The sequence below is a fragment of the Lacerta agilis genome, chromosome 2, assembly GCF_009819535.1.
Source record: "Lacerta agilis isolate rLacAgi1 chromosome 2, rLacAgi1.pri, whole genome shotgun sequence".
NCBI lineage: Eukaryota > Metazoa > Chordata > Lepidosauria > Squamata > Lacertidae > Lacerta > Lacerta agilis.
Window position 1 is genome coordinate 41508190 of NC_046313.1, and position 281577 is coordinate 41789766.

Consider the following 281577-nt stretch of genomic DNA (forward strand, 5'->3'; position numbering starts at 1 on the left):
TCCACTCGTTTATCTTCTACTTGCCAATTTGGCCATCGTGACAACAGACCTGATGGAAACAAAGATTGGGAATGCAGCCATGATGTAGATGCTCTGACATTTTCTAGAGTGGCTGAGTGGTTTGTTTTTCAGTTTGTTGCTGCTTCACAAAGTTCTGGGCTACTACACCTGCGATAAATGGCAGAGTGCCCATGAGCTGTCTTGGGGAGAAGATGAGTAGGCTGCAGCTTCTAGTTTTTTTTTTTTTTTTTTTTACATCTCTCATCCTTCCAGCCCTGATAAGTGTCTGGAACCCCTGGAATCTCACACCACTTGTTTATTGGGGTTCCATGCAACAATATGTTTCCATCTCCCTTTCTTCAGAATTCTATAAAAGAAAAATCCTACCATGCTTATACTTTTAAAATACACCCTTCTGTATTCTTCCCCTGCTTTGCTAGCATTTTTTTTTCAATCTTAGCAGGAGTCAGTTTTTGTCCCAGAGCAAACACTACTTCATAAAAAAGGTGATAGTAGGGGAAAAAAATTTGGTGAGCTAATTTTTCATTTTTTAAAAATAACATAAAAAGAGCTTTGTGAGTTCAGACCAAAGACCCATTCTCACAGGGGCCAGCCATAAACTTATGGGAAACCTAAGAGCAGAACATGGGCACAATAACACTCCTCTGCTCATGTTCTGGAATTCAGATGGCCTCTGTCACTGGAGGCTGTGCATAGCTATCATGGCTAGAAGCTATTGCAACCATATTAGTAGCTATTGCAGCCATAGGTAAAGGTAAAGGGACCCATGACCGTTAGGTCCAGTCACGGACAACTCTGGGGTTGCCATGCTCATCTTGCTTTACTGGCTGAGGGAGCTGGCGTACAGCTTCTGGGTCATGTGGCCAGCATGGCTAAGCCACTTCTGGTGAACCGGAGCTGCGCACGGAAACTCTGTTTACCTTCCCACCAGAGCGGTACCTATTTATCTACTTGCACTTTGTGTTTTCGAACTGCTAGGTTGGCAGGAGCAGGGACCGAGCAACGGGAGCTCACCCCATCGTGGGGATTCAAACCGCGACCTTCTGATCGGCAAGCCCTGGGCTCTGTGGTTTAACCCACAGCGCCACCCACGTCCCATGTTCTGGAATACAGAAGGCCTCTGTCACTGGAGGCTGTGCATAGCCATCATGGCTAGTAGCTATTGCACACATATCCTCCATCAATTAGCTGCTTGCTTGTTTGTTTACAGTGTTCTTAGTGTGGCTTACAACAATAAATAGTTAAAATGCAGAAGTCATAAAATAATAAAAAGCAACATAAAATTATCTGTTGCAGAAATTAAAACAGTTCACACCACGCGTTTAAAGCACAAGCCTTCCTCCTAATAATCACGGGAACTATAATTTGTTAAGCGTTCTGGGAATTGTAGCTCTGTGAGGGGATAAACATCAGTCCCCATGGCCCTCAGGTAGGGAGCCAGGATTGTTAAAGTGGTAGAAATATGCTTTACATGTATGGTGTGGATGTGACCAAATGCACATCACAGGGACTTCCAGTTTCCAGGAATAAACTCTCCGCAGGGCAGAGAGTAGGCAAATACATTTTGATTCTGATATTCACGTGTGTACATGCATGCACAGAACACAAAATGTCAGCTCATTGCTGACCTTCCATTCCCACACAACCACCTGTCCAAATAGCACATGGTGGAACTCTGTGTGAAATGTTTCATAAATCTTTTGGCAGGATGTTCAGTGTCTAGAGAAGGGGAAAGAAAAGTGCTTTGGTGTAGGATGAGATGTCACAAAATAGTTTGAGTACGGCCAACATCCGCCTCAAGTGCTTCCAACACCTACAACCCACTAGAGACAACAAACCCCTCTTTGTGTACACCCACCCACTTTAATAATGGAAGATGGCTTTATTTCAGTCACCATTCTTATCTTTCCTCCATACAAAAGGCTCCATTTTGTCTTGCCTTTCTGGGCCTTAGTGAAGGGAGCACTTGATGATTGTATGAAGTGATTGCATCCCTAGTAATTGTATGAAGCTTATTGTGAAGGTAACATTTGTAAGTGAAAACATCTGACTATAAAGAACAACTCAGTAAAGTATCTGATTAATGTGACTTCTGCACACAGCCTGAATGCTTACCTGGCCCTTATGGCCCAGCCAATACACATAAATGAACAAGAAAGCTAGAAATTACTTTGCAGGCAATTATAGTTGCTTGTAGAATAAAGTCAACTCAGATAAACTCCAGTCAGAAGCATATTGATTCCAATTTATAACCTGTTAAAATACAATTCCTGCCTGCCCAGGTAACAGAGCTCTGGAAAATGCTATTAGGGCCTAAAAGATGACTGGAATTAATGCTGGGTAAATAAAAATGGCTTAGAGACAGCAAGATTTCGGTCTGAAACAAGCAACTTTGTATGGATCCATGGGGGAGAAAGTTTTTAACTGTTAACATTTCCAGGGGCAGAAATAACAATAATCAAGTTTTCTTTAAACTTCAAAATTACATGGTCTTCAGTACAAAGGGGGAAAAAATCACTTCAAGAAAATAATAATGAAGAATTAAATAAGATTCCAGAGAGGACAAACTATAGAAAGTACGTAACAGAAAGATGTCACCAATTCACCTGCTCATAAAAGGACACAGGATGCAATATACAATGGCAAAACTCTACATGATTTTAATCCAAGCAGGAGCAGGAACAAAATGTATATTTTAAAGAAACTGAACTTTCGCGAAAAAATATTTATATTTATTTCTACATAATCCATGTTAGCAACAACTATATCTGAATGAGGCCTACGCTCATGTGAATGGTCCAGTAAGATTGATACTCACACAGAACAAGGGCCCCATACATGAACTACCCTCTGAGTTGGGAGCCAATTACTGAGTTGGGAGCCAATTATCCAGCCCCCGACGACCCCTGCCACCCGCCGCCCGCTCTTACTGGTGTGGCGCGGTGCAGCTGCCCATCTCCAGGTCAGCGTGGCACCGGAAATAGCTTGTGTGCATGTGCAAATGTCATTTCCAGCTCACGTCTGGCACAGCGCAGCACTGGAAATAGCTTTTGTGCATGCGCAAGCATAATTTCCGGTGCACTTCTGGGTCTGCGGAGGCCCGTGTGCACGCGCACAAGCTATTTCCAGTGCTGCGCCGCACCGGAAAAAGCAAGTGCGCTCGCATATGGGTGCACGCTCCTCCTCCCTCTGGCCCGCTGCACTATCGGCGCCAGAGAAACCGGCCCGAGGCCAGGTAAGTTTGGGGACCCCTGCTCCACTTGGTGCTTCATGGAGTAAAGACCCAGCTTCCAGAGTGATGCATGCAGTCATGCCTGCTGGATCATGTCCATGTACACCTCCAAACTGATGAGCAGCATGAGTAGCTTTGGCGGCATCAATTATCTGCTTGTCAACATGATGGAATGAATCTAGGCCACACCTAGATTTTTGAGGGTATATTTACTGGGACCTTTCATGGGTGCCATAGTAGATACTGCCTGACACACTGGTGTCTCTGGGTGCAAGGACAAGTTTCCTAAAAGATATTGGCGAGTACATAATGAAGAGTGAGCATCATGGCAGTCCTCAATCACTTCCTCACCAGAAATCCTGTCTTTGCATTGGCCATTGTTCTTTTAGAAGAATGTTGGCAAGCCCTCACATCCGGTAAATATTTGAAAATGTGGAGGTAGGCTAATGAGCACTGCAGTTGTCAGCAGTGGTTGCCATTCACAAATATAATGTCATAATTCTGGACATTCACCAGAACGGTTGCAGGACTGTCAACATTCCCTTGTGACTGCCAACAGCCTTTGCATTTTGGAAATTCCTTGTAACATACACCAGGCAGAATGAGTGTCTTGTGACTTGCAGTGTGCTGGCTTAGCCTGCGGGTTCTCATAAATACTTAAATCCAGCCCAGGGCAGGAGGGGTGTTTGTATTGCTGCCTGACTATACCCAGAACAGTTCCTGCTTCATAATTTGTGTGGGAGAGACAGGCTGTCATAATGATGGGCGCATCACTAGCCAGCCTCATTTTCCTTCACTCAAGTTTCTGCTGAGAATGTTAAGGGTCAGGTTTGTGCAAACTTGTGAAGCTTTACACACACACACACACACACACACACACACAGAGTGCAACCAAACCAGAATTAGTGTTTAAGCAATGAAATACAATACGGAACACAGATTCGATTTTGCTCTCTTTATTCCATATACGAAAACCTATTGCTTACTTTATACGATCCGGAGTCCCAATCTTTTTTAAAAACATAAATAAAAAGAATTGTGAATGTTAGCAGGCACAGTGGGGAGAGCTGAAGGAATATGAGGGTGCCCAACTGTACTGATTACTGCGGTGGGCATCTTTCTGAATATGGCAAGACAAAAATGTGAAGAGGTGAGAACATCATAAATATGCCAGAAGGAGAGTCGTTGCTAATGAGAAGATAAGGAAAGTGCATTAGCACAGCAAAATTAATGAGCTCATAAAATCAGTACCTCTGACAAAGGAGAAACAGTTAGGGAGGAAATAATAACGGTGGCAGTAGAGGGCAATTGCAATTTCCAGTTTTCAGCATATCTAAATTCAATATTTAAATGGAATTTCAAAACTCCTTTTATTTGAAAACAAAAAGGTTTCAAAGTGATTTTCGCTCAACCATGTCCATATTGCCATTTTTCACACGTATATTAGGGTTAATTATTTTCACATGGTTCTAATAGGGTAGCTGTAATCTTCATAATTCTGTAGAAAAAAGCACTGTTAGCATTGGAAATTATTGGCTCGCTCCTCGGAAGCCTGTCTATCAAGACAGAACACTGACGGGTGGAGGTGGGGGGGAGTTAACTTTGCTTCTCCACAGAAGGAAATAAAACTTACCTGACATATTCTTGAGCAAGACAAGGGGAACTCTCCCCCAGCACACATCTAACCCTAGAGTACACAGTTCACAATTCCAAGAGAAGTTCCCCATCTCCTCCTTCCACCTGATATTTTATCATAGACTTTCTTTTTCCAGGCAGTCTGAAATGGCACTTTCAGCTGCTGACTGCCCAGGTCCAGTGCTATCATGAGACCAGCTAGCAACCGCCAGAGGGGCACAGTACTGACCTTTGAGAGGCACCATTTTATACAGATTAGCTTTTGTTATACCAGATACATTTCTGATAATATTTAACTTTCATTTTATATCTTGAATAATTTTGTCATTTCTACAAGACATCTTATTTTGAAAATTGAAGTTGGCAATGTGTGTGTGTGTGTGTGTGTGTGTGTGTGTATGCACGCGCAAGTTGTTAGCCTTGCCTAGGTTGCAAAATATCCTAGCACTGGGATTCTCACCCACTTTCTTCAAAGAAGGCAAGAGTGAGTGTTTACTTTCCAGCACAATTGCCCCTGTTTATTCCCTATGACAAAATAGCTACAAATGCTATTAGCAGATCCTGAGCCAATCCCTTTCCCCTATGAAACATTTTGGCGTTTCCCTCTGCCTGCTCTGGCAGGAATACCAGCAGCAGTAGCTCCCTGCCATGTGGACAAGCACATCAGAGCAGCTCCCCAACAGAGGAAAACCTACACTGTGACAAAAACCCCTGCAGGCCAATTGTTCATAATCATTCAGAGTGCAGAATCCGTGAGTTCAGCTTGTGAGGAAACAGGCCTGCTTCAGATGCCTTCAGTGACAATGACTGACCATGTGGTGGTGGAAGTGTGTGTTTATGCCTCACCTCCATTACAAAGATAATATTACACATTACTCAGGTACCCCATTGGCTGCACTTATTGTATGAGCTTTCCACCTTTTTTTTTTGAGGAGAAAGCACTGCGAGAATTTGACATTCACATGGAGCACCCAATGAAATTCAACATTACTAGCATCCATGTTGAGAGGAAGAGAGCACAGACCAAAAAGGAAATATAAAAAGGAAAGGAAAGAGAAAAACATTGATGCTTGTACTGGTGTTTTTCATTTCTCTTGCTGTGTTCCTTTCCTATGCACACACAAAGCCTTGGTTTTCATGGCCCATCCCTTTGCATTCTTCCAAAATAATACTAACAGCACAAATCTAGCAACTATTTATAGAGGTACCTCAGGTTACAGACGCTTCAGGTTACAGACGCTTCAGGTTACAGACTCCACTAACCCAGAAATAGCACCTCGGGTTAAGAACTTTGCTTCAGGATGAGAACAGAAATTGTGTGGCGGCGGCACGGCAGCAGCGGGAGGTCCCATTAGCTAAAGTGGTGCTTCAGGTTAAGAACAGTTTCAGGTTAAGAACAGACCTCCGGAACGAATTAAGTTCTCAACCCGAGGTACCACTGTATTATTAGCACATTATTCAAAGTCTCAGCAGCAATTTTATAGTAAAAAACAAAAAGACGAGAAAAGCAATAGTGAACCAATTTTTTTTGGAAAAGTAAAAAAGGCTGAATCATGAACTGAATTGGATGCAGTTGTATACACCCCTAAAATTAGTTCAAACCAAATTATTGTGTTCCATCAGCAGAGAGCTGAAGAGCATAGCATCAACCCTATCTTCTGATCCCCATCCCCACTGCAAAGACAACCCATGAGTTGAGACTAAGTCCGCTCACATTTTCTGGTGGGTGGTGCTGCGGCCAGGCATCCGGGCCTCTGCAGTGATCTGGTGGGGGGTGGGGATTGATGCATGGCTCATTGCCATCCTGGCCACGATGACCCAACCTTGCTATGGACAAACGTAGGCTGCCATATTGTTGGGGCCGGGTAGGGATTTTTTCCACTTGGAAAATTGGCACCAGCCATTTTGGTTTTTGCCTACCTTGTAGCAACTGCCACAACTTTGTGAGGTTAGGCCAGGCTTCCTCAAACTCGGCCCTCCAGATGTTTTGAGACTACAATTCCCATCATTCCTGATGACCTGGTCTTGCTAGCTAGGGATCATGGGAGTTGTAGGCCAAAAACATCTGGAGGGCCAAATTGGAGGAAGCCTGGGTTAGGCATTGGGTAAGCCTTTGTTTGGATGGAGGAGATGTTGTAGCCTCCACCTGCCCCTCCTCATTAAGGGTATCCTGTTAAAGAGATCCATGGGTGTGGATCCTGTCCAATGCCCGGACGTGGGCTAGGGCCATGCCATGATCCCAGCAGGGATCCCTTGGGGTGCCCCTATTTCATGTAAGTCATAGGGCTCCCCTTATTGGTGGTTTACCCTTAGATGGACTCCGTGCAGATGGGCGGGATGCGAGATATAGCCTGGCTTCACCCAGTGCCTAAACCAAGCCACTCACATCTGTAACCAGTAAAGTTGTGGCCTATTTGAACCCATAAACCTAAATACTCGTGTCTGTGTGTTTATTATCCACTAGGGAACTGTGGGTCACGGGGCCTTGGCATGCAAGATGAGTTGTGCCATCCTTCAGCACTAAACATATACCCCTCACTTCTGTTCCAGCTGTGTCTTTATTCAGCTGTAGATTCTTAAGAGTGAGATTTAGAGCTGTCTGATGGAGTAATGTCCAGAGGCACTTCACTATTTGCAAAACTTTGCCTGCTTTATGGAATTCAGCACAGGAAGGATTTCAGGCAAAATTCACTTGCAGAGAAAACAACAACAAGCCATGCAAAGGATTTTATCACCGTAGGCAAAATGGGCAGCTCATTAACTAAGCTGAGCACAGCATTGGCACATGGAGGCAAATAGTGCTGAAACTCTAGCCGGCTTCTAATCACTTAAGCTTCACATATTTCCACGTTGGAAGCCAATTTAAATTACACATAGGGCCAGGTTAGCAAGCACACACCAGCATCTCATTATCAACAGCGTAAGTGGAATGTTAATAATGATGTCAGCTCTAGACTTCAAGATCCATCTAGCGTGCAGACCTTGGCTCCACCTGGTATCTAGGTTCAAGTTGGCTCTCCAGGGCTTGATTAACATTTTCTAGCTCCTCAAATACAACTTGGAAAAAAAAGGATTGCTGATAGAAGAGAACTTATTGTTTCCTACAGCCACTGACAGAGGACAACCGTTCCCCACAAAAGAAGCTTATACTGAAAAGGCAATTCTACACACTGAACAACTATTAACAATGGGCAGAGTAATCTAAACTCCTGATCTTCCATTCTGGAGGTTGTTTTTTGGTTTTTTTTTTGTTTTTTTTTTTGCTACATGCAGGTATTCCTGGAGGAACTTCACCCCCAAAGTGTGCTCTAATGTGGCACATGGTAGGAAGACACTGCTAGTGGAATTCTTGCCAGCAGCAATTCTCTATTATTTATTTATTTATTTATTTATTTAAAAAGGGGGGTAGGGGTATAGTTAAGTTGGCACACAATCTACTGGCCCCTGAACTGGCCCTGCTGCCACCAATGATGGCATTGGTCCTGATCCCGGTATCTTTGCTGCACCAGCCTAGAAGCTGGCATATCAAAAAGGCTCCCCCCCTTGACCCTTGCCTTCTGACATAGACCAGTGTGAGTGACAGCGTTATGAATGCCAAAGTGAGTATGCTTCTCCATTAAGGCCTACTGCTGATGGCCAAGGGGTTTGGACTGCACTGTACATATATTTGTTGTTGTTCAGTTGTGTCCGACTCTTCGTGACCCCATGGACCAGAGCACGCTAGGCACCCCTATCCTCCACTGCCTCCCGCAGTTTGGCCAAACACATGCTAGTTGCTTCGAGAGCACTGTCCAGCCATCTCACCCTCTGTCGTCCCCTTCTCCTTGTGCCCTCCATCCAGGGCCATCTTAAAGGGATCGGCCACCCTGGTGCGACGATCCCTTGGTGCCCCCGGTGGGCCGCCTCTCCGCCCACCTCCCTCCCACGCTGGCCGCCCCTCGGGAGGGGGGTTGGGTGAGCGGGAGATGAGGGGCGTGGTGCTGCAAGCTGGCCGCCCTCAGGAGCCCCAGCTGGAGCGCTGGGAAGGGCGCGCAAAGCCCCGCGCCGCTCCAGCACCACGCCCCTCATCCCCTGAGGGGTGGCCAGTGCGGGAGGGAGGTGGGCGAGCGGGGGATGAGGGGCGTAGCGCTGGAGCGGCCTGGGGCTTTGCGTGCCCTTCCCAGCGCTCCAGCTGGGGCTCCGGAGGGCAGCTGGCTTGCAGCTTGCCCGCCGGCGCCCGCCCGCCCGCCCGCCCATGGGGGCGGGCGCGGGTTGGGGAGGGGGCGCCTGGTATGCCGGCGGGCTTGCGGAGGCGCCCCTGGGGGGCCTGGCGCCCTGGTGCACCGCGCCACCCAGCCCCTATGACGAGACGGCCCTGCCTTCATCTTTCCCAACATCAGGGTCTTTTCCAGGGAGTCTTCTCTTCTCATGAGGTGGCCAAAGTACTGGAGCCTCAACTTCAGGATCTGTCCTTCCAGTAAGCACTCAGGGCTGATTTCTTTAAGGATCTTTAAGGATGGATAAGTTTGATTTTTTGCAGTCCATGGGACTATATACGTTTACTGTATATGCATATGCACAATATATATACATGTATACGTTTACTATATATGCATACTGAAGGCACAGATCTAGATACAGACTCTTAGGCACTGTGTGCCCTGTGTTGATAAGACCAGGGCTTTTTTTCCAGCTGGAACTCACCGAAACTCAGTTCTGGCACCTCTCAGGTGGGTGCCATTGCCATTATAAGAGAACAAGGGAGGTGTTCATGGTGAATTCTGGCATCTCTTTTTCTAGAAAAATAGCACTATATAAATCTACTATAATTATTTTGATATATAGCAAAAAAGATAAAAAAGACTACATATGTTTTTTAAAATTACTGCTTTTTTCCAAGTGAACCTGGAATGCATTTAGCAGCTGGTATTTGAGCCTTGCTGAATCTTAGCCCTGCCGTATCAAAATCTATTTCCCCATTCTTACGGAAACTGAAAATGGTGCCCTTGAAATTTGGTTCACATCGTTTTCCAGACCCAACAATGGAGAAATGGACCATGAAAGAAATGTTCCTTGATCCTGTCTCTACACATGGCCTACTTTAACAAACTTTAATGGTTGGGCCAAAGGGAAACACTGTTTGCTCTAACTACCTTTCAATGGGCTGAAAAGTCATAGCCAGAAAGTTGTTATTAATGATTTGCTGTCATATTGGAACAAGTGAGGTGCCACCGGGATCTGCCCTGAGTTCAGACCATTTCAGTATTTATTTCCATCAGTGTGTTTTGCTCTTAGATTCAAGACAGCAAGACGCCAGGAAGAACTTTGCTGAATATAATAAAGAAAGCAGAACACCACAATTCAAGGGCTTAGTAACAACCAGCAGCATTTACAGACATTTTAAAAATACATACATTGTTTACACACACCCACACCCACCCACCCACATACCCCTTGCATATGGTTAGGCTGCTTGCATCCCACTGAACTTGGTGAAATCTAAATACTGTCAGCAGTTTCAAAAATGCTGATATATCTGCCGGGCTGACCAGTGACTTAAAGAGACCAGAGATATTGTATTGTATTTGATTAATGGATAATACTAAACTAAAATTTTGGAGGGGAAGAAAAATATATATTCAAAGCTGATACTTTTAAAATCAGGAACTAGTAAAAAAAATTTCAGTGTAACACCATTACTGAGTATTGTAGTGGAAGGAAAAATGAAACAGAAGTGCAAGTTCTCTGAGGAACACGTCAGTCAAGGAAGTTGTGAGATCTACAGGGAAAATATCACTGATGATCAACTAATACATCCCTTAATTGGCTAACCAATGCCACAATGTCTGTATTATCAACTACTATTCTAAGCTATGCAGTACAAAAATGGTAGCAAATATGGCAGCCTGTGGATGTTGTTGGACTCTAACTCCTATCATTCCTATCCATTGACCATGTTAGTGGAGGTGGCTAGGAGCTGGAGTCTGACCACATCTGGAAGGTAGAACGTTACAACATCCAATTCACACCTTCTATTCCAAAACTCTCAGGGATGGTTGCAAACAAGTGTGACAAGATTTCTTCCATAGCTGCAATCCACATCTCAAATAGTCTTCCATTCTCCCCCTCAGGCACCAAGGCCGTTGGACATCACATCTGATGGTAAGGCTGCTCTCCTTTGTCCTGTGTTACAGAATCGTGCCCTTTGAAATGTTATTGAGGGATATAGATTAGCTGCAGAATATAAGGAACTGGATTCAACTCTTTTCAAGCTTTAAAGGATGTTCACCTCTGCAGATAAAAGAGGCAGGAAGGTAAGATTTTATCTCTCTCCTCACTTCCCTCACAAACCCTTGCATATGAGAAGGCATGGCCAATATGTCAGTTTGACATATTGCCAGCATTCGTTGCAGCTAGAAATCTATTCTATTTACTAGACTAGCCACCTTCTTATGTGAAATATATATGAAGAGCGGTTGAGGGAGTTGGGTATGTTTAGCCTGGATAACAGGAAACTGAGAGGTAATATGATTTGTTGTTGTTGTTCAGTCGTTCACTCATGTCCGACTCTTCGTGACCCTATGGACCAGAGCATGCCAGGCACGCCTATCTTTCACTGCCTCCCGCAGTTTGGCCAAACTCATGCTAGTCGCTTCGAGAACACTGTCCAACCATCTCATCCTCTGTCGTCCCTTTCTCCTTGTGCCCTCCATCTTTCCCAACATCAGGGTCTTTTCCAGGGAGTCTTCTCTTCTCATGAGGTGGCCAAAGTACTGGAGCCTCAACTTCAGGATCTGTCCTTCCAGTGAGCACTCAGGACTGATTTATTTAAGGATGGATAAGTTTGATCTTTTTGCAGTCCATGGGACTCTCAAGAGTCTCCTCAGCACCATAATTCAAAAGCCACCTTCAAATATCTAAAGGGTTGTCACATGGACAATGGAGCAAGCTTGTTTTCTCCTCCTCTGGAGGGTAGGACTTGAACCAATGGCTTAAAGTTACAAGAAAGGAGTTTCGGACTAAACATCAGGAAGACCTTTCTGACAGTAAGAGCTGTTTGACAATGGAGCAGACTCCCATGAGACAATAAAAGTACCATATAATAATGCAATATATTACACTAATATAATATGATATCACACAGCACTATTTTTCTAGAAAAAGAGGTGCCAGAACTCACCATGAACTCTCCATTGTTCTCTTAGAATGACAAGGGCACCCACCTGTGAGGTGCCAGAACTGAGTTCCAGTGAACTCCAGCTGAAAAAAAAGTCCTGATGGTAAAATTCAACAGCTGTTCAATAGTGAAACAGACTCCCTCAGAAGGTGGTGGCCTCTCCTTCCTTGGAGGTTTTAAGCCCAAGTTGGATGGCCACCTGTCATGAATTTCTGCATTGCAGGGGGTTGGACTAGATGACCCTTGAAGTCCCTCCCAACTCTACAATTATATGATTCTTTGATATAGTACAATTTGTTTGTATTCTGTTTTAGGCTTATTTGTTTGAGACATTGTTTTCCCCATTGCACCAATTGTACTTCTTGACATGTATCTCAAATAAAAGTCAATAAATATTTGTTGTTCTTTTACTTTAAAAAATATATATATAAACACAAGGCATAACCACCCAAAATCACTTTGGATTATAGGTTTAAGCATTTATAGTGACTTTGAATGAAATTGCATACTATAATTAAAATATTTGTTTTTTTAAATTAACTTTACTTTGGTTATTTGTCACATTGGCTAATTACTTGAGTATCCAATTCAGTTAATTGCAAGATTGCTCATTGTTCATAACAGATTAGGATGAATTAATTACAAGAATGCTCATTAAAAACATGTCTGCTGTATCAGCATATTAAAACTACACAGGAGGGAGAACAGGGCAACCCTCTTTTTCTGCTGAAGGGAGGCCTGCAGCATAGCCAATGTCATCAACATGGAGGGGAACAGTGGAAACCTTATGGGAGATGAATGATCTCATGACCTTCAGAATCTGGATAGCTCTGTGTTCTCAAATTTAGCTGCAGTAAGATCTCCATGGGGAATAATCTTAGATTTAATTAAATTAATTAGTTTCAGATAAGGCATCTCCTAGCAGGGAACAGGTCCAATGGATATGCTAACATGCTTGCATAGTTATAAACTAGAAGCCAGCAAGCATTAGGATCTGTTTTAAGGTATTTATGTTTAAGATAAAAGCAACCCCCAAACAGTGCAAAGGTATTATATCCCAATAACAAAGTTATATATCCCATAACCAAGCATAAGGCCACTTCCAGAGTATTTTACGGGTGGGATTAAATATCATAGTGGCAAATTAGAGCAGATCTGGAGCTCTTGTGCAACAGACCTGCTTCAACCCAGCTCCCCAACAACCGACTTTTTGAAATAAGGAAGGCGCAGGAGCAGTGCACTGGATGGTGTAGGATAGCAACTGTTTTAAAAAATCGTCATTGTACCTCTTTGCAAACAAATCAGAAGGGAAGCTCAGTCAACAGTAGGTGTCACATAACCTCTCTGCAAACTTTGTGCAAACAAGTCCAGGTAAACACTCAATAAAATATTCGTTCTGGACTCCACCAATTGGGACTGCAAAATTGGTGGTGAATTCATTGCAGATATATAGTTAGTCACACAAACACAAACACACATGTGATACATTTATAATAATGTGGTTCCTTTGTTATCAGAAGGACAGCTTTGCAAACTTATAAGTGGTTTTACGGAATACTTACTTTTTATGTAACTGAGACAAAGATCGTGTTGATCTTTAGGAAGTATTTGGAGGCAACAAAAATGTCAAGGGTATTCAATTATTTGTGCCACTTTTAAGTATTTACTTCCACCATTTAACTGTTCAGTGACTTAGCTTCCTAAAATCCATTTGTCCTCCCCATTGATTTTCTTGGGTGATTTACACTATCATCTATTTAACTAATTAGGGCACCTTATTTACCTTGTTACAAAGTGTTGACTTCTGTGCACAGCCTTCTCCTGCCTTAGCATAGATTCATCATAAATCTCTGGAGGTCGCTCTTTATCTGTCTTCACCTCCCACTCGCTTGCTATTCTCTTTTTAAGTAACAACAATTTTGCCAGGGGGCGATTTAAATTACTTATACAGCTTCTACCACAAAAAGGTGGGGTGAAACAAGCGACGATAAGAGGTTGCACAGTGCAGGCATAAGGTTTCTGTGACAGTAACAAACATATGGAAACATGATCAAAAGATGTCAGGAATAGGAACATCTGCTTAAGAAGCAGTTGCAATCAGGGTATAGCCCAACTAGTTTTGGTAGCAAACCATTTCTAGATATTTTGCCTCGATGGCATCTCACTTCTGTTTCCCATGGGAAATAGCTGCTGGAATTCCACTTCCTGTTCAGCTAGACAGCAACACCATCATGATGACCATGTTTCCACTGAGGAGAGTGTTCCCCCCCCGGGGGGGTGTTTATATATAAAAAAGCTGAAATGTATCTTTTAGCCCTGATTTAAAAGAATATAAACTTTTAAAAATCATCATTATTTGTATACCACTCTGTACCCAGAGTGACCCAGGTGGCGCTGTGGGTTAAACCACAGAGTCTAGGGCTTGCTGATCAGAAGGTTGGCGGTTCGAATCCCTGCCATGGGTTGAGCTCCTGTTGCTCGGTCCCTGCTCCTGCCCACCTAGCTCTGTTCCTCATCATACCATCAAACCTATGGCTTTAGTATGGTTCCCTCCCCACCCCCTGTCATCAATAATAACTAACATTGATCTCTCCCAAGCATCCCTACCCTCTTCACTGACAGAGATACAGTACTTTCTGTTATTTTCACTTAAATGGGTTGAAACAAGTGTTTCAATCCATCCTGAACAAAATCTTCAAAAATACATTTGCTGTCACCATGGTGAGATAGTGTGTTGCTACTTCAATATACATTGAAGCATTTACGAGACTGGCAACAATACTGGCAACACCACTAAAACAATGTGTTAATGTTAACTATTTTAAAAAGTTAGCTCTGAAAAGTGTGGAAGGGGGAACTGATAGCTATGCAGCGGTGAGGAGAACTTAACTCTGTGCCTTTATCTATTTTCAAAGTTTTTTAAAAAATCGACATTTTCTGCATGCAATTCAGTCATAAACTATCACAGAAGATCAATAGCAGAGCAGCATACATAATGTAAGCTAAACCATCCCACTAGACTATGACTGCAATTGTAAGCCTACTTACCTGGGAGTAAGCCCCATTGAATTAAATTATTGTTTATTAAGGGTTTATTGGCGTTTGCGATTTTTTGATGTTTAAGAGAAGTCAGGACTGAAAGGTTGGATTTAAATACTCAGAGGAACAAAATAAACACACAATAATGTAATATGAACCGTGCTACCATGGCCTCCTCTCACCCACAGACCCATTCACTGCCGGCCCACTTTCACATTTTGTATGCCAGCTTCCTACTAATCAGGAGACAAGGAGAAGCAAGTTGTATGGACATCTCTTTGGAGCAAGAGAATGCAAAGCTATTCAAATATGTTGCTATTCATCATTCATAATAAGAAAGTCTGTATTTTTGTCTGTGATTTCCAGGCCTAAACAGGAAGCTGGTTTTGCGGTTAATATTTTATTGAAAACTTATTTTCTGTATGAAAACAAACTATTCCCACTTCCCCATTCTCATCATCTCCTCCCCTACATACATAGATATCCCACCCATTTTTGTTCACTTTCCACAGAAATTCAGTAAACAGCAACAGTCCTGGTGCTTCTGTGACTTCCTCTAACTCTCAGACCCATTCGCTGCCAGCCCACTTTCACATTTCGTATGCCAGCATCCTACTAATCAAGGAGAAGCAAGTTTTGGAAGCAGAACTGGGCAGGACCAGAAAGAAAAGGCAAGACGAGAGAAAGAAAAGTGGAAGACTCCCCCCACCTCAACTGAATTGAATTTTTCATATGTTACCAAGGCCAGCAAGTATTTCCTGTTGGGGGTTTGGTTGCTTACCTATAGTTATTCATTCATCTATCTTATATACTTACAGATCACTATATTGCCCAAATACAAGCTCTCTTTCTCTCCATCCCTCCACAGAAATGAAGGTACTGTACAAAGTTGCCTTGGAAAAAGTGACTCTTGCTTACCTCTTAAGACCAAGTTGTGCAGGCTAGCATGGAAATGAAACCCCTCCCAAGCTATACAGAGACCAAGATTGTCTTTTCAGCTCCAGTTGTCTGGCTGGCTACTTAATGAGTGAAGGAGGAATGGGTATGGTTTGGTGGGATTGTTTAAAAAACAACAACGAGATTGCTGTCACAGAGGTCAGTGTGGGAGTCCTCTGTTTCTGCTAACACAATGAAAACCTGCCTAGCTAGCAAATACACTCTAATAATATGCTGGAGAGCAGAAGAAAGAATTGGTTTCCTTGGCCCCCTTTCTCACTTCCCCAGGTATCAGGTAGCTGGGAGAAAAGAACCATCCATGAGGCACGCTAAAATGAAATGCTAGTTTCTGCTTTAGCAACAGCCACTTACATTCTGTTGTCAGGTTTTGCCTGTCATCTTCTGAGGGATGAAGCCACGCTATAAGGTGTCCTGTACTAGTCCCAATCCTGCCAATTCCGGACTTGTTCTGAGGGTCAGGACGATTATGACAAGTGTGTTGCATGTTGGGTGGCTCCTTCAGGCCACTCATTCAGCAAACAAAGAGCGGAATCTCATTTACAATACAACGTATTAACTTACCAGTTCATGTGCAGGCGGACCCAAGAATCCTGCAGCAAAGAGCATTTTGGCACAATTTTGCATATTTTGCAGTCTTATTTGTGGGTGAAAAGCATTTGAAAAATGCTGTCTGGATTAACTAAGGTTTCTACAGCATTCTAAAGGAACTGGCTTATGGTCATTGCATTGTGCTTGTTCTGAATTGTGCTCTCCTTTTACTGGGAAAACATTTATGATAATTCAATTCATGAATTGCAGCCAATACAATTTTGTTACTGTTTTGCGGGTTTACGGCGCTGTAATAGGTAGCAAGCAAGCCATTTGGCAGGGAGGAGGCATATGTGTTCTAATAATGATGTCTCACTGGGAAAGATAAAAGATGAAACAAGGAAAAGGATCCCCAACTTCCAAAAGGGCAGCCTCTTTAGAGTCTTGCAGCAAAGACAACAAAGGGCTTGAAGACAAACCCATTGATTAGGGCATAAGCTTTCATGGATGAGAGTCTACCAGAGTCTACCAGATGCATTAGTAAATTAATTAAAAAAATAAAAAAGGAAATCTACATCTGCAAATGTGCACAGGCTAATTGATTTACATACATACATGCAAACTAACTAGTCAGTGCATATCAGAGTAGCCAAACTTTTAAAGAAAAGCAGTTGCTTTGTAAAACACCAGTCAGAGAGGTAGCACCTTGATACTGACCTTGGAGGGTGGTCATGTAGTAGGGGGCAAAATAGTGTTTCTTTATTCACAGCAAGAAAGCCAAACCCCGGGCCCCTACATAGTGGCCCCCTATCTTATTTGTGCCTGTTGTGGGGATGGTGGGAAGGTGGAAGAAGGGAATCATCAGAGTTCCCTTGGGTCTCTGGCAGTGGCAGTGTCATATTCAGGTCTCTCCACCCCTACACGCGCTTGCTGAGCCTAGGGGGTGCAAAATTGAGAATATCCATTTGGGGGCACCAAAACTTGGGCTCGCACATATGTAGCTAACTTCAACTGGTTTGGCTCTCCTTTGAGCCAGAGAATGATCTGGTGCTGGCCATGCAGTTCTGTGGGAGATTTCTTCATCATTCATCTGCACATCTATATATCCCAATATCCAGCCAGAAAGTTGACAGAGCCATACGAAGAAAATAACAAGATAGCATATATGTTTTTATATGTATTGCAGAGAATTAGTTTTCTAGTATTTTTAGCTGGTTTCTAAACTGTTCTTTATGAAGAACCATTGGCATTTTGCTGGTAAATGTTATTCACTGAAGGTTATATAAGTGATGTGACTTGATTTGTGTGCAAATGGACTTTCAAGAGATCAAAGGCACTGCCATCTCTCCTCCTGGAATGCCACTATGAAAGCAAAAACACAAGCACTGTCTGGATAAAGGCGGGAGAATCTCCATATAGACCGAGGGAGATGACCAAATCATATGGGAATGCATATTTCATTTTGAGACAGGGATGGGAGAAGCACACACCATTATGCCTGTTTTCTAAAAATTTCCATGGCAATGCTGAAAGGCAGCTGGCACCATCATCTGACTGGGAACTACAGTTGTTTGCACAAGCATCAGACAAAAAAGCTTGAATGCTGCTTGCTGGTGTTGTGATACTAGAGACGAGAGACACCTAGCCAAACCTGTGGTGCAAAAGGGGACATGATGTTCTTGCCGCAAAGCTTTCTTCCCTGCGGAGAAAAGGGTGGCAGGGCTGCTTAAGCTGATAACACAAGAGCTGACTGACAATGATTGAGGCTGTTTATTTTGAAATTTTGCTGCACAATATATTTTTCTCGGGGCTCTGGCGTATCCCCAAGGATTTGAACTAAACTGCTCATTAGCACTCTCATTTACTGCAGAGAGTCTACCATTCTAATACAGTATCCATTCTCTGCATTTTGCCATGCAAAGATTATCGAGAGATCAGGCACAATAATACTTTGCTCTTCTCTTGTGTTTTGCATGTGTGACCTTATTGCTGTGCAGACCTCAGTCAATGAGGCTCTGCCTCTCCACAAAGTAGGGGCTACACCAGCCTTCTACTTCGTGCCCTATATGTGTTTTGGACCACAACTCCCATAATTCCTGGCCATTAACCACACTGCCTAGGTCTGATGGGGCTTGTGGTCCAAAATGTATAAGGAGCACCAGGTTGAGAAAGGCCGGGCTATACTATACTAAGTTTTATTTTCAGCAGCCTCTAAGGTGGACCAGAAAAGTACATTAGTACTGCAGAGCATTGCACCACGCAACAATTTAGGAGCAGAATTGATTCCATATACAGTTGAAAGTGTAGGGAGGCCCTGCTGGTGATGCAAACATTGTGAGTTGCCTGTTTGGTGGTGACCCATGACACTTGTGACAGGACCTTCTCAGTGGAGGCCCCACAGTGAGGTGCATCAATCTATTAACTTTTGGAGAACATTTTTAAAACATTCCTGTTTTCCAGGGCATTTGATGGTTGAAAGTTCTGTCCTTGGCAAGTTTGCAATTATCAGTTTGAGAGGTGGTGATTGCTTAAGAAAGTAGGAATTCACTTCTGGATTCCAAGAAAGATCACAGCAAAAACGAGGATTTTGAAACTGTTTTGGAAGTTTTAAATGAATTGTTTAAGGATTGACATGTTTGTTGCCCTGGACTCCTTTGGAGGAAGGCGTGGGGTATAAACTTAATAAGCTTTTAGTAAAGCCCCATTGGGCAGAGTGCTCATGTAAGGCTTCCACAGACATGACTTGTGAAGTGAATCTTGCTGGACATCTAGACTACTGTAAATTCTCCAGTCCATCTTCAAACTTTATGCAGCTTTCCTTTTTCTTTTCATCTCAGATGTATTCCACAGTTTCTTGCAGGAGCAATTGGGGGTGGATATATCATGGAACCATGCTACTTTCTTTCCAGTTTTTGTGCCACAAAAGGCTTTAAGAGCCACAGCCTAACAATGCACCATGGGTTGTGGAATTTTGCTTGCAGGAGTAAAATGAGACTCTATTGCTTCAAGGCATCTTAAATATGATCTGGGTCTGTACAATTTTTTTTCTCTGCTCTGTATTTTATGTTATGCTGTTGTTGTTAATAATAACATTTTATAACAGCATTAAAAACACCACAATGCACATATTTTGCTTCTGTGGTTGTAAAAGAAATTACAGGCCTTGCTTCCAGCCTTCTGCCATGGTGCCGGCTTTGTACAACTATAGAGAACCATAAAGAGATCAGGTGACCCTCCTCTTTGCTATACTCAAGAAATGCTACATTTCTGACAGTAGATGAAGCACAAGTCCTTTACCCTGCTATTCCATCTACCATTTTCCTCTACACCCAGTAAAACCTCTGGTGTTTTTGAGTCACTGCAGCTATCTCTGTGTGAGGAAACCTGGAAGGCACCCGTTCTGGTATTAAGGTTCCCTTAATCAGCGTCACTGTCATTTCTGTAAGTGATACTGAAAGTATCATCTGATTAATACCCATTGATGTATGGATTCTCCCCTTTTGTGTCTCTCAACCCAATTTTCACAGCTTGATGAGAGGGAAAAATTAACATCCCATGAAAAGTTTTAATCTGTATTTTTCATGCTAAAACTATGATGAACCTAAACAGGTGTTCTCCTGACTAATTCATAAATTAAAGCAATTCCTAGAAGAACCTTTACGCTCCAGAGGAAAACAGATTTAATTTTATGCAAGTTGTTCATTGAATTGCAAATAAATACAATCTGTTTTAAATCAACTACAGACGGAAGGGAGGGCAGAGAGATAGGAACAGGTTGGGCCATTGCGTGGACAGAGCAAGAATGAGGAACAAGTAGCAGTCAGTGGGTCGGGACAACGTGGGCCCATAATGCCTACCTGGCTTCCTAATGCCAGGATTGCTGCCAGTCACTGAGAGGGGGAGCGGCAAGGTGGCGGGGAGGTCAGGGTGGTGTTGGTGCTGACTGTTGCTCCTGCTGATGTGCCTACACCATGCCAACCTTCCTGCCACCTCAGAAACTGGCAGTGACTCCAACATTAGAAAGCCAGCTAAGCAGCTCAGCCCTACCTCTCTCTGACCCACTGGCTGCTACCGTGAATAACCTGTGACCCTTCAGATATTGTGGACTACAACTCCCTTCATCCCTTGTACCTCTGACTACGCTGGCCGCAGCTCATAAGAAGAGCAGGTCAAAAGCACATCCAGCCCAGTCTCCTGTTTTCACAGTGGCCAACCAAGGCTTATGGGGAGCAAAATAACTCTACCCAGTTGTGAGTCCCAACAACTGGTAATCAGTGTTGCTTTCAGCATTGGGGATTGGCTACCCCTGCTGTAGAGGGAGGCAACAAAAGACCGTGCTCAAGGTCATTCAAGGTGGAAGGATTGCCTTCTGAAGTTGTTAGGGAAGGAAACGCTTGCCATATAGTTTCCTCATCACCGTTTTGCTCAGCACATATTGAATGTCTCCTCACCATGCAGGAATGTCAAGGCACACCGTAGACTACTGTTCTGACAGCCACGAATATTATCTGGGGATGGGGGTGGGGAGCTAAGGAGCAAGAAGACACAAAGTTTCAAGACTGGCAATGAACAGAAGTGAGAGCCTGTGAAACAATAAATTAGGATAAATATCAGACACTCCCTTCACAGCCCTGTGCTGCAAGCTCAGTTCCTTCTTTTGCCATCAAGCACAATGAGGAGCTTAGAACAAGGGCTACTGTATCAAAATGCTGCATATGTAAAAAGCAACAACCCACAGCTTGCTTGCCTTAACACATCCCAGGGCTTTGTTGTTAAAAAGGATTTATGCAGCTTTGTCCCATAGGATATCAGCATATTTTCCCTTCTCAAATCAGCACACAAGCCAGCCTCAGAACTAAGCAGCATATGCGACTCACCATGCACTGCTGAATCTTAGAGCAGGGAGAGAGAGGGGAGAGGTGGGGAGGTGGGGGGGGGGAGCTGAGAAAAGCTGCAGTTGGGTTTTGAATTTCAGCAAAACTATTGGCAGCAGTAGCCAAGGTTCAATGTGTTTTCTAACTGCAATATCCTAAAGAAGAGAAGATATTTTTTTAAAAGAGACGAGAATACAGACTCAAGTTAGATCAGGGTTCCCCAAACTAAGGCCCAGGGGCTGGATGTGGCCCAATCGCCTTCTAAATTCGGCCCACAGACGGTCCGGGAATCAGCATGTTTTTACATGAGTTGAATGTGTGCTTTTGTTTAAAATGCATCTCAGGGTTATTTGTGGGGCATAGGAATTCATTCATTTTTTTTTTCAAAATATAGTCCGGCCCCCCAAAAGATCTGAAGGACAGTGGACCGGCCCCCTGCTGAAAAAAGTTTGCTGACCCCTGAGTTAGATCATGCCACCTTAATGGCAAATGCTTTTCAGAAACTTCTGGCAGTCATCTCATGCCTTTGAGAAAGAACTGTCAGCAAAAGGCATTTGTTTTTGCATTACATTCCGGGGGCGAAAGTTACAGATCCATATATATATTTATTTTTTTAAAAACCAGTGCTCAAAATAACGGAGCTGCCAGATGGTGGTGTGGTATTCACATATTTCCCTTTAGCCTAAATATTCTTCATACAGGGCTACATATAGGACTAGATGTGTTGCAGATTGAGGGAATGAACTAACATGTGAGAACGGTTGTCCCCCTGTATTTGCTAGTCATCAAGAACATATAATCCCAGCTTGGTTCAAAAGCCAAAGGATCCCTCTGTGTCACTGACCAAAAGACAAGGGCAACTTGGCCAAGTGCACAGAGGGAAAATAGAGCAAAAACACCATGTTGGTCAGTGAAAGTACACGGACAGATATTGATGCTTGCCAGGTAACTGATAGTTGAGCTGGTGTCTGCTGGGATGCCAACTGTTTGCTTGCACTTCCAGATGGAGATGAAAAAGTAAACAGTACAAAAGATGCATGGGGCAACTTGAACAAGCACAGGTCAAGTTATATATACAGAATAGTCTCGTATAATTAGGCCAATCCAGTGGCAAGGAAGGTAATTTGAGACAGCAAGGTATGTGACCCACAAAAAACTGCATATTATCTGGAGAGCCATGGGGAAAAGCCAGACTGGAATCCAGGAACAATCTACCATAAGACAGACCCCCAAAGTTTCATCTATACTTCCCAGCTCAAACAATTTGGTGTATCGTCAATAATCTGCAGTCTATCCTGGACAATTATTATTTTCTTTCACGAGCTTTAGGTGGCTCATATACAGTTCTCTAACTTGACATGGCTACTTGCTTGTACCAACAGGCCCTGCAACCGACTCATAGGATAACTCTGCCAACATTCTGTTCCAGACAACACTGTTGTAGGACCCAATAATGTCAGCCACAATGTTGTTGTTGTTGTTGTTCAGTCGTTCAGTCGTGTCCGACTCTTCGTGACCCCATGGACCAGAGCACGCCAGGCACGCCTATCCTTCACCGCCTCCCGCAGTTTGGCCAAACTCATGTTAGTAGCTTCGAGAATACTGTCCAACCATCGTCAGCCACAATATCAAGGCTTTATTCCAATGCTCATCTTCCACTATGGAGTGTGCTGTCATTTGTCAGCCATGCTGGTTTGCATGCTGCATAGGACAAACAGGTGTTATCTCTACACAAAAAGAACAGACACTAACATGACACCAGAAAGGGCAGTAATCAGAAACTAGTAAGGGGACATTTCAGTTTCCTAGGAGACTTCGTTACTGACTATTCTTAAACACTGCAACTTCATTCAGAGACTCCAATACAAACCTGCTGAATGCAGTGAAGATGCACCTCTTTACCCTGGCTTTTTAAACTTGAGATGTGCATTTTTAGGACCCACCCCATTTCTGTGATTGAAAGTTTTAAAAAGCTGTTCTTAATATTATGTTTTAGTTTCTGTAACCCACTCTAGGACCTTACCATGGAAGGCGGATAATTAACAACAGCAACAACAACAACACCTGTACACTTAATCCAGATACCTGGTTTCTATCCAACTTCATGTTTTAATTAGTGTCCTAAATCATGGGGTAAAGGTAATGGTAAAGGTACCCCTGACCGTTAGGTCCAGTCATGGACGACTCTGGGGTTGTGGAGCTCATCTCGCTCTATAGGCCGAGGGAGCCGGCGTTTGTCCGCAGACAACTTCCGGGTCATGTGGCCAGCATGACTAAGCAGCTTCTGACGAACCAGAGCAGCGCATGGAAACGCCATTTACCTTCCTGCCAGAGTGGTACCTATTTATCTACTTGCACTTGATGTGCTTTTGAACTGCTAGGTGGGCAGGAGCTGGGACCGAACAACAGGAGCTCACCCTGTCACGGGGATTCGAACTGCCGACAGCAAGTCCCTCTGGAGTGCATGATCCCACGGGAGATGCTAGTAGGCAGTCCAGCAGGTCAACAGGTTAAATGTCCAGAGTCCAGTCAGGCCAGGTTCCCACTTCTGCAGCCAATACAGGGCACCTGGAGGTCAGTTCTGTGCACACACAATCCCAAAGAGCTTCCTGGACCATCCAAGCCATGGTCCAATCAACGTGCGAACTTGAGCAGACACAACTCCTCGGCAATGCTTCCCTTTTATACATTGCATGCACATTGCAACATCTGGGCTTGATGAGGCATATGACCATCACCTGTCCTGAGCCTATTTCAACTGAGGAATCACACACCTCCCAGAGCTAGTGAGCCCCAGCTGGCCAGCTAGGGAGCTGGGCTATGGGCCCTTGCCTGTCTCAGCTTCCTAGAGCAGGCACCCCAAACTCGATCCTCCAGATGTTTTGGGACTACAATTCCCATCATCCCTGACTACTGGCCCTGTTAGCTAGGGATGATGGGAGTTGTTGTCCCAAAACATCTGGAGGCCAAGTTTGGGGATGCATGTCCTAGAGCATCCTTTCGTGCTGCTCCTTACACCTCAGAGACTTCCATGTCCATGGACACAGGGACTACTCTGGCTCTGGTGATGGGTCCTGCTGCTCTGGTTCCTGTGCACTAATCCCATCCCCTAGTCATCTTCCATTACCCCGTGAGTATTTCTTACACCAACCTCTCCTTCCCCCACCCCCACCTTGCCCAGGATCCTCTTCCTCTTCCTCTCCCCCCCCCCCCGATATCCTGCCACTTCATGGCAATTAGTTTATCATTGCTGGGGCTACCCTGAACATAACTATTTGAACAGTTACTGTGATTATTTCAACATGTTTGTAAGAATAATAAGAAATTACTCAGCTTTATGATCCTGGTACTGCAAGGTGCTGCAAAGCACTGAATACTGTTGCATTGACTGCCTTTTGCTCATATGAAAGGCATTGTAAGCTAGTTTGTGGACCCACACCATGCTTGTGTAAATATGTGGATTACCCATACTACTTATCCAGGCTTCCTCACACAGAGAGAGCTGCAGTGCCTCAAAACCACTGCTCTAACCAATTCTATTGGATATCATAGGATGAGGCCAATTTAGTTAAAAATTGAGTGCCCCCTGATAGTTTTTATGATGTCTGGTTGTGGTGGTGTTTTGATGGCTATTGAACAATTTGACTGAAAGGGTTTGGGGTGACTGCTCATGGTTGACCGAGTTCATTGCTTATCAAAGAGTGATCACTATTTGTTTATTGTCAGCTTCCTAGATAGGGATAGAATAACAAATCAGGATTTCAATAGCAAACATATGTGCCAACGGTGGTCCCTTGAAGGCCAGTATAACACTACAGTTGATGCCTTTGCATCGCTACAGAGATTAATGTGCCCTGCAACTACTGCCACAAATTTTAGGACAGGGACATTTTGCTGATGATTTAGTGATGCTTGAAAGTAGAGTAAATAACTTCCCAGTTCTGCTTTCTATAATTATCCAAGTTGTGACCTTAGAACAGCTCCTGTAGCTTTTCCACCTGACGCTGCTTCAGCTGCATTCGCTTTATTGCCAGATACAGCAGATGGCCAAGTTCATGCCCCTCTTTCCTGTTAAAACATCATCAGGTTCTTCAATAGATAAGATGACAAATTCCATCATACATTTCCATTTCAGGTTTCAGAGACATTTTCCTCCACATGCGCGGAAATCGCAGTCACGATGTCAAGGACTAATTTATAGGGGTGACTGGCAACAGAAAAGAGACTAAGGTATGGGGTGAGGAAAAGTAGAACCTTCCCATCCGTATGGAAAGTCATTTGCTACCCTACTTTCAGTGCCATCTCTTTGGAAGCAGCCTTGGATCTTACAAGCCACTTTCTCATTTACAGGGATATGAGGCTGTTGGTTGTGCACAGAGTGGCAAACTTTGGATTTAATCCAACCAAAATTAATAAGTTTAAAAATATTATACAAAATTAATAACAGCCCAAAGCATCAACATTAATGATATTTTCTAGATTGTGAGCCTATTGGCCATGTCTTGTGTTTCCTGTTTCTTATACCATCTAGTACATATTTGGCACTTTTATAAATAATAAATGGCGATGTCGGTTTTTAAAAGATATTTCACTAATCCCCCAATCTGCGTTTTGTTAGCCTAGAACTAGACATTCATGATTTTAACAAGGGGAAATCGTGGGTCTGAACTTGCTGTTTAGGGTGTTACTGCTGAACATTAGTTTTTGTATTTATTATTACTTGTTTCTAATCCCCTGTTGTAACCTATGGTTAGAACATTAAAAATGACTGTAGACTGCATATCACCACATAGTACACAGGTGAGCTCTCCAGTGCTGAATAGAAAAAGGAAATATAGGGAATATAGCCTGTTTCAGCCAGTTTCACTGCCCCCAGTCCCTGATTCACCACATCACCTTGGTAGGGCTGGGAGCTCTTCTAAAAAAAAAAAATCTGCATTCAGTAAACATATTGATGACACATCAGTCCAAATCTCTGGATGATGTCTTCTAGCTGTTACACATAGATGTTGAAGAGCATGAGGAACCACAGATATCACTAGCTGGTGGGCAGAACATAAGTCCCTCAGCATCACCTTCTCATTCCATCCCCGGGAAGGACTATAGCCACTGTAAGGCCATGCTGCCAAGTCCCAACAAAAAGAGATGACCTAGAATGATACCGCAGTCAATTTCTTGTGCTTTTGTCAACTGTATGATATAAATGAGCAAGCAAGCAAACAAACAAAATATAAATCTGTGGGATAAGTTAACACCTCCCATTCTTCTGGGTGTTGTGTACTTTACATTGTGCATATTATTTACCTTAGTGATTTCTTTGCACCCAGGGGCATAGCAAGGTGGCATGGGGGCGGGGCCCCCGGGTAGTGCCCGGGGGGTGACACTCGGGGCAGGGTCCCACCCCCGCAATCCCCGCCTCCAGCCAGCGGCGAAAAAGCCGAAAAAGTGGCGGGAAATGGAGAGGGGTGGGCCAGCAAGGAGGGGTGTCACCCCCCTCGCTGGCCCAGCCCCTCTCCATGCCCCGGGACGGCTCCGCTCAGGGAGCATAGCGGCAGAAAAACCCGCTGCGCTCCCTGAGCGGAGCCCGCGGGGAATGGAGAGGGGCGGACCAGCTGGCCTGGGCGGAGGCATCGCTCCGAGCGCATGCGTCATGACGTCATGCGCACGGAGCGACGCCCCGCCCCCAGGGGTGCCACTTGGCTTGCTGCCCCCGGCAGCCCAGTGACTCACTACGCCCCTGTTTGCACCTATATTGTTTTGTTGAAAAATGAAAGTTTGTAGTGAAGATGATGATGGTGGTGGTTTATTTGAAGTGGGAACAGGCTTAATACCATCTCTTGGCATTCTTGGGGTATGCTTTTTCCGCAGACTGGATGTATACAGTATTTCCCCCCCCCCCATTGACAAGGGGTTAAAATAACAATTCAAGTCAATTTCATTTGTCCAGCTGCAGCCTTTTAGGTTCCTGTCTTTTCCCAGCCTCACACCTTCTGGGCAACTTGCAGTGTTCTGTAAACGACACTTAGTACAAATGGGGTTACTGGCTTTCTTTATTTGATAGTCTGTCTCAACATGCAATCTGTTTTCAACTCTGTCAGCCAAGGTGAATATAACTTTTTCTTTGCAGTCTCTGCATGACACTTCTAACCTTTTCCCGACATGAAGATATCAAGCATGTTGAAAAACACTATGAGCTTTAAATCGAGCCAGCGACCTCGAATGAAATGTTACGTTGCATTTTGGGCTTCCTGTTGAAGTTTCACATTTCGCCCACCCCAGAAAGTGGTGTTGATGATTTTTAAAAATGTCATCCCCATTTAATATATGTGAGAGGTGGTGAATATATTTCAAATCATCTCTCTTTGTTTTACCTGATGAGCTAGCGAATGAAATCAGGCCAAATAGGGAAGATGTCAATAGAAGGAGGAAGGAATGGAGAGGTGAAGGTAACAAATAACAGTGGGCAGAGGGAAGGAAGAACTAGGAACTGATGTGAACAAATGCAGCTGGAGTAACTAGGGCTTCATTTTAGCTGGGGAGCCAGTGTAGTGTCACGGTGAGAGTTTTGGGACTAGGACCAACAACACCCAAGCTTTAATCATCAGCTTGTCCATGAACCACACTGGGTGCATTTGGCCCAGGCTCTTAGGTTAATCCCCTTCACAGGATTCTTGTGACAATAAAATGGGACCCCAAGTTCTATGGGAAAAGAGTGGGGTAAAAATGTAAGCAGTAAAGGAATGAGGACTACAGGTGGGGTGGCCCCTCTCACATCACTTGATGGCTCCTTGTGGTCATTTCTGGCCTGCTGTTGCTTCTGAGGCATGCTTGAGAGACAGCCATGTGGTTCAAAGTGTGCAGAGTGCAGTGATGTGGACCAAACAGTGCTTCAGCTAGAGGAGTGTAAAGTAGGACACATGGACACCCTCATTATGGGTTTAGAGACCATCCTATTTGTGGGTTAATGGAAAGAGTGAATCTTGAAGAAGGATTTGAAGGAAGAGAGAACAATGGAGCTAGGAAGGAGTTGTAGGCACAAGAGATAATAAGGTCAGGTATGGAGATGGTTCTAGTTTCTCAGCACAGGAAAGCTTTATACAGGAAAAGAGCCTGCTCTAATGGTGACAGACTCACAGCAGGGACTGTACGCCAACCTCATCTTTTGTCTATTAAACTGAAATGCTGAACTGAATGTGATCATTAACAGGCAGCCAGAACAATTCACTGGAAAAGAGATGTAAAGTGTTCAGAAGAAGATCCTGTTTATTGTAGATGCACTTCGTAGATTGTGTTGCCACTGAGAATCTTTACTTATTAATCATTACAGCAATTATTAATCATTGTAGCAAATCTGTGGCCATTGGTTAGTGATAATTAGAGCTGTAGTCAGTCCAACAACATGTGGAGAGCCACAAGTTCCCCAATCCTGGTATAGAGGAATTGTGATTTAATCATAGACTGGATGTATGACTGGCTGTTTGGACACAGCTCCTTCAGATTTCACCATATCCAAAGGCTGAATCACATGGCCCTCTGAGCATTCATTGTTGTTGGTGCTGCTTGTTAACATTATTATTGTTTACCCATCTTTCACCCTTAGGCTTCCTGGATGCGTCACAACAATTTACAATACAAAAGTCAAAACAGTATAAAACAAATTACAAATCACAGAAATAAGATGGGCCCTAAAAGCATAGGCATAAAGTGTCAAAGGTCAGGGTAAAGAGGTGCTTCTTCAGCAAACAATGAACATTGTACAATGAAGGTGCCAGGCACACCTCTGTGGTGAGGCAATCCCACAACTTAGGGGTTGCCACAGAAAATGCCGCATCCTGAGCCACCAGCACCCAAGCTTCTGTGGGCGGTGGAGTTACAAACTGCTGTAGTGAAGGAGGCAGTCTTTCAGATAGGTGAGGCCCTAAGCCATTTAAGACTTTAAACTAATCTGAGCATTAATATTGGGCCTGGCAATGAACTGGCAACCAATACAGCTGCGTTAAAACAGGCGTTATATGTCTTCTTGACAGGAAAGAAATAAAAAAGCATGACAGGAGAGGGGGTGAATCTCTTTGTTTCTGCAATGTCATGCTGCGACCATATCCATAATACCAGTCAACAGTAATTACGATCCTTAAAATATGTAATTTCATCAATACAAGCAGCTGGTCTTTGCCCACAGGAGGTAATCCATCACATTACCAATACATTACCAGTTTGAAACATTTCTCCTTCCGTCAAAAATGTCCTTAAGTGTTGGAACTGCTGCTCAAAAATCTGTAAATTAACCAACTAATTCTAATCAGATATTTTCAAAACTTATATAATGCAGTCCTATGTGTGCTGACTTAAAAGCAGCAATGGAAGGCATTATCTATTTTGGCTCTTTTGGTTTCTCATTTTCCCAGTCTTAAATTTAAAAAAATCCACATTTCTGCAGCCATTTGTGGGTTATTAAAATCATGAAAATTATTCAGCATTTTAGTGTGAATTTCTCCTATTAAACATGTTTTCATTGCCAGTTGTGACCAATGTACACATTTTTGCAAACAATTTATTACAATATAATGCATTTTGAATGCTATTTTAACAAACGTATGCATTTTTGTACACATTGTCCTCCAATATACGCATTCGTGTAAACATTGTTTGGTTTGAGGACTGCATCGCAAAATTTGAATTTTGAAGGATGGCCACGCTTTGGTTGCATATTGCGTTGGAAAGTGTAAATTTTTAAAGATTTGCCTTTAAATGGGAACTGAATTGAATTTGTCCCCCATCCCTGCTTAGAAGCAAGTATCTAAATAGGGCTTACTCCCAAGTAAACGTGTATATATTTGGCACCTTTAATATTTCAGGGTTTTGTAAAGATTTGTGTGATCAGAATGGCACACACAAAACCAAAACCATTCATTAGTATTATTTAAACACCACCACCACTTGATATGATTAAAGCGGCAATAAAGGATGGTAAATAGAATACATTAAATTGCACAATTAGATCCCCCCTTACTGAGTTAAACCCTAGCTGCTCATGTAATAATAATAATAGCAGAACAACAGCAGCACTGCGGTGCATCAGCCTATGAATAAGGCGTGCTAATGATAACAATCTCTGCTAGAATATGAAGAACTCCCACTGGACTATCTTAGGCCTACATTGAACCAAAGCTAATTGCTGCTTTATAAAAAATTGTCTTCATTTTTATTTATTTCCCTAGCTATCAGAGAGAGCAGAAGCCCTGCCAGAAGCACTCTTACACAAAGTAATGTATGAGCAGCCAGTCAGCCAAGCTGGAGTTTGCAGAGTAATTAGTATCTTTCATGAATGATACATTTTTTAAAAAGATGAAGAATGGCGTGCAACTTAGATCTGAGAGAGAGAGAGATGCCAGTGCTGCTACTTCCTGTACTATTTAGCTACTTCTATTTTTATTTTGAGAAGCAGGGTGGAATATTTTTTCCTTTCCTTTTCTTAATCTGGCAAGGACTTGGGTATGGGCATAAAGCACACTCCCAGAGAGACCTGAATACTGCACAGCGAATCTGCTACAAGAATTCCCTGTGACACAGAGCTGTTTGAGAGGCTTCAGTTATTGTTGTTTAGAGAAAGCATCAAGAGTCTCTCAGAGGGAGAGGCTAACTAGGAGCTGTGGAGAGTTTGGTTCCCATCACATTGTGAGAGCTTTGTTTATGTCACAAATACAATCCACTGATCCACAGGGATTGAATTGTTTCACAGGCCAGGTGTCAGGAGTGCTGCTTAGGAGTGAGAGGAATTATCCTCTTCCCTTGTGTTCCGAACCAGATATGAACTTGATATTACTTCTTGAGACTACTCCTATTTCTGACTGACTCACATGGAGTCTAGCTCTGTGCATTTGTCATTATAAGCAACTAGTCCTGCCTAGATCTGTGTACCAGACAGGACTAGTAGGGAGTAGCCAGTAGGGAGAGACAGCAGCATACAGCTGGACTTCTGAGATGGATGTTTTTGGTGCTAACTGGGAGGAAGAATGGGAGGGGCAAGGTAGCAACAAGGGCTGGTGCTATGCAGACACACCAGCTGGAGCACCACACAGTGCCTGCCTCCCTGCCTCCATGAACTTCTCCATCCCAGGTGTGCATCTACATCTGGGATGCACCTTCCAACATTTCACAGGTGAATGAAAATAGGGGTATGCTTGTAAGACCTTGATCAGGCATAGGCAAACTCGGCCCCTCCAGATGTTTTGGGACTACAACTCCCATCATCCCTGACCGCTGGTCCTGTTAGCTAGGGATGATGGGAGTTGTAGTCCCAAAACATCTGGAGGGCCGAGTTTGCCTATGCCTGACGTTGATTCTCATATAGGAATGTTGGAGAAAGTAAGTTAGGTTCACATTTTGAATGTGAGCCTACCCAGTGTGCACTACTTAAAATATTACACAACTTGAAGAAAAAGTGTGCATGAAAATGCATATATTTGTGGAAAAATCATATGGGCATGCATTATATTAGAAGAAATTGCTTGCAGCGGTGTGTATACCAGGGGAAATTTCTTGAAAAAATGTGTCTATTATTAAATGGGCAGTAATAAAAATAATCACACACTGATACAGAAGAATGGTCAATGAAACATAAGATTGAAAAAAGGGAGAAACCAAAAGAAATGGAATTGCAACAACAGTATAATTATTTTCAAGGACTTTATATCTAAAGATAAGCAGAACGATGGTACTCTTTGCAACAATCTGAAGAATAAATAAATGGACTCAAATGATTACAAATAGCGTATATACTAACATAAAAGCCAACAATATGAAAACGTTAGAAGCACATACAGTATCCTTGGGTAACAATTAATATTATTAACCACTGACTAAGAGTGAAAATCTGTTTCAGTGATGAATCTTTTCTGCGTTCATGCAATTGATGGATTGCTTCTGATTCCTTGGCAAAAATTCTTAATCAGATTCTAGTTTGAATCAATAATAAGTAGGATACGTGCAATTCTTTAAATGTGTCATTCTATATAACATACCAACTTTGCTTCTATATAAGATACAATCTTTCTGAAAAGCAGCTAAGTTGGTAATAAGAAGCAATTCACTATAAAGAGTGACACAGCAAGTTTGAAGAATTGCACCTATCCTACAGCCATTTTTTTTTGGGGGGGGGACACTAGTACTTATTGATTCAAGCTGGAATCTGATAAATAATTTGATAATGTCATCAATCAGTTGCAAGAGCTTGAGAAACACTCATAATTGAGTGATCTGCAGTTGGTGGCACATAATATTCCTTGTTTGCTGGGATTCTCTATGTTTTTGTAAAAATTTCATGATGTTGATATTTTATATTATAATAATATAGATACTATTTTTAGTATAATAGAAATAGTATTTGTATATATTTGATTCTCTTTCTTTATTGTGCATATTTTTCATGGCTAACAAAAGTTATATGCTATTGTGGATACAAATTTACAAACAGGAATAATGCAAGTTAAGTGCAAGATGTCAAACACTGATACTTTCAGAAGTGCTACATTGTCCGAAATTGTATCAAATGTCAAAAGGACAAATAAGCTGTGGTTTGTTGGGTGATGATTCATGCTCAGTTAGCTTGTTATAGACAATACTAAAAAAAATCAATTAAAGGCACATCCTATGAGATGTGACTTTTTCTTTATTATACATCAAACGACCATCATACATTCGTTTGGGAAGAACTCAGAAATGGTACTTCAATGTAAAAGATGTAGGTTGCCACATTCATTAATCCATTAGAAACCCTTCTTCTGCAAATCACAGTAAGGTAATACCTTTATTGAAAGCAGCTAAAATGTCACCAAAATGTCACCATGGCAGTTAAATAAATGCACAAAACAGGAATGGGCAGAATGAACAGAACAAAGCCATTTCACACATATATGTTCATAACTTGATAACTGTAGCATTAATTGGTTGATTACATTTTTATCCTGCCTTTCTTCCAATGAATTCAGAGACGAAACACAAGGTTCTCTGTTCTCTTCCACACATTTTATTATCACAACAACCCTGTGATGTAATATTCAACTGACAAGAAGTGGTTCAGTCAGCCAGGAAGCTTCACACTGGCTAGGGAACTGAACTGAGATCGCTTTGGTCCAAGGCCTAAGTCTGGCATGTAACCATCATACCACAGGTATCAGTATCACTTGGTGATTTGCCATCCCAGATCAGACACACAAATAGCACTCCCATAGCATTGACCTCGTCTCAAACACCACGATTTCTAATACAGCCAGTTCACACATTCAGCAATGAATCAGGAAGTGTTGAGAAACCAATGGCATATTTGTGAAATGGGGGGGGGCAGTTTTCTGAATGAATATACATTGAACTCTGTGTTCAACCATATTCTTCTCTGCCTGGTTCTTTAAATTTATTTCAGATCTGAACAGTGGACCTGAAAGTCAAGACAATGTATGAAAACAATACTGAATGACAGTTATCAGGATAATGAGAAGAAATGATAAACAAAGCATGTCTCTTCCCTCAACCACAGTTTCTGTCAGGAAGTGGCAGCAATCCTTGGGTCATAAGGGGGTTAGCTAGCTGGCTCTTGGACACCATCTTAGACTGAGGCTTCTGGGAAGACTTGATGTTCATAAAGCACCACATCTGCTTACATGAAACTGGGCTGAGCCATGACACATTGTCAGGTTCATTGACAAATAAAAATGGAACCTCAGTATTGCCTTAAGTGAAAAGATAGCTTAAAAGATCTCAATAAAGAATTAAATGCAGGAGAAGAATTTGTCTTCCTTCCTCAAAACCTCTAGTGTAATGTGAATATAATAGTTTAATCAAAGGTAGGACAAGAAATAAAGCGAATAACTGTTGTTGTCGTTTTTAACCACACCTGTCAGGTCTCTTCACTACACCCCTTAATGTCTTTTTATGGTTGTGAGAATCAAAACAAATACCATGAGAGATATCTCCCTCTCCACATCAATCCTTGAACCATTTCTAGATTTGTGTATACAACTGGTCAGTGTTCACAGATGCAATCTCAAGTTGGTGGGTGAGTATTATGACTTCTGAATCAACTGCATCCCACTACCATTTTAATAATTCCATGTGCATCAGAAAGTTTCCCCTTTCTTAACTTTCATGGAAGTCCACACAGAGTTTTAGGATTGGAAGTTTTGCAGTGGTATTGAAGGGTTTCTGTTCCTGGGCAATGGGAGGTCAATGTACTGTAGTTTTCAAGGAATCAGGATTATTATTATTTTTAAATTGCAACACTTACCATTGAAGAGCTGCTTTTATATCAATCTCATTTCCCAACATTAACATAATATTTTATTGTGGGATTGTCATGGATGATTAGTTAAAAGGCTTCCATGATGAATAGCACTGAGACTGCAAATTATGTTCCTCTGGTTTATTAAATGCATGTACTTTGAGGTTTTCTGGTGCATTCTACAAACATTATTGTTTGGGTGAGAAAAGTCTTCTTGGAAAAATCCAGAAAGGGTCCAGTCTCAAAGACTTGTGTTTGGTAACTTAATTTTCACCCCAATTTCTTTCTTTAAGTCAGGATTTGAGATAGCATTCCAACACCAAATGGTACAGTGGTACCTCTGGTTACGTACTTAATTCGTTCCGGAGGTCCGTTCTTAACCTGAAACTGTTCTTAACCTGAAGCACCACTTCAGCTAATGGAACCTCCCGCTGCCGCTGCGCCGCCAGAACACGATTTCTGTTCTTATGCTGAAGTAAAGTTCTTAACCTGAAGCATTATTTCTGGGTTAGCGGAGTCTGTAACCCGAAGCGTATGTAACCTGAAGCGTATGTACCCTGAGGTACCACTGTATTTGAATAGGAAAGGTATACCTTTGTCCTGAATATTCATACCAATGGCTTATTTCACTTGGCTAATGATTATCCAGTGATAAATCCCTATATTTCCATAGTACTGAGAATTGTAAAAAAGAAAAGAAAAAGCAATATTAGCAAAGATGGAATTGTCAAGAGAGAGAGAGAGGGGACCATAGAATCATAGAGAGCTGACTAAGAATTTGATTTTCTGAAATTTTCTGAAAATCTTGATGTCAAGCTTATCTGCATGGTTCCCCCCCACCCCAATTTCTCTCTTGCTCCATAATCTCAACAAAATGAGCCACCAGATTCATCTAAAAATATTAATGATTTGCTGACCAGACTAAATTCTGAGACTCTCTCAAAGCAACCGGGTGTGAATCTCTTGTTACTACAACTCCTTTACACTGATTAAAGGATGGGGGCGTGGCACAGATGCCAAATGTAGGCATGCCAACTTTGGTCTCTCCTTGGCAAAGCTGCTGCACAGTGTCTGGAATGCCTCACCCCAAGCCTCATACTCCATTCCCTCAAAGGCAAAACCATTCCCCACATTCATTGACTGGGGCACAGTATGTTCCTGTATAAGGCCTGTTCAATGACAGTGAAATCCAGGATTTGCAATTAAAATTACTCAAGATGCCGCTTTTCCTCTACCAAAGTAGATTTGAGAGGCAAGCACAGGGATTACAATGTATTTAAACAGCTTGCTGTGCTACACACAAATCATTTAAAATATTATTCTGTAAGTTTAAAAAGAGCAGATCCAGGCCTGTCTATTCTCATTATTTTTTTCTGCATCCTAAACCATATTATATAGGATTATTCATATCATTCCTGTCAAGTTCTTGTCTCAATTTAGTAAATATTTATGCAATATTTAGCATCCCCATTATTTGTTACCTTCTTTTACCTCTGAAATTCACACTTGCCCATCAGACAGGGTTATTTTTAAACCATTTTGGCTTCTCTGTTCTGATTTTAAAAAACATAAAAACTTCCTTCATTTTCTGGAGACCTGTTTCTTTCTGACTTTTCCATTAGTTGACTTCTCCAGATAATGTGGTCCTACGACCACTGGAAATCAGCCCTGAGTGCTCACTAGAAGGACAGATCCTGAAGTTGAGGCTCCAGTACTTTGGCCACCTCATGAGAAGAGAAGACTCCCTAGAAAAGACCCTGATGTTGGGAAAGATGGAGGGCACAAGGAGAAGAGGACGACAGAGGATGAGATGGTTGGACAGTGTTCTCGAAGCTACTAACATGAGTTTGGCCAAACTGCGAGAGGCAGTGAAGGATAGGCGTGCCTGGCATGCTCTGGTACATGGGGTCACAAAGAGTCGGACACGACTGAACGACTGAACAACAACAACAACAACAACAACAACAACAACAACAACAACAACAACATGACCACTGTGCGCAGCATTTGTCCCCCCCCCCAGACAGCTGTTCCTTTTCAATAATTTGAGGAGCAGGACAAATCTGGAGCATTGTAGTGCAGCATCAGTGAGTGATGGAGAATGAGAAATGGAGGCAGTGAGAGATTTTACTTTCTTGGGTTCCATGATCACTGCAGATGGTGACAGCAGTCACGAAATTAAAAGACGCCTGCTTCTTGGGAGGAGAGCAATGACAAACCTAGACAGCATCTTAAAAAGCAGAGACATCACCTTGCCGACAAAGGTCCATATAGTTAAAGCTATGGTTTTCCCAGTAGTAATGTATGGAAGTGAGAGCTGGACCATAAAGAAGACTGATCGCCGAAGAATTGATGCTTTTGAATTATGGTGCTGGAGGAGACTCTTGAGAGTCCCATGGTCTGCAAAAAGATCAAACTTATCCATCCTTAAAGAAATCAGCCCTGAGTGCTCACTGGAAGGACAGATCCTGAAGTTGAGGCTCCAGTACTTTGGCCACCTCACGAGAAGAGAAGACTCCCTAGAAAAGACCCTGATGTTGGGAAAGATGGAGGGCACTAGGAGAAGGGGACGGCAGAGGATGAGATGGTTGGACAGTGTTCTTGAAGCGACTAGCATGAGTTTGGCCAAACTGCGGGAGGCAGTGGAGGATAGGCGTGCCTGATGTGCTCTGGTCCATGGGGTCATGAAGAGTCGGACATGACTGAACGACTGAACAACAACAACAATCAATGAGTGACATGAAGCTTGACCTCACAATTACTTGCTGAACAGTCATATAACATATGATATTTCCCCATGACTCTCCAGCATGCAATCCCCCTCCCCCGGGAGTATTTTGTTTGCAGAAATTAACTTTGACAAGAAGCAGTGGCTATCATCATCATCTTATGTTATGACTTTTCAAGTCGCAGATCTGGAACATAGAATGAAGAGCAGAATTTCACCACCTGCAACCTTTGCATTATTTTCAATAGCCAGGGGTTCAGAGAAGCTTCACACAGTCAGTGAAACGTTATGGCCTCTTTGAAGTCTAAATGCACACTAATTAACAATCCTGGTCAGCTGGACCTGTAGCAAAGAGCAAGCACTTGCATCCAATCAGGGAATGTCTGCAGCTAAGCTTGTAATCCTATAAACACTTGCCTAGGAGCAAGCCCCACTGAACTGAATCAGACTCATTACCGAGTAAGCTTGCACAACAAGAATTAGTGCAGCCTGGTGGATATTTATTTATTTATTTATTTACTCACTCGAATAATGCCTTTACCAGGATGTGCCCATTTGGTTGCTTTGCTGTGAAAAAACAGCACTTTTACAAGTTTATTCCACACTCAAGTCAATAATGCTTCTTGCAAGATCAGGTTCCCCAGAAAAAAAAGAAAAGAAAATGGCATCTTCTAAATCATTTGCTGTAAAAAAAAAAAAGTAATACCAGGCTATAGGATGTGTATTAAAGCCAGGTGAGGGAGAGTAATTTACTTGAAGTTTATTTTTGCAGTTTCAGGTTGTAAAATGAGCTGGTGGTTTTAAGTGGACTGTGTGGCAGTGTTGCTGAATATGCAAACACCAGCAGAGTGTCCTAAGTATAGGAAGCCGGCAGAAATTATGGCAGCTGAAGTTCCACCCACATAAATTACCCCTGAGCAACAGAAGAATTGTGTGCACCATGTCTGCATATGCCATAAATAATATGCACTGTTGTGGGGGGGGGATGTAGCTGCTAACCTTAGTAGGTGTATCTGGACACCTCTTAAGGTATAATAACCAATGTTTGTATGATGGTTCCTTACATCTAGGATATATATTCATTTCACCACCCCCAGAAGTGAGAGAAATGATGGCCCAGGAGAGGGTTTTCTCTGTGACAGCTGCTAAATTGTGAACCCCCCCTCCACAGAGGTGTGTCTAGCATCTTTCCCTATTCCTGGATGCTGTAGATGCACCTCATTACCCTGGCCTTAAGGCACTTTGTTTTATGGTGCCCACTATTGCAATGGCCCTGGGTAACTTACGGTGAAGAGTGGGTAAGAAATCTTGTTGTTTAGTTGTTTAGTCGTGTCCGACTCTTCATGACCCCATGGACCAGAGCACGCCAGGCACTCCTGTCTTCCACTGCCTCCCACAGTTTGGTCAGACTCATGTTGGTAGCTTTGAGAACACTGTCCAACCATCTCATTCTCTGTCGTCCCCTTCTCTCTCTTTCCCAACATCAGGGTCTTTTCCAGGGAGTCTTCTCTTCTCATGAGGTGGCCAAAGTATTGGAGCCTCAGCTTCAGGATCTGTCCTTCCAGTGAGCACTTAGGGCTGATTTCCTTAAGAATGGATAGGTTTGATCTTCTTGCAGTCCACGGGACTCTCAAGAGTCTCCTCCAGCACCATAATTCAAAAGCATCAATTCTTCAATGATCAGCCTTCTTTATGGTCCAGCTCTCACTTCCATACATCACATGATGTATGGAGTGATGTAAGAAATCTTACTTGTGTGTAAATTAATAAAACGCTAAATGGGCTAAAAAAGCACATAATGTTCAGCACTTTTTTCACTTTGCACTTCTCCCACTTTGATACTTGTTCTTTTTCGTCCATTGATCTATTTACCCAGATAAGAGACCTTTCGATGGGTACTAAATAATACACTCTCTTGAACTTCCCACAGACAGCTTCTAGAGGGTAAGTGCTTTCATCCAATCGAAGGGTCCTTTCCATTTGACGCACACCCCAAGAACTAATTAAACGCTCGTCATCCATGCACTGTGTTTTGGTGAGTGACACCAGATGCGTTATCTGCTGAAAGACAAAATTAAGAGAATAAAATGCCTTTGCAAGTGTGGTCCGAAGACCATCATTGTCTAATAAAAGATTTGAGACTATGTGGAATTGGAAAAGAAATGATACATTCTGAAGCTATTTTCATCTCATTAGCTCAAGTCAAAAAGAATAAAAGCAAATGTAGTTTAGAAGATTAGCGGAGAAAACTGATGGGCAGTGAAAGAGGATGGCAAGCACCTTTTCCCTGGGCTTGTTTAAGCAGAGAGGCTGTAAAACTGTCATTCCAACTCTAGCTTCAGACATTCTAACAAGTGCCGGGAGCTGCACTTCCTGCTTTTGGACTTCTTCCAAAACTTTCAAAAAGGGAGCTTGCACAGCTTTCCTGGGGAGGATAATATAATATCTCCTTTAATAATAAAAACAGGAAGCAGCACTCACTTGCATTTCCTGTTCCAGTATGGCTAAGAGTATCTAAGGCTGCTCCAAGAATTGACATTTTAAAATCCTAAGTAACTATATTCTCATTTGCGTGACCAGGCATGACAACCCCAGCCCCCAGGCATCATAAGGGAGGTATAAAGACTCTTGACAACGTTATATGGAATTAAAATTAGGCCACAACTTTATTAATAAACTTCTGAATGTAGGAAGACCTTGCCTTAGGCTTTGGGCGTGTATCCCTCCCAGGCCCCAGCCGGGAGAAACTGGGGCTCATTAGGGTAAATGGGATATGGGGGTGCTCTGCAAGACGTAAGTGTAGCAGGCAGCCAAGCCCATATGCCCATATTCCCATATGCAGGTAATTCACTGACAACCTTTCAGTGTATGGCCAGTGATACCCATATATAAAAAACCTCTTTAAGAGGGGGACCCTAGAATCGCCGGCACAGGAGGGTGAGTCACCACTTCATGCCCCCCCCCCCATATAGGGAAGAAAAGACTAAAGGATTCCACCCAAGGCCATAACCGCCAAAGTTGTGACGAATTGCTAGGGGGAAGACAAAACCTGCCAATGCAGGAAAATTTTTTCCTGCTCCTTCAACAGCAACTGTAGCAGCGCCCACTAAACAGAAAGAAAAAGTTAACCTGCAAACAAGAAACATTAAACAAAGGGAGGGTGAATCTCCAGAGCCAACTGCTTGGCTATTGTCGGCTGCACCCCCTATTTATAAATGGGGCTGGCCCCACCTGCCCGCAAGAAACTTGATTACTGAGGCTGGATGTGAACCTCCAAAAATTAACAGTGAGAGGCAAGCCAGGCCCTGTTTGCCAGTAAGTTCCCTGGGAACTGTAGCACCACACGTGATCCCGCAAAGGGCACCCACAATGTAAAGTGTGAGTGCTCATTCTCCATACTCTGCTATGTTTTTTGCAGACATTGTAGCACAGTGAATAGTGAGTAGAATGGTAAACACAGTATAGCTGAACATCCTAGAAGTAGGAAGCATGCACATCCGACCACCTGGCTCCCCATTTGTGGAGTGCTTTGCCCAAGGAAGCACACCTGGCACCATCCTTGCCAGCTTTTGGCTATTAATTTGCATTGTACCTTGCTATGATTCTGGGCTCTTTTGTGGTGCTCATCTTTTAGCAGGATAGGTTTGTGCATGCAATATATATGCTCCCTTTTGGTGAGACCCAAATCTTTCCCAAGAGTGAGATGCAATGCCACAATTATATGTGTAAACAGTGGCATGAAAGATCACGGAAACAGAAGGCTGGCCATGCACAGATAAATGGACTACTACTCTATCTTTTTCAGTTAAAAATATGGAATGCTTATAAGCTTCTGAAACTCTGCCTCCCCCTCCTTTTTATTTTTAAAGATGCATATATCTATAAAGGCTTCTTTTTAGTACCAACATGAAACAACAGAAAGGTGTCATTCTGATGACCTGCCAGGGGAATGTTGGGCTTTGTTGCATGGCTCACTTAATAGTCAGAAGCTCTCCCCCAAAGAGTTAGGCCTCTTAAATTTGCAAAGGAGTAAAGACTGACCCTTCCAGTGACAATGATTGCCTGCTCTTCTGAGATAACTGAGACAAGTGATTGAGTAACAGAGGCCAGGGCAGAGAATCAATTCTGTGCTAATGAGCATACGAGGCTATCAGGAAAGCATATAGCATGCAAGATTGGTTAGGTTAAAGGCAACATTCATCTGCTGACAAAGAAAAGGGGTACTTTTGACCCTGTAAAATGCTTGATCTGCTGTGCATAGATAAAAGTTGTTTGGCAGGGTTTCATTCCTCTTCCAAATGCCAGTGGCTTGATCCTGTGAGCTGCTGCACCAGCAAATGAGAGTATAAACAAATAACTGGGCATTTTTACCTGTCTGCCCAGAGCTTCACGGGTTTCTCTTCATTGACCAGCATACAAAGAGAAGCTCTCTGTCTCTACTCCACACCCATTACACTGCGCTTGTCATATTGTGAGGACTGGAGGACTGTTTGTATAGGGGTCCCTGCACATGGCTGTTTTGCCATATGGATAGGGAGAGATTCAAAGGAAACCTGCAGTGACATGTGTTTTCTATGTTTTGGGAACCTCTTCCTATGTTTTTGTAGTGTACCTGAGAAGGAAGGTGCTGCAAGGTTTGAGATGCAATAAAAGTTTATTAGTCCTGACTCATGGCCATTATGTATTGGGACTCTCTTGTGCTCCTGGCATGATGGACTACCTCATTGGCTAGCATTGGCTGATGTCCTGGGCTGACCAGAGCCCTACCTCCTCTGGTCCACAACTGAGCTGTAAATTCAACCCCAGTTTGCAGCTTTGGCAGTCAGTGCCATCACTAACTTAGCTGAAAAAACAAGAGTGCTGGAGACAGCAAAGAGCAGTGGCAGCGAAGGAAGTGGCCATTGGGAAGCAGCCCAACTGCTCCTATATTCATCCCGCATCATGCTCTGTCTCCACTCACTCAGGTCCTGCCGAAGCTCTTTTGTAGATTTGTGCATTTAAGCTGCACAGATGTTGCAGGATACCTAAGTTCTTTGTACTGGTGCAGGGAGTGAGATTTTTGGGTGAACCAATACAAGGTGGAAAGAGCACACTCATACCTGTGCAAGGCCACTTGGGTGGTATCCTGTTCAGCTTAGTTTGGTGCCTCGGGGTTAGAGAATAATGTGCAGGATGTGCAGTCACAACCTGTAGCATTGCCCTTGTATGATGATTTTACTAAGTATGTTGCACCACTGCACCAATATTGACTGATGTCCCTACTCTAGACCCAGTAGTCATTATTATGAGTTTGATTATGCAAGGCTCTTGGGAGGAGTGATGTTCTAGGATGCTGATGGGGCAAGTGGTGAACTGGAAGTCATGTTGCACCCTAAAGACGTTTTGCACTGAACAAATGGGCATTTATCACACTTGCTCTTGAAGGACTTGGAAGCTTGGTTGATATTTGTCAATCTGCACTACCCTTTTCTTCCCATCATTGGGCTGCCTGCTGTTTCCTCCATAAATCTACGCCCCGTATGAAGTTTAATCACAGGAAATGAAATTGGAAGTTTCACATGTGAATTTTGTGGACATATCCAGCCAGATTGAAAGTACAGTGAGCATCCAACAGCTGTTTTAAAATCTTCCAGACTGCGACAAAAAAAATTAAAAAAATAAAAGGATGCCAGACTCTTGGGTGCCAGACCAGTTTGTGAGTTACTGAGCAGGTGTGGATTTGAACGTTCGCTAATTGCCTCCTCTTTAAATCCATGCTGTCAGCAAATGTGTAACACCTGAAATAATTGGGGGGAGAGAAGACAGGACCCAGCTCGAGAGCTGCTGTTAGTTAATGTTTGCAAACAACCCAAATCATCTATTTCCATGATTGCTGCTTATTGGGATAGTGGTCTGGACTGACGTGATAGGACTCTTCGCCACAAGCTGTATCTTGCTACCCATGGAATCAAGCAAGGTCTCCAGAAAGGCCAAGGCCAGTGAAAATGAATATGAGGAATACTATGTACCATTCACTTGGGGAAAGGAAAGAAGGGCTCAGAAGTGGGATGAGGACCCATAGCTGAGTGGCAGAGTACATGCTTTGCATGCCAAAACTCCCAGGTTCACTCCTTGATATCTCAAGTAATGGAAAGTACCTCCTCTTGACTCCTTGCAGTCAATGCTGACTTAGACAAACAGTGGAACCTGGTATAAGGACAGATATGGCTGGTGGGACGGCACAGGTGGAGTGGCTTTGCTGACTTGGCTTTCCAATGCCACACATCATTGCCAGTTTCTGAAAGGAAAGGGAGAGGGGCAAGGCATTGAGGAGCTTGGCAACTTCCCATGTTTCTAGGATATATATGGGTAAGAGTGTGCCTTTGTAATAAATTGTAATTTTTGTTTTCTTCAGCACCACAGGGTGGGTGGGGGGGAGAACACACCTTTTTCTTGAGAATGTTCAGTGTTCCCACCTGGCAATAGCAATATCTAACCTCTGTTTTACCTGGTGGAAGTATAAATTTTAGAAGGGCATATCCACACTTACCTTTTGTGCCACTCTTTCCAGGCAGAGGTCCACACTTTAACCCTCTGTGTCTGAGATTTTTGTGGTTGTTTCCCCGAGCTTTCCTCACGAAAACTTGATCCTTAAAGCTGAATTGGAGCAAACACCCATTTGTGTTTTCTGTGGAATGACATTTGCTCCAATTGAGTTTTAAAGAGTGGGTTTTCAAAGGGAAAGCTCCGGAGCAACTTCTTCTTCTTTGGCGATCACTCGTAGCCAAGTAAGATTGTCTTCCATAAACAATGTTTTAACAATGAGTCCGTAAGTGACTGTGGAGGCCAATTCTGGACCCACATGTCCTTCCACAGTGGGGACATTGGTTCCTGGGCGGGAGTTGATCACGGTGTGGATTTGCCAAGCATGCCTTCCTCTTAGCACATTTCTCCCTTGCTTCCTGAGTTTGAGTGTCTCAAAGTCCATGACTACTTTGGTAAAGGCTGTTCTCCAACTGGAGTGCTCACAGGCCAGTTTTTCCCAGTTGTCGGTATTTATACTACATTTTTCTAGATTTGCCTTGAGACAGTCTTTAAACCTCTTTTGTTGACTACCAGCATTACGCTTTCCATTTTTAAGTTCAACAACAACAAAAGTGCTCTGACATGAAGCTTTAAATCGTGGACAGTGCCTGGAAACCTAGCAGCAAGTGAGAGAGAAACAGGACACCCTGGGCATGATGAATGGTGATGGCAGAGAGAATAATATACACGAAAGTATATTACCATGGTCCCGAGCAATCTGAGCATGGTCTGTGGGAAATTGCCAGCTGCAATTCTGGTGACTGTGATTCCCACCTAATGGAACATGGCTTAGTTGGGTCCACTGCTCTTCAGGTGACATTGCATCTGAACAGACTGAGTCTGGAAGAGGAAGGCTGGAAAGTCTCTCTCTCTCTCTCTCTCTCTCTCTCTCTCTCTCTCTCTCTCTCTCTCTGTGTGTGTGTGTGTTAGATCCTAGCAATTGTTACTGGTCATTAACAGCCAATGGCCTAATAAAGACTAATCATAAACTTGGCTCTAATTCACAAACAAGTTAAGCAGAATGGATTGAACCCATACAAGGCGACAGTCGTAAGCACCTTTACTTGGAAGCAAAGTCTACTTCACCCCTTTCAAAACAGATACCCTTAAAAACTGGAGCACATCTTAGCTTTACTATGGGAATGGTGCTGAAAATGTAACCCCCAAGGTGATCTCTCTGTTCCCACTCTGGCATTTAGAGATCTCCTTGCACAGATCAGCCTCCTCCTGTTCTCTCTTGTGAAGCCATGCTCTTAGATCATCTGCTTGGGAGCCAAAGGCAGCAGCAACACGGCCATGGCAGTTGAGCAGCACGTTGAGGCAGATCTGCATAATAAAAGCCTCTCGACATGTTGGCCTGGACAGGAACATAAAACTTGGCAGGAGGATGTGATGTTGAGCAGCATCCCCATGACGAAGGTTAGACCTACAGCCACACAGAGATTTTGAGGTGCTAGTCAGGATGATTTCAGAGAGTCTTAGAGGATGTAACCTAAATGAGCTTCATGCTTGTTAGCCCGAGGAGCACCAAGGGGCTGGGTCATGTTTCCAGAAGGCAACATGATACCTGACACAGGTTGCTGGATGCCAATTTTAGCAGGACAGCTCTTGTATTCGAGAGAGTGAGACTTGCCAAGTATTTTGCAGTGTCAAAGTCATGAAACCAGGTACCTTGTAGGGCTGAGTGAGGATATAGCAGCTCAATAATGAGAGTAGACAGAGCTGCGATATGTCATCCAGAAACCCTATATAAATGAGAAACATAAACCTCCATTCACCATGACATGCCAGCTCTCTTTATTTTCAGTTTGGGGTCAGTCGGCACAAAATACTTGGGTGGATTCGCCCCCCCCCCGTTTTTCCGGAGCAGCCAACGATTTAGAGACACATAATTCTCTCAGCGCCCAGCCAAATGTCACCTGAATCTCTCCGACATTGTATACTTTATGACATGACTGTTCCCTCAGAGACATACTTAATCCTTCACAGCTGAGTGAACCAAGACACCGTGGGCCCAATTTGATTACCTCTTCATTGTTACAGCCCTTCACAGCGGAGCCAGGAACCTCCTGTCTGCTCAGCTCATGTCCCCTTTCACGATTGCCAAATAACAACTGGAGGAGATCTGATCGCAACGCTAAAAGCTGATTCCCAGCTTCCGAACTGACTTGCCGTGGCTGCCGTCCAGCCCACAGCTGTGCACACTTGCATTTTCATTGAAATTGGCAGGTCTTAAGGGCCTATAGCGTGGGGTGGGAGGCTCGTCAATGGTCGCAATCAAGTGTGGAGCTATGCATCCCCGTTTCAATCAGTTGAAGGACACATAACTATGTGGCAGATTAAAGCCAGTGTTGCCCACATTCTGATAAGAGGCGGGTCAGCTGTTTTCTTTCTTTTGCCAGATGTCAGCATCAGCAAATTTATGGGCATGTGGGTTCTTTTATTTATTTATTAAAAAAAATTAGGGCAGGGCAACTCACATGCCAATCACCTGATATGATGCCAGATAATCAATAGGTGGGTTGCCAGGTTTCTTACCCCAGTACTTCCCAGGTGTCCAACAGTCAACAGGTTGTTGGTCACTTGGGAACTGCAATGCAAGGGGCTTTGCCCGTGCTGTGTCCAGGGCTTGGAGGGGCTAAACACGTGGCTTGCAAAGTGCTCTACGCAGTGCTTCACAAATGCTCGACAACCACCTATTCCTCATGTTCCCCAAGCTCTAAGCATTGGGCTGGCAAAGCTGCTTTTTGGAGGGATGGGCTTCTTGATCAAATTCCCAATGGGAAACACAGTCATGCAGGTGACTTTTCAGCCGATGGGTGGGATGTTCATCCTTGCTTTCTGCCACAATGCACGAATGAATTCCCTGTGGGAATCATAGAAAGCTTATAAGATTCTGGAATGCAAGATAAAGCCATGAAGCAGGAAATTTTTGCTACAGATTTTTTTTTTTTGGGGGGGGCATGATTTTGTTTTATCATTTCACACACACCAGGGCCGGATTTAGGTTTGATGAGGCCCTAAGCTATTGAAGGTAACGGGGCCCGTTATATGTCCAGCTGTCCTTTGTCAACAACAAACTGTCACTGTTTTTTTGTGTTGAATATATGCTATATGGTAATCTATGGACCTAATAGGTAAAAAGCCATTTGCACATAAAAAATAGGAGCCTACACAACACAAAACACTGTTGCTGTATGTAGGTTTTATTTTATTTGTTTTTAATCTTATATTTTGGAAATGTACATCCAGTTTTTTCCCCCTTTAATTTTTTTAGGGCCCCCCAAGTGCTATAGCTTGTTTAGCTTATACCTAAATCCGACACACACACACACACACACACACACACACACACACACAGAAGGATAGTGGTAAAGACTGCAGTATTTACCAGTCTAGCTCAGGATCATCTGCTCTGACTGGTAGTGACTCTATAGGGACTTAGACAGAGGAGTCTCTCCTATCACCTTCAACCTTTTTTAAAAAAGGAAATGCCAAGGGACCTGATACATTTAAAGCAGAGATGAATAACCTGTGACCCTACGTATGTCATTTGACTCCAACTCCCATCCTCCCTGTCCACTGACCATAGTGGTTGGGGCTGATGGGAGTTGTAGTCCAAAAACACCTAGGTGAAGCACATAGGTTACCCACCCCTGATGTAAAGCCATGTGCATTATAGATGAGCCTGTCTTTATGACGCTCTGACATGTCGTGTACATCCGGCTAAACAAATTGTTCCACTAATTTGACAGTATTGCTAGGTAATTGGGGAAACTTTGTGGAGTGGAAAGAGGGTCTGTAGTTCCTTTATACCTGTCAAATTCACTGTGTTCAAGCAACAATTCTATTAAATCAGAGTTATTTCCTACTGACAGATTTAATCAAACATGATTTTTTAATATATCGTTCTGAGCATTAGATGGGTTTCATATTTCAGGTAAGATTTTATAGATAACAAGTAAAGCAATGCATTTGGAGCTTTGTCAATCACCCAATTCTGGAACCTACACTAATTTATTTGGACAGCAAATCTGTTACACTGATAATCTCCAGAGTGAAGCAGATAAACCTTATAAGCAAAGCCCTCAAAGCAAAGTCTGAGTCACTGGTGTCAGTCTGTGCTCCCTGGATCCCATTATCACTTTCCTCTGATATTTTATCTATAGGCCATCCAGTCAGGTGCAAAGGTGATGAATGGTACAAATTTGCCACTTCAGAAAAAAAGATGCTATTTAGAGCACAAGTGGTGATTTTGTGTGAGAGAGAGGCAGAGAGAGCTCCTTTATATCTAACTCCACTTTCTAGGGGAACTATGGCACATCTATAACAAGTGCTGGGATGTGGGTGGCACTGTGGGTTAAACCACAGAGCCTAGGGCTTGCTGATCAGAAGGTTGGCGGTTCAAATCCCCGCGATGGGGTGAGCTCCCTTTACTCGGTCCCAGCTCCTGCCCACCTAGGAGTTCGAAAGCACGTCAAAGTGCAAGTAGATAAATAGGTACTGCTCCAGCGGGAAGGTAAACGGTGTTTCCGTGTGCTGGTCTGGTTCACCAGAAGCAGCTTAGTCATGCTGGCCACATGACCCAGAGGCTGTATGCCGGCTCCCTTGGCCAGTAACGTGAGATGAGCGCTGCAACCCCAGATTCAGACATGACTGGACCTAATGATCAGGGGTCCCTTTACCTTTACTTTTATAACAAGTGCTGCTGAAGGACATATCATGCCTTCAAAAAAAGATGGTGCTTACTTCTTCCAGGACTATAAGGCACTTCCAGCAACACACATCTGACAACACCCTCCTTCAGTTCCACCCATGCAAAGTTCCTCATACCCTGTTCCATGCACAGAAGCCACACCTATTCAGCCATAAGAGCTAAATGGAACATTCATGCTCAGAAGCAACAGCCAGATTCTGGAGGACAAGCAACAGTAGAGGATTGTTGCCTTCATGTTCTGCTTCCAGAAGACAATTGGACAGGCACCACTGGAAGCAGGAGAAGATGGAAAAAAGTAAGTTGATGAAGACCTGAAGTTGAAAGCAGAGATGGAGTGAGGTGGTCCTGGGCAGCTTAGATTCCTTTTCAATCTCCCTTGCAGCCAAATATTGCCGTAATGCTATCTCTACTCTCCTTGTTCTCCGCATCCAGGTAAGGAGGCAGGAGAGCAAAGGCACCGTGTTTTCAAGAAAAACAAGAGAAGATGCCCAATTACCCACCAGGGTCACTGATAAACCAGCTTCTTCTCACTGCCTTCCCTGCGATCCATGGCCCCAAAAGAGCAGTCTACTGGAATCTCTGCTGGAATATTGACTTCTAGTGTATTTTTGTTTGTTTGCTTTGTCCTTAAGATGGTGATTCGGCACTCTGTATGTACTGCAAGAAAGGCCATGCTGATGCTACTGTAAACAATATACAGGTAGCATGAACTCCCACTTAGAAAGGTGATGTTCCTATCTCCCAGTTGTCTCAAATTAGAGCTTAAAAACTTAATGGGAACTCAGCTGTTGGCCCCCTTATTAGAAATGCTGAGCTGTAATTGCTTTACCTCCCTCCTTTTGATCAAGCTGATAGATCGGCTTCAGAAAGATGCTCCATTTTAAAACAGAAATTCAAGGCACAGCCAAGTTTCAGAAACAAAATCAAATGCAGAACAACACCTCTTTTTGTACGTGTCTGATCTAAATCATCACCCGATGCTTCCTTCCATTTCCCAACTATTGAGGCTTTGCAGCTTCTGGATGTGTTTTATGCATTAAGTATCAACATGCCTCATTTTCTCAAGGTTTGGATTCAATGGAGTGTAAAGAATCAAGATGTTTTATGTTGAGTGAAACAGCAAGCAGTCATCAAGATCATATTCATTCTTCATTTTGGGAATTACCAACATAATTGATTACTCAGAAAGAGGAGACACTAAATAATTATTTAACAAGTTCCAAGGAGTGGATATAATTGGCATAGTTAATCACATTGGTCAATAAATGACTTCATTCTGGCAGAGTTCTCAAAACAAAAATAATACTTTAGCATTCATAAACATATTTGATTTGTGTGTGTGTGTGTGTGTGTGCGCGTGCACACACACGCGTTATAATGAACACCAAAGTTACCAAATGTGAGTGTGGAAGCTCTGATGTACACACAGAGCAACTTTGCCGACTACGGTTTCTCTATGAATTTCAGTAAAGGGAACAGCTCTGCGAGACCAAGGTGATGCTCAGAGCCAGCCCTCCACTGAAGTAAATGAGGAAGTTCGCCTGAGGTGTACTGCAAGTGTGTGCATGGCTTTGGGTGGGGAGCATTAAGTTAAATTGCTCTATTGCTTTTACCTGACCTAAAATAAGTACATAATTTGCATATTTGACTCTATTCAGACTGTTTGAATCAAATGACAAAGCACACTGTGGTACTGGCCTTTGAAACACTTTGGGTTCATTCTTACACTGGCACATTTTTCTTGCACACAAAAAGGAAGAAAATTTAAGGCTGCCATTCAAGAACACTTAGGACAGTGCAAATGATTCTTCCCTTGTTATTCCATTGATGAACGGCCTCAATTCAGAACCCAATAACAAGTAAGAACTTTAAGGTCAATGCCTGAACCCATATGCGTTATTTTGGCAAAGGTTCCATTGGAATAAAAATATTGTGCTATGGAACTGGCACAAGTGCTGTTTACTGTTCATTCTGCACTTTCAATTAAACAATATTTTAGTGTGGCATAACACTAAAGGTAAAGTAAAGGACCTCTGGAGAGTTAAGTCCAGTCAATGGTGACTATGGGGAGCAGCGCTCATCTCGCTTTCAGGCCAAGGGAGCTGGCGTTTGTCCACAGACAGCTTTCTGGGTCACGTGGCCAGTATGACTAAATCGCTTCTGGTGCAACAGAACATTGTGACAGAAGCCAGAGCATATAGAAACACCATTTACCTTCCTGCCGCAGCAGTTCCTATTTATCTGCTTGCACTGGTGTGCTTTCGAACTGCTAGGTTGGCAGAAGCTGGGACAGAGCAATGGGAACTCACCCCAGGTTGCATGGATCTGAACTGCCAAGCTTACAATCGGCAAGCCCAAGAGGCTCAGCGGTTTAGACCACAGCGCCACCTGCTGCCTTTTGGTAAAACCTATTGATATTAGACAGGCAACTTCATCACACTGTTTTTCATGCCTGTTTTGAATTCTTTGGAGGAAGCCATGATGGTTTTAAGTGGTTTCATTGTGCTTTAGAGCTATGGTGTGACTAGCAGAGCCATCTTTCCCATAGGGCTTAGTGGTGCGCCGTGCCAGGGTGCGGGCCTCTCAGGGGTGCCCCAGCAAGTGGGGGAGCTGAGCGGCTTTGCCAGTGCCCTCCCCTTTCCCTGCACGTCTGCCAGCTGCACCTCGCCAACTATAAGGCTGGCAGGTGTACAGCTTCCCTCCCAAGCCTCCTCAGGAGGAGAGCGATCCCCACAGAGGCTTAGGATGGAAGCTGCGCCCCACCAACTATATGGCTGGTGGGTGTGCAGCTTCCCCCCCAAGCCTCTGCAGGGATCACTTTCCTCCTGAGGAGTCTTGGGAGGGACGCAACTTCACTCCCAAGCCTCTGTGGGGATCGGTCTCCCACAGCGGCATGGGGGAGAGTCGCGCCTTCCCAGATGACTGGCAGTACACAGCTATGGCCACCCCAACACTATCCGTGGTAAGCTGGGGGCACTGGGAGGATATTTGCACCCCAGCGCCGCATCTACTAAAGATGGCCCTGGTGACTAGGCAAGTATTCTTACTTGAAGGAATGCCTGTGAACAGAAGCAAGGGGGGCATGGCCACCTTGAGCATGCCCCTTACATCAATTCTCCTCACCCTTTTCTATTATGATAGTGGGGAACCTTCCTTCAGTCTGAGGGCCTCCTTCCCTTCTGGGCATCCTTCCAGGGACCACCCTAGTGGGCAGGGCCATGGCATTCGTGGGCAGGGCCAGAGGTAAAAATGGGCAAAGCAACAGCTGTGAATATTTCATTTCTGCAATAGACGGGTTTATTCATTCACTCTGACAGAACTCTCTATTTTTCAGCCAGGCTAACCAGAGGCAGAGTTCAGGGATATATTTCAGCCAGGTAGGGATGCTCAAGGAGGATACAAAGCAGGGCTTGTGAGGAATAAGACCTGGGAAGGGATAGGTGGGGAATGAGACTTCTGGTCCCCACACCTGAGGTTCTCCTGCTCTCTCCCAAGGCCAGTTTCCCCCTTCTGGGCAACAGAAGACTCAGGGCCTCTGAAATTTTGTAAACTCAAAGATTTTCAAGCATTTGAATTGTTGAACACCCAACATACCTCTGTACAGAATCATTCTCGGAGGTGCATGGCTCCTGGTTCCTCATTCAGATTCTGGTCCCTGAATTTCCACTGTGTTGTCTGGGCATGAGAAGATACTGCACTGGGGAAAGTGGGCCACACTTATGGATTGCTGTGGTACCTCTCTGCTTTCTGTGGTCTACCCATGCCCCTTCCCACTCTTGCCCAACTACTTAGGTAGCTTGAGATGTCAGACTTGTCAGGGCCTAAATGAGCTTCAGAGTTTGAGAACGGTGGGTGTAAGAGAAAGGTCACCAGATTTTCCTGCAATTTAAAAAAAAGAAACATTCTGCCATTCCTGTTGAGGTCTGCTATGGCAGATAGAGCTTAGAAACGCCTGGCTGTCAAACTCTACAGTGAGAAAAGCATGCTTCATTTTAGCTGCAGTCCAAAGAACCACAAAACACACACAACCTTTTCTCATTTGGAGAATACAAAGTGGACCCTTCAAGTTTTCGTATATATAAAAAAATGAAGCACAGAAATATGTGCAACTTTCTGTTATCCTTATGCCTGGACACCAAACACATTTATTTGTAAGGTCCATTGATTATAACTAAATTCATTTCCAGTTAAAAGTGCCAAAGACCTATCTATTGCTGCACCCTCAATTCCCATGGAACTTATTTCCAAGTAAGTAGTTTTTAGATTGCAGTCAAAACCAAACATTGATTTGGAGTGCTTCATTGCTGCCGCAATCCTGCACCAGAGTGTCTGCCTGCAATCTTCTCCTTTAGCATCTCTGCAATGCCAGTATATTGGCATGCACAGTTTGTGACACTGTGTTTGCACAGCAGTTGAAAGATGCAGTTCCAAATTCTCATTTCCTGTTGCGGCGAGAGCAACGGCATGAGCCTCATGGTTCCTTTATGCAAAAGGGAGGGATGGCACTTTGGAATATTAGGGCTACTGTAAATGGGCAATGGACACCAAGAGGCAATTGATTGGACTCTTTGTACCAAGTACAGTGGTACCCCGCAAGACGAATGCCTCGCACAACGAAAAACTTGCAAGACGAAAGGGTTTTGCGATTTTTTAGTTGACTCACAAGACGAATTTCTCTATGGCTGTGCTTCGCAAGACGAGGCATTCGTCTTGTGCGGTACCACTGTACGGTAAGAAGAACCCTCCCCGCTCGCCCTTGCCGCTCGCCGCTCACTCTCCCCACTCGCCCTTGCCGCTCGCCGCTCGCTCTCCCCCTCGGTGCAGGCGGCAGGAGTCGGGGCTGGGCTCGGGCTTCCGCTGGGCCCGCGGGGACTTCCTTCCAAGGTAAAGAAGCCGCTCTGCGCCGCTGCCTCTTTCCCGCCGCTCACGCGCCTCACTTGGGGTCTCTCGACACTGCCAGGAAAGCCTCGGCGTGCACCTCCTCTCCCCGCTCGCCGCTCGCCCTCCCCGCTCGCCACTCGCTCTCCCCGCTGGCTCGGTGCAGGCGGCAGGAGGCTCCGGCTGGGCCCAGCCAGGCCTAATCCCCCCTGCTGCTGCCGGCAACAAGCCCCAACTTTCCCCCCCATAGGAACGCATTAATTAAATTTCAATGCATTCCTATGGGAAACCGTGCTTCGCAAGACGAAATTTCCGCAAAACGAAAAGACTTGTGGAACGAATTAATTTCGTCTTGCAAGGCACCACTGTAGCTGGAATGCACCTTCAGTTACATCCATTTGCTGAGATGTGAGCTGAAATCAGACTCATTGAGGGAGAGACAATGCCAAGGGAGCTGAAAGCAGGTGGGCAGGTGGGAAATTTGGCCTAAGGTCTATCTGAATTTTGGGACAACTCTCTTGGTGCTGCTCTGAATAGAATGTGGCAGTATCTATGTTCTTTGCTTATTCAGCCCTACAACCTACTCAACCTGTACATATGTACAGATTGTTACAAAGTTACCACTCACTTCTGCTGCACTTTCCTCTTAAAGAACATTACCTCCGAAGGTTGCCAAAATGTCTGTTGCCTGTGTAAAGCTGTAGAGAAAAGAATACACTCCACCAAGTGGTTGGAAGAGAAAACGTAATGTCTGAACTCAGCATGACACACTCATTTGCAGGCTGGACAGAGTTCTACTTTATGGTAACTGTTGGTGAGGGCTGCCACATGTCCTGAAATTCATGGACATCACCAGGATTGGTCCTTCAAAAATGTCGTCCGGGAAAACCTGCGCGTATGGCAGCCCAGATTGGAAATTTTGTTTGGCCAACAACTTTTGTTGTTTATACTACTGTTGTTATAAGCTGATGAATGGAAAGGTGCAGGTCAGCCAACCAAGAGTGAGGATGCTGGTTCTCTGCAAGCAAAAGTGACTCCTGGAGAGCAGAAGTGGCAGGTTGGGCTAGGGAGAGGAGAAAATACAGGGGAGACTAGATTGTAGAGCTGAACTCCTGTAGAATGCTTCAAAGAGGCAACTTCAAAGAGAACTTTACTGGCTAAAACACTAAGGGTTGAATCACTGTTCCTAGCAGGGGAAGCTTAGAGCTACCCTAGACCTGGTTTAGCAGGTTACACTTGGGGCTGCACAGCCACAGAATCTTATTTGCTGACACCCTCTGCACCTTAGTGTAATGCATCCCAGTGGTTGCTGCAGTCTCTCTGCTGCCGCTGGCTTGGATTTCCTTATTATGGTGCTCTCAAATTCTGCAGTTGGAAGAGTCCCGCTCTTTGGTTGCATCCCTGAAAGGGCTGTGAGTAAATGTATGCTGTATCACTCATAGTGACACCTCCATAGACTTAACGTTATTAGAATCACCAGGCAGATACTGAACTTTATCATCACATGAACCAACGTCAGTAACAATGTCTTAAATAACTGTTCCTGGTGCACAAGGAGCCGAGATACAGATAATGTGACAGGTGATTTATAGAGAACCAAAAATATTTCAGCCACATGTTGCAACATTTATCTAGATTGAGATGCTGGAGGTCAAGCACGTCCTACAGAAACAGAAACATAGAAATCAGTGAGGTGACAGCAGCTTTTATTGGCCCAGCTGGTAGTTGAAAGATGTATACAAGCTGTTGGGTTACACCCAACACTTCAGGCAAAACAGTTTCCATTGCATAATAAGATTGGAGTAAATTATTTTAGATGGCATGTCATTATGTGCCCATGGCAGCACACAGAAATTCAAAGAAAGAATGGGAGGAATTCAACATCATGCTATTGTGGTTTTTCCATCAGAACAAGGATTTCTGCTTGCCAAATGGAACAATTTCCCTCTCCCCCCTCTACACGCAGTTGTGGTGTGTGTGTGTGTGTGTGTGTGTGTTTCTCCTGACCTCCCTGAGCCCATCTGGCATGATGTCAGCATGCAAGGAGAGGAGAGGAAAAACCCCATTGCAGTAGCAGGACTCGTTGCACTGCCTCCCACTAGCACGACTGTTTAGCTGAACCCAGTCCAATAACACACAACACCATTCATACAGCAAGCCAAACACGACAGCAAAATGCTTTAAAAACATGACATCCCCCCCCCTTAATGGTTAATTGTAGCTACAGAATTAATCTCACACTGCAGAATTTTTCCAAGAAAAACCATGGAAGTTGCATTTGTCCCTGCAGATCAAAGCACTTTTTGGGCTGTTTTAGCAGGTTTTCCAAAAGCAGGAGGTGAAGGGAAGAAAGGGCAGGGGGGGGGGAAGGCTTAGAGAGAAGTTAAATTCATGAAACATACGGTAGAAACAACTTCCATGAGTTCCCAGGGACCACATGCAAAGAGATTCCACTATTGCACTGCATTCACACTTCAGCTTTCTTCAGTGCCCTTGGAATGTGAAATGTATTTACCGCAGTTCTCTACACTTTGAAATGTCTCTATTCAGTATCACAGGTGCTCCTCACCTATGGAGCCTGAACAAGAAAGGTGATTACTGCTGCAGAACAAAAGAAGGAGAAGTTACTCACATGACCCACATAGTACCAGAATCTCATCATTGCCCAGAGTTAAGTGTTTCTTTAATGCTCATGGCTGCTGCGGTGCCTTCAGACTGTGCCTTTTGACTGACAGTTTGCAGACAGCTAATTCCTCCATCCTGACTTAAGTCTTCAACTTATTTCCCCAGTGCTTTTGTTCCTCAGCTGACTGTTTTATACGTACTCCAACAACTTTGACTTGGACAGAATGCATATTCACTTGTGGCAGACATCACAATAAAGATGTCGGTGTTTTTTTTCTGGAATTGCTAAGAATGGCTACCCACCATCCATCTGCAAATAAGGAACAGAATTTGTTTCATTTTTAACAAAAGAAAACTGTAGCAAAATGGGGAGGGTTCATGAGAAATAACGAAGAATTCGAAGAGGTTAATAATAATAATAATAATAATAATAATAATAATAATAATAATAATTTATTATTTATTATTTATACCCCGCCCATCTGGCCGGGTCCCCCCAGCCACTCTGGGCGGCCTCCAACAAATACCAAAATACAATACAAAGTCACAAATTAAAAACTTCCCTAAACAGGGCTGCCTTCAGGTATTTTCTAAATGACAGGTAGTTGTTTATTTCTCTGACCCCTGATGGGAGGGCATTCCACAGGGCGGGCGCCACTACTGAGAAGGCCCTCTGTCTGGTTCCCTGTAGCTTTAAGTAAAGCTTAAGTAAAGGGAATAATTGTATTAAGGAAGGACACTGACTCAAAGCAAGAGCATGATGAATTTTGGGTTAATGTTATCCATTTAATTCACAAAGTGGAATGGTGGTTTTTTGTTTACAAACAAAAACAAACAAAACAGGAAGAATGTTGGTTCCAACATTCCAGGTTAAAGGTTTATCTGAAGTTTGGTAAATTCTCAATTTATCACCCAAGGTTTCATAGAATCATATGACTATAGCATTGGAAGGGACCCTGAGGATCATCTAGTTCACCCCCTGCAATGCAGGAATATTTGGCTATCCCATACAGGGACCGAAGCTGCCACCTTGGTATTATCAGCACCACGTTCTAACCAACAGAAAGTTACTTACAATTTTGTTTGTCAATTCAAAGTCAATTAATTTTTAGATGTATACACATTATGTGAAAAAATATGTGTTATTGGAACAAATATATATTCATTAATAAAAATAGAAAAGGAACTCAAAGACTCTCATTCAGTGCAAATTACTATTGTAGGAAACCTTATAGTGAGCCCTCAACAATTTGAGGTTTGAAGTGGATTAATCAGCTCTAGGTGGTAACTGGCAAAGCTAAAATACCCTGTAGTCTTCAAAAAACAGTAGCTAAGGGATGGGGTCACAAAAGTTGAGGAGGCCAGGCCATCTCTGCATCCTCCTAGTGCTTTGGGCATAGTTTTGAGTGAGCTTTTCAGCTGAACCTTAACAATTCTGATGCTGACCTACATAGCTGCATTCCCTCCCTTTCCCCTGGATAATAGTGGCTGTTGAAGAGTGCACAATTTTCCAATATAGTAAGAAACCTTCCAGTCCTTTCAGAGGGAAATGTTGATTTAAGATGCTGTTAGATGGCAGATCAGCTCTAATCCCGTTGATAACTCTTATTGCTCATTGTAGCCAGAATGTTGTAAAGCAATTCAGCAGTAACCTCTGAAATGACTGTCTGACACAATTCTCATTAGAATAAAGGTTTCCTTCATCAAGGAGAGCCTTACAAGTGAATGTTTTTACATATCTATTTGCTATACAAATTTATATCCTGCCTTCCTGTCAAAAGCTCTCAAGGCAGTTTACAGTGTAAATTTTAAACACAGTTTTAAAATGTTAATGATATAAGAGTCAGGGGGAGGGATCTAAAATAACCCAAAGAAAAATGAACAGCAACAGCAACAAATCAAATTGGTTAGATCCCAACGCTTTCTCTAAAAGCCATGTTTCAGCTGCTTGCTGACAACTGAGCAACAAAGTAGCAGTACAAGCCACCCCTGAATATGCATTCGACAACCCCAAAAGGGTTTTGGCCTTTCAGCCAAACCACTGGATTTGAAATGGCAACGGGATGATCACTAGAGCCTCAGTTGTTGAATGGAGGACCGAAGGAAGAAGTCCCTGACTTCGACCACTTTTAGGGCCTTAAAGGTACTGTATATTGAGCCTGCTAGCAAACTGGGAGCCAGTGTGACTGAAAGAGCTCTCAGGCATTGTGATCAGAGCACCACACATTAGATACCGGTACCAGTCTGGAAGAAGTTGTCTCAGATTAACTGAAGTTTCCACACACTGTTAGGTGCATTACAATGATCTATCTTGGATATAACAAGGGGAAGCTTGGTGGAATAACCAGCCCCATACAACCAAGTCTAATTAAGGAATGAAGGGATTAAGACCATAGAGTAAGATGTTCTGCCGGGCTTAGCTCTCCTTGGGAGGAGCTAGATCAACAATGAGAACATTGCCTTCTGCCTCTAAGCTCTACCAGTCTGACATGGGGGCAGGGATCTTTTTATTTTATGTACAATGCCCTTTAAGGGATGCAGGTGGCACTGTGATCTAAACCACAGAGCTTAGGGCTTGCTGATCAGAAGGTCGGCGGTTCGAATCTCCTCCGTTGCTTGGTCCCAGTTCCTGTCAACCTAGCAGTTCAAAAGCATGTCAAAGTGCAAGTAGATAAATAGGTACCACTCTGGTGGGAAGGTAAACGGCGTTTCCATGCGCTGCTCTGGTTCACCAGAAGCGGCTTAGTCATGCTGGCAACATGACCCGGAAGCTGTACACCGGCTCCCTTGGCCACTAAAGCGAGATGAGCGCTGCAACCTCAGAGTCGGACACAACTGGACCTAATGGTCAGGGGTCCCTTTACCTTTACCTTTTTACAATGCCCTTTTGTACAATACCCTGTGCAGAAGAGGTGCTGCACTTTGAAACTGCTCCAAGCAGCTTAAAACCATTAAAACAAGAAAGAGAGAGAGAGAGAGAGAAAATCTTCCTTTCACCTCATAAGTATACCTCATTGGTGTATGTTTTTGTGACTTTTTATGTCACATAAGGATTTTCCAGGAATTGTCCTTAAAAATCCACACAGGAATGAGGAAGGACACACATTCACATCCACCTATGGGTGGAGGACAGGGCAGGCTTGGATCGATTCAACCATCCCTAATATATGCATATCAAACAGAAGTTTTAAAACACAACCTTTAAAAATGGCACATTATGTTTATATCTATTTTGGGGCTGCCCTAATGTAGTCTGATTTCAACCTTATAAAGTTAAGCTGAGAAATGAATCGATTAAAATTACCCTCTTGGTTTCATTGTCTAAAGAAATCTGAGTTGTTCAGGCCACTGCCCCACACAGGCTCACGGTGAGGGATGGGTAACAAATCAGGTCTGAGCACTCCTTGAGCCTGAAGAGGAAAAAGATGAATGTGAGCTGTATTATTCCAGTTACTCTGATGAAGATATCAATGAATGCCATGGGCTAAATAGTGAAGGGGGGGTTGGTTGATGGATTAAATAGCGTGGGAATTGGTTGAAGGGCAGGATAAAAATCCTATAATAAATAAAATGAAATAAATCATGACAGCACCAAACGGTAACAGCTTATGTGCTGTGTTATCTTGGACACCATTCCTTGTCTTGCATTTCCCCCCCTTTCTGTTTTTTTTTAGTATACAGTGACCATAACAATCCAGAAATTTCTCTGAAGCAGACAGGACCTCCCTCTCTCCCCAAACTGTAATCACATCCAGGGATTTTCAGCAAAGAAGCAAAGTCAGCAGGAAAAGAAATCATCTGAGTGCCCTTCAAGCCATTCATCCTGAGCGTTTTTCTAGCACTGCATTGGTACTGCTGTGTAGTACAAATGACTCTTATTTTAGCATGCCTTCTGACTATAAATCAAGAAAGATGAAGCACAAGAGCAACAGGCGAATATCAGATGGACGGGTAAACAGCAGCAACACGGCTGGCATAAAAATGTATTCATCCCTCTTGTGGTGATTATTGCGACAAAATAGAAAGAGCAACTCGTGTTCAGAGAAGAGCAAACAAAAGACGTACCTTTATTTAAAGTACAGGATGATGAAACCTTGAAAGCTCTGCTTTAAAGGACAAGGTTGTTAGAGTGGAAAGCACAAAGTGGGGCTGTGGATACATTCTGGCAATGTCAGCCTGACAGGCAAGCAGTCCTAGAGATTGTAGACTGGTCAGGCACAATGGTGCGCAAGTGGCGTTGTGGTCTAAACCACCGAGTGTCTTGGGCTTGCTGATCGTAAGGTTGGTAGTTCAAATCCGTGCAATGGTGTGAGCTCCCATGGCTCTGTCCCAGCTCCTGCCAATCTAGCAGATCAAGAACATACTAGCGCATGTACCAGTAGATACTGTTGTGGCTGGAAGGTAAACGTCATTTCCGTGCACTCTGGCACTCGTCACTGTGTTCCGTTGCGCCAGAAGTGGTTTAGTCAGAAGACAGAGGTCCTTTGGTTGGGGTGGGACGATATGGGATTGGGGGGCCAACTCCCATCTCTTGCGGGGGCACAATTAGTGCCAGTGCCATCTGTTTGGGTGTAATCTTTGACGCCCCCCTTTCTATGGAGGTTCAGGTTGCAGCTATAACAAAGGCGGCATTTTTTCATCTCCGTCAAGCTAAGCAGTTGGCTCCTTACCTCTCTCGCCCTGACCTAGCCACTGTGGATCCATGCAACGGTCACCTCCAGGATTGATTATTGTAACTCACTCTACGTGGGGCTGCCCTTGAGACTGACCCAGAAACTCCAGTGGGTGCAGAATGCCGTGGTGAGGCTCCTTACAGGGTCCTTGCCGCAGGATCACATTCACCCAGTGCTACACCAGCTGCACTGGCTCCCGGTGGAGTACAGGATCAGGTTTAAGGTGCTGGTTTTAACCTTTAAAGCCCTATACTGTTAGTATTTCACTCCTCCTATCACAAGGATCATCTGATCCTATTGCTTACTTTCTGTTCCATGAGATAGGAAGCCTGTCTGTCTGACATCCGTCTCTGGTACTATTGTATTTTTTTTCTTTCTGCTCAGTCTTGCGATGAGACAGAATGTCTGTATGAGGGCTGCTCCTCTCATATGTGTTTGTTATGTTCTTTAATCTGCAATTAGTAGAAATAAAGTAGGTATGCCCAGATACCTCCTCACCTCCGTCTGTGCTGCTTTTACTCTGTAAAGACTGGGTGCTCACAAGAGAGCAGCTATGAGTCCCAGAACACCAGGACCCCTTCCCGGGAATGCTGCGTAGCTGTTCCAGTTGCCGGAGGCAGCCATGGGGCCTGCAGGAGTGTTCCTACAGGACTGCCTCTCCTGGTATGTCCCACGGAGGACCTTACAGTCTTCAAATAAAAACATCTTGGAGATCCCAGGCCACAAGGAGGTTAGACGGGCCTCAACCAGAGACAGGGCTTTTTCGGCCGTGGCCCTGTCTCTGTCACAAGAGACTAGGGCTCTGTGGGACTTGATATCTTTCTGCAGGGCCTGCAAGACAGAGCTGTTCTGCCAGGCCTTTGGCCAAGGCACAGTCTGACCCCCCTCTCTCCTTCTGTAATCTTCATAGAACTCTAACCCGATGGTTGCCATTAATTTGATTCTGGATTGATTCTAGAATGTATTTTAATTAATTGACTGTGCGATTTTATGTACACTGTGCTATTTTTACCTGTTGTTAGCCGCTCTGAGCACGGCTTTGGTCGGGGAGGGCAGGATACAAATTATTATTATTATTATTATTATTATTATTATTATTATTATTAGTCATGCTGGCCACATGACCCAGAAAGCTGTTTGTGGACAAATACTGGCTCCCTCGGCCTGAAAGCGGAGATGAGCTCTGTACCCCAAAGTCGAATTTGACTGGACTTAACTGTCCAGGGGTCCTTTACCTTTACCTTTTACCTTTACCTTACAGCAGTTGAAAAGTTCAGTTGGATCAGGTCAAGGGCTGGTTACATGATCCCACAAGCAGGGCATTCACATTATTTTATTTAAAAGTCTTAATATGTCAAAAAACCTCTGACAAAAGTACAGTCTAAAAAACAAACAATATGTCATTAAAGCAAGCACAAAAATACAACCTAAAACCAATAACCCAGTGGTAAAAAAAACAACAACCCCAATCAGAAAAACGAATAAAACAGAATGTCAGAAGATTCTAAAATGTAAAACTGGGCCCATTCCTATAGGTCAGGGAAAGCCTTCACAAGATGTCTGAAGCAACTGGTACTTACTGCTTCACATATGGCAGAGGGAAGGGCATTCCACAGCAATCTCCCACTGCTGTTCCCCAATGACTGGCATTCAGGCTAGGCATGCCCTCTCTGATTCTGGAGGCAATATACAGCAGTCATTGATCGCTCCAATAATTCGTATAATTGCCAGTCTCATAGCATTGTTGTCTTTTGGAGGTCTCTAGCATTGGATTCCACATGATACGTGTTGCACATGGCAGCCATACCACATAAAACAGCTGGTCAAGCATATCATTCTTTATGTGAAGCCTCTCATCCTTGGCAATGACTGGAGGTGTCATGAGATCTCCCATGATGGGCCGAGCTATGCTGTGAGCCCGTCTAACATGTTATGGCCCTAGAAGCTTTCACGTGGAGACTGTTGCAAGTGGGCCTCCATGTGGCAATTGCAACTGCAACCTTTTCTCTCTGTGTTTACTTTATTATAGCTTCAGCAGCAACATATAAAGTGCACATCCAGCACAACACAGCAGATCAATATAAAATATAAGACAAAAGGTTACCCAACACAATAAAACAACAATGATAATTAAAGAAAGGAATAACAACCTAAAAACAATTAACACCAGGCTCATTATTTACCAAACAGATGAAGCTAACAACAAACAACCGTGAATGTTTTTATACAGAGGGAAATTGAGGGAGATACAATTAGTGCAATAACAAAAATCATTATAAAACTGGCAGCGATCAATGGTTTTGCATATTGGAATCTAGGTTATTTACATAAGTTATGATGTGAAACCAAGCTGGGAACAGTGAGGCAAGGCACAAATAGCTGGCCACATTTTGTTAATTTGCAATAAAGTTTTGCAGAGAGTGGTGGCAGTGCGGGAAGCTATCTGATTCGGGCTTATGTATATCAGGTGAGCAAAGCTCTTGCTGAATGAAAATGGCAGAAGTTACCCCTGCTCTTCCCTTTAAGCCCCATCATTCAGGTGCATAAGGAACCTTTCTCAATATCTTCCTACCAAGGGCCCACAACTCCACTCAGGTAACCAAGATTAGCATTCTGTGTTCTGCCTATGGGTCCCTTAGCCTTAAGTGGCAAGCCTCAGGAAGCACCCATTACCCTCAAACGTACCTAAGGGTGCTCACCTTAACTCGCCCCATGCATTTGGCACAGTGCATATCCAGCAGAGGGAGCACTGGGATAGCTCCACTGGGACATTTTCACTAAATCCACCCTGACTCCCCTGACTCCCAGGAAGCAGCAGTGATATGGCTGACCAGAGATCAGGTGAGCACTGCTGCCGCATCATCCCTGTCTGCTACTGATCTGAACATTGGCTCTTCACTGGCTTGCCCAGGTGCAAATGCCCGCACAGCTGTGAAGCTCACTGGAGTGTTGTGGAGAAGTCATCCACTCCCAGCCATCCTAATCTATCTCACAGAGCTGCTCTGGTGAAATGGGATGAAATTTGAGTTGAAAATTGTATAGCATTTGCTACAGCGAAAAGTGCTATCTTGATTAATAATATCCTGTACCAAACAGAATCACTTTCTCACACTAGTCCCTCTGCAGAATCTCTTTTTGCAAAGGTACATTGTGTGCATGTAAAGGTAAAATGTAAAGGACCCCTGAATGGTTAAGTCCAGTCAAAGGCGACTATGGAGTTGCAGCACTCATCTCTCTTCAGGCCAAGGGAGGCAGCATTTGTCCACAGACAGCTTTCTGGGTCATGTGACCAGCATGGCTTCTGGCGCAACGGAACACCGTGACAGAAGCCATGGCTCATGGAAACTCCATTTACCTGCCCACCACAGTGGTATCTACTTGCACTGGTGTGCTTTCAAACTGCTAGGTTGGCAGGAGCTGGGACAGAGCAATGGGAGCTCACCCCGTCACGGGGAATCGAACTGCCGACCTTCCGATTGGCAAGCCCAAGAGGCTCAGGGGTTTAGACCACAGCACCAACATGGCAGAACTTTCACTAATGTCCTAGTCATAGGTTATTACAGTATAATTGTTATTATTGAAAAAAAAACCATGCCAAATAAAAATAAGAAATTCATCTGGCCTCATGTAATCCTGCATATGCTCATTGTTTTGCCAATTTCCAGGCCAGATTTGCACTGCTGATGAATTATACTTCTAACAAAATCCCAGGGAACATGGAAACCAAGCCGTGAGGCACTGTTGCATGTATCGGAACTCAGCAGTTAGAAGTAGTTGGGCTTTTTGAATGGTTTGCTTGACAAGGCAAAGCAGGCTAGTTCATTACCCCCACAGCTGCCGCTGCTTATGAAATACTGACGAGAATAAAAATGGGAAGAGGAAATGACACTTGGTAGGATTGATATGATTAATGTTGTGCCGGGTAGGTCTAAATGCATGCCTTCCGCCATGGGGGTGAGCCACATTGTATGTGCAGCAGGATCATATTACAATGGTACCTCTAGTTATGAACTTAATTCGTTCCGGAGGTCCGTTCTTAACCTGAAACTGTTCTTAACTAGAGCCGTGCTTTCACTTGCTGCTTTTGCACTGCAGGCACACAATTTCCGTTCTCATCCTGGGGCAAAGTTCCCCAGGTAACCCTTGAGGTAACCCTTCCAGGCTAGCAGAGTTTGTAACCTCAAGTGTTTGTAACCTGAGGCGTTTGTAACTTGAGGTACTACTGTATGGGATATGTTTTATATGGGGGGGGGGCAGCGTTGCCTAAAAATGAGAAAATGAAGCATCAGAAAAGAGGTCAGGAAGGAGTGGCAATTTGCATACAATGCACAAGGGTTAATTTATGTTTGTTATACATGGAAATTTAGAATAATTAATATATGTGAAACAGAAATACATCTCACCATAGTGGGAAAGACTATGGGAGGGATTCAGCATAGCTCCAAGCAGATTCCTGTGTTACACAAGCACTTCTGCTTGCTTGATGGAGTGATTGGTGTTCTCCTCACCTTCCTGTTGTTCCAGGGGTTCTCCTAAGAATTTGGGGTTTACAGGGAGAAAGGAAGGAGGCACCCATGCACAAGCTTCTGATGGTGGGGCTTACTACTTAAATCCCACCTTATGGCAAGGTGATCTATGTGTAAGGTTGCCAGTCATCCCTAGAAAAATGTGATTGCCCTCTTTTTGGACAAAAGTGTCTCCTGTCCTGTTTGGACTTCAATCAGGATGCCTCCCCCCCCTGTATTTGAGCTTGGCCAGCCCAAAATGGCAGTTGTATCATTGTTGGTGCGGCTGAGTAGGAGCCCTGCCCAGCATGCATGACAATAGAGATAAGGTTACAGGTAGGTAGCCGTGTTGGTCTGCCATAGTCAAAACAAAATAAAAAAATCCTTCCAGTAGCACCTTAGAGACCAACTAAGTTTGTTCTTGGTATGAGCTTTCGTGTGCATCTGAAGAAGTGTGCATGCACACAAAAGCTCATACCAAGAACAAACTTAGTTGGTCTCTGAGGTGCTACAGGAAGGAATTTTTTATTTTTTATTTTGTTTTGAATAGAGAGAAGGGGGAAGGAGCAACTTCCCTCCCCTCCCCCATCTTCCTTCCCTTTCGCTGTTCCACAAACAGGACGCCACCAGTGAAAGGGACCTCTGTTTCGTAGCCACCCATCTCACATCCTTTGGCAGGACCACCTGAAGAAGGGCCTGCAAAGATTTTTTTAGGGGCCACTTGCCATCAGCCAATGTTGCAATCTTTTGGTTGCTGTGGCAATGTTAGGGACAGAGCAAGAAGGAAACGTAGCAGAGAAGTGTGGTGTCATTGCGCAAGATACAGTGATATTCCCTTCCTGCTCACCAGAAGGTCTAGATGCTGAGTGAGGGTCAAGAGAGGCTTCTGTCAGGCCTGCTTATACCTGTTGAAATGTTGTTCTAGGTACAGGCCTGGAGCTTTTGAGGGGCACAGAGAAAGGGCAGAAGGAGGAGAGTGGAAGACAGTGCGTACCTGAAGAGTGTACAAGCACACCTGAGATGAGGGGGCAGGCATTGTGGCCACTTCCTGCCACAGGTATCTTTTGGTTTGGCTATATTTTCCATCTTCCTCCAAGAAGGTTTTATAGCCAATTTGAATCCCAAGACTTCTTCCAGCATGCTGTTGCAATTCCAATCCTTCCAAAGCAGCTGAACGAATTTCGTTCAGAGTAGAACAGCAATGAACAAGTCCTTCATCTCCCAGATTCAGAGGTTTGTTTAAGAAGCGCAGCTGCATAATGGCCCATGTAGGCTGCGCAAAGGTGCACCAAAGCGCCCCCTTAATCAGAGCACAGAGGCTGCACAGAGAGCCATTAAATGCTTTGTGAATGAGGAGTGATAATTGTGCTGTTAAATGTCTGCTTCTGAGTCCTAATGAGCGATGAAAGAGTAAGGCAAACCACATTCTTAAGTAAGAAGACAACAAGCAACACATTTCTTAGCAATTAGAGCACCCCAGGGATTGCTCTTGAGGCAGAAGGCCAAACTCAGAACAATTCAACCACAGAAAGTACAGCCATCTCTGGAAGATGCTCTGCCTCTGTTTTGCTGCTTATGATTTGGTTATTGTGTGTGTGTGTGGTGGTAGGGTACATAAGAGGAGGTTGCAGGATCAGACCAATGGCCCATTAGTCCAGCATCCTGTTCTCACAGTGGCCAATCAAATATCTGTGAGAAGCCTGCAAGCAGCAGCTAAGTGCCACAGCACTCCCCCTACCTCATTTGCACAATATGATTATTGACAGTGATTCAGAGTTTATCCACTCGGATCAATTCCAACAATACTTTTTTCACCTTGACCCAGTTTTAGTGTCACCCAGGAATGGAGAAAAAACTGCAAAACCTGGATTCTCCACCAGACTCACCTACTTTGATCCAGGTGGAACATGACCTGGATTGACTCACGATCCCTTTCAGTCCTCTTTAGAACCCACAGAAGATCTCGTCGTGAGGTGACTCGAGAGCAGCAATGCTGTACATTGCTTTTTCATTATTATTTTACAAAGCTCCAGAAGTTGTCCTGCTGCTCACAGGCTTGTGCAGCTGGCATGTGAGCTTCTTTCTGCTGCGTGCTTTGAATAGAATAGAGCAAGTCCCCCTGGCAGTGACAGGATTTGATGACATTCCATTGCTCTCAGGGGGATCTGTAGCGAGAGAGAAAATCATGGCCACCTCCATGTAATAGGGGGATTAAAAAAAACAACAACACTGGATGAAGGCAGCATGTAGCCCTCAGTCTGCCTCACAAATACTTTGATCTGTTATATTTTTATGTTTGCATTTCCAAGCAGATTTTAAAGGATGTCCCCTTTACATCACTTCTCCTATAGTGACTTATTCTCAGTGACTGCACAGTTCATGCATCTAATACCGTGTTTCTCCTAAAATAAGACACCGTCTTATATTTTTTTTCGCTCAACAAAACACAGTATGGCTTATTTTCAGGGGATGTCTTATTTTAACCACGTTGCATTGGTACGCTGCATAGCCACGCCTCTCCAGGCTGTTTTAATGGGAGGTACCACGTCACTATGGCTTATTTTTGGGGTATGGCTTATTTTTGGGGAACGGCTTATATTTCGCAAATGCATAGAAATCCTGCTATGGCTTATTTTATGGCTATGTCTTATTTTAGGAGAAACAGGGTAATATAGACTGTTGTCCACAAAAGCTTGTTAGTCTTTAAGACTCTTAGCTGATTTTGCTACAACAGTCTAACAGGTATTCCTTGGAACTCAACCAATCAGTGGTGGACCTTGGGACCTCAAATTTCAGTGGCGCCCTGTGCGACACCCAAATTATCCCCCGCCTCTCACCTTTCATTCTACGAAAGAGTTGCAGAGCTCCCTATGCCACCCCCGAAACTCTGCTCCCAGTGTGACTGGACTGGTTGCACTCGCCTCAATCTCCCTGGCAGTTTAAACCGGTTTGGGGGAAATCACACTGTGAGTCTTTAATAATGATCTTGTTTAAGGGATTGAAAGCAGAAGGCATTTCTGAAATCATTTTATACAGCAGGTTTTCCTAAAACATTCAGAGGTAAGTGTGAAGGCCTGAATAGAGCCTCATTATCACTAGTCAGGAACATGAAGAACAACATCATGCAAACACATTTATCAAACTGTCATTCTGCTGAAAAATGGAAACATTCAGGGAATGTATGTGGCAACCGAGTATGGCACCCTTTCATATCCTAAATAATGTGTTATTCCATTATACAGCATATTATTTAAATTTTGGGTGGGAAAATGATAATCAAAAAAGGTTATTGATTGTGTCACTCCACCAATAATAAAGATTTGTTTGTGACTTTTCAACAGTGGGATACTGAGATTGCATAGTTAATATGAATATATTACTGTCAGTAATACACAGTCCAAAGGTAGCCTAATGCTCACCTTTTAATGATCACAGATTTGGAAAAAATAGTGAGATGTCCTCACTTTCAAGAGTCACTGAAAGGCGTATCAATATTGTTAAAGAGAGTGCATTTCCAAATGGGAAATAGTTCAGGTAAAAATAGAGGGAAAATGTTTATAATTGAAATAGTGGAGTCTGCGTCTCGCAAAGGAATAAACAGATGGTAAAATCAAAGTGAAAAGGATGTGAAGGAAAACAAAACCTTCTAAAAACTGAATCTATTCAAAACTGTTCATGAGCCAAACATCCAGGCCCCCAAATGCAGGCTCAGAGTAAACAGCTAAGAGAAGTTCCAAAAACTGAAGAAGGGACAAGCTCAAATCAGGAAACCTGTTGTTATCTCCAAGCCAAGGACACAAGGAAACTGGGCTCCAAGGGCATCCAAACAAGCAGAACTTGGAGCCAAGAAACAATAAGTAATATTAAAGCAAAATGAGTTTTAGCACTGAGGTCATGATCTCATGTTCCAGCACAGGGTTGCCCAGCACTGCTGGCTGTAGGGAGTTTCACACCTTGTGTCTTCTTTGGATAGGGATATGACCTCAGCTCGACTCAAGCATTGCCAACCCTTCTGTTTCTCACAATCCAGCAGAGTCCAGGCAGACAGAGACATTTCTACAGACATTTGGGCCTGCTTAAGCTACAAGTAAGCGTCTTCTTGACCAAAGTTTGCTTCTATCCAGCTCTACAGCTCCAAGGGCCATTGCCTTCACAATGCTTGCAGATCCACTCCCAAAATGGCCCAGGTAAAATACTCTACTCTTCCCTAAGCATCCCTTCCGTTGAAAATGCCCCCCCCCACTATTGGCTATATGGGTAAAGCCTCAAATACATAATATTATGCAGATAAGACCCACATGAGCAGAAACATGCACATGGAGGCGTGTGAATTCACAAAGCATCACAAGACCACCGTGACAGATGTTTGTTTTGATGGAATGCAGTATTATGGACACATTATGTAAATGTAGAGATACAAAATGTCAAAGATCACCTTATGTGCCTGTGTTGTGGTGTAGTGGCACTGGATGAATATTAAGATACACCCACACTGAGCAACTCAGCATGTCAATAAAATGCTTTTTAATTGGTATGCTATATCCTGATGTTTGGTTAATGTGAGTTTGTGTGAGGAGAATAGGGCAAGGGTATCTGCAGGGAAAATGAAAGCAGTGGGGCAGCTTCAGAAAGTAAGGGAGAAAAAGTGGGTGGACAAATAAGGAACAGAATAAGAAAAGGGAACCCTTTTCTCTTTTTTTAATGCCTCCCTGCTGCCTCTCTCTTCCCCACATTCCTGCTACCTTACTTGTTGCATCATGCCTAATACATAGCTGTCAACTTTTCCCTTTTCTTGCGAGGAATCCTATTCAGAATAAGGGAATTTCCCTTAAAAAAAGGGAAAAGTTGACAGCTATAGCCTAATGTCCTCTGGATGGCTAAGATAGGAGTCTTACCTGTCTCTTACTTATGTAGCGCCCTCAATGTACCTACTTCCTTAGAGCTTCATAATCAAGGTGGAGTTTCTGTTCTAATAGTGTTGATATTGGGTCATAAAACCTTTGACCCAAGTAGTGCTGCTGGCCGGCACTGCAATCAATCACCTTTACGATCGTCTCCGACATCAATGGCGCCCAGGCACACTTCTCGCTGCGCCCTGAGCATTCTTCAGTTCAGCAGAGTTAAGCACAGCGTCGGGATGGCTTGCTGAGGTCTGCTCCGTGGCGTCGTGAAATAACTTGACAGACGCCAGTGCTACTAAACTAAACTAGGCTTTATTTAGTAGCACACACACACAAGTCCTACAGACTTGAGCTGCATGCTTGCAGCAAACTAATAAACTCACATTCAGCAGTAAGACAAAGCAAAAAGGCAGAAGGGGAAAGTGAAACCAAACCTCCCCTTTTCTAGACAAAGGAAAAGTGCCCGTATTACAGTGGGCAAGGCTAGACTCCCAGGATCAGAACGCCTCTTGCATCATTAACTCTAAGATGCCCAGAAAACCTGACAGTTTCCTATTTGAAATAGACAAAGATAAAGGCAACAGAACACAGGGATGAAATGATATAAAGTTAGCAGAAAGGTTGCTGACCCAGAATTTGGGGTTGGGTGATAGCTGCAGAACAGCATGGCTCTCCAGGGCAATTGGTCTCAGGGCAAATAACAATATTTGCCCGCTTAGAGTTTAAATTTGAAATGGCCAATATGAAGGGGTGGGGCAGGGCCTTGGCAGCAGACCGGATTGAACAAGTCTTCAGGCTGGTCTGCTTCTAGAATATTTAGGTCAGCTGCACCTGGAGCTGACAAAGCAGTCGGCAGAGCATTGAGTGAACCCTTGGTCTATTTCCAGCAGTGGGGTGAGTTGGTGCATCACTCCTGCCCTTGGGCAGGTGTGATATCTCAGAGTACCCCAGAAAAGGGGTCTGAATGGAAGTTTCTGTTCTCAGTTCATTGGGAGAGTGGATGGGCCAAAGAACTTCCAACGGCAGCCTGGGGGGGGGGAATCATCAGCTTAGTTTACCTGTGTTTTGAGGTGGTCCATAACCCAAGCATGACCCTGTTGAAAACTTCAGCCATCAGGCAGAAGGCTGATACAGGATACACATCCATTGCTTAAGCCAGAGCCTACCTACATCTGTAATCAATAAAGTCATGGCCAATTTTCCATTCCAGTAGGTTGTTGTGTCCATTTGTTCCACCTTTTCACCACCTCACCCTTCCCGTCCCCAGGGGAACATTTAATTTCATTTCAATCTATGTCATGCTGGAAAATATATTAATATCTCACTACAAGGAATTTCGTAGGATGCTTGTTTGGATGGAGATTAAAATAAAGGAAAACATTGTGACTGCTTTGTACTGTGCAAAGGTTAAATTAATAACCAGTACTTTCCTTCATTGTCAAGTTGTTATTTCTTAATTGTATATTACTAAACATAGCGGCACAATTCTAAGACAGAGACTCCAGAGCGGAATGCAATTCCAAGCAGTTGTTTTCAAGTATTTACATTTTGATTAGAAAAAGAAGCAGATCTAAAGAAGTATAGAGTTTTTCACACCTTACAGCTTGGATTGCTTCATAATCTTGAATCCTCAATTTTCTCTTTTACTGCTTCACCAGTGTGCATCACATTGATGCTACAATGTAAACAGTGATGTTTTTTAAATCTTTTTGTCCCCAAAGGGATCTCTTTCCTGAAAAGACTTTTATTTTTCACAAACGCATCGTTACATGAACTGTGCAAACCCACTTCCTTTTAAACACTGCCTAGTTGTCATATATTGACGTTAATCACTTTGCCATGAATCATGTGTAGCTTGCAGGAAAGTGTTCTGGAACATTTTCTGCAACCCACATACAGGCCCTGTGGCCCACCAAGCCCTGCAAAACCCCACCCATCTTTTCCTGCACCCATTAAAAACTGCTTCCCCAGCCCACCAAACAGCAGTTTGGTGAGCTGGATGTGTGGTTTAAATGGGGAAATAGCTGTGCAGAGTTTGCCATCCTCCTCACGTGTCCATTTCTCTCTGTGTTTGTGTGTGCGTGCATGCACACGCACAAATGCCTGTGCAAAATTATGTGTGTGCATGCAAGAGACACAACAATGACCCACTCTGCATGTCCCACCCTCCTCTCTCTGTGCGTGCAAGAGACAGCATTTGTGCATGTGTGTGCAAGAGGGTGCACACACATTAATAAGTATGTGTGTGAGGGAGAGTTTAATTATGCACTATTTTGAAGAAGTACTGTCTTTTATCTGTCCTGAATCTCCCACCATTCACCTTAACTAAGTAGGGACGAGGGTGGTGCTGTGGTCTAAACTACTGGGCCTCTTGGGCTTGCCGACTGGAAGGTCGGCGGTTCGAATCCCCGCAACAGTTTGCTCTGTCCCAGCTCCTGCCAACCTAGCAGTTTGAAAGCACACCAGTGCAAGCAGATAAATAGATACCGCTGTGGCAGGAAGGTAAGCAGTGTTTCCATGCACTCTGGCTTCTGTCACGGTGTTCTGTTGCGCCAGAAGCAGTTTAGTCATGCTGGCCACATGACCCAGAAATCTGTCTGTGGACAAACGCTGGTTCCCTCGGCCTGAAAGCGAGATGAGCATCACAACTCCATAGTCACCTTTGACTGGACTTAACCGTGCAGAGGTCCTTTACCTTTTAACTTCACTAAATAACCTCAGATCCTAGTATTATGACAGGAGAGAAATCAATCCACTTTTATAAACCAGTGATAATTTTGTACAGCTATATCATGTCCCCTTTACCCACATCCCCCTCAGAAACTAAACAGCCCCAAACACTAACCTTTCCTTGTAGGGCAGTCGCTTTGATCATTGTGATTAGCCTATTGCAGTTCTACAAAATCCTGTTTGACATGTGGTAACCAAAACTGGGCACAGTTTGCCAAGTGTGGTTACACCACAAATTTGTATAAATACACGATGATAATGGGAATTTTATTTTTGATACCTAACATGGAGTCTTCCTCCATTGCCACAACCCTAAGATCCCTTTCCTGGTTAATAACAACCAGTTCAAACCCCATCAAATGTGTTCATGAGGTTAGGATTTATTTATTTATTTGCCTCAGTATGCATTGCTTCACACTTACTTACATTGAACTGCTTTTGCTATTCTAATAGCCATTCACCCAATTTGCAGAGCTATCTCATGTGAGCAGAGGTAAGAAAATAACACATTTAATGGAAAGACTCACTAGATTGTTTACTCTCCACAGTTTACCTTCCAGCAGTCAGATACAAAATAGCTGCAAAATCATTTATTCAGCAATTATCAAATGATTTAAATAAGCAGCAACACTTTTGTCCTTGATATCATAAAAAATAATGAACCCACCTACGATTTTGTTCTTAATTAATTCTTTACCTACTCACATTTCCCAGATTGTATTAAATTCATCATCTCATTATGGTCTTTTCATAAAGGATATCAAATATCATGAGAGTAGATGGGTGTAACATGAAGATTATTTGACCTATGCATGGATAGCTACTAATAACAGATATTTAAATATTCTTCCCTGAATTTTAGGAGATATTTTGCTCCTTTGGGTGAGCTTGGTTTTGTCTTGGATCTTCTTCCTAATGTGTTTCCAGTATCGTAACCTTACTTGTGGCATTTTATGTGCCATTTTATGCAATGTGCCTAGGTAGTTCAGTCGATAGAGCATGAGACTCTGAAATTCAGGGTCGTGGGTTCGAGTTTCACCTTGGGCAAAAGATTCCCGCATTGTAGGGGGTTGGACTAGATGATCCTTGTAGTCCCTTGTAGTTCCAACTCTATGATTCTATGAGGGTTTTTGTCAGGGCTTTTTTTCAGCTGGATCTCACTGGAACTCAGTTCCAGCACCTCTCAGGTGGGCGCCATTGCCATTCTAAGAGAACAAGAGAGGCATTCATGGTGAGTTCCGTCATCTCTTTTTCTAGAAATATACCACTGGTTTTTGTTAAAGGCAATGGCTGTTAGTAAGCAATGGCTGAGAGAGAGGCTGTAGAGTGCTTTGGGCGTCCTTCTTCGCCATAGAGATTGAGGTCTCAGCATGTGCTGAGGGTGGCTCAGGGGAGACCTTGAAACCACAGCTCCACACCCCAGAAAAGGGCAAAACAAACAAACAAACAAACAAACAAACACAAACAAACAAACAAACAAACAAACAAACAAACCACCCTGGAGCTCACATAGTTATTTCCCCTCATATTGAAAGTGGTCTCTGCAAATTTATAATTAGATAATAGATAAAAAAAATAGATTTGTATCAATTAATTATTTACCCTTGGCTACTTAAATCACAGCCTTGATTCCTGTACAGTAATTAATTTGTGCTTCTTCAGCATCAAGATGAAAGACAGCAATGAAAAGGAGACAGACACTCACCATTCGCATATGGATAGCTTATCCTCGATTTGCCAAAGCTAACATAGCAGTTGGGAGTTGCCTGCCTATAATTTTTCCTCTCAGCCATATTGCATTTTCAACTTCTGATCAAAATATAGGCTCAGGCAGTTTTTAGCTTTTACTTGATCCTATCCATTATGCACGGCATCTTTAGGGAATCTAGCAACTATAAATAAGATGAATGTGTGATGTCTGTTTCTCCAGAAACTCTGCTTTCATTGCCTGAGCACAGAGTAGTGTATTTCCCCCCAGTTTCTAACAATACTCCTATTAATCAAAGAGAATCAAGCAAACTGCATAATGAAGAAGCTAATGTGATATTAGCATATCATTCCACTTGTTCTTTGAGAAGATTCTGCCGACTCAGGGGATAAACAGAGAGGATTGATGATTGCACAGCACTGCTTTTTTTCTACCTTGATGAAGTCTCCTGAGGATTTTTTTTTTGCATGAAATGCAAGTGGGAAAATGGCCAATTTTAGCTTCCTAGATTTTGACGAAATTTAAAGGGCAACAGCAGCATGCATTAACGTAGCAACATTCCATTTTTAAAACTCCTAAACAAGATGATGGCACTTTAAAAAAAAAAAAAAAATTAATACTTTATAGACAGGAACAGACAGAGGGATTATAAATAAACACAGAATTCATTATTCATTTGATTATTCATTACCTTACTGGTGCCATTTATTCTATCCACCACAATGTAATTGAAAGCAGCGTGCCTTGGATTTTGGTGTATTCTATGGCAAAGTTGGGTGGCTTGGAGAGAGTTTTGGCTCATCAGAGGTGAAACAGGATCTGCACCAGGCAATGAAGTAGGGGTTCTGGGGCTGCATGTCATGTAGGTCTTTAAAGTAAGCACCAGCATTTTGAATTTTACCAATGATACTCATATATTGTAATCCCATGCAAGCTTATTTGGAAGGAAACCCTGTCAAAGTCAGTGGTACCAACTCGTCGTTTCCCGCAAGGGGACAATGAAAATAAAGATCTATTCTATTCTATTCTATTCTATTCTATTCTATTCTATTCTATTCTATTCTACATAAACATGCATAGCATTGTGCAGTAGGACAATATTTCTTTTTTAATGACACCAAAATGGGAGGCTGCAGAAGGCAGAATCAGAATAGAAAAGGAATAGAATGTTACGCTGAGACAACAAAGACCAAGAACCATGTTAACCAGCAACCTTGAGAGCCACCAATTTGAATGGGCTATTAATCTCTTACCCACCAGTATTATCATTCTGTTTTGGTAACCTTCATTAATATGACTAGCCCACACCACACACATTTAACTGAAATAGTCTTAACAATTTTTTTTAAAAAGACTGATCGTTAATGCCTTCACAATACTACTGCGCTCTGATGAAAAAATAAATCTGTATTCAACCCATCTTTATTAGTTTTGAATGGATTGCCAGCATTCAAAGTTTCTGTCAGTGCACATATGGAGTTTTACTAAATACGCACAATTGTATGAATGCCAATAAGAAAATTTTAAACTATTTTCTTAATTAAGCTCCAAAGAGCAAAGCTATTATTAGTAGTCCTCCTGCAGGGATGAAGATTAGAGGTACAAAACAACCCCCCCAAAAAATCTATTTCTCCAGCAACACAACATTTGCATATCTTTATCAGGACGGTTTGTGTGTTTATTAAAGAGACAAGAATATGGTGGTGGATAAATTAAGCCTTGTTAGTGATCTTCGATCCTTTTTTTTTTTTAATCCCGTACACAGTATGCTGCAGACAAAAATGGAAGGAATAAAATGATCCTAGAAAATAAAAAGAGTATTGCAGTTTGCGAAGTGTTCCATCTTGTTTAGTAGAATCTAGTAATAGCATAAGGGACGTGGGTGGTGCTGTGGGTTAAACCACAGAGCCTAGGGCTTGCTGATCAGAAGGTCGGTGGTTCAAATCCCCACAATGGGATGAGCTCCCGTTGCTCGGTCCCACCTAGCAGTTCAAAAGCACGTCAAAGTGCAAGTAGACAAATAGGTACCGCTCCGGCAGGAAGGTAAACGGCGTTTCCGTGTGCTGCTCTGGTTCGCCAGAAGTGGCTTAGTCATGCTGGCCACATTACCCAGAAGCTGTACGCCGGCTCTCTCAGCCAGTAACGTGACATGAGCGCCACAACCCCAGAGTTGGACACGACTGGGCCTAATGGTCAGGGGTCCCTTTATCTTTAGTAATAGCATACACTGTATATATCAGATCACACATCAAAGTACTCTCCTTGGCCATCAGCTCCAGAGCGTACCTTCCATGATTTTTCTTCTAGGAAAGAAAGAAGGAAGCTGCCTTATGTGAAGTCAGACCATCAGTTCATCTAGTTAAGTATTGACTGTACTGACTGGCAGTAGCTTCCCTGGGTTTAACGTGAGAACATAAGAGCCTGCTGGGTCAGGCCAATGGTCCATCTAGTCCAGCATCATGTTCTCACAGTGGCCCTCCAGATGGCCATGGGAAACCAGCAAGCAGGACCTGAGAGCAACAGCGCCCTCCCCTCCTGTAGTTTCCAATAAATGCAACTCAGAAGCACGCTGCCCCCGGCAGTGAAGGTAAAACGTATCCATCAGTGTTACAAGAGATGGATAGTCTTATCCTCAATTTGCAGGCTGGGGCATAAGCAGCTAGCCCTGAGGTTGCAAACATTTTCACAAGTGATATTAGAAATGTAGCCTGGATTGCATCACTTGTGAGTTTTGGTAATGCATTGACAAAAGCAATGGTGAGCTGTGTTTAGTTCAAATGAATATTGTAGTCATTTTGTTGTTGTTGCTTGACTGCTTTCCAGGTAAAGGAAACACATCCATTTAAGCATCACTTCCAAACATGCATTTAAACTTAGGAAGAAGCCCGGCCATATAAGAATCCTACACTTTCCCGAGCTTATTCAAACATTATAGCCTACCATGAGATGATTGTTTGTGGTTGGATCTATAAAAGGAAAATGGTTAGACAATGTAAACAGTTTAGATTGACTAAGCCAATTTACACGGCAAATTGGTTACAAACTTTTAGGTCACTGCAAACTCTTCATAAGTTTGCCACAGAAAATATGAAGGTGCCTGTAGAAAAATGAAGGGCTAGTTCCACCCCCTAGATTACTCTCATCCTGGCAACGCTCCCAAGGTGACACATGATTGGTAGTTCAGCAATGAAGACTTTCCAATGTGGGAACACGATCCAATTGGGGTCACCATCGTAGTATTGGTAAACGTTTGGCTGATGAACTGCCATGCTTTGGAGGCAGCTGACAGTATATTGGCTCAGGATCATTGCAACCTCATCCAAAGGGGCAAAGCTAGTCTCACACATTCCCACAGGCACCTTCACATGGAACCATTTCCCCCCAGTCTCCACACTCTTCCAAATATCTTTTAAAGGTTCAAAAGAGGATCTCCAACAAGCTTGCTAATATGGTCCTAAATTGGTAAGCACAGGTGAGGACCTTTTCCATTGTGGCTCCACAGCTCTAGAATTCATTGCCAGCTGACCTCCAGACAGTGACTTCTGCACTCCAGTCCTTTATAAAACACCGAAGACCTATTTGTTCCAGGCGTCCAAATCATCATCATCATCATCATCATCATCATCATTTAGTGTACTATATGTGTGTGTGTGTGTGTGTGTGTGCATAACAAATGAAGTGAAGAAATTGTGTTTTTATATTTTGGATTGGGTGGCTGTTTTAGTAGTACCAGTTCGTTTAGCAGTAGGGGTGTTGTTGTTTTTTAAGAAATTATGTTGTATTTTACACTTTTGAATCACTCTTATATTTTTGAATTTTAAAAGGCGAAAGATTTATACGATCTGAAGAGAAACCAGAGTATATATTTTTGAATTTTAATCATGTAAGCCACCTTGTGAAAGTTCTACTCAGAAAGGTGGCTTAGAACTGTTTTGAATAAATTAATGCAAATAAACACATGCTTGGAACAAAATCCTGTTTCATATCATTCTCCCCCCAAACGTCCCCTAAAGTTGGCAAGTTCTCTTGATTTGATAGTGATATATGCCTCACTATGTATCAGGCAATTTTTTTCCCTTATCCAAGATTAATTAAATGCTCGCTTCCATGTAAATATGTTTAGGACCAGGGTGTTTCTAGAAGAAAATGCTGATAAGCTGGCAGCGCTACAATGGATATGTTTACATCATAGCGTAGCCATCTGGCTGGTGTGAGGGCATTTCAGCCCCGTGGAGTGTGCACATGGACAGTTTTTGTTTAGCCACTAGCTTGGAATCCATCCCATTACAGAGAAATATCCAGCAGGACATTTGCTTCCCAAGGACACAGGCACAAAGTATTAGCCAAGTAAGCCCCTCTTAGCTCATTTCCTATATTCCCCCGAGATGCGAATCAAAGAAGTAATGGTTTTCGTTAGCGACCTCCACCAATTAACTTTGTGGTCCACTTTTTACCTCCATCTTCCTCCATCTGTTTAATCTTAGGCAAGCTTGTGGCATTCTATCCAGCCCCCAGCTAAGGATGTGAAAAAGTCTCTCTGCATTTTTCTTGGCCATTCTCCTTTAAAGAACAGCACTTTTCATATTGTTTGAGGAATATTGGAAATAACACTGTGTCCCCAAATTACTCCAGGATTGTGCAAGCTCTAAATTACTGTCAATTTCTAGCTATGAAATTTTCATCTGTACTGCAGCACCATTTTTACCTTTTGTTGTTGCCAGAGCTGCCTCTTATATAATTTAAAATATTCTGAATCTTTCGCTGTCCCTCTGATTTGCCACCTTACTTTCCATTTGTGGTCTCCAACTGATGTTAATGAATGTAGCTGTTCAGTTTGGAACTTGCAGTATAGCACTGTTACAAGTTTGAGATGTTAAGATGTGTGCCAGACTCCTTTAACCTCTGGATCTGGCAAGTGTTATAATTTAATCAAGGCTTCTAGTTATTGGATAAGCCAGGTTAGATTCCTGATGAGGGTGATAGCCGGGGTTATGTGAAGCTGGCAGGCTGTAGGCTGGGCAGCTGAGAGACACAGCCATGCCTGATTTCTGCTGGGATCCAAGACCCTTATTGATGTAAACCCCTCCACCATAGGCTCAGGTTGTATATATGTGTAAATAAACCATATATCATAAAGACACTCTCTACTGCACCTCATTCCAAAGGAAACCCAAACCCTGGGTAAATCCTTGGAATTTTGCACCGCTCAGAGATTGGGGTGGCATGCAATAATGCCATACATGCATAAACTAAGGCTGCAGGCCTAACCATGTCTACTCAGATGTAAGTCTTAGTGAATTCCCTGAGACTTACTCCCAGGTAAGCATGGTTCGAATTGCAGTCAAATTTACCAGACCTTTCTAACTCCAGAAAAAATTAGATTGCCTTTTGAGATGCATCTGAAAAAAAGCTCCCCAAATACCGTTACCTTTTGAGGAATATGGTGAATTTTGTTCTACTCTGAAGCCCACAGCACTATGGATGTGGAATCTCTGTATACCAACATCCCACACAACGATGGTTTACAAGCTATAAGGAACACCATTTCAGATAAAACCACAGCAGACTTTGCTACGAAACTCTGTCATTTTGTCCTTACCCACAACAACTTCAAATTTGGTGAGGACCTGTTCCTTCAGATCAACGGCACAGCAATGGGCACCCGCATGGCCCCACAGTATGCCAACATCTTCATGGCAGATTTAGAACAACGTTTCCTAAACTCCTACCCACTCAAACCTCTCTTGTACCTGCGTTACATTGATGATATTTTTATTATCTGGACACATGGTCAACAGACCCTGGACACCTTCCACAAGACATTCAATGACTTTCACCCCACCATCAACCTAACTATGAACCAATCTATGCAAGAAATACACTTTTTGGACACTACTATAAAAATACAGGATGGACACATAGACACCACCTTATACCGTAAACCAACTGACCGACAAACATATCTACATGCTTCTAGCTACCATCCCAAACATACCAAACAATCCATTGTATATAGCCAAGCCCTACGTTACAGCCGCATCTGTTCCAACTCTACAGACAGAGACTCTCACCTAAGAGATCTACAGCAAACCTTTTTAGAACTAAAATATCCACCTGATGAAGTTAAACAACAGATCGACAGAGCCAGACTGATACCCAGAGAGAACTTGCTGCAAGACAGACCCAAAAAAGAAAATAACAGAACACCACTAGTCATCACATACAGCTCCCAAGTTAAAACAGTACAACGCATCATCAGAGATCTACAACCTCTCCTAGACAATGACAGTTCTCTTTCTCAAGCTCTGGGAGGAAGACCCTTCATCGCATACAAACAGCCACCCAATCTCAAACAGCTCCTCACCCACAATAATACAAAAACAGGACTCAACATGGACACTGGTACCAGAGCCTGCAATAAACCCAGATGCCAACTTTGCTGCCACATAAACCCGGATAACACCATTACTGGTCCCAACAACATCAAACACACCATCTCAGGACTATTTAATTGCTCATCTTCCAACATTGTGTATGCAATCAAATGCCAACAGTGCCCTTCAGCTCTCTATATTGGACAAACAGGCCAAACCCTACGCCAAAGGATAAATGGACATAAATCTGATATCAGGAATCACAAGACAGAGAAACCAGTAGGAGAACACTTCAATCTCCCAGGACATTCTATAAAAGATCTCAAAGTAGCTGTCTTAATACAAAGAAATTTCAGAAATAGACTGGAAAGAGAAGTGGCTGAATTGCAACTAATCACCAAACTTAAAACCATGGAGAAACCTGGTTTGAACAAAGACATTGGATTCTTATCTCATTATACATAACAAAGCCATCTTTAGCCATCTCACCCCTTGCCTTTCCCTGCAAGACTAATTGCAGCCGTTTAGAGTCGTCAACAAGTTTTCCACACTTATCAGCCTATCACCCATTCCCACCACCCTTCTGAGTAATACCCCTCCCCACTCCCCCACTATATTTAAGGATCTGGTGACTTCTGTTTCAGTGTATCTGAAGAAGTGTGCATGCACACGAAAGCTCATACCAGGAACAAACTCAGTTGGTCTCTAAGGTGCTACTAGAAAGAATTTTCGATTTTGTTTTGACTATGGCAGACCAACACGGCTACCCACCTGTAACAGCAAAATGGTGGTTTCGATAGATGTGCCCACCAAGTGCCTATCAATCTTCTATGTATCACCCATTTGCAGCACTAAGTGGATGCATCGTTCACAGTAAAATGTGCAGAACTATGATTCTGCCTTTATATCTCCCCCCACATGATAAATGAAATAAATTTAACATTATGACAGCTAGATTAACATCATTGGATGTAGCGTGGCCAACTACTGTCTCACTGAGATGAATGCGTCTGTCACAGCTGTGTCTACGTAGACTTTTGTGGACATTTCTGTGCACTGCTTCTACATGGCTCACATTAGAATAGGCTGTTTATAGTAGACTTCACATCGTATTCAATGCTGTTATAGTGCTTGGGCATGGGAACTTTCTCCTCTCCCCTGCAGCTCCCCTGCAAACCCTCAAAATGTATTGCAGTGCATTGGGGAACCCTCATGAGCAGGTTTTGGGAGCGCACTGAAAGAGGATAGGAAAGGGAAGTCCCCCTGAATGAGCGGGGTTAGATATATTAAGACTAAAGCATTACTTGTAAAAAAAAAAAAATAAGCAAAACCAGGTGTTCTGAAATCTTCACTCATGGGATTTCTGCCCTGCCCACCGTTTTGCTCAGAATATGTAGATTTGATTAGTTTTATAAGTTTCCTTCCACCCCCTTCCACTCTGTCTTTTCAAGAAACTGAACATTTCGCATGGAAATGTCTAACCACAACCCATGATTTCTTATAGAAACAGATGGTTTCAGCAGTGCCTTTTTGGACCAGAGGGCACACTTCTGATTTTGAGACGGTGCTCTGGAGACTAGTCACAACATGGCTGCTATGGGGATGTGGCAAAACACAGAACTGAAGAGAGTACAGTCATTGCTTCCTGTTCCCACCCTCACCTCAACTTTCCGGGGCAATCTTATCCTCACCATGGAAAGTCAGCTATGGGCCTCCTAGTCCTGACTGTAGAGATAACAACTAAACTGTGCCGGCCAGTTAAATGAACAAGAAACCTCCCCCCTCCCCATTGCCAATCCTAAACCAAAGCCAAGGCTGCCATCCTGCACCTACTTATTGGGAGTAGGCCCCAAATAAACACAAAGACTTCTGAAGTAGACATGCATACCATTGCACTGTAAATTACAAGGTACAGTGGTACCTTGGTTTACGAACCTAATCTGTTCCGGAAGTCTGTTCTTAAACCAAAGCATTATTAAATCAAGGCGTGCTTTCCCATAGCAGTGGGGGACTCATTTTACAAATGGAACACACTCAACAGGAAGCGAAACATGTTCTGCTTCCAAGGCAAAGTTCACAAACCAAAACACGTACTTCAGGGTTTGCAGCATTCTTAATCCAAGTTGTTCATAAACTAAGCTGTTTTTAAACCAAGGTACCGCTGTACAGTGCCTTCTTAATGTGTACCTGACTTTAAGTTCTGCACAGAAGTAGACACAACCAAGCCTCTTTACAACATTTTCATATTTTGCATTTGCGATTTAGGGAGAGTATAATTTGTAACTTATTGTGTCATAGTATTTGGAGAATTAGGGAGTACCTGCACTCAGACAAACCCACTACAGGAAAGATGCATCCTGGTTGCTAGGGAAAAGGAAAGGGAGATTCCAATAACTACTAGAAAGTAAGACAGAAGCAGGAAAAGGGCACGAAAGGGGAGGGGACAAAAAGAAGCTCTCTTTAGGACCCCAAGGCCCCAGGACCAGCAGGACCTCTTTGAGAGCCCACAACATATTGCCTGGTGTCCCAACAACTCACTTAATAATCACAGCTTTGACTTCCCTCATTGGCTAAAAACTTGATCTGCACATTTTGCTTCATAACTTTCTTTCTAGGAGGACTAAAGATAAACTTAAAAGAAAGAAAGAAAGCTTGGTGTCTGGGGCTCTTTCCATGGTCAACAGTGAACCCCTTTGTGGGTGCCATAGTACCCATGGGCACCTGATCGTCAACCCCCTGACGATGGCATTTACTGATGTAAATAGAAGTGAAGGGCTAAGGAGCCTTCACTGCAAAGAAGTGGAATCAGCTGGGCCATCAAGAACCTAAAATAATATTTGACATATATTTTTCCTAGCCAGCTCAGTCTAGGTAGCATATTATAGAAATATTGCTTTGTGTCTGTACTTACTGTTATTAGTCCATGACTGAAATAAATCATTCATTCAGAAAGAGACATAATTCTAAAGCAACACACACACACACACACACGAGAGAGAGAGAGAGAGAGAGAGAGAGAGAGAGAGAGAGAGAGAGAGAGACAAAAAAGGGCCAGCACTAGGCATGTGACAGAAGGCACAATGCCTTGTGTGCTCTAAAAGGCTTTACTCAGTGAGTAAGTGCCCCACATGTTTCAAGCACAGCTTCCTTGGGGCAAATCAATACTACCCCCCAGCAATGCTTATGACAAAATACCATAAGTTTCACATTGCTCCGGGGAATTCCCAAAGCTGGAAGAGAATGGTGGTGGCATGTAGGGCAAAGAGAAGAGATGCGTGTGATGCATTGAGAGGATGAATATGAAAATAATGTATTCCCCCCCCCCCGTTTACTTTTGAGGCAGCAATATCAAGGATTCTCCTTTCCCCTGCCCAAAGTAGGTAGATCCTTGAAGGAAACCCCTTGTTTACAGAAGAAGGGTTGTTGACAGGCATGCTAATTTCATACTCTCGTTAACCGGCTGGATGAATATTTTCAATACAGAAAACAAATACAGACAGAGTTCCCTTCTACGCATGTCTACGCAGAGGTAAGCCCAACTGAGTGCACTGGGACTTACTCCCAGGTAAGTGAGCACAGGACTGTAGCCTTAATCTGTACTGGAGAAATATTTCTCTTAGAACCCACTGGCTTTTGCAATCTCATTCTCTCTGTGGAAGGAAGGAAGGAAGGATTAAACCCTCTGGGAACAGGAAACGAATGGCTCCATTAGTCAACGTGGTAGCTGTTTCATTTCTGTGTGTTTATTACTTTCATACCTGGTCAAAATGATTTATTCTCCAATCTCCATATTTTATTATTTTGTCTTACACATCTTTCACTAAAGTGACTGACCATAATTCCCAGCGGTCGTTCGAATAATAAAAGAAGTCTGTTAATATGATTTCCTCCATAGGCCATTTAATATTCATTATACCTGGATAACATAAATGATTTATGCAGTGGCAGGAGGAGAAAGGGACCTACGGCTCTGTACGGTGCCGAAATCTTCACGTATGGTTAATAGAGCCTTATTATATCTCAATCATATCAACTGACCCCATTTTGACTGCAAATCTTATTGCCTGAAAATGAGCTTTGAGCACTTCTGAGATGCAAGCCTCTTTTGCTCGGCTGCATCGGTTGCTGGAGCTCATGCCTCCTTCCCTGTTCTCCATCCTGAGAGCCATTTTAATTGCTTAAAACATGATGAATTAATAATGCTGGAAGTAGACTGAGGCAGATCATAGGTGCAAAGAACCGACATGGTGCGTGCGGCTGGGGGGGGGGAACCTTAAGTAGCCCTAGTTACACTTTTCTCTGAAAGTACCAATTTGAACTCCAGTGGCATAAAGCCCAGCCAAATAAGGAAAGCTGAGCAACATTTCCAGAAGATGCTCAGATCCAGCATTTGGCAAGTAGCCCAGATGATGTGATGCCATTGAGAATACGTGCCAAGGGAGCAACGCTCTGCGTTATCCATCCCTGAACAGCGAGGCGGGAGAGCCAGAGAGTTGCAGACATATGGGCTTTGCTCCTTGGTGGGTGGCATTAGGCGGCTGGCACTTTAACATAAAATATGTAGGTGCCATAGGAATACAAAGCTGCTATTAGTCAATAGCAGGTCAGCCCTACATCATATGACACAATGCGATGCAATCTGGAGCAGAGCTTCTGCCTGGCACGAGTCCTGACACGTTCCTACAGTTGGAATAATTTCTGTGCTGTTTATGCTGTGTCATTGAAATTAAAAATAAATGAAATAATAATAATAATAATAATAATAATAATAATAATAATAATAATTTATACCCCACCCTTCCCCGCCAAACCGGGCTCAGGGCAGCTAACACCAATAAAATCACAACAAAAACATAAAACAATTCATTAAAATACAGATTAAAATACAATTTAAAATTAAATCTAAACTGCAGGCTCATTTTTAAGTAGCCCACCAATCACACCAAAAGAACGAAATTTATTTTTATTAAAAGAAATCCAGCTTATAGGTTAGTCTGCAGGACTGGTGGGTCAAGGTTTAGATGAGGCATAGGCATACTCTGGCCCTCCAGATGTTTGGGGCTAGAATTCCCATCATCCCTGACCACTGGTCCTGTTAGGTAGGGATGATGGGAATTGTAGTCCCAAACATCTGGAGGGCTGGAGTTTGCATATGCCTGGTTTAGATTGTCTAAAGATGCAATCCTATACCCAGCTACCTGGTAGCATGTCCTGTTAAACCCAATGGGACCTCTTTTTGAGTAGACACATTTAGGATTATACTGTAAGCACTTGCTGTAGCTCTGTCTGTGGAACCAAACGTGATTGCCCCCAACTTCTGCCATGTTATGGGATTGCCTGAGAAAATGTTTGATACTTGAGAATGTATATGATACTCTACACTACTTACTTCAAATATAGGGATGCAGGTGGTGCTATGGTTTAAACAACTGAGCCTCTTGGGCTTGCCAATTGGAAGGTCAGCAGTTCAAATCCCAGCGACAGAGTGAGCTCCTGTTGCTCTGTCCCAGCTCCTGCCAACCTAGCAGTTTGAAAGCACACCAGTGCAAGTAGATAAATAGGTACCACTGTGGTGGGCAGGTAAATGGAGTTTCCATGAGCCATGGCTTCTGTCACGGTGTTCTGTTGTGCCAGAAGCAGTTTAGTCATGCTGGCCACATGACACTGAAAAGCTGACTCCCTCGGCCTAAAGCGAGATGAGCACCACACTCCATATTTGCCTTTGACTGGACTTAACCATCCATGGTTCCTTTACCTTTTTTTCCTTTACTTCATAGCTATCTATCATTAATATGGCAGGGGTAGACTAGATGACGCTTGGAGTACCTTCCAACTGTTCAATTCTATGATATATGAAGTATCACTTAATGTGGGTTAGGAATAGCAACAGATTTTAAGAAACCTTCATTATGGATAGTTTAAGGGCAAATAATTTTTCAGTTCCCACTGTTTCCATTCATGGTTATGGGTTTATATAATCTGTATTAATTATTGTGATACCACAGGGGGTGGTAATTATGTAGGTTGGTTAATACAGGGAACAAGGATGTGATCCTGCACATGTAATTATTCTGTGCTTTCAGAATTGTACTATGGGCTCCTCAAAAGGCCTCTCGCCCCCTGAGTAATAAGTTTCACCTGTGAGTGGTCCTCATTGATGGAAGTGTCTGCAGAAAATGAGCCATTCCATTTGTCATGCCAGGCTCCCAGTCCAGGTGCTAAATATGATGTGTGTGTTTTTTGTATTAAATGCAGTGGCTGTGGCAGATTAACTGTGCTAACTTCTCTGAGCAGTTGCATTATCAGCGATGTAGCAAAAACCCATAAACCAAATTGTAAGTAACTCTTCCCTTTTTGTGTCTCTTGGAAGATTACACGATACGGCTGCCAAACAAGCCTTGCAAGCTGCCATACCAGCTGGAAATACTTCTGTTTAGTATAATGTAAGTGTGATTCTCAACAGCTTTTAAAGTTATGACTAATTCTATTTAGCTTCATTGTGAAGCAGTGCCGCTGGCCAGCCAATGGCATAGCCATTAAATGAACGGAATGGCTCTGGAATTGTCAAAAAGTCTCTCTTAACCTGCATTTAATGAGGCTATTTCTGCTCTATGGTTCTCCTGCCAGAAGTAGAGAGAGGAATATAATACGTTGCATACACCCACATGCTAGTTTCTTATGGAAAAATCTGAGCGCAACTCAGTTGTGGAACTTCTGAACAATACAATAATAGCAAGTGTATTGTTAGATCATGAACCTTCAGGTTTGGGTCATTCAAAACACCATAGTTTTACAGTGCAAGCAACATATAGTATTATAATTAACATTGTACCATACCTAATTATACTTTCCTTCCTTTTGGAATTCATGATTTCTTCCCTCTCCATTTACAATAGTGGTGCATCACATTGAGGATAATGCTAAACAATGTGCTAAAGGTATCTAAATTATTTTCTATTTTTGGGTAGTCTGCCTCTGGGTGACTAAGGACAGAAATGAAAGAATAGGACCAGGCAGCAGAGAGTTCTCCTGGCCTTGCAGAAAAATGTGAGTGCTAACTATGATTCCTTTCAAAGTTAACATGGAAACTGCAGGTAGCAAGAGACCAAAAGGAAAACGATAACTTCTACGCAGTATGGGGTGATTTTTTTTTTTTTGAACACACAGGTAGTGAGGCACATGGAAGAAGTAGTGGTTGGGGTGAGTAACATTGTTTGGAATACTTGAAGTATACTTAAAATTGTTTTCGATATAATGTCTTCCTTCCTTTCAATGAGATTGGATGATGTGTTATTTTATGGTTTTTAAGAATGTTTAGAATATCTGCTGCGTGTCAAATAAACTATTTTTAAATACAAAAACAAAACAAAACTATGATTCCTTTCCTCCATTTTTCAAAGGTTCATAGATACTTCCCTAATATCCATATTAATCTAGGATGCTGGGTTGGCAGACACAGCCAATTCCAACTCGTGTTCTGCCAAATATGTCTTCAGCTTCCCCAGCCCAACCCAACCCATTCTCCATCGTTTGTGTGTACGTGTGAACAGAGGGGGAAAGCCAAAGGTTTGGCTTTCTCTCCCTCTACTCATTTCCTTCAGCGACTTGTGGGGGCTAACAGCGAGCAGAAGGAGGGGGTGAAGTTCTGTCCCTTTGGCCCTAATGTAACATTATGGATTATTGTGCAATTCCACTTGTTCTTATTTATTCCTGGCAGCTTGGCCCCCAGCAGAGCTCTCATAGTAGTTTGCAACACATACAATTAGATAAAACAAGAACGTTACCAGAAGGAAAACACTTAGACGGCACAGAGGGACAATGCATTAAATAACAACAACCCTGCAGCGCCCTGCTCAGCCAGCAGAGCTCTGCTAAGAACCAGTTCTTGGGGCAGAAACAGACATCTGTGTACATTTTTCTTAAACGATAAGCTAAGACGTCATATGGGGCCCAATGTTTTCATGTAATCATAGAGTTGGAAGGGACATTGGGGTCACCCAGTCCAAATGGTTGTGCAGTGCAGGATGTGCAGTGCGGGATGCACCTGCAGCATCCCTGGAAGACAGGTGGCTGGTACAGCCTCCAGGGAAGCTGAGCCCACCACCTGCCCCATTGCTCAGCAGCTCTTACCACCATGTTTCCACCCTAACCTTTAGCTATTTGGTTCTCTCTTTGTGCTCTGGAGTAGGAGTCCTGGCTGCTGGTGTTTAACCCTCTCCATTCACACCATGCTTTCCGTTCATGACATTTTTCTGATCTCAGGCCTTGTTTACACCATACATTTAAAGCACTAAATAGAAAATTCTTTCCAGTAGCACCTTAGAGACCAACTGAGTTTGTTCTTGGTATGAGCTTTCGTGTGCATGCACACTTCTTCAGATACCGAAAGCTCATACCAAGAACAAACTCAGTTGGTCTCTAAGGTTCTACTGGAAAGAATTTTCTATTTTGTTTCGACTATGGCAGACCAACACAGCTACCCACCTGTAATTTAAAGCACTGTTATACCACTTGAGCAGAATGATTTAACGATCAATCGTTCTTCCCAGGGAACTCTGGGAATTGTAGCTTTGTGAGGGAAATAGGGTTCTGCGAATGATCTTGGCAAACTATTGTTCCCAATACCTGTAACAAATTACATTTCCCAGGACTCCCTAGGTGCAAGGTGCAGAAGTGGTCTCAGTACCAAATGTATTCACATCCACAAAACACACTGTGTGTGTGAGAGAGAGAGGGGGGGGGGAGGGAGAGAGAGCGCTTGCATGATAAGTATACTTGTATTCCTCCTTCTTGGAACTAATAGCCACCAGGCATAGAGCAGGTCACTCAGTCAGGGGATGGGAAACTTCCTCTTTCCCAGTGCTTCTGTTCCAATGAGAATTAGAGCTCTCCACAATAGCTTGTGTGTGTGTGTGTGTGTGTGTGTGTGTGTGTGTGCGTTTTAAAAAAACATGGAAGTCCCACATCTCAGCTGTTTTGGCCCTTAACTATTCTTTCAAAGGCTGAGATAAGGGTGGGACTGACAGACCACACCAGAGGAACTGAATCTAACGAACAGGATGCCACCACCAAAATCATATGGAACAGGCTTGTTGTATATTACTTTTCTAGCACTAAATTAAGAAGCCTACTGGCACAGTAAGGAAAGCATTAGGAAAGTAAGCCTGAGTACCCAGGGACAACTTAATTAAAGCAAATGGAAACATCCTCTGAAAAAACTAGGGAGAGAGAGAGAGTATTAAGCATTTCAAAGTTCTTCTGCTGTTCTAGTCTGATATGCAGAATAAAACAACTCAATCTGTATGTCTTTCGAGATTGGCAGTGTTCAGAGATACTTTTATCCAAAGCCCCAAACAGTGACATGCCAGGAATTTCTCAGTATGTGCCGACTTCCTCTGAGGAATTCTTCTGTGTTGCAGATGTTTTCTAAAGGAAAGAAAGCTGGGCCACAGCCTTGTACCACCAGACAAAGACTTGTCTTACATGCCACTCCCAACCTCTAAGCAGTGTGAGATCCCAGGGAGTTCAAGGCATGCTTTATCCAGGGTTTGTGTCTCCTTTTGGGAATGAGGCACAGTGGCGACTGTGGTGTCTTTAGGATGCATGGTTTATTTACACATATATACACCCTGAGTCTGTGATGGAGCGGTTCAAAGCATTACACTTCAAGAGGGTCCTGACTTCTTTCATAGCCACGACAGCCTTGGACCTAAGCAGATCCCACCCACTGATTTCAAATGTATTGGTTGTGATGCCAGGCCTTTTGGGCAAAGTGCTCCCTTTTTGTGCCATGTTCCCAATGCCAGAGTTCTTCCTATGTTCAGTTAGCATTATAGCACTATGCATCTTATATTGCTGTAACCCATCGTGGGATCTTCTGGTGAAACACACGTGGCTGTGATATGTTTGTGCACAGCTTCATGTCTTCAAGATGTACCAGCACAGGAGACAGGCAGGATCCTGTGGCCACTGCAGTAACCACCAGAGCCTAGGACTGTGCTGCTAATATTGAAGACATTAATTCTGTACTTTGGGAAGACAGCCATTCCTCCATTCTTGGAACTGTTTCAGAATTATTAGCAGAAACTGAAAATGTGACAATTACAGAGAATAAATGAAATGGAATCAAATTCTCTGTGTCAGTTCATAGCAGCGGTTTCCAGACATCAACAAGTCACTTGAAACACCATTATGCACTCTCCCTTGACCTGAACTGGGAGTCTATTTCACTCTCTGATGGAAGAGTAATTTTCTTGAAATGGGCCATGTGACCATTTCACTTCAAACCAGCCTCTGGAAGCCTTGACTGCTATTTTGCACACTCCTTTTCACCACCCCGCCTCTCCCGAGGAGCTCTCTTAGACCCTGAAATCTCAGCACAACAACATATTCCTTGGCAACGCATTTCACTCTAGTGTCTTTAGCTTCATTAGTAGGCAAGGCAGATGCCCAGTCACTGTCTGCAGCACATACATTTTTATATAAGGCTCTGTTGTTTATATATTTTGGAAGCCCTTGCCTAGAGAGAGCAAGCATTCATTACCGGCCAAACATTTGTAAGTGAAATTCGCTTGTACTTACAAGTGCTATATTTATTTTAGCTTGCTGCATGGCTTTCTTTATTTTAATCTCATCATGAATTATGCTTACAGAGAGATGGAAAGAGAGAGAGGGAGAAAAGCAAATCTCCTTGGGGACCTTTCCCCTCTGAATATATTCCAGATGCTCAAATGTCAATGGCAGAGCTGCTTACAATGTAGCACTTGTCAGCTTGGATACTTTAAAAATGCTCCAAAGTTTTAATTATACTGCAGAAGCCACAGCTCATTAACAATTGTTTTCTTGTCTAAGGTCTCTGTATGGGCAGTAAGGTGATACGGCCCAGAAAAGGAGCTGCAGGTATATGATGTGGTGGTTTGGCCATGTGAGCTTCCTGGACGCGGGTGGCGATGTGGTCTAAACCACTGAGCCTCTTGGGCTTGCCGATTGGAAGGTCGGCAGTTCGAATCCCTGCGACGGGGTGAGCTCCTGTTGCTTGGTCCCAGGTCCTGCCAACCTAGCAGTTCGAAAGCACGTCAAAGTGCAAGTAGATAAATAGGTACCATTCTGGTGGGAAGGTAAATGCCATTTCCGTGCACTGCTCTGGTTTGCCAGAAGCAGCTTAGTTATGCTGGCCACATGACCCGGAAGCTGTACGCCAGCTCCCTTGGCCAGTAAAGCGAGATGAGCACCACAACCCCAGAGTCATCTGCAACTGGACCTAATGGTCAGGGGTCCCTTTACCTTTACCTTTAAGCAGGTCTGGCCATGTGAGCTTCCTGGATGGGAGATGGCCTGGCAACTCTTTGTAAGCTACTTGGAGTTCCTTAGCAGGACATGTGATAAATTAACCATTTCATGATGAGGACATCTTTGCTTGAAGCCAACTCTGAGAAGGGTAGAACTCTCTATCTCAAACTCTTGACTGAGGCTCTTTCCCATCCCTACCAGGCAACAACACACAGTTAGTACGTACCTGAAAAGAGTTGTTAGCCTTGGGTGCTTGGAACAGCCTTCCCTTTCTGTCACATGTGGAGACCAGGCAACTAGAACAACACAAGAGGGACACCAGCAAGCATCTGAGAGCCTGTTGATAGTGGCATCCAGAGGGGTCTCAAGAAAATTGTTTTGGTGATTACTTGTTTGCCCTAAACTCCAGGATAGTTACAATCTTTGATTCTAACTGGATAAGATTTCTTCTTCTTCTTCTTAAGTAACTCTCATTGTTTAGTTTGGGAAGGTTTTCTTTTATTATTGCCTGCCTCCCCACCCCAATGCTGAGATTCTGCTGTCTTGTCGGTGTGACTGATGACTGACTGGGTTATTTATTCTGTTTTATTATATTCTATCTTTTGTTGTGTTAAGCAGTGGATCATTGGGGCAAGATGTGGTATATGAATAAACAGACCCTAACCCAACTCTGACACACCCAATTGTTGGTACAATCCCACAGCATATGAAAAGCAAAACACAACATATCCAGCCATTTCAGTGTAGCTAAAATGACCATCACAATGTGGATGGGTTCACTGTCTGCTACTTTGCATAGATCCCATTTGTTAGATGCCTTCCAACCCTTGATAATAAGGTCTTTTATAATAAGGTTGTCTCCAGTCTCTTGGCATGCAGAACTCAGAGTGGGAGGCTTTATTTCAGTTAAGATACATCTTTGTCAATGGCATGTGCTGTTGCCTATGAAAATTCACCTTGAACAATAATAGCACGAGTTTTTTGTACTAAATATGAAGGCCTTCAAAAATGCCTCTGCTGAGGAACAAAAAGAACTTTAACCATAATTTTGTCATTTTAGTTCCTGTGATTTTTTTTTAAAGGATGATTTGCTGCCATCTCTTTCACAGACAAGGTTCTGCTCTTCAGATTAGACTGCAATTGAGTTTCTGTTAGCAATAGTCCCAGCACCACCTGTTTAGCTGTCCAGGCATAGGAAATTCATATATCCAAAACTGGAAATATTCCAAGTAGCTTTCTGGTGTGTGTATTCATAGCAAAACCAACAGTTGCTTCAGTATCACCCTTCATGGTGTACACCCACACACAAACCCTTTGAGATCGTGGGGGAAACTAGATGACACGCGAAAGGCGTGTAAAGTATCTGGGCTTTTGGTTGTTGCTAAATAGCAGCCCTGGGGGGAGCATCAGGATTGGGACTGTGGCTCACAGATGGCCATTTAAGGCTGTCTTGCTGCACCGTAGCCCTAGTGAATACAGTGGTACCTCGGGTTAAGAACTTAATTCGTTCTGGAGGTCTGTTCTTAACCTGAAACTGTTCTTAAACTGAGGTACCACTTTAGCTAATGGGGCCTCCCACTGCTGCCACACTGCCGCACCGCGATTTCTGTTCTCATCCTGAAGCAAAGTTCTTAACCCAAGGTACTATTTCTCGGTTAGCGGAGTCTGTAACCTGAAGCGTCTGTAACCCGAGGTGTCTGTAACCCGAGGTACCACTGTATTGGCCACAGATGCTATTTGATGTGGGATGGAAGCTGTCATGGGCTTCCATAGCAGTTTATCTCCTGAGTCCAGGGTGGTGGTAGTAGTCAGGACCACAGTATTACTTCTGCTTTAGAGGATCCCTCCTTCACTTCAGATTGACACACTTTGGTTCTGAATTCAAGATTCATCTGAAGCAATTGCACACCCATAATTTATTTATTGCATTTTTTATCCCACCCGTTTCTCCAAGGAACCCAAGGTGGAGTACATTGTTTGCTCCCCTCTTCAAGTGATCCTCACTGCAACTGTGCATGGTAGGTTAGGATGAGAATGACAGGGCCAGGGTCACTCAGTGAGTTTCATGGCTGAGTGCAGATTTGAACCATGGTCCACCAGGTCCGAGTGCAACCCTCTACTGCTAAACCACACTGGCGTACACAATTTTAACTGTTGATATTCATTCTGCATTTTAGTGTAGCTCTCTTTCAGAAACCAATAGGAATTCCTATCCATTGCCTCTTACTTTTGGATCGAAGCAAGATGATGACTAGTTCTGCATCAAATTAGAATTGTTCTGTGACAAAGAATTGCTTAGGTGACAAAGCTGATGGTTGGCCAAGGCAGAATGCACCTGCTCTTACACGTTTCGAGCCCAGGTGTGCTTGCTTCCATTTAAAAACAGTTGACCTGATGGGTTTGAGAAGTAATCCCTTTTATTGTGTGAAGTAAATTATTCACTGCTAGCCTTTAGAGAAGTAACCTCCTCCTTCTGTACCTTAGTGGTTCTAACAGAGGGAATAATTTTGCATTGCCACCTGGTTCTGAGTCACGGATATTTTGAGAAACCTGCTTCCTCTTGAAAGAGCATAATAGTTAAGCTGAGAATGGACCCATTCCAGAACATTACACAGCGCTCCTGAATTGGGAAAAGGAACAAAAGCTCAGGTACACTTTTTGTAAGGTGATTTTCTGGATTGGAGACATAGCACTGGGCATAAGTGCAAATGATTTGTATTCAAGGTTGAGACTGCAGTGCTGGCAGTAATTCCTATGGAACCAAGCAAGAGTAGACATGCAAAGGGTTGCACTGTAAGTCAAGCAAGTGCCTGCAATAAGACCGCCAAATGGCTGAAACACTGTAAGAGCTCTCTCTTTCCCATTTTTCTTTTTAAGACCCCACATAGATTAAATAATTGATATAGAGCACTTCTGTGTTATCCTCCTTCTTTGGGATTGACACAATTAGTTCTCTCCAGGAACAGCATTTTTGTCCCCCCACCCCCACCCCCACCCCGGCTTTTGAATGGCTAGTTTGTAGTCATTCACATGGCTTTCATCACAATTGTGACACCATGCACTCAGGAGCAAATTGATACCACCTAATTAAATTAAGGCATTTAAAATTATTGTATTTTCAGCTGGTTGAATGTTTTTATTTCTCTCACTTTTACAATGTTTTGTGCTCCTTTAATGTTGTGTTGCAGATTTTAAATGATGCACACTGTCCTGAAATCAATTTCTGGATGAAGGTGTGGCTTATTGTCTCTATATATACTAACTAGGTGCTGTCCACCCCCCTTGTCACTTGCGCCAAAGCCTCACTTACCAGGGTCGCACAGCTGCAGCTTCTGGCGTGATCATGTGAGAGCCCCAAGATATCTCACTTGAGCCTGGAAGCTGCTGCAGCCACTTCTGCTTTCGGTAGCAGTAGGGGCGTGCTAATGGAGATGCTCCTTGAATTCAACCACCTGAAGCATCTGCCATAGTCCTCCTCATGAGCAGGTCGGCAGTGGGAAAGGGCAGCTGACTGAGTACCTTGCTTATTTTTTGCTGCTAATGTTTCTAGCACAAACTAGGAAACAGCAGTCAGGAAGGTGATTGCTCGGACAAAGTCATGAAAATGTGTTATCCAGTCACTGTTCCACCCCAACAGCAACTTGTTCAGTTCATCGGTATTTTGGAAAGCTTCAGTGTTCGCTCTGAGTGCCTGCTCTGTTTTAGTGCCCCTGAAATGTTCTTGAGAGATTAGGATAACTTTGAGCTAAAACAAAAGAAAAGAATAAGCAGAAGTAATTTATTGCGAGCAATACAATCGCGGAGAGGATTATGTTGATAAGGGAATAGTCCTGGAAGATGGTAAATTCAAAAAGGAGTCCAACAGTAATGCACTGCATCTTTGAAAAGTACTTATATAACAACTGAGCACAAGAGGGTGCCCCCCCAACACAGTTTGTTCATTTCATCATTTGCAAAAACTATCATGAAAACATTGTTGCTTTTTGATATACCCATTTGTGAGACTGATCTAAAAAAGAAAAGAAGGGAAATCCATTCTAATGAAGTATTTTCCATAGTTAATGAATTTATTTTGGAAGTGGATTTCAGGCAAAGCAGAAATATTTGAAAATGAATAACTGCAAACCAATCAAAGCATTATACTATTATAGTTGGGTAGCTATGGCAACAATGACAAAAAGAAACCTGGAGGTAAGAAGCTGAAAAAATATTGCACCATGGATCTCAATTCATTACCAGCAGTGCCAGATCTACACGTTTTGCTATACAGGTCAAATGTCTGCACTGTCACCCATACCCACCCACCCACAATCTATTGATATGTATGTATGTATGTATGTATGTATGTATGTATGTATGTATGTATGTGTGTTTCTTTGTGTGTAAATACATATACTAAAACATTTTTCTTGATTTGCAATTCATGTACTTAAAGTGTTCTTCATTAAACATTTCCCCAAGGTTATACAAAACATTTCCCCAAGGTTATACAAATTTTATGTCACAAGGGCCACAGTCCTATACTTGCTTCACTTTTGTAACTACTGTAGAATGATTAAAACTAATTGGGTTTAATTCTAAGTAGATATGTATACCACTGTACTGCATTTAAAGAGAGAGGATATGGAGAAAGGTCAAATTACTCTTGACTTTCTGTCTTTTATTACAGAGACCCTTACACATGGAAATTTTTGGAGAATGGAAGGCAAAAACAAAAGGTGAATAAAATAAAATAAAATCCTCATTAATGCTCAGGTCTGGAAAATAAATCACAAGTATTATACCACCACAGAAGATCATTCAAGTTCTCAAGTGTTTGGAACAAGGGAGGGAAGAAACAGGAGCAGGCTTAAAAAATAATAATCAAGGACAAAAGAGCAAACTTGTTGATAGGATCTCAAGAGAAAGGGGGTGGGTTCCAAAAACAGATTCAGAAAACCCTGAGCACTTGAGTATTTTGAATTATGCAGGAAGATCTCAGAACAAAATCTTGAGAAAAGTGCACCAGGGCAGCAAATGAAGGTAATGAGCTGCAGCTGATCATAGAGCCTGTGCTTGTCCAATTCCACACATCCATGTGAAGTGACCTAGCCCAATCCTTTCCCATGCCTTTTTGTCACCAGGGGACCTCACTAGCCATTTCCCCATGGCCACCTGTTGCTCTTGTGTTTCTGGGAAGGGTGCCCCACTCACTCCAATGATGCCTAAGTCTGCCAGTGGGAGTGCTGCATTGCTATAGCATGCCAGCTGCTCTTGGAGATTACACTTCCTGACCCCTTCTCAACCAATCCTAGGCACGTGTATCTGCACACAGTTGCAAATGCATGCTCATGCTTCTTCAGTATTAGATACATTATGCAGACTGAGGATCAGATGGTGCTAATTTGAACCTCTCTGGGCAAAAAGAGCAGTGAATGTTAGTTCCGTTATCCTGTCGTTAGCTGTCAGGATGCTGTCAGCGGCTCCCGGCTGGTTGCCCAGGAAAGTATAAAGACAAGGAAAAGTTTCTTACAGTCCTTTTTTATTTGAAACTTTGCAGAGAGAGGCTATAGAACCCAGCCTCTTGGATAATGGCATTGTCCCATGTGAATCTCCATCCGTCTCTCCCACTTCCTCATTTGTCGTCATTATCACCTCCTCTGTCTTTGAACTCTTTGCTCTCCTACTTTTAAGGCTCGCAGGGTTCTGGGAGATAGTGGGTCTGGAATACTACCTAATGACAACGTGTCAGCCAGCTGTTGCTCTGGCTCCCCCAGGATTTCCCAACTCCACCCCATCTGCTGTGACCTCCCTCAAATCCCTGTTGTATATCTGTACTGTCTTCCTTTTCCTCCTCCCTGGAAGGGTCAGGATGGGGAGGCAGCCTCCACCATTCCTCCTCTGCCCAGTCCCTGACATTAGCGTTGATTCTTGTACTAACCATCTATTGCTATGTCCTTTTGAAAACTTCCATCAACACTTCAGGTATGAAGGCCACTTCATGGCCTTGTAGTTGGTCCACAATAGTGAGGAAAGCAAATAAACAAAGCGCTGCTCTGAAAACAATCAAATGATACAGCAAAAACATTCCCTTTGAGGGTCACATCTGAAAGGTGGGAAGCAAGAGACCCTGACCTGTTTGATGAGAACCTTGGAAAACAAAGCAAAATGAAACCCAAGATAAACAATATTTTCACAAGCCCGTCACTCTTGGAGCACTGTGGCATGTTCAGCTTCATATCACTTCACCCCAGGGTGACATATTTGAAGCTGGAGCGATGTTTGTGGTAAATAGATTTGGTGGAGGCAGATTTTCTGAAATGCCTGTCAAAGAGGGGTGGAGCACAACACAGGTTAATATTCATTTGCCCTCTTTAGGTTAAGCCTTTCTTTAGAAGAAACATTTTCTCTTTCCATGTTCAGGATGTTATATAAAAGACCACCTCTTCTTTCGGAAGAAGATTCAGCTTTGCCCATGTTGTTCCACATGCTCCTTGACCTGTAATAAGACCATCTCTCAAGAACTTTATTCACAATTTCCCAGAGGTACAGAATCATAGCGAATCTTGACATTGGGTAGGCATCATTTCTACCAGCTGCAAGAGCAGGAATAGATGCTGTTGGGCAGCTGTGGGGAAGCTTTGGACTACAGTTCCCAGCCACCCCTGGCTATGCTTGCTGGGTCTGATGGAAGTTGTAGTTCAACAACATCTATAGAGGGCCAAAGGTTCCCCATCCCTGCTGTAAGGCTTAGTCAATGTTATGTTATATTGTATTAAGGGCTCCCATGAACACCTTCATACATTGAAAGCAGGAGTGAGGGGATTTCAGGTTTGTGACGGTTAGCTACACTTGCCACTGTTACTGTGTGTGTTGCTTGTGTGTCTGGCAGGTGTGTCTCAGTTTTGTGCATGTAGGGCTCTTTCATGCAAGAGGGAATCCTGATTGGTCCAGAGGAGCTGTTCACACATGCATTGGCATGAGTGGAGGGCTGCTTCACATGCAATTGGTGGGGTGCATGAGAACATCCCTAGAACCCCAGATAATGCTTTCAGTGTGTGAAGATTTATTTTGACACCAAGGCAAAAGATCAAATTAAGATGTCTTCCTTTAGAGGTACCCAATGAGCCTTATTACATTGCAGCATAAGCGATGCTGGTATCTCACTCCATTTTCATGCCATCAGTGAGTTTGTCTCTTCTTAGATCACTGTTTCCCAAACTTGCGTCTCCGGTTGTTGTTGGACTACAACTCCCATCATCCCTAGCTAGCAGGAGCAGCGTTCAGGGGTGATGGGAATTGTAGTCCAACAACAGCTGGAGACCCAAGTTTCAGAAACACTGTGAAGGGCCACAAAAGCAAAGGCTGTCCATTGACCATGCTGGCTGGAGCTGATTGGAGTTGAAATCTAACCACACCTGGAGAGCGGCCCTTTCCACATAAAGACTCATTCTTCCTTTTAGCCCACCAGAACCTCCACTCCTTATTGGCCATGTCAGCCTTTGCCTGCCTGATGCCCTCCAGATAGCTTGGACTATGGCAGCCTTGTTGGCTTTGGCTGGTGGTGGGAGTTGTAGTCGGAAACATCTGGAGGGCACCAGCTTGGCAAAGGCTGCGCTGCACCTTTCCCAGTAAGTAGGCAGGCAAGTGTCTGATGCAGTTAACCAGAAAAAGCCATATTACACTGGCAGCTCCTTTTCTTGACCTTTCAATATCATCACTATATGCATAAAATTGAGAATGTCGCCTGCAGCACGAGCCCTGTTCTGCAGCACTTAAGAACTGTCATGGCAGTGACCTGCATGTTGATGGGCTGTTTCCTCACCCCCAGTTGTTGTTGTTGTTGTTGTTTTGTTTAAAGTTGGGCATTTGGATGAGGAGAGGGGAAGACAGAATCACTTAGGCTTAACCTTTGCATCGGTAAGGCAACGCTACCAGCATTCTCCCTTTCCATAAAAAACCATGCGACACGTTCCAATTTTCAAATATTAAGAAGGGGGAAAGACATTTGGTCGAATGCTATGCGGTATCTGTTGCTTAGGCAACCACCTCCTTGGAAACTACACGGCATTCTCAGCATGCCTGTATATCAATTCATCTCATGTTCTGAAAGAGAAAAACCTGTGGTTTAGCAGGAACAAACATACAAATACGATGAGTCATAACAATGAGCAAAGGAGAGGAAGAAGTGGGGTGTTTATCACCTGAGGCTGAAATCTTGCACAGAGTTACACTGTTTTACATACACTTGGCACCTGATGTCCGGTTTAGGTATCTTCACCATCTGATGTCTGGTCAGAAACTTTCAGCTCCAGGCAGCTGTGGATGGTGTGATGGGGCAGAGATGCTTAAGTGACCTCACAGCAGGTGGGTGCAGTGCAAATGCACTGGTAGAAGCACCAGGTTGGTTCTACTGGTGCGTTTGCACCATGCCAACCTCACTGATGCTTCAGTGTGGCAGTGACTCACCTGCTGGGAGGTCAGGTAAGCTCTTCTGTCCCATCATACTTTCTGCTACTGGCTCCAGGGCCATTGCAGTGGTGTCACCCTCACTGTGAAGCACCTTGTAAAATAAGGCCTGCCTCCCTGCCTCCCTCCTGATATTAGGATCTATGTAAAAACAACAACCATAAATACCTTTAAAAGAGCAACACACAAATGCATTAGGACAGTAGTTCCCAACTGGTGGTCCATGGACTCAGGAGGTCTTCATAACCCACCCAGGGTCCCGTGGCACCATTCACAATGCAAAGACTACCACAGAGGTATCAAAATGTTCAAAAGTCAATGGCTTGGCTTTTGAAAAACAAGGGGTCTGCAGTAATTAGCTAATTGGGAACCACGGCATTAGGATGTTGAGATGATGCATGTGAACTGGTTTAGAGTGGTTGGTTGCTGGGGCTCATCTGTGGGTAGATTGATTTTAAGACAGCATAATTTTAAATTTCTTAACAGGATTATTGAAATCCAGGGGAAGTGAGATATATTTGAGTCCCGTTGATTTCAGTGGTAATCCTTTGGAAAAATTGAGTGTTCTTAAAGAAAAAAGTTATTTTTCTGATAACACCTTTTTGTCCTGCTCCCCATGCTTTTAGGGTCTTTGTAGGGAACCTGGACTGCACCCACTGGCCATGACTCAATCTACATCCCTATTATTAGTGGGATGTCTGGAAAAGGGCACCTTCCATGTGCACAGCTGTATGCATGTATGTGTTCAACCTGATATCTATGCTCCCAGTTTTCAGTTGGCCCAATGAATGTGCGGTTGTCAGGGGCATGGACAGTGGTGTCATCGTCCTGGGACTGGACCCTGCCATCTTCTTCAGGGTATGAGATTCAGAGCTCTAAAAGGGGGGATTGCATAAAGGCTCGGCCCCAGAAAGCAGGTTGTACAAGATGAACCTATGGTACTAGTGTCCCTCTAGTCCAAGGAAGTTACATTGCAGTCCTCTGACTCAGAGAACACCATTGCAGAAGACCCAAGATAATCACAGTCTCCCCCACTTTATCAGAGTGAGATTGCTGGTGTGTGCTGAGCCTTTTTAACTAAAGAGGCACTTTTCAGTAAGGGCAGAACTTAACAATTGCGATAGAACTGCTGCTGCTATGGAAGGCTCAGTCCAAAGCTCACTGTTGCTGAAGCAACATCAGAATTACCTCACCTTGAGCAGGGTGTGGTGATGCTCTCTTCCCTGTTCCCTTCCTGGGTGTGGACTAAATGAATGGAACACCTGAAGAGAAATTACTCAAGCAGTCACCAACCAATCTGACTCTGCAGAAAAAGCTGCAACAAATTTCCCCATCCTGAATTTGTGACCAACTCACAGTTAAGAGAGCAGGACTCATTCCCCACTGCAGATAATGCTATGAAGACATTTCAGGGACAAGGACAACAAAAAACCCAAAAATTCATGGGGAGCCAATCAGTGAATTAATATAACAAAATAACATTATGGCAGTGAAATGCACCTATTGGTTCCACCCAGGCAAAAACTGGAAATTGATTTTCATCCTTGCCTCAGGATATATTTCTTCTTGCCAGCTAAGAAAGCATTGAGGTCAAAATGGAAACACATTTGCCAATAATTTAAAGAGAAAATAGTGTAAAGTAATTCCCTCGCAGGAGATATTGCAGCTTCATTTGTAGAAAGTTTCAAATGAGGGAAACTGAAAACTCAACTTAGAAGGTTACAAGGCTATTAGATGCCAGTGAGTTTTGGGATCTAGTATGAAACAATAGAGTCTATTGTCCTAGATAAAGAGATTGATCACTAACTCTTCAAGAGGCAACTATTCCACAGTATGAGTAGAATTTTAATTTTTATTATGGATCCTTTTCTATCAAGGATTCAGGTCTGGTTTTGGCATGGAAACTGCCTTGGTCTCCTGGGGGATAATCTTTGCCAGGAAAGGGGCAAACCCTGTTGATTCTCCTAGATCTCTCAATGACTCCTGAATCCTGATACCCTTGAACATGACATTGTTTGGGAGAGGTGGTGGGAATGCTCAATCAGTGCCTGGATGCCAACATGGGTTGGATGAGGCGCAGTAAGCTGTAATTCAATCCAGACAAGATGGAGATACTTTTGAAGGGTTTATCTGCCCAGGTAAGTGGCATTCAGCTTGTTCCAGAGGGGTTGCACTCACCGTAAAGGATCAGGGTAACCATCTGATCCATTTTTATTGCTGAAGGTTCAGCAACTTAGGCTGGTATGCCAAGTGCAGCCTTGCTCCAGTTATCCATACATTTGGGTGATTATATGGGCCTGCCTTTGAAATAATTCCGAATAGGAGTGCAAGATTGCTAAATAGGACTGGATGATTTGAGCACATCATACCAGTATTTCATTGTCTTCACAAGCAGGACCTGAGTGGAACTCTCCACACCTGTGATTTCCTGCAGCTGGTATTCAGAGGCATGCACAATACTTCTGACATTAGATTCAAAGCACCATTTATAAAGTGTGTGCTCTACCACTGAGTTTATGGATCTTAATTATTCTTGCTATATGTTCTGGAGTATTCAACTTTCTGAGCATAAATATTTTCCATGCTACAAGACACAAATTGTCCTAACAAATTAGTCTCAGGGAGAGGATTACCAAATTGTATAACCATTTCCCTACCACCTCACCAGATTCAATGGTGCTTGAAAACTCCTCTAACCTTTTCAGATTCCAAGCTTAACATGCAAACACTCCAGATCTTCACAAAAGTCAGCTTAAGGAAACCATTTATTATTTATGAACCTTCAGGTCATGCATGAACTTTCTTGATGTCCAATGGATCTTTTTGGAGATTTGTTGGTTGTTGTCATATTAAAATTTATTTGGTTTTTCTTAGCGTGTGAGGGAGAGTGAAGATTCAGACATAATTAGGAAAATCTTCTTTAAATGTCTGTCGCCTCCTCTTCCAGCAGACTCTTGACATTTTCACTAATGTCATTCACAATGGTGATATTTACATTGTATGTCTTAGCGACACATTTTATTATTCCTTCTCAGTCCATGTTTTGAGGTTAGAAACCATACTAAATGCAGTCTGTAACCAAATGCAGAGCGTCACAAATAGAACATTCAAGCCTGGGTGACTGTACAAGAAAACAGAGAGAAGATCTGGGGTTTGCAGCATGGGAAAAACTATGGCGAGAGCACCTGAAATTTACAGCGTGTTATACATTGAAAGAAAATTATATGAAAATGATGTACTGCCGGTATGTAACCCCCAGTAAATTAGCGAAAGTGTATAGGACAAGCTCCAATGTTTGTTGGAAATGTAAGGAGAAGGAGGGCACCTTTTACCATAAGTGGTGGAACTGTAAAGTGATCGAGGAATTTCTGGGAAATGATATACAATGAGTTGAAGAAAATGTTTAAAATAATATTTGTTTTAAAAAAACCAGAAACCTTTTTTTGTTATGAATTGTAGGTGCAGAGATACTGAAAAGTCTGTTTATGTACACTACAACAGCTGCAAGGATGCTACTTGCCAAGAGCTGAAAGATGATAAGATACCTAAAAGGGCAGACTGGCAGATGAAATTATTGGACTATGCAGAGGTGGCAAGATTAACTGGGAAAATCAGAAGATCAAAACTTCAACAGAGAATGGGACAAATATAGATTGTATTTGAAAGACCACTGTAAACACTTGAAATCTTTGGCAGGCTTTAAATAACTCTTACAATGATACATCGACTTTGGATATAAAGGACAGGGCCGTCTTTACCCAGGGGTGCAAGGGGTGCGGGGCACCCGGGTGCCGAATTCTGGAGGGCACCAGGCACCTGCCACTGAAGCCGCCTAAGCTCTTAACTATCTACCTGTTATGAAATAATAATTTTGATCAAGCTAGAAAAGCAAAATACATATATACCTAGGTATTACCAAAATGTATGCCTACTGTTTCACTAAAGGACTTCCGACTTTGTGCGCTCATTTAACAGACGTGCCACGCCAGCAGTGGTGCTTGTCATTCACAAGGCTAAACTAAATTTGGGGGTGCTGGGCGGATCTTTTCACCCTGGCGGCACATATGCTAAAGACAACACTGATAATGAAGTGTTAACTAGATGTACTTATAATATGCAGTTAGAAAAGTTACTTAAAGAACCCATAGAGGGGAGGAGGGAAGTCTTAGTATCCGAAAGAATCTTGTATAAAATTCAAATATTTGCAAGAATATTATTTCTGTGAATGAGCTTGTAAAATCAAATATATAGACATATATTTAAAAAAAGGAAAACCGAGAGAAGAAATCCCGCACTGAAGCATCCATTGAGGAATCATTCAGGGGCAAGTTAAGGGTCAGCCAATTGGTATCCCCCCCAATAACACTATAATTTAACATGGAATTTCATTATGTCTTCTAACAACAATATTCAACAGCTTCATGTGAAGCTGGTTTTGAGCACCTCAACACTTGGAGGTACCTTAAAGCTTCTAAAGTTCAGATAAATGTATCTTCTAAGTAGGAGTCTAAAAACATCTGGACTTTTTTCTTCTGCTCAGGCAAATACACAGTGACAGTGGAATAGGTGATTGCGGCACAGAGGGAGGGGACTTTGGTAATGATAATAATCAATTTGGTGGCATGACTGTGGAGAGCTGCAATGGCCCTTGAGATGAATCAGAATACTTTTTTTCCTGAGTTAAGATGCTAAACAAACAAACAAATCCATTACTTTGAAATAATATCACATTGCACAGCACTATAGAAGCAAGGCATCTTCGTTTTACTGTCTGTTTTTATCATCCATTGTGCCACTGTTAAAAAGCAATAGTTTTATAAGCTGTAGGAGCCAATCTGCTGTTGTCTGTCTGTATATTCCTGAAAACTTTACATGGTCTGACAGAGAAAATTGCCCTTTGCATTCACTGTTGGCAGAGGAAACAAGCTGAAAGTATGTCCAGTTCTTATAAAACACTGACAACTGCACAATGCACCAAGCAATAAAAAGAATAGGTTTTCTATCCTCTGCTTAAAGTGGTAGAAAAAAAGGGAGCTGGAAGAAAAGGAAAAAACTTTTTTAAGGGCCATGGAAGCATCAGAGTTAAACTGGGTCACTCTGCAATGCAACGTAGATTTTTACTGCATATAAATTTAGCAGATTTCTTTGGCATTAGGCGTGTGCCAGCAGCATTTTTCTGTTATCTCAAATTCGGAGCAGGTCCACGGAGGTACTATGAAATTTACTTTGAGCCAGGTATCATAAACTGTAGTAGTTAGAATAGGAACTGCTGTCAATTATAAAAGACATGTTGGTTGATGTTGTACCTAGAGTAATACTGGGGAAATGTTAACTGAATCTGAAACTGGACAGATGCAAGTAGTTTTCCTGCTTGTTTTTCAAATGCAGGACCGAGCACTCTCTCCTTAGCTGCATGTTAAAGCGAGTCCTCCATTAAAGAGGGCACATGTTGTGGTGCGACCTGGCCACCTGACCCACTGCCCAGTGTTGTGGGTGGGTAATCCTGGAACAGCCACAACCCCTGATAGGTGGGTCCCACATTGTTTGGGCGCAATCTGACCAATGGGGTGCTGAAGAAAAGGAGCAACGCGGAACCTACATAACCCATGCGAGGCTTACAAGCTTCCTCTTTGGGGCTTTCGCATTGGAACACCCACCCACCTCTCCCTATATTTAGGGCTTGCGCTTGACCTTGCTATGCCATCGCGTGTCTCCTGCTTTTGGGGCAGGAGCACGATAGGAATTTTCCCCATTTGGCTGATTGGCTGGTGCCATTTGGGTTTCACCTGCCATGTAGCCATAGCTGTCAACTTTCGGATTTGAAAATAAGGGATCAGCAGCCTCACCTATACGGGGGACAGTCACATGGCAGTGGTGGGCGGAGCCAGAAGCAAAAGTGGGCGGAGCAGCAATGTAAACTCCATATTTGTACATTGTGCCAGTACAGTAGTTCCTACATACAGCCAGGCCTCCAAGCAAGAGGCGTTAATTATCAGATTTCAAGGTCACATTCCTACCAGGGAAAACCACAGGCTGCGAAGCAAGACCAGTGAGAATTGTGGCCTAGAAAGAGTCCTGAATTATAATATAAAAGAGAGAAAGAATCTTGAATCCAGATTGAGAGGCCTGCAGAACTGCATTGCCCACCCCCCAGGCCTATGTTTCCACACTTCACTGTAACACTGAATGAGGTTTACTACAAAGGCAAGTGCATCAGCTGCATATTATACAGGACTTGCAAAACTTAATTGCCCATTCTAGGAATTCATTTATTGCTTCCAGAACTTGGGAGCTTTGTAAAAGAGCAGGCACAAAAGGAAGCAGGCCTATGTTTTTGGTTCAGCTGCAGTTTTATTTGGGCAACAGGGTTTTTCAAAGTCCATTGTTAAAGTGCCACCTTTGCCCCTTTCCCCAGTTCAGCTCATGCACATATATTCTGTAAACTACAATGCTCAGCGGCAGAGCATTTCCATTGCACGCAGAAGGCCCCAGGAACAACAGAATTTTGAGATCAGAAGAGGTCCCCCAAAGGTCATCCAGACCAGCCCTTGCTCACTGCAGGATCTTGCCCATTCTCTATACTCATGTGTTTAAAAGAGATGAAGTGGAACCCTCAATATGTCAACAGTCGTTCACACAACATGAGGGTGGGGGAACATGTTCCCAATGTTGTTGGAACCCAACTCTCACCAGCCTCGGCCAGCAGGACCAATGGTCAGGGATGGCAGGAGTTTGCCCCCCCAAAAAAAACCTAGAGGAGGGCCAGTTTTTCCACCCCCTCCCTAATCAATTCCCCTGTCAAAAACTACAAACTTGATCCTGGCAAAGGGATGAGCAGTTGGGGGAGGAGAGCAGGCAAACCTCCCCAACCCAAATTCTCTGGATCCCTTTGTGCATCACAGGCAGTGCAGAGCAGTGGTAAGATAACAGAGGCCAACCACCGGAATCAGAAGTTTGTTTTTCCCCTTCCCCCCAGGCTACCTGTTAAAAGCCTTATCTGATTGCCTTTTGTTAGCAGCCTGGTCATTCCTTTGATATGGTAATCTGTTAATTCCTGGGCAATTCCCTCACCCCATCTCTCCTTGCAGAGAAAACAGCTTGTCAGTTTGGGAGTGAAAATGTTTTTCAGGGCTGTTTTTTTCTGTGCTGCCTCACACATGTGTATACGTGTCTGCTTGGTACATTAATAACAATTATTTTATAGTTAAATCCTCAGGTTTAGGGAACACAGGAAATATACTGCAAACAACACACAAAACACAATAACGCCTTTGCCCTGTTCCTCCCCGCACAATGACCCACAGAGCAATACACACCCCCACAGGTACACACAAACCAGAGGGGTAGCAATGAAGACTCTGAATCCACTCCCTTCCCCCCCCCCCAACCATACGAGGCTAAGCTAATCTCAGGCTGCTGAGATCTGTTTATCTCCGATCTCAGGCACAACAGCGGAGCGGAAAAAAGCCTCAAAGCAAACAGGAGGGCAGCCACGCAACAAAGATCTTCTTGGATCTCTTCTTGGATCGATCCAATTCAGCTGCTCAAAGGCAGCCAGGCTCCGCCCCCCCCCCAGCTTACCCTATTGTCCAGCTGAGGGGCTTGGCGGCAGCTGATAGGGGTTGATGCAGGGGGCCAAATACGCCCCCTGTAAGCGCGGGAAACTTGCTTTGAGGCTGCAAGGCAAGGAGGCGAGGTCTTCCCAGTCCCTGGCCGGCCAGGACAGGGAAGGAGAGGAGCTGCTTCCTTTGAAAAATGGGATATTAAGGGATATTAAAAAATAAGGGATAAGAGCTGAAAACAGTTTAAAATAAGGGAGATTCCCAGGAAAAACGTGATACTTGACAGCTCTGCATGTAGCAAATCGTCACAACTTGTAAGTTGCGGATAGGCTCTGGTTCAGGTGATAGGTGTGGCATGTGACGTGGCCCCGCCTATGCAAATGAAGTATATTCCGGTAGAGGAATCTGGGGACTCACTGGTTTGGCAATCCCCAGAATGGGTTCGGCCCATGCCCAAGTTCAGGGGACATCAGGGTGGATGATTGGCGCTCCCTCCATCAGCTGTCCCTGGTGTTCATCCTTTGGCTGTCCTATGAACGTGGCTCTGGGACAGCACTGCCTGCGTGGGTGCAGGGACATAGTCAAACCAGAACCTATGCAACCACTCACTTGATTGTAATCAATAAAGTTGTGGCCTAAATTCTGCCAAAAACCAAACCAAATATCTGACTCCTGTGTGAATTTATTTTGGGGAAAGGTAAAAAGTCTAGGCACGCAAAAAAATAAAACAAAAAAAGCTTGCGAATGCAAGGGATTCAAGCATCTTTTTCTGGAAGGCTAATGGATATTAAGTTCTCTTTCTGGAGCTTCACAGATATGTATTTCCACTGGAAAATCAGAGATTTGTGTGCAGTTAGGAACAAACTTTCACAAAAGATGTGTCGCTGCCTCTGAAAACAGGAGCCTCAGTTACATCCCTGCCTTCTCTCTTCCCTGCTAACAATACCTCACCATACTGTGTGCTTTGCCACCCTGCTTCACTTCCTTGGTTGCTACTTGGGGATAGGGGCTGCCCCACATATGTTTTTACTAGTTATTGCAGAGGGGAGGAGTTGATTTGGGGTTGCTGCTGTGAAATTCATACATTTAAAGCACACAGCTTCCCCCAGAGAGTCTTGGGAACTGTATCTCCCCCCTCACAGAGCTACAATTGCTAGCATAGGTGCCAACTCCCTGGGGCCCTGGAGCACCCACAAAATTCCCAAGAGGCCGGGCACCCACAAATTTTGGTGCCAGGGCCATGCACACTGCATGGTACCCATGGCCCCAGGCACCCAAGTCATGGGGCCAAGCTGGTACTCCTGATTCCTAGCATAGTTCCCAGGATTCATGTGGCGAAGTCTCATGATTTTAATGTGCATTAGATGTGCTTTTAATATATGGTGTGGATCTGTATGTTGCTGGTCTTACCTAGCACTTAGTTCCGCTCTGATGAGAGCTCCAGGAATTACACCTGGAGAGAACTGATTTGATAATTAAATTCAGACTGCTTACCTCAACTGTCCTGTGCACCAGCTGGTCACTAAATACACAAACACATGTTTTGACACAACCATACTGCAGCTGTTTTGCAGCCTCTGCGTTTAAGTGTGTGCTCCTCCTCATATTGTTTCCTCATTCTCCTTCAGACCCCATCCAATACCCAAATGGGAATGTGGTGAATGTGCCAGTGTCGTGTACTGGTTTAGGTGTTGGATGAGGACCTGGGAGACCAGGGTTCAAATCCCTACTCAGGCATGGAGCTCACTGTGTGGCCTTGAGCCCGTTCCCTTCTTTCTCTTAGCCTAACCTACCACACAGGCCTGTGGTGATGATAAAGTGAGAGTGAGAACCATAGATGTCATCTTGAGTTCCTTGGAGGAAAGCTGAGATATAAATGCTAAAATAAATATTACTATTATTATTTTAAACCCAAATGAATATTAACTCACCGAAAATCTGGAAAAAACACAGCGATCCCGTTCCAAAGCAAATCTTAACATGAATTTTCATGTGCAAGCTCACTGCTAAATTTTCTTTCTCAAAGGCAAGGTTCAGGTTGGTTTCTATGCTATTTAAAACTCCACAATTTCCCTTTTTGACTGAAACTGTGTTTCTTCAGAGCTTCCCTTCAGAATTGCTTCAGAGTCAAGTAGAAGCTCTTTATCTCATGATCTCTTGTTTGCAATTCAGCAGGATGCTGGCTTAATTACAGAATGTGATGGTGGCTGAGTTTACAGCCCACCAGATGGTTATGTCAGTTGTTAAAAGCGCAAGATCCCCACCCATCCATTGGAATGTTGTCACAGCTCTCCTACGCTGGATTGGCATTAGTTAAGACGGCTGCTTTGTTTAGCAGCGAATGAAGTTACAGAAAGATGGTGACGTTCGCGGCACTTTTGTAGATGCCAAATGTGTAACAATATGGAGGGCGTCATAGGTTGTGTGGTTTCAGCTCCCTTAGGAAAGCTGGAATTTAGATGAAGCTACTTGGAAAAATTTGCAACACTGAGGTAAAAGGAATAGCCTGTATTACCAGTACAATTTGCAGAAGGTGGCTTCTTGTAAAGGAAAAGCCAATTTATACCTGGTGCTGGACTTGCCGCACTAGACATCCTATTCCCTTTTAAAATGTGTTCTTTTTATTTTGATTATGTATTTTGTGGTTTTATATTCTGATTTTATTCTGTGAACCACCTTGAGACCTGTGGGTGTAGGGCAGTATATAAATTCAATAAATGAATAAAATAATAGAAAAGTGAAAATTAAATCATGTGCACAAGTGGAAGCATGAAATCTGAAAACATAGCACTGTAGGAAGTCCTGCATGACCATTTGTGGGAAGACCATTTGCCTTCCACTCATGGTTTTTTTTTGTTTTGTTTGTTAACTCACTGCTTATTCTGCATTGTTTCTTTTCTCCTGCTTTCTAGATTTAAAGCTTGCTTTTTCTTTGTTAGCATGAAAGTAAAAACCTGCTCAGATATTGCACGATGGGCTATAATTTAATATGGTATTTAACCTTTTAAATGTGCTTATCCTTTTCTCTCTCTTTTTGTCTACTGCTAAGTCATTTCCCAGTCGAGTTGCAGTAGTCAGCAAATGAACTTCTTCACAATATTCACATGGATATCACTAAATTAAACTAGCTATGAATATCAACCAGCTGTTTCTTCTTCTGCCTTCATAAAGACTTCTATATTGGGGTGGTGCTCAGCGATGCAAGATTTAGGCCGGGTTCTCTGCATGGCATTGTGATCTTGTCTATTTCCCGACTACTTCCCATGCATGTCGAGACAGTAAGCTCTTCTGTGCAATGCCTTCTTTCATTGTAAGTGCTCTCATATTTGCATAGATGGCATTATGTCAATATTATAACACGAAGGGTATATAAAAACCCCCGTCTAGGATCCCCTCTCTTGTATGCTAACAGTGCAATCCTACAGATTTCTGTTCAGAAGTAAATCTTGCTGAGTGCAATAGGATTTAACTTTCAAGTGGGTATAGCTTTGCAGCCTGAAAAACTAAAACCAAAGGAGGACTGTTCAGGTGGCTTAGAGCCCAGGGGCTCCCATTGAATTCTATGCTGCAAAACAAATAGGCTGTAAATGGCAACAATATTGGGAGATAAATTGGGTTCATCGGGTACAGATTTTGCTCACATTCCAATAAAATTATTGGGAACACATCCTTTAATTTTTTTAATCTTTTAATTTTGCTTCCAGGGCATTTTGAGATGCATTTTCAACAAACATGACAGGTGCTGTGCCAAACATCTAGAAACTATTTTTTTAAAAAGGAAAGAAAATTAATGCAGCCCTTGGATCACCTTGCACCTAGTTGAGCAGTGTTCTGGAAAGGTTTTATTGCAGAAGTCTAATGCATGTACATCCATCCTGATCCATGCACTGGTGTAGACAGTGCAAACCAGGGATAGTGGCTCCAAATTGTGGCCCAGACATAATTCTCTCCTGGGCCTTATTTATTTTTTTGCATTGAGATATTGAAATGAACTTGCTTGGAAAAAAATATGGGTTTGTTCCCACTGATAATAGTATAAGGTCAGTAGCAGAGAAAGAGAGAGAGAGAGATTGGGAGTGAATCAAATAATGAAATCCAAGCCTCAATTGAGCCCCAATTTAAGCTGTAAAAAGTTCACCAATTGGAGACTATCCTCAAGGTTGTATAGGCCCTATAGAGGAAATCCAGCAAGAGAAATGTATGGCCTTTTACATATTGTCATATTGCTACCACAGGGGAGATTACTTTTATTGTAAACCACCTTGGAAGTAAATAAAATAAAATAAAATGTCCAGTAGTACCTTAGAGACCAACTACCGTATTTTCCGGCGTATAAGACGACCCCCAACTTTTCCAGTTAAAATATAGAGTTTGAGATATACTCGACCGCAGATTCTCCTCCCGGCGTATAAGATGGCCCCCGACTTTTGAGAAGATTTTCTTGCATTAAAACGTAGTCTTATACGCCAGAATATACAGTAAGTTTGTTCTGGGTATAAGTTTTTGTGTGCATGCACACTTCTTCAGATACAAAGTTGATCTGAAGAAGTTTGCATGCCCACGAAAGCTTATATCCAGAACAAACTTAGTTGGTCTCTAATTTTTTGGACAATTTTTTATTTTTAAATTTATTTCAACCGCGTCAGACCAACATGGCTACCTACCTGCACCTTGGAAATATTTTATATTGAAAGGCGAGGTATGAGTCAATAATAAAAAACAAATATTCTTTTACATTTTCTTTATTTATATTTTTTAGTTTAAGAATTACACACTAGCCAACATTATTATATATTTACATGCTGAAACTGGCTGTAGTAAGTTTAGATTCAAGAAAATATCTCTTATGTGCTACTCAATTTACAATCATCATTTGACTACCTCCATGATCCCAGAGGTTAGCAGTCCTTTTGAGAAAAACATGAAAATCTGATGCAATGATATCCACTAGTATTTTGCATTTTCTAGCCATTGGAAAATGTGCATTATGTGCATATTAGAAAGGCTACAAGGTCATTAGTAAGGCTGATGATTACTACATTATGAAGTAAATAGTACTAAGTAAAAAAAGAGAGAGAGATAAAGAAGAACGGTGCAAAGACAGTACTAACAGAACCATTTAAACACCCATGCAAATTAAAATGTGAAAACTCAAAACATAGTCAACTTGATAGAATTTTTGGATGTTTTAAATGCCCGTGTTAACTAACTCAAACTGTACAATGAACCTTAAATATATTTTTGGGTGAAATTTTCTGTAAATGGCATTAACAATGAAAACATATAAAATGCTGACAAACTTGAATTAGATAACTTTTAGAGATGTGTGAAGCATTAAGAAAATAATTTAAACTAACTCTCCAACTAATATTAAACTGTAGCTAAGGTTGCCACCATTTCAAAATAATAGTAATAACAAATTCATCATCAGAGCACTTATAGAAATAATTTGACACATAAGGTATGTGTTGTATATAACCTGCAAAGATAATGAATTCCAATGTATCAATTAATTAAAATGGATAGAGATGCTATCTGTATAAGCTAAAATATGGTAGTGATTAATTAACATTCCATTTATTCCTCAAAAATTCAAATGTTTCCTAGTGCATTTTGTTAAACTTTACCTTTGGTGTTAAGCAGTGTCTTGATAGTGTTCCCTTTAAATAAATTTCTAAAGTAAAGATTCTTTGGCATGGGGGGGGGGCTGGAGTAGGGCTAGGTTGGTAAGGAAGAGACTACTATACACTGACAAATATGTCTTTCTGAAGACAATTACCTTCATGAAACAATATCTAGAGGCCTGACCTTCATTTATACTCAAGGGGATTGACACAAAGAGCATGTGGGGTTCTGATATGCACATGGAACTCTAAATGTGCATGAGCGTGCTTTGGTGTTTGGTAAGGAGGCACCAGGCCCATGGTAAACTCATTGGTAGAGGACAATCACACAGGCACAGTTCTTCTGTTCTAAGCCCACATACTATAACATGCACTGTCAATCTGCATAGCACATTGTGCAGACCGCTCGCCTTTTAATTCTCCCATAACTGGAAACATGAGCTTTGCTCCTCTGTCATGATGGCAAAAAGCCACTATGTTCTAAACGGTGGAGAATTTTTAAAGGAGCCCATCATAACACACAGGTCAGGTCTACTCTCTCTACCCATAGGTATGCTCAGTCAACCTCATGTTGTCTGGGGTCTACTTTATAGCATGCTGATTAGCCCAAGGGTTAACTCAGAGCTGCCCATTAAAATGGAGTTGCACCAGCCCTGTTCTCTCAAGATCATAGCTTTAGTGCAAGTGAACATCAAAGCACGTCTTTCTGTTGCCGTGTCTACAAAATTCCGCTATGGATCTCCAGTCTTAGAAGGAGCACTGCACCAGCAGTTACTGTCCAGTCTTTTTAGGGTTGGAGAAAGCTGAAATATCAATCACTCTATATGTGCAGGTATTTACGAGATGCTAATGCAAGTAGGGCATGCACACATGTACATCAGAGCCACTGGATGGGGTGCTAACTGAAATCTCTCAGTCGCTTGATTTCTTTCCGCATTGTGTCAATGATCCAGCTAATGGCCTTTGCATTGACTATTATAAAGTTGCACTTCCCACAGATTTGTGTGTTAAAATTCTTTTCTGGAATCCAAGTCTTATGCAAAAGGGTGTTTAAATTATTCTGCTAGAGAACTGCAAATATTGTACTTGGGTTGTTGTTGTTTTTTAAAAAAATCACTGAACAATTACTGTTTCTATTGACTGCTCATTTACAGCTTATTTAAATATTTACATGATTTTAGGACACTAACCTAAACCATAAATAGAATCAGCTTTTTGCCTTACATTAAGTACAAATTAGAAGTTAAAAATGTTAAGAAATCTGATAATATTTACACATGTTCGGTTTTAATTATGATTGCTCACGTTGTATGTTCTATGTACAGATAGCAAAATGTTATGACCGCTACTTTAAAAGTATTGTACCCTGGCCTTACTTTTCACTTTTTCCATATAAATATTTCATATTTTTCCCTCCTTCTAGGTATTAGGACTTTTTTTTTTAAGTTACTAGTGGACAATGTTTTTATTTTAAAAAAAGAGAAGAAACAGGCAAGCAATGTGAGAGCTAGTCTACTTTGAGATGCTAGGAGGTACAGTACTATCATAATGTCAAACTGTGAAATGCTTCGTAAGAATTATATGCATTGATCTGCTGATATAGAAATGCCCAGTTACCCTGTATAGTAAGATTTTAATTACATTAATAATTTGCTTTCTCAAAAAATATTCACATATCATTTGAATATAGAAAGAAAACTGTTATTAGCTTATTCCTTTAAAACACCTATGTAAGAGTCTAGCCGAAATCCACACAACCACAAGAGCTACAGGTGGGAGGATGCCTGCCTGCATACCAAAAAAAAAGGAAGGAAGGAAGGAAGGAAGGAAGGAAGGAAGGAAGGAAGGAAGGAAAAAGAAGATAGGGCTCAGCAGCATCGTCTTAGTCTCAGCCTGGATCATCCACCAGAAAGGCAATAGCAGGCAGGGCTTGCTTTTGACTCTGTGAGCCCTCTTCTCCTTTCCCATAACTGACTGGCAGTATAAGCATCTCACCCCCTTCGGTACAGATCCTTCTCACTGTGCGGGTGTGATATAATGGGAGAAACCACAATCTCACAACTCTGCTGGGGTTACAAACAGTTTGAAAGATCTTGGAATTTCACCTCCCTGCCCCCCCCCCCCCCAAATTCCTTTTGGCAACCTTCCTGCACCTCAATAAAGCAGATCTATGGGCAGAAACCCATTTCCATGTGGGTCACTCTCACTGGATTAGGATGCCTGTGTGCATATATCACGTATATTACACGCACACGCACAGAGGAATATATACACACATATTGGCATACATGTCTATATATTCGTAGTTTGCCTGGATAATGTATAGTGAATGTATAGTGTTTTGTTTCCTATGCTTACATTAACTTTGCTAACTATGAAATTGGAACACAGTTTCAGGTTTGCATTTTGTTTTTGTTTTTTTAAAAAAACATTTCAGTTGCACTGTTAATGTACATATTACCTTAACTTAAATGGGATTTGTTCCCCAGATATATCTATACTGTATATCTATCTATATATGCACTTACTCTCATGTTCTCTATGCATTGTGCTTTTGTGTCTGGCAGATTCTAAGTCCCCCTCCCCCATATTAGAATATAAAAATTCTCAGATGTTTCCTTCAGTGCTATTATTCAAGACTTTTGTTTCCCCCGGGGATGATAACAGAAAATGTTCAGAATGACATTGCTTGGTTCTTTCTTCCCAGTCATTAAAACTGCAATAATATAGAAACATAACATTCCTTAGGCAAACACAAATATGCTGCATGATTCTTTTAGTTTGGAAAATGCATATTAGACTTACTAGCAGTCATATACAGAACTTATTTACAGAGCATTAATTGCAAAGATATTGTTAAAACTGTGCCGTATTATATAGTAATTTTGCCATAAATTTCACAAAGATGAAGAGAAAACACCTTAATTGCTGGCTAGTATGCATCCTGAAACCTGAAAAGATGGAGTGATTATTATGTGGAAATACAGACCAAACAAAACTGTGAGAGAGTATATTTTAGTTCAATTCAAAGGTAACCATGTATTTAAGTTTGCTTTATGCAACGATATTATGGTCCCCCACTTTTTAAAAGCTCAATCTAGTCTGTAAACCTGTACACAGTATTTAGAATTAATTAGTTCAGAAACATGCTAGCCTGTCTGTTCCTGGAAGCATCTTTTCCTAAATAACAAAAAGGACCTCATGGAGGTGATTGTTTACTTTCTTTGTTATCCCTGTGGGTAGAATTTCATCCTCTCATTGGCAAGGTCAGATAATATTATGGCTTGTACTATAAACTTCCAGATATCTTAAAGTGCAGTACTAGGAGCTGATTTTGTAGTTTTTATTATAGCTGACCTGTTGAACCAATGTGAGAAAAAAAGGTATTTTCTTTGAAGGCCTATATATCCCGTGCATTAATTACAAGGTCAATATTTTTCACACTCCTTAAACTTCATTTCTAAAAAAAATAAGAATGGGTGTTTGTACAAAGAAAATGAAAATCAGAATAAACCATGAATACAGCATAGCTCAGCTGTCACAAAAGATGTCCTAAGCAAGGGTCGTTTAAAACATGGCTAGTCCAGTTGTAGATGACATCAAAAGGCAGATGATGCCCTGAATTGTGAAGTGCACTCAGCCCCAATGCGCATGGAAAAACATGGGTCACATGATCAGTATATTTTACAAATACACCGCGATGTTCCAAATTCTCAACAATCAGGTATGACCACTGGGTGCTCAGTTACCCCAATTTTAAAATTCTTTACAGAGGAAATGCTCAAACACTCATGGTGCTACTGAAAAGTCAGGTGGAGAAGATACACCAATAAATAAACTCTGCAGAACTGACTGGAAGATTCAACAATACTTAGTGGATTTAACTTTTTGCCTTTATTTTGTCCCACTGTTTCAGGAACAGGGACCACATAATAGTATGAATTACTCGAGGAAAAACGGGGGCATTTCTATAGTTCATGATTTTGAGAAAAACAATTCAGCCTCTTCCACCAGAAGATGCTGGAGAATCCAGCTATTTAAAATAAATATTTTCCCCCCAGTGCTCCCTTAAGTATTGCATCTAAAAAAGAAACTGAATGTAATGGAACTGGGTGAGGAAAACAACCCAACTCTTCTAAGTTTATAAGCTGTCTTTCTTTTAAAATATATATTGTCTAAACAGCAGACATAATTCTATTCCATCTATTTGATGTGGAAATGAGATACAAATCAAAACAGCAACTGAGGATCCATAAGAGAGGTTTATACTAACAAGCAAACTGACACCAATTATTTGTACAGTCTTTACCTGTCCCTTACATTTCAAAACATTTGCCACTGTTTTCTCTCTTCCACAGGGAAGGACAGAGCACCGAGAGAAAGCCACCTATGAAGTCACTTGCTGGCCCACTTACATTTGGCACTTTACATTTAGAATGCTTCTAGACATTATGCTTAATGGCACACTGTAGCACATAGTTGGGAATCTCTCAAACAACTCTGAGGGTCATTGTCACACAGCATGGTAACCACTGTGCTGCATTAACTCTTTGCACTTTATCTTTCAAATGAAATGCTTTCAAGTTTCATGCAAACTCCTCACTCACCCAAAACTTCCCTTCTCTACATCAGTAACATCATCTGTTTGGGAAACCTCTGATACTCATCCGCATGGTACAACGGTAGGCACTACTTAATTTCAAGTTAATGCATTTGACAGGTAACGCAGGAAGATGGTTTGGATTGCAACTATAACACTTCTCTCCATCCAGGTAATGTTGTGTATGTTCCAGATGTGAAGAGAGGCATGAGATACATTGCTCTTTGAACTCAAACCTATTTTCTTGCTTCCTCTTTCTGCGCTTAAACTTATGAGTGCTAAAAGGAGGGTGGAAACAACAGAATGAGGAAGTTTCAAATTCTGCCTCTAAATATTAAATGCTATTATATATTTAAAGGTCATGTTGTATACATTTGTACTGTAACTTAAATATTTCACAATTTTGCAAAGAAAACCCGAACATTACAAAACAGATTATAGAGTGGGCCAGCAACTAAGGTGTTTTAAAATAACTTTTTGTCCTGAATAGGTTTTTTTGTTTTCCCTAAGTCCCACATTTGGCTGTACAACCGATTTTGAAGAGAAATCCAGTTCTTGATAGCTGTGTGGCTTTATTTTGTTTTAGTTCACATAGTAAAGCCAATAGACAATATTGAAGAAGGAGAAAACGACAGGGAAGAATATGCGTGACCATCGATCTATGGCATTTACATCAGTCAAGTCAGGGATGGTAATTTTCAACTGAGAAGCACGTCTCCTTAGCCGGCTTTTCTTTTGTGCCACGTGCCGTTCCAGCGCATTGCGGCCAAAGCTGTGTCTTGGTAAGCCAGCCTTCCGGTACTGAATACTTGAGGTATCATAGGCCAGCATAGTGCTTCTGGGGTCCCCAAGGCCTATAACAGCTTCAGAGGCAGCCATCTCATTTTTTATTTCAAGCGTGCTCAACAAAATGTTTTCATGTGGATCCATCTGGAAAACACAAGAGGTTGTCTTAGAGTGTGTAACGAAACGTCAGACTCAGCCAATCATCAAGCAGGCAAGACCCAAGAAGTCCAACTCAATGTTGGCCTACAGAAGTATGCAACTTAATGTGGCATATGTAGCCTACATTTACTTGTGGGTCCTGTATTTTGAAAGCACAGGCAAATACATTGTATGGCACTGTTAGTAGCCACATGTTTGTCTGGCAGACATCTCGGAAACTTGCGGCACTGCCACTATGTGTTTGCATGAAGTGCTGCACTTTGCTGGCCCAAAAGTTCTGTTCTGACAAGACTTCTCAGCATTTACAATTAGAATGAGCTCAAAAGAATGACGCAGCAATGAGATACATCAGATATAACTTCTGCACTTCATCACAGGCCTTCTGTTTGGATGCAGTGTTAAATCCATTGGAACAATTTTAGAACTCTCATATCACTAGAGTTCAAAATGCATATTTTGATATAAAGATTAGATTCTTTGATCAGAGAGAAAGCTGATGAGCTGTTTTACACCTGCGCTAGGACCTCTTTCAAGTTGCAATGCCCAGGATAACAGTGTTCAATTCATCATGGAACATCTCATCAGAACAGAAGGCTGGCCATGGCATTAGGCTGTACTTCAGAGGCAAGTCTAACCAGGCATTCATTTCAGAGTATAATCACATTAAATCTCAACACTGGTTTTGGAATATTATTAGTAACTTTTTAAAAAGTGAGATTATATAGTATACTGTAATAAAAAATAATGCCATGTTGTTTCTGGCATTAACTGTACAAAAGGAAAGTGACGGAGCTCTCTGTTACTCTGAGGTAAATCTAGGATATCCTTTCATTGTCTGTAATTTTTTCCTCAGAAAAGTTGCCATTTTGCTTGACAGGAGATAAGTACCAATCCTTAATTTTAATAGCAGTTATAAACCAGTTTTCTTATCAGACAAGTAAATTTAAATTGATGCTGAATATTATGTTGACATATGTTATAGCAATTCAGTAAATTCTTTACATTTTCATTTGAAAGTATTTTGAACCTGCAGGTATAGGGCAGAACATAAATCCTCTGCAAGTTTTCTTGAGATCTGAATAGATAAAGTGATGTGTTTTATTGGGCTGGCTTCTAATGGTGGACAGATTCCATTTTCATTACATGAATATATGTATAAATAGCTCAGAATAAACTGCATTTTTGTACTCTTTCACTCTAGCAATTCCTTACATGATTGTGAACTCAAATGTGTCTACAGGATTCTCGTCCCATTTCCCAGGTCCTCACTCACTTGCATTTTGGCAATAGTTCCACTTCGAAAGTGCAGCCCCTCTGTTAATTTCTACTGCTAGAGGGCTTGGAGAATTTTAATTCTCGTTTGACAGTATGTATGAAAATTTTCTATGGAGAATATTTATGGCAAGGGTTTCCTCAAACTTTGTTTCTTATCATATCTTCCCTTCATTTTTTATTCTTCCAAGCATAAACTAAGGGAAAATGAAGACAGCTAGATAAGTTTAGGTGGGATATAATACACACAAACAATGATATTTTGAAACCGCTAAAGAGAGCCACACATTTAAAGTAGTCTTCCATGACTGTCATTTGCTAGATCAGGAGCTGTGGATGGGCATAAATCAAATGCGCATCCGAGTTTGGATGCTGTATGTCAACACTGCTTTACTTTCAATGTCAATTTATTGATAATAAATAAATAAATAATATTGCCAGCACGTAAATTTGATTCATGTGCATTCAGGGAGCAGGCCATACTTTCAACCCCACCCCCACTGTTGCCTGTTCTTCCTGCAATAATTTTCTGTGCTGCATGCTGTTTTCTGCAGAAAAATTCAAATGTGCACACAGCTACTTGAGTATACAGGTTACGTGTGATAGGCACACTACAGGTGAGTACATACTCACACATTTGCATTTGTCTGCTAACAACTACAGACAACAGGGACAATATGGATGTACACATGAGTAATGAGTGGTTTGAACTCTGCAGCCAAAGGTTTACATGTTTATAGAAGGTTTATAGATTGTCAGTGAGGAATTATTATTATTATTATTATTATTATTATTATTATTATTATTATTATTATTATTATTATTATATTTAACTGATTTAACTCATTAGATGTTTATCATGATATTATATTGAAAAGTTGTTTTAAATCAAGGATTCTGAAGTAAGCTGTGTACATTAAATTTGAAGTTGTGCTGCTAAACCCATGTGGGACTTCGCTTCTTAATTTATGAACATTTCATAGAATCATAGAGTTGGAAGAGACCACAAGGGCCATCCAGTCCAACCCCCTGCCAAGCAGGAAATTTAGGTTTCAACAGATCAAGGTGTAATTTAGTCAAAGTGATCCAATTTTGCTTTCCTGTCAAAATCATGTGGAGTTGGGTATTGTTTGAAATCCCATAAAATTTCTTTCTGATTATTGTAATTGAAAATCTGTTCCATTGTCACAAAATATGCCTGTTGCATAGGATATGTCTGAGCTGGAAGACATTTATGGTCTAGCCTGTAACAAAAGTAACTTAATTCTGATCAGAATGCCTGGAGTAGGTTCTCTACCACTTCCCATCGAAACAAACAACACATTATTTCTGAAGTCCCATAACAAACATTTATGTATGTATAAGCATAGCCATTTCATTTTACAAGACATTATTACTACTCCATCATTGAATTTTGAAGTCAGCCAGCCAATCCCAAACAGGAGTAAACAGGCAGGGGTGAATATTCCGTGCGCCCCCCCCCCCCAGTGGATAATTGCATATTTCAACATGTATTTTGTGGCATCAAGCTTTATTAAAGAATTCACCATTTCGCAAACAGTAAACTCTTTATAAAGTTTTTTTTAAAAAAAAAAATCATTTCAAAGCGAAGGAAGTTAGTTTTGTGACACAAAAACTGCAAAACCAATACGGCATTTTCAATTACATCCAATGTTAAAGAACAGTAGCACTGGTTAATCTGAACAGCTATACTGGGGGTGGTGGGTAGGTTGGATGGGGTGAGTCACACAAGCAGGGTAGCAAAGCTATTTTAAAGTTTCATTTTCCATTTCCAGTCAGAGTCCAGACCTCAGAAGTTAAGCCAGTCTTCAGCCTTCTACACACTCCAGGTAAAATGGAACTGTACTTGGCCAGAGATAAATTTGCTTGAATGTAAAATAGGGGTTGGTGTATTCTGACAAGGTAACTTTACAGCATATTGAGGGTATGAAACACTGAGAAATAAAGTGCCTGGTGATAAATATAAATAAAATTCTCAAATGGCCAGTTTTGGAGTCTTCTATGGCTGCTGCGGAGATGCCATTAACAGCTGCTGCAATGTGAATAACTTGTCACACACCCAAAAAATTTAGGAGAAAAACAGCATATAAGCAATTTAGTATTACTCCTTTTTTCTTGTCAGATGTTTTTTCTGCTGTTATCAGACACTTGTCTGATAACACCACAGTTTGAGAAGGCTGGAGGTCTCTATACCTTTTCCAAAGAGACATTGGAAATTACTACATAGCCGTAAATTAGTAATGGATGAACCTCCCAATTCATTTACTGCACAGCAGTTAGAAAGTGATTGCACAAGTCTTCAAGCTTTTCCTCGTTGGAAATTGGTCTACCTTTCATTTCCGAAACAGGAAATGCACAAGGTTATGATAAAGGGAAAAAAGGATGAAAAGTAAATTGACCTGATTTTTGGATCTGAAGTGAAGTTTTAGGAAGGCAACTGAGAGCACCATTGCAATACAGCAGGTTCACCCATCCCTAATGAAAATGTATGCTTATAACTATATAGAAGCTTACAATACAACAGTGAAACACATTAATTCTGCAGGGCGCCTTTTATCCAGACGGATCCCAAAGCGCTTTACAGATTTTTAGAAAGCGACAACACTTCACCAACAAGTGCAATCAACTCTCAGGCGAAATGGGGTGGCTATCTAACATCGCCAAACAACGCACTGTATTTTAGTACAGGAAATGAAGAATGCTGTAGCCAATTAAAACTATGCAGTGGGTGGGTGAGTGGTGGGAATGGTTCAGAAGGTAGAAGACAACTTAGAATACAACCAAAACTTGGACAGGATCCTGGCATTAAGATGCCAGTTCTTGTAAAAAGTGCTGTGGGATCTTTAATTGACCACTAATGGTCCAAGATCTCACTAGTAAGTCTCTAAGGATAAAATCATTAGAAAACAATAAAATATACCTTTGTTGAATACATTTCTGGACAATGATATGTGCCAATTATTCTTCTGTCCTGTAAGTTAATAAAATCAAGACCGGTTTCCATAGAGAAAAGGCAGCTGTTAGCTTTCATTAAAAATTAATGTACTATAGGCTATTATCATAAATGATGCACTTTAATTAAAAGCACAGGGCAATCTGAGCCAACAATCAGCAGAAGTATATGCTTGGTTTAGAGGTGCTGTTGTTGTCTTGGCCCTGACATTGTAGACAACACAAATTTGTAATGGAAATGTACAGCCCCCGCACACACAAAAACCTGGTCATTTTTGACCAAGAAAGGAACGATGGCATGTAAACATTAATCAGGAGAGAGGGGAACAACATGTGGATTTAAAAGGTGGTAGGGCGAAGGAAGTCTGGATGCTGATGTGGTTCTTCAGCCACATAACGGGATTCTTAATAGGGCAAGACAGACTTAATGTATTTAAAAAATCCACAGGGCAGGGAAAATAGGCAAACATGTGAAAGGGGGACAAGTAACAAAAACAGAAGATGAATGGTGCAAAATATTTATTTGAACATAATAATCATGGAGGTATCAAACAACTACTTTAAATGATAACATGATTAAGTGATAAAAATAGAATTCACTGTTGGGCCTAAAATCAGCTTGCAAGATGTAGACCACAGAGCATGGGACATTGCAGACCCTCCCAGCTCAAATAGCAGATAGACCTACATGGCAGGTGATTCCCAATATCTAGAAACTCCAAAATGATGGCTCTCTATAGTTGTTAACTCTTTAATACCAGCAGCACACTAATCTAACAAATTATTAAGGTATAAAATAATGATACCTATATAATAAAGAAAGTGACAGTTTTTATTTAGTGGTTACATTGGTAGCTTTCTTGCTTTAAAAACAGCTTTATTCTTGAGGTACTTCTGTAGTGCACATTTATTATTTACTATCAAACATGCATCAAACTGACACAGTAAAGCATTTCAGCCCTTCGGTTCCATTGCCTGCAAGCAACTCACTTTTAAAACATGGACAAACAAAGCTGTCAACACAGGCATACTTTTTTATTATTATCTCTGATTCTGAAATCAAATGGAACGAAAAAAACAACGTGTGAGAGAACTAATGCAGCATTGTCAAAATTGGTCCAATTATTGGATGGATTGTCTTATCCATTCAGCATTTCACCCCTAACAAAGCCCTTCAGTAAAAGATCTGACTGATCATTTCAAATCAGTATTTCTTCCTTACTGTCCTCTGCTCTACTCTTCTTTTCCATGTCTGTCCTTCCCTTTTCTCAATTTATTTAAGACTGCTCCTTCTGTCAAAACCTTCTGATTTCCTTTCCCTGCTACCTTCTCAATTCCTTTTCTTTACCTGTGCTATATAGTCTTATTCTAAACCTACTGCACTAGGCCGTTTAGCCTGTGATTTGCCTGTGCTGGACATGGGTTGCTCAGTCAATGGCAGTCAGAGAACCTTAGGATCAAAGCAGTTCAGTCAAGGGCAGCAAATGACTCTTTAGTTTGCTTGCCTTGTTGTTCTACAATGACCAGTCCTTCCAGGTACTCTACAGCTATCACAACAATATAGATTATCGGGCCTCTCATCTTGTGTCCTTGCCTCATTTTAAGATTAATAAATTTTCTGAGAAATTGTTTCATCGATGTACAATTTACTATATAATTTTAACAACATCTGAAATAAAACTGACTGAAATTAGATCTGCGTTTACAAATGTGCACCAATAGATGTGTGTAATTGCAACCCACTATTTGCCCAAATGATACCACTGCTTCTGTCAAAGCATGATGCAGTTGTACTTTTTCTATACTGTCTGAACTGCTACATTTAAACATTCTATTTGTGATAGCTGTATCGAAATGTATTCTCTATAAAAAGATCTTGAACAACAACAGCAACAGAAAAGTACTTTCTGAGAATTTTTCTGTCATGGTGAGAGCTAATTATTTAGCTCTCTGAAAGAATTGGAAGGCAGGCTTTCAGATTATGTAAGATAACTGATGTATCTTAAACAAGCAGAAGCTGGATACACACTGTCCTTGTGCAAATTAAAGATGGCATTCTGAGATTGTTGCTATGGACAGAGAGCTTCACACAGCTGACTTGACCTTTTTTCTGATGTCACCAGGAATAGCACTACAGACTGTATGGAGAAGCTACCTTGTGACCTTTTCTGTAAGAGGCCACAGGCAAAGTCTGCTGCCACCACTGCCTCGTATTACCTTCAAAGCAAATTCTTACATAATGCTAATGGAGAGATGGAAAACAATGGCATGTACACTGCTGGTTTATAGAAAATTCTTACCCAACAGCAACGCATAGTTATAAATAGTTGCTTTTAGGCACTTTTTTTAAAAAAAATACAAATTCAATGTGGAAAATATGTATCATTTATTGCAGACTGCTTTAATTTTGGCAACTCTCTAAACCTGCAAGGTATGCAGTATAGATTTTGACCACATTCTAAACCAGAGCTAGCTAACCTATAGCCCTGCAGATATTGTTGGACAACAATGCCCATTATCCCTGACAGCTGGCCATGCTTGTTGAAGCTGATAGGAGCTGGAGTCTAACAGCATCTGGAGGGTTACAGGTTCTCCATCCCTGTTTTGAACTGTAGCTCAACCATAAATGTTTACATGGTGGAAAGTCATGTATACTTAAGCATATCAAAGCTTCATGATATCCTAAACAGTAGGAATAACTCAAGATAAAGGCAAACACTTAGCAGGATTCAACTAATGAGTGCTGTCAGCAGGAACTCTGTGCAAGGACTTCCTCTAGCACAATGGGGTCCCCCCCTCCAAATGGATGTCCCTGGGAATTGGCTCTGGAGGGGTTTACTTTCCCAATACTCAATTTTTAAAGGCACTGGGATGTCAGAGGAAGCTGAATTTCCTTTATGAATTCCCCATCCCTGTCATTCACAGTTTGCCACCTGACACTGATATAGCATCATCATACAAATACATCTGCACTTGTTGCACTTTTTCATTGGCATATTGGTGGAAACTGTCATGAGTGGACCAGCTCTATGCTACAATTATTTCAAATTCATTTGAATTTTTTGTTGCCATCATGGGTGTGCAAAAGGGATGCAAATTCTATAAGTAGCTGGAGATTTAGTACTGAGCAGAACTGGTTCTATCTCCTTTGTGGCCAGGAAATAGGTAGCCTTTAACTGCAATTCTCTTTCCACTTTCTCGTGGACCTATGAAACTACTGAATGACACTGACAGCTGAAACGGGAGGTCTCCCACCATGTTCTTCAATCCTACCTTCACTAGTAAACTAAAACACAACGCTGGCTAAAGCCCCTCAAGCCTGCTCTTTCTTAATTATGCCCCTCTCCCACCTCTTATTCTGGCTAGGGAAATTTAACAAAATGACCTGGAACTGGTTGCCTGAGATGGAGACACTTTTCAAACAACATAGATATACAAAAGTAGAACACATAATACTAAATAAAAAGAGAAACAAACTGATAACCACCTCCCCACAAGAACATTTAAAAGGTCATATACAGTGGTACCCGGTTTACGAACTTAATCTGTTCCGGAAGTCCGTTCTGAAACCGAAACTGTTTTTAAACCAAAGCGCAGTTTCCCTAATGAGGCCTCGCGCCGCCAGTGCCCTTCCACCATTCAGATTCTGTTCTTAGACTGAGGTAAAGTTAGCAAACCGGTACACTACTTCCGGTTTTGTGGAGTTCGTAAACCGAATCGTTTGTAAACAGGACTGTTCTTACCACTGTAATGTTAAGCAGCCAAAGGCCTGGTTAAAGAGAAACTGGAGCCTAGCACCTAAAGATGTAATGAAGGCACCAGGTCAGCCTTTGTTGGTTGTTTCTTGGTGTTGGACAAGGAACAGGCTTCCACATTTTCAAGCATGCTGTCCGTAGATATGTGACATAATACAGACACTACTGAGCCAAAGGTTATCATTATATGCAGATTACTCTTAAATCACAGCCAACATGTCCACATTATATACCTTATCTAAAAGTACAGATGCTGGCCACATCAGTTCAGGCTACATTTTGAAGAGAGGTTTACCTCATAGAATCAATAATGGAAGTTTTATTAACATATATTGAAATGATTTAATTGTCAAAGGAAGTGATTTCTATATGAATGCTTCTACAAAATAGCAGATCCTATTTGTGTATTATTGGACAATGATATTGTGGGATAAAAGTTTAGACAAAAAAAAATGAGTTTATAAGTGAATAGACTTGAAAAACAAATAAATCTCAGGCAGTAAACTAAATAGAAGTTTGCTAGTAGCAAAGGCAGTTGAACTTTTTCATCTTTTGCAACCAGAAAGAACATGTGCAAATCTGTGCAATTCTGCAAAAGAACTGAATCTTGGCACAGAATTCTAGGCTCTCTTCTTCTACTAAACACTGCTTAGTAAAACTCCTTCATTCTCACATAAATACCGTTGCATACTAGGCTGTTATAAATTACTACTGCTGTTATTACTGTAGCATCTTCATATAAGATAATAAGAGCATGCAAGGTGCATCAAACAGGTTAGAGCAGTAGCAAGAGAGAAGAGATCCCAAAAGAGGAAACAAGGGAAGCCCAGAATGTTAAATCTCAGATAGGCATAAGCCCCAAAGAAGCTATCTATCCAGAAAAAATTGCAATGTTAAGAAGTTATTGATAAATGATTAACATACTCTGCATGGAAAATGAAGAGAAAAAATATTGCTCACTGAAGGAAACAGAGTTGCACAATACCTGGAACAAAGCAAATCCAAGATGGTATGATATCCAAGCAGTGTGAAAAGTTTTATGGATTAAGATTTCAAGTTGGCTTTAAGTATGGATGTGTATTATTATTTTAAAAATAGCTAGTAAGCCACAAATGGAAGAACAAAGCTCAACCTCAGTATATTGGGAAATAGATTACACAAAACAAGCAACTGCACACACACACATATATACACACACATACACAGAGAGTCTCAAACAAATAATAGACAAACTGAAACACATCCAAAAAGAAACTTTTCAACTTTCAGGCACTCCTCAATGAATCTGTGAAAAACTAATGAAGACTCAAATAATCTAGAAGGAGCCATAGTTCCCACTAAAATTAGGAATAAGTTAAAATCGTGACTCCATACTAGAACCTTAGCAGTCAACTCCATAATAATAAAACAAATGGAGTATGTGCTATATTCACAAAGGGCTAGATCAACATGGCTTAAAGCTAAACCTACTTAATTAATTCATAAATTGTCATTGCAACATAGATCATTTATATAAAAATTCTTTTGTTGCTTTTCTACTAAAAGAATTCAAAGTGACTTACAATGTAATGGATGATGAGAAAACAGTGAATATTTTATCTGGGTTTTAGTAAAGCATTTCATACAGCACTATACAATATCTTATGGTTAGAAAGCCAACATAAGATGTCTTGGACAATTAGTACAATCAAATGGATCAAAAACTGGCTATCTAACCGTATTAAGAGAGTAATCGTAACTGGCAGTCCATCTAGATGGGGAGAGATTTCCAGTGGGATCCAGGGATCGCAATTCGGTCCCATTTTGTTTTATATCTTTATAAAAGATCTGGAAAACAAAGTAGAGAATATGCTAAATAAGTCTTTTGGCTTCTACTAATTAGGGAATGGTGAGCAGAGCTAGAACTAACATAGTAGTTGTAAAATAACTCTAAATACTTCTTTGAAATTGGATGATAGATTTACAGACCATATTCTAAATTAAATGTGAGACAGAAGATAACAGAACATAGGGAGCTTCACAGAAGAAAACAATAATAGGCTTTGCTAGTCATGCCTGTGTCAAATATCCAAAATGATTTGAGCCTTTTGGACTCAAATACATCATATATCTCTTAAAAAGCCAAAGACATTGTCACATGGAATGGCAGAAGAGGAAAAGATCTCACATGGAGGTAAATTATAAGAGCTAAGTGGATAGAGAGCTTGATGAAAGTAAAGAGAATAAGGAATAACATGACAGTCAACTGCAGGAGATTCAGTCAGAAGTAGAGGTGTAAGTGCAATTAAAGCCATTAAAACCAATTGATCTGACAAAACAAGCATTATGGTAGTCTTGACACTATCTTCCCAGGCTGAATGTGCAATGTCAGCACTGAAGAAATTACACATTTAGAACATAACAGAAAGGGAATTCATGAAAAATTAATGGAAGAGGGGCTTTAATGGAACTGAAGCAGCTTTGGATCAAGATTTAATGTGTAAAATATAATAAAATTAATCTATGAATGCATGTTTTCTTGGTAAATGGCTGTGAAATCACCATATGGGCAAACCCTTATGTTTCTTTTGCTAGCAAAACTGAATTAAAGGAAGAATTGAGATGCAGAGTCAAATACATAAACACAAAGCTCACATACTTATAGCATGGATACCCAAAAAAGAAAAAAAGGAGATACTTGGTAAGAACAGAATGTGAATGTGAAACAGAATAAACAGATTTCACAGCGTATTTGACTCATGGGCAAACCTTTGAGCCCTAAACTCCACCCTGGAATGCTAAAAACCTGACAATGGCACTTGGGTAAACACCAAGCAGCTGCATTCAGGACAACAGACAAGAAGTAGAAAGGTGTTACCACTAAGCATGTCTGAGGGTTGTCAATTACTAGGACAGGAGCAACAGGACACAATCTATTAGATTTTGCTGCTGTGCTGGTAATCATTATGTTGAGTAGATTGTGTTCTGTTTTTTTTTGTCCAGAGCTGGAACTTTAGGGACTGACTGTGTTTATAAAAATTAAATAACAAAAGTATTTTGGGAGACACTGTTGAGAGGATCCACAACATCAATTCAGATAGGCTTATCTGGAATGGTATTAGGCCAAAACTTGACTGACTTTCCAATTTATTCTGCATCGAGTTAAGGGCTTCTTGTCTGCCTGTGCATTTTAAAGGGGTTATGTTTGCATTTGGTCTGCTTTTTTAGCAGTTGTCTTTTAGATTTTATCAGTTTAATGGGCTTTTACTTCTGGTATTTTTTTTTTTTTGGTGTTATTATTATACAGCACCCTGGGATTCATTGGTATGGAAGGTGAATTAGAAACATTAACAATAAAGTAAGCAATAAATCCTGAGACCAATACCCTTCTTTATAATTTTTAAGAGCTCGAGAACACCCCTTTGACATGCACAGTTCTTTTCCTCTCTTATTTGATTCCCTCTTCCTTTTCCTTTGCCCATTGCTCCCATACCAACCATGGTTACACTTGAAACTGATATATGAAACCATAAATCAGGCATTCTAGCTGCACCCCCATCCTCATTGTTGTTGCCCTATTTGTGGGGAAGTCTCCTGTACTCATGGAGGCTTCTGAGCATTTTGAAAACCAACAAAACGAGGGTTCCAAAACATGAAGGAACCTCCACAGATACAGGTCTCCCTGATGCAGACAGCCACTGAGGAACATTTAGAGGACGATGAGGAGGAGGATGAACAGGCAGAACTAGTATGCTTGTGGACATTGTTCCCTCCTCACATGTTGACTTAAGCCCTATTCACTATAGTGCTGTTTACAGTACTGAAAAGAGAAGGATTGGGAGAATTCAAGCCAGATGGAGGAGATAGATCAGGTGGGCCCTTCAGGATTTAGGGAAATTTATACTTGCATCAAGCTACACACAAAGGAAGTTGAAAGAATAAATGAAGCTATGCTGCTGTTATTTCCAAGAAGGGTTTTCTGAAGAGTGAGAATTGTGACCTCTTAGAAAATAAGAAATGTTGCAAGTTACCTTTTATGAAACATCAGACAACTAATAGCACCACAAAAACTGATACTTTGATATATAAAAAAATCACAACAGTTTTGTCGTGCCCTATGATACACTGGAGGAACACTAGGGTGTACCTAAAATGTTGGTTCATCTCTGGTGATAAAGTTATGAGACCCTTTTCCTTTGGCACCTGAAACTTCACTGACTTCCATGGGCCTCTGGAAGCAGTGACAAGAACGCACTGGTGTTAAAAGATCCTCAGTGGCTCCCAGTTTGTCTACAGGCTCAATTCAAAATACTGGTCTTGGTCATTAAAGCCCTAAGCCTGATACCTGGATATTTCAAAGTTCCATCATCTACAACGGTAACAAAATAGTTAAGATCTGCCCTAGAAGCCCTCTTCTGAGTGCCCCTGCAAGTGGCCAATGAAGAGGGGTGGCAGAGGAACCCTCTCCGTCACCTGGGGTGGGATGCTGAGGGGTGGGGAGAGCTGCCTGGTGACGCATGTGCGATGTCTGTATGCACTACACATGTGTGACAGCCAGTATGGACACCATGCGTGAGCAGCAGCCCGTATGGACGCTCATATGGACGCCATGTGCGAGCAGCAGCCCATACTGACGCCGTGCGGACGTGGCGCGAGCAGTTCCCACACTGATTGTGTGCATGCCCTACGCTGCTCTACAGCTGGGGGAAGGCAGCGGGCCATCTTGTCAAACCCCCCAGGGTAGTGCCACCCTTTTGTATGCCCCTGATGAAGAGATGGCCTTCTCTGTCACAGCACTCAAATTGTGAGTGCTCTGTCACAGCACTCAAAGAACATCATCTTCTGTTATTATTTATTCATGCTTCCATCTTCATTGGATATCTTGTTGTACTATAATTCACCCCAAGTCTAATTTACAAAAGGTAGAAATATATTAAATAAGTAAGTAAGTAAGTAAGTAAGTAAGTAATATCCATTGTTGTTGTTGTTCAGTCGTTCAGTCGTGTCCGACTCTTCGTGACCCCATGGACCAGAGCACACCAGGCACGCCTATCCTTCACTGCCTCTCGCAGTTTGGCCAAACTCAAATATCCATTAGCCACAGTCTAAAAGGAGACCCCTAGGCACAGAGAACCATGTATGGAAATGGAGTTCCCCTCCCTCTTCTCTGGAAAACCTTTGTATAGATCAAACCTTTGCATGAAAATGTAATATTTGAAATGGCTCTATGAGTGAATGGCTTCCACATTTCCCCAAATAAAACTTGAAATTATAATTTTGGCAGCAAATATTTAATATCCAAAAATTAATCATTTTTGCCAATCGTTTTTTATTGATTTTCCAATTGTAACGCAATTACACAAATTAATTCCAAATTAATACAATTTTGTTTAAGAGTTTCCCACAATCCATTTTTGATGCTTTCTTATGATCTAATACTACTGCATTTCATATTCTTATTTACTTTTAGCACAATCCATATTACAAATTATCACGTAGTCAACAGCTGCACTCTTAATGATTTCTATTCATTTTATTATATTATTAACTTTCAAAAAACTTCAAGTGAGGAACAACAGATTTTCTTTTCTTTTTCAATCTGCATGCGCCAAAAATTAATTGTTAACCCACCTTTTATTCATTGGTTTTCTTTACCCCCCCCCCCTTTCAGGCATTTTTGGCATGTTTTATTATAGTGGTACCTCTGGTTAAGTACTTAATTCATTCCGGAGGTGGGTTCTTAACCTGAAACTGTTCTTAACCTGAAGCACCACTTTAGCTAATGGGACATCCTGCTGCCGCTGCCCTGCCAGAGCACAATTTCTTGAAGCAAAGTTCTTAACCTGAAGCGTTATTTCTGGGTTAGCGGAGTCTGTAACCTGAAGCGTATGTAACCCGAGGTACCACTGTATTTGAAATGTTGAAAAAAAGATTTTAAAAACAGACATGTACATGCCAATACAGTTTTTTTGGGGTGTGTATGCATTATATAAACTGTTTTTGAGCACCACTATGAAAAGATAAGATAAAGCTACTGTGATGGTTGTTTCCTGTTTTTATGCAGCTTGCCTCTGTTTATTTGCAACTAGAAGTCAAGCAAAATTACCATAGTACCATTATTGTAACAAGCTGCGGGTAGGGAACAGGGAAATGAAGGGTTGTATCCAACAAAGTACTCCCATCCACAATAATTTCTGCTTGCACAACAGACCTCTCCCTTCCTCTTCTCTCCCTGTGCTCCTCCTTCCCAATCTGCTTGGTAGAGTTGAGGGAAATCCCAAAACAGATTTGGAAGCATGCATAAGGGAGAGAAGAGGGAGAGGATATTCCACTACATGAGGGGAAGTCTTTGCATAAAGGGGAAAAAATAACTAGAAACAAACCAAAAAGTCTAGCCCAGAACTGTGTGAATCCAACAGTTATTATCTCTTTCTCCCTCAGTTTTTCACACATTTGAGAAAATATGACATGGAATTTGGATTTTCTTTTAAAAAAAATAATACATGATTTTCTATGAAATATTTCAAGTTTTACATCTATACAATTTTACAAATAAATCCGTGCCATATTTGCTGAAATGATGCTTTTGCTGACATTATAAAAATGTAAGTATATTTATATATTTATTCTGTATTCTCTGTCAAGTTTATACCCCCTTTTGGTTCTGTTATAGAGTATCACACAGCTTTCAAGCACGTCGTAGTTTAGCCATCATTTTGGATTGTTCCTCTGAGGAACAGCTGGAAAACTCATGAATTTTTTAAAGTCTTCAAACCTTCTGCCTGACAGATGACAGCAAAGCCTATAGTGAATACATCCATCTTGTAAATCAAGCTTCAGAAAGAGGGAAATGCCACAGAGTGACAGTGTATCTAAAGCCCAAGGCATTCAAGGGCTTTCCAGATGATTTTGGTGTTGTTGTTGTTGTTGTTTGCATAATAAATAAGTGTACAGCTGTGACTATTGGTTGCTCAGGATCCAGGCACCTATGGATCTTCTTCAAATGCAGGAATATTGCATTTTTTTAGCACAGCACAACGTCATGCTAAATGGGAAAAAGTTATTTCCTTCAGCTGCTACACTTGTGTTAGACTTTTAACGAGCTAGAGAATTCATGCTATGTAGAACCATGAGGGTCTGTTTAGAAGAATGATCAGCGACACTCTGTAGAAAGAATTTGCAACACCAATTATTATAAGCTTGTGACACTTTTGATTTGTTTAATGCTTTTAGTAGTGCTGTGCATCTTATTAGACTGTTTTACTATTAAAATGCCAATTTATTGTGGCATTTATTCAACGTTTATTGCTATTGTATTTTACTGTCAACCGCCCACTATACAAAACAACAGCAAATAAATATTTGCTGGGGGTGAGGGTGGGACACAAGCACATCAAAATTTGAAAATAGAAAAAAGTGAATACTAACCAAGTTGTCTATACATTGATGCCCCCACCATCTTATGAAACTTTTGCATTGCTTTGATTTTTTTAAAAAAGCTATCACAGCCATGCACTATTTGTTTATTTTGGGTGGATATAAAATCTTTTGTAAAGATCCACTAATAGATGTAGAGAAGTCTATTTTTGCTGATTTCCCTTCTCCTCTTCAGCCCCTGGAAAATATGCTCAGGGGGCGGTGGTGGCGGCGGCGGCAGGGGGGTCTAGAGCAGTGTGGAAAGTGTCATGGACAACTGTAAAGGTAGCAGGCAAAAACTGCCCCTTCTGTGAGCAAAGGCCTCCTCTAGGCCAAATACTCTTCTATAAAAGCACTTCTTCAGTCTATGCAGAACTGACTGCATCCCTATATTTAGGTCTTTGATCATTGTGTGTTTATCTCCATAGCACAGACACACAAACCCTAATTTATTTTTTCCATGGCATATGGACTATCTTACCCCTTCCACGATGCTACATCTTCATCCATTATGTAAAGATGGAAGTATCATATTATGAACATTGGCTTGGGTCTAGTTCAAGCTTATTTAGTAAGACTATAAGGTGTTTTGTTTTGCTTTTTTGCTTTGCTTAGTTTTTTTTTTTTTTAAATCATCTGGAAAGGCTGTATGGTGAAAGCCAAGATGGCCCATAAAATTCCTACTGGACTTGTGCAGCAGAAGAACCAAATGTAAAAAAAAAGCTCTGTTTGGAAGAAAATGAATTGTCTAATGCTGTAACTGTCAGAGGCTAATCGTGTTCCTTTGCAACTTACCTTATTGACATCCATTCGTAATTTCTCATTGTTAGCACTGGCAGCTTTTTCGGCTGCTTTCTTCTGGCGTTGTGGTCCCCTGCCAAAGAAGATGTAGTTGACTAATGCATACTCCAGTAGGGCCATGAACACGAAGACAAAGCATCCCATCAGATACATGTCAATGGCTTTCACGTAGGGGATTTTGGGCAGAGTTTCTCTGAGATGAGTGTTGATGGTTGTCATTGTCAGCACCGTGGTGATTCCTGGGGGGAAGCATCAAAAAATTCAAAATAGTGTGTGTGTGTATAGATATAGATAGCTATAGGTATTAGGGGGAGCTGGAGTTCACTCTAGAGAACCACTAGAAGAAGCATTTTCCATACTAGCTTCTTTTTGGTTTTTGGTGATGCTTATTACAGTAATGAACAAAAAAAAAACATAAAATGCTACGAATTCTCAAATTCAACACCATGGAAATCTTTCCACAGGATATAAAGTGCACCTTTTTCTTCAGTGTGCTGGTTTTACTTAATATTTTCTTACATGTTGTCTTCTGGTTTGAATTCTCAGAAAAATCTTGCTTGAATACCTTGTGCAATATACATTAGCTTGAATCGAGGGAACAGTAGAGAATGCATTCAACCTTCCTTGAGATAATGTTTCTTCTTAAGAGCTATGGAAACTTGAAGACGCTTAAAGTTTAAATTTGCATTAGAGCTGGATCCTTACCTGGAATGCAAGGTTCAGCAAACTCAAAAGGCTTGCTAATGTAAACTAATTTTAAAAGACCAGCTATATTAGTTTGTAGCAGCAAAGCAACATTTGTTGTAGCTGCTCATTTATTGGATTACTGCACCAGGAGGTTAAAAATATTTGTTTGCACTATCAGTTTTGTTGGAATGGCAACACAAAAACTCTTTCAACCTCTGATTTGTGTATAACTGTTGGGTCAATGGATCACAAGTTGAAAAAAGTAAACAAACCATGACAAGGCCAGTGTCTCACGAGCTCTTCCTATTCTGTGTCTTGGGACACAATCTACAGTCACCATTCACAGACCCACATAAAAGCAAAGTGACTTGTCAATTTTTCTGTCAGGAACAAGAGCGTTTGAACTAAGAATTGTGGGGTCTAGGTCTGGGACCTAAGCTGAACTGTAGACTGTGCATGTTCTCAGGCTTCAGAGCTTTCTTCAGGCACAAAAGGACTGTGCAGCATCAAGTCCTGTGACTGGTGAAGCCTGATACAAATACTAGAAGCCATGCCTTTTACTGCTGTATGGTCAGAGATGTAGAACCTATTTGCTGCTCTTCAAGCCCAGACCTTGGGTGCAGTTCCACTAAGCTCTGGACAGTTTTGGCAAATGTCAAGACAAGTCAACAAGGGCATGTGACTGAAGGCAGTGGAATTCCTTGTCTGTGTTGCCTGGAGTTGTTACCCCAATGTAGCCAGAGGCAATAATACGGTGTAAAGAAGTCCATGGTAACAGGTATTATCAGGATTCAGCTTGGTAGACTATTTTACTTGTGGAATTTGAAATGTCCATTAAGATAGAATGCCATACTCCTGCAAAGTAGAATCCTTTTTCAACCTTACCCAAATTTTACCTAAGAAGACAATACTACATGTTGAGATAGGAGTGTAGTAAAAGAAACAAAGTGACACCATTGGTTCATTAGCTCAGTACTTCTCTATAACGATGGGCATAGAGGCTTTCCAGAGTTCAGGCAGGATCTTTCCCAGCCCTGTGGAACAAGAACCTAGAGATTGAACTTGGGGTCTTCTGCATGCAAAATATATTTTCTGTCCAGCTTTGAACCTTCCCCATAGTCTGAGGAATTACCAGCAAGGTAAGAATATTTTGTAATTTTTAGATTAAATATAATGCAAGAAAAGTAGCTAAGGTTGAAAACTCTATGGTCCCTGAAAAAGTGACCAAAGCCATACAGTTTTTTGGATCTCCCTGAAAAGAGAGGTCTGCTCTCTCAGAGGAAGACCTGAATTTATAAGCCTCTCTGTGAGGCAATGGAGAGGTCTGCAGCTAGTGCTTCTCCAACCAAATTAGAAAGGGGTGGAAAAAACCTGTGCCCCACACTTTCCACATAAACTGGCAGGGCACAGGTTCCTCTAATTTTATTTCTCCCCACTTCCCACCTCATATAGGTTTGCTCCACTAAGTAAACAGTGCTAATATAAACTGCAATGATTTTAAGCTAATTCAGAGAGGAAATGGTTAGTTTAATAGGTAGTAGTACACAACAATGCTGAACACCAGCACAAAACATCACACAGTCTTGCTCAGCTGAAGCACTTGTATTTACTCGCTTTAAAATTATCCCTAAACATTTCATCCAAACTGGTTCAAAAAAAGGTTTTCAGTGCTTAAGTATATGTAAACCTGACCAGCCTCCAAAATCAGTACAGGAAGCACATTCAATGGGCAAGAGCCAAAGTAACATTAGTGCAAGAAGAGCTGCTGCTGCACAGGCTAGCTTTGTTGTGTGATGGGTATCGCAAGTGGAAGTAGCGTAACAGCACAAAAAGTAAATGATAAAGTTAAGCTGTGCAACAATTCCACCATTCTAAGCCACCCATTGGATTTGGCTGTTACCGGTATGTTATGTTAGGGATGGAGCTTCTGTTATGGGTGGCTGGCACAACAGGATAGCACTCAATGTAAGATGAGCAAAAAGTGCTTACCTAAAGCCACTCTGGCAGCTGAAGCATCATAATTGATCCAGAATGAAACCCAGGAGAGAATAGTGATCAGAATGGAGGGCATATAGGTCTGAAGTATGAAGTAGCCAATGTTTCTCTTGAGTTTGAAACTGAGCGACAGCCTTGGGTAGGAACCTAGAACAGAATTTACGTTTAGAAGGTCAGGTTTCAGTTCTGTAGCCCTGCAAACAAATTGTTAACATTTACAACCCGCAGACTTTTACTGAAATTCAACACCCATAAGGCTAAAATTTCTTATTAAACAAGCAAAATGCCAGTTTCTTTAATCTGTGCCTAAACAAAGATGTCAAAGGTTCACTACCCTTTTGCTAACAGGCATGCATACACCGAGACAATTAAGCTGTGCAGTAGCTCAGCATCCAATGCTGCATTTTGACCTTTACATGTTCTACCTTGCCATGGTCACTTTGAAATCACCTGAAGTGCTAGGCTCAGAAACTGGTTCATACACTCACAGCTACAAAATTCAGGTAAGCAGAGTTGTATTCATGCTGTACTAGCTGTCATATCAATCAAACATAAGTTGTCATGTTGGGTATTTATGGCATGATTCTGCTCCTTCATCATTATCTTCCTGGCAGGTGATGCCAGAACATGTAAAAACTCAAAATAGCCCCTGTGTAACCAAATAAACAAACAGTGGAAAAGACCAGGCTGGGAAAAGGGAAATGAAAGGGGATGAGAAGTAAAAACACCAGAAACATAGCAATATTTAAAACTGTTTAGGCTCAGAGGTTTGTTGAGGCCTCCCACACAAACCTCCTGTGAGAGGAGCAAAATTCTGATCATTATACTTTCAAACCACTGATCTCTGCTCCCAAGAAAAATCAAACTGGTACAACTGTTCTGCACAAATCCATGAAATGCAAAAGTGGTATCTGCAATCAGACTTGATTAGCAGTCTGGAAAGTTACATATTGTTCTGTTGAGGATTGCTTGTTAGTTAAAAAACAGAAAACAAAAAACAAACAGCCCCACTGAACTAGGATTGGAAGTCTGTGTAGCAGAAGCAGGAGTTGCACATCCTGTTTCACTATATGAGGAGAAATGGGAATGTACTGCCCCCTGCAAAGCCTCGCTTATCGGGGTTGCACAACGGCTTCCGGCAAGATATCGCGAGAGTTGCATGAGATCTTGCTGGAAGCTGCTACTGCTTCTCCTCACTTCCGTAGTGGTGGCGGCAGGGGCGCCACCCCATGGGATTCCACCATCCAAGGCAGCTGCCTCAGTCCACCTCACGGGAAGGCTGGCCCTGAAAAGGGGGGCCGTAGCAAATTATTATTCCATATGGTATCATCAGGCATAAGAAAAGGGCATCCATATATTTTAATAATGAAAGTGTATGGGGAAAAGTAGCTTGCTTTTTTATCAGCTTTGAGAGCGGCCGCAGAAAACAGAAAATAGTTTATTCGTTCAGATCGATTGAGGTTGATACCCTTTAAAACAAACAAACAAACAAACAAACAAATCCCACATTGGCTGAATACAAAAGTATTTATTATATGTACACCACAGTCCTATCCATGTTTCTTTATGCACTGTGTTCAATGGGACTAACTTCTAGGCAGGCAGGCATAGGACAGTAGGTTTAGTGCACCTGACACGGCACAGTTATTTTAATAAAGAATAAATTGTATTGGTTTGCCTATTCAGTGCTCATTTGTTTATTCTTTATACGATCCATGCAGTTAGTCATTATCCAAAACAATTGATGGGAAGCTTTTCAGCGAGCAGATAGATGCATTTCCTTTGTGGCATCCCTTCACAAACCTGTCGAGAAAGCAACTTTCTTGGTGATAAGTTCGTAGTCCACAATGGAGAATTGTGGCAGTTCAATCTTTCGCACTCCTGTAACTGCATTATCACCCCCACGCCAGTAAAATTCAATATCATCTGTTGTGTAGCCATCTGTAAATAAAAAAGGAGGAAAGCTTTAGGACATGGTACACTTGCAGTATCACATCTGCTGCAAAAATAATCCAGTAATTTTACTTCGGTTTATTCTTATTTGAGATAAATATTTACAAAGTTCAAATTCACGGAGCACTTCTGCTATGCATACTCTGTACATTTCAACTGGCCTTGATTTAATCTGGGACAAGTGAAACAGAAGCCACTTAGGAACAGGAATCAGAAACCACTTGGTAAGAATAGAGAAAGGGACTTTTTTGTTATGGTACTTTGAGAGCAGCTAGAAGACTGTCTACCCTCACCCTATTCCACCTGACACTTTTGTTGTTTTCACATGATATATTGTTTTGTTGTTTTAAAACTTATGAAGGAGTGGAAAAATGGGTTAAAAATCCTGAGACAAATAAATAAGAGAAATAACTACTATCTTATAGCCTAAACCGATGAGCCTACAGTAGCTAACAGCTGACAGATTCAGATTTTGGACAGATGAATCCAGAAGTACTGGTGAAAGACAGATTTAACAAAAATGAAATCTGCATTTCTATTTTGCACTAATTTAATCCTCTTATACCGAGTTTGTACAACCATGGCAGCTGTTTAGAGCTTTGATAATTTATATACATATCTAATAATCATCTACCACCTTTGCCTCAATCAATGGCAATGAGAGCAAGGTTTACTAGCAAGTTGTATTTGGGAGTGTTGTTTAAAGTTGTTAGAGTTTTTTTTTTTTTTTTACCCAGATTCTAGTCATGTCACTTGTGGTAAAGTGCATGTAATAGTACTATGGGCTTTACCAAAGGTGTTGGGGACTTTGAAGAAGCACAAACTCAAGACGAAAGGCAGAAATGTGCTAAGAAGAAGGCACGTCTGGCAAACCCTCACCGTGATCAACTCCCGTTTGGAAACCTATGTCCCCACTGTGGACGGATGTGTGGATCCAGAATTGGCCTCCACAGGCACTTACGGACTCACTGTTAAGACCATGTTCATGGAAGACAACTTTACTTGGCCACAAGTGATCACCATATAAAAAGAGTTAATAATTATAGGCAGGCCACTGGAAAAAAGTTATCACTACTACTGTTATTACAGTCTTTATCACTTGACAGTGTTTTATATTAAAATAAACAGTTTGAGCAGCTAGAACATTATATGCACAGAAGTGGAAAGAGAAAAGTTTACCAGCTAATGTGGAATGGTTTATGAAACTGATGGAATATGCTGAAATGGTGAAATTAACTGCTAAATTAAGAGGACATAACGATGAAGTGTTTAAGGAGGAATTGAGACCACTGATGGATTACCTATCAAAATATCACCAGAAGTAGTGGGCAGGATTTGAAATATAAGCAGTGGATTAATGAAGATTTAACGATAGTGGGGTTTAGATAATAAAAACGTGTTATAAAACAACAAATAAAAAAGAGTAAAAAAACAAACGTCACAAAGGAGGGGTGGGAAGTCAAGAAGTAACTTGGTATGTTTTAAGAAATTGTATATAATGATAAATGCTTTGAAATATTGTTGGGGACTTAATAAAAATGATATAAAAATAAATAAATAAATAAACAGTTTGAGCCACAGGTTTGTCAAACGATGTTTTAAAATCCTGCAGCAGAACCAACCCAAGGTGATCATTTTATATTAATTTATTTGAACTTTAGAGAGTCAGTAAGCCTGGAGCAGGAACTGTCCTCTGTAAAGTACCACACACACTGATGCTGCTTAATAATTTTATTTATTTTATTAATGATTACATTTATATCCCACCTTTCTTCTAAGGAGCTCAAGGTGCCATACATGGTTCTCCCCACCCTCACAACAACCTTGTGAGGTAGGTCAGGCTGAGAGATGTTGACTGGCCCAATACGTTGACTGAGCTTCACAGCTAAGCAAGGCTTTGAACTCTGTTCTCTGAGGCCCTAACCTGACATTTTACACCACACAATTTAACACAAACACAAATCTGGCAACTGGTCCACAGCTCATATAATTGGTCAAACCATTCTTTCCCCCTCCCCCAGCTGCACAATCCCTGTTGAATTGGCAGGTTTGTGTTGCAGGTTTGTCAGCCGTAATGTAAAAATAAAAAAATTATTATTATTATTATTATTATTTAAAAAAACACCCTTAAAAGTTAAAACTCCTTTTTTCAAACAAGTATCACATTTCTGCCAGTGTGCTTAGAAAGAATGTCAGGGAGTAATCATGGAAAGTGAGGAAGATTTATGGCAGGGCTGTTAGGCTGCAAATGAGATATTTCCTCTCATTCCTCCGAGGCTGCGCTTGCTTCTTCAAGCCTGCCTTTCCAGTACTTACAGCATGCGCTTAACAGACTTTTCTGAGTCAGAGCTCACGACTGCTGGGTGTATGGCTACCAGGCACACTACACCAGCTCAACGATCATGCTAAACTGCCTCTCACCATTACTGGACTGCATCCCCCTGCAGGCAAAGTGCCGGAATGGAAAAGGAATGTCACTTGTGCAGCTTGTTGATCACACCAGCAAAGAAACTGTGGGACTGATGCAGGAAATGACAAGCGGCAATTGAGAGAAAAATCAAAGGCTTATCAGAGGAGTATCAACGTGATCCTCCAGTTTTAGATATACAGATCTGACTCCAATTCCTCTTATCTGATTCATGAGTTCTGCAGCCTGCAGACCCAACAGGGGTCTATTTAGCTGTTTAGGGATGCTATTTAGCTAAAAATGAAGAATTTAAATTAGTTATGCTCAAGTGCAGTTTAAGTTCCACCGCAATCCAATGAATACAGGTGAAACTCGAAAAATTAGAATATCGTGGAAAGGTCCGTTTCTTTCAGTAATTCAACTTAAAATGTGAAACTAATATATGAGATAGACTCATGACATGCAAAGCGAGATATGTCAAGCCTTTATTTGTTATAATTGTGATGATTATGGCATACAGCTGATGAGAACCCCAAATTAACAATTTCAACTTTGGGGTTTTCATCAGCTGTACTCCATAATCATCACAATTATAACAAACAAAGGCTTGACATATCTCGCTTTGCATGCCATGAGTCTATCTCATATATTAAACTCCAGTAGCTAATGAAGACAATTGCTTACATAAATGGACTTTTCCACGATATTCTAATTTTTCACCTGTACACTTGGGAAATAATCAAAGGCATATTGATTTCTCAGAAATAGACTCTTCAGATTCATAGTAAGCAAGCAAACAAAACAGACTAGAAACAGAGCCCCCCTTCTTTCCCCAACTGCACTCCCAAAATCTGCCCTGAAGGGTCCACCAACCCCGCCCCTCATAGATTTTGAAAGTGTGTGGGGAGATTCAGGGAAGAGGAGGGCAGGGGGAGGAAATGAAGGTGAATTCTTGTTGTGTGAGTGGAATCTCGCACACAGATAGCTTTGGATACAGTGCTAATAACTATTTACAGGCCCTTCTGAGCCATTTACAGCACAATCCTATCCATGTCTGATCAGAGGTAAACCCCACTAAATCCAGTAAACTTAATCTCTGGTGAACGGGTAGAGAACTGCAACCTTAATTGCTTTTACTTCTTTCCTCATTGCTATCATGGACTTAATTCTATACCGAAGCCTGAGAAATATTTCATACTTCAAAAATTCATGTTTTCATGCTCTTAAGCAGCTATTAGCATCTCTAGAAACATTTTTTTTTAAAAAAGTTATTTTGGTAGCATGAAATATGGAGCTTAAATCCGGGGCAAACATGATGATGTCCTTGAACTTTATTTCCACTATTGTTCCTTGTTGCCTGCAGCATTCACTCTTTGCTTTCGCTGGAAAAAAGCGGACACCAACATGTTGTTTCCTACTGAGTTAACCATACGATTGCTTCTAAAAGGCAGCTGGAAGCACTGATTAGTGACCTCATCCTTTCATTCTGTTTCCATCAAAGGTGAGCACAGACCACATCTATAATATTTCTTTATGTTTCCTGTTTAAAATCTCCAAACAATTTTTGTTAGCATCCTTTAGAGCTCTTTGACTATATCTCTAATATGCATTTGTGTAACATTGTCATCATGGTGCAATCTACATGGCTGCCCACAGATGGCACACTAGAGTAGAATTACAATTATGAGGACACAACAGTGAAGACTGGAAGATGGGGCAAGTCTAAGCCTGAGACCGAGGAGGTAGTGAGGGCAGAAGAAGAAAGGTGACCCGTTGAGGAGGCAGAGGTGATGTATGAGACAGAGCACAAGAGGAAGGAAAAAGGATGGGGCGGGGGGGGGGGGCTTCAAAACACACCACAGGCATCAACACGCTGCTAAAAGGAAGGTGAAAACAAGGTGCATTGAAATTCCAACTTCAAGAGTTCAAAGCATGATGTCCGTTGTTGAATTTGCACTGCAAGGCAGATCCTGATAAGGATCCGGCCTGCAGAACCAAAACAGTTCCCCACTTCTGGCCTAAGGTGGGGAGGAGGACAGTGTGAGAGGTGCAAGTGGGAGCGGGGGGGGGGGGGGTTGCAAGAGGAGAAAGCATGGGCACAGGTCCTGTAAGTTATAGAAGAACATACAGAAAAATGCATCAAATACAATTATAATCCTAAATACATTTATACAGAATCTAGCTTCACCGACGTCAGTGAAAATGGTTTCAATCTGAGGAAATGTTTGAATGAAGAATGAGTTGGAAATTCAATGTCCAATTTCTTTCATTAAGCCATACATAAACACATGCACACAACCATAGTAGTTTTATCAAGGCATCAGTTCTCTCTTATCGATAATGAACTTGATTTCCCCATTGCCACCCAACAGAGGTTTGAATAAGAACTGTTTTAATACACAGGCTGTAGAATTTTCATCTGAACAAAATTCAGTGAATGAATCATTCATTTCTTAAGGATTAACTGGGTCATTATATTTAATCCTTCCCTAAACTGGTGGACATGTGTTCCGCTTGACTGTAACATTTTCAATGGATTTGTGTCACATTATGTTTACTTGCTTCTTAAAAGACTGAAAAACTAATGTGCTGTAGAAAACCAACTCTATTGCATTTTAAGATCCATTACCTGATTTTTTCTGTACTTTCAGATACACAAATATATATACCGTTTTAATGTACTTGCTGAGAACAGTAAGGAAGCACCACCACCAGGGACAAGTTTATAACTCCTAGGGCGTGTGTAATCCAATTGTATGAAGGAGATAAATACAACAGTTCTAGCCTAAAATTAGACACAGCCCAATAACTGGTGATGGTGTCATGATTAGACCTCTGATTCTTCCAATATCCTAATTTCTTGAAACGTCGATCCCCAAATTTCAATATATCCCTGAGAAAGCATCTGCAAAGGGTATTTAACAAGTCTTATTTCTGAAACATTCACATCTCAGGGCAGCACCTACAGCCATAAGAAGAAGAAGAAGAAGAGTTTGGATTTGATATCCCGCTTTTCACTACCCGAAGGAGTCTCAAAGCGGCTAACATTCTCCTTTCCCTTCCTCCCCACAAGAAACACTCTGTGAGGTGAGTGGGGCTGTGAGACTTCAGAGAAGTGTGACTAGCCCAAGGTCACCCAGCAGCTGCATGTGGAGGAGTGGAGACGTTAACCCGGTTCCCCAGATAACGAGTCTACCGCTCTTAACCACTACACCACACTGGCGTTTATTTAGGAATTTATTTAGGAATGTTTTGTCATAGGGCCAGGCCCTCTGTGAGAGAAGGACACCCTCAAATTCTCTCTAGTGTTAATCTGGATTAGATATGGGTATGTCCTTACTAGGCTTTGCTCTTTCGCAATATCATTGTACCTATGAATATAAATCCCTCAGCTGTTGCAATCTGGTAAATGTGGCCGTACCACATGGAAAATATTATCTCTGAGAAATAATAAAAAAGCATACACTTGTAAACAAAAAAATGATCACAAATTGCAAAATTAATCCAATATGCAGAATAACAGATTTTGATGTGAAAATTCAAAATTTAGAAACATACTGTTTCTGTTCGAGCTTAAAAAATCATTAGTATGGAAAGTTACAGGTGGGTAGCCGTGTTGGTCTGCCATAGTCGAAACAAAATAGGAAATTCTTTCCAGTAGCACCTTAGAGACCAACTGAGTTTGTTCTTGGTATGAGCTTTCGTGTGCATCTGAAGAAGTGTGCATGCACACAAAAGCTCATACCAAGAACAAACTCAGTTGGTCTCTAAGGTGCTACTGGAAAGAATTTCCTATTTTGTTTCGATTAGTATGGAAAGGTGGGGTTGGAAACCCTTAATTTTTGTGATGTAGACCCTCTCCCCTGACAGCTACAGTTCTTAGCAAGGTGGAATGGGATCATGGCTTAGATACAATTGGCGAGAGTCATGTGGTGGAATTTCTGGATTTCTTTACGGGCACCCCATACCATTTCTCCATAATCCACCCCCTAAAAAGCCCCCAATTTAATAAATTGGATTACACCAGGCATAGGCAAACTCAGCCCTCCAGATATTTTGGGTCTACAACTCCTTCCATCCATGATCACTGGTCCTGTTAGCTAGGGATGATGGGAGTTGTAGTCCCAAAACATCTGGAGGGCCGAGTTTGCCTATGCCTGGATTAGACAAATTAATGGTGGCTATCGGTGGCTACTAGTCTCGATAGTCATATGCTGCTTCCAGGATTAGATGTACCCAGCCTCTGAACACGGTTGCTGGGGATGGGGAATAACAGCAAGAGACTACTATTCCCACATTGCCCATAAGCATCTGGTTAGCTACTGTGAGAAAGGTGTTGGGCTAGATTGGCCTTTAATCTGATCCAGCAGAGCTATTCACGTATTCTTATTATTCAACAAAGTACACATACTTCTGTACTTCCTGGAATTATCTGGTGTTTTGGAACAGAAATATTTGATATTTGATATATTACTTATTTTTCTGAAAGGCTTACCACTGACACCTGAACATTCCCACGAATATACCACAAAAGCTAAATGCCATCATTCAAGTGAAAAATTCACACAAAATCTAAAATGCAGACACCAGTTGTTTATGGAATGTTACAGATTGTAGACATACTGAAACCTGCAGCCTGCCATTGCATCTTTCTTTCACTAAAAAGTGAAGAGAATGCAATTTATTGCAAATTTTATGTATCATTTATAAAAGTGCCCCAAATTTTCTTGTTTGCTTCAGTTGCAACTGGTTATTAAAACTGTAGGTTGGGCTGACCAAGCTATTCTTCCTGGGCTTATAATTTGTTACCCCTGTTTCACATTATATTGCTTATAATTTGTTACCCCTGTTTCACACCTGGACATAATAATTCATTCTTCAGTACAATACTGACTACTATCCCAGGTAACCTATGCTATTTCACAAATCCAAAGAAAACAAGCATAATCTCCATGACCCAGATCAAGCTACTACAACAAGAGAATTTTAGCAATGTCTGCAGCACCTGCAGCACTCCTCAAAACACCATTTGAAATCCCCTTTTCATCGCCCTGATAACACCATTACTCGCTGTAGCAGAGCAATGAAGTTATGTAGCCCCCGATCCAAATGTCTACCCAAGGATGATTTCCATCCCTGCTTAATATCAGATGCTAGGGCATACTGTGTGAATGCAGAAATGGTCAATCAAAGGTGCTTATTTTTCCACACAAAATTTCATCAAGTGCTGCTGTACTCAGTTAAACTTGGACACACTACTTATAGTCTCTGCAGGCCCTTTAACAATTTTGACTTTTGCTTTGAAGGAAATTGAAATCCAAAATAAGATATCAAATCAAAACAAAAAACAAACAACAAACCCAATTTGGCAATAAAATAAAATTAAAAAGGGTGGGGGAGAGAGAAGTGGCTTTATTTATAAAAGATGATGGTTATGAACAATCTTAGCAGTGCCATTTTTGGCACTGAAAAGACAACAAAAATGTATGTGCCTGGATGTGCCAGAAACCCCAAAATTTTCATTCTAGCTTTCAGTACAAAATTAAAAGATTAATGAAACATAACCAGTGAAATGAGGCACAACAATACCTTCTAAGTCACGCTTTTCGCACAAGCACACTAATATGTAACATCTAACCCCTATCCCCACATTTCACTTGCTTGGCAGGCTAACGGGGTAGTGAATTAGAACCATGAATAGAAGAAGTGAATAACATTTGGCAACTCCAATAATGCTGGCAGTGAAATTGCATTAGTGTTCTACTTTGCTTAATTATTCCACAGTTATATCACAAATATAAGTTGCAAGGAATAAATCATAATTCCCAAACATAATGCCCACAATGTAAAGTTACCAACTTCCTTTGTTGAAAGGGAAATGTACAATGTGCCTATGGGGAATTTCCACTCTGTTCACCAAACGCTGTATTCTCGCAACTTGGGTTTTGGCGCATGTGCCCTAACAGGAGTATTTCATTAATCTGCACCAGCTTTGGCTGGTATGCCAATTGTTTCCCTTTCCTGGAGAGAGGTCTGCCATAGCAACAGTAATCCATGCTCTAGTCATGCCCTGGCCTGGGTACTGTAATCTACGGTATTGTGCTCTCTGTTGGGGCTGCATTTGAACTTTCCTTCAGCTAGTTCAAAATTCAGCTGCCAGAGTCCTGACAGCTCGACCTGTAATACCACTTGGGGATGGAAGTTGGCTCATGTAACACCATCATTACACCAAGTGCACTGTTTGTCAATGCATTCCTAAGTACTAAGCTTTAATAATTAAAGCTTTTAACAAATTTGGCTTGATATATCTGAAGGACTCTCTAAAGCGTCCATATCAAATCGACCATAGGTTAAGATCAACAACAGAGCCCTCCTAGTTTGCCCACCTGTTAGTTCAGGGAGGTCCTTTTCTGTGGTGACCTCACAGCTCTTGAACTTCCTAACAACTTATTTCTGGAAGGCTACCACATGACAGTGTTTTCAAAAGCCTTTGAAATCTACCTGTTTCAGGTAGTCTTCACATGACAGATATCTCTGAAGGCTTTTAATGAGCCTTTAATTGTACTAAGAAATTATGTTTTATTAGGGTTGCCATATGAGGGGTAATATGGCCTATTCATATTTTAAAATAAAAATAAACTTCCATCCGAGTTACGAGTAATTTTCAGGTGATATAAACAAAGTAAGTCATTCTGACATTCCATTTTGGCCTTTCTGGACATAGTAACCTGTTGTATGGTATCTCTAAGCAGTAACATGAAAGGGCACAAGGATTTCTTACTCATGTTCACAAAACAGTTTTCAATACTATACATGGATTTCTTCCTTTAGCAGTTCATCTAAGTCTCAACATGACAAGAGACAATAGGGCAACAACTCTAGCTCCTGTATGGCACCAGCCTATAAAGACCTGCATTTTGCAACCAGATTCTTCCAAGAGGTTAACCTACTCTTCCAAGTTCTCCCAGTGTAGCCTCTTAATTATGTCAATATGCATATGAGTGTTACATAACCTTGCCTCCTGGGCCAGAAAAGGAGGATATCTGCATGCAAATATTCATTAAAAAGAAGCCAGCAATAATATCGTAATATCTTTACATACATAAAAGGAACTTGGCCTCAAAGCAAAAGATGACACACTACATTTGTATGCAAAGAACACCACACAGGCTCATTTATGCCTGGGTATGTGAGTCTTGTACCGACAGCAGAATGTATTAATAATAAAACAATGAAATAAACTAGCACAGGAGGGCTTCAGATTTAGGGGATGATTGGAGAATACTAAGCCATGATCTAAAGAAACTCGGGACTGTTGGAAACTTGATCATATGCTGCTGGAGCTCAGAGGAAGAATATATGACTGCGTGCCTAGTCAAGTAAAAGAGTTTAGCAGAGGGTAGTCTGGGGGGTGATCCATACTCTAAAGAGTAATCCATAGTGTGGAACATGTACCTTACAGGGTTTACGGAACATGATTTTTCTTCTCAGGCCTTTCTGTGCGTAACACAGCAGAGCGTGGAAACTCATGTCTGCATAGGGTTTCTCTTTGCTGGATCAGGATGAAGAACTAAAATGAACTAGCCGAGAATGGATAAGAAGCCTCCTCTCAGGGGAGAGCTCAGAGTTGTGAAACTGCATCACAGCAGTAGGGAATCTCAGGCAAATACTGTATGCCCCTCCAGGCCTCTCCATCTAGGGTACGTTCCCTAGGCCATGCTCCTCTCCTCAGGCCACACCCCTTCTTCTTGCCATACCCCTCACTACCTGTGTTCTGCATCCTCCCTGAGTGCTTTTGCCTGGTGAAATATGTCTATGAACTGACAATTCCTATTTCTTGCCTGGATGGAGAGGTCTCCGTGTGCAGAAATCTCTGGCTTCTACATGGTTGCAGTACAGCCTAGTCACATCTGTTGCCTAACCCACTTTTGCCTCTGCCCTCTTCCTTCAGTGGGAGGTTGCTTATAAGCAAATGCAGCTTTTGGGCTAAAAAAAGGTTCTCCAACTCTGCTATATAATTTAATGAGACTTCATTAAATTTTGTCACCTAAGGTCACAAAAAGAAAGAAAGAAAGAGGACACAGCCTTAATTTATTTGAGCAGAAGTTTATCTTCCAGTAATCCTTTAAAACTGCATTCAGCTCAGTCCCAAGTCTTCACCGATTTATCTCTACACTGGAAAAATGCCTGCCAGATTGTGGGAACGTACTGTATAAGAAAAGAAGCCCCCCAATACAATTGGCAACTTTCAACCTCCCTTCCTGCTCTCAAAGGAATTTCACCAGGTTTCCTTTTTCTTTTCTTCTCTGTTAGATGCTATGTTTGTTTGTTTTTTTGCTTGCTTCCTCCATACAGAACTTGGGGCTTCCTTGCCCTCTGCTGCCTACTCCACTTTCCCCGTTTCTAGCTATTTGACCCTTCTCTCTTAGGTCTTCTCCCACCACCCTTGTCGGCCCCACCTTCCCCACAACTCCCCGCCCCCCAGGACACTGGTTTTGCCTAATACATCTCCTCTGAGGCACTTTGGAGGTAGTCATTCACAGATGCTCTGATCTGGATGCAGTATGAGCAGTGATGACTTGGCCACTGTCGGGGTAAGTTCCAGTTCTTCTGGCACAAGGATGTTGACTCAAATGTGTTTGTCTTGCCAGATGTACGCTTGACCGCTGCTGATCCCAGAGCTAGCTGGAGGAGAGTGGCTGAATTTGCCCAGGGGGTGGTGAGACATTGAAGGCACTGACCCAGAGCCTGGAGGTGCTAATGGCCTGGATGAGGGCCAATAAACGGAAAATGAATTGTGACAAGATGATACACTATTGGTGGGTTGTTTTAATGTGATGGTAATGGGTAGATAAGGGATGCAGGTGGCACTGTGGGTTAAAGCACAGAGCCTAGGGCTTGCCGATCAGACGGTTGGCGGTTCGAATCCCTGCGACGGGGTGAGCTCCCTTTGTTTGGTCCCTGCTCCTGCCCACCTAGCAGTTAGAAAGCACGAAGTGCAAGTAGATAAATAGGTACCGCTCCGGCGGGAAGGTAAATGGCGTTTCCGTGTGATGCTCTGGTTTCACCAGAAGCAGCTTAGTTATGCTGGCCACATGACCCGGAAGCTATATGCCAGCTCCCTCGGCCAGTAAAGCAAGATGAGCGCCGCAACCCCAGAGTCGTCTGCGACTGGACCTAATTGTCAGGGGTCCCTTTACCTTTAATGGGTAGATGCCCTGTTTTGGATTGGGGTCAACTCCCTTGAAGTAGTACTCACAGCACCTGCTTCTTCAAAGGAGTATAACTCCTTGAAGATGCCATGGAGGTTGTAGCTAGTGTAGCATGCTACCTATTCTCCATGATCTGCACATGATATGGCCAATGGTGCAGGGACCAAATACTTGATGAAGTGCCTATTCTGGTATATCCCAGCCTGGCCATGGAGATCAGTAGAGGGTATCACCAAAGCAAGGCTAAAGACCTTCTCTCTGTGGAATTCCCAGCCTCTGGAGGCCTGTCAGTCATCAACTATACTCCAATTCTGTTGGATACTGAAGACATACCTCTTTACCCAGGCCTTTTAATCTTATTGAGGTTGCTCTTTAGGGTCAGTGAATTTAACAATCTATGGGAATGTTTTATCTTGTTTGCTGTTTAAAGGCTTGAGATTATTTATTATGATTTTGTATTGTTGTCTACCTGTGTATTTTATATTCTTATTCTGAGCTGCTCAGCAATTTTTAAAAATTAAGATTGATATATAAATGGATTTAATAAATAAATGAAATAAATGAATTAAATAATGCTGTCATTTGCTTTCCTTCTCAGACATTATTTTGAGCTTAACAGCGCTCACTTTCTAACATATATTCTCAGAAGAAATGTTTGAACAGCATTTTTGAACCAGCAAGAGAGCCTTTGGGGCATAATTTGTGCTGTGAAAATGCCACCTGTCTGTGTGTTGGCAGCATTTTCCTTTGAGCTCACTGCATACCTAGAGCATTTGGACACCCTAGCCAGAACTCTCACTCAGCAAATTAAATTATACAGTCTCAATAATTCCTGAGCTCTTGGATACTATAATAATAAAGTTCTTTTGCTTGTCATAAGGAACATGTGAGCATTTGTAAAAAATAAATTGTTTAATTGTTTGCACTGCTGTTTTTATATTATACCACTTAAAGGTTATTGTTAACATTACTTTCCAAGTTTGGAATCTAAGGTTTACTTTTGAAGTTGCAGTTCCAGAAGTATTTAGATATTTCAAGCTGGAAGACAGACTAAGAAAGGAAAGCTAGTGGGTCAGCTTCTGGATTTGTTTTGCTCAGCATGTACAAAATGAGTGGCAGGCCAGATCAAGGTGCAATGAGGTTCTTAAAATGTGTTTATTTATTTAACTGGAGACTTGGCAGCTGGATGCTTACATAGTAATGTGAAGCAGGGGACCCAGGTATTTGAATATTATTATTTTTTTGTCCACATAATATAACTCTATTTTAGATTTACACCTAAATACTTGAGGGTGCCTGTCAAAAACTTGTAATATTTATCCAGCTATGGATCAATATACCTTACTGTGATTGCTATTAAATAGGATTGTTATTAATGCCTTGGATTCATAAACCAACTGAAACTTTGTCTTTTAGCCTTTCATGATAAGCACATTTGCATTTTTGTCTATCAATTCTAGAGATATATTACACCATCTCTATGCCATTCTTCATCTCCCGTAATTTCAGAAGAGGACATTCTTCCTGGAAAGAGGAAAAAGCTTATTGCTAGCATGACAAATAGCCTTTTTGGCAACTTCTAATTTATTACAAGCCTGCCTCTCACTCTACACAAATAGCATGCACGTGCGTGCACACACGCACACGTTTGGATCATTGTTCAGCAACTGAAACCTAGTGCTGATATGCTTAGGTTTTGGCTTCGGAGCACATGCTTCACTTTGTCAGAACAAGCCAAGCTCCCACCACAGGACTGGAAGTTGAATGCATTATGATTCCATCAGCTAGGCCTTAGGGAATACTCCATGGACATGGTAGGGTATCTGCACACCCAGTAAAGTATCTATATACCCAGCTAAGATCTTTTACACCCCCTGCCACTGCACTCAGCACTGCCTCCTTTAGTTTCTTCCCATCCTTCTAAGCCTTTCTCTGCAGTGCTAAGGCGTTCTAATTTAGAGGACAGGCTTTGATTCCTATTGGTAAAAACTACAGAGTTCACCCCTAGTCCATATCCTGAAGACACTTTTCATGCATTTTCATGCATTTATGTATCTGTTGTAAGTTTCAGTATCTCCAATTTTGAATGCCAGGAGCGGTATCAAATTTCTTCATTTAAGTTCACACCGGAGTACCCTGGTGATGCAATTTCTGATCTTTGTTGGCTCCAATAAACGTTTTGGTGAACCTATTTCCCCTCCATTCTAGACCTTCTATTGCAACGTAGACATTCGGTGCCATATTTTACACTATTTTCTCACCTGCTCATTCCCCATTTCTGGCCTGCCATCCTCCAGTGCCCAAAGCAATAACCCAAGACTATCTAACAGCTCTGCAGGGTTCCATTCAGAGAACTGCCAGTCCTTGGCAGGGCAGAGCACATAAGAAAAATTCTCTTTCTGTTTTCACAAATGTGCATTGAATAAATATGCTATTGCTCAAGGTCTCATCAGCATTTACTTTCATCTTTCCTCACATTTGTACCAAAAATACATCTTTTTTATTATCTTAACAAATTAACAAGACATGGCAGTTCTGCTGCAATCATGTTATATAAACATCTCCCATGAAGATATATCATTAGATTATATTTTAAGCTCCCATATGTCATCAGAATTCATGCTGAAGCAACCTTACAAAGCAATCTTTATGACAGATTTCTATGGATTAACCAGGTTCCCCTCCCCTCTCCCAACAATTTTCTCTGACATTTTGTTAAAACTTTAATACTCTAAGCATTGACAGTTGACATCCTTTCTGACACTACTTTTACCAAACATCAGCATATGCTACAAAATAGTAAATGATGCCTTGCAGATTTAGGCATCTTAGCTTGAAATACACAGAAATGTGTTGGTAACCAATGGCACCACTAATTAAATAATTAACTCTATTATGCACTATTCAGTTTTCTGGCTTCTTTCAGAAATCACTTATATCTTCTAGATCTCTTTGCATTGTGTTGTTCTTACCACCCGCTGTATAAACTTTACAATGTGCCGTAAACATTACAGCCTTTATTATTAGGCAGCATCTATTTAAATAGCCTTTTATGCTCCAGCTGCTGGTGATATACATGAAACACGGCTTTTGATGTAACTGAAGCTTATGGTGGGAAGGTGAGGGAGTGTAGAAGGGATCTTAATGGACATTTGCAGACCTAACACCTTTTAGCCTAGAGCTGCTAACATACATTGTTGTTGCTCAGTCGTTCAGTCATGTCCGACTCTTCGTGATCCCATGGACCAGAGCACGCCAGGCACGCCTATCCTTCACTGCCTCCCGCAGTTTGGCCAAACTCATGTTAGTAGCTTCGAGAACACTGTCCAACCATCTCATCCTCTGTCGCCCCCGTCTCCTTGTGCCCTCCATCTTTCCCAACATTAGGGTCTTTTCCAGGGAGTCTTCTCTTCTCATGAGGTGGCCAAAGTACCGGAGCCTCAACTTCAGGATTTTCATAGATAGGGGCAAATCATAAGCATCGCCATTATGGGCCAGGGCAACTAGTAATTAACTAGTAATTAACAGTTGTATCACACAAGCATCTCTGGATTGGTTTTCTATAATACATGTTTCTTATATACATATATATATATAAAATTTGAAGAAGAAAAAAGCTTCTCAATGCTTTGAGATGGGAAAGGCTTTGTTTCGAATGAAATTAGTTCACATTTCTATGGGAGATTGAGGTGCAGAGGAATTTTGTTTAGTGGAAGGAGGGAGATAAGAAAAGGGGGGAAAGGCTTCATTGAATCTGCTTTAGAGTTAATTGAATACTAGTTACTGAAACTATCAGCAGATGGAGCTGCTGCTTTACTTAACGCATTTTAAAGAACACACCAAGGAGCAATTTCCACCCATTATAAATAGCAGTTTCAAAGGAGTGTTTTTTGTCAGGAACCCAACAAAAGAGGGTTATATTCCTCCTCCTCACCTGCTGCAATAACCCAAATGCTCAACAGACCCGCTCCCCCCCTCCCCACAATGGCTGTGGGCATTTATAAAAACATGCATATAAAGGCAAATATGAATTTAACATCAGATTTAGTTTGGCTCAAACACTGTGTTTAATAATGAGCGTTCTATGTTTTCACGTGCTAAAACAGCCAAAAATATTATTTTTTCTCCATAATTCTGCTTCTTCAAATGTAATGTGGTATACATTTTCTTGCTGAGGACCATTAGTCCTAGGCTTCTTGCATGAGAAAGCTGCAGGAAAATCCAATGAATGGCTGTCAAATCCTGCAGCAAAAATACAAGGGGGTAAGCATTACTAGAATCATGGTCTTTTTTTTTTAATGGAGGCATAGTTTGTATGGTGTGTCGCAGGGGTGGGGAATCTCCAAGCCATAGGCCTGGCAAAATTCCTAATTTGGCTCATGAGGCAATTTCCCTCAAACCATGGCCACCTGCCTCAAATCTATTGTCAAATGTGCCATGAGGTGTGAACGAGGCTGGGATATGACTGTTTCAGTTGCACAGATGATCCCTGCAGAAAGCCGGGTTGAACTCACCACCTATCATCTGATGGGGCACTGAATCCAACCCTGTTGTGCAACTGGCTTCCCTATGGGGAACTGGGCCATGCAGCTGATTCTTAAAGAAAGCAGCTCTTGTGCTGCAGTTCCCAAGCACCCAACAACCAGCTGTGTCCCCCCCCCCCCCGGTATTGAACCCTACTGGAATATTGTACATATACCAATAAAGGTTTGAGAGTCTGACATCTCAGCATAGCAAGGAAGGCTGTAACCAGGTGATCTTGCCTATTCAGTATGCTGTACAGTTGTTAGGCACTGACTCAGAGCTCCAAGGCTCCTGCTCTGCCTTCTTATGATTCTTTATCTTTAAATCAGACTTGGACTGCACAGCGTTTCAGAAAACTCATTCCAAAAGAGGACGGCTCCCAAGTCCTTCACATTGGGGACTGTCATCTGTAAAGCAGTACACATGGCTACCCTACTGGGGTAAGATTATGGGATAGCATGATCAGAACAAGAGACTGAGGAGCCTGGTTCTTGAGTTCTCAGTTGTTCTCTTTGCAAATCTGGGGACTGGAGGTCCAGTTAGTCAGGAAGAAGTGTGCTAAGACGCCTGGATTCAATTTTACATATGGGGTGTATGGTATATCCAGTGATTTAAGTGAGAGAGGGGGGAGACAGATAATACAAAGCATTATCACTACTTTCACATATCCATACTTTTTTTTGGAAAATATTAAATTATGTTCATGTGGAACAAACTGTGCCGGATTTTCAACCCCAGCTGGAATCTCCCTAGTGAGCTTTACTATACCTTCTGGCTAAAAAAGGCTTCCTAAAAATCAGTCAAATCCCTGAAGGAAAATAAAAGGATTTAAACATAAGCAGCTGCCCTATGTTGCTTGACTTACAAAATTTAAAGAAATGTGTTCTTAAGAATCCATGAACTGAAAGCCTAAGGCTAGCCAATGGTCCATTTCAAGAATGGTCAAGTGGACTCTGAAATAAAATAATAAAGCATTCACCCATCCCACACCTTCTGGTCATTTAACAGCCCAAAATAAAATTAAGCTGAACAAAAGGAGTAGCAGTATAGCTAATTCTATTCCATGGAGCAAATGTGTCACTGAAACATTGAATATAAAAGTGAAGACAGATATTCTAAAATGTGGTGAATATGGCTTCAACATGCATTTGATGCATTCTGAGGAATTCTGAGGAACACACCCGAACTTCCTGGTCTTTCCTGCCTGCTTGCTGCCTCAAATTCTGAATGATGTCTAAGACAGACAACAGTTTCCTGCTTACTAATTAAATGTCTCCTGATCAACACTTCCACTAAGGAAATATGACACTAAGGTATAGTGCTTGCAAAATGATCTCACATTGGAGGGACATGGGAAGAGCCAATATTGACTTTAGCACAGAGCATGTTTGTGATCTAGTGGTTAGATTGACAGGCTAGAACCTTTGAACCTCAGGGTTCAAATTCCCACTTGGCCATTAATTTCACTGATTGATCTTGGGCCAGTAACTGCCTCTCAGCCTAACTTACATCACAGTCGTGGGGAAATAAATGAGCGGAGAACCATATACACCACCCTGATCTCCTTGCAGGCAAGGGTGGGATATAAATCCAATACATTAAACAACAAACAAAATAATATTATAACATGGGATCATTTGGATGGTGGCCATGAGCCTGACAGGCTTAAAGAGAACCAGAGAGAAGGTAAATTTTGCGTGCCTGTTTTGAGCCACAGCAGGACCAACCATGTTTATGAAGTAAGAAGACTTAAAAAAAACCTTTGCCAGACAAAGGGTGTGTGTGTGTGACTTATTGCAAGCAGCGATAAAATATGTTTTCTCAAGCTCTCTAATGGAGAGTGGATTTGTTGACTGGGAGTTTACTGTTTCCACCTCATATGTCAACATTACCAGCTACTGGGTTTCAAAGAGAACAAACCTAAGTATTTGCTTGAATGCATGATTGTCAACATTCATAATGTAACTTATGGAGAACATATTGCTTGCCACATTGTATTTATAAATCCAGCAATCTGTGTTGATGAGGTTCAGGGAAGAGAGTTCTTCGGAGGAGCTGCATCAGTGGTAACAAATGAGGCATTACATTACCTTCTATCACACTATCAGCATCAACAGCTGAGATTTAAGGGGCTTCTGCAGAGGGTTGGAAACACTTTTTTCAATTATGAAAAGGGTGCAGACCACTTCTGAAGGAGGCTGCATATTACCTCTGACAGCACTAGTAGTATAATCCATTTTAAAGCTATACAAAGCTATCCATGGAAGTAAAAGTCCTCCAAACTCAATGGATCTAATTTCAAGTAGACATGCATTTGATTGCACTGTAAGGGAGAAACTAGGTGCTATGTTAAACACATGTATGCATTTAACATAACCTTTTTGCTTTAAAAACAACAGCCATTCGGGGAGGGGGAAAGAGCATGGTGGGGGAATTAAACTCCCTACAAGCTGCAATCTTGATCGATCCCTGCCCCCTCTGCTATTTTCTCTTGAAGGGAAGCTGCCATTGGATAGCAGAAACTGTAAAGTTAAGTAATTATGTTAGAAACTGACATTTTAAAAAAAATTATATGTATATGCATATTTGTAACCACAACGGTGGAAGTTTTTCTTTGTTTTTGTCTTCCTTGTAAGATTTTTTATTTTAAAATTCATTCAATAGCTTCTAAATTCTGAGCATTGTAGCTATGCCTTGTTCAACTTATACACACTGTTCTTGCTAATAAAACTTTAAAACTGTTAAATTGGCAAGACTTCCCCCTTCAATTCTGCAGCAGTCTTGGTAGATTTTCAAAGCAAAATGAGCAAAACATTTTAAAATAAATAAATAATGAAAGCCATTATTTTTGAAATGGTGGTATGTTCTTCCGTGCCATAGAATCACATAATTGGAAGAAAGAATATCACTGAGAGCACTAATCAGCTCCTCAAGATTACAGGAATTTGAGTTCTGTCTTCTTCCTCCTATGAATAGGATGAGCAACACTATCATGCATTACCAGCTGAGGATAGACTGTCTGAATGTGAGGCAATTCTCAAAAAATTAAAATTACCGGTACTATTTTGTTTTTTATTCTTGTCATGTTTCAGGATAAATATTCATTTTGAGATAGCCCAGCCTTTCATCCTCCGAAGGACTGGAAGAAGCAGAGCTGTTAATTCACAACAGCAAAAAAGTTAACAGTCTTTGCCATAGCAATTTGGAAAGACAGTATGTGCCAAGTTTATATTCCCATGATACTGCACCATATGCATTTCTGAAAGCTTGTAAAGTTTCCCACTGAAGTAGTCGTGTTGCAACTTGCATGCCAATATGCTCTAGCAAACTTGCAATCACATTTTCTCACATCAGTTACCATAGTTTAGGCTGATAGGAAATGACAACTGCATCCCATAGCATTGCTAAAAGTTAGATGAAGCTTTGGCTGAATTATCTTAAATGAACTGCTGTTGTTGTCAGACATAAACTAACTCATCACTCCAGATTTCATAGATCTAAGGCATGGAAAACGGGGATATTTCTAATGGCAGAATGCAGCTACCGGTACATTTTCATGATTCATACAGACTTTGAACATGCTGTATTTGCAATACAAACAAAATACTGATTGAAAAGGACAAAAGTAAGTTTGGATGGCACAATGTGTTCATTCTGTGCAAATGTCATTCCAATCTAATAAATATAAGATTCCATGTGGGTTAGTGTTTCATTATGTTATTTCATAATCTTCCATCCAATGAAATATTGGCTTCCTTTACACTATCGGGGTCTCTTAACGATCCAGCAATTTGAGTTGGCTCATGCAGTGCAAATCTCCCACACGTTTGCCAATGGAGAACGCGAGGCCACAACTGGGAGGTGCTCATAGGTTAGTGCTCCCACCCAGGGGCCAACTAAGCAGTTGCAATGATCTCCATGATTATGTCATCTTACAAATTGCAGTAGATGCATGGACAACGCCATGTAGGTGCACTGATTAATAAAGAATACCACCTTTGTAAGAGCCTGATTGTGAAACCCTGCAGACTCCAAAAGTAGCTTCTCTGAGCCTTCCCTGAACTAACATTCTGCTCCCATTCCAAGGACCAACCAAAGTGGTGCAGCACATGATACCCCAAATCTCCTATTTATTTATTTATTTATTTATTTAGTTAGTTAGTTAGTTATACCCCGCCCATCTGGCTGGATTTCCCCAGCCACTCTGGGCAGCTTACAGCACATAAGACATAAAAAATGTCCCAATACAGGGCTGCCTTCATGTGTCTTCTAAAAGTCAGATAGTTGTTTATTTCCTTGACATCTGATAGGAGGGTGTTCCACAGGGCAGGTGCCACTACCAACAAGGCCCTCTGCCCAAGGGTGGTGTACTTATTTTTCAATCTGAGGTGCCTCTCTGGTCGCTGACAGTAAAAGTGCAATCATTATACAGCAGATCTGTAGCTTCTGGTGTGGTGTGCCAGACATGACCTTGCCACTGCCCAGTCCCACTCCATTCCAGCACCGTTCAGGAAAGCTGCAGAGATGCTGGTGTTGGGAAAAGCAGCTCTGCACCACCATACAAGACACTACTGTTATGAACTAACAGCTGGCCATTCAATACATCTAGAATCAGCTTTTTCCCACTCTGTTTGACGGAATGGCCAGTGCTGGGGGCGTAGCAAGGGGGGGGCGTAGGGGGCGGTCTGACCCATGTTCCATAATGGAGGGGGTGACAAATTATCAAGGATCAATGACTGCCCTACTAGGGCGGTTCATAAAAACCTTTTTAAAAAAATGCCTCCTCCAAAGGTCTTATCTTACTATACTAGGGATTATATAGCTATATATGAAATTTCATGCATATTGGCTAATATCTTGACCCTCCTCCACCAAAATAGCTGTTTACTCGGCTGTTTTCCTATGTCGTGAAGGCTGAAATTTCAGTTCAGTGGAGCACTTACTGTTCCCAACCCTAACCCTGTGGAAAGCCATCTAATTAGACTTTAATTTGATTTTGAGATGTTTTTAGGAGGTAATTTAATTATTGTTTGATTTTATACCAATGTTATGTATCTGATGTTAGCCACCCTGAGCCCGACTTTGGCCGGGGAGGGCGGGATATAAATAAAAGTTTATTATTATTATTACTTGTTATTATTCCTTTGTAAGAAAAAATGAAATAGCGTAAAACCATTTTTGCGTGCGGGGGGGGATCAATGGGGGGGTGACAAAAAAATTCGCACCGGGTACCACCTGACCTTCCTACGCCTCTGGCCAGTGCTACTCATCCTCCTTCCTAGCTCCTCCACCTAGTCATGGTTCTCAAATGTAGAATGAAAATCCTCTTGATAGGGACCATAAGGACTAAACTAAGCACGACTGACAAGATCTATGATTAAGATCTCCCAGCAATGAAATCATATAATTTAAAAAATAGTAGCTGTAGCATGCCACCAATCAGATTAGCACTGTGGCATTGGAAATATTGTTTACCTGATCAAAATTATGCCCCTTAGATGCTATTATCTCCACAGAGCAAGTAGTATTTTGGGGGTGGGGGACAATTTTATTCACAAAAACATCATCAGTGGGGTGGGGGGAAGGGCTAAGACCCCCTCTTCACCAGCATTGTAGTCCTAAGGCCATTCTCACCACAGCTGCTTTGTTCATTGATTTAACCATCTCCTAACCATGAGTTTTGTCTCCCATGTCATTGCAAAAACAAGATATATTTTTTAAACGACCACTAATAGTATAATAACGCTTCCAGTAGGTTAATCCAAACAATCTGTGATCGGATATTAGAGCCACAATGAGAGATGGTGAGAAAATAAGTATTTCTCTGCTTTTAAAATATACTTTTCTCCTGTTGCCCAAAGTAAGAAATTAGCCCATTTATGCAATTCTACTAGATGACAAAGTTACAGAAGTGGGAATTTGGACTGCAGCAATTTTAAGCTGAGCTGGCAGCACTTTCAACAAAAGAAAATACTATGATTAGCAGATTTCATTATTCCATACAAAAATAGCTGTTCAGTTCTAGCAGGTTTAAATTCTTGTTGCAGCTGTTATAACAACCGGACATCTTCAAAGCCTGAAATTCATCATTTTCCCATGCCAGGAGGTAGGGATTATTTATACAGTCATTTACAAAGATAAGTTATTGGTTCAGAAGCAACGTGTAATGAAAGAGGCAACTCGGTTTTCCTAAAAGATTTTGCAGAAATACCTAGGGCACTCAGCCTCCCTACTTCTCTAGAGGCAAAAAGTATAACAGGAATGAACAATACCTGTTCTAACCTAAGATGAACTTGCATGTTTTCTAGTATGGGTGAAGAGGGGGACATCTTATATGCTGCTTACTGGCCTGGATCATAAAGAATCATATATTTAGTTAAACAAAATGTCATAGACATGTTGAATGCAGTGATAGTGCAGTGTTGCTTGGTGAATATGAGACAATGGAATATGAGACAAAGATCCACAAAAAATTATCTTTCAGTGCAACTAAGGACATAAAGATTGACCAGTATTAGTTCTGAAATGCAGCAGAAACTCTTGGCAGTACTTTCTTTTTGGAAAAGAACTGGAGAATGCCTCTACCAGCATGCATTCACTGTGGGATAATCCATTTGCCACTAGTGATACCAAAAAATCAAACTCCCAATATATTTATTTTGAAATTTTAAAGTATGGATTTACTATCTCTGCTCCTAAACTGGACATAAAGGACAGCCAATGAGTTACTTAGATCATCTCAGAATTCAAACAAACACAGCCTACACTCATGAAAATTGATGCAGTTCTCCAATATATAAAGTCTGCTGTCTAATATTCTATCCAAGGCACACTAATTACACTTCCTCACTTTTTCTTAAAAGCAGATGTCATTTGCTAGATTTTTAGAGCAGATAATGAACAGCAATGAACATACACAGTGCCTAGAACTGCTGTCAGGAACGTTAGTAAATTTTTGATCTTATGGATACGTTCAGAGTAGACCCTAGTACCTTTGGTGAAGAGTTATTTGACAAATGAAACAAAGGCTACAATTAACTCTCTCCACGGTTTCACACAGTGAAAAATGAACAGGACTCCACATGCTTCTGTTCTTCAAAATGCAAACATAGGTCTTGTTCTGTAAAATGTCTTATAGAGCAGCAAGATAACACATTATCTATATATGTCTACTAGCACTAACAGAAATTTGGCATTCATGAGTGTTGCACAGCAGATCTAAAGTATCACATTTTAACCAGAAATCAATATGACAGAAATCAATACCTCCTACTTTCCTGGGAGCAAGCCCCACTAACCCCATTGACACTCTCTTCTGAGTAGGCATGTATAGGATTGCACTCGAAAGTAAGACCCAGTGAACCTACTGAAACTTATTCCCAGGTGTTATAAGATTGCAGTTTTGTTTTAAATCAAACAAAACAAAAACATTTCAAAAGACAAGGAAGAATAAAACTGAATACATAGCAGTAACAAAACTTTTTCCACTGAAGTCTGGCTTTTTATGCTTCATACTGTACTTTTATTTAGATGTGTCTAAGTACTCTGTAATTAGATGTGTCTAATTACTCTGTGAGAGATTTCACTTTCTTGGGTTCCATGATCACTGCAGATGGTGACAGCAGTCACGAAATTAGAAGACGCCTGCTTCTTGGGAGAAATGCAATGACAAACCTAGACAGCATCTTAAAAAGCAAAGACATCACCTTGCCGACAAAGGTCCGTATAGTTAAAGCTATGGTTTTCCCAGTAGTAATGTACGGAAGTGAGAGCTGGACCATGAAGAAGGCTGATCGCCGAAGAATTGATGCTTTTGAATTATGGTGCTGGAGGAGACTCCATGGACTGCAAGAAGATCAAACCTATCCATTCTTAAAGAAATCAGCCCTGAGTGCTCACTAGAAGGACAGATCCTGAAGTTGAGGCTCCAGTACTTTGGCCACCTCATGAGAAGAGAAGACTCCCTAGAAAAGATCCTGATGTTGGGAAAGATGGAGGGCACAAGGAGAAGGGGACGACAGAGGATGAGATGGTTGGACAGTGTTCTCGAAGCTACTAACATGAGTTTGGCCAAATTGCGAGAGGCAGTGAAGGATAGGCGTGCCTGGCGTGCTCTGGGCCATGGGGACACGAAGAGTCGGATGCGACTGAACAACAACAACAAATTACTCTGTAAATCACATTGAATCCTGGTTTAGGAAAAGGCAGGGATATTATAGAATCATGGAATCATAGAGTTGGAAGGGACCCAAGGGTCATCTAGTCCAACCCCCTGCAATGCAGGAATCTCAGATAAAGCATCCAACCTCTGCTTAAAAACCTCAAAGGAAGGAGAGTCCCACAACCTCCCCAAGGGAGACTGTTCTACTGTTGAACAGCTCTTACTGTCAGAAAGATTTTTCTGTATGTTTAGATGGAATTTCCTTTCTTGTAACTTGGTGCCATGTTACAGCCTTTAAGATATTTGTAAATGGCTATCACATCTCCTCTCATTCTCCTCTTTTCCAAGCTAAACATACCCAGCTTCTTCAACTGCTCCTCATAAGTCTTGGTTTCCAAACCCTTGACCATCTTGGTTGCCCTCCTCTGCACACATTCCAGCTTGTTAACATCCTTCTTAAATTGTGGTGCCCAGAATTGGACACAGTATTCCAGATGTAGTTTGACACTATTATTACTATTAGTAGTAGTAGTAGTAGTAGTAGTAGTACTTTAGTACATATATGTAAACCCAACATATATTCAGACAATGTTATGTAAGTCAGATATATATAAACCCCATTTAAATAACTCTTCGCAATGAAGAAGAATCAAAATATGCACGTGTTTTGTACTTTGTGATCTGAATCCCAGTACAAACTGCAGCTTGAGAAGCTACTTTCTGAACATGTTAAAATGCTCACATTGTATATAGTCCTTTCATGCCACCGGACCAAGTTAGAATGCACATTGGAGAAAACACCATTTTTTGAAGACATGCCCCTCCTTCCCTTACAGCCTCCCTCAGCGTGGTCCTTCCTCTATATGCATTGGCAACTATCTCTCCTTTTTCAAAAAAATTCATTTTGAGGTGGTGCAGTCTTATGGCAGAACTGCGACAACCGCCACACATTTGAAACCCCTCTTATTTAAGCTTGTTCAATACTTTGGAAAGGATAGCCAAGGGGCTGCTTTTATTGAACATGGATATCTATTTCTAGCAGAACAGGAAGTATTCTTCAACACAAGAAAAGCATTTTAAAAACATTTTTCTGCATTCCCCTTGCGTGTGCTGAAAGCTGTAAAAAGAAGGGCTCTGTCAAGAAAACCTTTAAATGAGATGAAATTGCATGTAACCTTATGTGTGGTATAAGAAAATGGGGGGGGGAGACCCTTAGCCTTTGATTCAAAATCTCTTTCATGTTCAACTGCTAGAGGAAAAGGTGCATCCCAGGGCAACTGCCATTCAGAGAATTTATCCATGCACATTTGCTCTCTATGTGCCACAAATTAATTTTACTATTCTCACATTCATTTTTTCAATGAAAGCTATTTGTTTCATTTGAAAATGTATCTCGTCAAAACTATTTAGTGCACTGTTTATTATCATCATTTCTGTGGCTATTATAAACTGTGAAACAAATTAGCCTTTTAGTATGCGTATGTGGCCGTGCATTTCCTTCTTCCTTCACAATTGTGAGCAATCAAATCAGGAAGTATCCAATCAATCATGGTTCCCATTTTGTCTAAACTGGGAAATTATGCTTGCCAGCTTCAGAAAAAGTCAGGATATTAAACACAAGTTTGAAATTAGTTTTGTTAATAAAAGGTATGTGGCATGTGAACATACAGATTCTACTTTTAGCTATCATGACCATCACCCATTGGAAGGCTTGCCCTTCATGGATTTGCCTAATTTTGTTTAAAATGTCAGCGCTAAATTCAGTGTACAGTACATGTATTGTGTAACTATGTGCCTTTAATTGTCCGGAACATACAATCAGTTCCATTGTGTAATTAAGGTCTAGCATTATGACAAAAATAGTTTCTCTTTATTCACTACCTATATGGTTGCTAATCTGATATGTTTCTGTCATGCTTCCTCCTCCTCTATCTTGTTCCTAAGCTAGCCAACCATCCAAAAAACCAAACAAACACTAGTTTAGCCTTTTCTCATAGTGAGATACTCTATCTGGATGATCAGGGTGTCTTAGTTGGCCTTTTATGTAACTTCTCCAGTGCTGGAATAGCTTATTTTAGATGAAGCAGCTATAACTGCTTATATTGGCAATGAACAAACTCGTAACATTAAATGCAGCTTTCTTATTCCTTTTAGTGAATTTTCCATTATGGTTCCAATCTCTCTTTTTTTGTGGGGGGTGGACAGACCTCATCTGCTGAGTGTAGGATTTTTATTTTTATTTTAATCTAGGTCACCTTTCAGCTATTGCTTGAATTTATTCTGTCCTCTGTCCTTTGTGCTGTGCTCCATCTCATCTAGCTTTAAGTTTTCATATTTAGCTGCTTTCTCCAGCCCAGTTTGTTCCTTTCTTCCAGATTTCAGCTGCTGTTTTGTCTTACTGAACTCCTGGCAACTGACCATTGGTTCCCCTTGGATTGTGATTTTGGATTACTTTTCTGGTAAATAATTATCGGCTCCATCATGATTTGCCTTCCTTTAGAGCAGGGACAAAGAACCTGTAGCCCTCTCAGAGCAAACCATACTGGGGCTGGGAGCCAGGGTGTGACTAAAATACATGATGACTATTTACATTTGTTGTGGGAGCAGATGTGCACCCCTGAAAAATACCCTACTTTACCAGGCAAGGAGACGACAGAACTCAAGACTATGCTGAATAACTTCTAAGGAATGACTAATACCAAGATAAACTAAACCTAAACCCCTGAAAATAACCTAGCGTAACTGATTTTAAAGATAGTGTTGAGACCATTTTTAGTGTGCTGTGCACCCTAAAGTAAAGCATATAATCTATGGTAGGAAGCAAAAATGACCTAATCCCATGTTTCCAGAAGGTAAAAGTGCTTGAAAATGTTAGTAGTTGAATTTTGTTGTTGTTGTTATGCTGGTTTTTTTGTTGCTAAAAATACGTTGTTATAGATTCCGAGAATGATCTGCCTTTAATAAAAAACAACAACCAAACAAACAGCAACACACCCTTACATCTTATCCAGGATACTTTATGAGCAGAGTAACTTTGTGAGCAATAGAAGCTGACAGGAACCAATGAAGCTGACAGGCTTATAATTGTGTGTAAACTGCATGGTACCTGATGTCTTATTCTTTCATGTCCACCCATGGTTTGATAATATATTTCTTTTTTAAAGTGACAGAAAAAGAGGGAGAGAATAAAAATTCTACCACTAGTCCAGTTTTAGCAAATGCACAATACAGGTTGAGTAGTCTGTGAAGTTGTGGGGCTGTGTCATGGAAGTTACTCCTACAAGGGTTAATGCCCTTTGAAATGGATGACAAGTCTGAAATGTAGAACTGCCACAGTCCAGAGCTGCTGGCCAAGGCATGTGTCTTGTCTGTATGCCACCATATCTTAGTACTAACTAGCAAGGTCACCAACAAGCGAAGGCTACTAGCTTGCGTCAGGGTAGTTTGGAAATTATGGAGAAAGAAAAACCACACCATGTGAACACGCCCCTTCCAAAAAGAACTGCAGCACAATGTCCTCAATACACTTTAAAAAAATGCACCCTGTTGTCTCCATGCCAAGTCTTTACCACAGATAGATTAAAGGATGCTGAAAATAAACAAATAATATCTGACCAATTTTCCTTGTGATATGCAGTTCCTACGTTTAAATGGTGGGAAGCATTTTTTTTAAAGAGAAAAACTTCACTTATCACAGCAGGTATTTCTTGGCTGCAAGCAGTCGTCATACTGCACAAAAGTAGCATGGGGGGGGGGTAAAAGAAGCCTAGGAAATAGACTACAAGCAAAAATAAGCAAACCATTTAAAACTTTGTGGTAATTCTGAACAATGCAGTAGCCATAACTCACCCAAAGGGGAATTAAAGTTGAGTATCGCAATTCTGAAAATTCAAAATATTCCAGAAAAATCCTATTGGCCTTACAAGAAAACAGAAAGACACACACCAAGGTGGGTAAGGGGCTTCTGAAAAGATGTGTGTCCCTCATGAAGCAATAACATGGTTGCTGTAAAGAATATAGAGGATTAATGGTGCTTTAATTAAGTACTACAATGGGGACGAGAGAAAGATGACTCTGAGACAGAACTCTTCATTACATAGATCACAGCATTGTGACAAACAGGAAGAAGAAATTAACTGTTATCCTTAAAATCATCATCACATCACTGAAATAAATGGTATGAGCGGAACATGATTAGCTGAAAGTTTCCAAAATCAGCTTAAAGAATTTTCTGGTTGTATCTGCAAGCTACACACCATAGCCTTTACATATGGATGGTGTCATCTGAAAACCAGTATCCAGCAATTCCTGGGTTTCTTTGTTTTATTTATTTATACATTTAATGAGAGAAACCGGTGTTCTGTGAACTGCAGAAAAACATCTGTTTGCCTCTGGCACAGAGGCTCATTTGTTAACACACAGCTAATATTGGAACACAGGGGGGAAAATGTTGGTGGAAAGGGAAAAGTCTGAACTGAGGGATAATGTAGAAATAGATTTTGTCCACTTAATAAAATAAAAAAGGAGGGAAAGACCAATGCATGCACTACAATTCTATTTTTCTGGGAGAACATGTCCCAAGGCTCTGCAGTCAGGACTGAGTTATATAATATTGAAAAGAAAAGTGGTGAAGGACATAGGCAAAAATGCAGAGAAGACTGGGAGCCTGAAGGCATTGGGAACCAGGGATATTAAAACAACAACAACATTCATGTAAGCAGGCTTTCCCTCTTCCACTGTCCTCAACCTACTTACACCCCTCCCGAAAAATTGTTCCTGGGGTAGTACAGGGAGGGAAATTAAGATGGAGGAAGCAGTTGGTGTAAAATGGGTCCCCCTTATGTGAAAGGAAGAGGAAAATGAAACCAATCCATTTGGCAGGAATTGGTGCAAGGCTGCTGTGGAGGAAAGGAGGAAATGATGGATAAGGGAACCCAGGGACTAGGAAGATTTGTAAGAAGCCCAAAAATTTGCTCAGCAGCAGAACATGGTGGGGAGGGTGGTGGAGTTGCCCTGCAGGTTGGGGATGGGCAAGGTAGTGGCAAGGTGGAGGGAGCTCTGGGTTGGTGACAGCATCCCAGGAAGTGTTATGTCACTGGGAGGCTAATTTGCTGTTCCCTAATGCGGGTGGCACTGTGGTCTAAACCACAGAGCCTAGGGCTTGCCGATCAGAAAGTCGGCGGTTCAAATCCCTGTGATGGGGTGAGCTCCCGTTGCTCAGTCCCTGCTCCTGCCAACCTAGCCGTTTGAAAGCACGTCAAAGTGCAAGTAGATAAATAGGTACTGCTCCGGCGGGAAGGTAAACGGCATTTCCGTGCACTGCTCTGGTCATGCTGGCCACATGACCTGGAAGTTGTACGCCGGCTCCCTCAGCCAGTAAAGCGAGATGAGTGACGCAACTCCAGAGTCGTTTGCGACTGGACATAATGGTCAGGGGTCCCTATACCTTTACCTTTTAACGTCAGGATACATGAATCCACAAGAGGCAGGCTAAAGATCCTGGCTTGTTAGGAAGCAGTAAGCCATGCTCTGGGTTTTGATATAATAGAGACATGCTACTCATGCAGAATAAATGATGATAAGCCAGCAACCCTGGACTACCATGATGTGCAAATTTCATTTCTATATCTAAGGCAGCAATCTGAAGGATCTAAAAGCAAGGACAAATGTGCATAAGCACTCTTGCTTTTCCTTAATTTAAACATTTTCCTATGCTGTGAATTCTGATCCCACCTTCAGATTTGCCTGTTTGTACTAGTATGCCTATATCGTTGGCACTAATTTTTATTAAAAATAAATGGCTTGTTCTACACTTACCCAACCAATCCATTCATCCATCCATCCATATACCTGCCCACACACTGCTTTCCAGGTGTAACCCTGGAATAAGCTACAGGAATAATATCCATCTATACTTTCTCTCTAACCAATTGTAGAATTTACTTAATTTCTTTCTTCTGTATTGTAGTGCCATTTTTGTACCTTCAAGTGCTGTTTCAGTTGTTTTTCATATATCCTAAATGTGCTTTGCAGAAAGCATTTTTATGGCTGTCTTATGACCTAATTCACCTACACAGAAAATATTGCACTCCTTTTACACACATATACTTAGCACCAAACTAAATGAAATGTAAGGCATTCCAACCTGCTGATACTATATAAAAAAGCACAAAGCTGGCAATATGTCTTATAGATTGTGCTAGTACTTTCTCAGACAGATATAAGTGGAAGGAAAATTTGCCTTCCCATAGTATTTCATGTTGCTGTTACTGATTCTGGGTCATTATTGCTGAACTGGAAACAACCGCAGAATATTGAGAAATCCAGGTCACAGGGAGGAATTCAACATAATGCTATTTTGATCGTTCCATCAGCACCAGCGTTTCTGCTTACCAGATGGAACAAGCACCCTCTTCTCCTCCCTGCACACTTGTCTGGGGGAATCTTCTGATCCTCCAAAGTGGATTGGGGGAGGAGATACAAAGGGAGAGGAGAGAGAAGTCCCATTGCATTAGTGGGAGCCCTTGGGTTGGCTTCTGGTAGTTCACCAGGTTATATGAATCCGGGCCACAGTTTCCACTAATATAATTCAATGGTTTGGTTTTTCTCTGTTTGCTAACAACGCACCATTGCTAGTTATATATCACACACACATAATTAATCATACATGTATAGTCAATAAGCAAAGGCAGCAATTATTAATTATCCTTAAATATTACAAGTAAAATACTAAAATATGCATTGGGTAGGTTAAATATCAAATTTGGGTTTCATGGCAGGATTCAGCATCATTTGGCCAATTAAAAATAATAATAATGGAGGACTCATCAATTCAGGCCACACGGAACCATGGCACCACAGGTCATTAACAAACAATGAAGGAGTGCTTAGAATGCAGAAGGAAGGGTTGGAATTGAAGCAATAGTGGATGGAAATAAAACTGTCAGCTTTGTATTAAGGCCTAATCAACACCCCCACCTCCCCCCACCCACCCACCTTTAAGGTCACCAGCCCTAGGGATGCTTGAATCTTGTCAATTTCAGAATCTTGCCGTTTCTCATATTCATCAACATTATATGCTACTTTCTCCTAATACAGTGGCACATCAGTTACAGACACTTCAGGTTACAGACGCTTCAGGTTACAGACTCCCCTAACCCAGAAATAGTACCTCAGGTTAATTACTTTGCTTCAGGATGAGAACAGCAGCGCAAGGCACCATTAGCTAAAGTGGTACCTCAGGTTAAGAAGAGTTTCAGGTTAAGAATGGACCTCCAGAACAAATAAAGTTCTTAACCCGAGGTACCACTGTATACATATTTCTGTACTGTATGCAATTTCGCCTTTTACTAACATTTGTGTTTGTGATTTTCATTAATAAATGTGTTTTTATGCCATTTTGTATGCACTGCATGGCTGCAGAATTGCACTACAAAATTTGGAGAAGTGTGAATTTTGAAGGGTAGTCATGTTTCATTTCACTTATTGTTTTGAAAAGTACAAATTACATAAGATTACATTTAAATGCAAACTCTCCAGCACCTTATCCTCCTGCATGAGTGCTTCAACAAACACACCCAGTCAACTGAATATGTCAACTAACTTGCTGCACACAATGTTTACTTATTTAGTTATCATTAATGTTTTATGTTCTTGTGCAGACAATGCAGAATTTGCAATATAAAAACCAGGGACGGGGGACGGGACCAAACATATGAATCAGTATAAAGAGGCAGGAAATAATACTTAAAGTAAATACACATGATAAAGCAATCACGTTTGCACTGGGAAGCCTAATTACAGTGGTGCATACACCATCTACTTCAATGACCAGTCTAAACCCTTCATTTAAAAAACCTGAAACAAATAGCAATCCTGTTCAGCTGCAGAAAAGGATAAAGAATTGATAGTAATCCTCATGCTCCTTGCATGAACTCCAAAAGACATTTGAGTGAGACTTTTAAAGCTGAAAATTGTCCATCAAACACACAAAATAAGTTCCTCTAATCCTTGTGCCACAAATTACTAATCCATCTGGAAAGCTAAATTTGTTTTTTTTTGCGTTTACAGGGATCTAAATGTCATCAGACACACAGACAACTAGGTTAGTAGCATGTGAGTGCAGGGGGAAACATTAAACGTCTGAATCAGTTTGAGTAAGTAGGACTTACAAAAAAATAAAAAAAAATAAATGTACTTACAGCTCTCTATCTCCAGTGTGCAGTTTTGTTCATCCAGGGGGTATCTTCGTAGATCCATCATACATGCAGCTGTTGTTGTAATTCTAGGAGAAAGCACATACAAAAGCTAGTTTTGTGGATTTTGTTCAATCTGCTTGAAATACAGGCAGATTCTCGAGGTCAAAGAAAAGTCAAGAAAACAATCCATATTTGCAAGAAAATAATCTATATTTTTGCCTGATTTTAGAACAAGCTGAATGCCATTTATATTGCTTTATGAGGCATTAGTCTTTTTTAGTCATGATTTCACTTCCAGTGGTCATAAGCCAGTGGTGGGTGGGCCATAGGCAAAAAGTGGGAGGAGCACTTACCTTACCTTTGTACAATAGCTATGAAAAAGAAATAGGTTTCTACATGCACGCACACACCCTTCTATCCTCAATCCAGGTAAACAAAAGGCATCATCACAGTTAAATGGCACATTCTAGCCCAGTGAAAGCACTTGGGGAAGGAATGCAGTATGGTAAGTGACAGTTATGGTCTGGGGAGGAAGTGTGCATGAGAAATAGTCCCTGCTAAGTGCAGATAATTTTCACCAGAACTGGCCACCATCCCAAAAAACGGTCACACAACTTGTGGTTGTGTGAATCGCTCTTTAGGCTTATGAATATCAGATGAATTAAAAGCTCAACAAGTAAGTTTTCTGGAACCAGTTCCTCTCAAATACTGGGACAAAGAATGAAGGGAGTACATTGAGATAGGGCTGTTTGTACAGCACCATCTCAGAAGAGCATGATGTCTCATGTATCCTGCAGTCTGCTGGAAAGATGCAGAACTGTCCGTGACTAATATTTCTTGCTAGTTCTGCCAGGGAAAGAGAAAGGAATAGTGAGAGTGAGTAACTCTTCTGTGAAACCCATCATGAAGTTGTGTAGTCCTTCGGCGCTGAAACACCACAGCTAACCAAATCTATAGAGAAATTACCTTTTTTTTGGCCTTTTATCTCTCACAGAAGCCATGGCTCTACCACCTTTTCTTTGCTTTTGCTTAATGACTACAGCTTTGGTCTGAGGTTTTGAATTTTAATAGAAAATTCTAATAATTGTATTTTTCTTTACAAACACAGCATTTCCTTACTCACACCTAATAGGGTGTCGGCATCCCCACTTCTGTGTGTTTTGTTTTTTCAAATATTATTTTTTTGTGGATTATAATGTCTAGATTATATGTTTCTTAGGGGGTTTGTTTGTTTATTTATTTGTTTCTATTGGTTGATTTGATATGGTTGTATTTTAGAAGTCTGAAATTAAATAAAGCTATTTTAAAAAGAGCACATAAATTTAAGGCAAACATTCTGAGAAAAATTTTCTGCGGAAACTTGCCTACAAAATATGTAGAGCAAGGTAAGGTTTTAAAGTTCCTAGTTTCCTACCCTCCGCACCCAGCAGTAAACAGGTATGCAATCAGAGGACAGATTTGAGTTCCTCATTAGCAATCTTCAGTATAAAATTATTTTCTGCACCTGATTTCATACTTTTATTAAAACCCTTATCAGAAGTCTCCCATGTGCAATGACTAAGCTCTGGTGACTCTCGTGTCTGAAATAGTTACAAAAGCTGTGCACTTGTAGCTTTGCCCAATGTTCACTTCTGCTTCTTGGAAGCATGCCTGCTTTGTGACAGTTGGAAAGGTTGGCAGCAGACCCAGTTATAATATATGGAAATCTGAGGACAAAACTGCCTTGTGATTAAATTCTCTCCTGCACGGAGAGATCAGCTTTGAAGAAAAATGGTTACGGCTTTTAGCAACAGTATTTTCTTCTTTTCTTTTAATTTGCTGCCTGTTGTGAAATTCAGGATAATTCTGTTTCCAGGTCCCTTGTGGGGAAAAATAAAATAAATTCAAAGCTTCCCTTCTACTTGGGCATTAAGATGAAGTGGGGCATTTTAAGAAACCCTGAATTGTAGTGACATAATCCCCGCTCCCCAACATGTGAACTTTTCAACAGATTTGGGACTTGAAAGTACTTGGTTTAGCTTGTGGGGTGGAAAAAATACTCCCACAATCTGCTATTCTTCTGCTTTGCTTTGTTTTGCTTCTGGACTTTTTCAATCCAGGTGAATGAAAGCGCTTGTGCCCGTGGATGAAATAAAGCATAAAAGGGATGTTGATATGATGTTTCACACCATATCTCTTGGTTCATGGTTGGAGAAGGGAATTGCAGTCTCAGAGGTTAACAGCAATGATCAGAATCTTATTGACCATGAGAATCATGTGATACCAGAAATCCAATATGCTGTCCTTGCCTGCTCTATGAGCGCCCAAGTGGAGCAGGGCCTATGAGGCACAGTGAGGCGACCACCTCAGGCAGCAGAGCCCACTTGGGGCAACAGACCCCAAGGCCAATCTTTCTTTCCCATTGCCTTTTTCCTGATATAGATCTTCCCTGATCCCTTCTTCCCTGGCAAGGAGGAGGGGCGCCATTTTGGAGTCCGCCTCAGGTGCCAAAATGTCTTAAATACTCTTTTAAAAAAACACCAGAAGGTTTCCTACTGGGAATAGTACCAGACAGTTTAAAGAAGGAAGATAAAACATTATACTTATATGCAACAGTAGCCGCAAGGTTACTGATAGCAAAAAATTGGAAAAGTGGAGCAATCCCAACAAAAACAGAATGGCTCGCCAAACTTCTAGAATATCACAATATGTCTAAAATAATGGAAGAAATTGGAAGGACCACAAAAGAAAGGGCAGACAAAGATTGGAAAGCGTTCAGAGGATACTTGAAAAATTATGTTGAAAAGTCAAATCTCCTATTATAATGAACAAGTTCCGTTACAACTATTGGATATTAAATAAGTTAGACAACAAAGGGGAACTGTAAATAAACGAGAAATTGGAATAATAGTGTGTTAGAAGAAAGAAAGAGGAGAAACAGAAAGAAATTATAGCTGAGTTGACTGGAAGTCATGCACAGGGTGGGGTGTGGGGTGTTGGAAGGTGGTGGGTAGAGTGTGATGAAGATAAGGAAAGTATGATGGAGTGTTTGGTTTTTAAGATGTTGAAAAATGTCTGTAGGTTGTGTATGTTTTGTCGGAAATATGTGTATGTATTATAATTTGAAACATTAAAATTAAGCATTTTTATTTAAAAAAAAAAAATGTCTTGGGCCAGCACTGATGTGGTGTAATACAACATCATTGCACTCTATGTATAGAATCAAACTGGGGAGACCCAAGTTCAAATCCCTACTCATTCATGATGTTCACTTGGTGAATTTGAGCGAGTCTGTTTATCTCAGCTTAAACTATACAATAAGCAGAACCTAGGAAAGGCATTGCTTGTAGCTGCCTGTGTCCACTTCTTAAGAACTGTGAACTGTAGTTCACCCCTCGCACTGCTACGATTCCCAGCACCCTCGACAAACTACAGTTTACAGGATTCTTTGGGGGAAGCTGTGTGCTCTAAATATATGGTGTGTATGCAAACTTCTTCTTGTGTCTTGTTTCATCAGCCTTCTGCATTTTTAATGCTCACATCCACTATCTCTTTCTGCTAGATTGTATTGGCCTACATACAACTATTATCGACTTTAATCTCAAGGAAGTAAATGTTAGATGGGATCTTTTTATTAATCCATCAAATTAGATTACTGCTATTTTAAGCACCTTGCCAGTAAATGGTGCTCCTCAGTGCAATTTGTTCATAGAATTTATTAAATAAGTTACTTATTTTTTTTTAAATCAAAAACTAGGCAGCCCTGTATCAGGAAATTTTTAATGTTTTATATATGCTGTAAGCCACCCAGAGTGGACGGGGAAACCCAGCCAGATGGGCAGGGTATAAATAATAAAAATTATTATTATTTATTATTATTATTATTATTATTACTACTACTACTTCCAAACTTAACGGCCCTCGTTTTTGTTTTGTCTTAGAAATAAAATAAAAATGAAATTGAAACCAAAAGATGTTTGGGCTAATGCAAAAATTTTATGCCATCTGCAGTCTGCCCTGCTACATAAATACAGCACAAACCAGCATCTGAGTGGTCCCTTCATTATCAGGTTTAAGCTTAAACTCTCTGACCTCACAATAAGCACTCAGGTGACTGGCATGTTTCACTGTGACTCCAGTCATTGAAACAAAAGCACTTCTAAGCTAGACAGCTGCAGAATCACAATTTGCAGTCTATGTAGGGGGATTGCTGTGACTCCATGATTCTATAACTCACAGAATGCTACAGTACAAAGCAGAGCATTTGGCCATAACACAGAGGAAAGCTTAGCAACAGACACATAATTGAGTTAAGAATTCAGTCTATCACTTGACTGGTTTTAATAACAAATACAGCTATAGTTATGGGGTCATTAGATGTGTCTGGTGTAGGAGTTGATGGCCCTATGTCATAACCAGAAAAATGTAGCTAGACTAGGAGATGGCTCATATGTTTAAAGAAATGGCTAAATAAATCTGAGTGATGTGCATGCTTCTTCTTTTCCTACATAAAGAGCTTCTATATGAAATCAGGGCTAACTGTTTGGGCCAGCTCACCTGCTATTAGTTACCTACCTACCTATGTATCAAATTTATATCCTGCCCTCCTCCCCAAAGGAGTCCAGGGCAACAAACATATCTGTAATAAAAGCACTGTGTGTGTGTGTGTGTGTACATATACACACACTCACACATACACATTTTAAAACTGTTCAGAAATCTAAAAAACAATGAAACACAATAAAACATGTCTGAATAGGCCTGTCAAAAGATCTTTTCAGATACCTAAAAGAATGTGATGCCTGCAGGAAGTTCCAAAATACAGGTGTTGCCACGCTATAGGTCAGCATAGAATGGACACTGAACAACATTTGTAGAAGTGCAAGTTCTGCAGACTGAAGTAATCAAGTAGACTTAAAGTAAACTCTGCACAAAAATTCTACAGAAAAAGGAACTGTACAAAATGTATTTTATTGGTTTGAGATCTCATTAAACAGCTGCCACTACATCTCCCTTTAATATTATTTTAAGTCTGTTTTGAAAAGGATAGCACCTTGATGTGGAAATCACTTAGTATACATTCACTCCTTAAAGCACCACCACCATTAATTTAATAACATTATAATTTTACTTTAATTTCCCCCCACTGCTCAATTCAGTTCATAAAAAAAAAACTTCTAATGCTTTCAATTTAATTGGAAAGTGCCTCCTCTGTCCACTATCCATTCCATAGTTCTTTCCATCTTCCTTACCGCTAGGACACTGCACATTGTCCCAGCTATCTTGTAGATGACAGATTTAGATTGTATTGAAAATCAGATGAACAGATGAAGCTTAGAGGAAATTAAATGAGGTGAAACAGGCAAGAAGTGAACAGATGAGGCAGATGAAATCTCTCACTCCGTTAGCAAATAAATATACAAAAATTGCGAACAGAATATTTAACATAACTAATGCAATTTTGTGGGGCAGAAACCCTTATTTTTTTTTTAAGGCAGAGAAAGAAAGATGGTTGAAAAAAATAATAATGGCATCTTAAGGGTGGGGACACTCCTAACATTTCAATTTCCTGCATATTTTGTGGCTGCGCATGTAATCTTTCTATCACATTTGTTCATAGTAAAAATAATTGCTGAGGAAAGTGTTGGGGGAGTAGGAATTAGAACAATATATATGAAAAAATATATATTTATTGAAAAAAAATTACAATGACTTATACATGTTGGCAGGAATGTGCAATTCATTCTGGGACAGACCATCTTAAGGAGAGGCCATAAAATGGGCCACATTAGGAACAATACAAAGCCAATTGGATTTCTTTATTTTTAAATAGGTAGGAGAGAAAAGGATGACAAAGGTGGAAAACTGCAGCAGCATCCTGAATTCAGTTTCAAATTCAAAACACCTGCATCAAATCAAGAAGAGGGGCATACCATGTGAGAAATAATGTCTGAAGGGTTGAGAATGGCAACAGAGATCCTAGGCTGCCAAATCTGAGCCTTGGAGAGCTGGAAAGCCCGCAATTCTGCTTGGACAGAAAGGGATATGAACACAGACTGGGAAAACGGATAGCGCCCACCTCAACTCTTACCCAAATAAATTTTAACCCACAGTGCTATTCTTCTAGAAAAAGAGGTGCTGGACCTCACAATGAATGCCTCCTTTGTTCTCTTATAATGACAATGGTGTCCACCTGAGAGGTGCTGGAACTAAGTTCCAGTGAGTTCTGGCAAAGAAATGTCCTGCTTACCCAGATACTTGCCTCTTACCCAAAGAAATCCTAATGCCTCACTAAAATTAGCAACATACACACATACAGCTTGGATGGCTACAGGAAAGCACTGTCCTCTGTGCACTTTAGAGATTGCTCCAAAATGCTGCCACTTGGAAGAGGTGGAATTGTGTGGTTCCTGAGTGACCTTTGTACATTTATTGATGTTTGCTGTACTGTGGTTTTTAAGAAAGCACTCCTATACAATGCAGTTTTGTAAACTGTATTTTATAGGGGTGCTTCTTTTTTAAAAAACAAAACAAAACAAAACAAAACAAAACCACAGTACAGCAAACCTCAATAAATGCAAGTTTAAAATGGCAAGCTGAAGTTCCTATCTTTTGTTTTCTTACTTATGCGTTGATAAAACTAACTCCAAGATCCAAATACAGAAATGGCTGCTTGGAATATACATGGGGATAGTATATTGAGACACTGGGGAGATAATGATGCAATGAAAGAATCCAACAAAAAGATCATTTTTAAAGGATAGAGCTTATCAAAAGAAGCCTACGGCGCTGACTAAATCCTCTATTTTCTGAATTGACTTTGTGAGAGAATGTTCTGTGGCACTGGCTACATGACGTAAGGACTTTCTAAGCTGTGCTAATGTGGCCTCCCAACCTGGAGTGAATGGAGGCTTTAGCTCTTGTTTTTTTAAAAAATGGTTATGTGTGTGTAGTTAATCTCATTCCCACTTTATTATTATTTTATTTAAAAAAATAAGTAAGGCTACGAAAGCCTCAACATAGAAGTATTCCTATTTTTCCATACACACCATTAAGTGTAATTTTGTAATTCAATTATTTATATTTTAATGCTATCCCATTTTGAAATTGCAGAACAATCTGCTTCCAATAAATCCAAACACCATATAACTGAATAGGAACATTTATAGCTTTTTCAGCTGAGTGCACAGCTCATTGAAATTCTAAGAATAAAAACTCAAAAGGAAACCAAACGCTCCACTCTTTTGAAACCTGGCCAGTTCTCCCACCTTGCTACTTAACTAAAGAAATATGAATGCCTCTCTAAAATTAGAAACATATATAAAATTATTTGCCTCTTAACCAATAAGTTTCCTTGTACCCTGCTGTATCCACAGGATGCATCCCTCTCTTTTAGCAACCTTAACTTTCCATCCATGCTTCCTTTCTACCCTCTTAACTATTTAACTAGCTGACCTACTAGGACGCCATGTTTATAGAATTCCATTCCTTATCCAACTTTTTCAGTCAGTACTGAGCCCAAATTTTCCAAAAGATCCCACCCCCCTAAGAATAAGGCCAGGGGTCAGCAACTTTTTTCAGCTGTGGGCTGGTCCACCATCCCTCAGACCACATGGTGGGCCAGACTATATTTTGTGAGGGAAAATGAACGAATTCCTATGCCCCACAAATAACCCAGAGATGCATTTTAAATAAAAGGACACATTCTACTCATGTAAAAACATACTGATTCCAGAACCGTCTGTGGGCCCCGATTGAGAAGGCGATTGGGCCACATCCAGCCCACGGGCCTTAGGTTGCCTATCCCTGAATAAGGCCATGTGCTAATTTTTCTCTGAGCCATCCCATTATTTTTGTGGCAGCCACAATTTCCTTCTACATTGCCTCAGAATAACACTACTGTACATTCTGTCTACCGTTTTCAAACCTCAAACCAGGACCATGTGTCTTCTGGGACATACGGTACTCCCAGGTGAGTCATATGACCCATACCCCTTGCTCTCGCCCCCCCAAAAGTGGGGGGGGGGGTTGGGGGAAGATCTTGCACGGCTCTGATAAAAGCGCTTATTTGGTGCAAGAGCACAGTGTTAAAGACGACAGCACCCCAAATGGCCACTGAGATCCGGGGGGGGGGGATATGACCTCTTTTCCCTGGGGCACTTGGGAGGTATGTCACTTTGGGCAGGATGAGAGTCATCATTGGTAGCCCTGAACAAAGGCTCCTGCTTGCAGACTGGAGCTTCCCTCCTTCTCCCTGCTTCCAAATTGGCTTGGGGTGGGGGGTGGGAGTTCAGGAAAACTCCCAGACAAACAGCGGGGAGGCAGAGGGAGGGGATCATTTTGTCTGGCTAGCCAAAATGCTTGCCCTGACAGAACAATTGCCTGAGTGCAATGTTAAGTTCATCCCTAGGTCTGGGAAACTGTGGAGAATACAAAACAGAGGCCAGCTGCCAACACCACAGCTACAGCTGAAGCAGCAAAAGAAAAGAAAAACTTGGGGAAGGATAATAAAGCTGTGCTACTGCCGCTGCTCATGATGATTCCCAACCATGAAAAACTGTTGTAGAATTTCTCTTCCCCGTGGAAAAATTCATTCACATTGTCCTCCAATCCCTCAGTTGCAAATACAGTGCAGAAAGTCGAGAAGCCTTCTGCTCAGAGTTTTACTGTCAACAAACTCCAAAGTGAGACATCACAGCAAAATGAAAGAACTGTCCAAAATAAAATAAAATAAACCCAAAGACAGGAGCATGAGAGCTGCCAAGTCATGATACAGAGGACAGTGACAGGTATAGTCCCTGCATACACACGGGGGACAGAGCCCACAGAAAATGCTGTTTATTTAAGTCTTTGAGCCACAAGTCTTCTGCCACTAAGCGCATATAGTACTAAACCCTCAAGATCGTGACACAATCCAGAATACAAACAAAAGCCACTTACATGCCGAGCAGATAATGCAAGTAAGCAAGCCACACTCAGGCTTTTAAGGGTCAGTAAAGCTGCAGCCCCTGCCCTACATCATATTTATTATTTTAGGGCTACTGCTGTTTTTATAGTTTTTATGTATTTGAGTTTTACATTAGAAGTTAATATTTATTATTGCCTTAAGTTTTGTATGTAAGCTTACATTAGAAAAAAAAGAATTACAAAGGAGGAGTAGAATTTTAAAAGGAAACATTCAAGGAATTAAGAATCTAGAAAACACTTACCTATTTTAGAGATTCAAAACAGCAAGGCAATGCATTTACCCTTCCCAATCCTGTCTCATATGCACACAGGCAGGGTTCATATAGCTACTATAACATTATTATTATTATTATTATTATTATTATTATTATTATTATTATTTGATTTTATATACTGCCCTATACCCATACAACCGCACAACACCTCTCTCTCTTTCTCTCTCACACACCTAGCTTTAAAATACTAACTTTAAACTATTTTCAGTCGTGCTTGTGAGCATACACTGACTCTAAGTCCTCCAGCAGGCAACACCTTCACTGCCCTTCCACCTGCTGATCCTTGCACAAGCTGCCCACTAAGGCTCTTCATCGCCTGCCCTCCCCTATCAGCACTTTCCCCTACCAGCTGCCTTTCTTTAGCCACCCTAATGCATGGAGATAACATACTTAAGCGTTTCACAAAGCTGTCCACAAAATACCTCGCCAAAGACTCCTAAGAAAGCTTAGCAGTCATGGAATAAAAGGAGAAGTTATCTTGTGGAGCAGGAACTAGTTAAACAGCAGGAGGCTGAGAGTAGGAATAAAAGGCAAAGTCTGTGCTAGGGATCATTACCGGTAGGAAAGGAATTGAAAGCAAAACTGCCAGTGTTGCCATGCCATAATACAAATCTGTGGTGCAACCACATTTGGACTAGTGTGTACGGTTTTGGTCGCCCCACCTCAAAAAGGATATTGCTGAGTTGGAAAAGGTTCAGAAAATGATTGAGGGGAAGGAGAAACTGCCCTTTGAAGAAAGGCTACATAACTTGGGGCTTTTTGATTCAGAGAAGAGGTGAGTCAAAGGCAACAGGATAGAAGTGTACAAAATTTTGCGTGGCATGGTGAAAATGAAGAGAAACATTTCTACCTCTCTCATAGCACTGGAACACAAAGTGCTTGGTGTTTTTGGTGGGGTTTTTTTCATTTTCTCTTCCTTTGGTCTCAACAGTAGTGGAGGAAGCCTCCACTCCACCCAGGGCGGCGCACGGAGGCACACCTCTGGGGGCGGGGTGTTGCAAGGTCACAACGCACGTCGGGACGGGCTGAACATGTGCAGTCCATCGGCCCAGCGCTGCTGGGCGGTTCGCTCAGTCGCCAAGGGAGCAGCGGCGCCGACTCGGATGCACTGTGCATGCCCGTCCGTCCATGGAGCAGCACGGACGGGGTGCCAGGCAGCAGGGAGTGGCAGGAGGGGCCACCAATTGTCACCCCCCTCCCCTGGACCCTGGGCGGGGCGCCTCCTACGCCCCGCCACTGGGTCTCAATAGGAGGGAGAACAAGTACTCAAACCCAAGGGGTGGTGTACTTAACCCCCCTCATTCAGGGGTCTTTTGGGGCAACCGGATCAAAAGCCTCCCTCAATCTACTCCAGTGTACCCTCTCTTGTCCCCCCTGCTGTGCAGAAATGCTAAATCAGATTTTCCAAGGCTCATAGGAGAAGAATGAGTGTTCATATATTTCCAGTGCAAACCCACACGTCTACTCAGAAGTTAGACTGACTGAGACCCAACACAGTTTTTACAGGATTGCAACCTTATTCTTTCAAGGTATAGAAAGGACACACCTGAGTGCTGGAAGGCTATGCCTATTACAAGCCCTGAGAACATAAATTGTTTTGCAAACAACAGTTTCTAGTGGCCAGTGCCACAACTGGGCAATTCCAGCATGTAGGATCTATTTTGTTTTAATGTGGTTTTTGTTGTTGTTGGGTTTTTTTTTTAATTTTTAGTGGATGTAGTTCTTTTCCTTCTGGTTTGATTTTTTGACATCTCCCTCTGGCCCTGTAGCATATTTCCCATCTGTTCATACAGATGGCTCATTCCAGCAAAGTCAAAGAAACTGGTGTCCAAACATTCCAATATATTATGCTATACTTGTATGGGCATGTTGCAAAATACTGGGGAAAGGAAGCCATTTCAACTTTCTCAGGAAAATCAAAGAAGAAATACAAATACAGAAAATTGATACTGTAGCTATATGGCTAAATACCCACCCCACCCGTTTCCTCCCGGTTGGCCTTTTGTAACTAACATTAGAACAACAAGACTATCTTGCAAAGGGGCTTCAATTGGTTAGCCTCAAAGCAAAGTGTAAAAAAGCCTTTTGTGACTTTCATCCATATTGGGAGTCCTCAGACTGCCTCTAAACTGAATTGCAACTAATCACCAAACTTAAAACCATGGAGAAACCTGGTCTGAACAAAGACATTGGATTCTTATCTCATTATACATAACAAAGCTATCTAGTAGCACCTTAGAGACCAACTGAGTTAGTTGCTGGTATGAGCTTTCGTGTGCATGCACACTTCTTCAGTGTGCATGCACACGAAAGCTCATACCAGCAACTAACTCAGTTGGTCTCTAAGGTGCTACTAGAAAGAATTTTCGATTTTGTTTTGACTATGGCAGACCAACACGGCTACCCACCTGTAACTGGAACAAAGCTATCTTTAGCCATCTCACCCCTTGCCTTTCCCTGCAAGACTAATTGCAGCCGTTAAGAGTCATCAACAGGTTTTCCACACCCATTTCCACCACCCATTCCCACCACCCTTCTGAGTAATACCATTCCCACCACCCTTCTGAGTAATACCCCTCCCCACTCCCTCACTATATTTAAGGATCTCGTGGCTTCTGTTTCAGTGTATCTGAAGAAGTGTGCATGCACACGAAAGCTCATACCAAGAACAAACTCAGTTGGTCTCTAAGGTGCTACTGGAAAGAATTTTCTATTTTGTTTCGACTATGGCAGACCAACACGGCTACCCACCTGTAACTCTAAACTTCAGTTAGACTCCCTGCCAAGGAGAAATCTGCAAGAAGACTTCTCCAGGTTTTGTCTCTTTGTAGACAGAGCTGGAATAGTTGGGCAAATGATTAAAAACACAAGCTGATCTTCCCATTCAAGTCTTAGCACAATCATAAATATATAATGTGGTCTTTGAGCTTTTAAAATAAAAGGGCGTTGGTAGCAGAAGCTCACACAAGGACTTTTGCTAGCACAAATGGGTTCCCCCCCTCACCCCTCATGGCAATTGACTTGTGGGTGTTGTGAGAACCCCCATAACAGCACAAGGGGGGAGAGAAGTGGGATTGTTGTACCCAGCAAGCTGAAAAGCTTCTGCTTTACAGAATAATTGCTATAGCAGTATGTTGAATTCCTCCCAGTATAAATACTAAGAGCAGAATTCTAAGCTTGCTTTCTTAGCTTTCAGACCTGCTGTGTTTAATGGGACTTGGAACGCTTCAAGACAGGTGTTTCTTGCGGGATGGGTGCTCCTCATGCATGACTTTTTTATTTTTAATTTTTGCGGCATCCACACAACATTGTTGGTACAAAAATGCCAGCCCGTATTCCACCCCCACACTTACACTTTATAAGAAAGAAAATAAGTAAGTTTTCAAAAGAGTGGGAGTCCTGTGACCAACAAGACATTTGCATTATTAAGCCCCCATATGGAAGTACCCTAATTCTCAAGCAACTGTGTTTGCAATTGGAGCCTAAGTGTTATTATTTTCTCCCCAATATGGAATCCTACCAGGATGCAATCTGGTTTCAAAGTTGAGTTTCAGGAGACACTAATCGTCGCAATAAGTAGCAATCAGTTCTCTAATGTTCTTACATAAAGTTAGTCATCCCTCCTCCTTGATCACACATATTTGCCTCCTGCTGGCTTTAAAAAGGTGGTCTAGAAAACAGATTCCTGGTTTTCTTCTTTTTCTTCAAACTCTATAACACAAACCATAGAATGCCCACAAAAGCTCAGTTTCCAAAAACCCACTAGAACTTCATGGGTGTCAAATGCGGAATCATCATTTAAAACATGCCACAACACCATGGTAGCAAGAATAAGCTTGCTCTTCTGAAACAGTTCACATCACGCAGAAGTGAGCATCTTTCTTTCTTCCTTTCTTTTCTCCAAGGGGACAAGTTTTTGTATTTAGGCAGTAAAGTTTGAGAGTTTATAATTAGGGTATTTTATGACAGAACTAAGCATTCTGCAGCAAACAACAGTCTGGGAATCCAGGCTGTTGTTTCTCTGCAGTAAAGGATTTTTTAGGGAATAAGCAGCATCTGGGTGGAAATGCTGAGCTGTTTCCCATCTTTTCTATGACCCCTCAATGCCACATTGTTCCCAGTCAGGGTTCTGAAATAGAAAATAGCAGGTGAGGGGAGGGTTAAGCATTCTACTTCTCGCCACGTCTCCTCTACAAATCTCCATTCCCCACTCCTATCTTGCTTTACAATAGAAAAGCAACAACTGAGATCTTAGGGCTGATCCTGACTTTTGTTGTTTAGTGGGTCCATTCTTGTTCACTTTTAATTTCCCTACCTGGAACCATCTCCAGAAAACCTGTGTTTCTTTGTCCACTCTTGGGTAGTGCTTAGCCTGATTTTTCTGAGTGTATCTGTCTTGCTCCACGCTCTGTGCATGTCAGGACTCAGAGGGGCTGTTCCTAGGAGGGGTGATGAAAGGTGTTCTAGGCTTTCAGGACTCCTGCTAGCTAGCTTCTCCCCCCATGTTGTTAAGAGGAGTTCTTAAGGGCACTGTGGGCTTCTGAGTTATTGGTTCTTCCTTTTCCCTCTCCCTTCTCTGAAGACACTGGGTCCTTTTATTTTTTTAGAGGACCAGTTTTGTGATTATGCAGAGATGTCATAAAATGAGGACAGAGGTATGAGCTGATTTTTTTTTGACAGGGTCATTTGGAAAATGAGGGGGGAATCCAGGCAATAATAACTGGAAGCATGCAGTTCAACCATTCGAAACTCTAATAAACAACAGGCAAGGTGGGTGCATGGAGAGAAAGGGAGGAGAGGAGAGGAGACTGCCTCACCTCTAGATACAGGAGAAGCAAAGTATAGATGGGTCCTTAGACTTTAAAAACAACACTTGACAGCTCTGAAATATTCTACCACAGCTGTAATTGTGATGCCCTTCCAGCTTCATCATATTTATACTGATGGAAGCTCTTTTCCTACAAATATACTTTATTTTGATGTGGATATCATCTGTTTGGAAAACTCACTTGCAACACAAGGTCAACAATTAAAAGATGATAAGGTGGTGTCTCATGTACAATGCAGGTGTTAAAATGAATTCTTACCTTTTAAATGTTTACAATATACTAGTGCAGGAAAACTAGTATTTCTGTAATATGCTGCAGCAGTGCAGCTAAAGTCAAGAAGGTAAGCAGAGCATTTTTTCAAAGGTTAAGCACATATCTTTCACACACACATGTAATCAAGCACATATAGAAGAATGTTTTCTGGGAGGGGGGGACTGTGCTGTATTGTCTGTGCTTAAAGTAGCTGACTTTTTCCACAAAGGCATACACTAACAGTATATGATCCACTTTTCACAGTTCAGTGTTTCCTTATTAAAAGCTACACGGCTAAGTCTGCTTATCAAGGAATATGTCTGACTGAATTCAGTGAAACTAACTTTCAAGTAAACATGCACAACACTGGACTCTTCTATGAACTCTACTAAAGTTGCATTCCAGAAACCTCCCCTCTCTTCTTTCTTTGTTGCATGTGTTTGTATAAAGCTCAGTATCTCTTAAAGTCTCTTAAAGTACTTAAGACGGGTGGGCAAATCCAAATCACCTGGAACTGAAACTATGGAATGCTGGAAAATAAAGGAAAAAACAAATCTTAGCTTTAGATATTAAATTATGGCATTTTAAATATTAGATGCTGACCTGAGACCATAGAGAACTGTCCCATCAGGATGTAATCGAATCATTCTGTTCTTCACAGTGACACCATGCACAAATGACTTCTTATCATTCAGGAAGTAGGTATCGGGAACCCAAAGCTGATCTGCTACTCTATTGTCCAGTGTAAGATTTAAAGGTATTACATTATACGAAAGCCTCTTATCCCTCCATGCTTGCTGAAAGTACATTGTCAAGGTATAGTCCTGAAATGATAGAAGAGAGAGGGGAAAATAGGTTGAAAACGGTTTTACCATTTCTTGTGTTACCTGAGACACGCAAAGCAAATCAGGGGTTCTTCCTGCATAACCATCAACATATGGCCAAAACCTAAAACATCCATGTCTGAAGCATATCTGCCTCCTAAAATAAGAGGTGCACAAATGTTTTGAGTATATAGGACTAACCAATGAGTAGCATGATAAAGTCTTCTCTTAATTATTCTACCTTCTCACATTACAGGCAAAAATCTTGAAATCATAATAGTCAAGTGACAATCCAATAAATATTATTTGCTCATTAAAAGATACTGTATTTAGTATGATCTGCATTACTTGATTAAAATGTGAAAATGTTAGCTTTGGAAATGTACTTTCAGTTCTCTTTTCCCAGATGTCAGTGATAAAATTCTTTTATTTACGTAAGCAACTGAAATATTAGTGATCAAATGAGGCAGTTCTTTCGTGAAAGCATCTATCCAGCAGTCAGACAAAGGTATTGTGCCCAAGAAAGACTATTTAATAGTTTTGAATAAATTATAAAATAACAGGTTTGTGATGCACCATGTATTTACTAACACAACTACTTGAGATTCAGTTAGTCAGACAAAAGCAAAAACCTAGGCAAATTGTCACATTCATCTAGGTTTCATAAAGACAGCATAGAACTGCACTGTCAGCCTGAAGGAACTACTAATCTGTGATCTTTGAATGAAGAGCAGTTATAAATTATTATTATTAACAATAACAATAATAGTGTCCTGCTGAAATGAGGTACCTGTAGGGAAGATCTTTCCTGAACTTCTTGGCAGTGTACAAGAACTGCTTGTCAAAATACTCACGAAGACATATTGTACAATAGCTGGTACAGATAACTTTCCCTTCCTGTTCCCCCCTTTCAACTGAAGTTGAAAAATTTTTATTCATTCAGACACATAACACCAAGGCAATCCAATTACCCTGTTTGGGGGGGGGGCAGGAACAGTTTAGCTTCAGGTTTCATGGTCATTCCCAAACTCCTAACTGAATATATTTGAATGCTCCAGTACAGCATATCTAAGGCCAGACGCTATTCTTTGCAGCTCTTTGCAACATGCATGCAGGACATAATTTCAACCTATGACTGCAAGCAGTAATTTACCGCAAATATTTATAAACAATCCAAGCACCAGAGCATTCAACTGCCCCTCAGAAATTTATTACCCAAAGTGTAATGTTTGCAGAGTGAACAAACACACTTTTTTATATTCTATTATCAGGGACCATTAAACAAATTTTTCACCAGAGTTTCCTTTTGTCCCTGGTAGAGGTAAAAAAGGAAGTTGGAAGGAGATGACTTATGCATGTGTACTGAGATCTCCCTTAGGAATGAATTTGCCGCATACACTCTTCAGCTTCCCTTTAGCCCAGAGCAGAACACTTAGGCGTATCCCCATTCATTTCCTTGTGCTCAACTCAAAGGCATATGCAGCTTCAATTGAGGAAATTTCAATAAATCAACACTGCATCTCAGTCTCTCTCTCTCTCTCTGTGTATATATGTGTATTTTTTTAAAAAACAACAACAACACACCACTATTTGACTTAGCAATCATTCTCATCTATCATAAATTACTGTAATTTTTCTTTAGATTGCAGATAAATAGTTGATCAATCCTTGACTAGAAAGTCCAAAATGCACAAACACTGCCCACTGATCTTACAAAATTTCCCTTTAGATAATAAATGAATGATTTTCTGCCACTGATGAGGCAACTTCTATAGCGATTTCTACCATTTGAGAGTTACACTGCCACCAGCCGTACATCTCTTCTCCTTCAGGACTGCAAAATACAATTCCAGCTGCTGCTTAATTAACATACCATGTTTTAAAATATGCAAAGCATGATTCTGAAGTACCATTGCCTACTGTGTAGTTATACGAATGTCATAAGTTATTAAGAGTAATGCTCAAACTATCTGTGAATGAGGTCTGCAGAAGGTAGCACTCCAGAGAAAAATAATACAAAGTATCAAGAATGGAAACACTACATTGAGAATCCTAGACACAAACACACCCCATCGATTGTACCTTTAGCAGAGAAAGCAAAAGCAAAACCCTTTGTAGCTAAATGTGGAGTAAGAAACTTGAACTCTCTAATGGGGGGGGGGGGGAGGCCGGATTCTCTTGGCATACTAACATGTATCTAGCCTTTTGTGTAGATATGGGCACATAATTTAAATAGCAAATTCCACGTTATATAACATTTAACAGCATAAAATGAGTTGGGTTTTTTTTTTTAAAGAAATTTTAATCGTAGACGCTGTTCAGTTTAAACAATGAAGATATTTATCACTTACTCTTAGTAAATTCATGTTTGCACCAGAAATGCCATCAATTCAAACAGGAACGTTCAGTAAGCTATGTGCTACACAGTGCTGATTTAGCCTGCTGCAAGTTTTGGCATGCAAGAAACAATTTCAACTTGCTGATACCTCTAAATTCTTATATGAAATAAACTGAAATATGAAGTCAATAGATTTATAGTCAACCTAGACAAAAGGCTGATTATGGCAACAGATCACTGAAAGAGAAGGAAAATAATTACTGCTGCCACCCACTCACTCTTAACAGGATTAGTATTCTAAACCGTATTTTATTTTATTTATTGCAATAATTTGTATACGGCTTAATACTTCAGTTTCTAAACAGAGCACAACAGAGATACAGCATAAAATTAATTAATTTGATTTGATTAACCATTAGATAGAATACTGATGGGGACGTGTTTCCCCAACATCTTATATATCCTTGGAGACACTCATCATTCCTCCTAACAATGAAAAAATGAGTTACTCAACTGAGAGTTCTTTCACCCAGTTTCAGCACATCAAAACAGCAGAGTCTGGGGAAATGTTGACAGCAGTTCACCTCAGAACTGCTATTTCCTCTCACAAATGTCTTGTAATTATAGATAAAGGGTGACAGCCTATAGTTATTCATCAGCACACGAAAGCATTCTAAACATGTGCAGAGACACTCTTTATTATTTAACATGTTTGGCAAGCTCTGGTGCAAATGAGGCACTGGCTAAGGAATAAAGGAGCAATTTAAAATGTCTGGCAGCTGAAGCGATGGCCCAACAATGCATAAAAACCAATTTGGCAGTAACAAGCCACAAGTGTACTTAACGTAGATAAATGAACATCTAAACTGTACACCAGAGAAGGTCTGCTCTGCGATGTGAGAGCGTTGCATAAGTGACTTTGCAGACTCCTCAGGAAACTTGGCACAGGCCAATATTTAAAAAGAATGATAGATTGCTAAGTTACTCTCAGATGTGTGTTTGCCAAGCAAAGGAGGCAAGCTGACCTAATTATTATATATCAGTTATAATATTGTGCCAAGATCATTTTGGGTAACATTTCAATAGACACGTCACGGAGCAGTTCAGTTACTTCAGTGAGCTCAAACACCTTTCGAAAATAAAAAGGAAATATATAGAGGAGTCTATATAAAGGAAAACAAGGCACTTCCATAAATTCCTTTGGTCATAGCTGTTCTTTACCAAGCCCTCTCAAAGCTGTAAACTGCAATCCTAAACACATTTACTTGGAACTAATCCTACTAAAAAAATCTGTACAACTTATTTCTGCATGAACACAGGTAAGGTTTGTGCTTTTTCTTATGATTTTTAGCATATGTTTCTATGGATGCTGAGCCACGTTAAAAGTTGAAAGGGTAAGTTCCAGGGTGTTGTGCATGTGTCTATAAAGAACTTTACTCAGCACAGGGTTGAGATATTTGTTCATGAGTTTTGTTCATGAGTGGTGACTAACATGTCCTTCATATCCCTTATATCCACCATCCTGATTTTTTACATTTAGGCTACATTTTATATTTATGTTTATTTTTAGGGGGGGGGTTGCAGCTTGGTAGGCAGAGTCTCTCCCTTCCCTTTTTATTTTTGTTAATTAGCACAATTTATTTATATACTGCTTCCAGTTCAAAAACACCTGACTTGGGTCTTCCATGTTACTCTCCAAATTTATCTTCCTCCCTGGTTAGTCTATTTCCCTACCACTCATGGACCCAATAATTGCAGGCCACTCAATGCTGGGAGACTAAATGGTGCAATGGGCTTTGCGGAAGCATTTCTTCATGGTTTTTTTTTTTTTTTAAATAATTTATAAAGCTTAAGACCCATAGGGCAGATAGGACTTAGGCTCCAATCCAGTTACAGTTAGTGGGACTTAATTCTGAAAATATACATATGCTTGAATTCCTAATTGTACAATAGAAGGCATCAACAAAGGTGAAAATATATAGATTCTGTGTCGGTAACAAGCAGTAAAAAATGACAACAGAAGAGTACTTCCACTTCTATTTTTATAGCCAGTGATTTATGATTTAGTTTGACTGTAAAACTTGGTTGTTTAGAATATGTATACGGTAAGACAAATGCAAAAGAAAAGTAACAGTACACAATGTGTTCTTCTGGAGTTAAAGCTTATAATAAGAACAAATTCATCTTCATCATTATGTGCTGCTAAACATCAACATCAATCAAGAGACAATTCCATAAGGAGGCACATGCATTCTCTCTCACACACCTGCACCTCCTTCTGCCAAAAACATCCTGTTGCAAAAGGAGGGGTTCCGAACACTGCAAACAAGCATGCTAGTATTTATGAAAAGAAAAAAGAAGAAAAGCTGTAAATTGGAAGTAAGAACTACTAAATGAGTTCCATTTGGTGCCCACATGTCTTTTCTCAAACAATTTATTTCGCTCCATAAAGCTCATACCAATTTCTTTTAATATTATCTTTTTGATATAGTCTCATCCCACAAAATGAAGAGTCATGCTTGTAAAGATCAAGAGAGAGGATCCTATTCAAAATCTACTAAGTATGGGGAAATGAAAAGGTAATCACTCGGCGCTGAAAGAATATTTAACTCTGTACAAGGTAAAGCTCCCTCAGGAGTAGGTGCCACAACACAAATATCCGATCTAGGGTCTCCACACTCCTCATCTCCAACAAGAGGAAAGAGGAATATGAAGAAGACCCTCTAATAATATTATACTATGTGGGAAGGTTCATTCAGAAAAAGGTGGTCCCTTAGGTATCCTGGTCCCAAACCATTTAAGGGACTAAAAATTAAGAAGAACATTTTAAATTTTTGCTCAGAAGCAGACCAGGATCCAGTGCAGTTGCTTTAAAACTGGTGGAATATGTTACAAAATATTGGTCATGGTCAGCAATCTAGCTAATGCATTTTGAACTAAGTGGAGTTTTTATTTTCACCCACCAACAGTATATCCACCTTGATTATTGATTTTAGACCTCAGTTTAGCATTTCAAACATACATTCTTAAGTGTTTCTTTAAACATAAGAGTTTGTTTTATTTTATTTCTATTGCATTGCTTTCTTTTCAATACATTTCACTGATTTCGTATTTTTTAATAGTTTTCATTCACATTATAAGCTACTTCAAGCTTTGGAGGAGGAACACACAAATAAGTAAGTAAACTAACATAGACCATTGCTGTCATAAATGGTTGGAGCAGCTTCATAAAGGCAGTTACAGCTGCTAATTTCCTTCCAAGTTGCTTGAAAATACCAAGCATTTTTATTTGTATATATATATCCATTTTCTAAGGATTCGGGTTACAATATAACAAGACATCTCTTCTGATTGTACGGCTAATAAACACAACTGTCTCACAACCAGTGGGAAGCAAATAAATGACAATTGCAAAGCTGAAGAGAGAGAGCGGGGGTGGGGTGGGGGTGGACGAGGGATGTTATTTTGAAGCTAGGATGTTCCTCAGAAGCTTCATCCTTAATAACCAAAAAGCTGTGTGCTGAGGGATACTTCTCTAGTTACTACTTAAGTCAAATCCAATAAAAGTTAATGGGGGGTTGCTGGCCTAAAACAAGTCAGCAATGCAGTGCTGTTGCAAAACAGGTAAATGCTATACGGCTAATCTGAGTTCATTGCAATGTAACCCAGATCTACCTTTTTCTGCAGTCCAAGGGAATGTGATATGCTTGCTAAAACAAACAAAACAACAGCAGCAGCAACAACAACTGTGGCCTATAGCCACGTTTTCACAGAATCATAGAACTGTAGAGTTGGAAAGGACCTGGGGGTCATCTTGTCCAAACCCCTGCAATGCAGGAATCTCAACTAAAGCATCCTGGACAGATGGCCATCCAAACTTCAGCTTAAAATGAAGTAGAGTCCACCACCTTCCGATGGAGTCCTTTCTACTGTCAAAGAAGCTCTTACCATCAGAAAGCTCTTCCTGATGTTTAGTTGAAACAAATAACATGCTTTTGAATTGTTGACAGTGAATAATGATTTTCTATATTTTTCTGTAAAATATTGGTCTTCATCTGGTGGATCAATGTCCTCAAATGGGTTGTTACCCTGACCAAGGACATACTGCAACACCATTGTATTTTATTTGGCTCAGGGTGTGTGTGTGTGTGTTTGTGTGTGTGTAGAGAAGATAGGAGGGAAGAGAAAACAAGGGGATAATACAGAGGTAAAATGTTGATCAAGTTTGTTTACATTCAAGGGTTAGGACAAAACAAGGAGAATGTAGAAATACAGAACAAACAACCATAATAGCTACATTTCACTTCAAAATGAAGAGGACATCATATGAAAAGAAAAGGTAGGTATATATGGTTAAAGAGTGGGCTTCATTTGGCACGTTGTGCTTAACGCTGCTTGAATCCTGATCTGCAAAGAGTTTAAACTAAAACAACTACATTAACCAGAACAGAGCTCAAAAGCAATTTTCATGGCTTTCCAAGGGGTGAATATGCAAAATTTTCCTGTATGAAGTCTGGGAAAGTCTCTCCCCCCTACCCCGCACCACAAAGATAGAAGTAGCCGTTCCTTCTCTCACAACTGGCAGAGATTCCAAAATGTTGAACACAGATTTTATGCTAATCTTAGCCTGCTCTACAAAATGATGGCCTGATTATGCCTAAATAAGAGCAGTATTCCACTGCTGGCACTACAGAGAAAGCAGTAAAGGCAAAACAGAGGAAATGTTACTTAGGCTTTTAATAACGGAACTAAATCACCCTTATTCAAAAACGGCATATGTATTGAATTCTTCATTATTAGTGCTTAATACTAATTACTAAGAAATATACCAGGCAGACATTTAAGAATTATTTTCCAATGCAGTATGCACGTAGGTACTTGAGGGAAATTTACCCGAGTAAATGCATGCATGAGTGCATGAAAAATGATGCAGAAGGGAGCTAGGGAACTAGGCAGATCCATCTACTCTTCAGGACAGGAGCTGAAATGAACAGAAGATCTCAGTTAAACCCCACAGCTTGTTGGAGCAAGTTCTTTGCATGGAACTTTCCAAGATCCTGCAACTCCAGTCAGTCACAACCTGCCTGCTTAAGCTGCTCTTGTGGGCTCCTGTGACATTCCAGGTACTGTTCTTAATTTAATTCATTTTTTGCCTGTGTACACATTGATTCTAAAAAGCAGTAATCACAGTTCATTTGCCTTTTTCCCGGAAAAAAAAATGATATAGCTATAAGCTTCTCGTAATGTAGCAACACATTTTCCCTTGCAACTAATCCTTCCAGAATCGCAAAAGAACACAGTACCCTGCTCTTTCCCTCCTTATTTAGCAGTGTAACGTCTGGTGTTCTGTGAAGTGAACTAAGGAATCAAACATGTAGAAAATAATTTAAAAACCAACCCTTTCAGAATGGTGTCGATGTTACCCTAGAGGTCTAACCTTGTCGATTCCAACCACTCCTCTGGGCCTAATGGGTCTAGCTTTGGCCTGACAGGCCATCTGTCTTTCTGAATCTATTTCTACCTTGTGCACAGGCAGTTCTACTGGCCTGTGCTTGACATTTGGTGCAGAAATGCTGAGGGCCTTTTTACAGCTAAATAGAGAGTCTCCCACAACTAATTATTCACACTGTATCCATTTCTCAGTGATAAGGCAGCATTCCCCTTCCCGGTTTTATTGATTATGCCAGTGTGAAAGAAGGAAAGGAGAAGATGTACATGTGAGAGGAAAAGAACAAAAATCATTCTCAATTGCTAATGCAAATTCTTCTGTTTTATTTGTAGTCTTGGACTTACTTTAACAATTGCAATCCAATACATTTCAATACTTCTAAAAATGCTGCAGTAGAATATTGATTATTATTATTTTTTGAATGGTTGCAAGCTGTCTCCTAGAAAGCAATGATCTGTCCTGCATGAAGACTAGATGTGGAAAAGGGAAGAATGGTTTCACACTTAAGATGAGCGTACTGCCATGAATAATATGTGTAATTTGTTGTATTTGTTGACATATTCCCCAAGTGTCTTTTCAAAAGACTAATGCATTTTATCACAAGTTTCTTTTGCGGTAATGTGATATTGGTTTGCCCAGGGACAGCTTCTTTTTGGTCTGAAGTTGCTTGTCAGGGGGATGGCCAAGACAGGACAGATAAGAGGTGTGACCGACAGACGACCCCACAGCAGGATCCAGTGGCCTGGGAAGGTCTTGGCCCAGGATGGGAGAGCCCGACGAGCCTGGAGAGAGTCTTAGCTGTGGGTGAGTGTTTCTACTCACCCTGTTCCATCTTCCCATCAGTCCCTACAGCATGAGGACTCCACCTCAATCTCTGGAGTTGTCAGTCTTGAGTCTGGTTCATTGGTGACCTCTTCCACTTCCAGTTCCACCAACCATATCCACACCTACCTCTCCAGGAAACACTGTTGCCCTGCCTGTCCTGTCCACCTGAAGAAGCAGTGATGCACCACCTATCACAGAGATGCCACTGCAAGCATGAACAGGCAGGTCAAGTTCAGTCCAATCTATGGTTGCCCAATCTAAGGAACCACTTGCTGTGCTAAGCTATGCTAACTGACCTGTGAATATAAAAGCTGGTGATTTAGGTTTCATTTTGTTGTTTTCATTTCCTCTTCTCTCCCCCCCCCCTAGTAAATTTGCAAAAAGAAAAAGAAAAAAATTCCTACCGCCAAGAAGCATTGTAACACAAGAAGAGCACTGCTGAAGCATTACTACGATATGAGTTAAAAATGTCATATGATTGCCAGCCAGGCTTATTTTAATATATTATTTTTTACACTGAATATCCTCTATTTTTAACTGATGTGAAATCATAATTACATACTGCAAGTCTTTTGGACAGAGAAGAACTCCAAAGGAAAAAAACCCAAAACAAAATATCAAATATAGGTAGCCATTCATTAGCTAAGAAGCTCGGAAAATATAACTTTTTGCCAAGCTTAAGTAGTCAACCATAAGAAGCTGCTGATGAGTAACTAATATGGACTAGAATATTCGATTAGTAACCTGTACTGTTATTCCCTTCCAAGCCTTCTAAGCAGGTTGCTATCAGAGTGGGTGGATCATCCATCTGATTTGTAAAGATGCTGTTATGCTTGCATTGCTAATTGCTTTTTCACATACATAGAATATTAAGCTTTTTTCTTTCTTTCTCCTTTTCAATGGAGCCAACTGTCCAAATCAAGTGCATCAAGATCCAAAATCTTGACCTCTGCAACTGGATGCACAAAACAAAATGAGCCTAATTACCATTTCACGTATTTGGAAAGCTTTGTCCCCAAGCCATACAAGTAACATTTATTCAAATTACATGATTTAACAGGTGTGTGTGCGCTGCTAGCTGACTTGCCCTGGAAATTCTTTAACATATAAGCTTGCTTAAGATTAATCACAGACTTAACAAAGTATTTTTTTACTCTCTATGATATGGGTGGTATCCAATGATATACTCAAATTAGACCTACTATCAATGAGAAGGAGAAGGGGACGACAGAGGACAAGATGGTTGGACAGTGTTATCGAAGCTACCAACATGAGTCTGACCAAACTGACCTGTTGGAATCAGGATTTTCACAAGGATGATAAATTAGTAAAATCTACACTCAATGTTTTTTATTTAAAATATTGATCACTTTCAGTGATAAATCCCTAATGAATTTGCAACAGAATAAAACGCATCATACATAAAACAGTAAAGTATTAAAAGTGAGCAGATAAAATTATCCTTTAGAGGGGATTGCTACCCCATAGAGAGCAAGTAATTGACTACTGCCATCACACCCATAAAGAAGACTCAAGATACAACATATGTTTCAAAATAGGTTATCATAGAATCATAGAATCATGGAATCATAGAGTTGGAAGAGACCACAAGGGCCATCCAGTCCAACCCCCTGCCAAGCAGGAAACACCATCAAAGCATTCCTGACAGATGGCTGTCAAGCCTCCGCTTAAAGACCTCCAAAGAAGGAGGTTATAACAGATTACAGGAACCACACAAACCAATTAGCTAGATCAACGAAATCAAAGTAGTCCGAGCAGGAGTTATTCAATAAGGGGGGAATCTGACCCCCCCATCTCCTGAGTCATGTGTACAGCCATAATCTGTGATCATGCAGCCAAGGACCGGAAATAAATCCTTCCTCCCTGCCATGTGACCCTGACATGCACAACAGGGACTCTGCTGCCCAGTCACACCTAAAAGAAACCCCCAGGAATGGAATGGGCTAGCACAAAATTTATGAGCTTCGAACTAAAACAAACTGAGTTTTCACAAGGATGCAGTGAGGGGGGAAAATGATTGGGTACATGACTATGAGCCCTGTCACCTAGAAATGACTGTAATTTACCACCTGCAGCTTAAATACCTCTTAGCATATTTGCTGGCCACAACAAAGTCAATTCCTCAGCAACAGAAATATTCAAAAGTATGCAGTCTGGAAAACTGTTTCGATTTTCCTTAGTAATTCACTTTTTTGTATTAATGTATCTAAAAACAATTTGAGATGCATTGTTAGCAAGAATTTCTAACCAGTTAAGACCAGTCTGATTTTACCTTTCTGGTCCTTTTGCTGGGAAACCACCGCAGTGCCTTTCTAATCAGTGGGGAAGTTCTCTAAGTTCTCTCTGAATTCTTGCAGACTCTACATCTGTTCTCAAACTCATCCATAATTTGCGTATCACTTTCTTTTTGTTATTTAAAAAACCACACACCAGCAGTTTGAATGAAAACGATAAACTGAAATATCAACTCACCAAAAGGAAAAAGAGAAAAAACAATCTTAATCAATAAATCCTAATGGGCACAAAGTTTCCAGCAAAAGGAGGTTGACAGCTAGATAAAGATACACCTAAGAACATTCATATGAAGGAATCTATGAAATTTTTGATTGCACATGCATAATCTTCACAACTGAAGGTGCAGGTGGACTATGGGCTAGCTATTTTGAGTAGAATGCATGGATCACTGTAATATATCATATACAGGATCAGGGTGTTGTCAAAATTGGAAAAAAGCAACAAGTTCCAGAACCTCATCAAGTTTCAGTGTTACTTTACATGGAGGAGGAGGTGACAAATATGCCTGGGAAAGGCCCCTTTTTGGTGAAAGTGCAGCCAAATCAGGTTTAATTGTATAAGGAGGAACAGCCAGATATTTTGTTGGTATGGAAGGTTGTACTGCTGCAGAGAAAAGATGATCTGCATCGACTGTGCATGACAGTATTCTGCATCGACTGTGCATAACATGGTAACATCTGTATACACCTTTATTCTACATTTCCCCCCTCAGAGACCACTTGAAAATTGGTAATGGTCTTGGTGGACCATTTAATGATTTTTCAACCCGTTGTAGCAATTACAATGCCCTGTGCTAGATGCTGTAACAATTTTAGCTGTGTTTTTATTACTTCTTTTGTTTCTTATATTGTATTACAATCTGCCTTCCATAAAATTTAAACTGTAGTACAATTAAAAAAAACTAGACAAAAAAGAAAAGAAGCAATAACAATATAATTTGAAATCAATATGGATTTTTAATATCGACATGCCACGGACCACCCCAAAGATGCTCGCAGACACAACCATTGGTGATCCATGAACCAAAGCTTGGAAATCCCGATTCTATAGCCTGGCAATGGTTAATGTTTTCATGTTAAATGGAGCACCCCTCCACAAACAACAATATTACATTTCAATGAGATTTTTCACTAACAATTGTTACAGATTGTTGCAATGTAGACAGAAGGAGCAAATCAGGTTTCTTTACACAATCCACAAAGAGTTTAAAAACTACAACTATCCATAGTGGAAAGAGCGATGACACAACAGAAAAGTGGACTTTCAAAATAGTGGTCCAGAAAAGCCTTCTTCTGCAGTGCATCACAATATTCAAGACACATCAAGACACAGCAATGCCCAGCTTATTACACTCTGGTTATTGCAGAACAAGCAAGTATAAACAAGTTTAGCCGAAAGGTCAAAGAATACTGATACTGCCATTCTGTGTATGTCTACACAGAAGTAAACCCCACTGAGTTCAATAAGTCTCACTCCCAGATTAGTTGATACAGAATTGCCACTATAATGGAAAACAACAATAATGATGCTTCCAGCCATTAAAGGCAGTTGTCAAGATTATTTATGCATGTTATTATAGGAAGTTTTCAGAATGTAAATGCATCTCATTTTAGTCTTGTTTTATTCAGATTAGTTCATTTCTTTAACTTCTGGTTCACTTGTCAACTGTTTAATTTGGAAAACATTCCACAGAATATTTTGCAATTCATGGAACCTGCTTTTTCCTTCACCTTTCCGAAGATATTTGAGGTATTAAGGAAATGGAGTGTGGAAACAAATCCCAATGATTTTCTGTTGTATTTGTTATAAAACAGAACGCCGTGCTTCTAAATATCAAGGAGGAAATCATTTCTCACAGACGCAGTCCAAATGAAATTATCCATTATAGAGCCAGTCTGCATTTCTTTTTATAGCTGCTCTAATTATTAAACAAGCAAAGTTGTGGAATGCTTCAGTATCCTACCAATTCCATGCTGGATTAAAGTTCTTTTAAACTCCACCGATTTTTAATTATACTACTGATGAGAGTCCCAAATACTTCCAAAGCTAAGCTCTTCAGATAAATTGCTGCAATTCCAACCACCACCTCTCTTTCCTCTATACCAGACCTCTGGGTCCTCTTTCCTATGCAGTCTTGAGTGCTCTCAAGTCCAGTTCCTTAGAAGAGCATATGCAGTATAGCATTGGAATCCTTAATAAGAGAAGTCATGTCGACTGGATTATGCATAAACTGGACACCAGTGAATTCAGGCAAAAGAAAAGGGGGCACGCTAGCTGTGAACTGCAACAGATGCTATGACCAGCATGCCAACAATTATCCTTCAGTGCCACAAGAGGCCCTGGAGCTGACGATCAAAACCAATTCTGCTGCTTTAATTGTTGAAGACTCATTGAATCTGTACATCTACAGATGCCCTACTTTCACCCTTCCATCCCTACTAGCTGATCAAGAGGTTCTAAGCAGAGACCGGGTTCACTTTTACCATCAGTTGGCAAACAACAATCCTGAGTCTTCCTAGCAGCTGATGTTTAAACTAGTAAATGTAGCATTGTGCTACTGATGCTGCCTCCTTCCTGCCATTGTACGAGTAGTGTGATTCAAGAAAATATATCACATATATAGATTGTTCTCCTTGCTATTATTTAATGGTTTTCATTAACAAAGGGACTGCCAGCATTCAATATTATTCCAGAGGGGCAATTGTTCTGGCCTGTTAAAACAAATATTTAAAAACACGATGTGACACTTTGAAGACTAATAGTGTTTTTCTGGACTACTGAAATGTATACAATATGCACAGCATATTCACAACCATTCACAACAGCATAATTGTCAATAATAATATCTTCCTAAATTTTCTGGGTTCTCTTTTATGTTATGAGGGGGTTGCATAGCAAGGTAAATTGGTACCCAGGGGCATAAAATGCATGAAATTTCATATATAATTTTCATATATAATCCCTAGTATAGTAAGTTAAGACCTTCAGAGCAGGCATTAAAAAAAATTTTTTTTCAAAAAAAAATTGTTCCTTGGTAATTTGTCACCCCCTCCATTGTGGAACCCGGGGTGGCCCCCCCTTGCCCCCCTTGCTACGCCCCTGGTTGCGGAAGAGAGAATACTGCCTTTTGGTCATATTATTCAGAATTCCTCAGTGCACCAACTGGGCAGAATTTTATTACTTTTGTGTAGTGAACAAAATTTGGAGACTCAAAATGGGAATTCATCTGCTGCCTGTCATCACATCATATGTCAGCTGCATGGTGCCCTGAGCAACATGCATGCCTTTAGCTTTTTCTAATTTTAGTTTTGATTTATTCATCTTCGCTCATTTCTTTTGTTCTTGGGTCACTTCATTCATCTGCAGTGATTGAAAAACAACACAAGTACAAATAAAGGAATGCTTGCAAGCCATGGTAGTGCATAACATGATTCTCCACAAACAGTCATTTGTTACAAAGTTGTTTTAATTAGCTTTTAAAGGACAAGGCCAGTTAATAACCCAGAGAATATACTTGTCACAATTCACATTCTTCTCATGAAGCAAGCAACATAGACAAGGTAAGCAACATAGATAATTCTTCCAACATTTATTTGTGAGAGCACAGAACTCAATATTCCACTGATTATGCCTTCATAGAAGCATTTTAAAAACACTATTAAAATCGTAGAGAGGTATTTAATATGCACATGTTGATTTGTGTTGAACTGCTGAGCAAATGGTAGAGGTTAGAAAAATTCTCACATCTTATAGGTATGCTTTCCTCAGCAATGAATTGTTTTGCTCCCAAACTTTGGAAAATAAGCATATACATAATAGCACCACTTTAGTTAATTAATCCACATTTGTCTTACTAAATTCAAAATGAATTTACATAAGGAAGGTTTCTCTCAACAGCTTCATTTTTGAGCAGAAATCAACAAGCACTAATGCAAGTCTCAGTCTAATGATGTTCATTCCCTACCTGCATAAATTTCAAAAAATTCACTAGATGATTGGCGGAAAAGTCAGCAACCTCATTTTGGATGCAATTTCCTAAACAGTGCTTTTTTAAAAACGACTACCACCACCACAATAACCTGAGAGTTGGAGAGAAAATGATTTGGAAGTGATATTTCAAGTACTCCTGGATAAACAATGATAAATAAAAACATTTGTGTGGACAGGCGGAGTCCCCCAAACCCTAGGCGACCCCCGAGTGGAATAATGACACAAGACAACGTTCTATGGGATTAAAATTGGCCACAACTTTATTAGGATTCAGATGTAGGGAGACCTTGGCTCAGGCATTGGGCATTTATCCTTCCCAGTCCCCAGCCGGGGATCTGGGAAACTTCAGGGTTATCCAGAATGTGTGGGGATTGGGCTGGCTATGGAGAACATATGTTCAAGCAGAGAGCCTGCCCCCATTTTTCTGCCATTGGTGGGGGAGAGCAATGACAACCTCTCAGCATATGAACAATGCCTCCCCCAATATCCTTTTAATGGGGAACCCTGTTATCGCCGCCACACTGGGGGCGTGGAGTCACCGCTGCACGCTGCTTCTCAGGTAAGCTACACACTCTGTTGTGTGGGCTGGGTAGTCCCTCCCCTTACCTGGCCAATCCCTTGGCAATGCCTCCCCCAGGCAGGATTGGACGGTAAACTGGGTAGGCGGAGACCCCAGGTATCCCTTCTGGGGGAAGGCAAAGCCAGTCTGAACTACCCGGTGTTGCCCAGGAATTCAGGGGGCTGCGCACAACCACGCAAACGTTGCCCTCCATTTGATGTGGGGAGTGGTCATTACTGTTTCTATAACATTTAAAATTGTTTAAGGTGATATTACTATGTTTAACTTCTGTGGTGGTGGTGAGTATGCACTTCTAGATAATGTTGTATTGACAAGAAGCCAGGATAGAGAGGCAGGCATTAGGGCTCTCAGATCTGGAAGAAGAAGTTGCATCAGATAGGGAAAAACATGGATCACTTCTATGAAATATGAATGCTTATGGGAAGTAGGCAAGCCCACCACCTTGCCCCCATGATTCAGGGGGGTGGGGCCATGCAACATCAGCAATCAGCGTGTGCACACGTAACATCAGCACACCCTACAACACACCCCGCATGCCATGCTGCCAGGAGTTATGTTTTAACCTGGTCTCGTACTTTCTCTCCAAAAATGCCATTAGCAGCAACCAAGTCAAAGGGGACGGCATTCCAAAGTGCAAGGACAATTGCAGAAAATGTCCATTTTCTGGTAAACACCCTGTGATATTCTGTAGAGTGTGTTGCCACACGTAAAATTTCTGCAGATTATCTAAGTGATCTTACAGATCTGTAAAGAGGCAGGCAATCCTTTGGGTAACCTGGCTCTGGGTTGTTGTTGTTGTTGTTGTTGTTGTTGTTGTTTTAAAATCATTTATCTGCTTTGATTTAAATAAGTATTTCCAATTTACTTTATTTTGGGTCTGACTCTGGTCTCTCTGGTTACCACAGTGGATTCAATGAAGCAAGCTCAATACTGCCAGTTAAAGAACCTATTTTCGCCTGGAATAACAGCAGCTAAAAGAATCTTCCCAGGGCACAGAACAGGAATTAAGCTACTACATGTTGCTGGAACTTTCCCTTTTCAAAAGGAGGATCAGAGTGAAAATTATCAGATGATTTATAACAGATGATCTGCTTGCAAAAATCATTGTGCAGCATTAGCCAAAGCATTTTAGGAATATCACTTGTAGAGTCAATGAACCTCTAATATGTAGCATATAAAGCAGCTTTGAACTGGATAGGGGGTCACGATGTACTAATTATTTGGTTACTCACATAGTGGCTTAGATGTAATTGTACAAAGTTTAAGGCATCAAATTGTGTAGCACAGCTCTCCAGAAATCTCAAGTTCCAGCATTTTAGGGCTTGTAGCTGATCATAAATCCTTATTAAAATGGAAACCTAGCTAGCATTAACTGTGCTGAACAGCAGTACTGACACAACACTTGACAATGGTTAAGATTAGCAGATGGAAGTTTGGAGGAATCTGTGTTTCAGCACATACAGTGATTCTGTACCAGTGTAGTCCTATGGTTTCCAATGTGGCACACTTTGATACTAAGCAAGGGCATTGCCCCTCCCAATTTTCATTAAAAAATGACTTTTATTGTTGCTTTCTTGTTTGCAAAGGTTGCTTGTTTTGAGACGGGTTAGGTATTTTTCCTGGGTTGCGGGTGTGTGTATTATTTTGTGGAGCTTCTTAGAGTTCAAAATATGCCCTAGGCCCATAATGGTTGGGAACCACTGCTGTAGCCAGAGGCACCAGGTTTCAAAGTAGAATGTGGGGGTTGACTTTATGCACCTGACATCAGGGGAGTCAGGGGCAGAGTCAAACCTGGCTCAGCCCCCAGGAGATGGAGCCCCTAGCTGTAGCCCATTCCCAACTCTTTAACCATGGTAGAAGAAGACTTAATTTATTTTTTATCAAATTAAATATCAATAAGTTAAAAGTGAACTCTTCCGTGAAAGCAGCAATAGTGTTATTTATTTACCCTGAGATAGAAAGTTTGTCCAAATCATTACAATGAATACCATCAGTAAGAAAAGCTCAGCCCTTGCCTATGTTTCTTCATGCAAACTGAGTATTAATTCAAAATTAATATTTCATTTTATGTAATTTTCCATAGCAGAATTTTAAATCATATCATAGACAAAATGGCACACTCAAATCAAGAGAGTTTTAAATGGGAATCTGCCGCCACAAAACGCTGACCAGAAGCAGTGGCAAACCTTTTCCTTTTCCTTGGAACTCAACACTAACTTATGCCAACCACTGATACTGATGAGTTGCTATTGCCCAGTGCCCACAAACTGCTGGGTGGCACATCTTGGTTGCACAAAAAAGGCATTCCTGGCTGTTGATGTAGCAATGATTAATGAGGGCATAGGCACAAAATCAAACAACTTTGCATCATGTCCTAGGAATCAATGACACTTGAAGCTACAGAAACCCAAACCTGAACTTGCCTCCCAGAAAACTGAGCTGCCTAATATATATACTTTCACAACTATGCCCATGTTTTTTGCAAACTTTTTTAAGTTTAGAGACAAAAATGAACAACATGCAGCCAGAGTTTGTGTCTCAGCATTTAGTGTAACAGCTTACATTGGGCAACTAGTCAGAATTCAGAGTGAACTGGGTAAGACACCAAGTTCAGTTTCAGAACAATTTTATAAATGGAGGTTTCTCTCTCTCTCTCTCTCTCTCCTTCTCTCTCTCTCTGTGTGTGTGTGTGTGTGTGGACTTGCCTTTAAAATAGGCAATAAGTAGGTCAGCAGTGAAGATGGCAATTAAATAAAAACAAATTCGAAGATAGAGCATGGCAATTTTAAAGTATCCCAAAGGTGCACATAACCGTCAGGTTTTCTGAACACATACAAATATTCCTTATAAATGGGGATAATCCTGTTTGCAGCTAGTTATATAAGCTGAGGCATATATATGAGTAATAAGCATGAGCTGTCAAGCCCTTAGCAAGTTACAGTTTACTATCTTGCCTTGTGTCTCAAACATATTATCACCAAAGGCTGGCTTCTGTTGCCCCAATGATGCAAAACAAGAAACTTTTAGAAAACATACTTTGTAACTTGCATATTACAAAGCACAACTAATGCAACTGCCTAATTTCAGTATAAATATGGCTTTGCATACGTTTGTATTAAACTGTCCACCCTCCAAAATTGGCTTGTGGGAGTACGGGGGTGGGGAATCCCCAGAACAGTGCTTTAATTCACACAAAGTGTGACATTAAATTCTGCCCTATGACTATGCTTTGTCAGGTTCACTATACTTTAAAACGTGTTACATAATAAAAGCATACATAAAGTACAGGTGTGATACTGCCTAAACCTTATTCTGTGATGGTTGTTCGCTCCTCTTCCTCCTTCTTTCTTTGGCGATCACTTGTAGCTGGAGTAAGATTGTCTTCCATGAACACACTCTTAACGGTGAGTCTGTAAGATTTTGGCCAGCCACAGCTAATAAAGAGATAAAGAGATGCCTTGGTAGAATGGATTGTGGAAACTATCACCTTTTTTTTTTAAGAGATTGATCATTTTGACATCCCTAAAGTCTGCTGGGATCTCCTCTCTCTCCCCAGATTTTCCGATGAGCTTGTGAAGTTGTTGTGTAAGTTCAATTCCGCCCACTTTGAAGACTTCGGGCTGGTCTCCCATCAGGTCCACTGGCTTTGTTGTTTTTCATTTGGTTAATAACTGTACACAACTCTCCCAGAGAACCTCAGCAGCTATGGGGCAGTTGCGGTTAAAGGGATGCAGATAATGTTCTTTCCAACGCAGTGCAATAGCTTCTTATCTTTTAGAAGTGTGGTACTGTCTGTTGAGTGTAGGGGGCATATGCCATGATTTATTGGCCCATAGATGGTCCTTTGTGGCTTTAAAGAAACTCTGTGCATCGTGGGTGTCAGCTAAGTTCTGGAACTCTTGAGCTTTTTTTTTATCCACCAGCTGTTCTTTAGTTCTCTGGTTCTTCTTTGAACCTCAGCCTTAGTGTTGGCATAGGTTTTTTTCATAGTGGCACAGTTTCTATCTCTTTGCCAGATCTGAAAGGCCTTCCTTTTCTTGTCAATAATGCGTTCAATCTCACTGTCATCCTCATCAAACCAGTCCTGGTGTTTATTGGTTTGGTATCCAATAGTTTGTTCACAGGCTGTAAATGGATGTTTTAGCTTGGTCCTGTGTTCCTCACTGTTATCAGGGGACTCTGAAAAGCAGATGGTTCTTAGAGTTGTTTGGAAGCAATCCCGCTTAATGGATCTTGAAGAGCTTAGTGTTCATTGTGCACCTTGATTTCTTTCCTTGAAGCTTGCATTGAGGTATAATCTTGATAGCCATCATGGAACGCATTAATCGGTGATCTGTCCAGCATTTGTTGGCACTCGTCATAGCTATGGCAAGGAGCACATCATGACTGCTGGTGCCTCCATGATTTATTTATTTGTCAAAAGAGTGTGTTGGTACTCTTGCATTAAAATGCATTTACCTGCCCACGTCATACAGATATTCCCTTTTCAGTCCTGGAAATAATGATAGCACTATGTTTGCAGTGCTTTAAAAAAGAAAAAGAAAAACCTAACTACAGTGAGCATGAATCCAATTTGAAACCATGATCAGAGATTTGGGGCAATTTTTAGCAAGAATATTAGTGATGAGATAATGTTTGCCACAATTAAAACTAAAGGGGGGGGGGAATAAGTGCACAGGAATAGTCTGTGAGGAGTTCTATATTTCCAAACTATGGTTCTGTGACTAGGCAGTGTTTTATCTTCGCTGGAGAGTGAAGGGTTATTCACATTTCCATTTACTGTGGCTCCAGCGTGCTCCTATTGCTGTTTGTCTTAAGCTAGGTTCACATGTTAGCTACAATCATCGACATCCTGTGGCTTTTAGAGGAATACTGCAATTTGATGCACTTTCCTCAAACCAGCTTCCACCTGATTAAAAAATGGAAGCCGGCATTCCACTGCAGTGTGAAAATATGTATTATGATGATCAGACCGCTTTGTGAGTGCACAGATGACAGAACATGCATAGATGAAAGTGTCACTGACTTAGGAAATGAAATTATGGGGGGAAATCATCCCCACCCCTGCCCTGATATGAACAGTTGCAGGAGAAATCGACCTGGATACACAGTGGTGGCCGGGGGGGGGGGAAGAGAACAATGACCTTGCAGCATTTCAACAAACTAATGTGAACTCATAGAATCTGCTTGCCCTTTCATAACCTTTTTCCTATATTTAACAGAGAAAATCAGCAGGAAATAAGAGAACATTATAATGCTTCTCTGTTTATTCCTTAAAGCATACAGAATGAACCTTAATGCAGAAAACAGGATAAAGATCAAGACAGGATCATTTTCCCCCTACTGATCTGAGCTAGTTACCCTAGGATGCTAACACACTTGCTCCGAGACTCTAAACACACTTTCTTTTTTAAAAAAGTGTCTGCTTAAATATATGCAGCAGGGAAGCTATTGTTGTTTCCTTGGAAAAGCAAAGTGTCACCAAACAGTTTGATTCTCCAAATTCCTCCAGTTCAAACATGGCCGAGTTTGTACATATGCTGAACCATTCCATGGCTAAGCTTGAAGAAACAAGCATGCTTTACTCCTCCCCCAGCCCTCTTCTTGCTACACTACCCAGATCTAAGCTTGTGGTTTTATCTCTCTCCAGAAGAACCATGAACAGTAAACCCAAGAACTAACTTTGGTTATAGCTGCCCAGGGCTGGATTAGGTTAGATGAGGCCCTGAGCTTCTGAAGGTAATGGGCCCTTTATATAGCAGGCAGGGCCCATTACTTACATCATAGGAGCCTATACAACACAAAACACTGTTGCTGTATGTAGGTTTTATTTATTTGTTTTTTATCTTATATTTTGGAAATGTACATCCAGGTTTTTTTCTTTAATTTTTTTTTGTGCCCTCAAGAAAATGGGGCCCTAAGCTATAGCTTGTCTAGCTTATACATAAATTTGGCACAGTAGCTGCCTTTTATTGAGTCCACCTGGCTCAATATTGTCCACTCTAACTGCTAGCTGAAATCCCACGTTTTCAAACATGGGACATTTCTAGCTCTAACTAGAGATGCTGGGGACTGAATCTGGGACCTTCTGCTTGCAAAGGCAAGTTCTCTAACACTGAGCTACATCCATTCAAATCCTAAGCATGTTTAGTCAAAAATAATCCCACTATGTTAGATAGGGCTTACATCTTGTAAGTGTGTTTAGGATTGCAGCCATCGTTCTTTCATGCTTCTAGAAGCTGGGACATTTGTAGAGAAAATATGTATTACTGTGATGAGGCTGATTATATTTTAAGCGAGAATCAAAAATTATTCTGCTGTACTTAAAGAACTTCTGGAAAAAATGACTATCAATCAGCTGCATTTAAACACAAGGGGGTGGAGTTGTTTGCCCTCACATAGCTTTTTAGAAACAAAAAATAAAATATCAAAGATTCCAGTTCATAACGACCTCTCTTGAATTATTTATTTATTTATTTTAATTTTAAAAAACAATACATGCAAGTTTCTGTTACCATTACAGAAATGTTATCCTATGCTAGTTTCAGATAATTTCTGGTTCTTCTCTTATTTTTTAAAATGAAAGCAATACAGCTAAGAGATAGTTATTCAGTCATTGTACATACAGAATAGATGCCTCATCACCAAAATGTCAAGTGATGCATCGAGTGTTGATGCATCATTCTGTTCTCAAAAGTCAACCCAATTAAAAAGTTAATCAAAATGAAATCCTGCACTTCAGTGCTCTTATGATTATGAGTACCTTATCCACACATACTCACTTCTGATTGATGAAAAACAGTTCCCCCCCTAAAAAATAATAATAATTGATTTGCTTTACTGTGTTCAGCTCTGGAGTCTGGACATCATGCTTATTTATTATATTTATTCGTCAACTCATTATAAAAAAAATTTCTCTAGACCACATGCTGATTAAAATAAATTAAAATAAAATACATTAAAATCCAGCATGAAACCCTAAGCAAACCCTGAATGTTAAAGAAAATAAGAAAAATTGAAGAAAATATAGAAAGAAGTACTATGTGCAACTACAAATACGTTTAATTTCAGCCACATACACTTTGGATGTTACATTACATGAAACAGACTGCGACTACCTACCACTATTTCTGTGGAGCAATGAGAGAACTTCCTCTTGATGTTATAGTGCCACTAGCCCTAAACCTATTATAGCTGCTCGTTAAAAATGAAGGATGCAAAAGGAATCATCGTTACACAATCAAAAAGAAGTTTGCTCTAGTGCTGAAGGGGAGGGGGAGATTAAACCTCTGCTCCCTTCATGCTATTGCCAACAATCATTTATCCCAGCCACCCCCCACGTACTTAAATAAAAAGGGGTGGAAGTAACTGCATATCGTAAATAGCACTATCCACACTGGATAAGAAACCTGACACAATATCATTACACCTTTTAAGTTCGTCCCCACTCAAATACTGAGTTGGCTTAAATGTTATACCAACTAGAAAGAAGGCACCGTTCCATGTCCCAACTTGTATTGTGACTCCAAAAGTGTGCTGCCTCCTCTTGGGTCATGCATTACAGATGGCATGCTATCCCAAATGCTCCTTGGATTCATTCATAAATAATCCAGAGTTATTGGTGGGGAGGTGCTGAGGGGCACTGGATTGGAAAAACTCAGATTATTTTCCAAGGGTTCGGGAAAACACTCACTTGTTTATACTAATGTACCAAAACAAAACAAAACCCCTCTCTTCTGTTTATTGACCTATGCAGTGGTTGCGGAAGCAGTAGTGGCTCATGGCGAGAGAAGGAAGGTTTTTCTTCTCCCATCTCCCTCCTCCATCTTATTTTCTGCAATATGCTGGGTAGCAGTGCAGCATATCTGGAAGATCATGGAAGAGGTGGTTGCAACTGTGTTAACCCTAGGGAGAACTGCTATCTCACTGTCTCCCAGGTTGCTGGTATTTCTATGAAAAAGAGTTTGGATTTGATATCCCACTTTATCACTACCCGAAGGAGTCTCAAAGCAGCTAACATTCTCCTTTCCCCTCCTCCCCCACAACAAACACTCTGTGAGGTGAGTGGGGCTGAGAGACTTCAAAGAAGTGTGACTAGCCCAAGGTCACCCAGCAGCTGCATGTGGAGGAGCGGAGACACGAACCCGGTTCCCCAGATTACAAGTCTACTGCTCTTAACCACTACACCACTACTATGACGGTTTTGGAGCTGAGTTTTCCATGCTTTTTTCAAAGATGTAATTTAATTTTACTGTGGCATTTGTATTGTTTTTAGCATATTGTGCACATCAAGTGCAAGTAGATAAATAGGTACCGCTTCAGCGGAAGGTAAACGCTGTTTCCATGTGCTGCTCTGGTTCACCAGAAGTGGCTTAGTCATGCTGGCCACATGGCCCGGAAGCTGTATGCTGGCTCCCTCGGCCAATGAAGTGAGATGAGCGCTGCAACCCCAGAGTCATCCCTGACTGGACCTAATGGTCAGGGATCCCTTTACCTTTACTTTTACACCACTTCAGGTGCTGCTTAGAAAGCGGGAAAAGAGGTACAGCAGTAATATTACTGTTAATAGTTTAGTATAGTTTAGTGCTAAAGTAAACAGCATGAAATACTTTATACAAGCCAAAATGCAAAGTTTTACAGAAGTAGGTTAAAACGGACCTATGTCTCAAATAAATAATTCATACTTTCAAGCTCCCATAAAACATTTAATAGGCAATAAAGCTTAAGAGCCAGAGTTTTCAAAATTTCTCAGGCCCCAAAATTGATATTAGGTTTTCAAACAAGCTTAATGCCTAGTTTGTCTCTTTCAACTGAAGTGGACAGCTTTTTCAAAGCACTCAGCACTTCAAGCTCAGATTCTTCTTATGAAAGGAGTCTGGCAGAGCAAACATCCGGCTGATAGAAACTCATACAATTTTATATGACCAAAAAACACAGCTGAAATGTAAGAAATGCTTTCTACTCGCTCCACTGGCAACAAATGCTATAATTACACATATTCCAAGTCTTCAAGATCTTTTTTTAAAGTATTTTAAGCTTCTCCATCAATTGATCTCTGTATGACTTATTTCCTAACCATTTTCTCCTTCTCCCATCTGCTTTCTAGTATGCATTTTCTAGCTTAGGAAGTGCTGATCATTGTTTCACGTTTAAAATATGGCCCAGTTCAAATTAAGCCAAAATATGAAAGAGCCTTTTGCTTCTGCATCCCTTTGCTTCTTCCTTCAGCACATGCTTAAATACCTAGTTTCATCTCAGCTGAGAGATTATGTTGACAACTTCCAAACAATCCAGAATCCTAAACCAACTTCAACTTGTTCAAAGTTGGGAACCATGATTTTCCAATAAAGATGAAACAGAAATTGATTCCTCCTTAGAGACTTCCTGGTTTAATCACAGCTCATGCAATGGGGATGGATGCATCAGCAAAGGACTCATTCATGTCTCAGATTATTAGAAGAAATATGATTGTCCAACAGTCTCTTCAAAGCTCCGGCTTAAACTTAAAAGTTAACTCTTCTCAAACAGATAGGGCTTGGTTGATACCAGGGAGGGGGCCTTTAAAACAGCTTGTCTAAGCTCTGGAGAATCCCCTTCCAAAGGAAACCCATCACACCTTCTCTTTATGAGCCTTTTGCAAGTTGGAAAAAACCTTCCCTTTTAGGAAGTATTTGGGCTGTGGACTGCTATATTAAGCAATTGGTCTCTGGATTTTTGTTTTGTTGTTAGTCACTGTGACCTCTTCAGAAGAAATGTCAGATAGAAATTATCACATAAATAAGCCTGACTCCCAGTACACATCTGTCTTTCTAAAATGCCCTCAGCCATGAGAGTCAACTCTCATTGGGTAGGCTTGCCTGCTCTCTGAGTATTAAAAGGTATAAAAAAGTCAAATCCATAAACACAACACACACACAATGAAAACTTAAAAAAAAAAACACTACAGGATATGATCTGCTCACAGAAACTGGATATTTGTCAGTATTTCTCTTAGTGGAATTTCCACTCACCAGTTAAAGTATTTCTGAATATTCCAACATACTGTGACATCACAGCACACAGGAACAGCTGGGAGAGAGGAGTTTGTAGGTGGCAGGCACCAACTTCCTAGCGAGAGCCAATTTCAAGCCAATTGTAATTTTTAATAATTTACTCTTGCTTTGTTAAATGTTGGAATTTGCTCACTGTATTGTTCTAGTTTGTTCTGCATTACTCATATAACCACAACAGCATAATGGCATACATAAACCACAGGAAACTTATCAGATTCTTCAGCCTAAAGTCATGTCCAGCACTCAATCATGCAATTAAAGACCAGTATGATGACCATATAATTAATACTATAATAATCAGTAAAAGCCATTAATGCCAGTGCAGTGTCCACACTACAGTAATTATTACCAAAGTCCTTGTGGTTATATTGCTTGTTTCCTGTGTTGTTTTCCAATGGTTAAGTGCTAATGCAAATACGTTAGAGAGGACAAAATTTTTAAATAATTTTTGGTCTACCCACAGTATAACTATTGCAATAGGAACATCAATATCTATGTATAAGTGCAATTGCTTCAGCAGCAAATTTAGTTTCCAGAATAGGCATGTTAACTTTGTAGCAGCAACAAATAGTTTGAGAGCTCATTTAAAATAAACTTGATAGCCTCTAAATTGCTACAGAGGGTTTGTAATGTTATTAATTGCTTAGGTACCCTTATTAAAAGTTAGGATGTGGGTCAGTCCTGATAGGCAAATGGTATAGTCCCTAGCAAACAACAGACAATCCCCAACATGGCAGTCTTCTTTCCCACTTCTTTCTGGAAACACTAGGGATCATTTTCTTACAATGGTTCAATCTGGTAATGGGTGACACAGACTCCAAATTCAGAATAAATCTGATCTTTTATACTCTCTCAGATAAATAAATGGGTGAATAGACTTTATAAGAGAGGTCTCTGAAATCTCATATGTCAAGTGCCCAGGAACCATCCTGCCAACTTATTTGTCCATTCCACTCTTTTCTCCAGATCTCTGCTTACCATTTTACACTTGTTCACAATGAATTGCATTTGCCATTTTATCACCCACCCACTCAGGTTTGGAGAGGTCCTTTCAGAGCTCTTCACAATCTCTTTTTCATGATCCTGAACAATCTAGTATCATCTGCAAACTTGGCCACCACACCACTCACTGCTAACTCTAGATCAGGTTAAGAAGCGCAAGTCTCAATAATGATCTTTGCTCCACTTCAGAGAACTGTCCATTTATCCCCACTCTTGCTTCCTTATCCTATCCATGAACTACAAGAGGACCTCTCGTCTTACTCTTTGACTGCTAAGCTAGGTTTGCTAGGAAAACTGTTTCCAGTTTTCCTGGCAAACAACACAATTGAGGCTTCTGAACATGCCACCAAGACTACTGGGGTATGTCATTTGAACTCCCCCTGGTTGAATGAATTGAGCCAAATGGATTTAGAAAGTACAGACACACAGCATATAGAAGCACCAAGCATGTTTGGGAAACCTTCAGAGTGTCAACTGGTGTCAACAGTCTTCTGTACTGTCATTTCTTCCCCACTATTGCAATCTAAGTTGGGAATGCATGGGAAGAAGCAAACCAGCTGCACACTACCCTGGGGGTAGTAGGTGCTGAGGCAAATGAATTACAAGCTCAGGTGACCTTTGGAGGGAGGGTGGATTCCCTATATTTGGGTATCTTACATATTTGAGTAGTTTAAACATACACACACACACACCAGTTCAAATTTGACTATCTTATGTGTACACTGGAGCTTTTCTGGCCTCTGCAAAGGCATTAACCTGCCTGCTGTTTATTCTAGTCCTCCCCTTCAGCTCCCTTCATACGACTCTTCAGAAGGAAATGATGAAGGCCTGATTTGTACTTTGCAGATAGAAACTATTGCAATGGTCCTCTAAATTTAGCAGTCAGTGAAATCTGTTCATGTGGGAGCCAAGAAGATTCTTCAAAAGCAACCAGCAAACCAATCACAACTTCCTGCTGGATTTGGAAATCCAGTTCTTTCTGCTCCAGAATCCAGTGGGGAGGGGCGCTCAGAAATTCCATGGAAATCCATTGTTTGAATTCAAGCATGCAGGTTCATGCTTGAATTTTGTTTCCTGCTGAAGTTACTTAGATTATAAAAGTTTCAAAATATTATAAGAGCCTTCTTCACTTAGCCACAGCTGTGAAATGCACTATGGATAAATGATGCCCACCTGCATAGTTAACAGCAAACTTATCTATCCTAACATACATTTCTAGGATAATGCACTTGGATGAACAAAATTTCTGAGCTAGGCTATATTATTTGTTATAAAATAGTAACAGTAATACTTTCAATCTCAAGAGAGCTAGTGCCATTCGAGATAGAATGATAGACATAAATTATTGACAACTAGGTACAAAGTCAACTATTCAAAAGTATTCTCAGTGGTGTAACTGCTGCCCAAAAAATCACTTTTTCATTGTCGGATTGCACAAGACATAGTTGAACCTTCTCATGTACCATTAGCTCACAAGGGAGAGAAGCTTTAAAAAGGGGTGGGGGTGGGAACAGTGATGTGCATGTGTGGTAGAGTTGGAGCACACTATCTGCAATGAACTATATTTAAAGATGGGGAGGGACTTGTTTCAAAAGAAGGTGGTGGAGCAAGGGGTGTTCTTCCTGGTGTTCAGCATTTGTTTTATCATTCTTGTTTTTAATACACTTCTGTATCTTGCACTTGCTTGATATAGAAGGGGTACTAAGCCTTTGAAGTAATAAAGCTGTAAATAAGGTCACAAAATGGCTTGCAGAAATTCACAACTTCAAACTACAAAAATTATTGGAATATGTCCCAATCGCAGAGGAAATCACATTTTCCCAGCAATGAAATACTGCCGTTTGAGTGCTGGGAAAATGTGATTTATCGCCAACAAAAACACATGTGAGGAAAGACAACTAGATTGTCAGTGCCAGAGTAACAAATGCACATTTTTATTGCTGACAAAAATAAACTGGCAACACCCTGACAAATTAATTAAGTTCTTTTTTTTTTAAAACACTCCTTGTCACAAGCCTGTTTACTGCTTGCTCTCATATGCCACTCTCACATGTCACTCATATTGTATACTGCCATACATATATGCTGCTTTGGATGGATATGCACTCTCTTCACTTCTGCATCAACAATTGTTCTTGTACATTCTTTACCAATATACCCAGGACTGGAGGGAGGACAGAGGAGAGGGTGTGTGTGTGGTGTGTGTGTGTCATAATCCTCATATCTTCAAGATATGGTTCTGCATCAGCATTTATTGACAAATTAAAGGCCACAATACATTAGACTGAATGTTAGATGAACAATTAGAAGATATTACATGACAACTATGTTCAAAAAAACCCTGGGCTAAAATTTTCTATCGTTTAATAATGCTGGTGTTACTATTGACAACTGGATACTTGTAGCCAACAACCCAATTGTATAAATGTTTACTCAGGAGTAAATCTCACTGCGTCCAATGAGGCCTACTGCAGGCAAGTGTGTGTGTAAGGTTGCAAACATAAAAACACTTGCTAGGAAAAAGTGGAGCTCGCTTTTGAATTCACATGCTTAGGATCAACGCTGTAAATCTTCTGTTTGTCAAACATGCCAGATTCAGCTGTGCTAGACAGTAAATTTGTACAACATTTTGAATATTTTACTTTAGACTTTGGGGGGCGGTGAGAGACCACAAGTTTCAATGAATGTAAGTGAAGCTTTAAATAAAGCAAAACGCCTTTGAAACTGTCACTCATGCATTTGACCAGACAAGCCCAGTATAAAAAGGACACACACTCAATCTGTACAGCACAAGGCTACTCATATCTACTCAGAAGCATGTCCCATTAATTTCAATGGGGCTTATTCCAAAGTATTGCACTGGATTGTAGGCTTAACAATAGTGAATGACCAGGAGCTGTCCGTGGTACTACGTGCTTCTCTTCCCTGCAGCCCCTTCGCCTCTTCTGCTCAAGTTCTTGTTACCAAATTTAAATGAGTGTTAATTGGCACCAGTTGCAATTAGGGTTAATATTAACTGAGGGTTGACCTTAGCAAGCATTTGAAGTAGCTTCAAATTCTGGTTAGAGACCAACACCAGTTAGTCTAAACCAGTGTTTCCCAAACTTGGGCCCCATCTGTTTTTGGACTACAATTCCAATCATCCCTGACCACTAGCTAGGGATGATGTGAGTTATAGTCCAGCTACAGCTGGAGACCCAAGTTTGGGAAACACTGATCTAAACCATGGTTAATGTGGGCTCTGATGTAGTCCTTAACTATGGTATAGACTAAAGAAGGGGAAATTGAGCTTGAGAAGAGAGGTGTTTCTGTAGTAAACCCACAGCATGTTCCTTTTTCTGCAATCACGGGAAGTGGTCAAGATTATTTGGTCTGCACCAACCTATAATGAAAATATCAATTTAGGCACTGCCAAAGTAAGTGGCAGCATAGCGACTAAAACCCACAGAGAAAACAGTAAGGCCCTTCTATGGCAAGATGTCAAAGAACAAGCTTACAAATTTTCAGGTGAATTACAACCTGATTTTCAAAGAAGCCAATGCAGGGTCTATGCAGAATTAAGCTCCAATGAGTTCAATGGGACTTATTCTCAGGCAAGTGCGTATAGAATTGCAACCTCTATTTTTTTAAAAAAAATCAGATCACATTGCAGCAAAGTGAAGAAACTCTGTGTTGTCCTTGGCAAAGGCACCCATCCACCATCTTCAGGAAATAAGTTTACTGCAATTTCTTATCATTCATCTGATTAAAAGAAGCCTTATGAGGCCAAATTCATTTTATCCAAACAAGGTGGGTGTTTTTTTTAAGAGTATTACCTAAGTAGTACTATGAATATTGTTTTTTCATATTAATGTCCATTCTTCATCTGGACAGAGACCTTTTCTGATACTAAAGTTTCACCATTCAAACTTCTGGAGGCCACTTAACAGACTGCATTACTGTATCTTCTTAACAAAACAGAATAGTTACAAGCCTTCAGATCAGAACAGGTTCTCATTTTAACACCAGTATTGCGATCAGGTTTGTAAAGTATGAGACTCTTGAACAAAATAAATGTTAATATTTCCAAAAAGGCATAAAACATGGTATGTGTAACCCAGGTTAGTTTTATTTAAGTAGTGGGCCGATTTCAAAAACAATCTGCCATTTCTAGGACATATAGACAAACCACTAGGAGCATGCTGGAGTATGTTCACGTGACAGTGATCTAAATTCAAAATTCAGCATCTCTCACTAGACATATTATACCTTAGGATCACTTTGGGAAGAAGGAATTGGAATCATGCATGCCTCAGTGATCAGGTTCAGACATAGTAAAACAAATTCCCTGAATATGAACATGCAAAGCTCTAATATTTACACAACCATTTCTCAATACATTAGAAATGGAATTGTTCTTTCAAAGTTTGGAAGATTATGTCTATCACAAAGACACATTAATAACTTCTGAAGAAAAAGTGTCACACCCTGACAATGTCCACCGAGTGTTAATTCATGTCATGCTAATGTGCAATAGAGCCAAATACCCCAAGCAATCATAAAAAATTTTTTTAACACAGTGTGTGGGGGCTGGGGCTGGGAATCTGTAATTTAAACTGAACATTTTCTATTTGAACTCTAGGTCTCACTCATTAATGAAACTGAGCTGACACAATTTCATGTCATTATAATTTGCCTGGTCATCTCATTAAAGGAAAGTCTTCCATATTTTACAATGCTAAGCTACTGTGATCCTTTAACAAACACAATGGATGTTAAGGTTCAACACAGTCTGCAAATGAAAACAAAATGTTCAAAAGAAGTTAACCCTAGTGCTTCTTGTTACTTTCTTCCCTTCATTAGTGGTCTGCCGCCTGAGTAATGGATATATGATGAGGCTATCTTATTTTTATTTTTAAGTGTTTAAGCAACTCTAGATTAACTAGTCTTATAGATAGCTCAGTCGCTATGCAAGAAGTTTTGTTTTAATAAAATAAAATAAATACTTGCCTCAAGTGTAGCATGCTATAATAGGGCAGTCTTCCTAACAAACTTTTCAGTGTGTTCACATGGCTTCTACGGCCATTTAAAAATATATATGCAAAGAACCAAAGATATGCAAGACAAAGTGTGACCTCATTTTATGCTATCCAGGTCCCATTCCAACATGTGTACACACCCATCTCTTCACCCTCTATACTTTCATTTAATAGTATGGCTCTACACATTAGAAATGGCAATAAACTCATATGAAGCGTTCATGCAACATTTTAAAAACTGCATTCATCAACCTAATTACAACTTTATGTTTGGGTGCACAACATTCATCTCAATCTCCATGCCTCCCAATAGTAACTGAAACAATTAAACTGTCCCAAATACATGATGAAAATTTTAAAACATTCTGAACTGTTGTGCAAATTGATGTCAGCAGGGGGCGCTCCTGCATGAAGCAAAAGGAGGCCACTATTGTTCCTCCAAGTCTCTCAGTAGCACTTAACTATATGTCTGAAATGGTCTCTCCTATATACTAAGCTCTGTCAAAAATAATAATCATCATACCAGCTTTTTACACACTAAAAGTCGTAGTGTTTAAAAGCCTTTTGGAATAAACTTGCAGATATTAATCTGAAGGACAATGTTTTATTTCAGTGGCCTTACAAGAGGCCTCTTAAAACTCATTCTAGTTATTCTATGGATTTCCCCAAAATACCATAGGCTACTAGCATTTTTCTTATTCAAAAGTTTCAGATAAAAATAGCCCAAATCAATAGCTTGAGAAATTATTTCACACTGCTTTCTATGTAGAGTAGACGCAAGCACCCAGTTGGGGAGCGGGGGGGGGGGGGGGGAGATGGCCTAATTAACTGGAGGGCACTGGTGCACATTGGTGGTAAATGAGAAATAAAAGCAATGAAGTCAGAACCTGCATTCACAGTTACTGATTCCACAGACCCTTTAAAAACCTGGTTGGGGGAAGATGGACTGAAAGATAAATGAAATACTCACCATATTGACTTCTGACACCATGTCTATGCTGGCAATATCTATGTTCATGCCAACAGCCACAGGGGGACCTGCAACACAAGATGGTCTGCACTGTGATCTCTCACAATTTAACTCATTCATGCAAGCATTATTCGGACTGAAGAAGGGGTGGGGCACCAAGGGCTTCATTTTAGCCACGAGTTTGCCTTGCAGCGCTTCCAGGGTCGCTGTCAGCGACGGGTGCTTTATATAACACACACACACACACACACACACACACACACACACACACACACACACACGTGTGTTAATAATAGGGCAAAGTGTCTTTTTAAGTGGCTGGCCGGAGATACACCCCACTAGACTTGCTGTGTGAGTTTCAACCCAGAGGCTTCTGTTCCTGCTTGCTGCACGGGCTCAGTCCGGTTAGCTGAGCCCTGCAAGCAGGCGAATCCGAGCGAGAGGGAAGCAGACTCGGGATTCAAGGAGGACTTTACGGGGCTCTCGGAACAGCACGCTCCTCAGAGCCCAGTAACAGCAGTGTGCCGTCTGTACTAGCGGCTGCCAGATACGTTCAGAGAGGGTCCAAGGACCCGGTTTAGCATACAGAAGCACAAACGGCGCGGAAACCTGCTCCCCAACGCACAGCTCACAGGGAGCAGAATGACATTTTCACCTCGCTTAGCCGACATCCTGTACTCAAAAAAGGAGAAATATTTACTGTGGCCACAGGCACAGCACACCAGGCTTGGTGACACGGATGCTGGGGAAACTTAGGAGATTTGCTTCTCCATAAGCCAATTAGCCAAGCTTTAATTACGCGTTAATAGGTAATCAACGCACACGAGACCAAGTACTGTATGTATAGATACACAAACATACAAATATAGACACAGACACACACGAGGAGATTTAAAGGATCGCGTCACGGCCGTTCTGGGCTAAGGGAAATTGGGGAACCAATTGGCTTAACTTTGGGTCGAGCTTCAGAAAATGGCAACATAGATGCAGAGCAGGAGCAGCGCTCACACACGTTGAAAACACACACACGCGTGCGCGCACACACACACACATACACACACCACACTCCGGAGAAGGGACAGCCAGAGCGTGGAGCAGGCTTTTCTACAAAAGCAATCGAATTACCTCCGAAATCTGGCCTCAGCCGAATGTCGTAGCCTTTCAGCAGTCTATCCACGGTCTCTTTTACCAGGGACATATTGCTGGGATCATTAGCACTAAAGAAAGGGGTAAAAAGACATGAGGAGAGAGCGGTTTCCCCCGTCTCTATCTCGAAAGATGCATTCTGCACCTCCCCAGTTATACAGTACAATTCAAAGTGAAGGCGAAAAAGAGAGAGCCTTCGGCCACTTACCTCTGTGCACACACCACTGTTATGATTAAGGGCAACGACCAAATTCCAAAGCAACCCTTTTCCCGGACTCAGCATCCCTTTAGCTTTTGATATGATTTAGGGCTTCAGTGGAAGAGAAGAAGAGATCCAACTTATTCTAGCCAGTGCAGTAATTCTAATGTGGAGCGCATGCGCACGGCGTACCACAACATCAAAAGGAGCAGTGGTTGCTGCTGGAGATGGAGCAAATTTCCTTGCCAAAAAAGAAGGAAAGGAGGAAAGAAAAAAATTAAAGGGGAAGAAGGAGATGCATTATTTAAAAAAGAGAGTGATCCACAAGAGGATTAAGAGGTTGTTTTTTTGTTGTTGTCCTCTTAAGTAAAATAACATAGACTTCAACAACCGAGGAAGTTTCAAGAGTTGCAGGTTACAGCAGTTTTGCAACCTAGTTTAAATGGGGAAATGTGCAAAATCGGATTAGGAACGGAAGGGAAAAGAGGTTAAAACGGGAATGCAAGGCGTGCACATGGGGGAGGGGGAAAGCTAGACTTTATGCTCTTTGGGAATAGCAAATGGTGGGTGAAATCGCGGGGGGGAGGGGGCCCGAGTTAGCAATGGGTGGCTGGAAAGGGCTCAGCCTATAGCATTTGGGGAAGGGGGGATGTGAGATGATGACGAGTTTCTTTGGTAGGGGTGAGATGGTTGCCTGAGCTCCTGGAAAAAGAGAGAGAGAGAGAGAGAGAGAGAGAGAGAGAGAGAGAGAGAGAGAGGTGGTCTTGGGGGCACAGAAATTAAGAGCGGGGAATCGCTGGATGACGTGGTGGGTCCTGCGATGCTCAGGAGTCTTTACACCGGAAAAAAGTAAAAAAGTAGGATCTACAGAGCCTTAACACCATGCAAAGAGGCTGAGACAAAAGGCCACGTCTTTCTTTTTTTCGGTTTTTATTGTATTATTATTATTCTTCCACCTAACGAGATCGTGCATCTATAGAAGGGATGGGGCAATGCGAGAAGGCGATCGTGCCTAAATGCACCACCACCATTCATAGGAAAGGTGGGGTGGGGTGGGGGGCTGGAAGAGGGCAAGGGGGGAAGTTACCCGGACGAGAAGTCTAGGCTGTCAGTGACCATGCTGCTGCTGCTGCTGCTGCCGCCGCCGCCGCCGCCGCCGTGGTGCATTTGGCACTCACAGCCTCCTTACCTTCCCTGGTAGGAAATTGCAGAAATGCACCGCTCAGGGCTCGAATCGATGCCCGCGAAGAAAGCGCAGAGGAGCAGCGAGCTGATTTGGGGATGCTTTGAGTGACACTTAAATCCCCAGAAGCCGAGCTAGACCTGAAAGGCTTCCTTGCAAAGATGCCTGCTGCTGCTGCTGCTGCTGCCGCCGCCAGCTCCTTTCCTCCTCCACCACCGCCGCCGCCGCCGCCGCCACCACCTCCTCCTCCTCCTCCTCCTTCTCGTCCTGCAAAAACCCACTTGGAGCCGCCGTGGATCTGTGCTGCTTCATTGAACGGATGCGGGGTGCGGGGCTGAAGTGCTCGCCTTGCCGGGGATAGCACGAGAAGCAAGGCGCGCGGGGCGGGGAAAGTTGGAATTAGGCAGAAACACTTGGATTCCTCAATTAAGCCACGAAATCTCTAATTCGCTACAGGGGAGAGAGAGGAGAAGGAGGAGAAGCAGCAGCAGCAGCAGGGAGAGGAGAGAAGAACGGGGCGGAAAGGGGGGGGCGTTCCACGCCGCGGGAGGCGGAGGGGGGCGGCGGCGGCGGCGGCGGCGGCGGCAGAGAGAGGTGAACTGTGCTTGTGTAGGAGACGCCGAGAGCCTCGGGTAGCTCCTCAATAAACGTTTAGTCATTCCGCACACACAGACCGCGGCAGGCGGGTTTCCAGCCCCGGCCTCCTCCTCCACCAGCACCTCCCCGCCTTTTGCCTGCTGGCAGCCTATGCTCGGCTTTTCGGGAAAGGCTGGAAGAAGCCATTCTCCAGCACTGGGCCGTTCCCAGCACGAAACTGCCATTGCAAGCACAAAACACACACACACACACGCTTCAGACAAAATAGCAAGGCGCCTCTCGGCTGCCCGGAATGAACAAAGCGGGGTCGTTTTCCTCAGGGAAGGCCTGCCCCGTTTCAGGAGCCCAGGCCTGGGTGGAAGGGGCGGCAAGCGGGCGTGAGGCGGCGGCGGCGGCAGCCTGGCTCTTTGGATTGAGCACGTCCAGCTGCACTGCCTTGCCCTGCGCGTGTCAACCGCAGAGGCGGCCTGAGGAGACGCGCTACCGCAGCGCTCAGCGGCGCGGCCCGAGAAGGGGAGGCGGCTCTTTCTCTCAACTGAGGCGCTTCACCTGAGGCGCTGGGCTGGGATGGGCTGCTCCAGAGCGGAGGCCGCAGGCGGGAAGAAGCGGCCTCGCGTGGCGCAACGTAGTCCTTCCCGCCCACCGCTGCTGAATGCCAAGGTGGCGGGCGGAAAGGGGGGCGCAAAATGTCCATGTGAGGGAGAACTCCCCGCGTTTCTGCATAGCGGGTGTGTGAGAGAGAGGTGTCCCCAGGCGTAAGCAGGGAGAAGGAGTGTAGGCAGCGAGGAACATTGTGGGAGCTCAGGTGGGAGCCCCCGCAGAGCAAAAAGAGAGACTCGGCGTCTTCAACACCGAGAAGCACATTTTTTCCCTCAGGTCCTGTCCTAGAGGGTACGGGGAGCCCGCTTTAAACTGAGGCTTTTTTATTTGGCCTCCACAGCCGCCTCTTATAGTGGCGCAAGTGTCGAGCGGGAAGGCAGGGAGTCCGGGGTCTCTCCTGCGCAGTCCGTCACACACGCGCCCAATGCAGTAGAGCCAACTCGATTGGCAGCGGCGCTCCGGAGTCTGCGAATGGCTTCGGGCGGCAGTCGGCAGACCTGGCATTGTAACTCCCATTACTTGGAAGACAGTCCCATTGCGATCCAAACAAAACAAAACAGCAGTTGGAATGGCCTTAATGGAAATCATAGAACTGGAGGATCATGGCCAAACTTGGCCCTCCAGCTGTTTTGGGACTACAACTCCCATCATCCCTAGCTAGCAGGACCAGTGGTCAGGGATGATGGGAGTTGTAGTCCCAAAACAGCTGGAGGGCCAAGTTTGGCCATCACTAGTCCAACCATCTGCAATGCACGAATCTTTAGCCCAGTGTGAGGCTCAACCCCACAAAACCTGAGATTAAGAGCCTCGTGCTCTACTGACTGAGCTAGCCACATCATTTGAATGTATGGGGAACTGTGGGCAATAGATAAGCATGTGCTCATCTTGAGGGGGTTGCTGGCTCACAGCACCCTGAATTCACCGTCGCCCCCAAACAGCGTTGAGGGACCTTCCACTGGCCAAGCCACTTTGACTCTCTCGTTCAGTTGCCAGCGTTCAAGGGAGCTCCGTTTCCCCACCCCACACTAGTCAGCTTCCATTTGGTATCCTAACCACAAGGATGATGAGAAACATTCAAAATCCCCTGAATCCTTTAGTGGCCAGGTTTTTTCCAACAGCAAGAAGCAGAAGCTGGCCTTGGAACAGACTAAATCCATGTGACCTAGTTGCCACTCTGCAGAACTATGGATTTCTGAAGCTGCAAGAAGATACTGCTGGAAAGGGAAGTGATATGTGTAAAGGGAGTTGTTGCTCTGCCAAGATGGCAGGAATGGGGAATCCGAGTTAAAGGATCATGCAACAAGAGGTCCAGGCTAAAGCTGGTGTGCCACAACAGTGGAAACAGTTTCCAGGAGCATGAAAAGCTGAGTGGTGAAAAGCAGCACGAAAGAGGCAAAGATGAACAGGGAGGAAATAGCCCTGGGACAACTATCTTCAGGCAGGGAGGAGGCTGGGGGGTGGGGTATATCTGCATATTGAACTGGCTGGCAACAACAATTAAGAATATTGTTCTGGATTTCCTGGCTATTGGACAAGCAGCCATGGAAGACAGCAACCTGAAGAGATTCCTGATGCAAGTTTTCCTGGGTATAATTTTGAACTTTACAAATTGACTCTGAGGCTACAGCTTTCTTTTTTCTTTTTTGTTATGGATACTCTCTATAGATACCTCATCCTCTGTAAGGAGGAGCTCCCAAATTCATTGCTCTTTGCAGACCTCCAAAATGGCTTCAAAGTTTACTTCTGTGAAGTCTGAGCTATGCACATGACTGAATCTTCTGCCATTATATTTCCCACAGGATCCATTTTAAACTTGAAACTCATCTGAACTCCTGCCTTGGGGAGGCTGTGAGGAGATCCTTAACTCCCTGCCATCTGACCAAAGGCTATATGAGAAGTGCTAAGAAAGGAGCTGGGATGTGGTTGGGGAGCAAAGTCATCCTCTTCCCCAGCCTTCCAGAAGTCTGCCATTCAGCAGACAGAAATGCATGTCTCCCCACTGAATGTGGGGCGGGAGAAACTGACAGGAACTGAACTGTTTCCCTTTGACCTTTTTGAAGGTCAACAATCAGCTGGGGGCAGAATCAGCTGGGTAGGGCACAAACTTTATTTCAAACTGGGAGCACCTTGGCTGTACTAGAAGCTATCTTTCTGTTGAGATGTTTACATGCTTTCCGACCGAGTACCCTGCTTAGGGGCAGCGAGGGTTGAATAACTTGGATGCCTGACAGCCTCCTTAGCAGAATGTTCAAATGACAGAGATGAGTAATTCAGTCTCCTCTGTTCCCCTTCCTGCCCCCCATCTTGTTGCTCAGCTGGGAGGTGTGCTTACAACCATGTATTTGGGTTGTGGACACATGCAGGAGGTATATAAACAGCAACAAGCATGATACATTGTTTACGCCACTGAAGTTGATCCATAGGATCAAGTTAGCTGCCAAACATCTGCACTTTTAAAACCACCTTGAGTGACATCTACCCAGTGCTACCTGCTATACAATTGCATTTATTTTGGTATAGTTTCCATGAAATGCAGTTGGTGGGTGGAAATTGTTCAGCAGCAATTGCTTTTAGGTTTGAATTTTAACCTTTTCCCCCTGGCTCTTTAGTTGTCATCTTTGGAGTAGTTACTTTTAAAAAATGTGCAACAGCAATTCATTAGTGACTCTTATGAATTTATTTTCCTTTGCTCTATTTGCAATGCAATCTTCTTTCATTTTCTGTGGTATACAAGACGTGCCAACCTTCTTGTGTTGAGTGGGAGCCACTTCTAAAAACTGGTGCCTCCTTCCCACTGTCAAATGTGACCTTTGCTTTTGTTCCTGTCAATTTCACCTCTAAAGTTTCCTCAACAGCCTTATTTGCTGTTAAGCTGTTCAAGAATCGAGTTGGCTAAATCAAAGTGCAATATGTTGCAGTACATCTCAGCTCCTTTGCAAGCTAATTGGCAATACTCTTGCCTATTTGCTCTGATGAACTAAGTCAGTATTGGCCATGTTTGAAAGCTAAGGTTTGGCGAACTTTTTATTATTGGCTTTTAGTTTATTTTTAAAGGCCTAAACTCAATTTTAAGAGGCAGCCAATAACCTGCCCATCCCAAGGGAATGTGGTTTCCTATATATGTCACCTCAGCAGTAACTGGAGGGTCTGGTTGGGCAAGAGAATTGTCGAATAGAAATTCTACCCTTCATTGAATTTCTGGTTCAACTGTTAGTAAGTTTGTCACCAATCAAAAGTATGTTTCACTCACTTGGGTTCTTGGTGTAATCTGTGCCTTCCTCACTTTTCATTGGCTTTTCACGGCCACTGCACTCATGGCTTTATAAGGTATTGGTTGTTTCAAAGGTATGTGTGGATTCTGTTTGGCACAATCCTGAAGGATTTTCCCTATCAAAGGATGGGTGCAATAGCTTCTCTCTCTTTGGTTCTTTTCCTGCTTTCTCTGTTTTCTGCCCAATGGAGCACATAGTTGGTCTACAGATCATGCAATGTAAGCCTTCTTGGGCAGTGAAATGGCCTCTATAGGGCTTCTAAAAGTGTGTAACTAGAGCATGCATGTTTCTTTTTCTCTTTATGCACTTATGAGATAAACAAATCTTCCTTTTTTTAAAGCCTGATTTGAAAATACAGTCTTTTCTTTTAGGTTTCGAATTCTAGGTGATGGGATATACTAATAAAATGAAGTTTTTGTTTCAAGTGCCTATGAGAACTTAATAATATCATATAGCACAGCAAAACATATCAATTGGTTATGTTGGGGATTTGTGATGAATTGGGTTATTATCAAAATGGCTGGTGGGCAAAATAAAAATAAAAATTATTGAGTGTTACTTATTAAGGTCCAGCTGGCATGGTGACAGTCAATGATATGTTTCTCTGATTTACTTACTGTTAGTTTGTGACTATAGGTATGAGGTTAGGTGGTTGAGGGAGAACATTTGTTGTCCTAGGTCACACTTGCCTCATGTCCGTTCTTACCTTCTTTCTCCACCTACAGGAGAGAAGGACTCTACAGACATGAGGCTGTTGCCTAGCAACACCCCCTTCCTCTATTCTGCTGCATCTGGCTAGCCAAGGAAAGAGCCAGAAAACCACTGCATGACAATTTTTCCATGTGTCTGTAGTTTCCCCTTCTATTCTCCTTCTGCGCATTGCCATGTCCAGACTCCTGGTACCCTGTTCCTTGAAGTATTGTACAGAATAGTCTTCCCCAACTATTGGGGGAACTTGTGCATTATAGGTATATTTTACCACAATTCCTATGCTGACTGGTGCTGATGGGAGCTGTAGTTCAAAACATCCGGAGGGGACCAGGTTTGGGAAGGCTAGTAGAGAAGGAAAAATCCATCTGTTTCAGCGTTTTCCTTGAGCAATTCTTAAAAGAGTATGAGTTCTTGCAGGCTTTCACCTGGCATTGGACTCGGGGCCAGATTACCTGAAAGGCCATTTCCCATATATGTGTACCCAAAACTTAAGATCCTCTTTGGAGGCCCTGCTCTGGCTCCCCTTGCAAGTGAAGTGTCACAGGTAGCTGCCGGGGAGATGCCTGCAGTGGGGTTGAAGTCACAAGGCTGGCAGTAGCACCCCAGCCATGAAATAGTTTTCCCAGGGAGGCTTTCCTGAAACGTCCATGGGCTTTTTAGTCCTTGGTGTAGACCACCAGTGGTTAGTGAGCATCACTCAGAGTATCCAGTTAAAAATCATACAGTATCTAGCACAGCAGGCAGAAAAATCTTTACATGGTTTGTAATGATCCTCAGCAATTTTCACATGGCCTACATTGGGGGGGGGGACTGTTTTATTGCCATGAAAGTTTCTTTTTGTTGTCTTCTGTTTGTTGGTTTCGATTACCGTATTATGTATTATATTTTTAACCTTGTTTTGCTAGTAACCTCATGAGCAAGTATTTACTGATAACTAGAATGATCTGATCATTACCATCTTAGCTCCATATGCAGTCAGAAGAAGAAAGGGAGGCAAGATGAGAAGGTCTTCTGATCATATCTAGACTGTGCTGCACATGGGGCCATGGGGCCTCTGACATCATTTGGCTCAGTTAGTGTGGTGGTACTTATTATTACTGAGCATTCCAACAGTTTTTCAAAAGCTATCACAATGTTTATAAGATGAGATTCTGTCAAAGACAGGAAAGTTGCCCATTTGGCATAACAGTTTCAATATAAAATGATTCTTCGTCCCCCTCAATGGCATAGCAAGCAACTTCCCTTAAATATTACTTCTAAGTAGAAATGCATAGGGTTGCACCACATATATATAATCCTTACTCTGCAAGCCCAGTAAACTGCCCTAAACTGAAACTAATTTGTATCTTTATATCTTCCCCTCTTTTGTATCTTGTAATTTGTATCCCCCCCTTTTTGTTTTTTTAACTGCTTCCAAAGCCTGCTTGAAGGCATCCTGATACTTCAGGGAAATGTATTAAACACTGTTTCATTGGTTTTAGCGAGAGTAAGGAATTTATGTAGCTAAGTACTAACTAGAGCATCTCTACTTTTTTTGTAATTGTATACTGTTGTGTCCCTCACGTATCCCAGGATGACATGTTTTTATACAGAGAGACCTGGAATTAAACAAAAGGGCCTGGTGCTGTCATGTCTACTTTGGTTCTTACGGAATAAATTCAAATTGTGACCCGAACCCTTCTAAAACTAGTCTCAGTTGCTGCACTCGTGTGTTACTTGAGAATAAGCTAATGGGTTTTATTGACATTTGGTGTGCTGGTGAGGTGCACAGAGCCTTCAGTGAGCATGATTGTAAATTAATGCCAATTCAGGTGGATGGTTGATAGAATGAGAGGATGTGAGTGCTGTACAGATATGGAGAAGTATCAAAATTAGATAAAGGCACTTTAGTGAAATAACAAGGGGGGAAGGATGGCAATATCTGGCTGACTATAGAATTGCAACATCACATTATTTTGAAGTAATAGATAATTTTTGTTGTTTCTCTGAACACCTTGATTGGCTACAAGAGTAGATAGGTAAGCACATGCCTAATAGTCTGCATTATTCCCCATTTTGGGGGGGGGGCATTTCGAATATATATCCAGTTTCATATTGGATCCAAGTTTTTATTAACAGTCTAAAGGTAAAAACAGTCATCTTGTAGCACCTTAGAGTCTCACACATTTGTTATGGCATAACCTTTTGTGTCCAGCGAGTTAGAACAGTAGTTCAGCTTAATACAAAGTTAGAACAGTAGTTCAGCTTAATACAAAGATTTATACAGTATTAGTGCACTTTAAAAGACTGTATGATGGGGTTTTTATTTTGTTTTTTTTTTAAAAAAAGCTTTTTTGGCAATTCATGCATATCTGTAAAATATGCTATTCTGTTGTGTTGTTGGTAAGTTAACGAGCTTGCTGCATATGTAATACATGTCACAAACTTTCCAGTTGTAGTGAGAACCCATCCATTGATCTGTCAGAGTTAAATAGCATATACCTCAATAAGACAGCAATGCACAAAAGTCCATTCAAAGCATGTGTTAGTGTTATAAATCCAATGCACTTTAAAGACTGCTCGTATGAGTATGTACAACGAATGCACGCAATTTCTGTATTTGATAAAGAAATATATTGCTTGTGATCAGCAGTGGAGGAAGCCGCTCGGGTGCCTGGGGCAGTGCCCCCAGGGGTGGGGCACAATGCCGGGCCTTTGGAGTCTGCCTGCCTCCTCCCACTCAGCCGCCCTACAGTGGGGAGGCGGCAGAGGGTGGACACTTTGGGCAGTGTGGAGCCTGTGCGCGCTCAAGCCACTGCATCTCTCCCAGGAGAGACGTGTGGCTCGGGCATGCTGCGGGCCCCGCGATGAGTGCCGCCCGACATTTTGTCACCCCCCCTCAGTGGTGACACACGGGGCAGCCCGCATCCACCGTACCCCCTTCCTCTACCCCTGCTTGTGATTATGATGGGTTACCGGGAGATATTTCTGTTGCTGTTCTACAGTTCGAACAGGAGTATGCGAATCTGAACTGTTCTCTGTAGATCATGGCATGAGCATAAGATTGACATAGGGGCATACAGTAAGGCTAAGGGTTAACACATACTCATAGACAAGTGTGTGCTATATATCCAGCGAAAGCTCCTAAACCTCTCAGCAGGGTGTATATGAACATACCCGAATGCTTTCTGCGCTTGTTACACAATTGTAACAACAGCTCATTAAAAACTAAAGAACATTGTTGTTCCCACTCCCACCTTTAAGGAAAGAGGCTGACCTGTATTTCCATCTTGTCTTATAGTGAACTTCTGGTACTTTAATTCCCTAGAGAGTTTTTTTTTCCTGGTCCCTGACATTCAGCATGAGAGTCTGAGTCACACTCACAATCTAGCACTTAGCTCTGATTATTCTTCTTTAGATGTTCTTATAAATCAAGAAACATTTTCTTTATTTAGTTCTGTGTTTTTCCATCTATTGCTTACTGTTCCTACCCCCCCCTTTCAGCAATCCTCTGCTTCTTAGGCTTTTGTCACTTGTTCTCCTATTTCCTTTGGCCTCTTTCCATTCAGCTTGCTAGCCCTCTGCTTCCTCCATATTTTGTCCAGCACCCTTGTTTCCATTTGCTTGGTAGGAGCATAGCTTTATATTTAAACAGACCATTGGTTGATTTTGGTTGATTTGTCAATTTCTTTTTTTACTTCACCATGTTTTGGAGGTGGGAGGATTATGGGAATCTGGCAGAAGATGCATTGGATGATACAAATTGCAACCCAGATGCTGAGTGATGCATAATAGGAAAGATGGATATGATTTAAAATGTCGAGCAGGCTCCCAAATGAAAGTACCTGTCTATCCCCATACATCAGAGATTTTCACTGAAATCTCTCACATGGTGCCTCATCCTTCATTTTTCAGAGGAATAAACAAGCAATGTTAATCTGTCAGGTCCAATTGTCACTTTTATTTTATTTTCTTTGCAACCCCCTCCCTTCATATAGGATTTTATGTACATTAGTATTCTGTTGCCTTCTTACACGGCCTGCCTGTTTACTGGGCTTCTTATGTATATACCTGACATGTGGTTTCCTATGTGCCGTGATAAACTCTCACACAATTCTGAGATCCGAATCCGACTGCATAAAGAAGAGATTACGATGTGTTAATATCTGAACCAATGCATAATCGTCTCAAGAGGTGGGATGGATATCACTCAAGTGGAGCCAGGAGTGTTAATAAAGTGCTTGACAAACAGGGACTACAAGTCAGTAAACCTGAAAGCCTTAATCAATTAATGGGTTTGATTAGTAGCTTAATTCAGTAATCACTGATTTAAAACGTAGGTGTTTAATTGGATTTTCATCAGGACTGTTTTGGGTGACAGGATTTTGGTGCTGTGAAAACAAGAAGGGAATATTATTTTGGATATGAAGGGCTCAGGAAAAAAAGTAAAAGCAGTAACTTTGAAGAATGTTTGTTTTTTAAATGAAGGAGCAGTTCATCCATGTGCACCAACCTTTATGGCAAATAGCATTGTGGAAATTAAGCCACTGGGCAGTAAACACCTGCATTATCAAAAGAATGCAGCAAGAGTTTGTTTACAGAGGCAACAGTATTTACTTTTTCATTTATCTCTTCTTTCTTCTGGGATTTTAAAATTTATACTAGATTTAATCTGTCTGTCTATCTATCTATCTATCTATCTATCTATCTATCTATCTATCTCTATCATCATCTATCATTGTTTTAAAGAAGAGCACAATCTACAATGACCTTTTCACTTTTGTTTCACTTTTCTTTAAAGGTCATATTTATCCTCAAGCAGAATGCAATTTACTTATTCTTGGTCACAGCAGAGATGAAATACTGTACTCAAGAGTGTGTAGGTCTGGTTTGGAGCCACGAGACACTGAAAAGTAACCCCACAAAGCAAATACTTAAGTAGCAATATATTTGCATGCTTTATATCTATCTATCTAGTCACTGGCGTAAGACTGGCTTTTATTGAAACAATGGATGAATTAAATTATTTAGGAAGGGCTATACTTTTTTAGCACCCTGTATGGAATAGACAGAGCTTGTCTCTCTATATGACACAAGTCACTTGCTGATACCTTAGGGTGAGGCCTTGCTCAAAATTCCATTACAAAAGGAGGAGAATCTGGCAGGCATTTGGTACAGGACCTTCTCTAAGGTGGCTTCAACTTTAGGGAACCAGTTAACTATTGAGAACAGTTTTAGGTCAATTCAGCAGACTCAATAAACATATGTGTCTTTAAGATAGTATTTAATTGGGTCTGTATAATGTATAGCAGTGGTGAGGAACATGTGACCTCCAAATGTTATTGGACTCTAGCTCCCATCGGCCTCTATCTGCATGGCCAATAGCCAGGCATGATGGGAGCTGTAGTCCAGTGACATCTGGAGGGCCACATGTTCCCCTTCCCCAATGTATGGGTTAAGTAGTAGTTAACTGATTCCCAATATTATGCTATTGTTTACAGTATGTTTCTTTTTTAAAAGCTACATGCTATAAATATTATGTAAGTAATAAATCAAGTCCGGCATTGTTGCAATTACCTTGACATAACAGATATTCCAGCTTTTACAAAACAAACAAGGAACTCCTATTTTTAAAAATAATAATAATAATAATAATAATAATAATAATAATAATAATAGGAACTATCATTAAAAAAGCACTTAGAACAGAAGCTTGGAACTGGGAAGATCAAGGCCAAATATCACATCATTCACTTACCAGAGCAAGGAGTGTTCATGTGTTAGTCTAGTGGTCCATAAAATGTTGTCATTCCTCTGCTCTGTATTTAGTTCCACAGCTTCATTCCCCCTGTACTACATCAGGTAGAAAGGACAACTATGGAAGAGGACTCTTAGAGTACTAAGAGTGACATTTTCTTTTGCAGTATGCCTTTCATCCCAAAAATCTTGGAATTGCCAATATGCGTGATCCCACTTTATCCTCTCGGCAATCGTATTAAGTATGTTAGGCTGGGACATAGAGCTTTATGGCTGGGCAGAAATTTCAGTCCAGATCTTCTTAGTCCAGAGTTAATACTCTCTCAGAACTAATAAACCATATTTTCTGACATCCTCATCAGGAGAGCTCTGAATGCTCACCTCTAGGTGGATTGCAGGGAGTAAGTGGATGTCACTGAAAGGTATGATGCAAACAAGGAAGGTAGAGTGATTACCCTATGTGGATGTAAAGGCACTGGGAATAAAAATAGAGCAGTAATAAGCAACTACCAATTCCTATTGTTTTGTGACATCCAAAGCCAGCTGCCTGAAGCACCTTCTTCACTCTGCCTAATGGCAAGGCTGGCCTGTTTGGACAAATCAGAATGGCGTGACATGCACTTAACTGACTTATACAATTGGCAGATGTCACTTTTCTCAATCCATCGAAGGCAGGAGAAGCATATGTCCAAAGATGGATGTGAGGCACTGTAGAAGACGACTTATGAATACTTTGTGATTTTTAATCAAAACCTCCATTATCAGCTTATGTGCCTCCTCTACATGTCATGCAGGTGACATATTTGATTACCTCCATCATCAGAGGCAATATGCTTCTGGGCAACAGAATTGGGAAAGTGCTATTTAACTTATGTCTTCCTTGTGGGCTTCCTGCAGTTGGCTATGGTGGGAACAGAATACTGGGCCAGTTGGGCCTTTGGTCTGATCCATCAGGGCTTTTCTTTCCTCCTAACATTCTTAAGTTCAGATGCGCATCAGCTGTATTTTGAGAAATCTGCAATTTTAATTGAGATGAGTGTGCATGTGTGCGTGTGCATGCATGTACGCACACACATAAATAAATCAGTGGTCTGCTGAACCAATTGTTCACCACCAGTTAAAAGAGACAATAATATTTGTTGGTATGGTAATGTACCAAATATAGACTAGCTGATGTCAAATAGGGACATAATTTGGAGAGACAATTTTGAGTACAGTAAACAAAAGCTCCTTGGAACCGTTCATTCTGAAGCACAGAAGAGGAAAGGCTACTCTTGACTTTGCCCAGAGTAACATACAGGAATTGATTCAGAAAGGAAGAGTGGTTGAGCCACAATAGACTGGGCAAAATATAATTCAATTTGACATCTTCTGTGCAATCATACTTAGAGGTAGTATTGTGACACTGAACTTTAATAGTGTGAGGGGCTTTTTTTAAAGGAAAAAGTTGATTATTATTTTTTTAGTGAGAAAGACCCTGTCTGTAGAATCATAGAATTGTAGAATTGGACCCTGAGGATCATCTAGTCCAACCCCCTGCAATGCAGAAATATGCAGCTGTCCCAGATGGGGATTGAACCTGCAGCCTTGGCATTATCAGCACTGTCCTCTATCCACCTGAGCTATCCAGTAGTACAGAATAAGAATCCATAGAGAGCAACATGGAGGTAGTTTGCAAATATCTAAAGTTTTAGTTAAGAACCATGTAAGGCCCATTTGAGTCTCAGGTCCAAGGGCTCTCCCATCTGTTTAAGAATCTTTACAGAAGATGCTAGTGATTGAATCTGTGACCTTATGGATGCATAGCATGTGCTCTGTGATGGAGCTGTCCTAACCAAGTTGCACAGACCTAATACCCAAGTATTGAAAATGCTTAAAATAGTGAACAGCAAAGGCAAATAAAAGCAGCAAGGAAACAAACTGTGGCTGCACAGTTAGACATATTGCCCTAAATGCCCCGTTCGTGACAGGAAATCTTGCCCAAATAGGTTAAAAGATAAACAAACAGTAGCTTGGAACTTAAAAAGAAGAGTTCAACATGAGCTCGTGATTCCGGACTAACATTCAAATAAGTGGGTAGAGAGTTGCAGTGGAAGCAATTTTATTGTAAGTGGGAAAAGAAGTGTGGATATGATAACCTTCAAATGCATCCATCAGTCAAGCATTTTTCAGTCCAACCTCCTAGATGTGTGTTCTCCTGGCGGCTGAGAGCTGCAAGCAAAGAGGAAGCCATTGTCCACTGTGCAATACTCCCTACTTTTCATACCATACGCGTTCTAAATTTACTCCTCTGTGTCATTGGCTTTGTTGTTTATAATCCAAAACCCCACAACGTAGCCTGCTGACATGTCTGCTCTGGTGCAGACACGTCAGCAGTTTTAATAAAGCCTCGGAGCTCAAAATAGGTAAACCCAACAGATGCTGAACATGCATGATACTGGGGTGTTGCAATCTGTTGTATACTTTTAATTTGTTGCATTCTTTTGACAGCTACCCAGAGACCCCCCTCCCCTTTTAATTGTTTTGTTATGGGGCAGCCAATAAATAATACACATATAATTTCCAAGAGAAGTGAAACTTGATTATCCTAGGCAATTGCTTATATAGATCTGGATCCTAAGATAAGTTAACCTAAGCACATTCACAGAATAAAAGTTCCTTGCCTCCTCCTTTCCAGTGCAACCACTTACATCCCTTGGAAGCTTTCTGAAATCACTGGGGAGGAGGATACTCATGGAAACTGTGGTCTGGGGTGCATGGAGTTCCTAGCATAAAGAAGGAATGGGGAAATGTCATTGCGTGAACCTCCTAAAGTTAACTTATCTCAGGATCCAAGCCTTTATATGGCATTGCCTCAGACAATCATTAAGAAGCCCCCATTTAAGCAAAGGTCAGATCCATCCAACTTCCTCTTTCAGCTTGTGGACCTCATTAATGAAATTGTTGAACAGAAGGAGCAGCTGAAACAGCTGAGAAACCAAAGGAAAGGTTTGGAGGATGAACAAAATATATACAAATGCATGCTACAAGGAACTGGTCTTTTTTTGCCCAAGAGTGGACAGATAATACGTGATCATATAACTAGGATTCAGAAGACGAAATGAATAAAAGAACATATGCTGGCTGGGTGGAGCGAGAGGTTGTATAAATTATATCTGCTGAAGCCCTTAGGAGGACTACCTCTTCCAGGTCTCAGCATGTCAGGTAGAAAGGGATATACCGTGTTTCTCCTAAAATAAGACACCGTCTTATATTTTTTTTCGCTCAGCAAAACACAGTATGGCTTATTTTCAGGGGATGTCTTATTTTAACCGCGTCGCATCGGTACGCTGCATAGCTACGCCTCTCCAGGCTGTTTTAATGGGAGGTACCACGTCACTATGGCTTGTTTTCGGGGTATGGCTTATTTTTGGGGAACAGCTTATATTTCGCAAATGCATAGAAATCCTGCTATGGCTTATTTTATGGCTATGGCTTATTTTAGGAGAAACAGGGTAGGTGGCACTGTGGTATAAACCACTGAACCTCTTGGGTGCACTCTGGCTTCTGTCACAGTCTTCCGTGTGCCAGTAGCAGTTTAGTCCTGCTGGCCACATGACCTGGAAAGCTTTCTGTGGACAAATGCAGGCTCCCTTGACCTGAAAAGTGAGTTGAGCACTGCACCCCATAGTCGCCTTTGACTGGATTTACCTTTTTTTTTTAACCTATGTCAGAAAGATATGGAAGAAGGGAGGAGAGGGGCAAGCCTCCTTTCCTTGTATCTGTTGCTGCTCCAAACACCATTGCTTTCCAATGAGGTTTGGGGGAGAGTTTGTGGGGACAGGCAAGAGCTGACAGGGGCAAGCTGGGAATTCTTCTTTGGCTCAGTTTTTTTTTTTTAATCAAACATGTTGAAAAAAAGTCTGGGGTTTTAAAAGCTTACCTCTCATATGAAGGGTACCTTGAGCTCTCAAAGTTCATATCTAAACCCCTGGAGAACTTTTCCTGGCACAACTTTCTACCTACACAAACTATGATTTCCAGAGCATGTCCTGGCAGAAAGTGAAAATATGACTGCTTCTGCTATGTCAATGTAGCACAGGAGAAATTTCCATATTGGTTCTAATGATTTTCCATGACTACATCTTGCATGACCATCTCGTTTATTTTTTATTTTTTATTTTTTTTTACATTACACTTTAGGGTTGATAAAGCAGACACTCTGAAATTGATCCCACCCCAGGAGACCTGGGAGAGTAGAGAAATCTTGGCTCTGAGTCATGGAATAGGGAAGTATAATCTGTATTGTTGGTATAGTTTAGTGAGGTTCACTACTTTTAAAGAAAAGGTGATATGTCTATCCCAACAGCTGGGAGCAAGAATAACCCAAGCATCATGTGATTGTAAGATGCATTCCAATATATTACAGATGTACTTGCAATGCTTCAATTAATAGTGTCAAATGTTTCTTCCTACCATTTATAGACTTCTTTTATGCAAATATACACTCAATGGGATTTAGCATACTGAAACAGGGCACAAGTTAAACTAGCAGAAAAAAGGGGGCCACAACAACCCTTTGTTTAGGGGCAAACAAGTATAACATCTGAAAAACCTGAAGAAGTTATATTCCCTTGTCTCTGAGGAAGGTGAAACACACTGGACATTTCATATTTCTTAGTTTCTAATAGCATAGCTACATGCTCTGTTAATATAAAGGATTGTCTACTGTAATATGTTATATGTGGGGCTGTTTTTGAAAACCGCTCAGAAATTTCATTTATTTCAATATACTTTCTCCAGGCTGTTCAGGAATTGGTCTGGGGGAACAGTGAAAGGACATTTCTGGCTACTGATCTATTTTCTGAGCAAAGTGTTGGTGCTCACCTTCAGAGGCAAGAAACCTATAGTTCTCCAGAAGCTGGACACTAATTTCCATCAGCATCAGCCAGCATGGGCAATGGTTGGGGCTGATGGGAGTTGCAGTCCAGTTCCCGGTCACCCAATCCTGCTTTCAAGCCCTATACAAATTAAAGCCCATGTACCTGTAGCAATCACTGCTCACATATGGAGTTCATCTTCAAAGGCTTTCTTCCATATGTCCCCTCACTGGAGGTAGGGGAGGTGATGATCACAGAAAAAGAGCCTTCTTAGTGGTAGCAACCCATTTGTCAAATGCTCTATTCGCAAGAAGCCTACTTGGTGCCAATATTGTTATCCTTCTGTTGCCAAGCAAAGGTCTTTTTATTTTCCTATAATTTTAATGTATATTAATACTTTTTCTCTGTTAACATGTTATTATGCTTTATTTGTGATCTAGCTGTCTGTCTACTATCTATCTATCTATCTATCTATCTATCTATCTATCTATCTATCTGTATTGAGGCCTTGTCTCTCACCATCACCACCCCTGCAAACTTAATTGGGAAATCAGTTTGGAGAACCAGTGTAGATCTCTCAGGACCGGTGTTATGTGGTCCTGGTGGCCACTCCCAGTCACCAGTCTAGCTGCCGTGTTCTGGATTAATTGCAGTTTCCGGGTCACCTTCAAAGGTAGCCCCACATAGAGTGCATTGCAGTAGTCCACGCTATTATCTATCTATCTATCTATCTATCTATCTATCTATCTATCTATCTATCTGTATTGAGGCCTAGTCTCTCACCATCACCACCCCTGCAAACTTAATTGGGAAATCAGTTTGGAGAACTGGACCAAAGAATGTAATCATTGTGCCTTTTTTGCTGATAATGTGATGAAGGCAGTTATTTTGCAATGAAGAGGAGATCAGTGCTTGAATCAGCAGCTTCAGTTATCTTGTGGCATCACCATTGTGTACCTGATTGCAGTCAAAGAACTCCAATTGCGTCATCAAAAAACTTCATTCACTTTGAATTTTTTGAAATATTGTTGTTTTTTTTTTGCATAACTCTTGAGACAGACCCTTCTGTCCTGCTTCATCAAAGACTTCTGAAAAATAAGAGGATTTCTTTGTTCTAGAAAACTTCAGATCATTTTCCCATAAGCACTGTTAGGGGAGCTCCAAAAAGGCCATTTTCTGAACCTTTGACTCTTTACTTCCTGTCATATGTATACATAAATTCAGATATTGCATTGAAAACAAACAAACAAACAAACCTGGTTGATGAGGAAGGCTTTGCAACATAAAAATTACTTTGTTTTGTGATACACACACACACACACACACACACACACACACACACCCCGGTATATATATATATGGTTAGTCTGTATTTGAATATTTGATGACCTTCTAGCTACAGCCAGAATTTTATACCTACCATCCAAAATTTAAGTCTAGTGATAGGCTGCTTGCTACATGACGTGGAGCAGACAAGCTTTCTAATCTAATGTAGTGTTTCTAATAGTTTTAGTGGGCTGACATTTGTCTCATGCTTACAGTAGCAGCTTTATGCCACCTGCAGATACATCCTTTAGAAATGTCCCTCTGATCACTGATTATGTGTGTACAGTATTGCTATCTGAAGTGGAAAGTAGTGCCAGTGCCAGAAACAAATATTGCAAGGAGGGGCAGAAAAGAAATGATGACCTGGCTTCTCAAGACAGGATGGGGAAAGTCCTTATCTGAAATGTGGAGAGCTGCTACCAGTCAGTGCAGAACAGAGGCAGCCATCTGGTCTCCCTTCCCCTCTTGTTGTTGGAGTAGAACTCCCATCATCCCTGACCATTGGCCATGTTGGCTGGGACTGATGGGAGTTGTAGACCAGCAACATGTGGAAATAAAATGAGCTTTCTGAATATTTGCTATCATTTCACTCTCTCCTTCCTTTGGCTTAGCTCTCAGTATTCAGTTTCTGTGTTTCTCATTTTCTGGGTGACTTGCTCATATCATCCACCAATTGTTTCTTGCTGTTGCATCAGCTTCTGTTCCTCAGATTAAAAGGCTTGTAGGAAGCGTAGTTATCTGACAAAAGAAATGAACTAACGCAGGATGGAAGTATATTTTTGGCTGGATGTATGGAAACTGCCACACTCCGATCAAAATCACATCCCTGCTAACAAGGACACACACAGAATGTTGTCAGCCGGGAGGGAGAGTATGTCTGGATGATGCCCTGAGACCCTTCCAAATCTTGGGATCCTGTATCTGTGGAAATAGAATATATAAGAGCAAGCTTGCCAAACTAGTCCCTTTATTAAGACAATGACCTTGGCTCGATAGTTAAGCACCACAATTAGCATAACCAAAGAAGTTGCTCTGTGCCATAGAACAAATGAGTGGGTCTTTCCTCCCACACCTCACCTAACTGCTAGAGTTGTGTGGAGAGAGCTGGGGAGACAGACATATTTGCTCTGTGCTGGGCTTTTGGAGTGCTAATGCTATGAGCTCCTCCAGCATAGGCTCAGGTTGTAAATAAAAACATATATCCTGAAGACACCAGAGCCTCTACTTCATTTCAAGGAAACTGAACCCTGGGTAAGTGCTGGAACACCTGGCCATTGGAGTGGCATGTAGCAATGTATAGTTAGGGAAATGAGTTATTGAAAGAATAGGAGACTTGATCTATTCCAAACAACAGAAACAATGAATTAAATGCCCAGTAATGTGGAGGCTTATGACACTATTTAGAACCATTCACAATCAAGGAAATAAATTCCACAGGGAGGCTTCATCAATAGAAAAGGCTCTCTGCTGCTGAAGTTACCCAGGGCATGGAGGGCAGAGGATCCGAGCAACAGGATCACAATGGAGGAGGCAGAGCCAGCAAGCACGATGCTGCCTTCTCCTTGAACAATACTAATTGTGTAGTTGGTAAACTACTGAAAAGGGCTTAGTATAATTCCTCAAATGAATCCTGAAATTTGAGCATCCACAGTTTGCCACTGTTTCCAGTTCCTCCATTTGCATTTTTCCTTTCCTCTGACTTAGCAACACACACATGGAAATTGCTCCTTCATTCTTGATGTGATGGCAAGTATGGTTGCATTAAGATTTCTTTCATGTGGTGCTTTACTGATGTGCATGTGCACATGTGTGCACTGATAAAACACCACAAAAAAGCAGTCTTGATCTGATTTGATTCAATCACATTAACATTTATTTTCTTGTGGCATATTATCAATGCGTGCATGAGCACATCAGTAAAACACGGCACAAGCAGAATCCTGATGCTGTTATACCCAACCACATCAAGAGGGGTTTCTTGCAATGTTGATCAATGTATGCATGCACATTGGTAAGGAAGAAGGGCGATATGGCTAAAGGAACTGAAGACTGCAACAAGCTGCACGCTTCAACACTGTAGAATATTCAAAAATACAAAAATGAAAGATTTGCAACTCCGGTTCAGAAAAGGGACTTTAGAATGTTTAGATCTGCAGCAAAATCTGAATGTAGAGAATTTTGGAAGCATCCTTCCATCTATCTGTTGCCTCATATTCAAATAATGAATATTTAGGAGATGTAAAGATTGCTATATTCTGCCTGCAGGAAACCAGACAGGATATGACAGCATGACTACCCAACCCAAGGAGTTAAAAATGTATAGAAGAAACACAGAGAACAGCACAAAAGAAATATATTGTCATTCTTTTTCATATATATATATACGCTTGATGGTTCTATTCTACCATGTAATTTATTTCAAAATAGCAGAATTTTAAAATGTGGATTGTTTAGAGCAACTTACTTTGTGCAACCTATGAAATGTTTGCCACTCAAGACTGCCCACGACTTTAATCATCAACCTGGGAATACAACCAATCAAATTCCAGCTGCCAGTAGTTTCCTAGGTAACCGGTGAAGATACTGACATAGATTGCGCACAGTGAAAGAAATGAAATATATATAACACCTGTCTATCAATTTATCTATCTATCTATCGATCTACACACACAGTATGTTTTGAAAAGGTTAAAAGGTATTGATAAAAATAAATACAGAATTGAATGACGTGTTTAACAGTAATGTGTGTGTGTGTGTGTGTGTATGTGTGATTGCTATGTGGGATGGTTGACACCCACAATGGTTTATCTGGTTTCTAAATGTGCCGAAGAAACCAAAAAGGTTGGTGACCCCCACCTTAGCCCTTTGTTGCTCATCCCCTAAATAATAATTGCAGCCTAAATACAGGGAAGCTGTACTTGGCCATGTTATTCTTCCCGTTACTGGTGCCTCTGTCTTTCTTTCCCTCCCCTTTTGTTGAAATGTGGACTGCAAGCTGCATAGGAAAGAGACCTGTCATTTTGTTCTTTTTACTTTGGAAACTGCCATACACCTGGATATATAAATATTTATTGTCCCTACTTACTATTATGAGTCTGACCAAACTGCGGGAGGCAGCGGAAGACAGGAGTGCCTGGCGTGCTCTGGTCCATGGGGTCACAAAGAGTCGGACATGACTAAATGACTAAACAACAACAACAACTTACTATTTTATTGTGCCTGGTTTCACTTATGAGCCACTAATAGCAAAAGAAAAAGAAAAAGAAAAACCCAGAGAGGACACACTGCCTCTAAGTTATGTTAGCGAAAGGAACAGCTACATCTTCCTGTTCCTTCAAAGCCTCCTGGCAAATTAGCTTTTGTTATTCGAGTGGTTAACTAATAGCTCTGGAGTGGATTATTTATGTTTCCATGCAATTTTAGAGAATGGCATTGTAGACCTATATTAGCGCCACAGTTTAAATGTCATTGGTATGCTGAAGGAAGGGCCATTAAGCTACCCACAAGGACAAAAGGGGGGACCTATTATTATGTTACACCATACACATATATCTCCCTGGCACTGTTATTCTGAAAGCACACAAACCCATGGATGCAATGTTTTTGAATACCCAAATGGGGATCAGTTCAGATGTTAAATAGTTTTCGTAACATCCAAGCACTTTGAGAAATTCAACATTCTCAATCACTTGTGGGCAAAGAGCCAAGTACCACACAGGTTGGTTTGCTTTAAATCGATTCAATTTATACTGGTGATATAAATCAACAAGCATGTCTCCATGGCACCTAGCACACACACAAGGGGTATGCAATCAATCCATGCTGGACCTGAATAACAAAGCAAATCAGGGTGATTTTACTTCTCCCCAATTTGAACGAAAATGCCCTCCATCAGAGACTCTGTGGCTCTGTTTTTCTGGATTCTCTACTTATTTTTTTTTCTGATGCACCAAGCCCACAGCCAGCAGAGGTCAAGGGGGCAGGCTGTGCACATTCATTTATTTCTTAAAAGGAAGTCTCTAGCCCTCCTAGAGATAAAGTTATGACACAAAATATTCAGGTGTCTTTTGGACAATTTATATGAGATGAGCTGGTGTGATTGCTCTTGCCTTTCAGTGTTTTTAACCAATGAGTGAAGTAAGAGCTGTGACTAACTAGTGAGCTTTCTGGACACCAGGCAATAGGAATCCCTAAAGAGCTGCTGTTTCCTCCTTCTCTTCAGTGTGCTTTTCCTGCATCTGTCTCCTTTTTTTGTCCTTTGAATCTCTGCTGTTTGCCCTTCCTTTTTCCCTAGAAACCAGGATGCATTTTTCCTCTGGTGGGCATGTCTGAGTTCAGGCACTCCCTAGTCGTAACTTTCTGCAAATATTACGGCACAATAAGTGTGGGTGGATGTTAAGTGATCCCCCACTCACCCCCACAAAAGGCAAAAACTTTGCCAAGAGACCTAGGCATGTCTCCTGCTATATAGTAGCTAAGGACCAGACACACATAAAGACTTCACTGCATAGTTAACTTACAGTACACTAGTACAGGATTCCAGCCTAGGTTTTGGTTTAGGGTTGACATGGGGATCAGGGTTCTTCTGGCTTTATCAACCATGCGGCAGGGACAAATTCAAGAGGTCAAGCCTTTTCTAGTATGGAAATACAATTATGGGAAAGCTTCAACTGTACACAGTCCATCTGTTAGGCATGCTATTATATGTGTAGCCATTGATTTATTTTGGGGCCCTCCATTCCACCTGCAAAAGATAACACATATTTGCATGAGATACAAAGCACAAACTGTGGCCTATTTTCCAAGTTGGGCAGAGGATCCAATGCATATGCAGCATATTGGGTTCAGAAAATCCCTGCACCTAAATATTTAAAATATAATATTATTTGATTCCTTAATATTTAATGCTAGTCATCTTTGTGTTTACTCCAAGCTACACAGTAAAGCTATGAAAGTGGGTAATTTGATTGTAAAGTTAATAAAGTGCAGTTTGAATAAAATCTTTCTCTAATGTATTTTTGGAACATAGCATTTTTCTATTTAGAGCCTACAAATTTTAGGAACAAGTTGGACCAACTGATTCTTTCTTTCCTTATATGTTTCCTTGGAAGTCTGTAAGGCCATTCAACTGATCTGCATTTTGAATGTGTCACTTGTTAACCCACGTTTTCAATACTCTCCAGTGCTGTTTAATTTAGCTCAAAGTTGCCCAGTGTCAGAATGTAGGCTACGATGGGTCTTGAACTGATGATATGAGGGATGTCAGATAGAAATTCAGCTGACAGACTTCAAGAAAAGGACTAGACTGAGAATTCAACTGTGTGGAGATGGGACTTCCCTTTTACATTTTGACAGTGTGCCCCCCTTGACTGCAGGACCTAGAAACAGTGAGAGCTGTATATAGGAATTAATGAAAAGTTAAGGACCTTGCTCACACTGGTCACTGCTGTTTTATTGTGTATGTGTCAAACTGTACTCCTTCAAAGTGTTTGTGTTCTTTCTAAGTCAGGTTTTATTCTGTCAAAGGTTTTTATACATACATTAAAATATGTTATGCAAATACAGCCCACAGTATATTATCTCCATATACTGAAGGTGGTAGTGCTGGCTTTGGTGGAGAGAGTGACGTATGGCCACCATGCAATGTAATATAACCCCGTGTCTAATATTATTTTAATACTGCTGTCTGGGGCTGAGAGAGATCATCTCACAACAGCCCTGTAATAATAGCCCAGATATGCTTTATTTATACACACATGTCTGGATGAAGGAGATTATCTGGATCTTTTCAGGGTGGCTTCAGGCCTAATTTTGGCACCAAAATTTGGCAGCTTGGTCACCATAACTAACAACATTTACTTGGGGGGAGATGGGGAAGTTCTACCGTGTTGATTCTCCTCAATCTGTCTGCAGAGTTAGACACCATTGGAGTGACTCTGTGGATTTGGAGTAGGGGACAATTGTGGTTCTACTCCTGTCTACAGAGTCACATCCAGACAGTAGCATTGGGGAACTTCTGCACTTGTTGTGCTATGGGGCCCTGCAAGTTCCCATCTTGTTAGCACCAATACAGTACCATCAATATGTGGGTGACATTCATCTCTCTCTCTCTCGCTCTCTCTTTCTTCCATCTGAATCAGGAGAGGTGGTGCACTTGGTAGACTAGTGCCTGGAGGCAGTGATGGCCTCAGTGAGCACCACTAAACTGGAACGGATTCCATTCCTCCATGCCTGTTCACTTCTGATATGAGAGGCGGGCTGCGGAAGAACTGTTTATAGTAGCAGAGCAAGATAAGGCAGGCGAGGAGGGTGAGCTTGGCTCCCTTCTCCAATGCACTCCTTTTAGTACAGAGCAGGGGTCAGCAAACTTTTTCAGCAGGGGACTGGTCCACTGTCCCTCAGACCTTGTGAGGGGCCGGACTATATTTTTTGGGGAAAAATATGAACGAATTCCTATGCCCCACAAATAACAGCACACATTCTACTCATGTAAAAACACCAGGCAGGCCCCAGAAATAACCCAGAGATGCATTTTAAATAAAAGCACACATTCTACTCATGTAAAAATACCAGGCAGGCCCCACAAATAACCCAGAGATGCATTTTAAATAAAAGCACACATTCTACTCATGTAAAAACACCAGGCAGGCCCCACGAATAACCCAGAGATGCATTTTAAATAAAAGCACACATTCTACTCATGTAAAAATACCAGGCAGGCCCCACAAATAACCCAGAGATGCATTTTAAATAAAAGCACACATTCTACTCATGTAAAAACACCAGGCTGGCCCAACAAATAACCCAGAGATGCATTTTAAATAAAAGCACACATTCTACTCATGTAAAAACACCAGGCAGGCCCCACGAATAACCCAGAGATGCATTTTAAATAAAAGCAGACATTCTATTCATGTAAAAACACCAGGCAGGCCCCACAAATAAACCAGAGATGCATTTTAAATAAAAGCACACATTCTACTCATGTAAAAACATGCTGATTCCCGGACCGTCCTTGGATTTAGAAGGCGATTGGGCCACATCCGGCCCCCGGGCCTTAGTTTGGGGACCCCTGGTATAGAGCGCTAACACACTCCTCCAATTCCCTGTTTTTTAAATGTATATATACACATATATGCACATATCTGGTTTGGTTCTTAGACACACTGCTTACTCCTCTTAGGTGAAGGTTTGGAGATCATTGGGAGAGCACACACTTTATATGCAAAAGGTTTCAGGTTTAGTTCAAGGCATCCCCAGGGAAGGCTGGGAAATAATGCTTTCTCAAACCCTGGAGAACCACTGCTGGTCAACACAGGTAATACTGACCTAAGCAGACCAAAGGGAGCTTTCTATGTACTAGAGCACTATGTTGCTTTAGAGTTCTTGTTTGCATGGCAGACTGATGACCATGTGGAGGGTATGTAATGCAGAACATGGGTGTGGGAGAAAACTGGCCATAACTTTTTATTGACTACACCAAGGTAAGTGGGGTTGGCATGGCATTGAGTCAGGATTGGCTAACCCTTATGACTCCCAAGCAGAAGCCTAATACACCACCCCAGAATGCCCACTGGGGAATGTCAAAAGGACACAGTGTAATGCATGCCATGTGACTGTCATTCCTCTGGTAACATGAGACGAGGGGTGCCAGGCCAGGCCCACCCTGAGCTCAGCCAGAAGCTGGAATGCCTCCTCGAGACCCCCTATGAGAGTTCTCCTCATCCTACCCAGTGCCATTTCCACCAAGTTGAGACAGGGAAGTAGAATACGCCCAGGAATCATCTGCTATCCATATAGGAAAAGGAAAAGGAAAAACAAAACCACAACCCTCTTATCTGAAGGCCAATCATGGTTGAGTGTAAAAATTCATTTCCACCTCTAGAATTAGTGGTCACTTGAAGCCTCAGTGGAAGACTCTAAAAGCAAGGGAAGGAGGGACAGGAAAGGCCACTAACATGAGAAAGAAGCTGCTTCTACAGGTGACAAACCCTTTTAAAGGGGCTGCTGTCACACCTTTCCTCGAGATCTCACCAGGAGGAAGTCCCTCACTTCATGGTGGCAGCTTCAGCACCCCACAAGCTGGCTCCAGTCTTAATCCCTCATCAGGCCGATTTCCCATAATTCAGCCTGCATATCCCTTGCTATTGAGGAGAGGAAACTATGGAGACATTAGCCAATGAGTTCTTACTCTTAAGATTTAAGAGCACAAAAATGTCTATGAAACCCCCTGGGCCATTTTTGATCACTGCAGCTAGGAGACTTGCTCTTTCTGGCTGCAGAGCACCTTTGCTGGATGCTACATCGGTGGGCCTTGGAATTCAAAACCTAAACCTTTCACATTGGCTCCATGGCACTCATTGTTCTGCACCAAAGTTGCAGGGCCCCCTCTGACTGCTGTTCCAGTGACAGTCACAGAAGCTGCAACTCCTAAACATGCATCAGGCCTTCTGATGTTTTAAAAGACTTTGTGGTCCTGAGACCAGAGAAACAAAGTAATGTGCAAGATTCACACTGTTGCATCAAAGCAGAGAAAATGACCTGATGGCATCAGTTAGGGCTCTGAAAGGAGAGTAAAAGGTTGTCTGGCAATAGTTTTGGCAATGTCCATAGCTTCTTGTCACATTTGGGGCTTTAGTTATTTATGTAACAGGTAAATATCTAAATAAAAGGAGACTTGGGTACCAAGGCTGCAGTCTTATAGTCACTTAGCCTAGGAACTAAGTCTAATTGAAACTCAGTAGGACTTACTTCTGAGTAGACATACACAGAGTTTTGCTGTAAGGAAACTCAAGGATTCAGTTTTGATTCTAGTAATTTACCCTAGATTATGTGACAGAAGAATGAGCTATCTGTTTATATAGCTGTGTAGGGAGACCATATTTTTAATCTATCACAGAGACAAAGCAAGTAAGCATCAGAAACAGTTTTTAATTCAATATATGCCCAATTAATTTAGATACAGAAAACTGGTTTAAATTCAAGTATCTGTCTTGAGACTGTTGATTAGCTGTAGTGTTGCCACAAAAGTGTTTCCTAGAAATTGTATACTTTAAATAAAATGTTTTATTTTATTTTATTTTTTAAAATTAAAACAGTATTTTGGACAGAAGAATCTCTTTAAAAGCTACTTGTTCTTGAATCTCTTATTTTTGCAATACTTAGGTCAGCCGTTCAGACTGCAGGGGGGAGTAGTGGAGGAGAAGAGATGTATTTATAAAGAATTTGTATGAGAACAGATTGACCCAAATGTAAGTTACTAAAATAGATTATATTAGCTAGAATGAAGCACATTGCATGCATGCAATCAGCATGAGCTTTGTGAAGATGTCAGATCCTGTATATATATTCTGGAACATATGCCTAGGTTAATTCAAGGTAAACCTTTTCCTCAAGGAAATAAAGATAATTTACAAATACACGTGACATAGAACAACATCCTCATAAAATTAAAAATGCCTGTGAGTAGGCCTACTAGTAGACATTCCAAGTCTTTTCTATTTAATTTTTACCTGCGCAGAGTGGGCAAAACAAGTGATCTATTTTTAGACCAGTCTTCTAAGTAATTAATCATTGGGGTTAACAGAGTGATAACCAGCACAGTCAATTTTCTCCTTTAGACCTGTAGGTCTAAGCACCCAAGGGGGGTGGGTAGGGTCCAAAAGAGAGATGCACACTGCCTTTTCTGTCTGGAGGTGAGATAGCTACAAAGGCAAGTGTTAAAACAAGAGCACAGGTTCTGTGTGCTTTTAGACATTACTTATAATAGGCACAGACAGAGGAACTGAAAGTGACTCATGCTTCTTGTGTAATGTGCTGAGCAGCAAGCTGCACATCCCACCCCACCCCCCGTGGAGAGAGGCATGGGCTCCACATGCATCCAGAACACATGAATCTCACAACATAATAAAGCCAGACAGCCTCCATTTGTCCATACGGGCATATCCCAACCATTCTGATTTCCAGGTTCTCCTTTTGAATTTGAATAGTCAGGCCTGCTTTAAATATTATGCAGAGTAGGGCCAAAGCTAATCTGACACACCTGCTCTGGCTCAACTGTATGGAAGTTTACCAAGATGAAGGATGCTCCCAATTTTCAGCACTGGGCTTTCTTAACCATTATTTCCAATACTCCCCAAAGAAGCCTATTTCCTTAACCCATCGTTAGGAGTGGTGGACGTGGTCTAGGGTATAAGAAAACTTAAAATGCTGGCACAGGGTGGGGGTAAGAACACCACATGCAACATAATGCATGCAACATTGTGAGCTGGACAGATTTGTACCACTTTAGGCTGGAGTTGGGGGATCATGCCATTGAATGTTTTTATAGAATCATAGAATTGTAGAGTTGGAAGGGACCCAAAGGTCATGTGCAATGTAGCTATCTCAACACATGGTTCCCCATCCAATTTGAAACCATACCAGACCCTGCTTCGCTTTGTAAATGTGGAAGCAGTTTTATTGCTGCATGACCCCCTTTTAAAAAAACCCTATTGGCGTGTAGGTTAGTAGAAGAGCATATGCTTTGCATGCAGAAGGTCCCGGGTTCAATCCCCTAGTGTCTCCAGAGAGGGTTGGAAGAGACCCCTATCTGAAATCACAGAGAGCTGCTGCCAGCCAGTGTAGATAACACTGAGTAAGGTGACCAATTTTCACTATCTGGGCTCAAATGGCATGGTCCAAATGGCATGGTCCAAACTGGCCAGTGGCCAGGTGCCAGTGTGGCAGACAGGGCTCTAAAGGGCCAGAGATGGATAATGTGGTCAGATGGGATGGAAGTCAGGCTCTCCAGCAGTTAAGAATATTCTTTCGCAGTTAAACTGCAGCCCATTTTAGTTCCATAGGTCATCTGATACCTTCTGAGCTGACTGGCTGTAGTTTCTCTTCTTACCACTGTAGGGGGTGCTGTGGTGCAGCAATTCTCTGGCCACCCTCCTGGGAGGGGTGAGGGGAGAGAGAGAGAGAGAGAGCAAGGCATCTGGGCCTTGAAGCCAGTTTCCTGGCTTGAGTACACTGGTGCCTTCCATTGATGCAAAAAACTAAATGTCAAGGGAAAGGGTTCTCCCTGACATGACAGTTTTCTATGTAAAGGGATTAATTTATTATATGGAGGAGCACTTTGTCACCTGAAATCTGAAACAACAGAGCCCACCCCACAAGTTTACCAGCTCAGACCTTTGCACCCAATTGTTGTGTATATATATAATTAATATTTATTGTTTTAGAATGCTGGCTGCCTCAAATGCTTGTGTGTGTGTGTGTGTGTGTGTGTGTGTGTGTGTGTGTGTGTGGCCATTTCAGCACTAGGGCTGTGGACAGCGCCAATAGGGAAGAGTAAGAATTAAAAGGAAGGGGCCTTGCTGCCTATGGTCTTGGCTCCTAATCCTTGAGCTTGTTATATCCTACTTTGCTCACCAAAGAGGTACACAGTTCTCTCCCCCATCATTTAACCCCCACAACAACCCTGTGAAGTAAGTTATGCTGAGAGGCAGTGATTGGCCCAAGGTCACCCAGGTAGCTCTATGGCTAAGTGGGGACTTGAACCCTGGTCTCCCAAGGTCCAGCACTCTAACCACTACACCACACTTGCTGGACAGAAGATCCAAGCCACACAGACAGCTCTTTAAAGCACCTCTGTTGCCTATACCACCACTTCTAACATACTGCACACATGCAATTCAGCCCTAAGTGGCTCTTGTCCCAACTCAACTGCCCAGCCCTATCCAGTTCATATCTAGTATCATTAGAATCAAAAATAATTGTATCAAATGGAGCCTTGGGTAAGGGCCATAGCTCAGAGGTAGAGCATCTTGTTTGCATGGTCATAGGTTCAATCCCTGGCATCTCCAGGTAGGGCAGGGGGGTAGGGGCACAAGTGTTGGAAATCCTGAAGAGCCTGTTCGTCACTGTAGACAATACTTAGCTAGAAGGACCAGTGGTACAAGGCTGATTCCTATCTTCCTATGGTATCTTCAGAAAAGTTTCCCAGTTGCTGCTCAGGATTTCATTATAACTCTTAACCTTGTGCTTGCTGTCTGATATCCTCGCTTCATTTTCTGCACCTCGCAGGCTGAGGCTCAAGCATGATTCCAAGTCTTGTCATGTGCCGTGAGTTGCTTAGTTCCTTAATTAAGGCTGCTGCTCTCTCTGATGGAACATTTCAGAAGCCAGTTAGCATTTGTACTCTTCCAAGTCTTGCTCCAAAGCTGCTGCTTTTTAATGAGAACTTTTGCTGTGGTCCACATAACTCCAAATGGCATCCAGCCATTATGCTCAGTATCTGACAGGTGGCCTTTTCCATTCAGCTTTCCATTCAGGTCAGAAATCAAACCTGATCCAGGCAAGCAGGCTCAGGGGGAATTAGAGGAGATGGCTGTGCTATCCAGCAATAATAAGGAATTTACCTTTCTATGGCACCAATATAACACATTCATTTAAAATTGGACCCTACTACATTGACAATTTGAAGTGACTGCATTGTAGAGGCCAGTCACTAGCGGTAAAACACCAGGCAAGTGATCACATAACTTGGCTTTCATAGCACTCACTATTAATTTGCATTAATTTGCCATTGCGGGACTGCCAACATTCAGCAAATACCATAGTTCTGTCTCCATCTGCAGCACTCAAGCAACCTTGATGATCTTGCCTCAGTGTGCAAATACTGGTAGCTCTGTCAACTGACAGATTAGATAGGGTACATGGTAAGATTTTGGTGGTTTGATTTAGTTGGTGAAAATTCCAATAGCACACCAGATTAAACATGGATTTGCCAACCAGTGCAACGGTATGACAACAGCAAGCATAATTCACATGAAAGTCATAGCAGGTACTTACAATCTCTATTCTGTTTTGCACACAATTGGCATTAAAAACACATTACATAAAAATAAAAATAATATGGGATATGCCAGAGGCCCAAACTAAAAATACTTTATGTGACGGATCTTAGATACTGCAGAATAAAGAAGGTGAATGCCAGCACAAATATCAGCTCAGTCATTCATAACACAAGATGGGAATCTTTTAAACATATACGTAAAATGCCATCACAGTAACTCAGCCAATTGGCGGCAGATGCACCACTGCCACAAGTACAATATAAATAGAGTAGATTGGTGGGGTAAAGATTAAGGAGAAAGACAAGATTCTTCAGGATGATATAAGAGAAAACAGAAGAAAACAAATTGAAAATGTCTGGGCTGATGCATTCAACAGCATTGCAAAAGTGGTTTTCAAGCAGAGATTTTAAGAAAGAGTAGCTTGATGGGTAGGATATGTTCCCAATAATAGGAGCAGAATATTACAAGGCCTGATTCAAAATAAGAATTTTTGTTTTGTTTCCCATTTCCTACTTTCCCTGAGAAAGCTGTACAGCAGCTTTAGGAAATGAGACTTAAGGTGTTTTGTTCTGTACTGGTTACAACCATAGAGGTTGAGTAGGTAGTGAACAAGCTGGACCAGTCAGGCAAGGCAACCTACAAAAAATAACAACAGTACAAATTCAACAGAAAGCACCCTTTAACTTCCAATAACTTTTCTTCCAACCAGTATAAAAAAAGAACTGCTTTCTCCTATTGGTCTAATTATGTACCAAAAGCCACCCCAATTTTTAGTCTTTCCACAGGCAGGTAGGTATAATTATTTTTATTTTATTAATTATTATTATTATTATTATTATTATTATTATTATTATTATTATTTATACCCTGCCCATCTGGCTGGGTTTCCCCAGCCACTCTGGGCAGCTTACAGCAGATATAAAACATACTAAAATACCAAACATTAAAAACCGCCTTATGCAGGACTGCCTTCAGATGTCTTCTAAAAGTTATGTAGTTCTTTATCTCCTTGACATCTGAAGGGAGAGTGTTCCACAGGGAGGGTGCTGCTACCAAGGTGGCCTTCTGCCATCTCTCTGCTGGCTCATTTCCTCATCCAACAGAGCACACTAAGACTTAGGAGAGGACCACTTTGCATCATAAGTTACTTTATAGAAATGCAATGCCATATTCCTTTTTCTTTTCTTCTTTGCAAAACAACTACTTGTTTGTCCTGTTGTGGTCAATAAAAAACAGCTGTGCTCCTTCATTAGATTAATGAAAGGTTGCTGAAGCCTTTAGTGCCATCAATGCATCAATGGTCTTGAAAGCCAGAATTATTTCCCCATCCCTTGTCATCTTCATGTTCTGTCAATCAGGAGGTGGGACAATGCAATTCTATTCAAATGGAAGCTCCATTGTATTTCTTATTACCAGACAAGTGTGCCTGTGATTGACTCCTGGTGGGATTCTCATGTAACGGCTTCAGAGAAGAGAACCTATAGCAAACTTCAAAGAACACAGGCAGAAATGATGACAGGCAGCCAATTAAAGTAATTAAAGCAAGACCCAGCATGAGACGCAACAATACTCAAATTGCAGAGGAGCTCAGAGTGAGCCACTTAGCACTTGAGTTGGCATCCTTAGCTACTGTATTTAGAAGGCAATGTGATGACCATGGTTGACCAAAATGGAAGACAAGGGATGGGACTTGTGGAGTTCATGAAGACCCTTCCATATTCTGAGCCCCGATACAGCATTAAGGTCAAAAACTATGGAGCAGATTTAATGAATTCAGTATGGTAACCTTAAACTTTGCCTGCCACTGTACTGTGGGAATAAAATATTCATCCCAGTGCTGTTGCTCCTCAGTAGATGCCTAGATTGTAGCTGGATGAGCTATTGACACCTTGTCACAAACAATTAGGTTTAGCCCCGTCATGCCTGTCAGCATGACAGAGCAGAAAATAAAAGGTTTGGAGTCAAAGCAGCTGCCTTATACTGATAGTCCATCTGCCTTATACTGATAGTCCATCTTGCCCTATATTGTGTTTACAGCTCTGACTGGTATCTTTTCTGGGTCCTTTTGAGCCCTGGTACATGGGGTGTTTCAACAGAGACACTGAACATGGAACTTCATATTTGTAAAGCATTCTGTACCACAGAACCAAGGGACAGCTCCAGGTCTGAGGCTGAATTGGACAAAATGCCCACTAACGGGGCCCTCTCCTACCTCAGTGGGTTCCTCATCAGAGGGTTTTCCTGGAGGTAGCAACAGCAGGCGGCAACATTGCTGCGCTTCAACAGAGCTGTCCATTTTAATTTTCCTTAATGTCCTAGAGCAAAGCTATGTTGGGAGCATTGGGGAGAAAATAAAATGCTGGCAACTATAGGCTGGAATGAATAGTTTAAGGTGGAGGGGGCAGGCATGGATTAGGGGGGTCCTGCAGCTGACTAAGAATGTTGGGTCCTGGTGCTGGGTCCTGGTGCTGGGCCTGAATACTTGCCCAAGCAAGTATAGTTTGTCACACAAAATGTTGGACGTATAACCTCTTCTCCTCTGGCAGTGTAAACAATAAAGTAACAACTCCATAAGCAAAACAGAGCAAAACAGAGGGAGGAATTCAACCTAGTGCTAAGGAGACCACTCTGTCAGCACAAAGCGTTTCTGCTTTCCTCTCCTCCCCAAACGCACCAATGGGAGGCACATGGAGGGGAGGGGGGAGTGCAGGGAAGACCCATTGCAGTAGTGGAAGTCCTTGTTTGGGCTTCTGCTGATAGGACTCATTAGTTGAATCTGGCCCATATTCACAAGAACCAGCTCTACCAATCAAGCCTCATTTGTACCCTGAAGAAAGCAAGATAAACCATGCCAGGGTTAGCCAGTGTGGTGCCTTCCCTGCCACATGTTGCTGAATTCCCATTACCCCTGACCATTGGTCACACTAGTTGGAACTGATAGCAGCTGAAGTCCAAAGACATCTGGAAGGCTACCCTCAAACTACACGGTGTTATTGGTTTCAATGCATTCTTATTAAGTATCTGTTATACTGATATATCTGCCTGCTAAGACAGGGCAGCAGCTCTGAGAAATGGATTCTGCATATTGCCGCAGCAGATGTTTCAGGAATGTGATCTTGTTACATAGGCAGCACGGTGTTCTATCATGGGGGTTTGTTTGGTTTCTGTTAGCAACCAATGTAAATTTTTGCATGATTCTCCTATTTTATACTTCTACTTACTTCTATATCAAGACAAGGCTGAACGTTATGTACGGAAGAATAATAGGCAGGCTGCTCATTGTCCATCTGTTTTCTGGGGCTAAGTTTTGTCAAAAGGTTTGGAGATTTGTTTTTTAATCATGAGCCTTCACAAAATCTAAAATGCAGTGGAAGAGTTGCACCAGCAAAAATAATAAGGACTTCCCCCCTCCCCCCCCCAGTGTGACAAAAGGGGAGGTGCCCAAGTAAGTTGCTTCCACCCCCTTCACTGCTCAACTGCAACACAACAGCCCTGCAATGCTGCCAGTGGGTTTTACTCTCGAGCAGTTGCATCTATCAGCCTCCCATTTACTTCTGCAACCCAAATGGTAAGCAATTAATTTTCAAGCTTCCCTTGTGAGTTACTTGGAGTGTTAAGGGAGCCCAACACTCTCTTTGAGTCTCTCCCAGACCTCAGAAGAGTGTGCTGGTCACTTACAACTCCGGTCCTAAACCTCCAGTAGCCTGAATGCCAAGCATCTGGGCATGTGGGGATTGTAAGACCCTGAGGTTGGCAACCACACACACTCCAGCAGTCTAATCAAGAAACTTTGTTAGGAATCAAGTGTGTGGGGGAAGCAGGCAGAAGGTCAAAACAGAATACAAAAGAAACCAGAGCTCTACAAGTGAACTAATCCTAAACACACACACTACACTAGCTGTTCAGGTTTACTCACCAATAAGCAGCATCAATGGTCAACTTTACAGACAGTCCAATTGGAACCCTGATGTTGGAAAGAGAACAACAGGACCCCCTGGCTGTGGGAGGTGAATGAGGCTGCAGGGGCAACTAAGCTTTATAAAGTTTTCTCTCTTCTTATAGGAGGGGTGACCACTGACTCTTTCTGACCGATAAGCTTCAGAGTTTATTGGTCAGCTGTCTCTGTTCCTCAGGTAGGCCCTTTAAGTACCCTTTTTGCATATAAGCTTAGCGGGAGACACCTGACAGACTGGCTTAGAGAAATGGTAGGCAGTTTAAATCCATGCTCCCTAAATCTGCTCTGGAAGGTTGGGGGAACCCATAGAACAGATTTAGGGGGTGCATAGGAGAGGAGGGGGAAATCCCATTGTATGAGTGAACCTCATTCCACACATACATGTTCCACTTAGTGCTATGTTGATTTTCACCCACAGCTTCTAATTTTAGGAATATATCAACTGAAGATGTAGTCCAATAGCACCTGGAGAGAGACTGGTTTCACACCTCTGATGTAATAACAAATCAATATTTTGTTGACTGATGCCTACAGGAGAGTAGAAAAGACTATACCACTTTGGAGGGAGATTCCAGTTTTTAATTCCCCTCCAAGTTAGAAAAAGGTGGGGCTGCAATAGAAACTAGTATATCAGGGAGAAATATTATATTCCAGTCTTTGACCCGGTATTCTATGTTTCTATTTGCAGACAGTTTTAATGCAGGAAATGGACAATAACCAAAGATGGGATCATGTGCTGTCAGTCTGAAGTGGTACAGGCCATTCTGTGCCTGTGTAGACCAGGAACAAATTAAATAAGTAATTGGCATAAATGCATTTACAGGGAAATGTAAGAAAACACAATGGTATCAGTAAATTGCAGGCCCATCACATATGTATTTAGGACTGGGGTGGTTACCACTAGTTTAACAGCAGTACTTTGCTACTAAGCTTGAACTGTGGTCTGGAGTGCTTATTTAAAAATAGAGTTTGGATATTCAGTCATTTGCAGTGCTACCATTGCTTTGGTTACAGCTCCAGCTAAATGTGTTGTGTCAGCAGACTGTAATACACACAGACACTTTTAACAGGTCACCAACTGACTAAACGTCACACTTAATTTCTATATTCCCTCTGAGCCACATTCTTGAAAGCTGAAACACTCATTCATCAGGACCCAGGCTTTCAAATGCTGTTTCTCTTTCACAAGATGACAAAAGGCCAACAGTTGTGTTTCATCTGGATTTCTAAATGAACCACACCGTTAATTTGAACCCCCTCAAGAATTGACCATGTTTTATTCAGGCGCTGTCCTCTTGGGTACAGGCCAGGCCCCACCCACACTTTTCTGTTTTTGGAAGCTTTGCTGCAGGCCTGCATAGGAGCCCCAGCACCCTGTCCTGTTGCTGCCAGCATCACCATACTTGCTAATGATGTCATCCCTTGCACCACCCACCCTGCCACACCCGTTGCTGGCACCAGCCAATTTTGGGTAAGATCTCACATGAAATCAGCAACAATGCCAGCGCTGCTTCTCCATTGCTGGCAGAGACATGGGGCACCCAGCCTTGCGGGCTTCTGCCAGCTGGGCCCTGCCTGCCAGGGATCTAGTAGAAATCCTGTTAAATAAAACCTGTTACGTTATACCAGCTATTTATTGTTATAGATTTGAGAGGGGTGTTTCATTGGGGTACGGTCCATGCTACAACATCCTATGGGATCATGTCTTTGAGATCTTAAATAGATGCGAAGCCTGGAACTCCTAAAGGCATCTGGTTCTCTTAAAGCAACCACAAAACCCCCACTTTGGATCAGGACCACAGTGCAGGTTGCAGTTGTTATCCCCACTGCTGTGGGTCCAATACAGATTGGGGTCCCAATGGTTGCTTTTGGATAAGAAAATCATTCCCCTGTCACAAATCTCCCATGTAATCTCTAGATTAGCCTTGAGGTGCTTCCAGACATGTGTTCATTGTGGGATTGGTGTTCCTTATTCAGGAGCCTTTCTGTTTTTGCATTTGGTCACCCTCTTCCACTTAACACAGCCAATGGAGAGTAGCAATGAAGCTGGATATTGACATATGGGAAATGACTTCTCACTTTTCTTTGCAAGTGTGAGTTGTTGCTGGCACCCATCCATCTTGAGGGACAATGGAGTGTGTCTCCACGGGTTAAGTCAGACTGTTGTGTTAGCAGCACCAAAGTGATTTCCCTGGTGTGCAAGCCTTGGCAGTGTATATGGAGGTCCTGGGCTGCCCTGGTGACAAGACCCCACTCTTGACATCACTGGTGTGGTCCAAAGGAAAGCAGAGCAATATGTTTGGCACCAGCTTGGCTGCCGGAGCTGCCAGAAGGAGGCCATCCACTCTGGTTCATCTCCTGAAGATATCCCACAGGGCACCAGATGTTTAGGATCAGAGTTTTCCTTCTATATGGGCCAACTTCCCAGCTTGATGAGCCCCATCTACTCCTGACTTCCCTCTACAGTATGTGCAGTAACCACCTTCTTGACCATTGGACCCACTATTGGCCTCGGCTGCTCAATCTGCCAGAGGTTGTCTTTGCATGCAGATGAAGTTCCTAACTCACCAAGGGTTGGAGATCCATCGACTATAATCACCTGGTTTAGCTGGCCAGTCAAAGCCGTTCCTTTGGTGTGTCCACTGTTGCATGCTGACAGCTTCTAGGAGTAAGTGCTATAGGTAAATAATAAGATACACTTAAAGGGATGCGGGTGGCGCTGTGGTCTAAACCACTGAGCCTCTTGGGCTTGCCAATCAGAAGGTCGGCGGTTCGAATCCCCGTGACGGGGTGAGCTCATGTTGCTCGGCCCCAGCTCCTGCCAACCTAGCAGTTCAAAAGCATGTCAAAGTGCAAGTAGATAAATAGGTACCGCTCCGGCGGGAAGGTAAACGGTGTTTCCGTGCGCTGCTCTGGTTTCGGTGTTCCGTTGCACCAGAAGCGGCTTAGTCATGCTGGCCACATGACCCGGACAAATGCCGGCTCCCTCAGCCTGTAAAGCGAGATGAGTGCCGCAACCCCAGAGTCGTCTGCGATTGGACTTAACTGTCAGGGATCCTTTACCTTTACCTTTAAAGATATGCTAAACTTAAAGATACACTACCTTGCTTTCTGTATACCAAACGCAAAAACCGAATAGTGTGCAGCTGGTATTTAAGCCTCAAAGGCAATAAGGCTCTGTTAATATTCAGGATCTGCTTCGGCATTCTCACACTCAAATATCAGCAGCTGTCTGGGGAGAGGACCATTACATTGGTAGTTGGCAAGCAATTATGCTGCTGTTTGGGCCGAACTCTTTCTCTATATGGCTTGCTGCCTCCAGATCCCCATCTTTGTGCTTCCCTCCCCACTTTACGAATAGGAAATAAAGACATCCAGTGTTGTTCTTATTCTTCAGGTGCTTTTGGGAGATCTACTGTTGTTCCCTTTAATGCTCTGGGCAGCAGATAATTTTTAACCAAGGCCATATTTTGAACTGAGCTGAAAAAGCCAACAAAATGCCCATTGCTGCATGAATTGGAGCACAGGCAAAGGGCACATTGAATTTCTCATTCCCAGTGCAAATGTGAATGGCCCTTCTTTCCCTGCCCCTCCACTCCCTCATTCAGTACCAAGCAGGCCTTCGCATATATGCTCTGCTGCTGACAAAAAGGGGGTGGGCGTAAGGAGGGACAGCAGGAGCTGCAGCTATCTTGCCTCCCACATTATTAGTGCATCTAGCAAAGAAAATATAGAGGTGCCAGCCTAGATGTGATATGAGGCGCCTGTGATCAAATTGCTTGAGAAGTTGTTCTTTACTTAAAAGCAGCCTGGAGGTTGAGGTGGTGAGGAATTTGAGCAAGGTGCTCAATTTTAGTCAGAATTGCTTTAATTGAGGTCCAGGTTGGAGGTTCTGAGGCACTGGCAAAGTGAGGCCAGTTACATATTCCTATTTTAGTCAATACTACTACTATGCAGGGGACGCAGGTGGCGCTGTGGTCTAAACCACTGAGCCTAGGGCTTGCCGATCAGAAGGTCAGCGGTTCGAATCCCCACGACGGGATGAGCTCCCGTTGTTCGGTCCCAGTTCCTGCCCACCTAGCAGTTTGAAAGCACGCCAAAGTGCAAGTAGATAAATAGGTACCACTCCAGCAGGAAGGTAAATGATGTTTCCGTGTGCTGCTCTGGTTCGCCAGAAGCGGCTTAGTCATGCTGGCCACATGACCCGGAAAAACTGTCTGCGGACAAACACCGGCTCCCTCGGCCTATAGAGCGAGATGAGTGCGCAACCCCAGAGTCTTCTGCAACTGGACCTAGCGGTCAGGGGTACCTTTACCTTTACTACTACTACTACTACTACTACTACTACTACTAATTATCAGTCCCAGCAGCATATCCACAGAATCTCTTTTTAGTGTCTCTTTAATGTAAAATAAAAGTGCCTTTGAGGGTTCTTTTTCTCTTCTGACGCATAAGGTCCAGCCCATTCTGATCCAGCTGTAGCACAGATGGGTTTCTGCACCAGGAAGGTGGGTATATTGATCCAGAAAGGCTTGGTCCCTGACAGACCTATCCCTGACATGTAGATGTAGTTTTAAATCACTCAAGGTGTTGCCTGTTATAAGCTGTCAGTTTTCTCCATCCCAATGTGAATATTTGTCTTTGGAGAATATCCCTCCAACTGTGCTGTGATACCACCAGCCACCATGTGAACAGATTTAAGGCTGTAATATGAAATAATAATAATAATAATAATAATAATAATAATAATAATAATAATAATAATATCATCTTTTAGTCACTTTATTTTGCCCAAGGCAACTCAAGGCAACTTACAATCAAATAAACAGACATACACCCCACCCCCCCAACAGATACATTAAAACCAATAGGAAAAAGAAATACATTAAAAATGCCCCACCTACTTCTAAAAGGTCATGGATAGTTAAAGGCCAAAGATTTTGCTTGGCGCCTAAATATATATATAATGATGTGCCTCCCATATGCATGGGTCCCACTCAGTAGGACTCACTGCGGAGTAGACATGTATAGGATTGCACTGTAAAGGTAATTTCCATGTGATTGTTGTAGGTGAAAATGTAGGCTGGTCTTTAGTTCAGTGGTTATCTTCCACACAAGAGTCAAAAAGGGGGGGGGGAGGAAAAACCTGCCAGGATAATCATGATTTTAATTTATTATGATCAAATTGTGGATGATTCTGAACAACACCAACACCAGGCCATCCCCAAATTCTGAAATATGGCAGGAGAAACAGAGTGGACACAGCCCTCCTCCTCACTCGTGTATACCTTTTGACCACCTCCATATCTCCCCCTACCAACCATTGTAGGGGTGGCAGTCCCACTCCCATCCCCTGTCTCAGTCCCAGCCAAGACATACAACTTCCCTGACTCGCCTCTAGTAAACTGAATACATACAGTAGAGCAGCCTTTCTCAACCTTGGGTCCTCCAGATGTTTTTGCCTACAACACCCATCATCCCTGACCACTGCTCCTGCTACCTAGGGATCATGGTAGCCAAAAACATCTGGGGACCCAAGGTTGAGAAAGGCTGCAGTAGAGGATACTGTCAGGGGACAACAACTAGGACACCCACAAAGAAACTATATTGGATGTGACTCACACTCCAGCTCTCACCTGGGATAAAAAAAACTCAGCATTCCCCCTGTTTCCCATCCAGTAAGGACAGAGTTGCATGCAGGATTGGACTTGTACTCCAGGGACATAAAATCCATTTCCACTAGCACACACCACTTCAGACCACTTCCAGCCCCTCACACAAGAAATGGTCTAGACCAGGCCAAATCCCCCCCCCCCGGTCGGTTTTATCCTGCCCCTGTGGCAGTTTACTTATTGGTGTAAAATCCTAAAAACAAAACAAAACTCAACAATGTCAATTCTAAAAAAAAGCTCAACAACTGCATCCCTATCAACCCTAAAAAATGCTCAACAACTTTGGCCGGTGCTCATGCATGTTCACTTCATCAAATCTGGCCCTCTTTGGAAAAAGTTTGGGCACCCCTGGTCTAGACTCTAGAGAAAAACTTGACAAGTCCCCCACCCATGTATAAAGACAAATAATACTACATATAAAGCCCTACTCTGTAAAACTATTGGAAGAATTGGAAGAAGCTGCACACTACAGCCATGAGTGATGCCTTTCCAACCATTTGAAACCACCATCAAGTAATGTGATCCCACAATTTCTCTTTTTTAAAAAAGCTAGTTCAAATGTTGAACAATCAGTTGTTAATGGTGTCCAGCATTCCTGACAACCTGAGATATTGCGTACATAACAATGTCTGTAATATTTATGTTTCTGCGTGGTTTTTCTGGCCATTTGATCTTCTTGCATAATTCTTTTTGGCACATGCAATGGCAATTGTCTATTCCAAAATATGCAGCCTGTCCTTTGTAATAAATAGCACTGGTGCCAACAATGTGCCTTGAGAACTGCGGTAGCTTATTAAAGTCTCTGATGAAGTACTCATGAGAAAAGTGAATGTTTTTGGACTGGGTTTTCAGTGTTGTGCTTGGGGAGTTACTTTTAATAGGAGCTGTTATGTTGGGGAAACTGTGGTTGTTGTATTGGCTGTTGACATTGCTCGAGGCTGCTAACTTGTATGGTTTGCAACATTCTTCAATCCTGATAACTTGGAACAAGGAAAAAAAAGATAATTGATGCTCTTAATTTTTGCTTTCACATGAATATTTTTCTCCTTGGAAAGCTCATGTCAGGGACTGGGCAGAGGAGGAATGGTGGAGACCGCCTCCCCCACCCTGACGCTTGCAGGGAGGAGGAGGAGGAAGAAGAAGATTTACAACAGGGATTTGAGGGAGGTAGCAGCTCAGAGGCAGATGAGGGGGAAAGCTGGGAAATCATGGGAGAGCCAGAACAACAACATCCAGCTGGCACGTTGTTATTAGAAAACATTCCAGACCCTTCATCTCCCAGAACCCAGCGAGCCTTAAAAGTAGGAGAGCAAAGAGCTCAAAGACAGAGGGCACTTAGTAGTACCCGTAAAGATGATGAAAATGACGAATGAGGAATTGGGAGAGACAGGGTGTGTGTGTGTGTGTGGATATTCATTCAGGACAATACCATTATCCAAGAGGCTGGGCTCTATAGGCTCTTTCTGTAAAGATTGAAATAAACAAGGACGGTAAGAAACTTTTTCTTGTCTTTATACTTTCCTGGGCAACCAGCTGGGAGCTGCTGATAGCATCCTGACAGCTCAGCTGTTAATATAGGAAATGGCTGTATCCCAAGCCAGACCACAAACTTATCTAGTGCAGGAATGCCTAGCAGCTCTCCAAGATTTCAGGCAGGAGACCTTGGGATTGGTCCTCTGATCTTTTGCATGCAAGGCATGTGCTTTACCAATCCATCCCTTAAATACAGGTGGGGATGCTCCAGTTATGGGGAAAGCCTACTGAGTGTATGAGTTTTCTCTGATGGGACGAATTAGTTGAATTTTGCCTCAAATATGTGTACTTTGCACACTCACTTAACATGCTAAAATTTTAGAGAGGGTGCAACATATCCATTAGCAAATGTGTTGTGGGCCAAAACTCATTTTGGAATCAAGTGTGAAGGTCATTGAAGAAATAATTGCATTTGATCCAAAAAATCTGACTGTTGGGTTGATGCCCAGAACAGAATTATTTTAGGCAAGAGGGAAAACCTACTGCCTGAAAGGATGACAGCATGCATCAGGGCACAATAATGTTCTGACAGATCTTTGGAAACAATAATTCAGCTAGAACAGAGATTCTTGAGATTTATCACAATAAGCTGCCCTACGTAAGGAAAACCCCCAACAATTACAGTTTCTGGCTTTTAAAATTCAGCTACACCAAAACAATTACAGGCACATTTGGACAGTAGGCAAGTGGGTTTGGGGAGAAGAAATAATGAGTAGGTCCACATGGAAGAACAGCTTTTATGTGCTCCTAGGAAGTGGGAAATATATGAAAAACAAGCTTGATGAGTAAGAAGAGATGATAACAATGATAATGCTTATGATTTGAACAGCACCTTCAAGAGTTCAAAATGTGTCGCATGTATTATCTAGCTATAATACATAATTACAACAGCACTCTAAGGCCAAACTGAATGTCGTCAATGGAGGATTCCCTTTTGTTTGGCAGTCTCAGAATTGTGGCCTGTGGGTGTAGCAGGAATGATACGCATTAGATGATGGGTTTGGTCAAAAACAGCCCACAACTTCATTGATTATACAGCAGGTAAGTGGAGTTGTCATGACAGCAGGGTGAGGATCATGCCATCATTCCAATCAGCCCTTCCTGTTGGAACCTCCCAATGCACCCTTTGAAGTTCACCAGTGTTGGACCCAATGTGATGCAGGGCATGCATCCAGGATCCAACTTAGCAAATGTGGGAAGAGTTTAGGCAAGGCTGGGCCCCACCCCACCTCCCCTAGGCTCCTTACAGGCGCCCCCAATGCCATTTTGTCACAAGAGAAGGATGCGAAGCAGCGTGAATCCCACCCAACCCAACGACTGCTGCAGCTAAACAAAGAGGCCGGAGCATAGGTTGCCAAGTCAAGGCATCATTGCCCATTTTGAGCAGGCGCACTCCAAATGGGTGAAAGACCCTCGATGACCCTTTGCTGGCCACATCACCCATGCTTGGGTCACATCTAGGTTAAAGATATTGCAACACACTCTTCCTGAGGCTGCCTTTGAAAAATGTCTGCAGGATTCAGCTGGTGCAGAATGCTTCAGTTAGAGCGTCGAATGGGTTCTGTTTTGTGGAGGACGTTGCTCTGATCATTATCTGATCTTCCTTAGCTCCTGCTGTGTGTTCCAAGCCCCGTGCAAAGTGCTGGTTGTCACACTTCCAACTGGGACTTAAGGAGCTGCCTTCTTCCACATTCTGATGTCTGATGAAGACTGTTCTATTCTGGGAGTGAGAAGTTGTCTACCCCTCCATGGACTTGCTACTTTGTTGCTGCTTGTTCCTGCTGCTTTTTAAAATTCTGGTTCTTGATCTTGTGCAGTCTTGCTAAACACTGTTGATTATTTTAGTGTTGTTGTTCTGCTATATTTATAAGGTTTTATTCTGTTGCATTTGAATTGTAAGTTGCTTTGTGAGCCCCATCAGCTGAAAAAGCAGATTATAAATTTACATATAAGGCTGCGCACATGCCTGGCATTTAGGGTGGAATTCAACATAGTGCTAAGTGGAGTATGTGTGCACAGAACAGGGTCTCCGCATGGAATGAGACTCCGCCCTCCCCATGAACCCTGTTTTGTGAGTGGCCCTCATTCCATGCATGCAGCTACTTAGTTGAATCCTGCCCTTAAAGGACATTACTCCCTCCAAAAAAACCTGGGACCTACATTTTGCTAAAGGGGCTGGGAATTGCAGTTCTGTGAGGGGTAAGCCAAAGTTCTGGGTTGTTGTTTTTTTTGTGGGGTGTGGGAAGTCATGCACTTTAAATGTATGGTGTGGAAACGGCCTAAATAAATAAAATGCAGTGTCACTGAAAAATTAAATCTGCGTTCCAAGGGCCACGTTCCAAGATGGGCAACTTTCCAGGGGCCGTGTGCCAGTTGATGAGAAGAGCCAGAGGCAAAGATGTGTGGAGCAATGGTTGTGATTCTCATCATTATACAGTAGGCTACACTGCAACCATACAAAAGTCAGAAGTTTCTATACCTCCACCCACAAGCACCTAGACAACATCTCATCCTTGAATGTGGTAAGCAAGAGACTTTATCACAGTTCTGGGACACATTCCAGCTAAGCCAAAACACTGAAGGAGGGTGTAGAGCAGGGCTGATGAGGGGGCTTGGAAGAACCCCAAGAGCCAGATGTTCAGCACCTAGGCCTGGGGTTGTCCACTTCTGGGTTAAAACATGCCCAACTAACTTTTCCAATAGGGGAAGCCAACAGCAGGAGGCACACAATTGTCACCCTTAAAGCTGAATGGAAATACTCACAAATGTTCAAAATTAAATGAACATTTCAGTTTTGCTGTTTGTATTGTATGTTTGACTTCCTGAATCAACAAAACAAACACGTGGTTTTAAAACAAATGTTTTAAAAAAAATGGCAAAGAAGACTTCTTGCAGCCTAATTTGTTCTTGAAAGTTTTTGTTTCAAACCATTTCAAATAACAACTGTTGTTCCATAAAATAGTATTTCTAAATGACTCAGAATAAGTATAGTCACGATGGCTATATTTAAAATCCTATAAAACCAGTCAGTCACTGTAGTATCTCTTCCAGTAGAACACAATTGCTGTTGCTGCTACCAAGAGATTCATAAACAGTTTTAAATCTATTATAAGCTGTATTGTCCCAATAACCTAAAAAATACATTGAGTGGGATATTTTATATCCTGTTATCTGTGGATGGCAGTGAGGTTAGGGAAGGTCTCTGGTGCTTTCCCATCCTCTTACCTGCTTTTAAACGGTTTTGAGGGAAATTGACAGGATAGATTTACACCAGGTTCAGGGACATGTCAGGGCATTGAGAAAGCTATGGATCTTTTGGATTCATGCTTTTCCCCAGTATGCCCAGAAAACACAGTGTCATCCACCACCACTCTTTTTGGCCCTACTGATGTCAAAGCTAGGGTACTAGGAGGACCAGATATGTGGATATTTCCTCTGTGCTGGGGATCCAACATCTAAATATCCCTTTCCAACATGGTGCCTCTCTCTCTCTCTCCAATCGTTAAGAGGGAGATAGGATGTATGCTATGCCCCTTGAGATGCACTGGAAGAGGTCACAGGATTGCAGCCCAAGTCCGTTTAGTTGACTTCTATGTTGGCTTGAACACCTTCTGCAAAATGATTGTCAAGTTCCTAGTACAGCTCCATGGACTGTGCTTGGTTTCGTGGGCCATCGGTGCCAACATGCTTTAGGACACCAGAGGAGACTCTCAATTCTGAGCCAACAGACTAACATTAAATAATACAGGTGAAACTCGAAAAATTAGAATATCATAGAAAGGTTCATTTCTTTCAGTAATTCAACTTAAAAAGTGAAACTAATATATGAGATAGACTCATGACATGCAAAGCAAGATATGTCAAGCCTTTATTTGTTATAATTCTGATGATTATAACAATTTCAACTTTGGGGTTTTCATCAGCTGTACACCATAATCTTCACAATTATAACAAACTAGTGGTTATTATGCCCGTTAATATAACGGGCACTAGAACATATGTGGCGCTGTTGCTGGGGAGGGGGAGGCGACGGCACGCATTCACGGGGTGGCTGCTGTGGGTTAAGCTCATTTGCCCCTTGGTAGGAGTGGCACCTGCCTAACCTTGCCTGGTTTCACGCAGGATCCGGCCTTGAACCTCTCCCCGACTCCCTGCTCCCCACAGCCCTTCTCCTGCCATTTTCCTGTTCCTTTTCACCTCTCCGCGCCTGCTTCAACTTGCAGGCTGCCAGGCTAAGCGGGAAACTCTCACAGTAGTGCCGGGTCCAGTCGAGGGAGTCCTTGAGCTCTGGCCGGGCGCTCCTCTTCGCCTCGCGGATGTGCTTCTTGCTCTTGTGGTTCATGCCCCCGCTACCAGCGCCTTCGCCGCCGCCTCCTCCTCCTTCGTCCGCCATTTCTTCAGGCTACGTATTCGCCGCGGAGACACCCCGGCCCAAAGGAGCAGCGCCCCACAGCTTCCAGAAACCTCATGCCCACGCCTCCTCACTCAGCCGCCAAACGCTGCTGCCTCCTCAGCTTCGCTCCAGGCATCGATCCTTCCCATTGGCTCTTCGGCGCGCACGCCCAGCCCTTGCAGACACGCTCCCTCGTCGGCCCCCCTTCCTTCCTCCCTCCCTCCCACCTTCTGCTCACGCCGACCTTTCCCGAAGTCTCTGCACTCCAAGTCTCAACGGCTGTCCATGGGGCGCATGCGCAGTAGCACAATCCCACGGACACAGGGACTGGACGCAGAGACACTTGGACTTTATTATATAGGATAAAGGCTTGACATATCTCGCTTGGCATGTCATGAGTCTATCTCATATATTAAACTCCAGTAGCTAATGAAAACAATTGCTTACATAAATGGACTTTTCCATTATATTCTAATTTTTGAGTTTCACCTGTATTTGAAATCATGTTTGAGCACCCAGTAGCTGAATACTGGGGTCACCTTTCAAATCTAACGTATTGAATGAATATTAATTTGGCTTTGACTATAATTTATGGATTGACCTCCAAAGGATGCCTCTGATTTTGCCTGGTCGGCTGGAATGGCTACAGATTTCCTATGAATGCACCCTTCAACCAACATTTACAGGGAGTGATTTTAGATCTTGTGCGTGAGTGGCACTCATTTACTCCAAAGAACTATTGATCCACAATGGTGAGATTCTCAAAACTGCCAGCTTTATCTCTGTATGATAGGTCTGATGCAGAACAACAAGATTAGAACTGTGCAAAAAAATTACTTTTACATTCTTAACACAAGCAATCTTAACACCAGAAGCAGCAGCAGGAGGAGTGATAAGAGCTGTGCAGGAATACTCGGTCCCACTCAAACTCTTCAATTTATGCTAGTCTTTCTTCCCACAGTCTGAGTTAAACCAGGTACTGACCTTTACTAAAACACAGTGCTGATACTCTGGTTTTTTTTTGTGGAAACTACCAGAAACCCCAAAATTGAATTTCCATCCCTTGACATTTTGCATTATCAGGCTAGGTTCACCTGAACTTTGGAGCTGGACATAGATTTGCATAATTTCACTTGAAGCTTTGACTTTTCCTATGTAACAATCATCCATGCATGTAAAAGTGCTTCTCTCTCCTTACCTTCAGACAAAACACTACCCTCGTTATTCTCAATTTTAGACCCAAGATGCCACAGCGGTAACCACAAGAGTTAGCCAAGCATGACAACAGACCTTTCCTCTTCTTGCCCAAATATATCAAGTTCCATTTTCTTGTTTCAGTCACCTATGACCTTTAAAATGTATGTCAACCTGCTTGCCAAAGGTATAGTTTTCAAGAAAATAGCAAGCCCATACTTAGTGATTCCAATGGGCACATCCCAGATTGCTACAGTTTGTATATTGTCATGGACTGACTGAATGCAGAAAAATAGTGGAAAGCAACAGCTGGGGAACCCCAAAGGGAAGAATGCTCAGAGCTAGGAGATTGGTGGTGGGATAATGATGAGTGGTCAGAGGGGGAAGATTGGGAGCAGGAGGTATCTGAAGCTGAAGAGATAACAGGGCTTAGTGAGCAGGGAGAGTCTGTGGCAGAGAGAAGTCCAGAATCAGAATCAGAAGTGGAAGCAGGAGTAGAAAGAAGGCAAGAAGCAGAGATGAGTTAGGCTGGTGAAGAAGCTCAGGCGTCTCCACCTCCTGCTGCCACAAGCTCCCCTCACCACTCGTTTCCCAGGACCAGGTGAGGTATGCAGTTGGAAGAGCAGAGACAGGTGTGTGAGTGTAGCTGCAGATTGCTTGGGAAGGACCTCGGAGAGGAGGAGACTTAGACAGCTGTGGGAAGGTGGGGACCTTCAGTCTCCATAGCTTCCTCATAGGGAGAAGACCTACCAAGAAGAGTAGCTGTGCTCATTAGGTCTGCCACTCCTCGGCAGACCTTATTTCTTCTAATCAAGAGTTAGCGTCACTTACTTTGTGTGATTTATTGCTGGCTCGCTTCTGACAGATATCCAGATTTTATCAAAATGAATAAGCATGTTCACACACACCCCCGTGTGTGTATGTGTGTGTGTGTGTATGTGTGTTACACACACTGCTACCCAGAAATATAGATGTATTTCTTTTCAAAAGTATGTTTAAATGTAAATATATTCAGATGCTTAAGACACACAGAACCCTGTTCTTGGTAGTTTCTTTCTTTCTCTGTATGTATTTGCTCGCTGTGTGTTTGGCAGCTTCATCTCCTAACACAAAGTGTTGCAAATCCTGTTTCACAGCATGCACGAGCAATTTCCATCTGTTGGTTGAGTATATGTACATAACCCCCCCCCCTCAATGCCCACTGCTTCTCTGTGCCAGAACCCTGCCAGCTATATGAACTGGGCAAGAGCATGCCAGGGAGTTCTTTCCAGCTCTTTGACTTTCAGACCCAATTTTGGTTCTATCATTACTTAGTTTTCCTTCAATGCATTTTTACATCTCGCCATTTCTGGAGTGTGTTTAATGGAGCTTTCCACAGTGGTGTCTATACATAGAACTGCCAAAGTCATCTTCTTAAATACACTTCACAGAGAGGAGAAGAAGGTTCAGATCACTCACATTTTGTACCAACAAGTCTTTTTAAAAACATCTTCAGTCACCGAGGGAGCATGCCATGAGTATGGGCACAAAAATCCACCAAGAAAATGTATTGTGCTCACTCCATTGAAATGAATGAGAATTGAACATGAACCCTTTGCACAGCTCCTGTTAATTCCAACTGTTAGTGATGGCACTCAAGCTGTGGAATGTGCTCCTAAAGGCAGCTTGCCTAGAAACTACATGGCCATCTTTTCAGCACCAGACAAGGCTGTCTTAGTTTCACAGGTTTCGAAAGAAAGAAAGAAAAAAGAAAGAAAGAAAGAAAGAAAGAAAGAAAGAAAGAAAGAAAGAAAGAAAGGGTTCAATCTTAATTTGATATGTTTGTACTCTACAGTTTCATTTTTTTCTTGATGCATTTTTGTATTTTTGATATATATTTCTATTTGAAATTTGTGACACCTTTGGTAAAGGCCATTCTCCAATTGGAGCGCTCGCAGGCAAGTGTTTCCCAATTGTTGGTGTTTATACTACATTTTTTAAAAAAATTGCCTTGAGACAGTCTTTAAACCTCTTTTGTTGACCACCAGCATTACGCTTTACATTTTTAAGTTCAGAATAGAGTGCTTTGGAAGATGATAATTAGGCATCCGCACAACATGACCAGTCCAACAAAGTTGATGTAGAAGAATCATTGCTTCAACACTGATGATATAGTTTTCTAAAGGGTAGGAGGACAATTTATTAATAAAATAAAAATAAAATATTTAAATCTTCCCTAATGACACAAATGGGTTCTCTCAAGACCTCCCTTTGTTCTCTTGAAGCGATTGGAGAGGTCAAATGTGATCTCACTTTCAAAACTATTTGTGCCCACAAAAAAATTGGGGTGGTCACACTGTGCCACTTCCAGTCAGTAAATATCTGTAAGTTCTGGCAGAAATCCAGCAAAAATTTTATACCACCAATGTTCCTAGTTTATTTTTGTCCCACTTTTGTTGCACTACAGCCCTTCCAAACAGCAATAATGTGGGAGTACAGGGGAAGTATCACAGAACAAATTGAAAGCAGAATAAATCTACCCATGATGCACTATTATTGTGTTAAGAACACATTGCACAATACACCCACAATAAAACACCCATCTGGAGGTACCCAATAAAATGGGATAAAAGTATCAATGTTAGATTTCAGTTCCAGTTTATTATCTGCACTCCGGATCAATTCAAATACAATTTGCAATGAGTCAGCAGAGACCTTACTAAAAAGGAATGCTTTGCACTATTTCCATAGCTGGACAAACTCAGTCCTTCCTTAGGAACACTAAAAAATAGTTGCAGTTCTGGTGTGAGTAAGCCCAGCTCTGTGCTCAGAACAATTAGTTTCTTTATCTTATTTTATATAATGTATTCTGCTTCCAAGACTTGAATTTTCAAGGTTTTTTACTTGTTTGTTAAGGGTTTCAGTTGCAGGGAAAACTGAAAAAGGAACACGGTATGATTAATAAGTTCTTTGATGCAAGTTGGTCAAAAAAAAAAAAAAAAAAAACACCATTGCAACACAGTGCATTTTATTGTAATTTTATGATGAGTGAAAATATTTGACAAAGTTAGGGTAAGAAGCACATCTTGTAAAGAATGTGAACTTGCATAGACCAAATGGCTTAAAAAAGAAACTGATTAATTTGTGATGGGAATTTTTTAAAGTGATATTGCTGAAAAACTAAAATTTGCACCTAATTTTGACTAGAACAAACTTTTAACATAACTCTCACTTCAAGCATGGCAAGGTAAGAAAAATAGCTCTTATCATGGTTTTATAGCATCTGTCTTGATCCATCAGTTTTTGATATAAATTTTGACATAAAATACAACATGAGAGAATAAAAGCCTAATATGGCCATCTTCTTCTTCATCATCAAGTCTTGTTTTATGGTGGTGTTCCTGGATCCTGACCAAAAGGAACAAGTTTATGGGCATACTTCATAAAAGCTCAGAGATATTTGACAATATAGACAAAATATATGTGCATCAAAATATACCACTTCAGACTAAACAATTTGAGCCATCCCTTCTTTATGCCTAGCTGTATATTTTTTTCAGAACCATAAATCCATAAACTATATGTAACAGGTATCTCTGGTTGAATGATATTCTGAATGATATTCTACCACTGGCAGTAATCTTTGAGAATTCCTGGAGAACAGGTGAAGTCCCAGCAGACTGGAGGAGGGCAAATGTTGTCCCTATTTTCAAAAAGGGGGAAAGAGAAGACCCAAACAATTACCGCCCAGTCAGCCTGACATCAATACCAGGAAAGATTCTAGAGCAGATCATTAAGCAAACGGTCTGTGAGCACCTAGAAAGGAACGCTGTGATCACTAAAAGTCAGCATGGGTTTCTGAAAAATAAGTCATGTCAGACCAATCTGATCTCATTTTTTGACAGAATTACAAGCCTGCTAGATGAAGGGAACACTGTGGATGTAGCCTATCTTGGTTTCAGCAAGGCCTTTGACAAGGTGCCCCATGATATTCTTGTAAAGAAGCTGGTAAAATGTGGGCTAGACAATGCTACCATTCAGTGGATTTGTAACTGGCTGACTGACTGAACCCAAAGGGTACGCATTAATGGCTCCTCTTCATCCTGGAGAGAAGTGACTAGTGGGGTGTCACAGGGTTCTGTCTTGGGCCCAGTCTTATTCAACATCTTTATCAATGACTTGGATGATGGGCTTGAGGGCATCCTGATCAAGTTTGCAGATGACACCAAATTGGGAGGGGTGGCTAATACCCCAGAGGACAGGATCACACTTCAAAATGACCTTAACAGATTAGACAACTGGGTCAAAGCAAACAAGATGAATTTTAACAGGGATAAATGTAAAGTACTACACCTGGGCAAAAAAAATGAACATGAAAGGCACAAATACAGGATGGGTGACACTTGGCTTGAGAGCAGTACATGTGAAAAGGATCTAGGAGTCTTGGTAGACCATAAACTTGACATGAGTCAACAGTGTGATGCAGCAGCTAAAAAAGCCAATGCAATTCTGGGCTGCATCAATAGGAGTATAGCATCTAGATCAAGGAAAGTAATAGTACCACTGTATTCCGCTCTGGTCAGACCTCATCTCGAATACTGTGTCCAGTTCTGGGCACCACAGTTCAAGAAGGATACTGACAAGCTGGAACGTGTCCAGAAGAGGGCAACCAAAATCGTCAAAGGCCTGGAAACGATGCCTTATGAGGAACGGCTTAGGGAGCTGGGTATGTTTAGCCTGGAGAAGAGAAGGTTAAGGGGTGATATGATAGCCATGTTCAAATATATAAAAGGTAAAGGTAAAGGGACCCCTGACCATCAGGTCCAGTCGTGTCCGACTCTGGGGTTGCGGCGCTCATCTCGCTCTATAGGCCGAGGGAGCCGGCGTTTGTCCGCAGACAGCTTCCGGGTCATGTGGCCAGCATGACAAGGCTGCTTCTGGCGAACCAGAGCAGCGCACGGAAACGCCGTTTACCTTCCCGCTGGAGCGGTCCCTATTTATCTACTTGCACTTTGACGTGCTTTCGAACTGCTAGGTGGGCAGGAGCTGGGACCGAGCAACGGGAGCTCACCCCGTGGCAGGGATTCGAACCGCTGACACTTCTGATCAGCAAGCCCTAGACTCTGCGGTTTAACCCACAGCGCCACCTGGGTCCCTTTCAAATATATAAAAGGATGTCATATAGAGGAGGGTGAAAGGTTGTTTTCTGCTGCTCCAGAGAAGCGGACACGGAGCCATGGATTCAAACTACAAGAAAGAAGATTCCACCTAAACATTAGGAAGAACTTCCTGACAGTAAGAGCTGTTCGACAGCGGAATTTGCTGCCAAGGAGTGTGGTGGAGTCTCCTTCTTTGGAGGTCTTTAAACGGAGGCTTGACAGCCATCTGTCAGGAATGCTTTGATGGTGTTTCCTGCTTGGCAGGGGGTTGGACTGGATGGCCCTTGTGGTCTCTTCCAACTCTATGATTCTATGATTCTAAGTACAGTTCATTACAAACATGGGACTTGGCTTGTAACCTTGTGCTATACCTCTGCTTTGAGAAAAATGGAAAATACAAACTTGTTCTATTCCTTGCTATCAGAAGAAGAAGAAGAAGAAGAAGAAGAAGAAGAAGAAGAAGAAGAGTTTGGATTTGATATCCCGCTTTATCACTACCCGAAGGAGTCTCAAAGCGGCAAACATTCTGCTTTCCCTTCCTCCCCCACAACAAACACTCTGTGAGTTGAGTGGGGCTGAGAGACTTCAGAGAAGTGTGACTAGCCCAAGGTCACCCAGCAGCTGCATGTGGAGGAGCGGGGACACGAACCTGGTTCACCAGATTACCAGTCTACTGCTCTTAAGCACTACACCACACTGGCTCTTTGCAATGTAGCTGCTTCGCCAAGCTGGGGGTAGCCATGGGATAGAGAGCTAAGGCATAACCTTCCAGGAAGTGGGGACAAGAGAATTGTATCTGCTACCTTCCTCTAGAGATGACTTATTCCTACTATCCTCAAAACAAAATAAAAATAAAAAATTCCTTCCAGCAGCACCTTAGAGACCAACTAAGTTTGTTCAATTTTTTCAATTTTATTTTGTTTTGACTATGGCAGGCCAACACGGCTACCTACCTGTAACTGGAACTCCTACTATCCTGAAATTCACATCCACCCCCAACTGTTTCTTCATCTGACCATTCTGTTGACACAAGAAGGGTGAAAAAAAAGTATTGTAATAGTGTTGATTTAAATAGTGAAGATTTATTTAAAAATACATTTATTTATTTTTACTTCAGATTAATCAGTAAATCATATTGCTCCCAGAAGCATCTCAAGTCTCCTATTATAAACTGGTTCCTCAGAATGTGACCTGTTTGGAGAACTGATCTGCCTTTCTCTTCAGCTTATGGTCTATGCACTATGTTGCTGCAGTATGAATAAATGAATGAATAGTATTTAAAGAAAATGGTCATTACTAACAATAACCTGCTTTAAAATCCCTGTGTTCACACAAACAGGGGCATTGCTTTGATTTACATTTTTTGTTGTGCCTATGTGTCTGATCCCAGTGTTGAAGTTCACTAGTTTACTGGTACTGTTTCTCAAGCAAAACTCTTTAATAGTAAAAACAAAACAAAATAAAAAAATCCTTCCAGTGGCACCTTAGAGACCAACTAAGTTTGTTCTTGATACCAAGAACAAACTTAGTTGGTCTCTAAGGTGATACTGGAAGGAATTTTTTATTTTATTTTGTTTTTACTATGGCAGACCAACACGGCTACCTACCTGTATCTTTAATAGTAAAATCCTCTTCCCCCACTCCCTCATGGGCCAGCCATGGTTAGAACTGTGCATTTGCTGTTACTGCAACAAACTTTATGTTAATATACTTTAAGTGAATTAGTGCTGCGTGTTACAAAAATTTGGAGACAAAGAGTTGTATCCAATATTAATCATACACAGACCCATTGAAATGAACATACACAACTAACTTTGGTCAATTGATTTAATCGTAGAATCATAGAATTGTAGAGTTGGAAGGGATCCCAAGGGTCATCTAGTCCAATGCCCTGCAACGCAGGAATCTCAACAAAAGCATCCATGACAGATGGCCATCCATTTGGTGGATCTCATTGACATCCAACACCCTTTTAGAATGTGGCTTTTGGGGCGGGGGTTATTGGGTTACTGCTTTTGGTGTGATTTTTATGTTGTGGTGTTGTTGTGAACCGCCCTGAGACCTCTGGGTACAGGGTGGTATATAAGTTGAATAAATAATAATAATAATCCAACCCTTTCTTAAAAACCTCCAAGGAAGGAGAGTCCACGACCTCAGCAGGTCTAAGCTGAGCAGCCAAAAAACAGGGCCAGAAAAGTGATGAGTTGCATTTTATGTATGGCATATAGTGCTACCTTTAAAGAAGGCTACACAACTGACCTATAGAACAGATTGTGGTGAGTGTGTGATGAAATAATTCAGCATCTCCCAGCAGGTGGGACAAGCCATCTAAATAAAACCAAGGCCGCTTGTAGTTTTCATGTTCAGCAAGACTTTCGCCTAAATGAAACATGAACAAGAATACTTGGATTGCTTCCCTGTGCTTTGTGAAAGCAACATACAAATATGAAAACTTGCTTAGCCAGCTTTCTGGTTTACTAATAGAGTGAGAAAAGGGTTTAATGGAAAACCTCAGCATCTAAAAGCTAAGGAACAAAGCCTCCACAGACATGTTAATGGTGTTTATAATAGGCAGGCTGAATTATATGGAGTTATTCCCCCCCCCCCAAGAAAGCCTAGGGACTGCATTTTCTATCACTGCTATAAATCTAAAGAGACAAGACGAATGGTATCAAGGAGTAAGTACCGGCAATATTCTTGCATTAGGCTGGTTGTACTCAGTCCCACCGCCCTGTTCTTTACAGAACCTCTCTTGACTCATTTCAAAATGAGTAAAATGTTTGACAAAATATTTCCAAATGTCTGTAGTAACAACCAGCAATTAATTAGTGAAGCCTTCTTTCTGCAGATAAACCCCCTTTTTGTGGATAGCTGGGAACGGGGCTGGTCAGAGGGGTAGGAAATGAAATCGATGGAATCAAATCAAGAGACTGGGACACACAGAGGAGTAAGTGTGAAGAACATGCCCAAAGCTGCTGGTGGCATGAGAAACGGTAATGGATACCCCATGTAGGAGCTGCTGCCAAAACAAAATACTGGAGGGGATCCCAAGAACTGAACTCACATTGCCCAAAGGTTGCATTAAATTAACCTCTGGACCTCAGGGTGTAACTTTGGCTGGGTTCCTCCCCTTATCATCCTGCATTCCAAGGGGTGGGGGAGTTAGCTCTCTCTGCTGTTCATCCTGCATGAAAGTTAACCCTCTCTGTTCCGGGTTGCTTCCTGCAGTTGACTGTAAGCTATCACTCAGAGCTGGCTGCAAACCCTCAGAGGGAGCTGGCTCATTCCTGACAGATGAGGTCCACTCACACAATGGCACTTTCTCCTCCCTCTTCTTTCCTCACATGCTCAGGAGGGTTGAGGGAACCCTTGAATGTGTTTAGGGAGCAAGTGGGGGGGCATGGGGGCAGAGAGGGAGCAAGTGTCCCACACTGTGAATGGACCTTGTTCTGTGTACATGTATCTCACTTGGTGCTGTGTTGAAATCTACTTACTTATTATTGCTATGATAGCATACAATGCTCTCCTTTGCACTCACTTCAGTTGGGTAGCACCAGAGCAGTTCCTCTGGATTATGTCACCAGGTTTTTTTACATAAGGATTTGTCTAATAGCATCTGGTGATTTTATTTTTTTGGGAGAAAATAATTGTTTGCTTCTGCCTCTCCACACTTCTTGCAGCTCTTGCCAGCTCCATCTTCCCACTGAAATCTATAAATACCAAGAAAGCAATTACTATAAATATAATATATAAAATAATAATAATAATAATAATAATAATAATAATAATAATAATAACAACAACAACAACATTGAACCAAATATTATCAATTAAGAAATATGTTTTTCCCACTAAACGGTCAGCTAAAAATATAGATTGTAATGCCACAGATATTTTTTATTGGAAGTGACATAAAATATAAGCATTAATATGAAATGTTTTGCTAGCAGTATGATACAAGGCAAAAATAATAATTCTAAAACTATAAACTGGCTTCCTTGTCAACCAGGGCATGCGGTATATTTCCTTTTATGTGGCTCTCACAGCAAATGTTTATGCTGTTTATCATAACCTTTAATTTACTCACCCAGATTCCGTTACTTTTTGTGAAAACAGTAGCAAAAAACGAAGTCATTTTCAAAGTTTTTTTTAGGAGGGAGGGATGTTGTCCTCTTGAGGGGTTTTCAAAACGTTTGAATGAAGGTGTCTGCTGCAGATAGTGTCTTTCCTACATGTGCTTTTTACCAGCGTGTTGCACTATTCCACTGGAATTATTGAAATTTGTCACATGCAAATAACAAATGATTGGTTGGTTGTTATGCACCCCCACACTCTCTGGTCCTTATTGCTGAGGGTGCTGATGATTCTAGATGGAATCATCTTGCACGTTCTTGTCTTTCCACAGTTGCTCCTGCAGGGAGGGCAAATTAGGTAGAACAGGTTCCTCTTAAGGTGTTTTTGCCAGTGCCAGTGATTTGTCAGCAGCCAGTCTGTATGGCTCTGGATTCACATACTTTCCGTTCTTCCAGCACAGAGATTCTAGCCTCTGGTCTGAAACCCCTTCATGAAAACACCAGATGCCTGCACAGACACATTAATTGTTCATCTCACAGTCTATTCATACATATGTGCCTACTCAGAAGCAGTCCCCAATGTGTTCAAAGGGACTTTCTTACTGGTAAGTTTATACAGGGTTGAGGATTAAGTTACAATTTTTAGTTATATGTCTCAGATTTTTATCTGTTCATTTCTTATCACATTTATATCCCACTTTTCCTCCAAGGAGCTCAAGGTAGCATGCATGGTTCTTCCTTCCTTCCATTGTTATCGTCCCAACAACCCTGTGAGGTAGATTAGGCTGCAAGACAGTGATGGGCCCAAGGTCACCCAGTCAGCTTCATGGCTGTTATGGTACTCGAAACCAAGTCCTACTCTAGCACTCTAATCACTACATCACACTTGTAAGTGTGGAGTAAGGAGTATACACTGGGTTTGTGTGTACAGGATTGCATGTTATGTTATATTTCTTAGTCATCCTGTTGACACAAAAGAATTTAAAGGCAACTAGTGAAATCGCTTGTACTGTTTTTATTTGACAATAGCGGTCAATTGGCCAATCTTGGTTTTAGTTTAAAGGGGTTGGACCAAAAGTGAGGGAGTGATTTCAGGAAGAAAGGGAGGGAAGAAGTGGCCAAATGATCCTTTGTGCCCCAAAGCCCCCAGAAGTCTGGACTGGTCTTGGTTGAGGGAGGTTTCAAAAGTAAAGGATAAATTTAGGTACAGGTTGTCAGTGGCTGTGCTCTGCCTCCATAGCAGGAGGCAGGAGGCAAGAGGGGAGAGTGCTTTTTTGCTCAGGATGATGGGAGCTGTAGACCGATTTCTGGAGGACCACTGCTCCACATTCTCAAGACTTGTCACATTTGCATTTTAATGCTAAAATCCCTCAATAGCATGCTAATTAAACAAGTTAGTCACTTCCTAAAATTCAAATGCGCAGTAAATTTGAACATAATTTACTATTATGTGTAAATATATTCATAATTCATGAAACCATTACTTTTAATTCCTGAAATCAAACACCGTCTGGCTACCACTGTATTGATTTATTCAGGAAAGAAATGTATCATAACAACATGCAATTAACACATCCTGTTCCATGGGGAGGGAAGAATTAAGCTTAATTGTTTAAATAAACTAAATTTTAAATAGGCTACTCTGAACTGTATTTCTGCAGCATATTCAAATCCAGATTAGAAAGATTTTATGTCTTTTAAAAGACAGAAACAAATGCTGAGGCTTAGGCCTTGGGATTCAAATATGCCATACCAAACAAATAAAAACAAGTACAAACAATTTACACTTAAAAAGATATACATTTTTCAATATGTCACAACCAGGAATGGATGAATCTGTCAATTTCAGTTTCTCTCAGTTTCTCACTTTTTTCAATCTGAAGAAGTTCTCCACATTTTCACATCAGTTTGCATTTCCCCCCCCTTAAAAGTCCTCATGAAAATAAACATCTTTGGGTGAATTTTAATGCAATTTTGCTAGCTAACGTACACATTTTGTCAATCAATTTCCTTTAATACAGTGGATTTTTGTATGTTTCCTTCACCAATGCAGGTGCTTCTATGCACATTTTGCCCAAGTTACATTTTTGTATACATTACTTGGTTGGAAGCTGCACTGCAGAATTTGAAGAAATGCAAATGTTAAGGACCAGCTATGTTTTGCTTTGCATCTTGTTTCAGGAAGTGTTTAAGTGCAAATAGAACTAAATTTCTCCTCCACCCCTCATAAACACCCCAAGTCAATATACATAGGATTGCACTGTAAACTCATTGGCTGGAAAATGCCTGCTAGGCCTAGAACCAAGAAAGTGCATTACAAGTCCAATAGTTATGGCTGGAGGGCAGAATTAGTTACCACTGGAAGAGCAACAATACAGCAAGGCCCATTACTTGGTCGCCATGCTGGATCTATGATGATATGATCAGCTATGTGGTCTTTGATAAAGGAAACAAAATGGCACGTGTTCTACTATTGAACAAATGTGGGTACCTATAGGATGCAGGACAACAAGAGACAGGGGTAGCCTGAGGCATTTTGGCACCTGAGGTGGAAAGCCCTGCT

At 41.7% G+C, this 281577-nt stretch overlaps 1 protein-coding gene across 6 annotated transcripts; it reads right to left on the reverse strand.

The window, feature by feature from the left end:
- Positions 1 to 116800: 116800 nt before the first annotated feature.
- GABRB2 (gamma-aminobutyric acid type A receptor subunit beta2) lies at positions 116801 to 223318 on the reverse strand. 6 transcript variants are annotated; one of them, XM_033139808.1, is made up of 12 exons: positions 223120 to 223318; positions 221940 to 222171; positions 221711 to 221802; positions 220586 to 220653; positions 187825 to 188045; positions 172923 to 173005; positions 140268 to 140405; positions 138459 to 138611; positions 135777 to 136021; positions 129303 to 129413; positions 123800 to 123850; positions 116801 to 119571 (listed from the first exon to the last, which is right to left on the reverse strand). In XM_033139808.1, exons 3-12 carry the CDS (start codon positions 221781 to 221783, stop codon positions 119224 to 119226), a joined length of 1491 nt encoding a protein of 496 aa, XP_032995699.1. In that variant the 5' UTR covers positions 221784 to 221802; positions 221940 to 222171; positions 223120 to 223318; the 3' UTR covers positions 116801 to 119223. The 6 variants fall into 6 exon arrangements, with proteins under 6 accessions (XP_032995699.1, XP_032995700.1, XP_032995702.1 ...); XM_033139809.1 differs by lacking the exon at positions 223120 to 223318 and adding an exon at positions 223018 to 223117; XM_033139811.1 differs by lacking the exon at positions 223120 to 223318 and adding an exon at positions 223018 to 223034 and having other exon boundaries at positions 221940 to 222148.
- Between the last annotated feature and the right edge of the window lie 58259 nt (positions 223319 to 281577).

Coding starts and splice junctions, on each gene's coding strand:
- GABRB2 (XM_033139808.1), bottom strand. CDS start 221,783: ATGTCCCTGGTAAAAGAGACCGTGGATAGACTGCTGAAAGGCTACGAC. Junction 140,406..172,922: donor CACACTGGAGATAGAGAGCT/GTAAGTACATTT, acceptor TTTTATTTACAG/ATGGCTACACAACAGATGAT. Junction 136,022..138,458: donor AGCTGCCAGAGTGGCTTTAG/GTAAGCACTTTT, acceptor GCTTCCCCCCAG/GAATCACCACGGTGCTGACA.